A 277,360-nucleotide genomic window follows, 5' to 3' on the forward strand; every position below is an offset into this window, starting at 1 on the left:
ACATAAATTGGGAAAGTACTTGGCCCAACGCCTAGCATTCAGTAAATCCTCCAACATGGCAGTTGGAAGCCTTAAAATTATAACCGATAGCTATTAATTTAATATTATTTGCCAGTCACTGTGCTTTGCTCTTTATTAAAAAATTTTATTTTTGGCTGGGTGCAAGGGCTCACATCTGTAATCCCAGCACTTTGGGAGGCCGAGGCAAGCAGATCACCTGAGGTCAGGAGTTCAAGACCAGCCTGACCAACATGGTGAAACCCCATCTCTACTAAAAATACAAAAATTAGCTGGGCATGGTAACATGTGCCTGTAATCCCAGCTACTCAGGAGATTGAGGCATGAGAATTGCTTGAGCCCAGGAGGCAGAGGCTGCAGTGAGCCAAGATCGTGCCACTGCACTGCAGCCTAGGGGACAGAGAGATACTCTGTCATAACAAAATGGAAAGAGACAGTAGTCCCTTATCCTCTGTCCCCCAGTTCCCACTTCCCTTGAGTCGACTATTTCCAAGTCTTTTTCCTAGAACCTACCTGTGTATTTTAAAATATATACTTTCGGCCGGGCGCGGTGGCTCAAGCCTGTAATCCCAGCACTTTGGGAGGCCGAGACGGGCGGATCACAAGGTCAGGAGATCGAGACCATCCTGGCTAACATGGTGAAACCCCGTCTCTACTAAAAAATACAAAAAAAAAAACTAGCCGGGCGAGGTGGCGGGCGCCTGTAGTCCCAGCTACTCGGGAGGCTGAGGCAGGAGAATGACGTAAACCCGGGAGGCGGAGCTTGCAGTGAGCTGAGATCCGGCCACTGCACTCCAGCCTGGGTGACAGAGCAAGACTCCGTCTCAAAAAAAAAAAAATAAAAAAATAAAATAAAATAAAATATATACTTTCGGCTGGGCGCGGTGGCTCACGCCTGTAATCCCAGCACTTTGGGAGGCCGAGATGGGTGGATCACGAGGTCAGGAGATCGAGACCATCCTGACTAACATGGTGAAACCCCGTCTCTACTAAAAATACAAAAATTAGCCGGGCGCGGTGGCAGGCGCCTGTAGTCCCAGCCACACGGGAGGCTGAGGCAGGAGAATGGCGTGAACCTGGGAGGCGGAGCTTGCAGTGAGTGGAGATCGCGCCACTGTACTCCAGCCTGGGAGACAGAGCTAGACTCCGTCTCAAAAAAAATAAATAAATAAAATAAAATAAAATAAAATATATACTTTCTACTACACTACTTTCTCACTTGCAGTTTCAGGTATTTAGCTGCTGCCCCCTCCCCATATACATAGACACTTATCTCTCCATCTCCTATGTTTTCTTTCTTTCGATTTATTTGTGAATTTTTTATGAGATGGAGTTTTGCTCTTGTCGCCCAGGCTGGAGTGCAATGGCGTGATCTTGGCTGACTGCAACCTCCACCTCCCGGGTTCAAGTGATTCTCCTGCCTCAGCCTCCTGAGTAGCTAGGCTTACAGGCATATGCCACCATGCCCAGCTAATTTTGTATTTTTAGTAGAGACGGGGTTTCTCCATGTTGGTCAGGCTGGTCTCGAACTCCCAACCTCAGGTGATCCGCCTACCTCAGCCTCCCACAGTGTTGGAATTACATGAGCCATCATGCCCAGCCTTTTTTTTTTTTTTTTTTTTTTTTTTTTTGAGACAGAGTCTCACTCTGTCACCCAGGTTGGAGTGCAATGGCAGGGTCTCTGCTCACTGCAACCTCTGCCTCCTGGGTTCAAGCAATTCTCCTGTCTCAGCCTCCGGGGTAGCTGGAACTGCAGGCACCCATCACCACACCCAGCTAATTTTTGTATTTTTAGTAGAGATGGGGTTTCACCATGTTGGTCAGGCTGGCCTCGAACTCCTGACCTCAGGTGATCCACCTGCCTCAGCCTCCTAAAGTGCTGGGATTACTGGCGTGAGCCACCGTGCCCTGACTTTTTTAAAAACAGGGTCTTGCTCTGTCACCCACCGTGCCCTGACTTTTTTAAAAACAGGGTCTTGCTCTGTCACCCAGGCTGGAGTACAGTGTTATAATCATGGCCCACTGCAGCTTGGATGTCCTGGGCTCAAGCTGTCCTCCCACCTCAGCCTCCCTGCTCTCAATAGCTGGGTCTACAGGTGTGCACCACCACACCCAGAATTTTTTTTTTTTTTGGTAGAGATTGGGGGTGGGGAGATGTCTCACTATATTGCCCAGGCTGGTCTCAAACTCCTGCCTTCATGGAATCCTCCCACCTCGGCTTCCCAAAGTGCTGGGATTACAGGCGTGAGCCACCATGCCCAGCCTTCCTGATATTTTGTTAAAGCACTGTTGAACATCCACATTATCATGACTGTAAGTATTATTTATAGCTGAGCCATATGTTGTATTACATTACATTTATTTCGGGGTAACTAATCCAGGTTAAGAGAGGATGGAGGAAAGGATAAAATTGAAAGTAGGTGATGTGTTTGAATACCCAAAAGATTTATACTTCTGATATATTGGAACTGAATTAATGATACTTACACAAACAAAACAAAGTACATTAAAAACAAGGCAATTATTAACTACAGGGAATATAAAATGTAAAATAATCATAATAGCAAAGAATTGTAGCGCATTTACTACGTGGTTCTGGGCTCAGGTGGCGGCTGATTAGACTATGCACTTGGTAGCCTCCTGACCTCAAGCAAGTCACTTCAACTGGCAGGGAGTTTCCTGAACGATAGTAGAGCTGATGTGAGGATTAAACAAGCTATTGCATGTAAAGTGCTCAATACAATGCCTACCCTATTGAAGTCACAATGTATACGAGTTATTAAGAATGAGATACTGGCCGGGCATGGTGGCTCACGCCTGTAATCCCAATACTTTGGGAAGCTGAGGCGGTTGGATCACCTGAGGTTGGGAGTTCGAGACCAGCTTTACCAACATGGCAAAACCCTGTCTCTACTAAAAATACAAAAAAATTAGCCGGGCATGGTGGTGCACGCCTGGACTCTTAGCTACTCGGGAGGTTGAGGCAGCAGAATCACTTGAACCCGGGAGGTGAAGGTTACAGTGAGCCAAGATTGCAGCACAGCACTCCAGCCCAAGCAACAGAGCAAGGCTCTGTTTCCAAAAAAAGAAAAAAAAGAAAAAAAAGAGGAGGTACTGTTTTTTTGTTTGTTTATGTTTTGTTTGAGAGTCTCGCTCTGTCACCCAGGCTGGAGTGCAGTGGCACAATTTCGGCTCACCGCAACCTCCTCTTCCTGGGTTCAAGCGATTCTCGAGCCTCAGGCTCCTGAGTAGCTGGGACTACAATTGCGTGCCACCATACCCAACTAATTTGTTATATTTTTACTAAAAATATACAGGGTTTCACCGTGTTGGCCAGGCTGGTCTCACACTCCTGACCTCAGGTAAGCTGCCCACCTCAGCCTCCCTAACTGCTGGGATTACAGGTGTGTGGGCGGCAAGCCACCCAGGTGCCGAGGCAAGAGACTGAAGGCACAAGCTGTTCCAGTATCATAAAGAAAATGCTTAAAATAAGAGGTTATATTAGACACAGAATATAGACATGATTATATATGAATATTATCAATCATTACCTTGTAGCATTACTCTTTATTCCAATATTATAATAATCTCTGTTCTACAATTATAACCTAGGAAAAACCAGGCCATACAGAGATAGGAGCTGAAGGGACATGGTGAGAAGTGACCAGAAGACAAGAGTGTGAGCTCTCTGTCACACCCGGACAGGACCACTAGAGGGCTCCTTGGTCTAGCGGTAATGCCAGTGCCCGGGAATGCACCCATTACTTAGCAGACCTTGGTCTAGCAGTAGCGCCAGTGCCTGGGAAGGCACCCATTACCCATTACTTAGCAGGCCGGGAAAGGGAGTCTCCCCTTCCTCTGGGGAGTTAGAAAAGACTGCTCCACCACTTCTTGTGGAATGCCTGACAGTCAAGCCCGCTGGCAGCCATCTGGAGGCCTAAAAGTCTCCCTGTGATGCTGTGCTTCAGCAGTCATATTCCTGGTCCACTTTCACGTTCCGCCCTGTACACCTTGCTCTGCCTTCTAGATAGCAGTAGCAGAATTAGTGAGAATATTAGTCTTTGATCTCTCCAAGAAATGCATAGAATAATGACATAAGCTGTCCTCTCTCTCTCCGCCTCAACTACCAAACAGGGAAGGGCCCCCATCTGGAGGACACGTGATTCGCGTGACCCTTACCTATCATTGGAGATGACTCACACTCCTTACCCTGTCCTCTTGCCTTGTATACAATAAATAACAGCACAGCCGGACATTCTGGGTCACTACCGGTCTCCGCATCTTGGCGGTAGTGGTCCCTGGGGCCCAGCTGTCTTTTTTTTTTTTTTTTTTTTCCCTGAGACAGAGTCTCGCTCTGTCGCCCAGGCTGGAGTGCAGTGGTGCGATCTTGGCTTACTGCAAGCTCCCCCTCCTGGGTTCATGCCATTCTCCTGCCTCAGCCTCCTGAGTAGCTGGGACTACAGGCACCTGCCACCACGCCTGGCTAATTTTTTTTTTGGTATTTTTAGTAGAGACAGGGTTTCACCGTGTTAGCCAGGATGGCTACGGATCTTCCGACCTCGTGATCCGACCGCCTCGGCCACCCAAAGTGCTGGGATTACAGGTGTGAGCCACCGTGCCCGGCCCAGCTATCTTTTCTTCTATTTCTGTCTTTTGTCTTTATTTCTACAATCTCGTCTCCACACACAAGAAAAACCCACAGGCCCTGTAGTGCTGGTCCCCACACAGGTGTGAGCCACCACACCTGACCAATAATGAGGTACTTTTGTAGGTGTAGTGGCTCACGCCTGTAATCCCAACATTTTGGGAGGCCAAGGCAGGCGGATCACTTGGGTCCAGGAGTTTGACACCAGTCTGTACATCGTGGCAAAACCCTGTAATTACAAAAAAACACAAAATTAGCCAAGTGTGGTGACACACGCCTACAGTCCCAGCTACTTGGGAGGCTGAGGTGGGAGGATCACCTGAACCTGGGGAAGTCAAGGCTGCAGTGAGTGGTGACTGTGCCACTGCACTCCAGCCTGGGCAACAGAGTAAGACCCTGTCTCAAAAACAAACAAAAAAGAGGTACTTCCACCCTGCTATATTATATTGCTGAGTTGGAAAACTCCAATAAATATAATCCCAAAGGATTTTTTTGGGGGTGGAGTAGCAGACATACAAGCACTTTTCGCAAAGCAAATATTAAAATAGTATATATATATATACCGGGCGCGGTGGCTCAAGCCTGTAATCCCAGCACTTTGGGAGGCCGAGACGGGCGGATCACGAGATCAGGAGATCGAGACCATTCTGGCTAACACAGTGAAACCTCGTCTCTACTAAAAAATACAAAAAACTAGCCGGGCAAGGTGGCGGGCGCCTGTAGTCCCAGCTACTCGGGAGGCTGAGGCAGGAGAATGGCGTAAACCCGGGAGGCGGAGCTTGCAGTGAGCTGAGATCCGGCCACTGCACTCCAGTCTGGGCGACAGAGCGAGACTCCATCTCAGAAAAAAAAAATAGTATATATATATAATTTTTTTTTTGGACGGAGACTCGCTCTGTCGCCCAGGCTGGAGTGCAGTGGCGTGATCTTGGCTTACTGCAAGCTCCACCTCCTGAGTTCACACCATACCATTCTCCTGCCTCAGCCTCCCGAGCAGCTGGGACTACAGACGCCCACCACTACGCCCGGCTAATCTTTTGTATTTTTAGTACAGATGGGGTTTCACCATGTTAGCCAGGATGGTCTCCATCTCCTGACCTTGTGATCTGCCCGCCTCTGCCTCCCAGTGTTGGGATTACAGGCATGAGCCACTGCGCCTGGCCTTAAAGTTTTTAAATTTATTTTTTTTTGAAACGAGGTCTCGCTCTGTCACCCAGGCTGGAGTGCAGTGGCCCAATCGTGGCTCACTGCAACCTTCACCTCCCAGGTTCAAGCAATTCTGTGCCCCAGCCTTCCGAGTAGCTGGGATCACAGGCGCTTGACACCACACCAAGGTTTTTTTTTTTGTTTTTTTTTTTTTTTTTTTCCCCCAGTAGAGACGGGTTTCACCGTCTTGGCTGGTCTTGAACTCCTGACCTCGTGATCCACCCACCTCGGCCTCCCAAAGTGCTGTGATTACAGGCATTGAGTCACCGCGCCAGGCCTAATTTATTTTTTGAGATGGAATCTCGCTCTGTCACCTAGGCTGGAGTGTGGTGGCACGATCTCAGCTCACTGCAACCTCCGCCTCCCGGGTTCAAGCAATTCTCCTGCCTCAGCCTCCAGAGTAGCTGGGATTACAGGTGCGCACCACCATGCCCAGCTAATTTTTTGTATTTTTCGTACAGACGGGGCTTCATCATGATGGCCAAGCTGGTTTTGAACTCCTGACCTCAAGTGATCCGCCTGCCTTGCCCTCCCAAAGTGCTAGGATTACAGGCATGAGCCACATATTAAATTTTTTTAACATCATATTCATTTTCCCAAGTCTCTGACATCCAGTAATCCTCCTGGTGCTAATAAAACTTTCCTGTTACCATACACCGATTCTTTGTATCAGCACTGTCCGCTGTAACTTTCTGCAATGTGAAATGTGTTGTATTTGCAGTCCCATACCACAAGTACTAGCTTGTCATTACTGACTACTTGAAATGTGGCTTGTACAACTGAGTTTATTTCGTTTTAAAAGTATATTGATTTCAACGTAAATAGCGGCATGTGGCTAGTGACCACTGTATTGCACAGGTCAGCTCTGTATGATTTTTGTAGGTCAAGTGCTTGTGAAAATCTACAGTAGGCTGGGCGCGGTGGCTCAAGCCTGTAATCCCAGCACTTTGGGAGGCCGAGACGGGCGGATCACGAGGTCAGGAGATAGAGACCATCCTGGCTAACACGGTGAAACCCCGTCTCTACTAAAAAATACAAAAAACTAGCCGGGCGAGGTGGCGGGCGCCTGTAGTCCCAGCTACTTGGGAGGCTGAGGCAGGAGAATGGCGTAAACCCGGGAGGCAGAGCTTGCAGTGAGCCGAGATCCGGCCACTGCACTCCAGCCCGGGCGACAGAGTAAGACTCCGTCTCAAAAAAAAAAAAAAAAAAAAAAAAAAAAAGAAAGAAAATCTACAGTAATATATATCATCGTTAAGAGTTATTGTGTAAGGCGGGTGCAGTGGCTCCCGCCTGTAATGCTAGCACTTTGGGAGGCGGAGCAGTGTGGATCACCTGACGTCAGGAGTTCTAAACCAGCCTGGCCAACATGGTGAAACCCTGTCTCTACTAAACGTACAAAGCTACTCAGGAGGCTGAAACACGAGAATCATTTGAACCCAGGGGGTGGAGACTGCAGGGAGCCTAGATAGAGCCACTGCACTCCAGCCTGGGCGACAAAGCAAGACTCCATCTCAAAGAAAAAAAAAAAAAAAAAAAAAAGGCCAGGCGCAGTGGCTCATGCCTGTAACCCTAGCACTTTGGGAGGCTGAGGAGGGCGGATCACCTGAGGTCAGAAGTTCGAGACCAGCCTGGCCAACATGATGAAACCCTGTCTCTACTAAAAATATAAAAATTAGTCGGGCATAGTGGCGCATGACTGTAATTCCAGTGACCGGGGAAGCTGAGGCAGGAGAATCACTGGAACCCAGGAGGCAGATGCTGCAGTGAGCCAAGGTGGTGCCACTGCACTCTAGACTGGGCAACAGAACAAAACACTGTCTCAAAAAAAAAGTGCTGGGTGTGGTGGGGTATGCCCTACTTTTTATTATTATGCAATTAATGATGTCTGAAAAGAATACCTAAGTGGCTCAGTAAGCATTTCTTTTTTCTTTTTGAGATGGTCTCGCTTCTTCACCCAGGCTGAAGTGCAGTGGTGCGATCTCAGTTCACTGCAACCTCCACCTCCTGGGTTCAAGCAATTCTCCTGCCTCAGCCTCCCCAGTAGCTGGGATTACAGGCATGTGCCACCACGCCCAGCTAATTTTTTTATTTTTAGTAGAGATGGGGTTTCACCATGTTGGACAGGCTGGTCTCAAACTCCTGACCTCAAGTGATCCACCCACCTTGGCCTCCCAAAGTGCTGGAATTACAGGTGTGACCCACTGCACTTGGCCTCAGTAAGCATTTCTGGAGATGGTACTGTATTAAAAAATATAGTATAGTGGGCATGTGGCTCATGCCTGTTATCCCAGCACTTTGGGAGGCTGAGGTGGGCAGATCACAAGGTCAAGAGATCGAGACCATCCTGGCCAACATGGATGGTCTAAAATTTTTGTATTTCTAGTAGAGACAACAACCCTGTCTCTACTAAAAATACAAAAATTAGTTGGGTGTGGTGGCACACACCTGTAATCCCAGCTACTCGGGAGTCTGAGGTAGGAGAATCACTTGAACCCGAGAGGCGGAGGTTGCAGTGAGCCAAGATTGCACCATTGGACTCCAGTCTGGGTAACAAGAGCAAAACTCAGTCTCTAAATAAATAAATAAATTGCCGGGCACGGTGGCTCGCCTGTAATCCCAGCACTTTGGGAGTCGGAGGCAGGCGGATCAGGAGGTCAGTAGTTCAAGACCAGCCTGGCCAACATAGTGAAACCCTATCTCTACTAAAAATACAAAAAAATTAGCCAGGCATGGCCAGGCGCGGTGGCTTACGCCTGTAATCCCAGCACTTTGGGAGGCTGAGGCAGGCGGATCACGAGGTCAGGAGAGCAAGACCATCCTGGCTAACATGGCAAAATCCCGTCTCTACTAAAAATACAAAAAAATTAGCCAGGCATGGCGGCGAGTGCCTGTAGTCCCAGCTGCTGAGGAGGCTGAGAGCAGAATGGCGTGAACCCAGGAGGTGGAGGTTGCAGTGAGCCGAGATAGCGCCACTGCACTCCAGCCTAGATGACAGAGCAAGACTGTCTCAAAAAAAAAAAAAAAAAAAAAAAAAAAAAAAAAAATCAGCCAGGCATGGTGGCACACGCCTATAGTCCCAGCTACTCAGGACGAGGCAGGAGAATCACTTGAGCCTGGGAGGCGGAGGTTGTAGCGAGCCGAGATCGTGCCACTGCATTCCAGCCTGGGCAACACAGCAAGACTCCGACCCAAAAAATAAATAAATAAACATTTTTAGAAATTAGCTGGGCTTGGTGGTGTGTGCCTGTAATCCCAGCTACTTGAGGCACTGAGGCAGGAGAATCGCTTGAACACAGGAGGCAGAGGTTGCAGTGAGCCGAGATCACGCCATTGCACTCCAGCCTGGGTAGAAAAAGCAACTGTCTCAAAAAAAAAAAAAAAAGGCCAGGCGCAGTGGCTCATGCCTGTAATCCTAGCACTTTGGGAGGCCGAAGCAGGCACATCACCTGAGATCAGGTGTTTGGGACCAGCCTGACCAACGGGGCAAGACCTCGTATCTACTAAAAATACAAAAAAATTTAGCCAGGCGTGGTGACGCATGCCTGCAATCCCAGCTACTCGGGAGGCTGAGGCAGGAGAATTGTCTGAACCCGGGAGGCGGAGGTTGCAGTGAGCCGAGATTGTGCCATTGCACTCCAGCCTGGGCGACAAGAGAGAAAGTCTGTCTCGGGGGAAAAAAAAAAAATCTTCGTTTGGCATTAAAAGATCCACCCCACCTCTATTGTACTATGCAGCATTTAAAAATAATCCAGTGACTCCGAAACAGAAATACCCAAACAAAACTCAACTTTTTTCTTCCTTCTTGACAGATTTGAAGACTCTGTTAGTCACACTGACAGCTGGCTGGCACCTAAGGACATCTTGACATCACTTAAGTTGGGTTGTAGCCTCAACACCAGGTTTATAGTTCATTCTGTCTTTCCCAGCAGTGCCTGGCACATAGTATGTGCTCCCTTAAAAAGCAGGGAGTGTGTAGAAAACAAATGGCCTATTTTATAAAACTCTAAATTTATTCAAAATGTTAAAAGATTTTGTTCTACCTCCAAAATATTTTACAATTAAAAAAAATCAAAACTATATCCTATTTTCTCAGCCACTGTACAAGTTGCTGTTTCTGTCCCAGGACTAGTCTCTGGCCCTCCAACACTCTGTCCTTCCCTCAATCCCTCCCCTTTTACTATTGCTGTTAAGTTTGTTTATAAAACCCTCCACCCTCTCTCCCCACCCCACACCCTGCTCTGCTCTGCCCAGCCCAGCATGGCTTCTCTTTGCGATTCCAGGCCCTTGGCTGCAGGTAAAGACGAATGGATGGGTGCGATGGACAAAGGCAATGCCTGAGGGGCAAGAGTATGCTTTGTGCTTCTGGGAGAATCATTTTTCTCTTGGTCAAGTGGAGGATCATTCTTTTTTGTCCCATGGACACCTGTTCCGAGCCAAATATTTGGCTTACAGTTGCCCACAGCCATGCAGCTCTGCTTTTTCTGCACGTTCCTCTGGGCGTGGGTCCATGACAGACGGGTCTTATGACTATACCATTTGTTTGCCTGTAGACTGTTAGGGACAGGAAAGGGGCACATGACTAGAATGGGGCTTGATGGAGCCCAACTTCTCAGAGAGTGGGCACCAAACCCCAGGGGGGAGGTTTTGGTTTTCTAGTAGGTAAAACCCGGGCCAACCAGGACCATGGAAGGTAGGGAAAAGGGGAGAAACGTCTAACCATATAGCTCTGGAACGAGCCATGTTCCTTCTGAAAATCCCCTGTCCATCCCCTCCTTTATTCTGTAGGTCCCAGGAGAATTCCAAAGAGGAGGAAGAAAAATAGGAAAAGGATGCTGTTCTGCTGATGGGAAAAGGCAGGAGCTGACATAGTGCTCAGGGCTGGGGAGAGGCCCGCTACCATCTGCAGCTGTCACTGCTTCCCTGTTCTGTGAGGGAGGTTGAGTGGGACAGAAGCCAGGCCCTCAGAGGCTTCATCAGCTCTGTTCCTTGTCCTTGACTAATAAGACTGTATGCTGGCCCCCGCTGGACACAGATAAGACCACACGGTTCTCCAGCTGTTTGCCCGTCATCTCCACAGGGCTCCAGGCGTCCTCATCCTGCCCTGTGCCCAGCTGGTAGTTGGTGCCCATGCCCCAGGCGAAAACACGACCTGCAAGAGAAAGAAATGGGTATAGCTGTCTCCAGGATCCCCAGCCCACTTTTCTGTGGCAGGAGAAACCTGGGAGATGGGTGTGGACTGTGGCCTTGGCCAACAGCAGCTTGGCAAGATCCCAGACTCTCGGAGTTCAGGGAAGTTGGGAGAACCCAAGGAGATGATGGATGAAAAAGAACGCTGTAAACCAGAGACCACAGTCCCTACACATTGCCAAAGGCTGCTCCTAGGTGTGGCATTCAAGACCCCAACCCCACCCTCTGTTCCCAGGATCAGCCACCTTTGAGACTGCCCTGATGTTCCTCTGCCTGGAATGGCATTCTTTGCTTTTCACAAAGAATGGAACCTTCAAGGTGCAGTGCAGGCCCCACTTCCTCAGGAAGTCTTTCCAGATATCTCAGGTCCAGCACCTCTGCCAGCTCCAGGCTTCTACAGGACCTCCATGGCTGTCCCTCTCATCTACTCAGGCTTTGGTGGTCACTTGTTCACACCCTCCTCCGCCATACTTGCTACAACTCTGACTACTAAGTCTTTTTTTCCCCTGATTTAGATTCTAAGTACAAGTGCCTGGGAAGCGGGCACATACAAGGTGATATATGAAGAGGTTACCCTGATGGAGAGAGCAGCCTGGGTTAGGAGTCTGGAGACTTGGGTTCCAGTCCCATTGCCTCCTTAGGCCTCAGTGATATCTCACTCTTTGCTATTTCTCTCCTCTGCATAATAAGTCACCTTTACTAAAATAATTTGTGTACTCATTTCATATTCATCAACACCAGAGCTTCTGAGAAGCAGGAACAGAGTGCATCACAAACACTGCTGTCTGCACCTCGGCTCCACCTGAGAGTGGACATCACAGCCTACTGGGGAACTGGGTAAGAACCATGACCCACAGGACCCAACTAGACAGAGTGTAGGCAGCCCCACTCACCATCCTTGGTCACAGCATACCCCACAGAGGCCCCACAAGCCACTGAGGAGACAGCAGGCAGCCTGGAGATGAGGGTGGGTATGCTCTTCTCCTCAGCACCCTCCCCAAGGCCCAGCCGCCCATACTCAGCCCGGCCCAGGCTGTATGCTTTTCCTGTGGGAGGAGGGAGAGAGATGAGCAATAGCAGACGGCGTGCTACAGGCAAAATGGGTGGCAGGCTAGGTGAGTGCCCCTGTCCATGGGAGTGTGTCACTGCTCCCAGGGCGATCAGAAGGAGATCTGCAGTGTCTCTTCCCAGTTTTGGAGGAGACCTAGGAGAATCTCTACATAGGCCCCCATTGAACTCACACTTGGAAGGGCACCAGGACTCTAGGAGGATGAGAGTGACTCTCATGGACCCACGTGTGGCACAACCCATGGAACAGACCCAGGCTCCAAGGACCACGGTCTCAGGAATCTGGCTAAGTCTAGGCCAGGGTACACTCCGCCCCCAAACTAGAGAAGGACGTAAAGGACCTACCTTCTGAATCCATGCAGACTGTATGGTGCTGGCCACCAGAGAAGCCCACCCAGGACTTGGTGGAATTCTTAAAGGATGTTAGGTTCTGGGGTATGAAGCAAGATTCTGTGCCCGGAGTTCCTGGGGGAAAGGCCGGAGCCATCAGCGGTGAAGGTGTTCTGAAAGCTGCCCTTCTCAATCCCCTCCCACAGTGAGGCCACCTCCCATCAGGATATGGACATTTTCACTTTACAGATGACAAAACTGTGATTTCGAGGGCTTAGACAACCCCGCAAAGGATGCACAATGAATGAGTGGTAGAGCCAGGACAGGAACGCAGGCTACTGGATCACGCCTGAAGCTGGGCTCAAGGCTCACCAAGCTGATGGTAGTTGGAGAGGCCAAAGCCGTACACGTGGCCCTCGTGGGAGATGGCAAAGGTGAAATAGGCACCACAAAAGGCATCCTGGAATCTCACGTGGCCCCGGCTTCCCCTGGATTTCAGCATCACACACTTGGGGACCAGGAGTCGTTCTGCAGGCAGAGGGAAAGGCACAGTCAGTGACAGACAGACACACACGGCTTCCCTCTGCCCCAAGTTTAATTCTCCTCCATTATAAAAGCCCTTGACAGGCTAAGTAGGGACTCTCATCCCTATTTTATAGAAAAAGAAACTGAGATCAAGAGAATATAAGTGCCTTGCTCAGATTCCCACAGTTATTAGAGGTATCATTTACATGGAACTTACCATCTGCCTGATATTCTTCTCATTAACTCATTTAACTTCAGAGCAACCTAATGAAGTAGGTTTATAGGTAGGTAGATTTAATGATGAAGAAACTATGTTCAGAGTCCCATAGACAGTAGGTGGCAAAATTACCAGAGCAGTCTGTCTCCAAAGTCTTAACCAATACCACAAGTCCATCTGATGCAAGCCTGACCACAGCAAATCCTTCCCGCCTTTGGCCTTCACTGTGGGGGTGGCCTGCCAATTTGCCCTGCTGGAGGTACCAAGGCCACTTACCAAGACCTTGCCGGCCACCACGGTTGGCAAATAACTCAGGCACACGGCCTAGCTGGCCCTGTTCCCCGCAGCCCAAGGTGTAGAGGTCACCACCAGCTGTCAGCATCACCAAGTGGTCATTTCCTGAGGATGAAAAGGTAAGGGATGCAGGCCACATCTGTAAGGCCCAAGGCTGGGCCAGCCCCAGAACAAGGTCCTCCAAGTCCTGCCCCGAGCAAGTACCCCCAGACCCACCTGAGGCCACCTTTACCACAGGCACGTCCAGCTGCACCTGCACTGGCACCATGCTCTTCTTCATGGGCTCCAACAGCCCAATCACACCGTTATTGTCCTAGAAGGGAGGGACAGGGCACTTATCAGCCAGTCCTGCCTGCGCCATACCAGTGAAATCCAGAAGGGCAGTGGCACCAGATGGGGATGGAGAGGTGGGCAGGAGCCGGGCCACATACTCAAATACTTACGAATGAAATCATTTATGGTCTGCAACTTGCATTAAAATAATCAAGGAGTCAGAGAGTGGATGTAAATAGAGATAAACAAGTCTGGCCATAAGTTGATAATCATTGAAACTGTGTGGCAAGTAAACGGGCGTTCAGTATACTATTCTGGGCCAGGCATGGTAGCTCATGCCAGTCATCCTAGCACTTTGGTAGGCCCAGGCAGGCAGATCGCTTGAGCTCAAGACCAGCTTGGGCAACATGGTGAAACCCCGTCCCCACAAAAAAATACAAAAACTAGCTGGGTGTGGTGGCACAAGCCTATAGTACCAACTACTTGCGAGGCTGAGGTGGAAGAAATCACCTGAGCCCAGGAAGTTGAGGCTGCAGTGAGCTAAGATGATGCCACTGCACTCTGGCCTGGGTGACAGAGCAGGATCTCATCTCTAATTAAAAAAGAAAGGAGGCCAGACGCGGTGGCTCACGCCTGCAATCCCAGCATTCTGGGAGGCCCAGAGGGGCGGATCACCTGAGATCAGGAATTCGCAACCAGCCTGGCCAATATGGTGAAACCCCATCTCTCCTAAAAATACAAAAATTAGCGAGGCATGGTGGCGCGTGCCTGTAATCCCAGCTACTTGGGAGGCTGAGGAAGGAGAATTGCTTGAGCCCAAGAGGCAGAGGTTGCAGTGAGCTGAGATTGTGTCATTGCACTCCAGCCTGGGTGACATTCTCCATAAAAAATTCAAAATAGACGTGATAAGAAAACACCCATCAGGCCGGGTGCGGTGGCCCACGCCTGTAATCCCAGCACTTTGGGATGCTAAGGCGGGTAGATCGCTTGAGGTCAAGAATTCGAGACTAGCCTGGCCAACATGGTGAAACTCCATCTTTACTAAAATACAAAAATTAGCTGGGCGTGATGGTATGCGCCTGTAGTCCCAGCTACTTGGGAGGCTGAAGCAGAAGAATCGCTTGAACCTGGAAGGAGGAGGTTGCAGTGAGATCTCGTCACTGCACTCCAGCCTGGCTGATGGAGCGAGACTCCATCTAAAAAAAAAATAGTAAGAAGAAAACAATTTTAATACAGAATTTGGCCCTGGGCACGGTGGCTCATGCCTGTAATCCCAGCACTTTGGGAGGCAGAGGCGGGTGGATCACCTGAGGTCAGGATTTTGAGACCAGCCTGACCAACAGGAGAAACCGCATCTCTACTGAAAATACAAAATTAGCCAGGCGTGGTGGCGCATGCCAGTAATCCTAGCTACTTGGGAGGCTGAGGCAGGAGAATCACTTAAACCCGGGAGGCAGAGGTTGTGGTAAGCCAAGACTGCACTATTGCACTCCAGCCTGGGCAACAAGAGTGAAATTTCGTCTCTCAAAAGAAAAAAAACAAAAAACCAGAATCTATTTTTTTTTTTTTTTTTTTTTTTTTGAGACGGAGTCTCGCTCTGTCGCCCAGGCTGGAGTGCAGTGGCTGGATCTCAGCTCACTGCAAGCTCCGCCTCCCGGGTTCGGGCCATTCTCCTGTCTCAGCCTCCTGAGTAGCTGGGACTACAGGCGCCCGCCACCTCGCCCGGCTAGTTTTTTGTATTTTTTTAGTAGAGACGGGGTTTCACCGTGTTAGCCAGGATGGTCTCGATCTCCTGACCTAGTGATCCGCCCGTCTCGGCCTCCCAAAGTGCTGGGATTACAGGCTTGAGCCACCGCGCCCGGTCAGAATCTATTTTTTAAACTACACTCCTCTCTACCTTGGAAACTCTGAGATGCAACAATCCCTGCCTGCTTGCCCCATCTAAGCTCTGGGAAATGTGGAAGAAGCAGTGCTGGCGAGGTGAGGTGGAGACGGAAGTCAGGGAGATGGGTGAAGACAGCAGGCCTCCTGGATCAGCCTCAACCCAGGGACATCCTTGACCCACTCGCTTCCCAGGACAGACACTTGATGACATTGGATCCAAGGAAGCAGCTGGTGGTGTGGCCCACATGAAGAAGCTGGAATCCTGGGTCTGGGCCTCAGCTCTATCTGTGGGCTTTCATCTCCCCACTAGTAAGTACCACGGATGCATGGAAGTGGATTATCTTTGGGGCCCCACCAGTTAGTTCTGCCTTTCAGGCCCCATGCAGACTTCCAGACCCAGCCTTACCCGGAAGGAGCCCCAGAGGAAGACACGGCCATCCTCGGTGAGGGCTGCTGTGTGACTGTCTCCTGCTGACACCTGTACCACCTTCTCTTGCAGCTCCACTTTCCCAGGGATCATCTCCGAGCCCTCCACTGATGTGTCCCTTCCCAGGGCACCCTCATCATTGCAGCCGAAGGAATAGACCTGTGCCCAGGATGCCCTCATTAATGCAAAGTCTGGCCTCGCAGTCCATTCTCATGTAGGCCACTCCCCGCTGGACTAGCCAGCTCCATTTCCACAGTGAACATGTGTGGTTCAAAAGCCCTGCCCCAAGCCACCCAATCCCAGGCCTTGTCCAACCCTATGCCAGCCCCCAACACCTACCTGGCCACTTTTGCTTAGACACACGGTGTGCATGCCCCCAGCCTCAGCCTGCACAACATCCTCTGGAATGGATACCAGGGCCGGCTTCTTCCTCTCCATCACATTCTCACCCAGCCCCAGCTGGCCCACATCGCCCTGGCCTAGTGTCAGCACCAAGCCGGGTTCTGTGCTGTGGGACCTGTGTGAGACTGAAGGGTGAAGAAGATAGACCCTGAGTGTAGAGGATGACTACAGCGAGGAGAGGTCGCAGGCTCTGCGATCAGACAAACCTGGGCGGAAGCCCTTGCTCTGCCACAGACCGTTAGTATGAACTTTCTGAGTCTAAGTTTTGTCATCTGTGAAATGGGGACAACAAAATACCTCTCTCACAGGATTTTTGTGGAGATTAAGAACTGAGGACATTATTCACATGAAAGGGGAGAAAGGGAAACAAGGAGACACTGGATACTGTGAAATGAATCTTGGTGGAGAGGGCAAGAGGGGCCGGGTACGGTGGCTCACACCTGTAATCCTAGCACTTTGGGAGGCCAAGGCGGGCGGATCACTTGAGGACAGGAGTTCGAGACCAGCCTGGCCAACAGTAGCCTGTAATCCCAGCTACTCGGGGGGGCTGAGGCAGGAGAATCACTTGAACCTAGGAGGCGGAGGTGGCAGAGCCGAGATCGCGCCATTGCCCTCTCTAGTCTAGGTGACAGAGTGAGACTCGATCTCAAAAAAAAAAAAAAAAAAAGAAAAGAAAGCTAATTATTATTATTATTATTAGTTTGAGACGGAGTCTCCCTCTGTTGCCAGGCTGGAGTGCAGTGGCGGCTCTCGGCTAACTGCAACCTCTGCCTCCTGGGTTCAAGTGATTCCTCTGCCTCAGCCTCCCGTGTAGCTGGGATTACAGGTGCCCGCCACCACGCATGGCTAATTTTTTTGTATTTTAGTAGAGACGGGGTTTCACCATGTTAGCCAGGATGGTCTGGATCTTCTGACCTCGTGATCCGCCCGCCTCAGCCTCCCAAAGTGTTGCGATTACAGGCGTGAGACACCGTGCCTGGCCGAAAGCTAATTATAATAGAATCTGCACCAAAAGCAAGGGAGACTACGTGGGTCAGAGCACAGTGCCCAATCTCCATCCTAGCCCTCCTCCATGCCCAGGCCGTCCGCCAGTGAGTAAGTTCAGCTCCCGGGCAAATCCACTGCAGAAACGGACTCCTCCCTCCGCCATCCAGTGGAAAGGCAGGAGGGGCAGGAGGAAGAGCGGCCAGCGGCATTTGCAGGAGGTGCGCACCAACCAGTGGGCGGCCCGGGGCCCTCTGTGGGCCAAAGGCAGCCCCCCAACCCGCAGTCCCGGGCAGCCAATGGCGCCCAGCCCCTCCCCCGAGGCTGTGGCACCGCTGAGGAGCCCGCGCTGGCAGCACAGAGGGCGCGCCGGGCGCGGAGCCACCTGGTCGGGTTTTCTGGTCAGGAGGGCTCGGCCCACAGGCACCTTGGCAGGAGCGGGCGCCAGGAATGCGGCGGGAGGCAGCGGCCCTCGCGTCTGCAAAAGACAGACACTGTCTGAGCGTGGGTCCACACTTCCCCTCCCAGTTTAGTGCTGGCTTTTCTTTCCTCCCTGTGCCCCTCCGGTGTCCCAGGAGAGAGGAAACCACAGCCACCTCCCTCAAATTCTGCCAGGCCATTATCTCATCTCATCCTCACACAGCCCAGAGCGGGTGGTGCTGCTCTGGCTGCCTCCATTTTATGAAGTTGATAATCCAAACTGCAGGATTAAGTGACTTGCCCATCAGCTAGAAAGTGGCAGAGCAAGGACTTGAACCCATGTCGTAAAGTCAGTGGTCCTAACCACAATGCATCACTGGCTGGGGTGAAGCCCTAGGGTCTAGTTTTTTTTGCCAGTACTGCCTAAGTGCCTTGGGAGGAGTTTCTGCCTACTTTGTGATTGCCAAAGAGTGGGATTCAACGAGCTATGGGAAACATTCCAGCTGGGTGGGGTTTCTGCTCATCCACACCCTTCAGTTTCAAGTGTCAGGAAGGAGGGAGCCCAGTCCCGGGTTCTCAGGGTTTCGAGGGGCCACCTGTACCCACAAAGAGGCCAAGGCCAACTTACCCTTCACCTTCTTGCTTTTGGGGATGGCATCTGCTGGGGGGGACCTTCTTTTAGCTATGCGCTTGGGTGACATCTTCCTGCCCTGAAAAAGTCAGTCAAATACTACATATCAGAAATGGCAAACATTTTCCTGGGCCAATTAGACAATATTTATCAAAAACCCTAGAAATAGGTTAAGAGGAATTGCCCAGCAATTCCACTTCTCAAAATGTATCCCAAGAACAGAATAATGGATGCACCCAAAGATCAATTACACAAATATTCTCTACTGTATTCTTCATAACATTGTAAAAACAACAAAAACAGAACCACCCAGGGGTTCAATAGTAGTGAACTAGTTAAATATGTGGTATATTCATGATAGAACAGTATGAAGTCATCAAAAGTGATGTTTTCAGAGATCAATCTATTGAATAGAAAGATGTTCCCCATTGCCAAGTAAAGCAGAATGAAAAACAGATGGCCAGGTGCGGTGGCTCACATCTGTAATCCCAACACTGTGGGAGGCCGGAGCGGGCGGATTACCTGAGATCAGGAGTTCGAAACCAGCCTGGCCAACATGGCAAAACCCCATCTCTACTAAAAATACAAAAATTAGCCAGGCGCAGTGATGGGCGCCTGTAATCCCAGCTACTCAGGAGGCTGAGGCAGGAGAATTGCTTGAACCTGGGAGGTGGAGGTTGCAGTGAGTCAAGATGGAGTCACTGCACTCCAGCCTGGGCAACAGAGCCAGACTCTGTTTCAAAAAAAGAAAAAAAAAGGCTAGGCGCAGTGGCTCATGCCTGTAATCCCAGCACTTTGGGAGGCCAAGCTGGGTGGATCACTTGAGGTCAGGAGTCCGAGACCAGCCTGGCCAACATGGTAAAACCCCAGTGCCACTAAAAATATATATATACACAAAAATCAGCCAGGCATGGTGGTGCGTGACTGTAATCCCAGCTACTCGGGAGGCTGAGGCAGGAAAACTGCTTGAACCCAGGAGGTGGAGGTTGCAGTGAGCCAAGATCACAACATTGCACTCAGTACTCCAGCCTGGGTGACAGAGTGAAACTCCATCCCCCCACCAAAAAAAGAAAAAAAAAGAAAGAAAAACAGCCTATCATCCTTTTTTTTTTGGAAAAAAAATGCATACACATAAAAAATATGAGAAAAATCTGGGGAAGAAAATATATCCCATATTAACAATGGTAACCTCTGGAAAATGGTATTATAGATAATAATTACTTGTTTCATTGTAACTTCCTATATTATCTAAGATGTTTAACAAGGAGCACTATATGTATTTTTCTTTTTTTTTTGAGACGGAGTCTCACTCCCTCGCCAGGCTAGAGTGCACAGGCATCTCAGCTCACTGCAACTTCTGCCTCCCAGGTTGAAGTGATTCTTGTGCCTCAGCCTTCTGAGTAGCTGAGATTACAGGCGTGCATCACCATGCCCTGCTTTGTTTTTTTTTTTTTTGAGACGGAGTCTCGTTCTGTCGCGCAGGCTAGAGTGCAATGGTGCAATCTCGGCTCACTGCAACCTCTGCCTCTTGGGTTTAAGTGATTCTCCTGCCTCAGCCTCTCGAGTAGCTGGGATTACAGGTGCCCACCACCACACCCAGCTAATTGTTGTATTTTTAGTAGAGACAAGGTTTCACCAGTTTGGCCAGGCTGGTCTCGAACTCCTGACCTCAGGTGATCCACCCCCTCCAACCCCCGGCCTCCCGAAGTGCTGGGACTATAGGCGTGAGCCACTGCACCTGGCCCAAATTTTGTATTTTTAGTAGAGACAGGGTTTCACCATGTTGGCCAGGCTGGTCTCAAACTCCTAATCTCAAGTGATCCACCTGCCTCAGCCTCCTGAAGTGCTGGGATTACAGGCGTGAGCCACTGCGTCCGACCAATTACATGTTTTTTGTTTTGTTTTGTTTTGTTTTTTGAAGCAGAGTTTTGTTCTTGTTGCCTATGCTGGAGTGCCATGGCACGATCTCGGCTCACCACAACCTCTACCTTCCAAGTTCAAGTGATTTTCCTGAATTTTGTATTTTTAGTAGAGATGGGGTTTCAACATGTTGATCACGCTGGTCTTGAACTCCTGACCTCAGGTGATCCACCCACCTCGGCCTCCCAAAGTGCTGAGATTACAGGCGTGAGCCACCGTGCCCAGTCACATGTATTTTAAAAAATTTTAAGTCTCGGCCGGGCGCGGTGGCTCAAGCCTGTAATCCCAGCACTTTGGGAGGCCGAGTCGGGCGGATCATGAGGTCAGGAGATCGAGACCATCCTGGCTAACATGGTGAAACCCCGTCTCTACTAAAAAATACAAAAAACTAGCCGAGCGAGGTGGCGGGCGCCTGTAGTCCCAGCTACTCGGGAGGCTGAGGCAGGAGAATGGCATAAACCCGGGAGGCAGAGCTTGCAGCGAGCTGAGATCCGGCCACTGCACTCCAGCCTGGGCGACAGAGCAAGACTCCGTCTCAAAAAAAAAAAAAAAAAAAAAAAAAAAAATTTTAAGTCTGTTGTAAAAAATTAAAGCATTCAAGAACAACATTAAGTGAAATATCCATCGTAACTTCATTCAACCCCATGTAAGCACCAGTAACTTTGGTAATGTGTTACTGTTAAAATCAGAGGGGGAGAAAAGCTATTATCTTTTCTTATGTGATTGATTTTTTTAGAGACAAGGTGCCACCACATCTGTAATCCTAGCACTTTGGGAGGTCGAGGCGGGAAGATCGCTTGAGCCCAGGCGTTCAAGACCAACCTGGGCAACATGACGAAACCCCATCTCTATCCAAAAAATTACAAAAATTAGCTGGGCATGGTGGTGCACGCCTGCAGTCCCAGCTACTCAGGAGGCTGAGGTGGGAGGATGGCTTCTGCCTGGGAGGCTGAGGCTGCAGTGAGCTGAGGTTGTGCCATTGCACTTCAGCCTGGGCGACAGAGTGAGACCCTGTCTCAAAAAAAACAAAAATACGTATGCACTTTAAGACGGCAGCTGCTGTGGGCAGGTTGCTCCGAGCATCAGCTGCCGGCATGTGAGTGTCATTCCTTGGGGTATTTCTGCCACTGCAGCCATCAGGCCTGCTGATTCTGGAAGAACAAGTTTGACAAACATGTTGTGGTCTGGTTCCGGTCAAGCAAAATTCTGGCACCAGTTCCTCATACTGTGCACCTGATGTCACCCAGCATGCGCCCTATTTTAAGGGTACAGCCGTTGTCAATGGAGAGTTCAAAGACTTAAGCCTTGATGACTTTGAGGGGAAATATTTGGTGCCTTTCTTCTATCCTTTGGATTTCTTTGTTTTTTTTTCAAGATGGAGTCTTGCTCTGTCACCCAGGGTGGAGTACAGTGGCACGATCTCGGCTCACTACAACCTCCACCTCCCAGGTTCAAGCGATTCTCCTGCCTCAGCCTCTCAAGTAGCTGGGAGGTGCCTGCCACCACGCCCGGCTAATTTTTGTATTTTTAGTAGAGATGGGATTTCACCATGTTGGTGAGGCTGGTCTTGAACTCTTGAACTCAGGTGATCCACCTGCCTCAGCCTCCCAAAGTGCTGAGATTACAGGCGTGAGCCACCGTGGTGGATTCCCACTTTAGCCATCTTGCCTGGATAAATACACCAAAGAAGAATGGCGGTTTGGGTCCCATGAACATCACACCTTTGTCACATTTCACTAAGCGAATTCCCGAGACTACGGTGTGCTGTTAGAAGGTCCTAGTCTTGCACTAAGAGGTCTCTTCATAACTGACCCCAGTTGAGTCATCAAGCACTTGAGTGTTTTTTGTTTTGTTTTGTTTTTTGAGAAGGAGTCTCGCTCTGTCGCCCAGGCTGGAGTGCAGTGGCGCAATCTCGGCTCACTGCAAGCTCTGCCTCTCAGGTTCACGCCATTCTCCTGCCTCAGCCTCCCAAGTAGCTGGGACTACAGGCGCCCGCCACTGCACCCAGCTAATTTTTTGTATTTTTTCAGTAGAGATGGGGTTTCACCATGTTAGCTGGAATGGTCTCGATCTCCTGACCGCCTCAGCCTCCCAAAGTGCTGGGATTACAGGCGTGAGCCACCACACCTGGCCGCACTTGAGTGTTAATGATCTCCCAGTGGGCTAAAGTGTGGAAGAAACCCGCCTCTTGGTGAAGGCGTTCCAGTATGTAGAAACCCATGGAGAAGTCTGCCCAGTGAATTGGACACAGGATTCTCTAAAAATTGAGCCAAATCCAGCTGCTTCCAAAGAGTATTTTCAGAAGGTAAATCAGTAGCTTGCCCATGTGTATCTTCACCTTCTCACCCCAGAGAAGAACCACAGTTGAAACCTGCTTTTATCATTTTAAAGATGATTATCTGTGGCCCGGAGTGGTGGCTCATGCCTGTAATCCCAGCACTTTGGGAGGCTGAGGTGGGCGGATCACCTGAGGTTGGGAGTTTGAGACCAGCCTGACCAACACAGAGAAACCCTGTCACTACTAAAAATACAAAATTAGCCGGGCATGGTGGCGCATGCCTGTAATCCCAGCTACTCAGGAGGCTGAGGCAGGAGAATTGCTTGAACCCAGGAAGTGGAGGTTGCATTGAGCCAAGACTGTACCACTGAACTCCAGCCTTGGCAACAAGAGTGAAACTTCATCTCAAAAAAAAAAAAAAAAAGAAAGAAAAGATTGTTTGTAGGCTGGGCACGGTGGCTCATGCCTATAATACCAGCACTTTGGGAGGCTGAAGTAGGCGGATCACCTGAGGTCAGGAGTTCGAGACCAGCCTGGCTAACATGGTGAAACCCCTTCTCTACTAGAATACAAAAATTAGCTGGGCATGGTGGCGGGTGCCTGTAATCCCAGCTACTCGGGAGGTTGAGGCAGGAGAACTGCTTGAACCCAGGAGGCAGAGGCTGCAGTGAGTGGAGATTGCACCACTGCACTCCAGCCTGGGCAACAGAGCGAGACTTCCTCTCAGGAAAAAAAAGAAAAATTAAAAGAGAAATCAGGCCGGTGCGGTGGCTCACGCCTATAATCCCAGCACTTTAGGAGGCTGAGGCAGGTGGATCATGAGGTCAGGAGATCGAGACCATCCTGGCCAACATGGTGAAACCCCGTCTCTACTAAACAAAATACAAAAATCTAGCCACTCCATCTCAAAACGGAACAAACAAAAACAAAACAACAAAAAAAGAGATCAAAGCTGTATATGCAGTCACACCAAAATACAAACACCAAGTATGACATAAACGGGGAAAGGAAACCATCTACGGGTGATTAGGAGGGGCGGCAGTGGGAAGATCCAGGGCAGCTGGAAGTCTCAGCCCCTCCACACTCCTAGTCTTTTAACTGCTACTGCTGCTTCCCAAGACTTCCATGTCTTCTCCAGGCTTCTGGGAATACAGACATGCTCCCCAGCTCTCTAATTCTAATCCAGCCCAAATTGTGTCCAATGCCTTTTTTTTCTCTAAACATACAGCTCTGGAAATAAATTTTTATTTATATATACATATTTTTTTTTTTAGACAGGGTCTCACTCTCTGTCACCCAGGCTCAAGAGCAGTGGCACAATCATGGCTCATTGCAGATTTGATTGACCTCTTGAGCTCAGGTGATCCTCCCACCTCAGCCTCTAAGATAGCTGGGACTACAAGTCCGCATCACAATTCCCAGCTAATTTATTTTTATTTTTTATTTTTTTTTTGAGATGGAGTCTTGCTCTGTCACCCAGGCTGGAGTGCAGTGGCGCCATCTCCACTCACTGCAAGCTCCGCCTCCCGGGTTCACGCCATTCTCCTGCCTCAGCCTCCCAAGTAGCTGGAACGACAGGTGCCTGCCACCTCGCCCGGCTAGTTTTCTGTATTTTTTAGTAGAGACGGGGTTTCACCATGTTAGCCAGGATGGTCTTGATCTCCTGACCTCATGATCCGCCCGCCTCGGCCTCCCAAAGTGCTGGGATTACAGGCTTGACCCACCGCGCCCGGCCACTAATTTTTATATATTTTGTAGAGACAGGGTTTTGCTAAGTTACCCAGGCTTGTCTAGAACTCCTGGGCTCAAGCGACCTACCCGCCTCAGTCTCCCAAAGTCCTGGGATTACAACAGGGGTGAGCCACCATGCCCGCCGGAGCCATCGTCTTTAAGGTTATAAAAAACAGTCAAGTTGCCTAAGCCTTTACTTAATGTTACAAAGCGAAGGAGAACTCCAAGAGCCCTTCTCAGTTTCAGCTGTGGGCCTAACCAGCAGCCCCCTCATTCCTTCCTTCTAGTGGTTCCCAAAAGCCCAGCCTCTCTAGCTCTCCCCTCCATGGTACATGGACACAAGGCCAGGCACTTTTCTGCTGATTATCCTGTGGAAGGAGAACAAAATACTAAAGATGGGAAAGTAACCAAGGGCCCAGAAGCCTGACAAGCCTTTGCAGGCTGAGCTTCTGCGGGTTGTCACTGGCCCAGTTCTGACTGATGAGTTGGCAGTTCTGAACTTCACCCAACTTTTATTCTCCCAAAGCTGGGAATCCTCCAACCTGTCTTTTGAGACCTCTTGTCCCACACTAAAAATGCACATTCTTTGGGATTAGAGGGAACTGGATTCACCTTCCAGAGCTTGTGGCTGGCCAGTGGCCTTAACCTCTCTGAACTGTATCCTCATCTATAAAAGGAGATGAAATGACTACTTCTCAGGGCTGTCATCAAGACTGAATGAAATGGTTTTAAATCCACAAATATTTATAGTGCTTACTACTACTAAGTGAGGAGACCACCTCACTTATTGTCTCATGCCCCATATTGTCTCATGCCCAATTTCTGCCTCCAAAGGAAGAAGTAAAAACTAAAAGGCAGGCCGGGCGCGGTGGCTCAAGCCTGTAATCCCAGCACTTTGGGAGGCCGAGACGGGCGGATCACGAGGTCAGGAGACAGAGACCATCCTGGCTAACACGGTGAAACCCGTCTCTACTAAAAATACAAAAAACTAGCCGGGCGAGGTGGCGGGCACATGTAGTCCCAGCTACTTGGGAGGCTGAGGCAGGAGAATGGCGTAAACTTGGGAGGTAGAGCTTCCAGTGAGCTGAGATCCGGCTACTGCACCCCAGCCTGGGCAACAGAGAAGACTCCATCTCAAAAAAAACACAAAAATCTACAAGGCAGAAATGAAATCCGCAGGCAGACAGCCCGGCACCGCACCCTGGATCTGGTTAAAGATCTACCCCTGACCTAACCGGTTATGTTTTCTATAGATTCCAGACATTGTATGGAAAAGCACTGTGAAAATCCCTGTCCTGTTCTGTTCTGTTCTGATTACCGGTGCACGCAGCCCCCAGTCAGCAGCCCCCAGTCGCGTACCCGCTGCTTGCTCAATCAATCATGACTCCCTCACGCGGACCCCCTTAGAGTTGTAAGCCCTTAAAAGGGACAGGAATTGCTCACTTGGGGAGCTCAGTTTTTGGAGACATGAGTCTTGCCGAAGCTCCTGGCCGGATAAAGCCCTTCCTTCTTTAACTCGGCGTCTGAGGGGCTTTGTCTGTGGCTTATCCTGCTACACTATTGCTTGGCTTTGGGCCAGGAGGCGTAGCAAGGATAAAGGAGACTAACCCTTTTTTACTCTCATAATTTGTTCATCCTTTTTATTTGTTTATTTTTGAGACAGGGTCCTGCCCAGACTGGAGTGCAGTGGCATGATCATGGCTCACTGCAGCCTCAACCACCTGGGCTTATGCCATCCTGGGTAGCTGGGACTACAGGCGTGCACCACCACGCCCGGCTAATTTTTGTACATTTTGTAGAAACAACGTCTTGCTATATTGCCCAGGCTGGTCCCGAACTCCTGGGCTCAAGCGATTCTCTGGCCTTAGACTCCCAAAGGTGTTATTATAGGTGTGAGCCACCATGCCCGGCCTTTTATTTTATTCTTTTAAGAGAGGGGGTCTCACTCTGTGACCTAGGCTGGAGTGCACTCGTGCAATTACCTCAATGCAGCCTCAAACTCATGGACTCAAGCGATCTTCCCACCTCAGCTTCCCAAGAGGCTGGGATCATGGGCACATGCCACAGCACTTGGCTTGATTTGTTCATCCTAAAAAAGTCCAGGGGATTCTTGACAGGCCTGCCCAGGATCCCCCTATGAGCTGGCCAAACACAAAGACTCCCAGGCTTGGGCTTAAATGACCAAGTAGATGGTAGATTCCCATGTAGTGAGATACACAACACTGGTGAACAAACAGGAGAGGAGAGACGTGAAGCTCCATGTTGCTAGGTATTTTCATTCAATCTGAAGTGCTTGGGCGCCATCCCAGAAAGGATGTCAGGCAGGCAAAGTTAGAAGGGCTAGGGGTGTGGAATATGAGGCACCCTTGTGGCCGGGCACGGTGGCTCACGCCTGTAATCCCAGCACGTTGGGAGGCCAAGGCGGGCAGATCACCTGAGGTCAGGCTGATCAACATGGGGAAACCCCATCTCTACTAAAAATACAAAATTAGCCGGACGTGGTGGCCCATGCTGTAATCCCAGCTACTCGGGAGTCTGAGGCAGGAGAATCGCTTGAACCCGGGAGGTGGAGGTTGCAGTGAGCCCAGTTTGCGCCATTGCACTCCAGCCTGGGCAACAAGAGTGAAACTCTATCCCTCCACCAAAAAAAGAGGCACCCTTGTTTTAGATAGACAGCTGTGTGCCAAGGCAAATATCCCATCAGTTTATCAGAATAATCTGTAGCAGTCTCCTGTGCCTGTGAGAGAGACTGTATTAGCATGAAAAAGTACTCACAAGAAGTCAAGAGAAAAAGCAGGAAACAATTATGTCAGCACAGTTGGTGCTGATGGCTGGGCTGCCATGAGCACAGCTTGGAATGCAGTCAGACACATAAGGGCTATGTGAAGTGTTGGTGTCATGGGGCATTAACCAAAAAATCTGTTATCGTGGATGGAACAGACCCAGTCAATCAACATCTCCTTAGTTATCTGTGTTTGGCTATTACTCTGGAGCGTTTCACTACAAGCTGGCCACAATGATCCCACTCTACAGAGAAGAAAACTGAGGCTCAGCAAGGTCAAGTATTTTACTCAAGATTGGAAGAGGAGGCCAAGATCTGAACCAAGTTAGTCAGACTCCAGAGCTGGTGCCCTTGAGAGTTATTAGAAATTTCTCTGCCTCCAGTCGGGCACGGTGGCTCACGCCTGTAATCCCAGCACTTTGGGAGGCCGAGGCGGGTGGATCAGGAGGTCAGGAGATCGAGACTGTCCTGGCTAACACAGTGATATCCCATCTCTACTACAAATACAAAATACAGGCCGGGCGCGGTGGCTCACGCCTGTAATCCTAGCACTCTGGGAGGCCGAGGAGGGCAGATCACGAGGTCAGGAGATCGAGACCATCCTGGCTAACACAGTGAAATCCCGTCTCTACTAAAAAATACAAAAAATTAGCTGGGCGTGGTGGCGGGCGCCTGTAGTCCCAGCTAATCGGGAGGCTGAGGCAGGAGAATGGCGTGAACCCAGGAGGCGGAGGTTACAGTGAGCCGAGATCGCGCCACTGCACTCCAGCCTGGGCGACAGAGCAAGACTCCGCCTCAAAAAAACAAACAAACAAAAAATACAAAATACAAAAAATTAGCTAGGAGAGGTGGCGGGCGTCTGTAGTCCCGGCTACTCGGGAAGCTGAGGCAGGAGAATGGTGTGAACCCGGGAGGCGGAGGTTGCAGTGAACCGAGACCACGCCACTGCACTCCAGCCTGGGCGACACAGCAAGACTCAGTCTCAAAAAAAAAAAAAAAAAAAAAAATTTCTTCTGCCTCCTTCCTCCCCATGCTCCTTAGTAGTCTCTCAGCTTGCCTGGAACTATCTCTCTTCCTCCTTCCCCTAGGAAAGACAGCAACTTGTTGCTGGTCTTCTGGTCCCCACCCTCATCCCCTCATCTCATTCGTGATAAATAAATGTGTGTGTGTGTGTGTATATATATTTTGAGACAGGGTCTCACTCTGTTGCCCAGGCTGTAGTGCAGTAGCACGTACATGGCTCACTGCAACCTCCACCTCCTAGGCTCAAGCGATCCTCCTGCCTCAGCATCCAAGCGTCCAGAGTAGCTGGGACTACAGGCATGTACCACCATGCTTGGCTAATGTGTAATTTTTTTTTTTTTTGTAGAGACAAGGTCTCACTATGTTACCCAGGCTGGTCTCAAACTCCCGGGCTCAAGTGATCCTCCTACCTCGACCTCCCAAAGTGATGGGATTATAGGCGTGAGGTACTGTGCCCGGCCTCATTCATGATCTTTCCAAACCTCAAACCTGAAGCAAGCTGCTGGCCTGCTTGGACTCCTTATTGGTTCCCTTTGCCTGAAAGATAAAGCCCACGTTTCTTAGCATGGTCTTAGAGGTGTCCAACATCAGGTACTGACAGAACCTTTAGCTTCACATCCTATCTACCACATCCTCCCTTCTCTTCCCACACAATCTCCTTGCCAGACCCACTAGGCCAGAATGTTAACTGTCCTCTCCATACTATTTGCATCTCTTTACCTTGAATGCCTTCCCATCCCTTATCCCACTGGAAGAACATCTACTGGTGTCTCAAAGTCATCTCCTCTGATCCCTCCATCCTGAGGATGGAGTCATTCTCTCTGAGAAACTGGGACAGACTTTTAGATCACAATCACTTTAATTTACATGCCTATCCACCACACCAATCAACTTCCTAAAAGCCCCTGGGGGCACCAGTCAACTCACTGTATCTTCCATATGCAAAACCCTTTTACTTCTCACAGGAAGCTGAAGAAGGCAGCACTGTCACTCCTATTTCAGTTAAGGGACTGAGGCTTAGGAAGATAACTTTATTGGCCTAAGTTCACACAGCAAGTAAAGGGGAGCCTAGAAAAACAACCCAGGCCTATCTGACTGATTCTGAAGGCTGACCATGGTCCAGGCAGGGGCTAAGGCAGCCTGGACAGGCCTCCCGAGGATCCCCCACGTGCTTGGCCAAGTCCCAGAAGCAGAGAGCAGAAGCCAGCAGAGAAGGAGAGGACAGTGAGACCAGAGAGGAGACACTGAGGCAGCTGGGGCCTGAGGGAAGGTGGGGTGGGTGGTGACAGATCCGACGACATACAACAGACATGGGGTAGGACAGTGGCAACAACTCCCTGCTGTGGTGGAGACAGCCTGAGTGCTCGTTGAGTCCCAGAGGAGAGGCTTCCTCTCCAAAATGAAGACTTGAGGCCCCGCACTGGGCTGCTGTGAGCAACTGCCAGGGAAGGGCAGGGGATGGAGGGCTACCTTCTTTTTTTTTTTTTTTTTGAGACGGAGTCTGGCTCTGTCGCCCAGGCTGGAGTGCAGTGGCGCGATCTCGGCTCACTGCAAAGCTCCGCCTCCCAGGTTCACACCATTCTCTTGCCTCAGCCTCCCGAGCAGCTGGAACCACAGGCGCCCCCCACCTCGCCCGGCTACTTTTTTGCATTTTTAGTAGAGACGGGGTTTCACTGTGTTAGCCAGGACGGTCTCAATCTCCTGACCTCGATCTCCTGACCTCGTGATCCACCTGCCTCGGTCTCTCAAAGTGTTGGGATTACAGGCGTGAGCCACCGCGCCCGGCCGGAGGGCCACCTTCTAAAAGGTGGAGCCCTGTTCCCGGTACCTGCCTGCACAGCCTCTACTGCACAAACAGGTCTTTTGTACAGACTTCTCTCACTGCTCTGGGTGTGTTTTCCTTTTTCTTCATCTTTTTTTTTTTTTTTTTTTTTTGAGATGGAGCCTTACTCTGTTGCCCAAGCTGGAGTTCAGCAGCACAATCTCAGCTCACTGCAACCTCCGCCTCCCAGGTTCAAGTGATTCTCCTGCCTCAGCCTCCCTAGTGCTGGGACTACAGGCGCATGCCACCACGCCTGGCTAATTGTTCTGTATTTTTAGTAAAGATGGGGTTTCGGCTGGGCGCGGTGGCTCAAGCCTGTAATCCCAGCACTTTGGGAGGCCGAGACGGGCGGATCACAAGGTCAGGAGATCGAGACCATCCTGGCTAACCCGGTGAAACCCCGTCTCTACTAAAAAAATACAAAAAAAAAAAAAAAACTAGCCGGGTGAGGTGGCGAGCGCCTGTAGTCCCAGGTACTCGGGAGGCTGAGGCAGGAGAATGGCGTAAACCCGGGAGGCGGAGCTTGCAGTGAGCCGAGATCCGGCCACTGCACTCCAGCCTGGGCAACAGAGCGAGACTCCGTCTCAAAAAAAAAAAAAAAAAGACGGTGTTTCACCATGTTGGCCAGACGGGTCTTGAACTCTTGAACTCCTGACCTCAGGTGATCTGCCCACCTCAGCCTCCCAAATTGCTGGGGTTACGAGCCTGGGCTCTCTCTCTCTGCCTGTGTTTTCTTTCTTTCTTTCTTTCTTTTTTTTGAGACAGAGTCTTGCTCTGTCGCCCAGGCTGGAGTGCAATGGCGTGATCTCAGCTCACTGCAAGCTCTGCCTCTGAAGTTCATGCCATTCTCCTGCCTCAGCCTCCCAAGTAGCTGGGACTACAGGTGCCTGCCACCACGGCCGGCTAATATTTTGTATTTTTTTTTTTTTCAGTAGAGATGGGGTTTCACCGTGTTAGCCAGGATGGTTTCAATCTCCTGACCTCATGATCCACCCGCCTCGGCCTCCCAAAGTGCTGGGATTACAGGCGTGAGCCACTGCGCCCGGCCTGTGGCTGTTTTCTTAACCTGGCAGTGTCTGGGCTGGGAATAAGGAGTCGGCTTTTAGCATCACGCTTCCCTGCCCAGCCCCACCCAACACAGCTTCCTTCTTCAAGGAGCCTACAGTCTCTGGGAGAAGAGTGAGACAGTCCCAGATAAGTTGGCTACAGAGTCAGCTTCCACCATCAGGCACTCCAGAATGCCCACAGCTGCCCTTTGAGGTGAGCAGATTCATCCCGGTTTTACAGCTAAGGGGAAGATGAGGCTCAGGGAAAGGTGGCCCAGGTCCCACAGAGGTGCAATGAAACCCCAGTCTCATGACCCTGCTCCACCAGAGCCAGAGCTGCCCTACCCCACCTCACTTTCCTTATTTATTGAAGAAAGTGGGTAGGCATGCCAGTCTAAACAGTCTGCCTGGAGTTTGGTGCTCCTGCCCTGACCTCCAGTGACCTCACCACAGCCTCAATTTCTGTAAAAGGAGACAGAGCCCTCCCAGACCACTGCAGCTGTGCCCTCCGTCCCCCACGCCAGGAGGGAGAACTTGCCTGCCAGACTCAGGCTGAAAAATCTCTTTGTGTGAAAGGTCCCCAGGAGGGAAGGGAGGAGAGGGCTCGTGTGTCAACAATATACATTTGGTGAGCTGCTGTTACGTCAGGCACAGAGCTGGTATATTTCACACTAGGAGTTTCTCACTTGGGATCCCCACTGGATACAACCTGTGCTTGGGTCTATGTGTTCATTTTTCCTGGGGGAAGGGACCCACAACTTCCACTAGATGTTGGAATGACTGCTTTATGAAAATTATAGGATATTACTATTTGGGAGGCTGAGACAGGAGAATTGCTTGAACCCGGGAGGTGGCGGCTGCAATGACCGAGAGCACGACACTGCATTCCAGCCTGGGCGATAGAGCAAGATTTCGTATCAGGAAAAAAAAAAAAAAATTGGCCGGGTGCGGTGGCTCACACCCGTAATTCCGGCACTTTGGGAGGCCGAGGCAGGTGGACACCTGAGGTCACGAGTTCGAGACCAGCCTGGCCAACATAGTGAAACACCGTCTCTACTAAAAAAAAAAAAAAAAATACAAAAATTAGCGGGGCCTGGTGGCGCTGTTCCTGTAGTCTCAGCTAGCTACTCGGCAGGCTGAGGCAGAATTGCTTGAACCTGGGAGGCGGAGGTTGCAGTGAGCCGAGATCGCACCACTCCACTCCAGCCTGGGCAATAATTGCGGAAACTCCGTCTCAAAAAAAAAAAAAATTATATCCTCACCACATGCCCCCTACCATTGCTATAAAGATAAGGAAACCAATGCTCTGGGGGACTGGGTGGGTTGCCCAAGGGCATCTGATGAGAAAGTTCTAAAGAGGAACAGAACAGGATTCCTGCTCTTGGGATGTCTTTGAAACAAGAGCCTCGGGAACTCCTAATTCATCTGTCCAGGTTTCACTCTGATGTCCTTCTTGGGGCAATCCTTCCCTGCCTCCTCCACCCCGCAGTGTTCCTTAGTCTTGCACCCAAGACCCTTCATGACCCAGCCCTTGCTGTATCATCTTGTTACTCTCCTCCTCCAGTCACCTCAAGACCTGTGATATCCCTTACCACAATATCTATACTTTCATGCCTTTGCACCTGCAGTCCCTCTGCCTGAATCACCCTAATCCCACTACCCTCAGACTGCCCGAAAAACTCTGTTCCTTCAAAACCCCATTCAAGAGTCACTTCACCTAGAAAGCCATCCCTGAGCCTCCTGGGTAGGGCGGGGGGTCCCCCTGAGGGTTCCCGTAACACCCCACACACTCAACTTTTGCTAGGCCACACAAGTCACACGTGGTCGAAGTTAGGTCAATATGTGATGAATGAAGACTTGGCAGTAGCGTTCGTCGCCCGGGCTCCAGGGCATAGTTCGCTAATGACACGGGCCTGCCCTTCTCACCACTGTCCCCCAGCCCTGCAAGAGCGGCACGGAATAGATGGCCAGCAAATAATTTGCTGACAGATTGAGCTGCTGCGGAGTTCGAGACACACGGCTCCCAAAGGTCCACAGCGGTGCCTGGGTGCCTGCCGACGCTGGGACTTCTCTCGCCGCAGCAGACCCCCAACTACCCACCCTCGAGCTCTGAAGATCCACCCTCTCCCGGGCAGGGCTCCCTGCCAGCTCTGCAAACCGCCTTCTCCAAACGCATGCTGGACAAAACCATTCTCCTCGCGGCAGAGACACATCCCCCGCCCGGGCGGCCGCGCGCACCCGGCCCATCGCGCTCGCGCCGTTTGAATCTCCCGCCTGCGCGGGCGCCGCGGTGCAGGCGTGAGAGGCGCGGCGGCGGAGGGGCAGCGCGGCCCTAGCTCCCGCGAGGCGGGGCCCAGCGGCCGCTGGAGCGCCCCGCGGGGCCGGGGAATCGCGAGCCCGCATCGCGCCTTCCTGCCGCCGGGCTTCACGTGGGGCCAGCGCCGCGCTACACGGGCGAAAGCGGACAGCGACCTAGGCCCGCGTGGACCGGCCCGTGCTCCGGCTGTGGCCGCCCCGCGCACCGCCCTCTGCCCGGACCCTCCGCGCGCCCTGAGCGAGACCTACCTCGGTGCACGTCGGCCACAAGGAACTCCAGCGTTCCCCGCCGGGCCGCGAACTGCCCCAGAGCATGCGCTCTGCAGGCCTCTGGCCCCGACCCGGGCGAGAAAGGAAAACAAAGAGCCCGGCGGCCCCTGGCGGCCATCCCAGGATCTGCATGTGGCGCGCTCACGGGCTGGGGGGAGCTCTTGGCCAGGCTGGCTCCCCTGGCCCGGTTCCAGTGAGTGTGTATTTTGGAAACCCCAAATCGGGACACGTGGACTAACAACCAGAAAGACTCCTTGAATTCGGTCTGTTTAGGAAAATCTCGTGCGGTAGGGTCTGTACGGAGAAAAAAGATATCTTCCCTACCCTCAAGAGGGCATGGAGAAGGATGAAAAATCAGACTATCAGCAACCACACAGCGCTATGACCGTGATACCCACAGGGGCATCTTACTCAGCGCGGGGCTTAAGAACGGCTTTCCAAGTTAAGTCTAGGAGGGCAGGACATCCTAGGAGAAGCGACGTTTGCAATGACAGGGAACCATGAGAACCCAGGGAGGTTGTGGGAAACTGCCAAGTAGATGGGAGCAGAGGGTGCCTGTGGGAGTGACAGATCATGGATGCAGGGTCTTGTGTGTCTAAGGGGTCCAGCCTGTATCCTGAGGCAGTGGAGATATATGAGGATTTGGGCACGGGAATGGCATGATCAGATTTTGTGCCCCGTGAGTTAACATCAGATGGGTATGTGCCCATGTCTTAAGGTTTGAGGGAGGCACATCTCACATGCGTGTGAACACCCAGTCATCATTCTTATGAGCTACAAAAGCATCCCGATATGATCAGATCTTATAGAACAAAATAGAGGATGGACTTGGGGAAAACGGGAGCCAAGTGGGGAAGAGCAAGAGGAACGAGAGAGACCAGATAAAATAGGAGATAAGGGTGTGAGTTGGGGTTGGGTTGGAGATGGAAAACAGGTACCAAGGAAAGGCTGTCTCTTGTTAATACACCCATTCTTCAGGATGGATACAAACAGTTCTTCAGGATTTCAGGTGTTCCCTGAAACCCTTGCAAATGATGTTTTGTTGATTTCACGTTGATTCAGACTCTGAGTCATTCTACTGCACCCAAAGTCTAGATGGACACTTTTGATGAGTTTTTTTTTGTTGTTGTTGTTTTTTTTTGAGACGGAGTCTCGCTCTGTCGCCCAGGCTGGAGTGCAGTGGCGCGATCTCGGCTCACTGCAAGCTCCGCCTCCCGGGTTCACGCCATTCTCCTGCCTCAGCCTCCCGAGTAGCTGGGACTACAGGCGCCCACAACCGCGCCCGGCTAATTTTTTGTATTTTTAGTAGAGACGGGGTTTCACCGTGGTCTCGATCTCCTGACCTTGTGATCCGCCCGCCTCGGCCTCCCAAAGTGCTGGGATTACAGGCGTGAGCCACCGCGCCCGGCCATGATGAGTTCTTACCAACTGAACTTTTTTTTTTTTTTTTTAGACCGAGTCTCGCTCTTGTCAGCCAGGCTGGAGTGCAGTGTTGTGATCTCGGCTCACTGCAACCTCTGCCTGCCGGGTTCAAGCGATTCTCCTGCCTCAGCCTCCTGAATAGCTGGGATTACAGGTGACTGCCACAACACCTGGCTAATTTCTGTATTTTTAGTAGAGACAGGGTTTGGCCATATTGGCCAGGCTGAATTTCTTCTATGCAGGGCCTGCCACAAAGGACTCCCCCGTCTTCAGAGTTTCTTACCTCTCCAAGTTTACCTCTGCCTCCATCATGGACTCCTCTTTTGGATGATGTACTGTGAAATTTCTCCAACTTTTAACCCTGGGATCTCTGATCTCCCTCTCTCTCTCTGCTGTCTTCCTCCAAGATCTTATTCATGTAGCTTCATGTAATAATAATAAATGATGATGATTATTATTGCCTATTTTGTAAGAGCCTTTATTTTGTTAACTACAGAAACATATCCATGTCAGCTCATGTGTTCCTCATGAAAACCTCATGGCAGTTGGAATATAAGAAAACTGAAGTTTAAAGAGGTAAAGCAAGTTTTCTGGGGTCATCGCACAAGTGGTGGAAGGTAACCTGAACTCTTTCTTTGTTTTTTTTTTGACATGGAGTCTCTGTTGCCCAGGCTGGAGTGCAGTGGCGCAATCTCGGCTTACTGCAACTGGGTTCAAGCAATTCTCCTGCCTCAGCCTCCCGAGTAGCTGGGATTATTACAGGTGCTCACCACGACACCCGGCTAATTTTTGTATTTTTAGTAGAGACAGGGTTTCACCGTCTTGGCCAGGCTGGTCTTGAATTCCTGACCTCATGATCCACCCACCTCAGCCTCCCAAAGTGCTGGGATTACAGGCGTGAGCCTCTGCACCCAGCCTTAATTTTTGTACTTTTAGTAGAGATGGGGTTTCTCCATTTTGGCCAGGCTGGTCTCAAACTCCTGACCCACCCAGGCTAGAGTGCTATGGCATGATTTCAGCTTACTGCAATCTCTGCCTCCTGGGTTCAAGCGATTCTCCTGCCTCAGCCTCCCGAGTAGCTGGGATTACAGGTGCCCACCACCATGCCCAGCTAATTTTTGTATTTTTAGTAGAGACAGGGTTTCGCCATGTTGGCCAGGCTGGACTTGAACTCCTAACGTCAGGTGATCCACCCGCCTCGGCCTCCCAAAGGGCTGGGATTACAGGCATGAGCCACTGTGCCTGGCCATTTTTTGTATTTTTAGTAGAGACCAGGTTTCACCATTTTTGCCAGGCTGGTCAGGAACTCCTGACCTCAGGTGACCCGCCCATCTTGGCCTCCCAAAGTGCTGGGATTACAGGCGTGAGCGACTGCACCTGGCATTTATTTATTTTTTAGTTTTGTATTTGTATTTTTTATTTTATTTTGAGATGGAGTCTCATTCTGTTGCCCATGCTGGAGTGCAGTGGTGCAGTCTCGGCTCACTGCAACCTCTGCCCCATGGGTTCAAGCAATTTTCCTGCCTCAGCCTCCGGAATAGCTGGGATTATGGACACGCACCACCATGCTAGGCTCATTTTTGTATTTTTAATAGAGACCGGGTTTCACCATATTGGCCAGGCTGGTCTTGAGCTCTTGACCTCAAGTGATCCACCCACCTTGGCCTCCCAAAGTGCTGGGATTACAGGTGTGAACTACCGCACCCCGCCCCAGTTGTTCTTTTGAGACTAAGTCTCACTCTGTCACCCAGGCTGGAATGCAGTGGCAGATCTCGGCTCACTACAACCTCTGCCTCTCCGGCTCAAAAGATCCTCCTGCTTCAGCCTCCCGAGAAGCTGGGAACACGGATGTGCACCACCATGCCCAGCTAATTTTTTTTTTTTTTTTTTTTGAGACAAAGTCTTACTCTGTTGCCCAGGCTGGAGTATAATGGCATGATCTCGGCTCACTGCAATCTCTGCCTCCTGGGTTCAAGTAATTCTCCTGTTTCAGCCTCCTGAGTAGCTGGGATTACAGGTGTGCACCCGGCTAATTGCCCATCTAATTTTTGTATTTTTGGTAGAGACAGGGTTTCACTATGTTGGCCAGGCTGGTCTTGAACTTCTGAGCATCAGCAGTCAGCCTGCCTTGGCATCCCAAAGTGTTGGGATTACAGGAGTGAGCCACTGCAACCAGCTGATATGGAGGTCCTGGTTGTAATAATGTACTGTGGGTTTTATAACATATATAAAAGTAAAATACATGACAGTATCAAAGACTATATAGTGAGAAATGGAAGAAATATTTTTATTTTTATGTATGTATGTATGTATGTATTTTTTTTTTTGAGACGGAGTCTCACTCTGTGGCCCAGGCTGGAGTGCAGTGGCACGATCTCCGCCCACTGCAAGCTCCGCCCCCAGGGTTCATGCCATTTTCCTGCCTCAGCCTCCTGAGTAACTGGGACTACAGGTGCCTGCCACCACGCATGGCTAATTTTTTTGTATTTTTAGTAGAGACGGGGTTTCACCCTGTTAAGCCAGGATGGTCTCAATCTCCTGACCTTGTGATCCGCCTGCCTCGGCCTCCCAAAGTGCTGGGATTACAGGCGTGAGCCACCGCGCCTGGCCAGAAATATTTTTAAGTGTTTTTTTTTTTTTTATTTTTTTTTTTGAGATGGAGTCACTGTCGCCCAGGCTAGATAGAGTTCAGTGGCGTGTTCTCAGCTCACGGCAACCTCTGCCTCCCGGGTTCAAGCAATTCTCCTGCCTCAGCCTCCTAGTAACTAGGACTACAGGTACGTGCCACCATGCCCGGCTAATTTTTGTGTTTTTAGTAGAGAGGGGGTTTCACCATGTTGGCCAGCCTGGTCTCAAACTCCTGACCTCAGGTGATCCGCCGGTCTCAGCCTCCCAAAATGCTGGGATTACAGGTGTGAGCCACCGGACTCGGCCTTTTTTTTTTTTTTTTTTTTGAGACGGAGTCTCGCTCTGTCGCCTAGGCTGAAGTGCAGTGGCACAATCTCAGCTCACTGCAACCTCTGCTTCTAGGTTCAAGTGATTCTTCTGCCTCAGCCTCCCAGGTAGCTGAGACTACAGGCGAGCACCACCACACCTGGCCAGTTTTGTTTTTTTTTTCATTTTTAGTAGCGGTGGGGTTTCACCATACTGGCCAGGCTGGGGAAGATTCTTATACTACAGGTGAACTGGTTTAATATCAATGGAATGTAAACTATTATAAATTAAAAATGTACAATATGGCTGGACATGGTGACTCATGCCTGTATTCCCAGCGCTTTGGGAGGCCAAGGTGGGAGGATTGCTTGAGCCCTGGAGTTCAAGACCAGCCTGGACAACATCGTGAGACCTTGTCGCTACAAAAAATACAAAATTTAGCCAGCCATAGTGGCACATGCCTGTGGTCTTCACTACTCAGGAGACCAAGCTGGGAGGATCATTTGAACCTGGGAGTTCCAGTTTGAGGCTGCAGTGAGTCATGATCTTGCCACTGCACTCCAGCCTGGGTGACAGAGTGAGACCCTGTCCGAAAAAAAAAAAAAAGTAAATCGCCTAAAGTCTCCAATTAAAAGGCAGACTGTCATACTGAAAAACCTAAAATGTTACCTACAAGAAATAAAATTTAAAAATAAGGCCAGGCACAGTGGCTCATGCCTGTAATTCTAGCACTTCGGGAGGCCAAGGCAGGCAAATTGCCTGAGCTCAGGAATTTGAGACCAGCCTGGGCAACATGGTGAAACCCCATCTCTACTGAAATACAAAAAATTAGCCAAGCATGGTGGTGCATGTGGTAGTACCAGCTACACTAGAGGCTGAGACATGAGAATTGCTTGAAGCTGGGAGGCAGAGGTTGCAGTGAGCTGAGATCGCACCACTGCATTTTAGCTGGGCAAAAGATTGAGAATGTGTCTCCAAAAAATAAATGAATATGTAAATAAATATGCTCAGCCAATGCTGGATCTGCAAAAAGAAAAATAATATAAAAGTAAATACACAAATAATAAATTTGTACAAAAAGTAAAAGATACACTGTTGTTTTGTTTTTGAGTCAGGGTTTGCTCTGTTACCCAGGCTGGAGTGCAGTGGTGTAATCATAGCTCACTGCAGCCTCCACCTCTAGGGCTCAAGTGAGCCACCTCAGCCTCCCCAGTTGCTGGGACCATAGGCATACAGTACCACCCCTGGCTAATTTTTGTATTTTTTTGTAGAGACAGGCTTTTGCTGTGTTGCCTAGGCTATTGTTTTAACACTAGTCAAAAGAAACACTGGTGGCCAGCTGTGGTGGCTCACGCCTGTGAACCCAGCAGTTTGGGAGGCCGAGGCAGGTGGATCACTTGAGGTCAGGAGTTGATGACTAGCCTGGCCAACATGGTGAAACCCCGTCTCTACTAAAAATACAAAAAAATTAGCTGGGCATGGTGGTGCGTGACTGTAATTCCAGCTACTCCGGAGGCAGAAGCTGCAGTGAGGTGAGATTGTGCAACTTCACTCTGGCTTTGGTGACAGAGTGAGACTCTTGTCTAAAAAAAAAAAGAGGCCGGGCGTGGTGGCTCACGCCTGTAATCACAGCACTCTGGGAGGCTGAGGCGGGCGGATCACGAGGGCAGGAGATCAATACCATCCTGGCTAACACGGTGAAACCCCGTCTCTACTAAAAATACAAAATATTAGCCGGGCATGGAGGCGTGTGCCTGTAGCCCCAGCTGTGAGACTCCGTCTCGGAAAAAAAAAAAAAAAAAAAAAGAAAATAAAGATGGAGGTATGCAGCTATGAGCAAATTGCTAAAGTTTTCTGAATTTCAGTTTATTATTAAAAAATAGAAACAAAGCCTACTTCACCATTTTGTGAGATTAAGAAAAAAAAAAGCTGGAGTGGGAGACAAAGTAGATTTTATGGCAGAGTATTTAAAGGAGTCAATCAAGAGACAATATCTAAAACATAGTTGTATAACTATGTTATACATAGTTATACATGAAGTTCTGTATACATGACTTCAAATACATGAACTTCAAAATACATGAAGCAAAATACATGAAGCAAAAACTTATAGAACTGCTAGGAGAAATATAAAAATCCACAATTACACTTGGAGATTTCAATATCCCTCTCGATAAATGATAGAGCGAAGTAGGTATGAAACTAGCAAGGACAGCCAGGCACTGTGGCTCACGCCTGTAATCCCAACACTTTGGGAGGCCGAGGCGGGTGGATCACCTGAGGTCAGGAGTTCGAGATCAGCCTGGCCAACATGGTGAAACCCTGTCTCTACTACAAATACAAAAATTAGCTGGCCAGGCATGGTGGCTCATGCCTGTAATCCCAGTACTTTGGGAGGCCGAGGCGGGTGGATAACCTGAGGTCAGGAGTTTGAGCCCAGCCTGGCCAACATGGCGAAACCCTGTCTCTACTAAAAAAACACAAAAATCAGCTGGGTGTGGTGCAGGCGCTTGTAATCCCAGCCACTTGGGAGGCTGAGGCAGGAAAATCGTTTGAACCCAGGATAGAGGTAGCAGTGAGCCCAGATCATGCCATTGCACTCCAGCCTGGGAGACAGAGAAAGACTCCATCTCAAAAAAAAAAAAAGAGATCAGCCTTGAGGCTAGGGGCAGTGGCTCACGCCTGTAATCAACACTTTGAGATGCCGAGGCAGGCGGATCACTTGAGGTCAAGAGATCGAGACCAGCCTGGCCAACATGGTGAAACCCCCGTCTCTACTAAAAAATACAAAAAACATTAGCTGGGCATGGTGGTGTACGCCTGTAATCCCAGCTACTTGGGAGGCCCAGGTGGAAGAATTGCTGGAACCCGGGAGGCGGAGGTTGTAGCAAGTCAAGATGGCTCCATTGCACTCCCTCCTGGAGACAGAGTGAGACTCTGGTGAAATAAAAAAAAAGGCCGAGCGCAGTGGCTCACGCCTGTAATCCCAGCACTTTGGGAGGCTAAGGCGGGCAGATCACAAGGTCAGGAGATCAAGACCATCCTGGCTAACATGGTGAAACCCTGTCTCTACTAAAAATACAAAAAAATTAGCTGGGCGTGGCGGCGTGTGCCTGTAGTCCCAGCTGCTGGGGAGACTGAGGCAGGAGAATGGCATGAACCCAGGAGGTGGAGCTTGCAGTGAGCTGAGATCGTGCCACTGCACTCCAGCCTGGGCAACAAAGCGAGACTGTCTTGAAAAAAAAAAAAAAATCGGAATTGGATACTGTATCCTTGGTTCCTGAGAAGTCAGAAAATGTTATTTAATAAGTGATCATGCCACTGCACTCCACCCAGAGACCCTAAGAAGCTTTTCACCGATATACTCCTTTGTCCTTATCACAACTCCACGAGGTAGTTTATCATTCTCATTTTGTGACACGAAATTGAGGCACAGGGGCTAAGTAACTCACCCAGAGCCTCATAAACAGCAAGTGGTGGGATCAGGATTCAAATCCGGGCGGTCTAGGACTTCTAAGATGGGCAACCAATACTGTCTGCCTACACAAAGAACAAGGCCAGAGTGCCTGTTTGGAAAGTCTAAAGGGGTATTGCAAGCTGAAGTTCAGCTGAGTGGGATCTGAACACCTACTGACAGCTTTGCTTCAGCTGTATCTTGTAGGTCAATAGAAATTCTCATTTCCTGCCCAGCACTGCAGTTACCGAACTCCACCTGAGAATATGAATTGAAAACATACTAAAGTCACTGGTTCAGAAAAAAACCTTACTCAGGAGAGATCTATGTAGTTAGAGCAAGACACGAACGGGACTGGGCATACACAGATGGATGGGACTGACTATCTGGCTTCTTCCTGAGCAGGGAACTTGAGGCCTGCTTCTGCAGAGGTGCCACTTCTGGTTGTGGACTTGGATTAGCCTTTTGGTTCCTGGGTTTCCCCATGGGAATATGCTGTATTAAAGCCCCCCTCAGCACTAATATGCTAAGTGCTTACCTAGAACAGTGCCTGGCACAGGTAAGCGCAAGTGCAACTGGTTTAGGAAGATGCCTTGAGACTGTCACCAGGCTGGAGCACAGTGGCGCTCTCAGCTACCACCTCCACCTACCGGGTTCCAGCATTTCTCCTGCCTCAGCCCCTACAGGCACACACCACCATGTCCGGGTATTTTTGTATTTTTAGTAGAGACAGGGTTTCACCATGTCGGTCAGGGTATCTAGATGTTGTGATCCACCTGCCTCGGTCTCTCTAAGTGCTGGGATTACAGGGGTGAGCCACCAAGCCCGGCTACATTTAAGATGCCCTCTTCAACACTGCCTCACTCTTCTAAGAAAAATCAAGCTGTGTATTCCCCTGCAATCCTAGCTAGTAACTAGCTTCCATTCTCAGACCAGTCCTGCCCTGAACACCCTGACAAGCAAGCTCTAGTCCACCAAACTCCAATCTCACCCACCTCCTTCAAACCTGTCCCATCAACTTCCAAATGGCTGTCCCACCTCCCCTATGCCAGCAGATAGACTTTACCTTCTAGATGATTCCCCATTACTTCCCATCCTTCAGGGTACTGAATATTTATGTTGGCAGCCAGTGTAGGGGGCTTGACAAAGTTCCCATTATGACCCATGTCATGAGGCAAGCAACTCTAGCAATCTTCAGGCTGAGGTGCACCAGGTAGCAAAGGCTCATACAACTCAGCTAGGGATACCACAACCTCCCATTGCTACCATTGATTTTCCTCCACTATATTGCAGGAAGCTAAAGGATTGGTCTAACAACTCATCTTGCACTCAACCCAGACTTATGGTCCTATTGGTCAGGATCTAATAACCATTTTCCCAATAACTTGCCAATATAAAATGAACCCAAGGGGGACCCACCTGAGACTAGGTTTCAGAGCCTTTAGAACTGAAGCTATCATGCTAGTTTCCTTCAGCAGTACCATTCAGATTCTTGGCTGATGTCACCACAGCCATCTCCACATAAAAATGAACCACAAACATGTACAGCCATATTTATTTTAATACATTAACAAAGCAGATTAAGCAATTTGTTAGGTAAATTACAAATACATTAGAAATCACACAAAAGCAAAATACTCAAGGACTTTTAAAATACCCACCAACACTGTGTGCCTTCTGGAATCTGGCGTAAGGCCAAGCAGAGTCACTTCTCTGGTTCTTAAGGTATGAATGAGGTGAAAGAAGGTGCATTCCTAACCAAATGCCAAACTCCGAAGTCTTTAATACAAAACAGCAGCAGACTCTTAAAAGAGGGCCAGGTGTGGCGGCTTACGCCTACAATCCCAACTACTTGGGAGGCTGAGGTTGCAGCCAAGATTGCGGCACTGCACTCCAGCCTGGGCGACAGAGCAAGACTATCTCAAAGAGGTATGAAACGCACCCCAATCTTTTGCTCTAAGTCTGCCAAAGACTGTCCAAACCTCCCTGTTAAAAAAAAATCGGTTTACCTACTCTCCCTACTATATAAAGGACCCCAAAATTAAACATCAATGCTGAAGTGTGAACTGCAGACTGTCTTCTTTCCTAAAAGAAAATAAATAACGATTAGACTCCTGAAGATCCTATTTCAACTTAAAATCTAGTACACTGGACATGTTTCCTGCATGGTTTGTCTCCCCAGTCATTGTCCACAGGACTCTGGGAAGCTGTAGGAATATGCAGGCGCAGACACAACGCCCAGCTTCATCTTCAACGTTGTGGAAAGGGACTGTACATCATGGGGCAGAGCCCTAAGCTCCCGTAGGCCACTTGGACAGAGCCTGGGGAGAGTGACCTCCCAGGGTATCCACGTTGGAATGCTCATTAGTGAGGAATTGGAGTAACTGATAAATCCAATATTGCTAATCACCCACAGTATTTTCAAGGGCTAGAATCTTTTTCTCAGCTCAGACTACAGATGTAGACAGCCAATTAGGCTTCCTACAGTTCACACTAGGTTAACTTTTACTACATTGCACACTTTTAATCAGCTGATTAAAAAAAGCAATTTTTACATTAGAGTGTATGTTGAGGTTATGTCAACATGCCTACAAAAATGCAGCAAAGTTTACATTTGGGTGTATCAAACAAAAGTATTGCTCTGAGAATGATTCAATGCCTCAGAGGTAAATAAATCCTGACCGACTAAAATAAAGGTCTCTTCAATCCTGCTTCCATCACAGAAATCATTGACACAAGAGCTGATAAGCCAAAAACAATTAAATTTACTTACCAAGTAAGAGTTACTTGGAATCCTTAACAAATCCTGCAAAACAAGGTATTAATCTATTAGTACAGCAAAACACTAATCTTTTTCAATGAGGGGCCTCACGGTATAGCCTGGGGTTGGAGTGCAGTGGCACAATCATAGGTCATTGCAGCCTTGAACTCCTGGGCTCCAGCGATTCTCCTGCCTCCAGCTACCTATCATCATGCCTGGCTACTTTTTAGCCAATTTTTCTTAAACACTTATTAAGACTTCAATCCAGATTGAGTGCTCTAGAAGGTTGTTTCCTGCATGGTTTGTCTCCCCAGTCATTGTCCACAGGACTCTGGGAAGCTGTAGGAATATGCAGGCGCAGACTCAAGGCCCAGCTTTATCTCCAACGTTGTGGAAAGGGATTGTACATCACGGGGCAGAGCCCTATGCTCCCCTACGCCACTTGGACAGAGCCCGGGGAGAGTGACCTCCCGGGTGTATCCACGTTGGACAATCAGTGTAATGCGTAAGTTTACAGAATCCAATAGGAAACAATTTCATCCATTCATGTCACTACAGATCTTAAACAAGAACGCAAACGAGTTTCCACCCTGTCCACAGTGGGGTGTTAGAAAAATCGGTTTCTAGACGGGTAACATGTCATATTCAGCTATTCTGATTACTTTTCAATAGGCGGTTAGTACCATGCGGAAGGTATGGCAGAAGCAAAGACAAAAATTAGGCCCAGCTATCCTAAATTCAAATCAAACACGCGGACTCGTTAAATTACCCCCAAATCGGACAGGCACGGTGGCTCACGCCTGTAATCCTAAAAAAGCAAAAATAAAAATGACCCAACTCACAAAAGTACGAGAGAATTACGAACAGTATGCTTCGAAACTATGAAAATCTTAGGCCGGGCGGGGAGGACCGCAAGGTAAGGAGTTGGAGACCGGTCAACATGGTTAAATCCCGTCTCTACTAGAAATATAAAAATAAGCCGGGCGTGGTGGTACACGCCTGTAGTCCCAGCTACTCGGGAGGCTGAGGCAGGAGAATTGCTTGAGCCCAGTAGGGGTCGCGATCAAGAAAAAAAAAAAAAAAAGAAAAATTGAGAAAATTCTTAAAGGCAAGTAAGGATCCGGAATAAAACTGTGCAATTCCATTGAGAACGACAATGTGCATACTGACAGGCAGTAAGATAAACAATGGTGGTGGCGGTGCACCTTCAGATTCAGAGACTCAGCGGGTCGGGTGGCAGCCCTGCAGGTCCCGAGGTCTCCATGGCCCACTTCTGGCCCAGGCCCTTCTAACGCGTACATTAGTTGGGACAGATGCCGCCTACGACATCCATATATAGTTTTAAATTACGTGATTCTCGGCCAGGCGTGGTGGCTCATGCCTGTAATCCTAGCACTTTGGAAGGTCGAGGCCTGTGGATCACCGGAGGTCAGGAGTTCAAAACCAGCCTGACCAGTATAGCGAAACCCTGTCTCTACTAAGAATACAAAAATTGGCCGGGCGTGGTGGCGCATGCCTCAATCCCAGCTGCTGGGGAGGGTGAGGCACGAGAATCGCTTGAACCCGGCAGGCGGAGATTGCACCGAGCCAAGATCGTGCCACTGCAGCCCAGCCTGCGTGACAAACCGAGACTCCGTCTCAAAAAAATAAATACATAAATAAATAAAATACTATATGATCCTACGGAAGCCCGGCTGCTGATTCATGGTATTAGACCCACAACTCCGGCGGCAGGCATCTGATAACACTTACCAAGCCGAAGACACGACCGCGAATCTTGTCTCCAAAAGGCCGAGTGAACGCAAAGCATCCTTATTTAAACCTTACGAAGTGCCCGGAAGTCATGGAATGTATAGTGCGCGTGCGCAAGAGCATGCGCAGTTAGAGAATCAGAAACTCGCGGAGGCTGCTGGGAATCTACTGTAGATTGAGTCCCACACCTTCCTGGCTCGGAATGCTCTCGCGGTAGTGGAGCCTTCGCGCGGGACCTTGGGACCTTGCTGGGGAATGTACGTTACAGAAATAGGTTTGTAGGTATGTAGCTACAGAGGACGTTTACTTCTGTGCAATCATTGGACCCAGTCTGTAGGATATGCCCGTAGATAAACTGGCCAAAAAATTTTTGGAAGAGCCGAACGCGGTGGCTCACGCCTGTGATTACAGCACTTCTGAAGGCCGTGAGGGGCGGATCGTTTGAGGCCAGAAGTTCGAGACCAGCCTGAGCAGCGTGGCGAAATCCAGTCTTTACAAAAAATACAAAACAGAAGCCGGGCGTGGTGCCGCCAAATTCCAGTCCCAGCTACTCGGGAGGCTGAGGCATGAGAATCGTTTGAACCTGGGAGGCCGTGGTTGCAGTGAACCGAGATCGCGCCAGGGCTTTCCATCCTGGTCGACAGAGCGAGACTCTGTCTCCAAATAAATAAATAAGTAAAACGTTGGGGAATAATAAGAATGCAGAATTGAAAAACATCCAGAGAAATACGAAGTATCAAAAGGAATTGAATCTACCCTCTGACCAGTGAAAGAAATCATTTGATAAATGTGAGGGTAAATAGGATGAAAGTGCCTCTAGACGAATCAGATAAAAATAAAAAACACCAGGCCTGGCGCGGATAAAAATAAATAAAACTAAAAAATAAACTCCTTTGCACAACAGTGTGAAGGAATGTGCTTAAAAGCACTGCTCTATACTTTTTTTTTTTTTTTTTTTTGAGATGGAGTTTTGCTCTGTCACCCAGGCTGGAGTGCAGTGGGGCCATCTCGGCTCACTGCAACCTCCGCCTCCTGGATTCAAGCGATTCTCCTGACTCAGCCTCCCGAGTAGCTGGGAGTACAGGTGCCTGCCACCGTGCTAGGTTAATTTTTGTATTTTTAGCAGAGACGGGGTTTCACCATGTTGGCCAGACTGCTCTCAAACTCCTGACCTGAAGTGATGCGCCTCGGCCTCCCATAGTGCTGGGGTTACCGGCTTGAGCCACCGCGCCTGGCCCCCTATACATTTTAAACTAGTTAAAATGGCAATTTGTACGTATATTTTACCACACAGACAAAACACTCCCAATATGAAGTAGGCAAGTAAAGAATGCTTACGATATATATACATGTGAAATGTTGCAAATATGATGGAATTTTTAGTATGGTGTAAGGTGAAAAAACGTTGGCTAGACGGACAGAGCTATCACAGCTGGGCTATCTTGAGTAGTAACGTTTATGGTGTTCCTCCTACACATTAGATTTTGTTCTGAATGCTTTATTACGCAAATTACTTACTATTACAGCAATTCTAAGACATTGGTATAATTATCCAGATTTTAAGATGTGAAGCAGGCCCAGAGCAGTGGTTCTTAAAGTGTGATCAGCAGACCACAGGGTTCCTGAGACCTTTTGGGAGGTTCATAAGGTCAGAACTATTTGATAATAATACTTAGACTTTATTTACCTTTTTTGCTTAGTTGATAAAAAATGATGTAAAAAACAGTGGTGGCAGGCATGGTGGCAGGCATGGTGGCATGGGCCTGCAATCCTAGCTATTCAGGAGGGTGAGGTGGGAGGATTGCTTGAGCTCCAGATTTCAACAGCTTGGGCAACATAGTGAGGCCCCATTTTAAAAATAAACGAATTAATTAATTTTAAAAAACAACAGTGGGTAAAACTGCTTGTGCCCTAGCACAATTCAAGGGCCTGTCACCAATGTGTACTGGTAGGTATCATCACAAAATCTCAAAATCAGTTAACAAAAATCACAATATCAGTGAAAAAGTTAAGATTTTTTTTTTTTTTTTTTTGAGACGGAGTCTTGCTCTGTCGCCCAGGCTGGAGTGCAGTGGCGCCATCTTGGCTCATTGCAAGCTCTGCCTCCCGGGTTCACACCATTCTCCCGCCTCAGCCTACCAAGTAGCTGGGACTACAGGCGCCCGCCACCAAGCCTGGCTAATTTTTTTTGTATTTTTAGTAGAGACGGGGTTTCACTATGTTAGCCAGGATGGTCTCCATCTCCTGACCTTGTGATCCGCCTGCCTCAGCCTGCCAAAGTGCTGGGATTACAGGAGTGAGCCACCGCGCCCGGCTAAGAATATTCTTGATGGGGAAATACAAATCATTAGTTTTACTAACTGTCAACGTTTAAATATCTGCCTCTTTAATAGTCTGCATGATAAAGTGAGAAGCACACATAGAACACTGCATACAGTACGGGGGATTTCTCTAGGAACTAATGTGAGTTATAAGCTGAAAGAGCCACATTTTTCACAGAATAACATTTAACTTGAAAGAATGGCTGACATCTTTTCCAACTACATATCCATGTGAGACTGAAACAAAAGTCTTTTTATTAAATTTTTTTTTTTTTTTTTGAGACGGAGTTTTGCTCTTGTTGCCCAGGCTGGAGTGCAATGGTGTGATCTCGGCTCACCACAACCTCCGCCTCTCGGGTTCAAGTGATTCTCCTGCCTCAGCCTCCCGAGTAGCTGGGATTACAGGCACGTGCCACCATGCCCGGCTAATTTTGTATATTCAGTAGAGATGGGGTTTCTCCATGTTGGTCAGGCTGGTCTCAAACTCCCAAACTCAGGTGATCTACCCCTCTTGGCCTCCCAAAGTGCTGGGATTACAGGCGTGAGCCACCGTGCCTGGCCTATTACAATTTTTTTTTTTAGAGACAGGGTCTCATTTTGTCACCCAGGTTAGACTGCACTGCAGCAATTATAGTACACTGCACCCTTAAAGCCCTGGTCTCAAGCAATCCTCCTGTTTCAGTCTCCCAAGGAGCTGGGACTACTGGTGTGAGCCACTACACCTGGCTTAAACCAAAGTCATATATTCTAACTATATACTCAAACAAAACAACACATAATAACAGATTGAATGTAGGTGCAGATATGAGAATTGAACTGGATTCTATTAAACCAAACATTCAAGAGATTTGTAAAAAATGTAAAACAGTACCACTGTTCTCACTAATTATTTTTGGAAAACTTTTTTTTTCCATAAAAATACATTGCTGGTGGGCGTGATGGCTCATGCCTGTAATCGAAACCAGCCTGGCCAACATGGTGACACTCCGTCTCTACTAAAAGTACAAAAATTAGCTGGGCATGATGGGGCACGGCTTTAATCCCAGCTACTTGGGAGGCTGAGGCAGGAGAATTGCTTGAACCTGGGAGGTGGAGGTTGCAGTGAGCCAAGATCGCACCATTGCACTCCAGTTCTGGGCAACAGAGCAACACTCCGTCTTGGAAGAAAAAAAAATTTATATATTAATTCAAGTTCCTAGAGAAATTGGTTAAAAAAAATTAAAAAAAAAATATATATATATATATTTTTTGAGACGGAGTCTCGCTCTGTCGCCCAGGCTGGAGTGCAGTGGCCAGATCTCAGCTCACTGCAAGCTCCGCCTCCCGGGTTCACGCCATTCTCCTGCCTCAGCCTCCCGAGTAGCCGGGACTACAGGCGCCCGCCACCTCGCCCGGCTAGTTTTTTGTATTTTTTTAGTAGAGACGGGGTTTCACCGTGCTAGCCAGGATGGTCTCGATCTCCTAACCTCATGATCCGCCCGTCTCGGCCTCCCAAAGTGCTGGGATTACAGGCTTGAGCCACCGCGCCCGGCCTAAAATATATTATTAATGTAAACATGAAGTGGGATTATTATTATTGTTTTTTGAGATGGAGTTTCCATCTTGTTGCCCAGGCTAGAATGCAATGGTTCGATCTCGGCTTACTACACCCTCCACCTCCTGGGTTCAAGCGATTCTCCTGCCTTAGCCTCCTGAGTAGCTGGGATTACAGGCATGCACCACCATGCCTGGCTAATTTTGTATTTTTAGTAGAGATGGGGTTTCTCCATGTTGGTCAGGCTGGTCTCAAACTTCCGACCTCAAGTGATCCGCCCGCCTCTGCCTCTCAAAGTGCTGGGATTACAGGCGTGAGCCACCGCACGCAGCTATTATTATTATTTTTGAGATGGAGTCTAGCTTTGTCGCCCAGGCTGGAGTGCAGTGGTGCAATCTTAGCTTACTGCAACCTCTGCTTCCCAGGTTCAAGTGATTCTCCTGTCTCAGCCTCCCAAGTAGCTGGGATTACAGGTGCCCACCACTACAACGGGCTAATTTTTGTGTGTGTGTGTGTGTGGTTTTTTTTGAGACGGAGTCTCGCTCTGTCGCCCGGGCTGGAGTGCATTGGCCGGATCTCAGCTCACTGCAAGCTCCGCCTCCCGGGTTTACGCCATTCTCCTGCCTCAGCCTCCCGAGTAGCTGGGACTACAGGCGCCCGCCACCTCGCCCAGCTATTTTTTTGTATTTTTTAGTAGAGACGGGGTTTCACCATGTTAGCCAGGATGGTCTCGATCTGCTGACCTTGTGATCCACCCACCTCGGCCTCCCAAAGTGCTGGGATTACAGGCTTGAGCCACCGCGCCCGGCCCAATTTTTGTGTTTTTAGTAGAGACAGGGTTTCACCATGTTGGCCAGGCTGATCTCGAACTCTGGAGCTCAAGCAATCTGCCCGCCTTGGCCTCCTAAAGTGCTGGAATTACAGGCGTGGGCTACCGCGCCCAGTTAGATTATTGTTTTATTTTATTTATTTTTATTTATTTTTTTGAGACAGAGTTTCGCTCTTGTTGCCAAGGCTGGCGTGCAATGGCATGATCTCGGCTCACTGCAACCTCCACCTCTCAGGTTCAAGCTATTCTCCTGCCTCAGCCCCCAAGTAGCTGGGGTTACAGGTGCCCACCACCATGCCGGTCAAATTTTTTTTTTTTTTTCAGTTGGAGTCTCACTCTGTCGCTTAGGCTGGAGTGCAGCGGTGAGATCTCAGCTCTCTATAAACGCCGCTTCCTGAGTTAATGCGATTCTCCTGCCTCCGCCTCCCGAGTAGCTGGGATTACAGGCATGTGCCACCACGTCCGGCTAATTTTGTATTTTTAGTAGAGACGAAGTTTCACCATGTTGGCCAGTCTGGTCTGGAACTCTGGAACTCATTTCCTCAAGTGATCCACCTGCCTTGGCCTCCCAAAGTGCTGGGATTACAGATGTGAGCCACGCGCCCGCCCAAGAAGCAGTAGTTTTAGAGGAAAGAAGACTAATAATTCTACTTCTTTGGCCACATTATCAGAATTCAATTTTAATCATTTATTCAACATTTACTTAATGAATATTACTTATTACTTGCTATGTGCGGTGTTAAGACACTGGAGATTCTGAAATGAAACACTGTTTCTGTCCTTGCAAACTCACAGTGGGAGAAATACACATGACAGGAAATTATACCAGTACTTGATGAAAACTGACATGGATAAAGTATTCTGAAACAAAGGACAGAGACACTGAATAATTTGTTAAAGGCAGAGAAAGTTTCACTGGGGAGCTAAAATTTATGGGATTCGAATGGGTGTGGTGGCTCACGCCTATACTCCCAGCACTTTGGGAGGCCGAGGCGGGTGGATCACGTGAGGCCAAGACTCGTGACCAGCCTGGCCAACATGGTGAAACCCTGTCTCTACTACAAATACAAAATAGCCAGGTGTAGTGGTACGCACCTGTAATCCCAGCTACTCGGGAGGTTGAGGCAGGAGAATCGCATTAACCCAGGAAGCGGAGTTTATAGTGAGCTGAGATCTCACCACTGCACTCCTGCCTGGGCGACAGAGCAATATTCTATCTCAAAACAAACAAACAAAAACAAAATACATAAATAAATAAAATAGATAAAACTTATGGGATTAGTAAAGGGGTGGAGCGTGGATGATGACAGTATTTCATGCTGAGGAACTAGCAGGTGCAAAGGAAGGCCTGTGGTCTCCCGGAAGAGTAAGAGGTCAGCTCAGTGAGGAATGTAAAGGTAGAACTGTTGGACTTTCCATGAGTTTGGGAAATAGGCAAGAGATGAATTACAAAATATCTTGTAGCCCAAGCCAAGGAGTTTAAAATTTATCCTGGAGGCCCAGCGCGGTGCCTCACACCTGTCATCCCAGCACTTTGGGAGGCCAAGGCAGGCGAATCACCTGAGGTCAGGAGTTTGAGACCAGCCTGACCAACATGGTGAAACCCTGTCTCTACTAAAATTACAAAAATTAGCTGGGTGTGGTGGTGGGCATCCATAATCCCAGGTACTTGAGAGGCTGAGGCAAGAGAATTGTTTGATCCTGGCGGCAGAGGTTGCAGTGAGCCGAGACTGCACCACTGCACTCCAGCCTGGGCGATGAGCAAAATTCTGTCACACACACCAAAAAAAGAAAAAAAGAAAGAAAGAAAGAAAAAAAAAGGCTGGGCACGGTGGCTCATGCCTGTAATCCCTGCACTTTCAGAGGCCCAGGCGGGCAGATCACAAGGTCAGGACTTTGAGACCAGCCTGGCCAATATGGTGAAACCTCGTCTCTACTAAAAATATAAAAAAATTAGCCGGGTGTGACTGGGTGTGGTGGCTCATGCCTGTAATCCCAGAACTTTGGGAGGCCGAGGCAGGCAGATCACGAGGTCAGGAGTTCGAGACCAGCCTGGCCAATATGGTGAAACCCTGTCTCTACTAAAAAAATACAAAAATTAGCCGGGCGTGGTGGCGCAAGCCTGTAGTCCCAGCTACTCGGGAGGCTGAGGCAGGAGAATTGCTTGAACCCGGGAGGCAGAGGTTGCTGTGAGCCGAGATTGCGCCACTGTACTCTAGCCTGGGTGACAGAGTGAGATTTCGTCTCAAAAAAAAAAAAAAAAAAAGCCAGGTGTGGTGGTGTGAGCCTGTAGTCCCAGCTACTTGGGAGTCTTAGGCAGAAGTATTGCCTGAACCTGGGAGGCGGAGGTTGCAGTGAGCCAAGATGGCACCACTGCACTCTAGCCTGGGTGACACAGTGAGACTCCATCTCAAAATAAACAAAACTAACCAACTAACTAAATAAATAAAGTTCATCCTGCAGGTAACTGGGGGGCCAATAAATTTCGAAGTAAAAGTTTGCTCTGACCAGGTTTGCATTTTATTTTATTTAATTTATTTATTTTTATTTTTGAGACAGAGTCTTACTTTGTCACCCAAGCTGGAATGCAGTGCCGCAATCTCAGCTCACTGCAACCTCTGCCTTCCAGGTTTAAATGATTCTTGTGCCTCAGCCTCACAAGTAGCTGGGACTATAGGCGCATGGCACCATGACCAGGGTTTCACCATGTTTGCCAGGCTGGTCTCGAACTCCTGACCTCAAGTGATCCACCCGCCTCAGCCTCCCAAAGTGCTAGGATTACAGGCATGAGCCACCGTGCCTGGCCTGCATTTTATTTTTTTTAAATTTTTAAATATTTATTTTATTTTTTATTTTTTGACACTGAGTTTTGCTCTTTTTGCCCAGGCTGGAGTGCTATGGTGCAGTCTCAGCTCACTGCAACCTCTGCCTCCCGGTTCAAGTGTTTCTCCTGCTTCAGCCTCCCAAGTAGCTGGGATTACAGGCACCAGCCACCATGCCTACCTAATTTTTGTATTTTTATTAGAGACAGGATTTCACCATGTTGGCCAGGCTGGTCTTGAGCTCCTGATCTTAAGTGATCCACCCGCCTCGGCCTACCAAAGTGCTGGGATTACACCCAGCCCATGTTTGTATTTTAGAGAGGTAACTCTAGTGGCAAAATAGGAGGATAGATGGGAGAGACTGGTGGGGAGGATGTCATAAAGTCCCATTAAATTATGTTGCCTTTGAACTCAGATGGTAAACAAGGTGAGAAGAGATATAAGAATCAAGATATTTCTGGCCAGCCGTGGTGTCTCACGCCTGTAATCTCAGCATTTTGCGGGGCTGAGGAGGGAGAATCGCTTGAGGCCAAGGAGTTCAGGATCAGCCTGGGCAACATGGAGAGAGACCCCATCTCTACAACTTTTTTTTTTTTTTTTGAGATGGAGTCTGCTCTGTCAGCCAGGCTAGAGTGCAGTGGCGCCATCTCAGCTCACTGCATTCTCTGCCTCCTGGGTTCAAGCAATTCTCCTGCCTCAGCCTCCCGAGTAGCTGGGACTGCAGGTGAGTGTCACCATGCCCCGCTAATTTTTGTATTTTCAGTAGAGACGGGGTTTCACCATATTGGCCAGACTGGTCTCGAACTCCTGACCGCGTGATCCGCCCACCTTGACCTTCCAAAGTGCTGGATTACAGGCATGAGCCACCGCACCTGGCCTACAAAAAATTTTTTAAACAGTTAGCTGAGTGTGGTGGCGCATGCCTGTAATCCCAGCTACTTATGAGGTGTGAGGATCACCTGAGCCAAGGAGATTGAGGCTGCAGTGAGTTGTGATCATGCCACTGCACTCCAGCCTGGGCAACAGAGCAGTAACCTATCTCAAAAAAAAAAATAAATAAATAAAGACATTTCTGACGTAGGGTTTCTCATCCCACTGGAATTGCAAGGTAAGAGAGGAACTTGAAGATGCTAGGCTTAGGAGACTGAACATACTATGGTCTCTAGCCTTGATAAGTGGAAACACGGGCAGTGGGGGAGGAGTAACGTCCACATTGGAGTATATATGAGTTACCTGAGTAACATCTGGTTGTATATAAGTCCAAAGAGCAATTAGATATATGGGGTTGGGGTTCCTGTAAGAAATGTGAGTTGGTGATAAAAGATGTAGAAGTTGTCAGAATTAGGGTGGTGGCTAAAGTCATCTTGGAAGAATGAGGAGAGTGATGGGAGGACATGAAACCCAGCATTTATTTTATTTTGAGATATCGCTCTGTTGTTGAGGTTGGAATGCAGTGGCATGATCAGGACTCACTGCAGCCTGGGCCACCCGGGCTGAAATGATTCTCTCACCTCAGCCTCTTCTGAGTAACTGGAACTAGAAGCATGCACCACTGTGCTTGGCTAGTTTTTTAAATTTTTGATAGAGATGGAGTCTCACTATACTGCCCAGGCTGGTCTTGAACTCCTGGCCTCAAGCAATCTGCCAATCTTGTCCTCTGAAAGTGCTAGGATCACAGGCATGAGCCACCACACCCGGTAAAACACAGCATTTATTTATTTTATTTTATTTATTTATTTTTGGATGGAGTCTCACTGTCACCCAGGCTGGAGTGCAGTGTTGTGATCTTAGCTCACTACAACCTCCACCTCCCGGGTTCAAGCAATTCTCATGCCTCAGCCTCCCTAGTAGCTGGCACTACAAGCACATTGCCACCATGCCTAGCTAATTTTTTTGTAGTTTTAGTAGAGATGGGGTTTCACCATGTTGGCCAGGTTGGTCTCAAACTCCTGACTTCAGGTGAACCACCTGCCTCGGCCTCCCAAAGTGCTGGGATTACAGGCGTGAGCCACCACACCTGGCCGAAAACCCAGCATTTAAATGGTGTTCAAGGAAGAAGCCAGCAGCACAAAGAAAGGTCAGTCAGGGAAGGAGAACCAGAAGACAGTGGTGCCTCAGAAGCCAAGGAAGAAGAGTTTTGAGGACTAGGACATTGCCCAAAGCACCAAATGTTGCAAAGCAGCCAAGTGCAATAACTGAAGGCCTTTGGAAGTGGCAGTTAACTGAAAAATCCCTGGTTACCACAGGAAAGCCATATTGGTTTGGATTTCATTTAGATTTTAATGAGCTGAGTGAATATGGCCTTAGATAGGGAAAACAACGTGCACAGACCAGAGGTTATGAAGCAAGGCCAAGAAGCCTGTTCAGTTTATATCTCCATCACTAGTTCTTCCTCTGTCAGTCATTTAGCTCAGCTGCCTGGCCTGGGAACTTGGGTTGTTTAACATTGGAATAGATTTTGTGAAGGGAGTATAGGAAAAGCAGGAAAGAGGGTAATAGATTGAAGAGAAATTGGGGTCACAGGAAGATTGTGTCTTTGTTGCGGGGGAGGGTAGGAAGGAGGTAAGCACTAAATAATTTATTTAATGCTCCCCCTCCCACAGTCCTCACTGAGGACTGTGTGTTCTCAGTGCCAGATGAAGGAACATTATAGCTATTTGTTCCTGTCAGATGACGTCTATGTTCTACACAGGAGGCAAAATTCTTTCAGGAAGAAATTAACAATATCCACACAAAACGACAGATGGAGCAAGAGGTCTGGGTTGCTGGTCATTCCTGGTTTTCCCTTCATGCCTCCTAGGGCTGAAATGGAATAGAACATTGAAACAGTGGTGCTGGCTGTGTTTTGGCTTCAGGGCTAGGATTTTCTTTGTTGCACATTGTCATCTGTTTATGCTTACTATTTCATTCTCTGCCTATTCAGTATCCATTGGACTTGCCCCTCCTCTTTTTTCAAGAGATAGGGTCTATGTTGCCTAGGCTGGTATTGAACTCCTGGGCTCAAGTGATCCTTCCACCTCAACTTTCCAAGCTGCTGGGACTACAAGTGTGCACCACTGCACCAGGCTGGACCTGCCTTTTCTTGGGGGATAGTTATATAAATCCACAGAGACCCAAAATTCATTCATCATTTTGGCAAACACTGGGCAATCTTCATCTTCAAAACAGCTTTCTTGAGACAATTTAACTCAAAAGGGCAATAGCAATTTGAGGCTTCTTTAGAGGGCTAGTAGAAGGGCAGTCCGGGAGCAGGTGGACACAAGGAGTTCTGACTCATGGTTTAACTCTTGGTCAACGGTAGTGCACTAAACATGGCCAGTCTCTTAAGGGACAAGTAGAAGTGAGTCATTGCTGAGGCCACCTGGACTGAAACTGGGCTGCTTGCTGGAAAAGATAACATGAAGTACTAAGTGTCCTGGGTCCAGTGTGGTGGCTGATGCCTGTAGTCCCAGCACTTTGGGAGCCTGAGGCAGATGGATCACCTGAGGTCAGGAGTTCGAGACCAGCCTGGCCAACACGGTGAAACCCCATCTCTACTAAAAATACAAAAAATTAGCCGGGGGTGGTGGCAGATGCCTGTATTCCCAGCTACTCGGGAGGCTGAGGTAGGAGAATCGCTTGAATCCGGGAGGCAGAGGTTGTAGTGAGCCAAGATCATGCCACCACACTCCAGCCTGGGTGACAGAGCAAGACTCCGTCCTGAGGAAAAAAAAAAAAAGAAAAAGTACTAAGTGTCCTTTTGTGATGTCATCTTGGGGGTCGTTATATGTGGTTAATTTTTTTTTTTTTTTTTTTTGAGACGGAGTTTTGTTCTTTTTGCCCAGGCTGGAATGCAATGGTTCTCGGTGCACTGCAACCTCCGCCTCCCAGGTTCAAGTGATTCTCCTGCCTTAGCCTCCCAAGTAGCTGGGATTACAGGCATGTGCCACCACGCCCGGCTAATTTTGTATTTTTAGTAGAGATGGGGTTTCTGCCTGTTGGTCAGGCTGGTCTCAAACTCCCGACCTCAGGTGATCCTCTTGGCCTCCCAAAGTGCTGGGATTACAGGTGTGAGCCACCGCACCCGGCCTAGAGTAAATTTTCATAGGGGCAGTTGATGGGCATGCAAGTGCTTGTCCTTGAATATATTAGAAGATTACATAATTTGTTTTGAACTTGGGGAAGCAATTTAATCTCAGTTTCCTAATTGGTGAAATGAGTATACTATCACTTACCAAACAGGCTGCAGTGGGCTAAATAGGATCAAGTGTCTGGTACATACGGGGTTCATAGTCGGCTCTAGTCTGTAGCCTATTCTTTCTCCGTATTTGTGCACTGACAGAAATAAACATGAATGACCCTCACCTCTGTCTACATTTAATGTCCTCACTACTATTTTTCTCTTCCTCATCCATTTCTCATTTTGGGACATTAGAAATAACTTACCTTTTTTTTTTTTTTTTTTTTTGAGGCAGAGTCTTGCTCTGTCACCCAGGCAGGAGTGCAGTGGTGCGACCTCAGCTCAATGCAAACTCCACCTCCCGGGTTCATGCCATTCTGCTGCCTCAGGCTCCCGAGTAGCTGGGACTACAGGTACCTACCACCATGCCCAGTTTTTTTGTATTTTTAGTAGAGATGGCGTTTCACTGTGTTAGCCAGGATGGTCTCGATCTCCTGACCTTGTGATCCGCCCGCCTCGGCCTCCCAAAATGCTGGGATTACAGGTGTGAGCCACCATGCCTGGCCTACATATCATTTTTAAGCTGGGTTTAATCTTTTGTGATAGAGTGTAATGTAAAAGAAAATACCTCACACCAGAATAGTATAGTTGGTATTTAAAAATTCTAAAACATTTAATAATTAATATTGATGGGAAAAATGATATACAATGCAATTATTTATTTTACAAGGAGATTCTATACATCGGGGAGGCATCTTGAAGTACAATACACCAGGCTTTCATTTCTTTATGATTCTGAGTTTCCATATCAGTTGGTAAGGAAAGGGAACATAAAATCCATTTTTATATACATAAAAACAAAATAAACACCCAGAGACTTGACCCCCAAAATGTCTTGTTTCACTTGAAAAGAACATGAATGAGATGAAAGATGAACCAGATTACTTGGTGATGCACAGAAGGCGAACAAGTAGCTCAGGAAATCAAATCCTGTTTCAAGCTTGGCACGTTAAAGGTAAGAAAGGTAGTGAAAGAAGGGTTCAAAAATATCATCTCAAGCCACAAAAAATGCTGGCAGAAGACAGTCTCTAAACCAATAAGATAGAATGGTTAGAAGAAGTTAAGTTAGAGTTATTGTGTGGCTACCTTATATCCAGACCTCTAACAGACTGAGTGGAATTGTCACTTCTTTTCCCTCAGTTATCCCAAGTGTTAGTAAACTTCAAGGAGGCTGGGCACGATGACTCACACTTTCAACCTCAGAACTTTGGGAGGCCACAATGGGCAAAGTCCTTGAGCCCAGGTGTTCAAGATCAGCCTGGGCAACATTGCAAAACCTCATCTCTAAAACAACACAAAAATGAGCTGGCTGTGGTGGCACGTGCCTGTAGTCCCAGCTACTTAGAATGAAGTGGGAGGAGGCCGGGCGCGGTGGCTCAAGCCTGTAATCCCAGCACTTTGGGAGGCCGAGACGGGCGGATCACAAGGTCAGGAGATCGAGACCATCCTGGCTAACATGGTGAAACCCCGTCTCTACTAAAAATACAAAAAACTAGCCGGGCGAGGTAGCGGGCGCCTGTAGTCCCAGCTACTCGGGAGGCTGAGGCCGGAGAATGGCGTGAACCCGGGAGGCGGAGCTTGCAGTGAGCTGAGACCGGGCCACTGTACTCCAGCCTGGGCGACAGAGCGAGACTCCGTCTCAAAAAAAAAAAAAAAAAAAAAAAAGAATGAAGTGGGAGGATCACTTGAGCCTGGGAGGCAGAGGTTGCTCTGAGCCAAGATTGTGCCACTGCACTCCAGCATGGGTGACAGAGTGAGACCCTATCTCCAAAAACAAAACAAATCAAAACCAAACAAAATGCTTCAAGGAAGGCCGGGCACGGTGGCTCATGCCTGTAATCCCAGCACTTTGGGAGGCCGGGTGGATCACCTGAGGTCGGGAGTTTGAGACCAGGCTGACTAACATGGAGAAACCCCATCTCTACTAAAAATACAAAATTAGCCGGGCGTGGTGGTACATGCCTGTAATCCCAGCTGTTCGAGAGGCTGAGGCAGGAGAATCGCTTGAACCTGGGAGGCAGAGGATGTGGTGAGCCAAGATCGCACCATTGCACTTCAGCCTGGGCAATGAGAGCAAAACTCCATCTCAAAAAAAAAAAAACCCAACAACAACAATAACAATAGAACTTCAAGGAGATATGGATCCAGCATTCATTCTTTCTTTTGTTTTTTTGAGATGGAGTCTTGCTCTGTTGACTAGGCTGAAGTGCAGTTGTGTGATCTTGGCTCACTGCAACCTCCACCTCCCGGGTTCAAGTGACTCTCCTGCCTCAGCGTCCTGAGTAGTTGGGATTACAGGTGCCTGCCACCACACCTGGCTAATTTTTGTATTTTTGGTAGAGATGGGGTTTTACCATGTTGGCCAGGCTGGTCTCAAACTCCTGACCTCGTGATCTTCCCACCTTGGCCTCCCAAAGTGCTGAAATTACAAACGAGAGCCACCATGCCTGGCCTAGGTTTTGTTTTGAACTGATATTCTGATTCTTCAGCAAGTCTTATGTGGATATGAAAGGATGAAAATATACTGAAAGATTATATACAGGACAAATAACAGGGACCCACAGAATAAATCAGAAGAAATATGTGAAATAGCCACAACTTCTTGAACATTAAAGTGAAGGGAAAAAAGCCACATTCATCAGATTAAACAGAAACTATTAGTTTTTTTTCTTCCATTTATAGTGTGGATAAGAATTGAAGCGAAACAGTGAGACCATATGGTTTTCAATACAAATTCAAAGAAAGCAACAAAACCTTCTGTTTTAGGAAATCGTATTAATATCTATTACAAATGCATAAAGTAGGGGGGCTGAGTCAATGCCCCAGCACCAACCATACTGGCTATAGTGTGGAAGAGGGGCGGGTGAGGTGGAAGCTGCCAGAGAGAGTCAGCAGGAGGATCAGCACTGGAGTGAAGAGGAAGCACGCAGCAGGAGAGGGCAAAGAGCGCTGAGAACAAGAGGGGAGCAGTGGGCCATGATCGTGCCCTCTGCTTCTCCAGAGACCCTTTCCTATGCAGCAACCCACATCCAGCCAGACCTTACTGTGATTCTGGCTGGAAGTGTGGGGACCGACAGCTCATAAATGCTCCCACAGAGTTGATACAACTCTGCTTTAAGGAGGAGAATACATTTATTGGTCGAAGTGATTTAGAGAATATCATTTGGTAAATAAAACTACAATAGCCTATAAAATGTAACCCACAACTCAGTTTTCTGCCACGTTAGCATTAATATTAAGGCTTTTTTTTTTTTTTTTTTTTTGAGACGGAGTCTCACTCTGTCACCCAGGCTGGAGTGCAGTGGCGCTTGGCTCACTGCAACCTCTGCCTCCCAGGTTCAAGCAATTCTCCTGCCTCAGCCTCCCCAGTGGCTGGGACTACAGGCACAAGCCACCATGCCCGGCTAATTTTTGTGTTTTTTAGTAGAGACAGGGTTTTTGCCGTGTTGGCCAGGCTGGTCTTGAACTCCTGAACTCAGGTGATCCACCTGCCTCAGTCTCCCAAAGTGTTGGGATTACAGGTGCGAGCCACTGAACCTGGCTAAGGCTTTTTTTTTTTTTTTTTTGCAAGGAAGGAATAAAAGGATTTATTGAAAATGAAAGTACACTCTACAGTGTGGGAGTGGGCCTGAGCACAGGGGCTCAAAAGGCCTTTCTTGTTTTGTATATAGAAAATATATGTGCTTTCTCATCTAACCAACTTTTTTTTTAAGACAGAGTCTCACTTTGTTGCCCAGGCTGGAGTGCAGTGGGCGGTGATCTTGGCTCACTGCAACCTCCACCTCCTGGGTTCAAGCGGTTCTCATGCCTCAGCCAGGCGCCACCACACCTGACTAATTTTTGTATTTTTAGTAGAGATGGGGTTTCGCTATGTTGGCCAGGCTGGTCTTGAATTCCTGACCTCAGGTGATTCACCCACCTCGGCTTCCCAAAGTGCTGGGATTATAGGCATGAGCCACTGCGCCTGGCTTCATCTAACCAATTTGGATTCTGGTTGGAGTTCACGAAAAACATAACTTCCCATTACTTCCAGATTATTTTAAAATAAAAAATCATGATGACTTGTGAGGAAAAGGAAGAACATGTCAGATCCTGAGCTTCCTCTCAGGCTTGAGTGCCCTCAAGAGACTGTATTGCTGTGTTATGAGAGGTACAGTGCAATGGCTTCATCTGATATGCCAGTGTGGTAAGGCTTCCCCTGGAGGTAGGGACTCTTTTACCAGAAGGTTGGGGGCCTCCAGGAGGTTTTCCCCATCAGGAATTGGATTTGATGGCTGGGATTTAGAGCCTACACATTTGGGTCTCACAATCAGGGCAGAGCAGGTAAGGCTAATGGTGCAAACTGTGCCTCAGCACAGGCAGTCATCTAGGGGAAGGGGTGGTGCAGCCAGTAAAACCTGGAACCTGCAAGTGGTCCAGAACTTTGGTGGCCAGTGAGGGAAAAACTCCTCAAGTAAGCTACAATATTGAAAGGTTCAAAAGCACTGACAAAGTGTTGTTTTGCCCCAGGTGCAGCACATGAGACTCTGTTCCAGTGAAATGCTACATTCAAAGAAGTGCTGTCCACCTCAGAAGATCCCAGAGGATGCAATTCTGGCTGTGCTGGGAAGTGCTAAAGTTCCCTCCATATGTCACTCTGGAGAAGGAAGCAGCAAAGCAGCCATGTTGAGTTCCTCTCTCAACCTTTGGCATCATGGACGATGGTAGCTAAAACAGATAAAAAAGAGACAAGTTACCACATGATGTCCATTGCTTTGCTATTAATGTATCAGTAGTAATGAAATTATATCCTAATTAATACTGCCTCTCCTCTGCTCTAATTCTACCTGACCTTTCTGTTGCATCTGATACTCCTCATCTGCTTCCTTCTTTCTTGAAACTCCTCTTGGCTTCTGTAACACTATCTTTTCCATAGTTTTCTCTCTTCTTCATTTGATCTTCCTCAAATGAATGTATGCTGTCCTGGTTCATTTTCCTCTGTCCACCCTTTAAATAAAAAACAACTTCCTTGGCCGGGAACGGTGGCTCATGCCTGTAATCAATCCCAACACTTTGGGAGGCCAAGGTGAGAAGATCATTTGAGCCCAGGAGTTTGAGAGCAGCCTGGGCAACATAGGGAGACCCTGTCTCTACAAAAGTTAGCCAGGTGTGGTGGCCCGTGCCTGTAGTCACAGCTACTGAGGAGGCTGAGGTGGGAGGATGGCTTGAACCTGAGAAGTTGAGGCTGCAATGAGCCATGATCATGCCATTGCACTCCAGCCTGGGTGACAGAGTGACACCTTGTCTCAATAAAAATAAAATAAATAAATAAATAAATACATTCCCCCCTAAAGGTCCACTATCTTCTTTCATTTGTTTTTTTTTTTTTTTTTGAGACGGAGTCTCGCTCTGCTGCCCAAGCTGGAGTGCAGTGGCGTGATCTCAGCTCACTGCAAGCTCTGCCTCCCAGGTTCCCACCATTCTCCTGCCTCAGCTTCCTGAGTAGCTGGGACTACAGGCGCCCGCCAGCATGCCTGGCTAATTTTTTGTATTTTTAGTAGAGACGGGGTTTCACCGTGTTAGCCAGGATGGTCTCGATCTCCTGACCTCGTGATCCGCCTGCCTCGGCTTCCCAAAGTGCTGGGATTACAGGCGTGAGCCACTGTGCCCGGCCCTTTCATTTGTATCTTGAGACTTTGCTTTTTTTCTGGATTCTAGGCTGCCTATCTAACGGTCTTCTAGGTAACTCCATATGTCATAGGCTCATCAAACTCAACACATGCAATTTATTTTCTAGCTTGTTCATTGTCTGCCTTCTTCTTTTAGAATAAAAGCTTGGCCAGGCATAGTGGCTCACACTTGTAATCCCAACACTTTGGGAGGCCAAGATGGGAGGATCACTTGAGGCCAGGAATTCAAGACCAGCCTGGGAAACATAGCAAGACCCCATCTCTATTAAAAAAATAAAAGAAAAAAAAAAGAATAAAGCCTCATTGAGGACAGAGATTTTATCTTATTTCCTGCTGTATCCCAAGGACCTAGCACTATACCTATCATGTGGTAGGTGCTCAGTATTTGTTGAATAAACTAAACTGTTCAGCTAAACTCCTTATCACCTTCACAGACCTCTCAAAAAATACAACTTAGAAATATCAGAGTCATTCTGACTACTCCTTTATTTCATCTCTGGAATACAACAGATTGCCACATCTTGTTGATTCTATGCTTGAAATGTCTTTCAAATCTATCACCTTTGCATTCTCACTGTCGCTGGTCTGAGCTACCACTATGCTCACTATGATTATTTCAGACACTTCCTGTTTTCTTTGCTGTTAGTCTCTTCATCCTTCCATATCATCTTCCTTGTTTGCATCAGAGCTTGTTCTGAAATACACAGAATTTCCTGTTTATAAACTGCCAATGGTTCCAACATCCTAGCATAACAGTGAAAGCATTGCGAGGGACTGCAACCCATTTTCTAGCTTATTTTCATCACACTGCCCCATACATCCTCTGTTGAAGCTACATTTTCTTTTTTTTTTTTTTGAGACGGAGTCTTGCTCTGTTGCCCAAGCTGGAGTGCAGTGGCGCGATCCTGGCTCACTGCAAGCTCCGCCTCCTGGGTTCACGCCATTCTCCTGCCCCAGCCTCCCGAGTAGCTGGGACTACAGGTGCCCGCCACTGTGCCCGGCTCATTTTTTTTGTATTTTTAGTAGAGACGGGGTTTCACCGTGGTCTCGATCTCCTGACCTTGTGATCCGCCCGCCTCGGCCTCCCAAAGTGCTGGGATTACAGGCGTGAGCCACCGTGCCCGGCTGAAGCTACATTTTCTATTATTCAGAAACGCCATGTGTTTTCCTCTCTCCCATCATCTTGCATAAGCCGGTCCTTCTTTTTCTTTTTTTTGTTCGAGACACAGTCTCGATCTCTTGCCCAGGTTGGAGTGCAGTTGCACAATCTTGGCTCACTGCAACCTCTGCTTCCAGGGTTCAAGTGATTCTCCTGCCTCAGCCTCCCAAGTAGCTGGGATTACAAGCATGCCACCATGCCCGACTAATTTTTGTATTTTTAGTAGAGACACGGTTTCACCATGTTGGCCAGGCAGGTCTCCACCTGGCCTCAAGTGATCCACCCGCCTCAGCCTCCCAAAGTGCTGGGATTACAGGTGTGAGCCACTGCGCCCAGCCTATACTGGTCCTTCTGCTTACAAGGTTCTTTCCTTCCTTTTTTTTTTTTTTTTTTTTTTTGAGACGAAGTCTCGTTCTGTCGCCCAGGCTGGAGTGCAGTGGCCGGATCTCAGCTCACTGCAAGCTCCGCCCCACCGGGTTCACGCCATTCTCCTGCCTCAGCCTCCCGAATAGCTGGGACTACAGGCGCCCGCCACCTCACCCGGCTAGTTTTTTGTATTTTTTAGTAGAGACGGGGTTTCACCGTGTTAGCCAGGATGGTCTCGATCTCCTGACCTCGTGATCCGCCCGTCTCGGCCTCCCAAAGTGCTGGGATTACAGGCTTGAGCCACTGCGCCCGGCCTTTCCTTCCTTTTTGTTCAGATTTTTTTTATGTACCTTAAGATTTAGCATAAATGTCACATTCTATAACTCTTTCCTTTAGCAAAACTGTTTTTAGCAATGGAATCTTACTTTGTTGTCCAGGCTTCAGTGCAGTAGTGTGACCATGGCTCACTGCTGTCTCAATCTCCCAGGCTCAAGTGAATTTCCCACCTCAGCCTCCCAAGTAGCTGGACTACAGGAGTGAGCCACTGCACCTTTTGGCTATTTTTGTTGTTGTTGTTGAGATGGAGTGTTGCTCTGTCACCCAGGCTGGAGTGCAGTGGTGCAATCTCGGCTCACTGCAACCTCCGCCTCCTGGGTTCAAGCAATTCTTCTGCCTCAGCCTCCTGGGTAGCTGGAACTATAGGCATGAGCCACAACACCCGGCTAATTTTTGTATTTTTAGTAGAGATGGGGTTTCACCATATTGGTTAGGCTGGTCTCGAACTCCTGACCTTGTGATCCGCCCACCTCGGCCTCCCAAAGTGCTGGGATTACAGGCATGAGCCACCATGCCCAGCCTGTACCTAATTTTTTTAAGTTTATTTTTTGTAGAGATGGGGCTCACTATGTTTCCCAGGCTGGTCTCAAAGTGATCCTTCCCTGTTGGCCTCCCAAAGTGCTAGGAGTGTGCCACTGCACCAGGCCCCTGCCTAATTCAAAAAATAGATTTTTTTTTTTTTTTTTTGTAGAGATGGAGTCTTACTATGTTGCTCAGGCTGGTCTCAAACTCCTGTGCTCAAGTGATCCTCCCGCCTCAGCCACTCAAAATGTCGAGATTACAGGCATGAACCACTGCACTCAACCTCATTTGCCTCTTTTTATAAATGTTCTAAGAATCATGTAAAGATACTCTGACTGCTTCCATTTGTGGCTAGCTGATTCTTTGGATATGGGTGGCTCCTTAATCACAACCGTAATTCCAAATCAAAACACTTGATTTGTTGGCTTGTTGGCTGTGCTGGATTTCTTGGCTTGTTTCATGAGGACAGCTAATTAAAATGTTGTTTATACATTAAGTTGGTAAGATCAACTGTGCTAGACAGAACTGAAACCAGAGAGGGCAAGATCTTGTCTAACTTAGCACCGTTTATAACCTGAGAGAGTAAGGTACAACGAAGAGAGCACCTCATTATCCTTGAAGTCATTGATTTCTTTCTCTGAATCCTGGTTCTGCAATTTATTAGCAAGTCAACCAAGTTACTTAACCATTGTGAGCCTCCATTTCTTCAGTGATAAAATGGAGATGTTAACACATTTTGCATGTTTATTGCAAGGATGAAATAATATACATAAAATGCCACAATCAGAATAGGCGTTTGCTTATTTTTTTTTTGAGATGGAGTTTTGCTCTTATCACCCAGGCTAGAGTGCAATGGTACAATCTCGGCTCACTGCACCCTCTGCCTCCCGGGTTCAAGCGAGTCTCCTGCCTCAGCCTCCTGAGTAGTTGGGATTACAGGTGCCTGCTATCACGCCCAGCTAATTTTTGTATTTTTAGTAGAGACGGGGTTTCGCCATGTTGGTCAGGCTGGTTTAGAACTCCTGACTTCAGGTGATCCACCTGCCTTGGCCTCCCAAAGTGCTGGGATTACAGGCGTGAGCTGGCCTAGGCATTTACTATGGCTTCTTACTTTTCATCCCTTTGAATGCAGTCTTGCAATCAACACTGAGTGTTTTTCTTTTTACTGACGTCATTAGAGCCCTTCATACCTGAACAATGTTTTTTGGAAAACTCTACCTAGCACATGTATGACTGGGTCTTTTGGGTCTTACCGTGTAAAATGTTTGCTCTCTTCATGAACCTCCATCTCGGAGCTTTTAAATTCATTTAATTCTTTTCTTATGGCAGCCTGTGGAGTAGAAACAAAAATGTTCAGCTTCTTCTGGCTGCTTTGTACAGCAGTGTAACTTGTCATTTTTTTTTTTTTTTTTTTTTGAGATGGAGTCTGGCTCTGTCGCCCGGGCTAGAGTGCAGTGGCCGGATCTCAGCTCACTGCAAGCTCCGCCTCCCGGGTTTACGCCATTCTCCTGCCTCAGCCTCCCGAGTAGCTAGGACTACAGGCGCCCGCTGCCTCGCCCGGCTAGTTTTTTGTATTTTTTAGTAGAGACGGGGTTTCACCGTGTTCGCCAGGATGGTCTCGATCTCCTGACCTCGTGATCCGCCCGTCTCGGCCTCCCAAAGTGCTGGGATTACAGGCTTGAGCCACCGCGCCCGGCCTTTTTTTTTTTTTTTGAGACAGAGTCTTGCTCTGTCGCCCAGGCTGGAGTGCAGTGGCGCAATCTCGGCTCACTGTAAGTTCCGTCTCCCGGGTTCACGCCATTCTCCTGCCTCAGCCTCCTGAGTAGCTGGGACTATAGGCGCCGCCACCATGCCCAGCTAATTTTTTGTATTTTTAGTAGAGACGGGGTTTCACCGTGTTAGTCAGGATGGTCTCGATCTCCTGACCTCGTGATCTGCCCGCCTCGGCCTCCCAAAGGGCTGAGATTACAGGCGTGAGCCACCGTGCCCGGCCGTCATTTTTTCTTTACTGTGTTTAACTTTGTAAGTCACTGCAACCCCTCACAGGCAACCCAGAGATACCCATCTGTCTCATAGTAAACCTAAAATTTCTAGTTTAATCAAAGTACTTGAAAATCTTGAAAGAGATATTGTAGCTTTTATAGTTTTTTTGTTTTTGTTTCTTCCTGAGATGGAGTCTCCCTCTGTTGCTGAGGCTGGAGTGCAATGGCGCAATCTCAGCTCACTGCAACCTTCGGCTCCTGGGTTCAGGTGATTCTCCTGCCTCAGCCTCCCGAGTAGCTGGGATTACAGGTGCACACCACCATGCCCGGCTATTTTGTATTTTTAGTACAGATGGGGTTTCACCATGTTGGCCAGGCTGGTCTTGAACTCCTGACTTCAAGAGATCTACCTGCCTCGGCCTCCCAAAGTGCTGGGATCACAGGTGTGAGCCATTGCACCTGGCTAGTTTTTTTTTTTTTTTAATTTTTAATTTTTATTTACTTATTTTTTTTGAGACGGAGTCTTGCTCTGTCACCCAGGCTGGAGTGCAGTGGCACTATCTTGGCTCACTTCAAGCTCTGCCTCCGAGGTTCACGCCATTCTCCTGCCTCAGCCTCCCGAGTAGCTGGGACTACAGGCGCCCGCCACCACGCCCGGCTAATTTCTCGTATTTTTAGTAGAGACGGGGTTTCACCGTGTTAGCCAGGATGGTCTCGATCTCCTGACCTCGTGATCCGCCCGCCTTGGCCTCCCGAAGTGCTGGGATTACAGGCGTGAGCCACCGCACCCAGCCTTTAATTTTTATTTTTGAGATGGAGTCTCACTCTGCTGCCCAGGCTGGAGTGCATTTGCATGATCTCGGCTCACTGCAACCTCCACCTCCTGGGTTCAAGCAATTCTCCTGCTTCAGCTTCCCGAGTAGCTGGGATTACAGGTGCACGCCATCACAAACCTGGCTAATTTTTGTATTTTTAGTAGAGACGGGGTTTCACCATGTTGGCCAGGCTGGTCTCGAACTCCTGACCTCGAGGGATCCCTCCACCTTGGTCTCCCAAAGTGCTAGGATTACAGGCATAAGCCACCACGCCTGGCCAGCTTTTACAGTTTTTCACAGCATTATAAAAATGAGATATGGGTAATTACTAAAATATATAGCCCAAATTCTCTCTAACCAAACAACCACTGTTTAAAATGTATTCCTTCCAGTATTTTTACTCTGATATAGCAGGGATTTTCTTTCTTTCAGTATTGGTGGTGGAATTACCAAAACATTATACTGAGTTAGTATAACGTTTTGACTTGTTCAACTTGGCATTTTGTATCGTGATTTGAAATTTAATATTATATTAAAACTAAAGTTTTGTTTATGGTTCTCCCTTCTAGTTAGCATCTTGGATCCTCCAAATAAAGAGAAAAAGGAGAAAAAGAGCAAGAGAGCGCTTTCCAGGTACCTTATCAGCAGGGGTCAGTTTGGTCCAAGGTTTGTCGGCTCGCCGGTCATAATCTTGAGCATCTGTTACCTCTACATATTCATTAAACCTCAGAATCTTCCTGGCAAGGAGTTCAGCCACAGTTGGCCTTTGACTGAGCTGAAGGAAATGGAGCCTCTTAGTTCACTAAGCCAATAATTAGGCATCAATCATGCATTCAAATTGCCTCTAACCCAGTGCTTCAATCTTCACTGGAATCACCTGGGGGAGCTTTATACACTATTGATCCCTGGAGGTCCAGCCCCCAGTGATTATGGTTATCTGGTGATTTTTTGTTTTGTTTTTTTTTGAGACAGGGTCTTGCCCTGTCACCCAGGCTGGAGTGCAGTGGCACAATCACAGCTCACTGCAGCCTCAACCTCCCAAGCTCAAATGATCCTACTACCTCAGCCTCCCAAGTAGCTGATATTACAGGCACATACCACCATGCCCGGCTATTTTTTAATTTTTTTTGTAGAGATGGGGTCTTGCCATGTTGACTGGGCTGCAAATTCATTTTTTTTCTTTTTATTTTCTTTCTTTTTTTTTTTTTTTAAACGTAGAGACAAGGTTTCACTGTTTTCCCTAGGCTGGTCTTGAACTCCTGGGCTCAAGCAATCCTCCTGCCATGGCCTCCCAAAGTGCTGGGATTACAGGCGCAAGCCACTGTGCCTAACTGCAAATTAATTTCCAATCAAATAGGTCATCCAAATATAACACATATAGTTAACTGAACACACAGGGAGTAGTACCTTTCTAGTGAGCCGACGTTTAATTTCTCGTTTTTCTGCCTGACGATCAGCTTCATTTTTAGCTACAGTTGACAATCAGAAGGAAGGAAGATTACTCACAAATGACAATGTGCATATCAAATGTTTTAGTAATTACATTACAGATATTTCTTTTTCTTTTCTTTTCTTTTTTTTTTTTGAGACGGAGTTTTGCTCTTGTTGCCCAGGCTGGAGTGCAATGTTGCAATCTCGGCTCACTGCAACCTCCGCCTCCTGGGTTCAAGCGATTCTCCTGTCTCAGCCTTCCGAGTAGCTGGGATTACAGGCACATGCCATGCCCAGCTGATTTTTATATTTTTAATAGAGACAGTTTCATCATATTGGTCAGGTTGGTCTCGAACTCCTGACCTCAGGTGATCCTCCTGCCTTGGCCTTCCAAAGTGCTGGGATTATAGGTGTGAGCCACCGTGCCTGGCCCAGATATTTCTTTTTTTCTTTTTTTTTTTGAGACGGAGTCTTGCTCTGTCACCCAGGCTGGAGGGCAGTGGCGCAATCTCGGCTCACTGCAAGCTCTGAGTCCCAGGTTCACGCCGTTCTCCTGCCTCAGCCTTCCAAGTAGCTAGGACTAAGGCGCCTGCCACCATGCCCAGCTAATTTTTTTGTATTTTTAGTAGAGACGGGGTTTCACCGTGTTAGTCAAGATGGTCTCAATCTCCTGACCTTGTGATCCACTCGCCTTGGCCCAGATATTTCCTATAGGCCCAAATCAGAATAAAATACTAACTCTGGAGATGGCTAAACAAAACAATTTTCTTGTCAACGATACAAACAGGTATGAGCAAGAGTCAGCAAACTATGGCACCACATCTTGCCGGTTGCCTGTATTTTTCCTGCCCATGAGCTAAGAATAGTCTTTACATTTTTAAATGGTTTTGTAAGTACCTATTACATATAGTTGTTCATTTGCTTTTTGGCCTGCAAAACCCAAAATTTTTACTATGTACACTTTAAGGAAAAGCCTGCAGATTCTTGCTCAAGAGTAACTGCTAAGAATGGGCAATGGCGATTACATGGAGTTTTGTGTGATATGTCTATAAGGGCTCCCACACTAGAAAATTTACTAAGTGATTTAAGTTGTGTATACCCAAGTAGTGCTGAGGGAACGGGATGGATTGGTCAGACTGAACATGCTCACAAATAGCCCTGAGGAAACCCAAACCTTCTCAGTGAGGAAACTTTTAAGGCCAAATTTTACTCTATATTCTGGAAAAACAAATCAAGTATGTGCCAGATTAGAATGCTATTTCAGGAAGTTAATTATGTACACAGACAGCAAATTAAATACCTGGTCCCATTTGGTAAGTACAGAGGTAAGAAAGTCTTAAGAGATTAAAGCAAGAGGAAAACTGCTGCATTTGGGACTTGCTTTGGGCCTCAGCCCTCAAATTCTAGGAATAGGAAGGTCTCCATATGCACAGCTACCTCCTTAGCTCCCTGAACACAGAAAAATTGGGCACATCTCCCATATACTGTCAAATCCTCCCAAATGCCCAAGGCAGTTCCAGGATACGGTGAGAACACTGAAACAAAGCTTTCTAGAGTATCACAGCACACTAAACAGTACCATAATAGCATCTTCCAAAGGAAGCTTGGTGAGCTCTGTTCCTTCATGGGGAAATAAATAGTCCTTGCCTGGCTGGAACCCTCTCCCTTAGCCCTTGTAGCAAATGCTTCTTTTCTCTTTCATGTGTATTAAAGTCAGAAACATACAAAGAAAATCTATACAACTTTATTTCCATAACTGGACTCACGTTGCAATATATTGCGTTGTTCTAGTTCTTCTGGTGTTGGTCTTTGACTCAGTCGCCTAAAAATGAGATAAGGGTAATGTTTATGTTGAACCTCCTAATCTTGTTTATAAAGATTTTTTTGGTCACAGTATATATTAGCCCCTATATAAGTAAGAAATCAACAAATTTTCAAACCAGTATGTTTCACTTACAATTGTTTATAAAACAATTTCACATTAAAAGTGTTAACACAGATATCGCATTATAAAAAGGAACTATATATGCAAACAAGTGGCCAGGATTCTAGTTCTAGACCTTGATAAGAGCTATTAGCACAAAAAAGTTCAGTTAGACCTTGGCCAGGCACGGTGGCTGTAGCTTGCAGTGAGCCGAGATCGTGCCACTGCACTCCAGCCTGGGTGACAGAGCAAGACTACATCTCAAAAAAAAAAAAAAAAAAGTTCAGTTAGACCTTGAGTGTCCTCATCTGTGAAGCGAAGGTTTCAGATGGCTCCTAAACAAATTTGCTCCTTCAGAAGCGTTAGAGACTTTTTAGAAAACACAGATTCCCAAGAAACGTTAACAGAAATTCTGATTCAGAAAATCAGGATGAAAAATGAAATTACATCTATCTAATATATAGATTTTTTTTTTTTAACACAAAACTTCTCCTATGACTCAGATGTCTCTCTTTAGATTCTTAAAAAAAATTTTTAAAAATAGAGATGGGGGTCTCACTCTGTTGCCCAGGATAGTCTTGAACTCCTGGGCTCAAGCTATCTTACCACCTTGGCCTCCCAAACTGCTGGATTATAGGTGTAGTGGCGCAATCTCGGCTCACAGCAAGCTCTGCTTTCCAGTTCACGTCATTCTCCTGCCTCAGCCTCCCAAGTAGCTGGGACTACAGGTGCCTGCCACCATGCCTGGCTAATTTTTGGTATTTTTAGTAGAGACGAGGTTTCACCATGTTAGCCACGATGGTCTCGATCTCCTGACCTCGTGATCCGCCAGCCTCGGCCCCCCAAAGTGCTGGGATTACAGCGTGAGCCACCAAGCCCGGCCATGCACAGCTAGGTTTTTAAGGACAGATTTTTTTTTTTTTTTTTTTTTTTTTTTTTTGAGACGGAGTCTGGCTCTGTCGCCCAGGCTGGAGTGCAGTGGCCAGATCTCCGCTCACTGCAAGCTCCGCCTCCCGGGTTCGCGCAATTCTCCTGCCTCAGCCTCCCGAGCAGCTGGGACTACAGGCGCCCGCCACCTCGCCCGGCTTATTTTTTTTTTTTGTATTTTTAGTAGAGACGGGGTTTCACCGTGTTAGCCAGGATGGTCTCGATCTCCTGACCTTGTGATCCGCCCGTCTCGGCCTCCCAAAGTGCTGGGATTACAGGCTTGAGCCACTGTGCCCGGCCTTTTTTTTTTTTTTTGAGACAGAGTCTCGCTCTGTCGCCCAGGCTGGAGTGCAGTGGCGCCATCTCAGCTCACTGCAAGCTCCGCCTCCCGGGTTCATGCTATTCTCCTGCCTCAGCCTCCCAAGTAGCTGGGACTACAGGTGACCACCACCACGCCCCGGCTAAGTTTTTGTATTTTTAGTACAGACGGGGTTTCACCGTGTTAGCCAGGCTGCTCTCAATCTCCTGACCTTGTGATCCACCTGCCTCAGCCTCCCAAAGTGCTGGGATTACAGGCTTGAGCCACCGTGCCCGGCCACAGCTAGGTTTTTAAATCAGTGGTTTAGGAACCACTGGAATTTAAGGTTGTCTCTTTCTGGGTGATATTCTATAATTCTATGATTTAAATATCAGTCTTTTCTGTGAAGCATTTGATAAAGTTATCTCACCTCATCACAGTTCTGAGATGTTATTCACCAATAACAATTTGTTGGCCAGGTGTGGTGGCTCATGCCTGTAATCCCCAGCACTTTGGGAAGCTGAAGCCGGTGGCTCACCTGAGGTCAGGAACTCAAAACCAGCCTGGCCAACATGGTGAAACCCCATCTCTACTAAAAAACAGAAAAATTAGCCGGAGGTTGTGGCGTGCTCCTGTAGTCCCAGGTACTTGGGAGGCTGAGGCAGGAAAATGCTTGAACTGGGAGATGGAGGTTGTGGTGAGCTGAAGCTCACACTACTACACTCCTGCCTGGGCGACAGAGTGAGACTCCATCTTAAAACAAACAAGCAAACAAAAACTACAATTTGTCATTTCTGGAATCAGAAAGTTACTCATTTCTTTCTTTTAATTTATACTTCTCAGACAGTATTTGCACTAATTAGCTAGTACTTGCAAATTTTTCAACTCTTTTGTTGCTTGCATAAGGAACTTCCAGTCCCATTCTACATACAACTTTTCTTTCTGAACAAGACCTTCCTTTTTTTTTTTGAGTCAGGGTCTCACTCTGTACCCAGGCTAGAGTGCAGTGGTGCGATCACAGCTCCATCTCCTAGGCTCAAATGATCCTCCTACCTCAAGGACCTTCCATTTTATTTATTTATTTTTATTTTTTTTGAGACAGTCTTGCTCTGTCGCCCAGGCTGGAATGCAGTGGCTTGATCTCGGCTCATGGCAACCTCCGCCTCCCAGGTTCAAGCAATTCTCCTGCCTCAGCCTCCCAAGTTGCTGAGTACAGGCACCTGCCACCATACCCGGCTAATGTTTTTGTATTTCTAGTAGAGACGGGGTTTCACTATGTTGGCCAGGTGGGTCTCGAACTCCTGACCTTGTGATCTGCCTGCCTTGGCCTCCTAAAATGCTGGGATTACAGGTGGGAGCCAATGTGCCTGGCCTCCTTTTGTTTTTTTCTGAGACAGAGTTTTACTCTGTTGTCAAGGTTGGAGTGCAGTGGTGCAATCTTGACTCACAACAACCTCTGCCTCCCAGGTTCAAGCAATTTTTCTGGCTCAGCCTCCTTAGCAGCTGGGACTATAGGCACGTGCCACCACGCCTGGCTAATTTTTGTATTTTTAGTAGAGACAGGGTTTCACCATGTTGGCCAGGCTGGTCTCGAACTCCTGACCTCAGGTGATCCACCCACCTTGGCCTCCCAAAGTGTTGGGATTACAGGCGTGAGCCACTGCGCCCTGCCTGTATTTGTTTTTTAGGGCTGCTCTAAGAAATTACCGCAACTGTGTGGCTTAAAAAAAACAGAAATGTATTCTGTCATAGGTCTGGAGGCTAGAAGTCCAAAATCAAGGTATTGGTAATATTGGTTCCTTCTGAAGGCTCTGAGGGAGAACCTGTTCCACGGCTCACTCCATGCCTCTGGTGGCTGCTAGCAATCCTTAATATTCCTTCGTCTGTAAACATATCATCCATGGACATGCACGGTAGCTCATGCCTATAATCCCAGCACTGTGGGAGGCCGAGGTGGGTGGACTACCTGAAGTTAGGAGTTCGAGACCAGCCTGGCCAACATGGTGAAACCCTGTCTCTACTAAAAGTACAAAAATTAGCTGGGCATGGTGGCAGGCACCTGTATTCCCAGATACTTTGGAGGCTTTGGCAGGAGAATCGCTTGAACGTGGGAGACAGAGGTTGCAGTGAACTGAGATCGCACCACTGCACTCCAGTCCTGGCTACAAGAGTGAAACTCCGTCTCAAAATTAAAAAAACAAAAAACAAAAAAACCGTATCATCCCGACCCCTGCTCTGTCACATGGCAATCTCCTCATGTATGTCTGTGTCCAAATTTCCTTCTTAAATAACACTAGTCATTGGATTAGAGCCCACCATAATCTAGAATGATTTCATCGTAACTTGATTATACCTGCAAAGACTCCACTTCCAAGTCAGGTCACATTAACAGGTACTGGGGGCTAGGACTTGAACATGTGTTTTTGGGAGACACAATTTTACCACCTATAAACCCCATCCCATTTCATCACATTCTTTTATAATTTCATCCTCCCTAACCCAAGGCAAATAATGATCTGCTTTCCATATAGATTTTCTATAATTTTATGTAAAATGGACTCAAAGAGTGTGTTCTTTTTTGTCTAGCTTCTTTTACTTAGCGTAACTGAGATCTACCTAAGTTGTGACATTGGCAATCATTCTTTCCTCTTTATTGCTGAGTAGTATTTCTTTGTTTTTGGAGAAACTGAGTCTCGCTTTATTGTCCAGGCTGGAGTGCAGTGGTGTGATCTCAACTCACTGCAACCTCTACTTCCTGGGTTCAAGCAATTCTCCTGTCTCAGCCTCCCCAGTAGCTGGGATTACAGTTGTGTGCCACCACGCCTGGCTAATTTTTGTAATTTTAGTAGGGACAGGGTTTTACCATATTGGTCAGGCTGTTCTTGAACTCCTGACTTCGGCTGATCCACCTGCCTCAGCCTCCCAAAGTGCTGGGATTACAGGCATGAGCCACTGCGCCCTGCCTGCTGAGTAGTATTTCATTATATGAATATACCACAGATTGTTCACATCTATTCACTTATTGATGGATGTTTGGGCTGTTTCTAGCTTTTGGCCATTACTAATAACAGCCAATGGAATGGCTGGATCATATGTAGAAGTATGTTCAATTTTTTAAAAAACTGCCAAAGTGTTTTCCTAAATACTTCTATTGTTTACATCCTTATTACCAGTGTAAGAGAATCCAGTTGCTCCTCATCCTCAGCAACTCCTGGTATTTATTTATTTCTTTTCTTTTCTTTTTTTTTTTGAGACAGAATCTTTCTCTGTCACCCAGGATGGAGTGCAGTGGCCTGATCTTGGCTCACTGCAACCTCTGCCTCCCAGGTTCAAGCAATTCTTCTGTCTCTGCCTCCTGAGTAGCTGGGATTACAGGTGTGTACCACCACACCCAACTAATTTTTGTTTTTTGTTTTTTTTTTGAGACGGAGTCTGGCTCTGTCGCTCAGGCTGGAGTGCAGTGGCCGGATCTCAGCTCACTGCAAGCTCCGCCTCCCAGGTTTACGCCATTCTCCTGCCTCAGCCTCCTGAGTAGCTGGGACTACAGGCGTCCGCCACCTCGCCCGGCTAGTTTTTTGTATTTTTTAGTAGAGACGGGGTTTCACCATGTTAGCCAGGATGGTCTCGATCTCCTGACCTTGTGATCCGCCCGTCTCAGCCTCCCAAAGTGCTGGGATTACAGGCTTGAGCCACCACGCCTGGCCTAATTTTTGTATTTTTAGGAGAGATGAAGTTTCAGCATGTTGGCCAGGCTGGTCTTGAACATATGACCTGGTGATTTGCCTGCCTTGGCCTTCCAAAGTGCTGGGATTACAGGCGTGAGCCACTATGCTTGGCCTTGTCTTTCATTTATTATTTTTATTTTTGAGCCGGTCTTACTTTGTCACCCAGGCTGATGTGCAGTGATGCGATCATGGCTCACTGCAGCCTTGACCTCCAGGGCCCAAGGGATCCTCACAACTCAGCCCCACTCCGAGTAGCTGGTAATACAGGCATAGGCCACCACACCTGGCTAACTTTTCTATTTTTTTGTAGAGACGGGATTTCACGACGTTGCCCAGGCTGGTCTCAAGCTCCTGACCTCAAATAATCTGCTTGCCTTGGCCTCCCAAAGTGTTAGATTATAGGCGTGAGCCACTGCACCAGGCCTATATTGTCAGTCTTTTTTTTTTTTTTTTGAGACTAAGTCTCGCTCTTGTCCCCCAGTCTGGAGTGCAACAACGTGATCTCAGCTCACTGCAACCTCCGCCCCCTAGTTCAAGCGATTCTCCTGCCTCAGCCTCCCAAGTAGCTGGGATTACAGGTGAATAACACCATGCCCAGCTAATTTTTTGTATTCTAAGTAGAGATGGGGTTTCACCATGTTGGCCAGGCTGGTCTCGAACTCCTGACCTCAGGTGATCCTCCCGCCTTGGCCTCCCAAAGTGCTGGGATGACAGGTGTTGCCACCGTGCCTGGCCTTTTTTTGAGATGCAGTTTCGCTCTTGTTACCCAGGCTGGAGTCCAATGGTGCGATCTCAGCTCACTGCAACCTCTGCTCCCCGGGTTCAAGCGATTCTCCTGCTTCAGCCTCCCAAGTAAGTGGGATTACAGGCATGTGCCACCACGCCCAGCTAATTTTGTATTTTTAGTAGAGATGGGGTTTCTCTATGTTGGTCAGGCTGGTCTCGAACTCCCAACCTCAGGGGATCTGCCTGCCTCAGCCTCCCAAAGTGCTGGGACTACAGGGGTGAGCCACCGCACCCGGCCTTGTCAGTCTTTTAAATTGCATAACTTTAGCCATCCTAGTGTAATCGTGGTGGTCTCTCATTGTGTGTGTGTTTTAAAATTTCAATCTTATTTTATAGTGATAACAACACTTACTATGAGATCTACCTTCTGAACAGACTTTTAAGTGTACAATACATTATTATTATTATTATTATTATTTTTGAGATGGAGTCTCACTCTGTTGCCCAGGCTGGAGTACAGTGGCACGATCTCGGCTCATTGCAACCTCCACCTCCAGGTTCAAGCGATTCTCCTGCCTCAGCCTCCTGAGTAGCTGGGATTACAGGCACGTGCCACCACGCTCAGCTAATTTTTATATTTTCAGTAGAGACAGGGTTTCACCATGTTGGTCAGGCTGGTCTTGAACTCCTGACCTTGTGATCCGCCTGCCTCAGCCTCCCAAAGTGTTGGGATTATAGGCGTGAGCCTCGGCACCTGGCCAATACAGTATTAACTATTGACTGATTGATTGAGACAGAGTCTCACTCTGTTGCCCAGGCTGGAGTGCAGTGGCACGGGATCTCAGCTCACTGAAACCTCTGCCTCCCGGGTTCAAGCGATTCTCCTGCCTCAGCCTCCTGACTAGCTGAGATTACAGGTACCCGCCACAACACCCGTCTAAGTTTTGTACTTTTAGTAGAGATGGGGTTTCACCACGTTGGCCAGGCTGGTCTTGAACTCTTGACCTCGTGATCTGCCTGCCTTGGTGTTCCAAAGTGCTGGGATTACAGGTGTGTGCCACCATGCCCAGCCTATAGTATTAACTATAAACACAATGTTGTACAGCAGATCATAACAAACCTTATACTTATTTATTAGCAACTCCCTATCACCCTTGCTTCAATCCCTGAGCCCCTGACAACTACCTTTCTACTCTCTGCTTCTATAAATGTGACTATTTCAGATACCTCACAGAAGTAGAATCCACCCGCCTTGGCCTCCCAAGGTGCTGGTATTACAGGTGTGAGCCACTGCACCTAGCCCACGTATTCTAATTTTTTTGAGACAAGGTCTGGCTCTGTCACCCAGGCTGAGGGCAGTGGTGCGATCTTGGCTCATTGCAACCTCTGCCTCCCAGGCTTAAGCCATCCTCCCACCTAAGCCTCCCAAGTAGCTACAACTAAAGGCACATGCCACCAAGCTCAGCTAATTTTTTGTATTTTTTGTAGAGATGGTGTCTTGTCGTGTTGCCCAGGCTGGTCCTGAACTCCTGTGCTCAAGCTATCTATCCGCCTCGGCTTCCCAAAGTGCTGGGATTATAGGTGTGAGTCACTATGCCTGGCCCATAAATTCTTTTTTTTGTTGTTTGTTTGGAGACAGAGTCTTACTCTGTTGCTCAGGCTGGAGTGCAGTGGCGTGATCTCGGCTCACTGCAGCCTCTGCCTCCCAGGTTCAAGTGATTCTCCTGCCTTAGCCTCCCGAGTACCTAGGACTATAGGTGTGTGCCATCATGACGGGCTAATTTCTGTATTTTTAGTAGAGACAAGGTTTCGCCATTTTGGCCAGGCTGGTCTCGAACTCCTGACCTCAAGTGATCTGCCTGCCTCAGCCTCCCAAAGTGCTGGGATTACAGGCATGAGCCACCACGCCCGGTCAAATCTTGTATATTATTCATTTATTTATTTATTCATTTTTTAACTTTTTTCGAGATGGAGTCTCGCTCTGTCCTCCAGGCTGGGGTGCAGTGGCATGATCTGGGCTCATTGCAACTTCCACCTCCCAGGTTCAAGCGATTCTCTTGCCTCAGCCTCCCAAGTAGTTGGGATTACAGGAGCCCACAGTTTTTTTTGTTTTTTTTTTTTTTTTGAGACGGAGTCTCCCTCTGTCACCCAGGCTGGAGTGCAGTGACGCGATCTTGGCTCACTGCAAGCTCCACCTCCTGGGTTCATGCCATTCTCCTGCCTCAGCCTCCTGAGTAGCTGGGACTACAGGTGCCCGCCACCACGCCTGGCTAATTTTTTTGTAATTTTAGTAGAGACGGGTTTTCACCATGTTAGCCAGGATGGTCTCGATCTCCTGACCTCGTGATCCACCTGCCTCGGCCTCTCAAAGTGCTGGGATTATAGGTGTGAGCCACTGCACCTGGACCATGTTTTTATATTTTTAAAGGTAGGAAAAAAAAAAAAGAGTTTATATGGCCAGCAAATCCTAATATATATTTTTATTTATATATGTGTATATATTATATATATTTATAAATATATATTTTATACATACATATATAAATTATATATTAAATATATATTAATATATACTTATATATTAAATATAACTATATTTATACCCTGTCTAGTATATAGACTACTGGGCTTAATTCTGCTGCCACAGCTTCCCACGTAGCTAGGACTACAGGGGCATGCTACCATGCCTGGCTATTTTATTTTTATTTTATTTTATTTTATTTATTTTATTTATTTATTTTGAGACGGAGTCTCGCTCTGTCACCCAGGCTGGAGTACAGTGGTCAGACCTTGGCTGCAAGCTCTGCCTCCCAGGTTTACGCCATTCTCCTGCCTCAGCCTCCCGAGTAGCTGGGACTACAAGCGCCCGCCATCTCGCCCAGCTAGTTTTTTTGTATTTTTTTTTAGTAGAGACAGGGTTTCACCATGTTAGCCAGGATGGTCTCGATCTCCTGACCTCATGATCCGCCCGTCTCGGACTCCCAGAGTGCTGGGATTATAGGCTTGAGCCACTGTGCCCGGCCTTTATTTTTTTTGAGATGGAGTTTCACTCTGTCTTGCCCAGACTGGAATGCCATGGTGTGATCTCAGCTCACTGAAACCTCTACCTCCTGGGTTCAAGTGATTCTCTTGTCTCATAGTCCTGAGTAGCTGGGATTACAGGTGAGCACCACTACACCTGGCTAATTTTTGTATTTTTAGTAGACAGGGTTTTACCATGTTGGCCAGGCTGGTCTGGAACTCCTGACCTCATGTGATCCACATGCCTTGGCCTTCAAACATGCTAGGATTACAGGTGTGAGCCACTGTGCCTGACCTATTTTTATTTTTGTAGTGACAGAGTCTTGCTATATTGCCCAGGCTGGTCTCAAACTCCTGGCCTCAAGCAATTCTTCCACCTTGGCCTCCCAAAGTACCAGGATTACAGTCATGAGCCACTGCACCCTATCCTAAAATATTTACTATTTGGTTCTTCACAGAAAAAGTTTGCCAAATCCTGGCTTATCAGGTATAGGATTATGGCTGATTTATCTCTCTCTCTCTCTCTCTTTTTTTTTTTTTTGAGAGGGAATCTCACTCTGTCACCCAGGCTGGAGTGCAGTGCAAGCTCCGCCTCCTGAGTTCACGCCATTCTCCTGCCTCAGCCTCCTGAGTAGCTGGGACTACGGGCGCCCACCACCATGCCTGGCTAATTTTTTGTATTTTTAGTAGAGACGGGGTTTCATCGTGTTAGCCAGGATGGTCTTAATCTTCTGACCTCGTGATCTACCTGCCCTGGCCTCCCAAAGTGCTGGGATTACAGGCGTGAGCCACCACCTCCGGTCATGATTTATCTCTTTTATTTTGGTAATTTTTCAAACTACCATATAATAAACATGTCTGTCTTTACTTTTTTTTGAGACAAGGTCTTGCTCTGATGACTGGGCTGGAGTGCAGTAGGGCATGAGCACAGCTCACTGCAGTCTTGACCTCCTGAGCCGACCCTGAGCCCCTCCTAGGCTCAAGCAATCCCCCTGCCTCAGCCTCCTGAGTAACTGGGACCATAAATATGTGCCAGCACGTCTGGCTAAGTTTTTTGTTTTTTTGTCGAGACAGGGTCTTGTCATGTTGCCTCAAACTCCTGGGCTCAAGTGATCCACCCACCTCAGCCTCCCAAAGTGCTGGGATTACAGGAGTGAGCCACTGTGCCCAAACTTCTCCCTTAATTTCAAAGTAGTCAGACCACAGAGGTCCTAATTATGTTTAAGTAAAGAAATTGCAGAGAACAATTTCTGCATCCAAAAAGTGTCTATTAGAAGACAAAGGGAAAACCTGCCCTGAGGTACAGCATACACAGTAAAGCCAGGTGTCTTTTTTTTTTTTTTTTTTTTTGAGACAGGGTCTTGCTCTGTCACCCAGGGTAGAGTGCAGTGGTGCAATCACAGCATACTGCAGACTTGATCTCTAGGGCTTAAGTGATCCTTCTACCTAAGCTCCCAGAATAGCTAGCTGGACTAGAGGTATGTGCCATCATGCCCAGCTAATTTTTTAATTTTTTGTACAGATGGGATCTCACTGTGTTACCCGGGTTGGTCTGAAACTCCTGGGCTCAAGTGATCCTCCCACCTCGGCCTCCCAAAATGTTAGGATTATAGGTGTGAGCCACCTTGCCCAGCCAAAACCAGGTATCTGCAATAGTACAGAAAAAGATATTTTAATTAGTAGACATGATAAATTAATTATTTTGTAGGGAACTGTGCCATGAGTTCCAGCTCCTTATCCTCTCTTTATTGGGAGAAATATCTGTGTCAAACAAAAACCTGTCTATACAACCTGGATTCTTAAGGTGTTACATATGTAGAAAGCTGGCTTGCATTCAGTTTCTCTATACTTTTGGTTCCAGTTGACTTGAAAAATATACTAACATTTTGAAAGGAGGCAGTTACATGGAACATACGAAACAGATATAATGCAAATATGGGTGTGACTGTTAATTGGGTTGGCATCTTATGGTTGAGCAACCAGATAAAAAAAGTGACAGAGAAGCTTTTCTGTTCTGGGAACCATTCTGATTTCTGCAGAAACTTTTGCAAAACCTTATGTCTATCTCATGGTTTAAAGCTCTCACAGGCTGGCTGGGAGTGGTGGCTCACACCTGTAATCCCAGCACTTTGTGAGGCCAAGGTGGGTGGATCACTTGAGGTCAGGAGTTCGAGACCAGGCTGGCCAACATGGTGAAACCCCATCTTTACTAAAATAACAAAAATTAGCCAGATGTGGTGGTATGCGCTTGTAGTTCCAGCTACTCGGGAGGCTGAGGCAGGAGAAGCACTTGAACCCAGGAGGCAGAGGTTGCAGTCAGTCAAGATCGTACCATTGCACTCTAGCCTGGGTGACAGAGTGAGGCTCCATCTCAAAAATAAAATAGGCCAGGCACTGTGGCTCACGCCTGTAATCCCAGCACTTTGGGAGGCCGAGATGGGTGGATCACGAGGTCAGGAGATCGAGACCATCCTGGCTAACATGGTGAAACCCCGTTCTACTAAAATGCAAAAAATTAGCCAGGCGTGGTGGTGGGCGCCTGTAGTCCCAGCTACTCGGGAGGCTGCGGCAGAAGAATTGCTTGAACCCTGGAGGTGGAGGCTGCGGTGAGCCGAGATGGCGCCACTGCACTCCAGCCTGGGCGACAGAGCGAGACTTTGTCTCAAAAAAAAAAAATAAAATCAAATAAAACAAAATAAAGCTCTCACAGGCAGCTACACCTTCAATTTCCAAATTCTTAGAGGATACCCAACTGTATACAATATATTTTTTGTTTCTTTTCTTTTCTTCTTCTTTTTTTTTTTTTTGAGACAGAGTCTTACTCTGTCACCCAGGCTGGAGTACAGTGGCGCAATCTCGGCTCACCGCAGCCTCCGCCTCCTGGGTTCAGGCAATTCTCCTGCCTCAGCCTCCCGAGTAGCTGGGACTATAGGCGCATGCCACCATGCCTGGCTAATTTTTGTATTTTTAGTAGAGATGGGGTTTCACCGTATTGGTCACGCTGGTCTTGAACTCCTGACCTCAGATGATCTGCCTGTCTTGGCCTCCCAAAGTGCTAGGATTATAGGCATGAGCCACCGCACACAGCCTCTTTTCTTTCTTTTTTTTTTTTATAAAGTTAGATGCTACGTGGTAGATGGCAATGCCTTGTATGTGTGTTGTCAGGCCCAAAGGGACTCTCCATCCTTGTCAAGTGGAGTGCTAACCTTCTCACCTTTCATACAAAACCCAGTATGTATTTTTAAAAATTATACTCAAAATGATGGGTGTGGTGGCTCACACCTACAATCCCAAGACTTTCAGAGAGCAACGTGGGAGGAATGTTTGAGGCCATGAGTTCGAGACCAGCCTGGGAAACACAGACCCTGTCTCTACAAAAAATTATAAAAATTAGCAGGGCATGGTGGCGCATGCCTGAGGACCCAGCTATTCAAGAGGCTGAGGTGGGAGGGTGCCTTGAACCCAAGAGTTGGAGGCGGTGAGCCATGATCGAACCACTGCACTCCAGTGGTTCAAAAAATTACACTAAAAAAGATAAATGAATACTCCATGACAAAGTAAACATATAGGCTAGGTATAGGGGATCATGCCTGTAATCCCAGCATTTTGGGAGGCCAAGGTGGGTGATCATTTGCGGCCAGCAGTTCGAGACCAGCTTGGTGAACATGGCGAAACCCTGTCTCTGCTAAAAATACAAAATTAGCCTGGCGTGGTGGCGGGTGCCTATAACCCCAGCTACTCAGGAGACTGAGGCACGAGAATTGCTTGAACCTGGGAGATGGAGGTTACAGTGAGCTGAGATCGCGCCACTGTACTCCAGCCTGGGTGACAGAGCAAGACTGTCTCAAAAAAACAAAACAAAACAAAATAAAAAACCAACACATCTAACAACATCTAACACAAATACTGGCATAACCAAATCAATCAAGCGAATCTAAGCAAAGGCCTACCGGATCAGTGTGTTTCCAATCTGGTGCCGTATTTCATTCCACTCCTCCTTGCTTTTACAAGGCCAAGAATTCAGGTTCAACTCTGGTTCACTGGGTCTGTGGTTCAACTTCATTGCCAGTGTGTCTTTCCTCTTCACTTTGTTGGCGAGAGCACCTTTGCACACAGGGAAGAAAAATAGTAGAACTTGAGGCTTAAAGCGAAAGGTTCAACCTTACCTAGAGCTAGGCAAGAGTCTGAACAAATACAATATTTAATTCCCAGTTCCCACCTGGCCTCAAATGATCCAGCCAGACACTGAGGTGGGGGTAAAGCTAAAGACACCTAAAAATCTTTTTAGCCAGATGGACTCAGATGGTTAAAAGGTATCTTTTCTCTTCTATCAGGCCTCTACATTTTTCCTCCTTGATAAGAGTTGCGACAGGAGAGAGAATCTAAGCATGGGACAGCCCTCTGAATTAAAACATAAAGGCTTTCATACTAACACCCCATAGTCTGTTTTTAAAGCTGCCTTTCTACTTTATCAAGATTCAGTTATTTGCAAAGATGTGCGGGTATGAACATGTTTATTTTTCTCTGCCCTATGGCAATAAGTTCATTAGACCAAAGGGAAAACATCACTTTTATCTTTTAGCCCATGTGCTACCTTTCCTCTACTCCATATTGTTTTATTTTTTCCTTTGAGACGGAGTTTTTGCTCTTGTTGCCTAGGCTGGAGTGCAGTGGCACGATTTTGGCTCATTGCAATCTCCGCCTCCTGGGTTCAAGTGATTCTCCTGCCTTAGCCTCCTGAGTAGCTGGGATTATAGGCGTGCATCACCACGCCCAGCTAATTTTTTGTAGTTTTAGTAGAGACGGGGTTTCATCATGTTGGCCAGGCTGGTCTTGAACTCCTGACCTCAGGTGATTCACCCACCTCGGCCTCCCAAAGTGTAGGGATTACAGGCGTAAGCCACCGTGCCTGGCCTTTTTTTTTGTTTGTTTGTTTTTGAGATGGAGTCTTGCTCTCTCACCCAGGCTGGAGTGCAGTGGCACGATCTTGGCTCACTGCAACCTCCACCTCCCAGGCTCAAGCAATTCTCCTGCCTCAGCCTACTGAGTAGCTGGGGTTACAGGTGCCCGCTACCACGCCTGGCTAATTTTTTTTTTTTTTTTTTGCAATGGAGTCTTGCTCTGTGACCCAGGCTGGATTGTAGTGGTGCAGTCTTGGCTCACTGCGACCTCTGCCTCCCGGGTTCAAGCAATTCTCCTGCCTCAGCCTCCTTAGTAGCTGGGATTACAGGCACCTGCTACCATGCTCAGCCAATTTTTTATTTTTAGTAGAGACGTAGTTTCACCATGTTGGCCAGGCTGATCTTGAACTCCTGACCTCAGGTGATCCGCCTGCCTCGGCCTCCCAAAGTGCTGGGATTATAGGTATGAGCCACCGTGCCTGGCCATGCCCAGCTAATTTTTTGTATTTTTAGAAGAGATGGGGTTTCACCATGTTGGCCAGGCTGGTCTCAAACTACTAATCTCACCCACCTCAGCCTCCCAAAGTGCTGGGATTAGAGGCACTTAGGTGAATAGTTTTAAAATTGGGGGCAGGCCGGGCGCGGTGGCTCAAGCCTGTAATCCCAGCACTTTGGGAGGCCGAGACGGGCGGATCACGAGGTCAGGAGATCGAGACCATCCTGGCTAACACGGTGAAACCCCGTCTCTACTAAAAAAAATACAAAAAACTAGCCGGGCGAGGTGGCGGGCGCCTGTAGTCCCAGCTACTCGGGAGGCTGAGGCAGGAGAATGGCGTGAACCCAGGAGGCGGAGCTTGCAGTGAGCTGAGATCCGGCCACTGCACTCCAGCCTGGCGACAGAGCGAGACTCTGTCTCAAAAAAAAAAAAAATAAAATAAAATTGGGGGCAAACAAAAACCTGAAATTAGTACAGCCATTATGGAAAACAGTATGGAGGTTCCTCAAAAGACTGAAAATAGGCCAAATAAGGTGGCTCATGCTCGTAATGCAGCACATTGGGAAGCCAAGGCAGGAAGATTGCTTGAGGCTGGGAGTTTGAGATCAGTCTGGGCAACACAGCAAGACTCCGTTTCTACTTAAAAAACAAAACAAGACCAACAAAACACCCTTAAAAATACAACTACTGGGCCAGTCACAGTGGCTCATGCCTGTAATCCCAGCACTCTGGGAGGCCAAGGTGGGTGGATCACTCGGTCACGATCAAGAGATCGCGACCATCCCGGCCAACATGGTGAAACCCCGTCTATACTAAAACAAACAAACAAACAAACAAACAAACAAAAAACTAAAATTAGCTGGGTGTGGTGGTACACACCTGTAATCCCAGCTACTTGAGAGGCTGAGGCAGAAGAATCGCTCGAACCCGGGAGGCAGAGGTTGCAGTGAGCTGAGAAAAAGCCACTGCACTCCTGCCTGATAACAGAGTGAGCCTCCGTCTACTTAAAAAAAAAAAAAAAAAAAAAAAAAAAATAAATATATATATATATATATATATATATAGGAAAGGAAATCATCAAATCAATGTCATCCTTATTGCAGTACTATTTATAATCCCCAAGATATGGAATCAGACTAAGTGTCTATCAATAAACGAAGGGATAAAGAAAACATGGTGTATATACACAATTGAATATTATTCTGCCATGAAAAAGAAATAAATCCTGTAATTTGTTGCAATTTGTAATTGCAACAAAATGGATGAAACTGGAGGACATTATGTTAAGTGAAATAAGCCAGGCACAGAAAGATAAATGTTGTATGTTCTCACTCTTACGTGGGAGCTAAAAAAGTTGATCTCACAGAGGTAATAAATAAAATGGTGGTTACTAGAGGTTGGGAAGGGTAGAGGGGATGGGGGAGAGAAAGACTGGTTAATGGGTATAAAAATATAATTAGATAGAAGGAATAAGATCTAGGCCGGGTGTGGTGGCTCATGCCTGTAATTGCAGCACTTTGGGAGCTGAGGTGGGCAGATCACTTTGAGCTCACGAGTTCAAGACCAGCCTGGGCAACATGGTGAAACCCTGTCTCTACAAAAAAATACAAAAATTAGCTGGGTGTGGTGGCTCATGCCTGTGTTCTCAGCTACTTAGGAGGCTGAGGCGGGAGCATCACTTGAGCCAGGAAATGGAGGTTCCAGTGAGCTGAGACTGTGCCACTGCACTCCAGCCTGCAAAGTGAGACACTCTCAAAAAACAGGAATAAGATCTAGTGTTCGGTGGCACAATAGGGTGACTATAGTTAACAATAATTTATTGTATATTTCAAGATAACCAGAAAGGTAGATTTGGAATATTCCCAATACAAACAAATGGTAAGTGTTTGAGGTGATGGATACCCTGATTACCCATACACACATGCTTATATCAAAATATCTCATGTACCCCATAAAAATGTACTACTATTATATAGCTATAAAAATTAAAAATAGGCTAGGCATGGTGGCCCATGCCTGTAATCCTAGAGCTTTGGGAGGTCAAGGCAGGGGGATCACATGAGGTCAGGAGTTCAAGAACAGCCTGGGCAGCTGGGCACAGTGGCTCACGCCTGTAATCTCAGAACTCTGGGAGGTGGGCAGATCATGAGATTGAGTTCGAGACCAGCCTGGCCAATATGGTGAAGCCCCGGCCTCTACTAAAAATACAAAAAAAAATTAGCTGGGCCTGGTGGCAGGCGCCTGTAATCCCAGCTACTTGGGAGGCTGAGGCAGGAGAATTGCTTGAACCCGGGAGGTGGAGGTTGCAGTGAGCTGAGATCGTGCCACTGCACTCCAGACTGGGTGACAGAGCAAGACTCCTTCTCAAAATAAAATAAAATAAAATAAAATAAAAAAAAATAAAATAAAAATCCTTTATGGCCAGGCGCGGTGGCTCACGCCTGTAATTCCAGCACTTTGGGAGGCTGAGGCAGGTGGATCACCTGAGGTCGGGAGTTTGAGACCAGCCTGACCAATGTGGTGAAGCCCATCTCTACTAAAAATACAAAATTAGCCAGGCATGGTGGCACATGCCTGTAATCCCAGCTACTTGGGAGGCTGAGGCAGGAGAATCACTTGAACCTGGGAGGTGGAGATTAAGGTGAGCTGAGATTGTGCCATTGCACTCTAGCCTGGGCACAAGAGCAAAATTCCGTCTCAAAAAAAAAAAAAAAGAACAGACTAGGCAACATAACGAGACCCATCTCTACAAAACAAAACAAAAAACCAAAGAAACCTAACCAGTTGTGGCACACATCTGTAGTCCTAGCTATTTGGGAGGTTGAGGAGTAAGGATCACTTAAGCCCAGGAGTTCAAGGCTGCAGTGAACTACGATTGCACCACTGTACTCCAGCTGGGTGACAGAGCAAAACCTTGTCCAAAAAAAAAAAAAAATTAATTAATTAAAAAACCCCGAAAAACCTAACTGAGTGACTCAATCTACTTGGATCCCTGTCTTGGCTTGTTTTATCAGAGGGGTGATAACAGGGACAAGGAGTACTTCACAGTGGCTTCCAACATCAGTTAGCCAGATGAGTTAATGGGAGAAGGTACCTGTTTCCATATCTCTTTTGACACTTGCTAAGATCAGCAAATAGCTTTATCTGGAAAAGAATTTTCCCTTTTGCTTTTCCCTCCCTTTCTTACTCTGATAGCTTTCATCTTCATCTTCTTCATCTCGGTACTGAATGGGACCTTCTGAATCAGAGTCGCTCTCCTTCTCTTCTTCCTCCTGTACACACTGTGGTAATTTAGAAATGACTGAGGTAGATGTTATGTCTTCACTGAATGTGGATGGACAGGTTTGCTCCTCCTCTTCTTCATCGTCTGGACTAACAAATTAACATAATTATATTTTCTTTTTAGAAACAAAGAGGATAACTGACTTTTTTTTTTTTTTTTTTTTTTTTTGAGATGGAGTTTCGCTCTGTCGCCCAGGCTGGAGTGCAGTGGCCGGATCTCAGCTCACTGCAAGCTCCGCCTCCTGGGTTCACGCCATTCTCCTGCCTCAGCCTCCCGAGTAGCTGGGACTACAGGCGCCCGCCACCTCGCCCGGCTAATTTTTTGTATTTTTAGTAGAGACGGGGTTTCACCGTGTTAGCCAGGATGGTCTCGATCTCCTGACCTCGTGATCCGCCCATCTCGGCCTCCCAAAGTGCTGGGATTACAGGCTTGAGCCACCGCGCCCGGCCAAGGATAACTGACTTTTAAGACAAAGGACTGAAATAAAGTCTGGGCATAGTGGCTCATACCTGTAATCCCAGCACTTTGGGAGATGGAGATGGGGAAATTCACCTGAGGTCAGGAGTTTGAGACCAGCCTGGCCAACATGGTGAAACCCTGTCTCTACTAAAAATACAAAAATTAGCCAGGCATAGTGGTGGGCACCTGTAATCCCAGCTACTTGGGAGGCTGAGGCAGGAGGATCTCTTGAACCCAGGAGGCGGAGGTTGAAGTGAACCGAGATTGTGCCATTGCACTCCAGCCTGGGTGACGAGAGCGAGACTCCGTCTCAAAAAAAAAAAAAAAAAGACAAAAGGACTGAAATAACCATAAAAAAAAAAAAAAGAAAATCTGTGAAGTAACTTATAATTCTCTCCCTTAACTTTTTTTTTTTTTTGAGACAGAGTCTCGTTCTGTCGCCCAGGCTGGAGTGCAGTGGCACGATCTCGGCTCACTGCAAGCTCCGCCTCCCGGGATCACGCCATTCTGCCTCAGTCTCCCGAGTAGCTGGGACTACAGGCGCCTGCCACCACGCCCGGCTAATTTTTTGTATTTTTTTTTTTAGTAGAGACGGGGTTTCACCGTGTTAGCCAGGATGGTCTTGATCTCTGACCTCGTGATCCGCCCACCTCGGCCTCCCAAAGTGCTGGGATTACAGGCGTGAGCCACCACACCCGGCCATTCTCCCTTAACTTTAACAATCTTGCTAAAAAACTTTTTAGCAGGTATTAAACTAAGGGTTCAAATTCCAGCTTTACCACTTATTAGGCACTGGTGCTTTCCAGCATTTGTCTAATGTCATTCTCACAAGCCTACAGAGTAAATATTATTCCCATTTAGAGATGATATAACTAAAGAGCAGAAGGCTTAAGTAACTTAACATTACTATAAGGTAAGAGTGGTAGTGCTGCAATTTGAACCCAGCGCTATCTCACTCCAAAGTGAATGCTCTTAAGCACCACATTATACAATGCCTTCTCTGTAGTATATAAAACTAACAGTTGTAATTTTTTATGTACATAATTTTGTAAATTTTGTGTCATCACAAAAATCTCCATGAAAAAAAAAATCACGAGAGTAAAAAGTTGAAATTTGGCCAGGCGCAGTGGCTCACACCCATGATCCCAGCATTCTATGAGGCTGAGGCAGGCAGACTGCTTGAGCCCAGGAGTTCACGACCAGCCTGGGCAACACAGCAAAACCCCATCTCTAACAAAAAATACAAAAATTAGCTGGGTGTGATGGCATGCGCCTGTAGTCACAGTTACTCGGGAGGCTGAGGAGGGAGAATGGCTTGAACCCAGGAGGTGGAGGTTGCAGTGAGCCAAGACTGCACCACTGCACTCCAGCTTGGGTGAGAGAGTGAGAACCTGTCTCAAACATAAATAAATAAATAAAAATAAAGTTTTAAGATAAGATTAAAAAAAGAAAGAGTCCAAATTCTATAACTTATCCTTTTGGCAGAGTATTCTTTGTACTTTAAATTTATTCACATTGCTGGGTGTGGTGGCTCACGCTCGTAATCGCAGCACTTTGTAAGACCAAGATGGGTGGATCACCTGAGGTCAGGAGTTTGAGACCACCCTGGCCAACATGGTGAAACCCCATCTCCACTAAAAATGCAAAAATCAGCTGGATGTGGTAGCACATGCCTGTAATCCCAGCTACTCGGGAGGCTGAGGCAGGAGAACCACTTGAACCTGGGTGACAGAGGTTACAGTAAGCTGAGATTGTGCTACTGCATTCCAGCCTGGGTGACAGAGCAGGACTCTATCTCGGGAAAAAAAAAAAAAACTTTATTCACATTTTCTTTTTTTCTTTGAGACAGAATCTCGCTGTCGCCCAGGCTGGAGTACAGTGGCACAATCTTGGCTCACTGCAACCTCCACCTCCCAGTTAAAGCGATTCTCCTGCCTCAGCCTCCCAAGTAGCTGGGATTACAGGTATGCGCCACCACGCCTGGCTAATTTTTGTTATTTTCATAGAGACAGGGCTTTACTATATTGGCCAGGCTAGTCTTGAACTCCTGACCTCAGGTGATCAATCCATTCGCCTCAGCCTCCCAAAGTGCTGGGCTTACAGGTGTGGGCCACCGTGCCCGGCCCACATTTTCTTTCTATGAGTAATTTTTTCCAAGCAGGGCTATCTAGAGTAAAGGAGAAACAAGAGGCAAGCTTCAAAGGCACTTACACTTTCAGCATTTCAATAGTGATGGGAAGAGACCTGGTCCGACCCAGCGTACTGCTGTCCTCAGAAAAGCCGTCACTGGTTTCAAAGAGCAACGAGTGAGCTCTGTGAGAACCCTCCAGAGGAGGAGTCATGGGAAGTGGGCTGGTGAGGGCCTGCTGGATTCGAATATGCAGTGGGAGTGGAGGCAACCTAGAGGGTATATGGGGCTCCCCAAAGTTCTGGTCCAATATCCTCTTGGGGACTTCCTTTTTCTGATCTTCCTGCTGGGGAATCTCCTGGTGTAGATCTATGGATGGTGGAAACTCAATTTCTGGCACAACTTTAAAAGTCTTAGCAGAGAATGGAGGGGTGCGTGGAGGCTCTGGAGGTATATGAGCAGGCAGTGGGGGGGACGGAGAGCGAGGTGAGATCATTGATAGCAGTTCTGAGCCCATAGAACATGTGCTCTTCTCTCTTTCATCACTTGGTGTTTTTGTGGTGATGGCAGCAGCAGCCTCCAAGGTGGGTACTGAGGTCGATGGAATGCCTCTCTTAGGTGGTAAGGGTGGGGACGGTTTTGATAACAATGTACCACTGTTTATTGCTTGGGACAGTTCAGCTGGAAAAGAGAGAGCAACACATGAATTTCACATGACTTTCCAATGCTTTGAAGGGCTGGCCCAGGGCCTAGAATTAAAGTTGAGTTCAGTTTTAATCTTTCAAGCAAGTTAAATAATTTCATAGTTTTGCCATTCCCTACATATTTTATCCTGAAACGAAGTTTATATTTATTCAAATAGAAGGCCTAATAAATGTACAGAGGTGTAGGAAGACTGATGAGTAGCTTACTTCATTGCTATGGCAACAGATATGACAATTTTTTTTTTTTTTCAGACAGGGTCTCACTCTTTCACCCAGACTGGAGTGCAGTGCGCACGATCTCGGTTTACCGCAACCTCTGCCTCCCAGGCTCAAGTGATTCTCCTGCCTCAGCCTACCAAGTAGCTGAGATTACAGGCACATGCCACTATGGCCTGGCTAATTTTTGTATTTTTAGTAGAGATGGGGTTTCACCATGTTGGCCAGGTTGGTCTCAAACTCCTGACCTCAAATGATCCACCTGCCTTGGCCTCTCAAAGTGTTGGGATTACAGGCGTGAGCCACGGCACCTGGCTGACAACTTTTTGTAATTTGATCTTTGTGTAGTTAATATGAATAGAGACAAAAACATCCAACAAAAAGTTATTTTGTGGCTGGGCACGGTGGCTCACGCCTGTAATCCCAATACTTTGGGAGGCCGAGGTGGGCAGATTACTTGAGGTCAGGAGTTCGAGACCAGCCTGGCCAACATGATGAAACCCCATCTACTTAAAAAACAAAAACAACAACAAAAAAACCCCCAAAATTAGCTAGGTGTAGTGGCAGGCACCTGTAATCCCAGCTACTCGGGAGAGGTTGAGGTACGAGAATCTCTTGAACCTGGGAGGCAGAGGCTGCAGTGAGCCAAGGTCACGCCACCACATTCCAGGCTGGACAGCACAAGATTCTGACTCAAAAAAAAAAAAAAAAAAAAAAAAGGTTATTTTGTATAACAGTACTCCATTAAAAAATTTAAACATTCAGATAGCATAAAATAAGTATTAGTGGGTATTGTTACCATATCCTGATAATGATATCTCAATATCTCAGCTCTGTGTTATAAAACTATCAATACTGACATCTTGAATTTTTTTTTTTTTTTTTTTTTTTTTTGAGACGGAGTCTCACGCTGTTGCCCAGGCTGGAGTGCAGTGGCGCGATCTCGGCTCACTGCAAGCTCCGCCTCCTGGGTTCACGCCATTCTCCTGCCTTAGCCTCCTGAGTAGCTAGGACTACAGGTGCCCGCCACCGTGCCCGGCTAATTTTTTGTATTTTTAGTAGAGACGGGGTTTCACTGTGGTCTCGATCTCCTGACCTTGTGATCCGCCCGCCTCGGCCTCCCAAAGTGCTGGGATTACAGGCTTGAGCCACCGCGCCCGGCCGACATCTTGAATTTTTATAGCAATTGCAAAGTCCTTTGAATAAATCAGTGTTTTCTGTCCTTGAAGTCATATTCTCCTTCTACCACCTGAGGTGACAGGGGAAACAAGATAGCATCTTTACCATTTTTCAGAAGGAAAAAGCGAGGCCACAGAAGTTAGGCGACTTTGCCCAAGATCGTACTACAAACTGGCATGGACTCAGCTAGTATCCAGGTCTCTGACTATTTGACTGCATCCTACTGTCTCTATTTATTACTTTTTTTATTTTACTTTTTTTGAGACAGAGTCTCACTCTGTCGCCCAGGCTGGAGTGCAGTGGCACGATCTCGGCTCACTGCAAGCTCTGCCTCCTGGGTTCACGCCATTCTCCTGCCTCAGCCTCCCGAGTAGCTGGGATTACAGGTGCCTGCCACCAAGCCCAGCTAATTTTTTTTTGTATTTTTAGTAGAGATGGGGTTTCACTGTGTTAGCCAGGATGGTCTCAATCTCCTGACCTCGTGATCTGCCCACCTTGGCCTCCCAAAGTGCTGGGATTACAGGTGTGAGCCACCGCGCCCGGCCTACTGTCTCTAATTTTTATTACTGTGTACACCTCTTATGTTCCCTTTGCACCTCAGCTTCCCATGTTCACTCTCCACTATATGATGGGCTCCTTGATGGCAGGGCAACCTTGTCTCCATCAACATATCATCCACAAGGCTGTGCACAGTACCTGGCATCTAGTGGACCCTCAATATATGCTTATGAGATGAGAAGCCCTCACCCTGTATCATGACAGTATATATTCCTATGGTTTCACCAAAGCCCACAATGACTCAGCAAAGGTGTTGTTGTTTCAGCAAAATTCCTTTGGAGGGCTGCAGAAGACCTGTAAAAGTGGATCATTAGATCACACAGGAGCAAAACTGGTAAAATAATTAGAGTAGTCATTTTTTCCCTGCTGAAAGCAAAAAAAAAAAAAAAAAAAAAAAAAGTAGTTCTTTTGATCACCAACCTGTAACCTACTCAAACCCTTTATTTTTATTTTCATCCCATTCAGTATTCTCAAATGGTCTCAAAAACTTCCCTTAAATAAAACTGTATTTGTCCTAAATCTCAAAAATTGGAGACGTTCAAAGTAAAAGGCTAAATATTTTTTTCTTTTTTGAGACGGAGTTTCGCTCTTGCTGCCCAGGCTGGAGTGCAATGGCACCATCTCAGTTAACCACAACGTCTACCTCCTAGGTTCAAGTGATTCTCCTACCTGAGCCTCCCAAGTAGCTGGGATTATAGGCATGCGCCACCAGGCCCGGCTAATTTTTTGTATTTTTAGTAGAGACAGGTTTCTCTGTTGGTCAGGCTGGTCTTGAACTCCCGACCCCAGGTGATCCACCCACCTCGGCCTCCCAAAGTGCTGGGATTACAGGTGTGTGCCACTGTGCCCGGCCAAGGCTAGCTAATTTTGTAATTCTTCTTTTTTCTTCTGAAACAAGGTCTCCCTCTGTTGCCCAGGCTGGAGTGCAGTGGCATGAATAATAGCTCACTGTAGCCCCGATCTCCTGGGTTGAAGTGATCCTCTTGCTACAGCCTCCCAAGTAGCTAGGACTACAGGTCGATGCCACCATGCTTGGCTAAATTTTAATTTTTAGTAGAGACAAGGTCTCGCTATGCTGCCCAGGCTGGTCTTGAGCTCCTGGGCTCCAGTGATAGGCCCACCTCAGCCTCCCAAAGTGCTGGGATTATGGATGTGAGCCACCACACCCAGCTTCTTTTCTTTTTCTTTTTCTTTTTTATTTATTTATTTTTGAGACGGAGTCTCGCTGTGTCGCCCAGGCTGGGGTGCAGTGGTGCGATCTCGGCTCACTGCAAGCTCCGCCTCCTGGGTTCACGCCATTCTCCTGCCTCAGCCTCCGAGTAGCTGGGACTACAGGCGCCCGCCACCACGCCCGGCTAGTTTTTTGTATTTTTAGTAGAGACGGGGTTTCACCATGTTAGCCAGGGATGGTCTCGATCTCCTGACCTCGTGATCCACCCGCCTCGGCCTCCCAAAGTGCTGGGATTACAGGCTTGAGCCACCGCGCCTGGCCTTTCTTTTTCTTTTTAAATTAAATTATTTTAGACAGGGTCTCACTGTGTCACTGGAGTGCAGTGGCGCAGTCACGGCTCACTTCAGTTTTAACCTCCCTGGGCTCAGGTGATCCTCCTACCTCAGCCTCCCAAGTAGCTGGGACTATAGACATGTGCCACCATGCCCAGCTAATTTTTTGGGGGTTACTTTTTGTAGAGATAGGTTTCTCCACATTGTCTAGGCTGGTCTCAAACATTCTACCTGCCTCAACCTCCCAAAGTGTTGGTACTACAGGTGTGAGCCAACCAGCCGTACCCAGCCTTTTTTTTTTTTTTAGAGACAGGATGTCGCTCTGTTACCCAGGCTGGAGTGCAGTAGTGTAATCATAACTCACTGCAGCCTTGAACTCCTGTGCTTACCCAATCCTCTTACTTCAACCTCCCAAGTAGCTAGAATTACAGGCACATGTCACCATGCCCAGCTAATTTTTAAATATTTTATAGAGATGGGGTCTTGCTACATTGCTCAGGCTGGTCTCGAACTCCTGGCCTCAAGTGATCTTTCCACCTCGGCCTCCCCAAATGCTGGGATTATAGGCATGAGCCACTGTGCCTGGCCTAATTTTATAATGTTTTAATGTCACTCATTATAAATACTTTCTTTCTTTCTTTCTTTTTTTTTTTTTTGAGACAGAGTCTCGCTCTGTTGCCTAGGTTGGAGTACAGTGGTGCAGTTTTGGCTCAATGCAACCGCCACTTCCCGGGTTCAAGCGACTCTCCTGCCTCAGCCTCCTGAGTAGCTGGGATTACAGGCATGCACCACCATGCCCAGATCATTTTTTGTAGTTTTAGTAGAGATGGGGTTTCACCATGTTGCCTAGGCTGGTCTCAAACTCTGGGCCTCAAGCAATCTGCCCTCCTTGGTCTCTCAAAGTGCTGGGATTACAGGCGTGAGCCACCGTGCCTGGGCCCATTAATAAATTTTTAAAAAGGCTTTCTAGAAAAACACTTCATACATACACAAAAAGATTCTAAAAATATGAATTTTAGGAGCAGTGAAAGATATATTTTTGGAAAGATTGGATTTTTGCTGATTCTCTAAAAACAGCTGTTAGCTATTCCATCTACAACAAAACTCATTCCTGATGAGACCATAAATGAATATTTTTACTTTTGAATTAATAAGATAAATTATATTTGGTAATCTGAGGAAGGCATATATGTTAAGGAAGTAAATTCCGGTACATATACCCTGACAACAGCATCTGGCTGTAGTTTTGTGGAAAAATTCCAGAGTGTTTCTGGGATGGGTAATAATTCTCTTTCACCTGTTCAGCTATTGCTGGTAGTTCTTCCTTAGTCCTAATACTCCATGTTATACCAATGAGAAGACAGTAGTACTTCTGAAGCAATGGTTTCCAAACTTTTGGATTTCAGTGACTAAAACAATAAAAAAAATCTTGATCAACCTTAGATTGTTGGTTTTTTTTTTCTAGTTTTTTTATTGAGGTTGTCATTTTCTAAGATTTCCAAATAAGGCTTGATATTAAGTAAACCATTTATGAACATAATCGTTTTGTGAAAGAAATGGCATTTTAACCCCAAAGGATTACGAAGATTATAATTTTAGAATAAAAGAGAGTCCGTTAAATTAAATCTATTTAGCTCTAAGTAATGCTCTGTGAACTGTTCTATTTTTCTTCTTCTGCTGAGGACCCCTCATGGACTAATACTGATTCCTCAGTTACAAGGTCCTCAGTTACAAGGTCTATTTACCTCAAGCCAAGAATGAGCTCTGCAGTGTAGTCCAGGGTATCATACACAAATGATCATTTTATATGTTGCCTTAATTTGAAAAGGGTGGTATTCCACTGGTCTAGCACAGAGGCTCTCAATGTGTGCTCCCTGGACAGCAACATCAGTATCATCTGGGAACCTATTAGAAAGGCAAATTCTCAAGCCCATCTCAGACTTACTAAAATCAGAAACTCTAGGGGAAGCATCCAGCAGTCTGTTATCATAAGCTTTCTAGGTGATCCTGAGGAGAACACCAGTTTGCGAACACTACTGTAAGGAACAGAGGTCTGGACCTGAGAGTTGAAAAGCCTATGTTCAGTTTCTATCTTTCACTAACTACAACCTTTTTTTTTTTTTTTTTGAGATGGAGTTTCGCTCTTGTTGCCCAGGCTGGAGTGCAGTGGCACAATCTCAGCTCACTGCAGTGTCTGCCTCCCGGGTTCAAGCAATTCTCCTGCCTCAGCTTCCCGAGTAGCTGGGATTACAGGTGCCTGCCACCATGCCCAGCTAATTTTTTGTATTTTTAGTGGAGATGGGGTTTCGCCATGTTGGCCAGGCTAGTCTTGAACTCCTGACCTCAGGTGATCTGCTTCCCAAAGTGCTGGGATCACAGGCATGAGTCACCACGCCCGGCCTACAACCTTGAATGAATCACACACAATGTCTTCATGTTCTAATTGCCCTACCTATAGAAAAGATAAAATCGGTTTCCTGCAGCACAAGGTAGTTTTGAAAATAAGTATGTGAAGGCTCCCCAAGTTCCTCACAGATAAGTCAACATGACACTATCCTTCCAAAGTGGTGGTAATAACAACTTCACCCTGTTTTCATCAAGCTACTCCAAACTGTCATACTCATAAAATATTCTAAGCCTGTTTTTCAAGGTTTGAATCACTCCACCCAACTTGGTGATATTAAATATTTAATGAGTATAGTTTTTATTCATTCATTCAATCCTGAACAAGAACTTTAAGCAGTACTAAGCCTAGTATCATTTTTCCTGAAAAAACTATATTTTTATTAGCTTTGAAGCACTCATTAGCTTTCCTCTCCCTTTCTTGAAAATTCTTCTAAGAAACTGTACATTTATATAAAGAAAGTAGACTTAAATAGAACTTTGGGTAAATGCAAAAAATTTACTAAACCCATACAAATTTACTGATTATGTTACCTGCTTTCTCTACCATCACTTATTTTAATATAAGAATAGCATTCTTAACTCTCCCAAGATAAAACATGATTTTCTCAGAACAATTTAAGTAATACCTTCTGCAGTTCCCTATGAAAATAACTATGCCAGACACTGAATCCCAAGTTCCACTGACATCTACAGAATCATCCTTTTATCTACTAGACTCATTTATGCTTATGGAAGGCATAGGTAGTTTTAAGTAGATTAAACAAATTTTCATTTGAAAAGTTTGCCTTGCCCCTTGTGAGCTGAGGCATTATTCTAATTTTTTCACAAGTGCCACAGATAACTCCATGCAGGTGGAATCTGTTATGGTCTTCACATATCCAGTCCAACTATACACACACACACACACACACACACACAAATATAGTGTTTTGGAATCATTGTTTTAGAAAAACAGATTAAATATTAGATTAAAAAGTAGATTAAAACCCCCCAAACTTAAATCTAATCTTAGTGATGTTTACATTTATGGCCATCTGCCTCAGTTTCACGACTTTTTTTGTTTGTTTTTGTTTTTTTGAGACGGAGTCTCTCTCTGTCGCCCAGGCTGGAGTGCACAATCTTGGCTCACTACAACTTCCGCCTCCTGCGTTCAAGCAATTCTCTTGCCTCAGCCTCCCAAGTAGCTGTGACTACAGGCACGTGCCACCACGCCCAGCTAATTTTTTGTATTTTTAGTAGAGACGGGGTTTCACCATGTTAGCCAGGATGGTCTCGATCTCCTGACCTTGTTGTGATCCACCCACCTCGGCCTCCCAAAGTGCTGGGATTACAGGCGTGAGCCACTGCACCCAGCCTATTTTTTCTTAACCTAAGACTTTTCTCCATATTGAGGTCATTCAAAGGGACAAGATATGGAAAATTCTCAGAAACTATCAATATTATACCAGTTATCCAATAAAATAACCATCCAACATCAAACCAAACCCAAAACACCAGAAGCCTAAAGACTTACTTACCAATGACAGGGTTGCTATTTCTGTGAGCTGGTTTAGGGGGAGGGATAGGGGGCTGCTTGGCAGGGACCATATGAGTGAGGCTTAAGGTAGCAGTAGTGTTAGTGCTGGCAGGAGTAGCAGGCAGAATCCTGGGTGCTGGGGAAGGAGTGACAGACAGATTAACAGTCTTTGCGAGGCTTGTGGCAGCAGTGGTGGCAGCGGGTGCTGTGGTGATGGAGGTGGAGATGATGAACCTTGCCATGCCGCCAGAGGAAGTGGCATCCTTTGCTTGACCTTCATTTGCTTCATGAGAAGAGGACAAGGGTCTTTTGGGAGGAAGTAAAGGTTGTTTGGGTACATTCTCAGGAACAGACTCTGCTTCAGAACTAGGCTGGCTTCCAGTTGAGCCTGTGTAATAACATGTATGATATAAAAAGGGAAGAGAGAGTAACAAGAGAGACTGAAAAAGCTAACACATCTATGAATTTATGGCCAATTTCACCAATTAATTTATAGATTAGCTCATAGGTTACCGTTCTCGATGCCTCCCAACCTCCCCATACTTAGGAAATGTCAGTAAGAAAGGCTCAGTAAGAGATGCTCATTGTGGTAGTGATTCTTCACACGAGGGCTAGGCTACTGGAGGAGAGCCACAACAAAATTCCTTGGGTGAAAGAAGTGGAATGTGTAGCTGGAAAAAATCCTATAGGTATCTGATACTAAACATCCTCTTCCCTTCTTGAGGATCACAAATTTGGTATTTTGTGAATAAAAGTGGAGCAGGGGAGGAAATTCCCCTTAAAGTTGCTAATTAAGGTATTGCTAAAGGAGAATGTAATTCTCTCTAGATTTTACTTTTCCCTATTCTCTTGCAAACTCCTTATGTAATGGAGAATAACTGGCTCATGGCTCTTAAACTCAAAAATCCAGAGTTTCTTACCTAGTCGTTTCTTTAGGTCCTCTTCTGGAATAGCTTTCCTAAGACTTGCTAATCTTACTGGCTCTTCCTCTACTTGGACTGGACTAGATGATGTAGCATTCCCTACAGGGGTGGTATGGCCATTCTTTAACATGGCATGGCTTGGCTTTCCTGGATCCTCACCACCTGCAAGGTGAAAGAAGAGTACAAAGTGATGAAGTTGGCATGAACAGATAGAAGAGTTAGTAATTTCTTTTCTTCTTTTTCTCTCTTTTTAAAATTGAGACAGGGTCTCACTATGTTGCCCAGGCTGGTCTTGAACTCCTGGGCTCAAGCAATCTGCCCGCCTTGGCCTCCCAAAATGCTAGGATGAATGGCATGAACCACTGCACCTGGCCAGAGTTGGTGATTTGAGACAGGGTCTCACAGACCAGGCTGGAGTGCAGTGGCATGATTTTGGCTCACTGCAGCCTCTGCCTCCCAGGCTGAAGTGATCTTCCTGCTTCAGCCTCCCAAATGGCTGGGACCACAGGTGTGTGCCTCCACACCCAGCTAATTTTTTTTATTTTTGATGGAGATAGGGTCTCACTATGTTGCCTAGGCTGGTATCGAACTCCTGGGCTCAAGTGATCCACCCGCCTCGGCCTCCAAAAGTGCTGGGATTATAGGTGTGGGCCATAGCACCTGGACCAGAGTTGGTAATTTCTTTTTTTTTTTTTGAGACGGAGTCTCGCTCTGCCGCCTAGGCTGGAGTGCAATGGCACAATCTCGGCTCACTGCAAGCTCTGCCTCCTAGGTTCATGCCACTCTCCTGCCTCAGCCCCGAGTAGCTAGGACTACAGGCGCCTGCTACCACACCTGGCTAATTTTTTGTATTTTTTTTTTTTTTTTTGAGACGGAGTCTCGCTCTGTAGCCCAGGCTGGAGTGCAGTGGCCGGATCTCAGCTCACTGCAAGCTCCGCCTCCCAGGTTCACGCCATTCTCCGGCCTCAGCCTCCCGAGTAGCTGGGACTACAGGCGCTGCCACCTCGCCCGGCTATTTTTTGTATTTCTTAGTAGAGACGGGGTTTCACCGTGTTAGCCAGGATGGTCTCGATCTCCTGACCTCGTGATCCGCCCATCTCGGCCTCCCAAAGTGCTGGGATTACAGGCTTGAGCCACCGTGCCCGGCCAATTTTTTGTATTTTTTAGTGGAGACAGGGTTTCACTGTGTTAGCCAGGATGGTCTCGATCTCCTGACCTTGTGATCCGCCTGCCTCGGCCTCCCAAAGTGCTGGGATTACAGGCGTGAGCCACTGCGCCCAGCCCAGGGTTGGTGATTTCTAAACTTTCTTATCTTCTTTCCCCCATCTTCCTGTTTTTGTTTATTATTGAGATCTAGATTATCTGGATGCTTAAACAGAAATAAGTAATTTCTTTTTCCAATACATGTTTGATAGGCTATCATGTGCCAAGTATGTTGTTATATGAATAAGACCAATAAAACCCAGGCGCAGTGTCTCACCTGTAATCTCAGCACTTTGGGAGGCTGAGGCAGGTGGATCACCTGAGGTCAAGAGTTCGAGATCAGCCTGGCTAACATGATGAAACCTTGTCTCTACTAAAAATACAAAAATTAGCCAGGTATGGTGGCAGGTGCCTGTAATCCCAGCTACTCAGGAGGCTGAGGCAGGAGAATCAATTGAACCCAGGAGGCAGAGGTTGCAGTAAGCCAAGATTGCATCATTGCACTCCAGCCTGGGCAACAGAGCAAAACTTCCAACTCAAAGGAAAAAAAAAAAAAAAAAAAGACAGATGAATAGGGCAAACTTATTATATATAAGTAACTACAATGTTAAATGTCAAGAGCTCTAATTAGTGAAGTACTGTGGTAGGAATGAAGAATAAATCATTCTCCTGGAGTAAGAACAGAGTTAGGAAGGCATCACAGAAAGTATCTGAGCTGGAGTTGAGATGGTCTTGCTATGTTACCAGGATGGGTCTTGAACTCCTGGGCTCAAGCAATCCTCCTCTCTCAGACTCCCTATTAGATGGGACTATGGCACACACCACCATGCCTTGCTTTTAACTGGATCGTGAAGGAGTAGGAGCCTACCATACTGAATAAAGTCAGTCTGTTTGGAAGAAGCATAGCATGTATAAAGGTGTGAAGTTACTCAACATGTCTGGGGCACTGGCAACTAGTTTGGTCTGGCAGGAGAATAGATTCACATAAGAAATGGTTATGGGGGGCCGGGTGCAGTGGCTCACACCTGTAATCCCAACACTTTGGGAGGCCGAGGCGGGTGGATCACCTGAGGTCAGGAGTTTGAGACCAGCCTCGCCAATACAGTGAAACCCTGTCTCTACTAAAAATACAAAAATTAGTTGGGTGTGGTGGCAGGCACCTGTAATCCCAGCTACTCGGGAGGTGAGGCAATAGACTCCATCTCAAAAAAAAAAAAAAAAAAGAAATGGTTATGGGCTGGGCACAGCGGTGCTCATGCCTATAATCCCAACAATTTGGGAGGCTGAGGTGGGAGGATTGCTTGAGCCCAAGAGTTTGAGATCAGCCTGAGAAACATAGTGAGACCCTGTCTCTACGAAAAAGTAAAAAAACTAGCTGGGTGTGATGGCACGCACCTAGTCCCAGCTAACTGGGAGGCTAAGGTGGGAGGACTGTCTGAACCCAGGAGGTCAAGGGTGCAGTAAGCTATGATCAGACCTCTGGTCTCTAGCCTGGGTGACAGAGTGATATCTAGCATTATTCTTCATGAAGTTCCAATAAGAGGTGGAGTGTGGGCTCAAAGTAATGAAGATTCTAAGGCAAGTGAAAAGGTACTTCAAAAGCCAAAGTAATCTGACAACTACTTTTTACTTTTAAAACAGGGTGGTGGTAAGATGACAACAACTATACAAAAATAGTAAGTTACTGCCCATGTTTAACAAAAACAAGATTTTCTAGAATATCGAAGCAATGATTTCAAAGCCAACAAAGACTGCTCTTCGTGAAAACAACATAATCAAAGTTTAAGACGGTGTTAATTAGTTTCTACTCAGTACACACTAGTAAAATACATGTAAAACTGATCAGTTATCTCAAGTTACTTAATCAGGGATGTCTACTTTGCAGTATCATTTCTTTTCTTTTCTTTTTTTTTTTTTTTGAGACAGAGTCTCGCTGTGTCACCCAGGCTGGAGTGCAGTGGCGCGATCTCGGCTCACTGCAAGCTCCGCCTCCCGGGTTTACGCCATTCTCCTGCCTCAGCCTCCGAGTAGCTGGGACTACCGGCGCCCGCCACCGCGCCCGGCTAGTTTTTTTGTATTTTTAGTAGAGACGGGGTTTCACCATGTTAGCCAGGATGGTCTCGATCTCCTGACTTCGTGATCCACCCGCCTCGGCCTCCCAAAGTACTGGGATTACAGGCTTGAGCCACCGCGCCCGGCCTGCAGTATCATTTCTTATATGAAATACAGAGGGTTCTGCAATGTTAATGAAGTGCAGTAGTACTGTGGGGCTTTAACATCATTGAATGTTCTCCCTAAACCCAGAAAATCAATTAAAATCTATTAAGTATTTTATAGTATAGTCAAGTTAGCACTACAATCAAGCCAAAAGCCACCTTTAAAAAAAACAAAAAAAAAACAACAAAAACAGGGTATCACTCTGTCGCCCAGGCTAGAGTGCAGTGGTACAATACATACTTACTGCAGCCTTTCATCTCCTGGGCTCAAGCCTTCTTCCATCTTTTGGGCTCAGGTAGCTAGGACTACAGGCCTGCAATACCATACCTGGTTAATTAAAAAATTTTTTTTATAGAGATGAGGTCTCACTATGTGGCTCAGGCTGGTCTTGAACTACTGAGTTCAAGGGATCCTCCCACACTGGCCTCCGAAAGTACTGGGATTACAGCATGAGCCACCATGCCTGGCCAAACAAAGGCCCCCTTTAAGTATGAAGAGGACTTCAAGGTTCAAACACTATCTTTGGTCTAAAATGCAGATCTATAAGCCAGCATGAGGCCCATCCCTGTTTTTAGATACAGAATAAAGCTTAGGTCCGTTATCTGGTTGGCAGAGTGGCATCTTGTCCAATGGCTGCAACTTGTTTATTAATTGGGCCTTTGAACGTGTAGGCTAAAAACAACTTGGATTAGGAGCTAATAGAAAGTGTAGGGCAAAAGATCGTTGGGCGTAGTGGCTCATGCCTGTAATCCCAGAACTTTGGGAGGCCGAGGCAGGTGGATCACTTGAGCTCAGGAGTTTGAGACCAGCCTGGCCAACATGGTGAAACCCCGTCTCAACTAAAAATACAAAAATTAGCTGGGCGTGGTGATGCATGCCTACAATTTCAGCTACTTGGGAGGCTGAGGAAGGAGAATTGCTTGAACCCAGGAGGCAGAGGTTGCCATGAGTATAGGGCAAAAGAGATTGAAGATGAAAAACAAGAAATAAGTAATGTATGTGGTTTATGATAAGTGAGCAAGAAAGGTGAAAAGAAAGGCCATGGAAAGTGTAATGGCTGTATCAAAAAAGCAAGGGCCAGGCCAAGTGTGGTGGCTCACGCCTGTAATTCTAGCACTTGGGGAGGCTGAGGTGGGTGGATCACTTGAGGTCAGGAGTTCAAGACCAGCCTGGCCAACATGGTGAAACCCTGTCTCTACTAAAAATACAAAAATTAGCCAGGTATGGTGGCAGGTGCCTGTAATCCCAGCTCCTCGGGAGGCTGAGGCTGGAAAATTGCTTGAACTCAGGACATGGAGGTTGCAGTGAGCCAAGATCACGCCACTGTACTCCAGCCTGGGAGACAGAGTGAGACTGTCTCAAAAAAGAAAGCAAACCAAGGGCCACAGAGGTGCTACAGTGGAATCATTATAATAGTATGTAACTACCTAAATACTGAGAAGATTTTGTGTCCTAATGTAAAAAACAAATAGAGTTATGTAAAACAAAAGTTACACATGCTCATAACTAATCACATACAAAAAAAAAAAAAAAAAAGGAAAGAAACTATCCCATAGTGCCTGGGCACAGCACCTTACGCCTGTAATCCCAGCACTTTGGGAGGCTAAGGCAGGAGGACTGCTTGTGCTGCCCAGGAGTTTGAGACTGGTCTGGGCAACATAGGGAGACCCTGTCTCAATTAAAAAAAAAAAACAAAAAAAAAACCCACTCAAGTTCCCACTTCAACTTCAGAGGTAATCAATTGTAATAATATTTCAAATTGCTCTGTCAAGCTTATTTTCTCTGGTTAGTTTTTATACAGTTGAGATAATAAATCTTCAATACATACAATTTAATTTTTTGAATAGGCAATATATTCACATGGTTTAAAGCCCAAAAAGTATACAGTAATACTCCATCTGTTTGGTTCCTTTCCCCTATTCTTCAAAGCATGCGATTTTTTTTTTTTAGGAGTCTTGCTCTGTTGCCCAGGTTGGAGTGCAGTGGCACCATCTCAGCTCACTGCAACCTCTGCCTCCTGAGTTCGAGTGATTCTCCTGCCTCAGCCTTCCAAGTAGCTGGAACTACAGGTGTCTGCTACTATGCCCTCTTAATTTTTTGTATTTTTAGTAGAGGCGGGGTTTCACCATGTTGGCCAGGCTGGTCTCAAACTCCTGACTTTAAGTGTTCTGCCTGCGTCAGCCTCCCAAAGTGCTGGGATTACAGGCGTGAGCCACCATGCCTGGCCAGTATACAATATGTTTTTAAAACTTGGCTTTCAGATTTTGCCTCATGCCATATAACTCAAATGAAGAGAAATGAGATGCAACCAATGTACTATACTTTTACATTTACAATAACTTGCTTCATAGAGTCACACACTGAAGAAAGTCTTGACATTATTTTTGTTTTGTTTTGTTTTTTTGTTTTGACATTATTAAACAAATAATGAGTATGGACTGGTGCAGTGATGGGCATGGGTACAAATGTGTTCAAAAAAGAAAATGAGCTGGGCGCAGTGGTTCAAGCCTGTAATCCCAGCACTTTGGGAGGCCAAGGTGGGTAGAACACCTGAGACCAGGAGTTCGAGACCAGCCTGGCCAACTTGGTGAAACACCATTTCTACTAAAAATACAAAAATTAGCCAGGCACAGTGGCTCACGCCTGTAATCCCAGAACTTTGGGAGGCCGAGGCGGGTGGATCACCTGAGGTTAGGAGTTCAAGACCAGCCTGACCAACATGGTGAAACCCCATCTCTACTAAAAAGACAGAAGTTAGCTGGGGGTGGTGGCAGGTGCCTGTAATCCCAGCTACTTGGGAGGCTGAGGCACGAGAATTGCTTGAACCCAGGAGGCAGAAGTTGCAGTGAGCCGAGGCTGCACCACTGCACTCCAGCCTGGGCAACAGAGTGAGACTCTGTCTCAAGGGGAAAAAAAAAAAAAGACACACAATACTGCAGCTGGCACAAAGTTGAGGATGTACAAAGAGGAAAGGAATGTTTGCCCCAAGGAAGGAAGGGTGAACTTTTTTGTTGTTTTTTAAAGGCCACCCTCCAACCCAAAAATAGCAATACAAAAGAAAGAAAGAAAATTCAAATACCTAGTCAGACCCAATGAAAGACCAAGTGCACAGATACAGGCATATGCTATTCATTTGTAAACTCACCTTGCTCAGGGTCTTCCAACAAAACCCCTCTTTTAACCAGCTCTTCTCTTGGTTTTCGCATAGATATTTTCCGTTCTAAAACTAACATTAAATTGGAAAATGGCACTCAGAAATGTGATAGTTGAAAGTCAACCTTACACTTAACATTCTAATTCTACAGGTAAAAGAATAAAGTAGTTTAAGTTTATATTCTCAGGAAAGAAAATAACTAGTAGACTAACTTCAAATTAAAAATCTTAAATTTCTTTTATAACCTGTGCTATCAGGAAAGCATCACTTCCAAAAAATTAGCCTTACATAATTGTAACTTAAGAGAAAATTTCATTAGTAAGTTATTTATGGATGAACTTTGTGTGGATGGGCAGAGTAGGAAAAAAAATAAGCATTTTATTTATGCATGTATTAATTCATTTAATCATTTTCTTCACCAAGTTCTGATGGAAAGAAGCATCTTAGATTTGCTACAGTTCAGGAACTCCATTCACCACTCAATAGATACGTATATCCCATCAAAATACAAACCTGGGGATGAGGGTATACAATATTAGGTTTAGTAAATGACCATTTTGATGTTTAATTCTAAAAGATTAAACTCTGGCCAGCCACAGTGGCTCACGCTTGTAATCCCAGCACTTTGGAAGGCTGAGGTGGGAGCATCGCTTGAGCCCAGGAGTTCAAGACCAGCCTGGGAAACATAAGGAGACCCCGTCTCTACAAAATATTTAAAAATTAACTGGGCACAGTAGCTCATGCTTGTACTTACAGCTACTTGGGAGGCTGAGGCAGGAGGATTGCATGAGCCCAGGAGGTTGAATATTCAGTGAGCTGTGACTGCGCCACTGTACTCCAGCCTGGGCAACAGAGGGAGATCCTGTCTCACCAAAAAAAAAAAAAAAGAAAAGAATAAAAGATTAAACACCCTCTTCAAATAGAGGACTACAGAAACTCGGTAAGATAAGGAAAAATTAAATACTTCTAACATAGAGAACTCTAACTCAGAACACATATTTAACCCTTAATATCTCACCTTCTGAAGTCTCTTTAAATTTATCACTACTTTTTTTTTTCCTCCATTTCCAGGGCTTGAAGATCTTGCCAAAGCCTGAGAACTTGCTCTTCCTTTTGGTAGGAGGTGTTGTGTCTCCTGCTTCCACACTGTCCATGACCATGCCTGGCTCTGTAGCGGGCTGATCTGCTTCCTCTGTTACATGGAGAGAAGAGAGGGAAGGAAGCAAATGTATTATTTCAGCATAATCTCTAAAATGCCCCTTCCCCTCTCTTCCTGTGGTAGTTGGAAAGGATCGGAGCAATGATAAACAATCATGCAGACAGAGAGACTCCTGGACATCACATGGACACCAAACATCAAAATCCATTAACAGATAAATTACTAAGGAGGAAAAGGAACCAAACCAAGCTGACATCATTTTTAGGACAAAATCTGGTGCAACGATCAGAGCCAGCTCAAAATCTTTTAAAGGTGCATGTATACAAAATGTGGATGTCTTACCAAATGCATGAGATCTTGCCTTACTGAGGCAGGGAATTCCTACCTCATTAGTAAGTGAGTCATTTTCTCTATTAAACATTGCCCTTTCCCTGACCTTTTCAGGATATAAATAGTTCAGGGAGAGGTAACACATTAATTGTTAATACCTTACTTATATCTGCTCATCAAATTATTTTCTCCCTTCACAAAAAGGACCCTAGGTACTGGAAGGTGCAGAAGCATTAGAAAGTGGGTGCATTAAATTGGAGCGAAATATTTTCAGAAAGTAGAGGTGAGATTCCAATTTGCCTACCATAGTAGTGCTTTAGAGACTATTATAGGCTAGGCACAGTGGCTCATTTCTGTAATCCCAGCACTTTGGGAGGCTGAAGCAGGTAGATCGCTTAAGCTCAGAAGCTTGAGACCAACTAGGGCAATAAGGTGAAACCCTGTCTCTACAACAAATACAAAAACAAAAATTAGCCGGGCATGGTGGTGTGCACCTGTAGTCCCAACTACTCAGGAGGCTGAGGTGGGAGGATGACTTGAGCCCGGGAGGTCAATGCTGCAGTGGGCCGTGATTACGCCACTGTACTCCAGCCTGGGCAATAGAGTGAGAGCCTGTCTCAAAAACAAAAACAAAAATAATAATAATATTAAGGATTTGACACAAAACATAACTGACATGATACATGTGCAGAATTGAAATAAAAGGCCATGAACCCCTCATAATGACCACACATGCAGGGTTTAGTTAGTTTTAATGGCAGAGAAAGGAGAGCCAAGGCAGGGCCAAGAATTTAAAGAAAAAAAAAATAATAAACCCAGCAGGAAAGCAACAAAAAAAAGCAGGAAGGTACACAATGCAGCTTTGCACTCCACCTACTGTTCCAAGGTTCTCTGGAGAAGTCTAGAGAGGAAGAAAAAAAGAGTCATGTGGAAAAACCCTCCTGAAATTAAAGTGGAACCTCTATTTTGTAGAAATACATCAAGGAACAGCATATGATAAGCTAACATGTTGACTGCAAACAATTTCACATCTGAAGCAAATCACACTTTTGGAGGAGGGTAAAAAGATCATAATAATCACTAAAAAATCTTTTTAAAAAATTTATTATTATTATTTTAGAAACAGGGTCTCACTCTGTTGCCCAGGCAGAAGCACAGTGGTGTAATCATAGCTCACTGCAGCCTAAAATTCCTGATCTCAAATGATCCTCCTGCCTCAGCCTCCTGAGTAGCCAGGACTATAGGCAAGTACCATCATGCCTGGCTAATTAGAAAGTTTTTTTTTTGTAGAGAGAGGGTCTCAAATGCCTGGTCTCAAGAAATCCTCCCTGCTTGGCCTCCCAAAGCACTGGGATTAAAGGTGTGTATCACCACACCTGGCCCCTCTTTTAAAACTAGATATTTTCTTTTTTTTTTTTTTTTGAGATGGAGTCTCGCTCTGTCGCCCAGGCTGGAGTGCAGTGGCGCAATCTTGGCTCACTGCAAGCTCCGCCTCCTGGGCTTACGCCATTCTCCTGCCTCAGCCTCCCGAGTAGCTGGGATTACAGGCGACCGCCAACTCACCCGGCTAGTTTTTTGTAGTTTTTAGTAGAGATGGGGTTTCACCGTGTTAGCCAGGATGGTCTCGATCTCCTGACCTCGTGATCCACCCGTCTCGGCCTCCCAAAGTGCTGGGATTACAGGCTTGAGCCACCGCGCCCGGCCAAAACTAGATATTTTCAAAAAAGAAAATACACAACCAACAGGATTACATTTTTAAAAGAAACAACTGGAAAATTCAATCTTTTTTTCAGTTGATTGATGGAGGTCTAGGGAAGTTTTTCAGTAAAGGTTAGATTTATACAATCGTAATTACCACAGTAAATGCAATGATGACTACTGATGCATTAGTTTGCTATACCCAGAAGACTTAGGCAAAATAGTGTCCTCATTACTAAAGGGCAAAAGATGGAAATGATAAGAGGACAGTGGCTCTTCCTAGTTGCATGTCTTATTCAAGGACATTCTGGATCTCAATTGCTTTAACACTTTACATGAAATACAATAGAATCTGATTCTCTCTCTCTCTCTCTCTAATTATTTTAGAGACAGGGTTTCGTTCTGTTGCCCAGCATGGAGTGCAGTGACACAATCACAGCTCACTGTGGCCTTCAACTCTAGGACTCAAGTAATACTCTGCCTCAGCCTCCTGAGTAGCTGAGATTACAGGCAAATACTTGAAATTATGAGAATGTCTCAGATTACAGACACTGGCTACGACATCTGGCTTCTCCTCTTTTTTAGGTAAAGACAGACCAGCCTGGAGAACATGAAGAAACCCTATCTCTTTTTTTTTTTTTTTGAGACGGAGTCTTGCTCTGTAGCCCTGGCTGGAGTGCAGTGGCCGGATCTCAGCTCACTGCAAGCTCCGCCTCCCGGGTTTACGCCATTCTCCTGCCTCAGCCTCCGGAGTAGCTGGAACTACAGGCGCCCGCCACCTCGCCCGGCTAGTTTTTTCTATTTTTAGTAGAGACGGGGTTTCACTGTGTTAGCCAGGATGGTCTCGATCTCCTGACCTCGTGATCCGCCCGTCTCGGTCTCCCAAAGTGCTGGGATTACAGGCTTGAGCCACCGCGCCCGGCCGAAACCCTCTCTCTTTAAAAAAAAAAAAAAAAAAAAAAAAAAAAAAAAAAAAAAAAAGGCCGGGTGTGGTGGCTCAAGCCTGTAATCCCAGCACTCTGGGAGGCCGAGACAGGCGGATCACGAGGTCAGGAGATCGAGACCATCCTGGCTAACACAGTGAAGCCCCATCTCTACTAAAAACTACAAAAAACTAGCCGGGCGAGGTGGCGGGTGCCTGTAGTCCCAGCTACTCGGGAGGCTGAGGCAGGACAATGGCGTAAACCTGGGAGGCGGAGCTTGCAGTGAGCTGAGATCCGGCCATGGCACTCCAGCCTGGGCGACAGAGCCAGACTCGTCTCAAAAAAAAAAAAAAATTAGTTGGGCATGGTGGTATGTGCCTGGTGCCAGCCACTTGTGAGGCTGAGGTAGGAAGATCGCTTGAGTTCAGGAGGTCCAGGCTGCATTGAGCTGTGATCGTGCCACTGCACTCCAGCCTGGGCAACAGAGCCATACTGATATAGTTTAGATATATGTCCATGCTCAAATCTCAGGTTGAATTGTAATCTTCAGTACTGGAAGTGGGGCCTGGTTGGAGGTGACTGGATCTTGGGGGTGGATTTCTCATGAATGGTTTAGCACCATCCATTTGGTGCTGCCTTAGCAATAGTGATTGAGTTCTCATGAGATCCGGTCGTTTAAAAATAAGTGGCGTCACCCTCTTTGCTCTCTTGGTCCTGGCTCTGGTCATGTGACATGCTTATTCCTGGTTGGTCCTCTGTCATGATTGTAAGTTTCCTGAGACCTCCCCAGAAGCAGGGCAGATTGCAAGCATTATGTTTCCTGTACAGCCTACAGAACCACGAGCCAAATAAAGCTCTTTTCTTTATAAGTTACCCCGTGTCAGGGATTTCTTTATAGCAATGCAAGAATGGCTTAATACAAGGACCTTGTCTCAAAAAAAAGTAGTTGATACATAAGCAGAATATGTATTAAAAAAGAAAAAAAGCCACTGAATACAAAAAACAAAGAGAGCAACATTTTCTTTGCTTGTTATGCAAATATGCTTGATTTTCATGTTTACAAAACTTTTAGAGGCTGATGTCCTTCTTTCCTCCTACCTCCTGCGTTGGGGTCGAGCCACACCTGGCCCTGACTCAGTTATCTCAAATTCACACATACATATTCATATCCTCATATTCTCCCTCTTTCCTTCCCCTCTTCTTCCTGCTCTCCAGGACAAACAGTACCTTATTTCCAAGACTCTGAAATCTGTCCAAATACTTGGAATCAGCCCAATTGCCTTTTCAAAATACAGAATCTCCAGGAGGTAGGACTTGAGAATCTGTTTGAAAATATACCTCCAGGTCAGCCTAGGGTCCTAAGGTCAGCCGGGTGTGTTAAACCCAATACCAGATTATTATCTGGAAACCTCATGGAGGTTAAAAGAGACAGAGGCAGGCATTCTTTGGCTATAGGCTGCTTCTTTTTTTTTTTTTTGAGACGGAGTCTCGCTCTGTTCCCCTGGCTGGAGTGCAATGGTGCGATCTCGGCTCACTGTAAGCTCAGCCTCCCGGGATCACGCCATTCTCTTGCCTCAGCCTCCTGAGTAGCTGGGACTACAGGTGCCCGCCACCGCGCCCGGCTAATTTTTTTTTTGTATTTTTAGTACAGACGGGGTTTCACCGTGTTAGCCAGGATGGTCTCGATCTCCTGACCTTGTGATCCGCCTGCCTCGGCCTCCCAAAGTGCTGGGATTACAGGCGTGAGCCACCACACCCGGCCTAGGCTGCTTCTTTGTTGAAGAAAAATGAACTAGAGGCCGGGCACAGTGGCTCATGCCTGTAATCCCAGCACTTTGGGAGGCCGAGGCCGGCAGACCACCTGAGATCAGGAATTTGAGACCAGCCTGGCCAACATGGTGAAACCTCGTCTCTACTAAAAGTACAAAAATTATCTGGGTGTGGTGGTACATGCCTATAATCCCAGCTACTTGGGAGGCTGAGGCAGGAGAATCGCTTGAACCCAGGAGGTGGAGGTTGCAGTGAGCAGAGCTGGTCTCAAACTGCTGGGTTCAAGTGTCCTTCCGCCTCAGTCTCCCAACGTGGTAGGATAACTGGAGTGTTTAGACCATTTATACTTAATGCTTTTCCTATGTATCTCAAATATGGTCCAAGTTACAAATAAACAACAGAAGTTTACAGTTATTGCTTTCCAAATTTATAATACATTATCTCCAATTATGTGTATTTGGAAAGTGTATTGTGCAATTGTTTGGTATGGTGTTCTAAATATGCCAATTACGTCAAGGTGGTTAATAATATACAAATCATTAAGATCCCTTCTGATTTGTTGTCTGCTTGCTCTATCAGTAACTGAGAGAGGTATGTTAACATCTCTAATTATGAAAGTGATTTCTCTTAGTTCTATTAATTTTTGCTTTATATACTTTAAGCTGTTATGAGGTATATACAAATTTAGAGTTATTATATCTTCCTTTTGAATGGACTCTTTTATCTTTGTAGGTTCAATCAATCCTCTGGCCTCAGTCTCCAGAGTAGCTGGGATTAAGTGCGTGTGCCACCACAACGGGTTAACTAAAAAATAATAATAATTTTTAGTAGAGACAAGGTCTTGCTATATTGCCCAGGCTGGTCTCAAACCCCTGAGCTCAAGGGATCCTCCCACCTTGGCCTTTCAAAGTGCTGGGATTACAGGCATGAGCAGCTGTACCCAGCTTGACAATTATCTAATTGGAGTTGTTTTTTTTTGAAACAAGATCTTGCTGTGTCACCAAGGCTGGAATGCAATGGTGTGATCTCAGCTCCTGCAGCCTCAACTTCCCAGGTTCAAGTAATTGTCTTACCTCAGCCTATTCAGTAGCTAGGACTATAGGCATGCATCACCATGCCCTGCTGATTTTTAAATTTTTTGTAGAGATGGGGTCTCATTATGTTGCCCAGGCTGGTCTCAAACTCCTGGGTTCAAGTGGTCCTTCTGCCTCCGTCTCCCAACATGGTGGGACAATTAGAGTGTTTAGGCCATTTATATTTAATGCTTTTACTGGCATAGTTGAATTTTAAGTCTATTATTTTGCTATTCATTTTCTATTTGGCTCATTTATTCAGTGCATCCTTGACTTATTACAAACTTGTTAATTTAGTACTTTTAACGCTTTTCAACAATGCAAGGATCTTTTTTTTTTTTTTTTTTTTTTTTTTTTTTTTTTTAGATGGAGTCTTGCTCTCAGTGGCACGATCCTGGCTTACTGTAACCTCTGCCTCCCAGGTTCCAGCGATTCTCCTGCCTCAGCCTCTCGAGTAGCTGGGATTACAGGTGCGGGCCACTATGCACCATGCTTAGCACATTTTTGTATTTTCAGTAGAGATGGGGCTTCACTATGCAGGCCACGCTGGTCTTGAACTCCTGGCCTCGAGTGGTCCTCCTGCTTCAGTTTCCCAAAGTGCTGGGATTACAGGCATGAGCCACTGTCCCTGACCTATTTATTTATTTATTGAGACAGAGTCTCGCTCTGTGTTATTTATTTATTTATTGAGACAGGGTCTCATTCTGTCATCCAGGCTGGAGTGCAGTGGTGTGATCTCGGCTCACTGCAACCTCTGACTCCTGGGTTCAAGTGATTCTCCTGCCTCAGCCTCCTGAGTAGCTGGGATTACAGGTACGCAACACCACACCCGGCTACTTTTTTTTATTTTTAGTGGAGTCGAGGTTTCACCATGTTGGCCAGGCTGGTCTCAAACTCCTGCCCACCTCAGCCTCTCAAAGTGTTGGGATTACAGTTGTGAGCACTGTGCCTGGCCAGGCTGGGATTTAAATCTACATCTCTCTGACTTCAAAGTCTGTGATTCTTTCTACCATAATGCCTGCAGAATAAAGGTTCAGCTGAAATTTTACAAGTCTTTGCAACATCTGGTTTCCTTCACTCACAATGGTTTTCAGAATATAATTTACAAAGCTGGCATGATCTGATTTAATTCTCACCATCTAGATGGTTGGTATTCATCTCTATATAGTTTATTTTAACAATTTGATAGTCATCTCAAACATTGTTCAATGTTAAAATCTTAAAATGGTAGAAATTCTAAAATTAGGTTTCTTTTAAAATTTTGTTTTGAGACAGGGTCTGACTCTGTCATCCAGGCTGGAGTGCAGTGGTGCGATCATGGCTCACTATAGCTTCGACCTCCTGGGCTTAAGCCATTCCCCCACCTCATCCTCCCAAGTAGCTGGGACCACAGGTGCATACTACCACATGCAGCTAATTTTTAAATTTTTTGTGGAGGTGGGTTATCAGTATTTTACCCACAATTGTCTCTCAAACTCCTAGGCTCAAGTGATCCTCCCGCCTCGGCCTCCCAAAGTGCTGGGATTACAGGCATGAGCCACTGCGCCTGACCTCTTTTTTTTTTTCCCCAGACAGGCTCTCTTGGCCGTCCGGCCTAGAGGAGGGCAGTGGCACAATCACTGCTCACTGTAGCCTTGATGTCCTAGGCTCAAGTCATCCTTCTGCTTCAGCTTCCCAAGTAGCTGGGACTAATGCCATGCACCACGTGTGGCTAATTTTTATTTTTTGCAGAGATGGAGTCTCACTTTGTTGCCCAGACTAGTGTCAAAGTTCTGGACTCATGTGATCCTTCTGCCCAAAGTACTGGAATTACAGGTGTGAGCCACCATGCCCAGCCCCAAACATTTTCTGATTTTACATTTAAAATAAAATTAACTCTTGAACAACATGGGGGTTAGCGGCACCAATCTCTTTGGAGTAGAAAACCCACATTTAACTTTTACTGCCCCAGAACTTAACCACTAATAACCTACTTTAGGCTAGAAGCCTTATTGATAGCAAAAATGGTCATTTAACACGTATTTGGTATGTTATAGGTATATACTATATTTTTGGGGGGGTTATAAAAACTTATTATAAAGAATGTTACCACTAACAAATGCAGACAGGCTAGGACACCATGGTACTGGGTGGAGGACAGCTAGCTCTTTGGAAAGTGAAAGGTTTGGGTGGCGTGGGCCTCATGCCACGCTGATTGGTCAGTGGATGCCCCTGTGCCAAACACATGCCGAACACCACAGGGCATCAGGACATCAGATGCCTGCTCTGTGTGCCCACAAGTGTTCCTTGTTTAATCTGGGCCTTCGAAGGGAGCACACCCAGAAGCAAGCAACTGAAGCCAAGGGGCTTCCTAAGGTGCACCAGGCTTGTCTCTGAAGTCACAGCAACACCATTTTAAGCAGTATGTTTAATGGATGATTTCCACAAACTATCTATGAAATTTCTAACCATCACAATTCAGTGAAGTACAAAACACTGAGTTACAGGCTGTGGGAAGAGAAGGCAGCACCAATGGTAGCACCTTCCAATCCTGGTTGTTCTAGGGGCAGGGAGAGGGGACGGTCTTTTCTTTAACCAAGCCCTTCATTTCAATGTACAAAAGAATTGCTCTGATCAATATTAAATTGTATTGACAACAAAATGAGGCCAGGCACGGTGGCTCACTCCTGGAATCCCAGCACTTTGGGAGGCCGAGGCGGGTGGATCACAATGTCAGAAGATCATCCTGGCTAACATGGTGAAACTCCGTCTCTACTAAAAATACAAAAAATCAGCCGGGCGTGGTGGCGGGTGCCTGTAGTCCCAGCTACTCAGGAGGCTGAAGCAGGAGAATAGCATGAACCCAGGAGGTGGAGCTTGCAGTGAGCCGCGATAGCGCCACTGTACTCCAGCCTGGGTGACAGAGCGAGACTCCATCTCAAAAATAAAACCACAAACAACCACACACACACCAAAATGGACTAAAAAGCAAATACTACTCTATGTTGGGGTGGAAGTGGGAGGAAAGACTGAGTCCTTCAAAGCAGGAAGGGAGATAGCAGGGGGAAGGTTCTGTGCCTGTGACCTGGGTGGTCACTCACGCTGCTTCATTTTTACTTTCAGTGGTCTCAGGAAGGTCTGATTTTTCTTCTCTTTCTTCCTCTTTGTATTGGCTTGGAAGTTTCGCCGGCTGTCCACACGACCATCTCCACTTTCCTCAAAGTTTTTCTGCCACTCTCTTTCTTGTTTGGCTTCTTCTTGAGCTTCAATCTCTTCTTCCCCTTGTCATTTCCTTTCATGCATCTCTTTGGCTTCTCTTTCCTTTCAATTTCTAGCTCAGCAAAGAGTTTGTTTACATACAGCTTGTTTGAACAGTTCAAGATCATCCTCCTCTACAAATGCAGGTTTTCCTTCCTTTTTGTTTTTTTCACTCTTTCAGTGTGTTCCATGTATTCTTTTTTATTTTTAGTTTTTTGAGACAGAGTTTTGCCCTTGTTGCCCAGGCTGGAGTGCAATGGCGTGATCTCGGCTCATGAAACCTCTGCCTCCTGAATTCAAGTGATTCTCCTGCCTCAGCCTCCCAAGTAGCCAAGTAGCTGGGATTACAGGCGCCTGCCACCACACCTGGATAATTTTTGTATTTTTAGTAGAGACGGGGTTTCACCATGTTGGCCAGGCTGGTCTCGAACTCCTGACCTCAGGTGATCTGCCCACCTCGACCTCCCAAAGTGCTGAGATTACAGGCGTGTGCCACTGTGCCCGGTCGTGTTCCACGTATTCCTTTTCTGCCTAAATTACATCCAGGGCCCTCTTCTTTTGGTCCTGATCCAGTAGCAACTTGTAAGCTTTGTCCATAGCTTCAAAAGCCTTTTGTGCTTTGTCAGCATCATGATTTTTGTCAGGACATACCAATGTGGATAACTGCCGAAACCTCTTTTTTTTAATTTCTTCATCTGTAACTTCTGAAGAACCTCAAATGGGTTCAAACTAAAGTAAGAGGAACCAGGACAGGTCCGTCTTTCAATCTGATTTTTGGATGTTGGAACTAAGTCTCTCTTCTCTATTTGTGTCACCTCACTGTAGAAGGTCAGAAATATGTCCTCTGTGCTGCCTCCGCTGCCCAAAGTCCTGCTCTCTCCTGATGCCGCCATTTCCCGGGCCCAGCCACCACCTATGTACTATATACTTAAAAAAATGGCAGGCAACTGCAGCTATAGACCTCAATCTATGGTACACATCAAGCAATTCAACTTTTCCTATTTTTTTTCTTTTTCTCATTTTCAACTTTTTCTTATAATGTCATGACTCTTCTCTGCTTTTTAAGAGCAATTCCAGTATCACTAGTGGCACGTGGTAGAGGTCCCATGGTGTTATTCAAGATTTATGATATTGCACTAAGCTATGAAAAACTGCTCACTAGGCCGGGCGCGGTGGCTCAAGCCTGTAATCCCAGCACTTTGGGAGGTCGAGACGGGTGGATCACAAGGTCAGGAGATCGAGACCATCCTGGCTAACATGGTGAAACTCCGTCTCTACTAAAAAATAACAAAAAACTAGCCGGGCGATGTGGCGGACGCCTGTAGTCCCAGCTACTCGGGAGGCTGAGGCAGGAGAATGGCGTGAACCCGGGAGGCGGAGCTTGCAGTGAGCTGAGATCCGGCCACTGCACTCCAGCCTGGGCGACAGAGCAAGACTCCGTCTCAAAAAAAAAAAAAAAGAAAAACTGCTCACTAGAAGATTAGCATCATACAGCATTTTAAGTGGATACTGGCAATACTTGAGCTCACTTCAATAGTAATAGGAGGTAACTATGAAATTACAGCAGTACAGTATATGCTATAGTTAATTTAATTCATTTTTATTTTTATTTATTTATTTTTCTGAGACAAAGTTTCGCTCTTGTTACCCAGGCTGGAGTACAATGGCATGATCTCAGCTCACTGCAACTTCTGCCTCCTGGGTTCAAGCAATTCTCTTGCTCAGCCTCCCAAGTAGCCGGGATTACAGGTGTGCACCACCACACCTAGCTAATTTTTGTATTTTTAGTAGAGACGGGGTTTTGCCATGTTGGCTAGGCTGGTCTTGAACTCCTGACCTCAGGTGATCTACCTGCCTTGGTCTCCCAAAGTGCTGGGATTACAGGTGTGAGCCACTGTGCCTGGCTTTATTTTTATTTTTATTATTTATTTGTATTTTTTATTTTTGGAGATGGAATCTCACTGTCTCCCAGGTTGGAGTGCAGTGGTGCGATCTCAGCTCACTGCAACCTCCGCCTTCCAGGTTCAAGTGATTCTCCTGCCTTAGCCTCCTAAGTAGCTGGGACTACAGGCGTGCACCACCATGCCCAGCTAATTTTAGTAGAGATGAGGTTTCGACATGTTGACCAGGCTGGTCTTGAACTCCTGATCTCAAGTGATCCACCCACCTTGGCCTCCCAGAGTGCTGGGATTACAGGCATGAGCCACCATGCCCAGCCTCTTTTTAAAAATTGTTGAGGCCGGGCGCGGTGGCTCAAGCCTGTAATCCCAGCACTTTGGGAGGCCGAGACGGGCAGATCACGAGGTCAGGAGATCGAGACCATCCTGGCTAACAAGGTGAAACCCCATCTCAACTAAAAAATACAAAAAAAAAAAAATAACTAGCCGGGCGAGGTGGCGGGCGCCTGTAGTCCCAGCTACTCGGGAGGCTGAGGCAGGAGAATGGTGTAAACCCGGGAGGCGGAGCTTGCAGTGAGCTGAGATCCGGCCACTGCATCCCAGCCTGGGCGACAGAGCGAGACTCCCTCTCAAAAAAAAAAAAAATAATAAAAAAAAAAAAAAAAAAAAAAAAAAAATTGTTGAGACAGCATCTCACTCTTGCCCAGGCTAGAGTGCAGTGGCAGGATGAGAGCTCACTGCAGCCTCCAACTCCTGGGGACATCAAGCGATTCTCCCACCTCAGCTGTCTGAGTAGCTGAGACAACAGGCATGCGCCACCACGGCTGGCTAACTTTTAAATTTTTTCTAGAGATAGGGTCTCACTATGTTGCCCGGGTTGACCTTGAACTCCTGGCCTCAAGTAATCCTCTTGCCTCAGATTCCCAAAGTGCTGGAATTACAGGCAAAAGCCACCACATCTGGCCTGTCTGTGAGTTTTTTTCAAATCGTTGTAAATCTCCAAACAATTTGTCAGTACATTTATTGAAAAACATCCACACATAAGAACCTACACAGTTGAAACCTGTGAACTGTAATCTGGATTCTAAGAGTTCTTAAGTATATTCTCCTAGTTTGCCACGAGTAAAATATTGTGCTAAAGGAGCTAGAAACCAAATTTAATGAAGATCTAAATATGCCAGGTAAAAGTGTTTTAGCTGCAAAATGAAGAGTTTTGAAGAATGCATAAATTTGCCAGGCATGGTGGCTCATGCTTTTAATCCTAGCACTCTGGGAGGTCAAGGTCGTGGGGATCACTTGAGCCCAGGAGTTTGAGATCAGCCTGAGCAACATAGGGAGACCCTGTCTCTACAAAAAAAAAAAAAAAAAAAAAAAAAAAATTAGCCAGGTGTTGTGCTTGCCTATAGTCTTAGCCACTTGGGAGGCTGGGGCAGGAGGATCCTTTGATCTCAGGAGATTGAGTCTATAGTGAGCTGTGATCGTGCCACTGCACTCCAGCCTGGGCAACAAGTGAGACCCTGTCTCAAAAAAAAAAAAAATTAATGCATAAGTCCTTCATAGCAGTGGCTGACTAGATCTAATTAAGCCATTTATCTCTAAAACTGCTACAATAACACTGGACAGGGCACAGTGATATGCACCTGTTGTCCCAGTTACTCAGGAGGCTGAGGCAGGAGGATTGCTTGAGTCTAGGAGTTGAGGCTGTATTGTGTTATGTATAATTGCACCTGTGAATAGCCACTGCACTCCAGCCTGGGCAACACAGCAATACCCTTTATCTAAAAATAAATAAATAAAAAACAAAAACAAAAAAAAACCCTGCTACAATAGTCCAAGCTTCAAGCTTCTCAGTATGAATTTCTGTTTAACAAGAAGATTCAATTGCAATGTTTAGAAACTGTAACAGAAACAAAGAGAAACTGACAGATGAATACATTACAGAACAAAGAGCAGGCCGGGCGCAGTGGCTCACGCCTGTAATCCTAGCACATTGGAAGGCCAGGTGGGTGGACTGCTTAAACCCAGGAGGTCAAGACCAGCCTGGGCAACATACTGAGACGTCATCTCTACAAAAATGCAAAAATTAGGTTGGGTGTGGTGGCTTGTGCCTATAATCCCAGCACTTTGGGAGGCTGAGGTGGGTGGATCACTTCAGGTCAGGAGTTTGAGACCAGAATGGCCAACATGAAACCCTGTTTCGACTAAAACAAAACACAAAAAACAAAAAAACAAAATTAGCTGGGTGTGGTGGCACGTGCCTGTAGTTCCAGCTACTCAGGAGGCTGAGGCACGAGAATCTCTTGAACCCGGGAGGCAGAGGTTGCAGTGAGCTGAGACCACTCCACTGCACTCCAGCATGGGCCACAGAGCAAGACTCCCTCTCAAAAACAAAACAAAACAAAACAAAAACCACACAGACACAACAATTGGCTGGGCGTGGTGGCATGCACCTGCAGTCCCAGCTACTTGGTAGACTAAGGTGAGGGAACTCCTTAATTAAGCTCAGGTGGTTGAGGCTGCAGTGAGCTGTGATCGTGCCACTGTACTACAACCTGGGTGACAGAGGGAGACCCTGCCTCAAAAAACAAACAAACAAAAAAACAAAAACTATACTCAGGTATCCAGAAATCATCACTATTTTTTAAAAAATGATATAAGTACACCCAAATTTGTTCTATACTAATAAAGGACTAAGAAAAATGAGCCTGAAACTGTTCATATGCCAATTTTGCATATAAATCTTTGTTCTCAGCGTCTCTGATTTTATAAAATGCTCCCTCTAATTTCCAATTTGACAGAGAAAATATAGGCAGGCAGTCACATTTGGATATCCTGTTGTTTCTGTTTAAACTAGTTACGGCATTTTAAATGGCCTATGGCCCCATTCTGTTTTCTATGAGTGAAAAAAAAAAAAAATTTCCCTTTGTTTGCCAGATATCAGGGTGTAGGATGCTGGGTATAGTTTTATAATTGTGTGTTCCAAAGAAAACACCTTTTCTTTGAGTCATGTAGCTACAGGCCATTAGGAAAGCACGTCACAGAGTTGACAGTCTTGGTGTTTTCTGGAGGGGGCGGAGGCTGGGAGTGGAAGATAACTAACCAAATTACAGTTGGAGTTTCCTGTTTGAGTAGTACCCTGAAACCAGGCCTGGTATTTAAACTACTTACTCCCTTATTCAAGTTGTAGCACCCCACATATCATAGGCTTGTTTCTTATATCATGAACTATGCAGAGTTCTAGTAGTTTCTTCAACCACCATATTTTTCCTAGTCAATATTTAATTGAAGTTTTTAAGTGCAAGTGTAGTTGGTTCATACAAATTTCAGGGGCGATTTTTTTTTTTTTTTTTTTGAGAGACAGTGTTACTCTGTAACGCTGGCTGGAGGGCAATGGCATGATCTCAGCTCACTGCAACCCCTGCCTCCTGGGTTCAAGGGATTCTCCTGTCTCAGCCTCCCAAGTAGCTGAAATTACAGATGCCCGCCACCATACCCGGCTAACTTTTGTATTTTTAGTAGAGACGGGGTTTCACCATGTTGGCCAGGCTGGGCTCCAACTCCTGACCTCAGGGATCTACCCACCTTGGCCTCCCAAAGTGCTGGGATTACAGGAGTGAGCCACAGCGCCTGGCCACTGGCTGTGATTTTTAAATAAATGTATGATATTTATAAAAACCACTTAGCACCTTTCATCTTCAGATAAAATATTCATTAACTATTTACTATAGATGCATATTATACCTGTATAACTTGATGGAGATATAAAACAGGATTAAACGATATGACCTAGGTCAAAGATAATGTTAATTTTAGAATTAGATTTACAACCAATTCTTTATTTTATTATACATATATATATATTTTTTGGATATGGGGTTATGTTACCCAGGCTAGAGTGCAGTGGCTATTAAGGGGCGCGATCATGGTGCACTGCAGCCTCAAACTCCTGGTCTCAAGTAATCCTGCTGCTTCAGCCTCTCAAATCACTGGGGCTCTAGGGGTGCACCACACCCGGCACAGCCAGTTTTTTTTTTTTTGTTATTGTTTTGTTTTGAGACACTGTCTCACTGTTTCACTCAGCTTGGAGTACAATGGCATGATCATAACTCACTGTAACCTTGAACTCCTGGGCTCAAGCAATCTTCCCGCCTCAGCTTCTGAGAAGCTAGAACTACAGGCGCATACCACCTCACCTGGCTAATTTTCTGAGTAGAGATCAGGTTTCGCTATATTGCCCAGGCTGGTCTCGAACTCCTGGCCTCAAGCAATCCTCCTGCCTCAGTCCCCCAAAGTGTGTGAGCTACCATGCCTTACCTCTTAATCATCCACGTTGATGGCAAGATAAGGCACAGGCAACGGGAATCCACAGAAAACAGTTTTCAGCATAGCCTCACTTTCCTCCCACTTTATTTGACTTAGTAATAAGTAACAAAAGTTATTGGATCTGTATGAATTCTATCTTTATGTTTTATACCTTATCAGGTTTTCTTTTCTTTTCTTTTTTTTTTTTTTTTGGTGTCTCACTCTGTCGCCCGGGCTAGAGTGCAGTGGCGCGATCTCGGCTCACGGCAAGCTCCGCCTCCCGGGTTCACGCCATTCTCCTGCCTCAGCCTCCCGAGTAGCTGGGACTACAGGAGTCCGCCACCACGCCCGGCTAATTTTTTTGTATTTTTAGTAGAAACGGGGTTTCACTGTGTTAGTCAGGATGGTCTCGATCTCTTGACCTCGTGATCTGCCCGCCTCGTTCTCCCAAAGTGCTGGGATTACAGGCGTGAGCCACCACGCCCGGCCAATGTATGATTTTATTCCAAGGTATATATACACTTCACTATGAAGAAGTACCAAGTATCTTCATAATATAATGGTTTAGTCTATTTTTAAGCCCACCTAGCTGGAAACAGATTTGCTATAAACAACCTTTCCACAGTATCAGAACATTGTAAATGTAGAACATTCATTTATGGTATTTACACTACTGAACTTATTTTTGCCTTCTAAAAGAGGATTATTATTGGCTTTAAAGAACTGTTTCAGAAAACTTCGGCAAAATTACAGAAAGTAAACCTGCCACTAATGAACAAAGCAGGCTTTGTCTAGAGAAGGCCCACAACTTCCTGTGGAAATACTGCATAGCTCTGACCTTTGGGAATCAGAAAGAATTGGGCAAAGCAGTCAGGAGAAGATAGGTGGAAGGTCTCTCTCTCTGAACTTGCAGGTACAGTTATGTCTGAGATTCTACCTCTGGAAAAACACAGATTTCTGCCCATGATTGTATCAAGTAGTGATGTTGCTTTACCACTGGCAACTTAATGTGCACATTGCTCTGATAAAAAAATTCCAGGTTAAGGGTATGTTTTTATAGTGAAGGGCCAGAATATAAGCTATTCACTCATGGGAAAAAACCTTCAAACTTTCCAAAGTTTACTTGCAAGTAGAAAGAGGAAATACATAACTGGGCATGGTGGTGGGCGCCTGTAATGCCAGCTACTTGGGAGGCTGAGGCAGGAGAATCGCCTGAATCCAGGAGGCAGAGGATGTAGTAAGCCAAGATCGTGCCACTGCACTCCAGCCTGGGCGACAGAGTGAGACTGTCTCAAAAAAAAAAAAAAAAAAAAAAAAAAAGAAAGAGGAAATACACATGTATGTTGTGATAATAGGTCTATTAGTCCATTCTTGCATTACTATAAAGAATTACCTGGCCGGGCGCGGTGGCTCAAGCCTGTAATCCCAGCACTTTGGGAGGCCGAGGCGGGCGGATCACAAGGCCAGGAGATCGAGACCACAGTGAAACCCCGTCTCTACTAAAAATACAAAAAATTAGCCGGGCGCGGTGGCGGGCGCCTGTAGTCCCAGCTACTCAGGAGGCTGAGGCAGGAGAATGGCGGGAACCCGGGAGGCGGAGCTTGCAGTGAGCCGAGATTGCGCCACTGCACTCCAGCCTGGGCAACAGCGTGAGACTCCGTCTCAAAAAAAAAAAAAAAAAAAAAAAAAAAAAGAATTACCTGAGGCCGGGTACAGTGGCTCACACCTGTAATCCCAGCACTCTGGGAGGCCGAGGCAGGAGGATCATCTGAGGTCAGGAGTTTGAGACCAGCCTGGCCAATATGGCGAAACCCCGTCTCTACTAAAAATATAAAAATTTGGCCGGGTGCGGTGGCTCACGCTTGTAATCCCAGCACTTTGGGAGGCTGAGGTGGGTGGATCACGAGGTCAGGAGATCGAGACCATCCTGGCTAACACAGTGAAACCCCGTCTCTACTAAAAATACAAAAAAAATTAGCCGGGCGTGGTGGCAGTCACCTGTAGTCCCAGCTACTTGGGAGACTGAGGCAGGAGAATGAGGCAGGAGAATGGCGTGAACCCGGGAGGCGGAGCTTGCAGTGAGCCGAGATTGCACCACTGCACTCCAGTCTGGGCCACAGAGCGAGACTCTGTCTCAAAAAAAAAAAATTAGCCAGGCATGGTGGTGCGTGCCTGTAGTCCCAGCTACGAGGCTGAAGTAAAAGAATCACTTGAACCCAGGAGGCAGAGATTGCAGTGAGCTGAGATCATGCCACTGGACTCCAGCCTGGGCAACAGAGTGAGACTCTAAATAAATAAATAAATAATTAAAAAGAAATACCTGAGACTGGGTAATTTATAAAGAAAAGAGGTTTTACTGGCTCATGGTTCTGCAGTCTGTATAGGAAGAATGATGCTAGTATCTGCCTGGCTTCAGGGGAAGCTGCAGAAACTTACCATCATGCTGGAAGATGAAGGGGGAGTAGACATGTCACATGGCCCAGAACAGGAGCAAGAGAGCAAGGGTGCAGGTGCCACACACACTTTTTTTTTTTGAGATGGAGCCTCACTCTGTTGCACAGGCTGGAGTGCAGTGGTGGTCTTGGCTCATCACAACCTTTGCCTCCAGGGTTCAACGGATTCTCCTGCCTCAGCCTCCCAAGTAGCTGGGACTACAGGCACGTGCCACCATGCCCAGCTAATTTTTGTATTTTTAGTAGAGACAGGGCTTCACCATGTTGGCCAGGCTGGTCTTGAACTCTCGACCTCGTGATCCGCCTGCCTCAGCCTCCCAAAGTGCTGGGATTACTGGCATGAGCCACCGCGCCCAGCCTCCACACACTTTTAAATGACCAGATCTCATGAGAACTTACTATCCTGAATACAGTACTAAGCGGATGGTGTTAAACCATTCATGAGAAATCCACCCCATGATCCAATCACCTCCCACCAGGTCCCACTTTCAACATTGGGAATTACAATTCAACATGAGACTTGGTTGGGGACCTAGAGCCAAACCTTATCAATAGTGTATTTAGAAAATCCCCTGGAGCAGAGAGAGGGATCAAAAATTTTTGGTTGGTATTCCAAATTTGATAATAACAGAGAATCCTTTAAGGAGTTTATGACAGACCCCTATATTGCCACCTCCTCCTGAACACTGGATTACATGAGAAAAGTAAGCCTGTTTCTTCTTAAAAGGAAGCATTTACTGTTAGATAAACAGCAGACAGGTATGAGAAATGTCTTTTTAATTCTGATAACCAAATACTACTAAGACTTTTTCTACAAAATCCCATGAAGTACTTTATTTTAAATTAACCTATCTATTATTTACTCCTGTTTTATTGTTGTTATGTAGCTATGTTAAATTTTATTCATCCAGCAATCTCCTTAGGATTTTGCCTCTAAGTGATAATGTATTTCTTTTCCTTTCTTTTTTTTCAGACATAGTCTTGCTCTGTTGCCCAGCCTGCAGACATGATCATGGCTCACTGCAACCTCAACCTCCTGGGCTCAAGTGATCCTCCCATCCCAGCCTCTTGAAGATCTGGGACTATAGGTGTGCACCACCACGACTGGCTAATTTTTACATTTTTTTGTAGAGATGGGGGATGATATATTTCCAAATCACATTCCCAAAAACTACTTCCATTATCATAAGGGTGAGAACCCCATAACTCCAAATTTCAGAGAAAATAAATCAAATGGTGATAGAAAAGGAATGTAGGAAAGAGAATATACAGTATCTTTTATAGCAATGTATTATTACACAAAAGAAAAGTGGGGGGAAAAGTTAATTAGTGAATTAGGGTAAATGAAGGGGCAAAAAGGAAAAAAAAAAAAGAGAGGTAAAATGGAAAGACAGAGGAGGAAAGTTCCAAACCAAATGGTTGGAAAGAATTTATTAAAAATCTTTGGTCCTTCTAATTAAAATTAGGAAGGGCTGGGTACAGTGACTCATGCTTGTAATCCTAGCACTTTGGGAGGCCGAAGTGGGAGGATCGTGTGAGCCCAGGAGTTCAAGACCAGCCTGGGCACATAGCGAGACTGTCTTAAAAAAGAATAATTAAATATGGCTGGGCAAGGTGGCTCACGCCTGCAATCCCTGCGCTTCAGAGGGCCGAGGCAGGTGGATCACGAGGTCAGGAGTTCAAGACCAGCCTGGTCAAGATGGTGAAACCCTGTCTCTACTAAAAATACAAAAACTGGCTGGGTGTGCTGGCAGGCACCTGTAATCCCAGCTACTCAGGAGGCTGAGGCAGAGAACTGCTTGAACCCGGGAGGCGGAGGTTGCAGTGAGCCGAAATTGTGCCACTGCACTCTGCTTGGGCAACAGAGCGAGACTCTGCCTCGAAGAAATTAAATAAATAAATAAACAATTAAATAATATAAAAATGGCAAAGACCAAATGATCTGAAGAGACATTTCTCAAAAGAAGACATAAAAATGGCCAAACAGGCCAAGGGCTGTGGCTTACGCCTGTAATCCCAGTACTTTGGGAGGCTGAGGCGGGCGGATCACAAGGTCAGGAGATCAAGACCATCCTGGCAACATGGTGAAACCCCGTTTCTATTAAAAATACAAAAATTAGCTGGGCATGGTGACACGTGCCTGTAATCCCAGCTACTTGGGAGCCTGGGGCAGGAGAATAGCTTGAACCAGGGAGTTGGAGGTTGCAGTGAGCTGAGACTGCTCGCACCACTGCACTCCGGCCTGGCGACAGAGTGAGAGAGACTCTGTTTCAAAAAAAAAAAAAAAGGCCAAATATATTTTTTAAATGCTGAACATAACTAATCATCAGGTGAATGCAAATCAAAACCACAGTGAGGTATCAGCTCACCCCAGTTAGGAGGCTATTATCAAAAAGACAAAAAGTAGCCAGTGCTGGTGAGGGTGCAGAGTAAAGGGAACGCTATACACTGTCGGTGGGAATGTAAACTAGTACAGCCACTATGGGGAACAGTATGGAGGGTCCTCAAAAAAAACTACAGATAGAACTACCGTATGATCCAGCAATACCATTACTGAGAATACATCCAAAGGAAAGGAAATCATTATACTGAAGAGATATCTGCACTTCCATGTTTACAACAACAGCCAAGATATGGAATCAACCTAGGTGTTCAACAACAGATGAATGGATAAAGAAAATGTGGTATACATAAAAAATGGAATACCATTTAGCCACAAAAAAGAATGAGCCAGGTATACTAGCTCACAACTGTAATCCCAGCACTTTGGGAGGCTGAGGCAGGAAGATCACTTGATTCCAGGTCCAGGAATTTGAGACCAGTCAGGGCAACAGAGTGAGACCTGGTCTCTTCAAAAACCAAAAAAACTAGCCAGGTGTGGTGGCATGTGCCTATAGTTCCAGCTACTTGAGAGGCTGAGGTGGGAGGATCGCTTGAACCTAGGAGGCTGAAGCTGCAGTAAGCTGTGATTGTGTCACTGTACTCCAGCCTGGGTGACAGAGTGGGACCCTGTCTCAAGAAAAAAAAAAAAAAAGAATTAGCTGGGTGTGGCGGTGTGTGCCCGTAGTCTCAGCTACTCGGGAGGCTGAGGCAGGAGAATTGCTTGAACCTGGGAGGCAGAGGTTGCAGCGAGCTGAGATCATGCCACTGAACTCCAGCCTGGGCAACAGAGTGAGACTTGCCTAAAAAAAAAAAGGAAAAGAAAAAGAAAAAAAGAAAGAGAGAGAGGGAGGGAGGGAGGGAGGGAGGGGGGAGGGAAGGAAGGAAGGAAGGAAGGAAGGGAGGGAGGGAGGGAGGGAGGGAGGGAGGGAGGAATCCTGTCATTCTCAGCAACATGGATGGAACTAAGGACATTATTTTAAGTGAAATAAGCTAGGAACAGGAAGTTAAACACCACATGTTCTCACTCATACACAGAAGCTAAAAAAAAGTTGATCTCATAGGAGTAAAAAGTACAATAGAGGCTACTAGAGGCTGGGAGAGATAACAGGAAGGGAAGGATAGGAAAAGATTTGTTAAAGAATACAAAATTATAGCTAGATAGGAGAAAAAAGTTCTAGTGTTCTATACCACTTCAGGACGACTATAGTTAACAATAATATATAGTTTCAAACAGCTGAGGAGTATTTCAACCTTCCCAATACAAATAAATAATACATATTGGAGATGATGAATATGCTAATTACCCTAATCTAATCACATCGTACATATTGAAATATCCATTATGTATCCCATCAACAGGTACAATTATTTTCAATTAAAAAAAAAATAAATTGGCCAGGGCAGTGGCTCACAACTGTAATCCCAGCAATTTGGGAAGCCAAGGCAGGCAGATCACTTGAGGTCAGGAGTTTGAGAGCAACCTGGCCAACATGGTGAAACCCCATCTCTACTAAAAATACAAAAATTAGCCAGCCTTAGTGGTGGGCACCTGTAGTCCCAGCTACTCGGGAGGATGAGACAGGAGAGTCACTTGAACCTGGGAAGCAAAGGTTGCAGTGAGCCGAGATCACGCCACTGCACTCCAGCCTGGGTGACAGAGTGAGACTTCATCTCGAAAATAAGTAAATAAATAAATATACAATCAAACAAACAAAACCTTTTTTTTTTTTTTTTTGAGACAGAGTCTGGCTCTGTCACCAGGCTGGAGTGCGGTGGCGCGATCTTGGCTCACTGCAACCTCTGCCTCCCTGGTTCAAGCGATTCTCTTGCCTCAGCCTCCCGAGTAGCTGGGACTACAGGCACGCACCAGCGTGCCCAGCTAATGTTTGTATTTTTAGTAGAGACAGGGTTTCACCGTGTTAGCCAGGATGTTCTCAATCTCCTGACCTCATGATCCTCCCACCTGGGCCTCCCAAAGTGCTGGGATTACAGGCTTCGTGAACCACCACACCCGGCCAAAAAGAAAAAAAAACGTTTAAAAATAAAAAATCTATTGAAAAAATTCTTTGGTCTTGTGCCTAATTTAAGGATATGTGATAATTAGCTAGTTGTTTTAATACGACACATAGTAAAGAATTTTGGTAAGCAAAAAACAGTTTTTATGTTCATTAAGAACTACCAAGTAGGATTTGAAAGTTTGTGTTTCTTTTTCTCGAGACAGTGTCTCCCTGACACCCAGGCTGGAGTACAGAGGGGCAATCATGAGTCACTGCAGCCTCAACCTACCAGGCTCAAGCAATCCTCCCACCTAGCTTCCCAAGTAGCTGGGACTACAGATGAGTACCACCACAATGGCTAAAGTTTTATTTTTGTAGAAGCGGTGTCTCCCTACGTTGCGCAGGCTGGTACCAAACTCCTGGACTCAAGTGATCCTCCTGCGACAGCCTCCGAAAGTGCTGGGATTATAGGCATGAACTAATGTGCTCTGCCCCAACTGCAATGCTTTATCTAGATAAATCTACATGCTTCTCCTATGAACATATTTTATTTAAGGATAATTTTTTTCAATTAACTGATGAGAACATATTTCCTTGAATGGATACCACAGCACAGATTCCTAATCTACATTCAAATACTCAGTTTACCGGTTGTCAGAAAGATCCTACAGTAGAAACTCTGGTTGGATATGGTTGTAATAGCTCAAAATTTGCATATGAGTCCTCACGCAAAGATTATTTATTTGAAAGCAGACTCTTTGGTTAATAGCTCTGGGCTTCCATTACAAGTCAAGGGAATCAATTAACTTAAAAAAAGGAGTGGGATGGGCTTGGTGGCTCACACCTGTAATCCTAGCACTTTGGGAGCCCAAGATGGGAGGATCAATTGAGGCTAGAGTTGGAGACCAGCCTGGTCAACACAGTGAGACCCCATTTTTACAAAAATAAATTTTTTAAGTAAAAAAAAAAAAAAAAAAATCAAATAAAAAAAAAAGAAGTATGCCTTAATTTAAAAAAAAATATATAAATATTTTGGATACCTTTTTAATATTTTAAATTCTCAACTACAAAACAAACTTCTTGAGGGCCTAGACATGAATGGTATCTACACAGGGGCCTCTCTGTTATTCACAGTGCCTGAAAGTAATAATAAATCAATTCAATATATTCATCATGTGTTTTGCATCAGTTGACTTGTCAAACCTAGCACTGTTAATTTCAAAGCTCAAAATTAAGTGCTATATCATAGGCCTAGAAGAGTAAACAAATAATTTAGGTTTTAATTTACTTTGTACATTTATCATTCCAAATAATCTGGTAAGATTTTCCAATCAGCTACCCACATAAAGGCTTTTAAACTTAAATGAAGAAACTGTTGTTTGGTGAAAACCTTTAATGGAATTGGTATAGTTCTCAAGGTTTTCAATGTTAAACCTTCATAACCTGATCCTGATCTGCTCAAAGAGAATACATCCTGAATTATAAATAGCACAATAATGGAGTCAGTCCATGAAAATAGCTTATAGTCAACTACTTATTATCTAGGTAATAGGAAGTAAAACCCCAAAATTAAATCCAGAGGAAACATAAAAACCTTAGTTAGGCTCCTGATTTCTATTTCTTCCTCAAATGTCTTTTATTAGGGCTACTGGTAGGAATAGAATTGATGAATTTCAGCTACTTGGGAGGCTGAGGCAGGAGAATCACTTGAACCCGGGGGGTAGAGGTTGCAGTGAGCCGAGATCGCACCACTGCACTCCAGCCTGGGCGACAGAGTGAGACTCCATCTCAAAAAAAAAAAAAAAAGAATTGATGAATTTGATTCTTACTTTTTTTCAGAAGCATAAAAATACCAAACTTTACTCAGATGAACTTTTTTATACAGTATATAGATGTTAGATGGACATTCTTCTTAAATACCACCACTTACCACTAAATTGTACTTGCTTTACAATTTATTGTTTTTCAAAGCCCTTTCATTTCCATCTCATAGATAAATGCCCAGCATTGAGTCCTTACTATACTTGCTAACAAACAACTACTGTTTGGCATAGAAACCACAGGAGAATTTATGGCCCAAAAGTGAGTTATTTATCAAATATAGGAGAATGTTTAATTCTGGAAACAAAGAAGCAAAATGTCATCAGAAGGGAATGCAGAAGAGAAGGATAAGATGAGGTTTATCTTTATGTTCTAAATTTCATCTGTTAGGCTGGGTAGTGGTCCCAGATGATTCTTTATGTTTTTCTTTATACCTTTTTCTATTTATGAAACATTTCGATTTTTTTTTTTTTTTTTTTTGAGAAGGAGTCTCGCTTTGTCACCCAGGCTGGAGTGCAGTGGCCAGATCTCAGCTCACTGCAAGCTCCCCCTCCCGTGTTTACGCCATTCTCCTGCCTCAGCCTCCCGAATAGCTGGGACTACAGGTGCTCGCCACCTCGCCCGGCTAGTTTTTTGTATTTTTTTAGTAGAGATGGGGGTTTCACCGTGTTAGCCAGGATGGTCTCGATCTCCTGACCTCGTGATCCGCCCGTCTCGGCCTCCCAAAGTGCTGGGATTACAGGCTTGAGCCACCGTGCCCGGCCAACATTTCATTTTTTTAAGTGAGTTAATGAATTGATAAAGACACAGCCCTAGTGATCAAGGTAAAGTGAGTCAAGTCCTGACTTCAGTTCTGAAAATTTGTTGCTGAATGACTCACTTTGTGATCCATGTGCCTCAGTGTCAGTAACACATGAAAAATACTGCTGAAGATATTTCATCTAGGAAGTTCTCAGGTGAAAATACTACCCTTAGAAACAAAATCTCATTACATTACGAAACATTTGGGAGTGTTACCTGTGTTTCCACACTTTATGCATTTTTTAAAAGTCACCAACATTTTTTGTTTCTGAAAAAACAAAAAACACAGCCTAGGACTGAACATGTTTTCTGCTTCTCCATAAATCCAAGTGAAGGTATAAATCTTATTTAAATATTATAATGTCCAGAAATGATTCACAGGCTTTCCCTAGTTTTGTTTATATTTAATCAACCCTTTAATGAACATCCGCTTAAAACTGTTTTTCCCAATTTATGATTGTCATCCTATATAAAACCCTACAAGATTAGGAAAATGAGCTTGCAGTGACAAGTGACTACCATTGCACGTAGAAGATTTGAAATTCTGAGCTATACTCACAATCAGCTTGGTCTCTAGCTATCCCTTAGGCAGTAACATTTCAAATGTACCAACTTCAGAAAAGTTTATATCAAAGCATTGACTTAAGAGAAACGGAAACACTAGCGCAATGGAAAATGCCTGAGACTTATTAGGAAAATGTATAACCAAGTCTAAAAACTTAATTCTTAAAAGTGGTTCTGTCTATAGAAGTTAACAGTTCTATTTTCCAAGTTTTGTAAAATACTAGCAAAATATCTTTGAATTCTAAATACATTTCTGTAGCATTTATCTTTAGTAATGGCAAGAAATTAACAGACAATTCCTTAGCAATATAATATAAAAAACTTCAAAGAGATCAAGTAAAACAAAACTGTGAGTGATAAATTAATAAACTAAATTTTTTAAGGTTTTAAGTTTTAAAAAACCTAATTTTTTTAAGTTTCTCGCCATGTTCTGCATGACTTCATTCATTCTTCACAAACATAAACATTTCAAAGTTGGGATCATCAACATTCTCGTGTTTAACTTCGCATAAATACTCAAGTTCACCTGTAAATCTGCCTTGCTTCTGTCAAGATTTTCTGTTTCTCTGCCTTCTATTACTCACCAACTGCATCTGGATTTACCGGTCTGGAGACATCGGCTTGCCCCATGATTATATTGTCTGATGTATCTCACGACAACAAACTGTCCTGGACAAAAGCAAACTTTTCATAAAAGATAAATCCACATAAAGAGGGGACATGCGATCCTCTTTCAGTGTCACTGCCAAACATCAGGAAATGGCATAAGGTCAGTTCATCTGCTGAAGTTTCTGTTTCCCATACAGCCTGGGCACTTACAGTTCTTACAAAACTCTCTTCACACTGGCTCTCTTCACCCAGGAATGCCTGTCATTCCAGAATGCACACTGTGTAGAGCTGAAGTGCAGGAAGGGGAGGAGACTGCCAACCACATTCTAGCTGCTGACTGGCATAGCCCAAAAGTCCACACCCCCTGTTCCTGACTTTTGAGCTTGGCTGGAACTCTCCAGGCTCTGAGTCATAGAAGAAAGGGAGCCTGCTCAAGAGTACACCAAAGAATTTACAAATTTAATCACACAAAAACATCAGGATGGTTATGAGTAAAAGGCTAATGGGAGCAGTAATCCATTCAAAGGTGTGTTTTAGACACAGGTTTACCTCAAAAGTATCAGATTTCACTGTGTTACGGACTGAATGTTTGTGTCCCCTTACAATTTATATATGGAAATTCTGACGCCCAGTGTGATGGTATAGGAAGTGGGTTCTTTGAGAGATAATTAGGTCATTGAGGGTAAAGCCCTTGCTAATAGGATTAGTACTTTATCAAAAAGGACCCAGACAGCTCTCCCTTTCCATCATGTGAGGCTATGCAAGACGACAACTGTCTGGAAACCAGGAAGAAGGCCCTCACAGATACCCAGTCTCCTGGTACCTTGACCTTGGACTTCCCAGTATCCAGAACTGTTAGAAATAAATGTCTGTGGCTGGGCCTGGTGACTCATGCCTGTAATCCCAGCACTTTGGGAGGCCAAGGCTGAAGGATTATTTAAGCCCAAGAGCTTGAGATCAGCATGGGTAACATAATGAGACTCTGACTCTAAAAAATTTAAAAATTAGCCAGGCATGGTGGCGTGTGCCAGCAGCCCCCAGCTACTGGAGGGAGGGGAGGTGAGGTGGGAGAATTGCTTGAGCCCAGAGGTGAGTTGTGAGCTGTGATTACACCGCTGCACTCCAGCCTAGGCAACAATGCAAGACCCTGCCTCAAAAATAAACAAATAAAAATAAAAGAAATAAATGTTTGTTTAAGCCCCCCCAGTCTATAGTATTCTGTTATAGTAGCCTGAACAGACTAAGACATGCTACTTATTCTAAAATTTTATTTCCTACCTATAGGTGGGCATGCCCAAAGCAAGGTGAGATCTATGTACTGGGAATTAATAACATTAGAAACAATATTTTAGGACTGAATATATCTTTTCTGAGAATACGGACAACTATTTCTGAAAATCTGCTTACTAAAACAATAAACTTGAAATAAATATTTGGAAGGCATTATATAATAGTCTCTTCCTGCTAAAAATCAATAATCTCCATATGATCTTGGGGAATAAGAAATTACAAAGAGTAGCCCTACATGCTGGGCATAATACATAGAAATATCACCTAATCACATGCAGCAAATGAATGTCCAATTTGCACATTGATTTTTCCTTTTTTATCCATAACTAACTTACATACAGCCAAGTACATAAATATTAAGGATACAGCTTGATAAATTTTTATTTAGTATAGTAACACCAAATTTTCTAAATGTTAAAAAGACACACATAACACAACCTTAACATAACCTCCACATAACCTGGATTATTCCACTAACATCTGAAGGTAAAAGAGGAAGCTAACAATTTTGAGTAATATATTAAGGAGTTTTACACTGGTTACTGCATTTAATCATCACAACTAACCATGCATTGTGAGGTATATTTATTTACCCTATTTTCAGATAAGAAAACTAGGGCTAGTAAGGTCAAATCCTGTGTCTTATATCACCAAGCTAGTAAGTACCAAAGCGCTAATATTCCTTCAATAAAAGACAGCAACCACTGGGTGGAGTGGCGTGCACCTGTAGTCTCAGCGACTGAGACTGAGGCTGAGGTGGGAGGATCACTTGACCCCATGAGTCTGAGTCCAGCCTTGGCAACATAGTGAGCCCTGTCTCTAAAAAAAAAAATTAAAACAATTTTTTTTTTTTTGAGATGGAGTCTCGCTCTGTCGCCCAGGCTGGAGTGCAGTGGCCGGATCTCAGTTCACTGCAAGCTCCGCCTCCCGGGTTCGGGCCATTCTCCCGTCTCAGCCTCCTGAGTAGCTGGGACTACAGGCGCCCGCCACCTCGCCCGGCTAGTTTTTTGTATTTTTTAGTAGAGACGGGGTTTCACCGTGTTAGCCAGGATGGTCTCGATCTCCTGACCTAGTGATCCACCCGTCTCGGCCTCCCAAAGTGCTGGGATTACAGGCTTGAGCCACCGTGCCCGGCCAAAACAATTTTTTAAAAAAGACAGCTACCAAAAAAAAAAAGGGAGTTTTTCATTTAAATCTTTAGTCTCCAAACTGAGATCCCAGAAGATTTCTAGCATCTGAACTTTCCCGTATTTAGCCTGTCCTTGGTACATTCTCTTCTCTATTATCTTAGCCCCATTATCTGTTTTTGATAGAGAAAAAAACAGCAAAGGTAACAAAAAAGAAAACCTCAATGCTAAGGCATCAGTGAGGGAAAAAAGTGCAGAAACATTCAGACAACATTAAATTGTTAATATTGGTAGTAATTAGAAAAACATTATGATGTTGACCATTAAAACAGGAAAGAAAGTAAAAGGAGAAATGCACTGAAAGCACAATTCAATTTAATAATGCCCAATACTTTGGAACCTAGGTACTTATACTTATTAGCATAAAAGCAGACCATAGCAAGAGCAGTTTCCATTGTTGTAAAATGGGAATGCAAAAAGTGGCAAATGCATTGCTTGGCACTCAGGAGGTGCTCAACATATTGTAATTAACAACATCATTATCACCATCATCATCATCATCATGGAGCCAATATGGTATATTACTTATGAGCATGAACTTTGCAGTCAGACTGAAATTTTAATTCCAGCTCTACCACTTATTAAGTGTTAACTCAAGACAAGTTACTTCACCTCTCTAAGTCTCAGTTTTCTAGTATTATAAAACTACACAACAACAATTACTAGTACAAGGCTGAAAGTGGTGGCTCATGCTTGTAATCCCAGCACTTTAGGAGGTCAAGGCAGGCAGGTCACCTGAGGTCAAGGCAGGCAGGTCACCTGTTGACCAGCCTGGCCAACATGGTGAAACCCCGGTTCTACTAAAAATACAAAAATTAGCTGGGAGTGGTAGCACATGCCTGTAATCCCAGATAGGAGGCTGAGGCATGAGAATCGCTTGAACTCAGGAGGCAGAGGTTGCAGTGAGCCACGATCATGCCACTGCACTCCAGCCTGGGCAACAGAGCGAGACCCTGTCTCAAAGAAAAAAAAAAAATTACTAGTACAGGGAATTTGTAAGGATTAAATGACATGAACAGAAATGAAGTGCTTTGTAATGTTCCTGGGACCTGAAAACCTCTCAATAAATGCAAATCAAGAAAGGAGAGGCCAGGTCAAGAGTATGACTCCAGAGAGCAAGTTGGAAGAAGCAGGCCAGAGAGAAAGTCTGAACACAACCAGTTGCTGTATAGAAACATTAAGCAAATGGAAGGACCCAGATATAAGCATTACCTTGAATATTTGGGTAAGTTCAAACCCGGCACATTGAACATGCACACACACACACACAGCCCAGAAACAGTACCTTCTAATCTATGTAGACATGACCATACAAGAGTATAACAAGATAGATTTATGGATCTAGGTAGAGCTGCTAAAACCATCTGCCAAATTTAAATGCCAAAATAAAAACCACCTGCCAAATGTAAAAGGCCAGGCACAGTGGCTCATTCCTGTAATCCCAGCATTTGGAGAGGTGAAGGTAGGAGGATCCCTCGAGCCTAGGAGTTTGAGACTAGCCTGTGCAATAAAGTAAGGCCCTGTCTCTAATAAATAAAATAAAATAAAATAAAAGCCAAATCTTGTCATGGCTCACTGCTGATTCTACAATATTGTGAGAGTAGCAATAAAACTTCAAGAATGAAAAGGGCTGGGCACAGTGGCTCATGCCTGTAATCCCAGCACTTTGGAAGGCCAGGGTAGGCGGATCACAAGGTCAGGAGATTGAGAACATCTTGGCCAACATGGTGAAACCCCATCTCTACTAAAAATACAAAAATTAGACGGGCATGGTGGTGCGCGCCTGTAGTCCCAGCTACTCAGGAGGCTGAGGCAGGAGAATCACTTGAACCTGGGAGACAGAGGTTGCAGTGAGCCAAGATAGCGCTACTGGCTACTGCATTCTAGCCTGGGCGACAAGAGTGAAACTCCATCTCGAAGAAAAAAAAAGAATGAAAGGATTCTTAGTGATCATTTGGCTCAATTTCAATCTCCTACTTATTGCAGAAGGAGGAAACTGAGGTTCAAAGAGGTTAAATGCCTTGCTCAGAGCAAGAACTAAAATCCAGGTATCCTTATTCTGACTCCCAGACTCACTGAAGCTCTTGTATAAATGGCCAAGAATTTTTAAGCTCCAAAAGAAATATTCATTTTCCAAGGAAGTCCACACTCTACAACTAATCTCTCAGAAATGCTAAGTCTAGGCGGGGCACAGTGGCTCACGCCTGTAATCCCACCACTTTGGGACGCTGAGCTGGGCAGATCATGAGATGAGGAGTTTGAGATGAGCCTGACAAACATGGTGAAACCCCGTCTCTACTAAAAATACAAATATTAGCTGGGCGTGGTGGCGGGCACCTGCAATCCCAGCTACACAGGAGGCTGAGGCAGGAGAATGGCTTGAATTCAGGAAGCAGAGGTTGCAGTAAGCCAAGATTGCACCACTGCACTCTAGCCTGGGTAACAGAGCAAGACTCTGTCTCAAAAAAATAAAATAAAAAACAAAATAAAGAGAAATGCTAAGTCTAGGCCCAGTGCAGTGGCTTGCTCCTGTAATCCCAGCACTCTCAGAGGCCGAGGCAGGAGGATCACCTGAGGTCAGGAGTTCGAGACCAGCCTGGCCAACATGGTAAAACCCCGTCTCCACTAAAAATACAAAAATTAGCCGGGCGTGGTGGCTGGCGCCTATAGTACCAGCTATACAGGAGGCTGAGGCAGGAGAATCGATTGAACCTGGGAGGCGGAGGTTGCAGTGAGCTGAGATCGTGCCAATGCACTCCAGCCTGGGTAACAGGGAGAGACTGTCTCAAAATAAGAAAGAAAAGAAAAGAAAAGAAGAAAGAAATGCTAAGTCTGTTGCCTGTGTGCCAAGACACTACATGCTCCCTGACAATCATGTTTAATTTTTCTTCTAACAATCAGTATTTACTCTGTGCTAATTGGTAAGCAGACAAGCAGAAATGTAGGACGATACTGGCACACCAATGACATTAAAATTAACAATAAAGCCTTGAGTTCATTTTAGTCTTCTATGCATTATGGTTTTTTTGGTTTTTTTTTTTTTTTTTTTTTTAGATGGAGTCTTGCTCAGTCACCCAGGCTGGAGTGCGGTGGCGCGATCTCGGCTCACTGCAAGCTCCGCCTCCCAGGTTCACGCCATTCTCCTGCCTCAGGCTCCCGAGTAGCTGGGACTACAGGTACCCGCCACTACGCTCGGCTAATTTTTTTATTTTTATTTTTTGTATTTTTAGTAGAGACGAGGTTTCACCGTGTTAGCCAGGATGGTCTCGATCTCCTGACCTCGTGATTCTGCCCGTCTCAGCCTCCCAAAGCACTGGGATTACAGGCGTGAGCCACCGTGCCCGGTCGCATTATGTTTTAGAAATTTAAAAGGAAGTCTCACTTTAACTTTATAAGAAGTAGACAGGTATCTCTTGTTATTTGTTAGCTAATAAGATACTCCCTTTTTAGAGTACTTACTCTTCACAGCTTAGTGCCTCAAGGGGAAGTAGCAGAATTAAAATTTGTGATTCTCTTCCTATTCTATTTAGGGAAAGAGCAAGAAACCTTCGGTCAGGTGCAGTGGCTCATGCCTCTAATCCCAGCACTTTGGGAGGCCAACGTGGGTGAACTGCTTGAGTACATGAGTTCAAGACCAGCCTGGGTAACATGGTAAAACCCCATCTCTACAAAAAAAAAAAAAAATACAAAAATTAGCCAAGCATAGTGGCACATGCCAGTAGTCCCAGCTACTTGGGAGGTTGAGGCAGAAGGATTGTTTGAGCCCAGGATGCAAAGGTTGCAGTGAGCTGAGATCGTGCCATTGCACTCCAGCCTGGATGACAGAGTGAGACCCCTTCTCAAAAAAAAACTAAACACCTTAGAAAAATAAGATTTAATAGGCAAAGCAACTGAAGCTACCATTGAGATTTAGACAGCACTTAAAGCCCTCTAATAAGAGTCTTTTTTCATTTTTATTTTTCTTTAGAGACAGAGTCTTGCTCTGTCACTTAGGCTGGAATGCAATGGTGCGATCATAGCTCACTGGAACTTCTGGCCTCAAGCAATCGTCCCACCACAGCCTCCTGAGTAGCTAGAACTTCAGGCATGTGCCACCCACCCAGCTAATTTTTAAACTTTTTTTTTTGTAGAGACAGGGTCACACTATATTGCCCAGGCTGTCTCAAACTCCTGGACTCAACAGATCCTAGTGGGAGAAAAAAATTAAAGTTTTACTTTAAAAAGAGAGAGAGAGAGACAGATCCTCTAGCAGATCCTCTAGCCTCAGCTTCCCGAAGTGCTGGGATTACAGGCATGAACCACTGCACCCGACCCAAGCAGTCCTTGTTTTATTAAAGAACTGTTTCTTTTTTTTTTTTTTTTTTTTTTTTTTTTTTTTTGAGACGGAGTCTTGCTCTGTAGCCCGGGCTGGAGTGCAGTGGCCGGATCTCAGCTCACTGCAAGCTCCGCCTCCCGGGTTTAGGCCATTCTCCTGCCTCAGCCTCCGGAGTAGCTGGGACTACAGGCGCCCACCACCTCGCCCGGCTAGTTTTTTGTATTTTTAGTAGAGACGGGGTTTCACGGTGTTAGCCAGGATGGTCTCGATCTCCTGACCTCGTGATCCGCCCGTCTCGGCCTCCCAAAGTGCTGGGATTACAGGCTTGAGCCACCGCGCCCGGCCTAAAGAACTGTTTCTAATTACCACGTATAACCTATAAATTGCTGGGCATACCAAATATATTCTTTTTTTTTTTTTTTTTTTTTTTTGATACAGAGTCTCGCTGTGTCGCCCAGGCTGGAGGGCAGTGGCGCGATCTTGGCTCACTGCAACCTCCGCCTCCCAGGTTCAAGTGATTCTCCTGCCTTAGCCTCCTGAGTAGCTGGGATTACAGGTGTGCACCACCACGCCCAGCTAATTTTTGTATTTTTAGCAGAGACGGGGTTTTACCACATTGGTCAGGCTCGTCTCGAACTCCTAACCTCATGATCCGCCCACCTCGGCCTCCCAAAGTGCTGGGATTACAGGCATGAGCCACTGTGCCCGGCCAATATATTATTTTCCTAAAAGCCTAGATTTGGACAGTTCCACAGGTAGTGCTCAACAGAGAAACTTAAGATCATCACCTAACAGCACAAGTTGCTCCAAAGTAGGCCACATAAATGTGAACTGAATTTCTCATCAGGAAGCCATGAATTGTTCCTTCCCTCCACTAAACTAATGCTGATTTGTTAAAATTGTTTATAAGCAGTAAGACATTGTGGAATATCTTCCCCAGGTTCCATCCAGAAGATGTGGAAGACTTTATCTTCCTTTTCCTGAACAAAATATAGTTTGATTGTCTTCTTATATGTTAGTCACTGGGAGGCCAGGATGGTCTAGATCTCCTGACCTCATGATCCACCTGCCTCGGCCTCCCAAAGTGCTGGGATTACAGGCATGAGCCACTGCGCCTGGCCCCATGTTTATATATTTTTTGTTTTGTTTTGTTTTGTTTTTTTGAGATGGAGTATCACTCTGTGGCCCAGGTTGGAGTGCAGTGGCATGATCTTGGCTCACTGCAAGCTCCACCTCCTGGATTTACTCCATTCTCCTGTCTCAGCCTCCCGAGTAGCTGGGACTACAGGCGCCTGCCACCATGCCCGGCTAATTTTTTGTATTTTTTAGTAGAAACGGGGTTTCACCGTGTTAGCTAGGATGGTCTCAATCTCCCAACCTCGTGATCCGCCCACCTCGGCCTCCCACAGTGCTGAGATTACAGGTGTGAGCCACCGTGCCCAGCCTATATTTTTAATAAACACTTTACAAGATCAATCACAGGAGTATAATGCTTAAAATTGAATGTATTTTTATGCTGAAGTACGAATACAAATTGGATTACCTAGGAAAATCAGCTCTTGACTATTTTAATTATAGCTCCCTCAGCTTAATTCAGCATACTTCTTTCTTATGGCCTGAGATGTCTGAGGGAGGTAAACTCCAGCGAGGAGTTAGGAAGAAGTCACTTTCCTCTAGGACACGATGACCAACAGAAATTACTAGCAAATCATACAAATACATATTCACATCAAAGACTAATTTTCAACCTCTGAATATATAATTAGGGGAAAGAGCAGCTTTCTTTTCTTTACCCCATGATCTACTCTAGGCTGGCCAGCACTGGATAGTTACGGGAGGTAACATCCTACATGTGGAAATTAGAAAGCCTTGCTAGTAATCTGCAAACTCTTCATCTTCTCATCTATTTGTACAAATTGCTCCCTTTGCCAGGAATTTCTTTCCTAGATCCATTTGGCAAATTCCTACCCATCCATTAAGAACTGTGTGAAGTCAAGGCTGCAGTCAGCCATGACTGTACCACTGCACTCCAGCCTGGGAGACAGAGTGAGACCCAGCCTCAAAAAAGAAAAAAATTTACCAAAAAAAAAAAAAAAAAAAAAAAAGAACTCGCTCAACTGTTGCTACCTCTGTGTGGGACTTTCCTTAATCACTCAAGCAAAATTCTCATAAAAATTTACTGAACCCTAATTGTGTGCCCAGCACTATGCTGGTACTAAAAAAAACAGTTTTTGCCCATAACGTGATTATAGCTCAAGAAAACAGGATTTAGGCCAGGTGCGGTGGCTCACACCTGTAATCTCAGCACTTTGGGAAGCCAAGGTGGGCGGATCACTTGAGGTCAGGAATTTGAGATCAGCCTTGTCAACACAGCAAAACCCCATCTCTATTAAAAATACAAATATTAGCCAGGCATGGCAGTGCATGCCTGTAATCCCAGCTACTCAAGAGGCTGAGGCAGGAGAATTGCTTGAACCCGGGAGGCAGAGGTTGTAGTGAGCCAAGATCGAGCCACTGCACTCCACCCTGGGCAGGACAGAGTGAAATTCTGTTTCAAAAAAAAAAAAAATAGAAAAGAAAGAAAAGGAAAAAAAAGAAAAGACAACAGGATTTATAACAGAGTATGAATACTTAGGTTTATGCGAACACATATTGGTGTGTATAAGTGTGTCTAGCTTTGTCCTGATGTCAGATAAATTTTATTTTTATTTTTAGGCAGAGTTTTGCTCTGTTACCTGGGCTAGAGTGCAGAGGTGTGATCATGACTCACTGCAGCTTCAAACTCCTGGGTCTAAGCGATCCTCCTGCCTCGGCCTTCCAAGTAGGTACGACTACAGGTGCACGTCACCACTCATGGCTTTAAAACAATTTTTTTTTTTGTAGAGCCAGAGTCTCCCTATGTTGCCCAGGCTGGTCTATAGCTCCTGGCTTCAAGCAATCCTGCTGTTTCAGCCTCCCAAAGTGCTGGGATTTCAGGTGTGAACCACAGTGCCTGGCAACAGAAAATATCTCAAATGAAGTGACATCTAGAATCTGAAAAAGTCAGCTGGGCATAGTGGCTCACGCCTGTAATCCCAGCACTTTGGGAGGCCGAGGCGGGTAGATCACGAGGTCAAGAGATCAAGACCATCCTGGCTAACATGGTGAAACCCTGTCTCTACTAAAAATACAAAAAAAAATTAGCCATGTGTGGTGGTGGGTGCCTGTAGTCCCAGCTACTCAGGAGGCTGAGGCAGGAGAATGGTGTGAACCCAGGAGGCAGAGCTTGCAATGAGCCAAGATCGTGCCACTGCACTCCAGCCTGGGCGACAGTGCGAGACTCTGTTCAAAAAAAAAAAAAAGAATCTGAAAGAGTCAGCCATAGGAGGGATGACAGAAGTGAGAAAAAGGTACAAGCACCAAGGGATAATACTGGAGAGGTAAAGAGCTAATCATAACTATGGTTTTTCTGGACACACCACCAAAAAAAAGTTTTTCTCTGATCTCAGGATAAAGCTAGACACACTTACACCTACCAATATATGTTTGCATGGTGCCTAAGTTCTCATACTCTGTTATAAAGTACACCAGCCTGAACTGCAGTAATCTTCAGACTTCTCAATTAAGCTAGAAACTCCTTGTGGGCAGGGCCCATGATGTATTTATCCTTAAATTCTCAATGCTTGTCACACATGATGTACAGTATACATGCACCGAGTATTATTAATCTTGAGTATAAGGAAAGAAACAGCATTCTTTAATTTTAAGCTTTTCTCAGAGATTCTATTCTACCATAGACTATTTTACCCTGGTAGAATATTCATCCACTATATTCATCCAAGGTAGACTATTCATCCACTATTCTACCATGGATAGGCCATCATCTCTACATTTCTTCTGACCTCCAACAGTAGAACTTTTCTCATGGAGGCCAGAAAAAATGTCGAGACTATAGACTGTTCTATCATTCCACACAATCCTAGGAGCTGCTGTGAAACTCTTACTTTTGTGGGGGAAAAAAAAATATGTTCATGTGGTTTTTGAGAACATACTGCTTTGCAAGTAGTAACAAAGGAGATAGATTTGTCATATGAACCGTCACATACTCCCTCATTTAATCACAACTGTGAGGCTCAAGATCCTTAGTAGGAAGTGTTTGTACTTCATGTGAACTAGCCTGAAGAACAGGCTGAAAGTGACAGAAGGTTAAAGTTAAGGCAGGGCCATTGGAATCACCAGATACTCATGCCACTTACCCCAAATAATACTGGTTTATTTCTGTGGCTAGCTCATTGGATGCAAAAAACAAACTGCCTCCTATTCTACATCAAACACTATAACTCTTGTTCCCTCCTTTGCCTCCACTTCTAGAAGGCAGCATGGTTTACCAATGGAAAAAAGCACAGGGTTTACAGTCATATAACTATGTAAAATCTCAGCTTTCCCATTTACTGATTAGGTTACTCTGGAAAATTATTTTACTTACATGCACTTCAGTTTACACATCTGTAAAATGAAGAAAACTGTTCATAGAGTTATAAAAATTAAATAAGAAAAATTTCCAAAGACTACCTAATGATTAGAGGTGCTTAATATATTTTGGTTCCTCTCCTTCCATTTAGATTCTCTATATAAATGAACCCCACCTCCCCAATAGTTTAAATTAAACCACCACAGTTCTTTAGGAAAAACTGGAGAGGTTCTGTTATGCTTTTATGTCACAGAAGCTACATTATCTCTTCTTCTCTCAATAATGGTAGGCACGAAGTAATGTATATGTTTAAAACCTACAATACGTTGGACTTTTATTAGCAAGAGAAACTGAAATTATGCCAGCAGGACAGTTTTCAGCTCCACAAAATGAAAGATCACACTCTAAGAAACTGGAGCTATAGGGATTTTGCCTTGTTGTTTTCTTTTCAAGTTTTGGTTTTCTGGCCAATAAGCTCTTGAGGATATCCCAGGGGATAGGGAGAAGCTTCTGGAACTGAGGAAGGAGTTATAAGAAATCATAATCAACAGGAAAGTTTCAGTTAATATAGGTGAAAGATTTGGATAGGGATTTGAGGAGTTCCTTAGGGTCCAGTAAAGTCAGTGGGAAAGGTAGGCCTAGAAGAAGGTGAGAACTAGCTGAATGGAGATGAGAAGATGTAGAAAAAATAAGTGAGCAAAAAGATTCATATGTTGTGGGATGAAGGAAAAGGGGAAATGAGAAGAGGATGTAAATGACACTGATGGAACTTTAAACCACCATGTGACATCAGACAATTGATTCAAATCATTGCCAAGGTCCCTTCCAACCAATGATTTAACCGATTCAACATTCTGTTTCAAATAATGATTCAAAGAAATGTTTTCAGTTTTTAGTTTTCTAAATTTTTTTGTCAGTGATTTTAAGCTCACAAATAAATAAATGTTTTACTATGGAAAGGGTAGTGACCATAGTGTACTCTATATAACTAATCTAATTCAATGCTTGCTATATGCAAAATAAGTGTTAAATGAATTAGATTATAATTATTGAGAAACCACAACCCTCATTTATTCACTCCACAAATATTTGCTGAGTACCTCTAATGTGTCAGTTATTATGCTAGGTGTTGGGACACAGCAGTGAATACAACAGGGGAAAATAATCCCTGCCCTCTTCCTATTACATTAGATGGTGACAAGTACCACAGAGTAAAAACGGGAGGAAAGGAAAATAAGGTGGGCTGAAAGGGAGGGTGCTAAATTATAAACTGGGTGAGCGGAAGGGCCTCAGTGGGAAGATGACGTATAAGTGAAGACCCGCAGTAAACAACACATTCCTAAATTAACTTCCTCTGTCTTCTTCCTAACACTATAGCACTTTTTTTTTTTTTTTGAGACAGGGTCTCGCTCTGTTGCCCAGGCTGGAATGCAGTGGCGCAATTTCAGCTCACTGCAACTTCCGCCTCCTGAGTTCAAGTGATTCTCCTGCCTCAGGCCCCCATGTAGCTGGGATTACAGGTGCGCACCACCATGCCTGGCTAATTTTTGTATTTTTAGTAGAGACGGGGTTTCACCATGTTGGCCAGGCTGGTCTCGAACTCTTGACCTCAAGTGATCCACATCCCGCTGCCTCCCAAAGTGCTGGGATTAAAGGTGTAAGCCACTGCGTCTGGCCAAATACTATACTGTTTTTAGTTCTAATGGCAGCAAAACAAAAAGCAACATATCCAAGCATACTAAAAGTAAATAAGAATTACATTATTTTAATCATTGGTAGAGAAGTATTGGTTATCAAATATGCTGCTCAGTTCTCTATGTGCACTGTCTATGTGCACTGTCCAATATGTGGCCACTAGCCACATATGATTATTTACATTTATATTATTAAAATGAGATACAAATTACAATTCAGTCTCTCAGTTTTGTTAGCCACATTTTAGGTGCTCAGTAGCTAGCTACATATAACTACACATTGGAGAGTGGCAGATACAGAACATTTCCATCTTTGCACAAAGTTCTACTGGACATGCTGAACTTAAAGGATTTTTAAAGCCCACTCAGAAGTCTTCCAAGGCCAGGTGCAGTCCAGGTTCATTACTGTAATCCCAGCACTTTGGGAGGCCAAGGTGGGAGGACTGCTTGAACCCAGGAGTTTGAGACCAGTGGGGGCAGAGCTTGTCTCTATTAAAAAAAAAAAAAAAAAAAAAAAAAAAAGTCTTCTAGTAATAACAGGGTATCTCAAAGAACCAATTCCACGTTTCATCAGCATGTGGTATCTGTTTTTCATAGTACCAACTACTATTGGTAGTATAGGCTGAAGAAATCATCACAGCTAAATAAAAGTTTCATCTTATTTAGTTTCAAACTCTTGGACTATTTATATTCGCAATCTTTTTTTTTTGAAAAGGTTTCTCACTCTGTTGCCCAGACTGGAATGCAGTGGTGTGATCTCAGCTCACTGCAACCTCTGCCTCCTGGGTTCAAGCGATTCTCCCACCTCAGCCTCCCAAGTAGCTGAGATTACAGGTGCCCGCCACTACGCCCAGCTAATTTTTGTATTTTAGTAGAGACGGGGTTTCATCATGTTGGTCAGGCTGGTCTCAAACTCCTCACCTCAGGTGATCCACCCAGCTCTGCCTCCCAAAGTGCTGGGATTACAGGTGTGAGCCACCGCGCCCAGCCCAGTTGACATCTATTAAGGAACCAAGAGGTATCAATGATGTGTAGAAACTAGGCAGAAATCAAGGAGCCCACATCACAGAGGTCTGAAACATGTTGACTGTGACTAGTGACTCAAAGAGATGACTATTAGCCATTGCCACTTAATCTTCCTTCTCTCTGTTTCACAACTCTTCCTAATTTGACTGGCCCTCAATATTCACTTTAAGTGAGTGAGAAAGAAACCTGAATATTACCAACACTAGATATCCAGTGGGAACACAGTATGTGTCTGATGACAGCTAGCTATAACATTTGTAAAAGTTATGCAGAAATTCCTAACAAGAAATCTCCTTAAACAATATTGTTTTCCAGTACATGTATAGGAGAATATAGCCTTCATTCTCTACTAAATAAAAATTCTCAGTAATGAACATCTAGTTACACTACGATTCAATAAAAATTCCTAAGAAGAACTAGAATTACTATATAAATAGTGTTTCTATCAAACCTGTTCAAGCCAGTAATTCAAAAGCACTTTGTTGTTGTCAGGCTTGGTGGCTCACCCCTGTAATCCCAGCACTCTGGGAGGCCAAGGCAGGCAGATCACGAGATCAGGAGTTTGAGACCATCCTGGCTAACACAGTGAAACTCTGTCTCTACTAAAAATACAAAAAATTAGCGGGGCGTGGTAGCACACACCTGTAGTCCCAGCTACTTGGAAGGCTGAGGCAGGAGAATCGCTTGAACCCAGGAGGCGGAGTTTGCAGTGAGCTGAGAAGGTGCCACTGCACTCCAGCCTGGGTGACAGAGAGAGACTCCGTCTAAAAAAAATAAATAAATAAAATTTAAAAATAAAAATAAATAAAAATAGCTCTTCAGCTGGATATGGTGGCTCATGCCTGTAATCTTAGCACTTTGGAAGGCTGAGGTGGGAAGATCGCTTGAGCTCAGGAGGTGGGGACCAGTCTGGGCAACAAGGTCGGGAGTGGTGGCCATATGCCTGTAGTTCCAACTACATGGGAGGCTGAGGCAGGAGGATCACTTGAACCCAGGAGGTAAAGGCTGCAGCGAGCCGTGTTCACACCATTATACTCCAGTCTGGGCAACAGAGTGAGACCCTGTCTCAAAAATATAAATAAATAAATTAATTAATAATTTTTAAAAATAGTTCTGCTTTTCTAATTCCTATCAGAAACACTTAGAAGGACAAAACTGCAGCACTACCAGTTTTTAATCACTCAAAGTTGATTTCTGGTCTCTGTTTCTTCTCTCCTTGATTTATGTTTCCTAGTTTCTAATCATTTCCCTAAATGGTAAAAACTGCTATCTGAAAAATTAGAACATAAATAAAATAAAGTTAAGTTCAAATTTATCTACTCTGTTATGTGTGAAAAGATTTGAAGAGGCTCACACCTATAATCCCAGTACTTTGGGAGGCCGAGATGGGTGAATCACAAGGTTAGGAGCTCGAGACAAGCCTGGCCAACATGGTGAAACCCCGTCTCTACCAAAAATACAAAAATTTAGCTGGGCGTAGTGGCGGGCGCCTGTAATCCCAGCTACTCGGGAGGCTGAGGCAGGAGAATCGCTTGAACCCAGGAGGCGGAGACTGCAGTGAGCCGAGATCGTGCCACTGCACTCCAGCCTGGTCGACAGAGTGAGACTCTATCTCAAAAAAAAAAGAAAAGATTTGAAGAAAGCTAAAACTTAGAAAATAAACTAAATTCAACTTCCCAAGTATTCTTTCTCCCAATTATCTATTAATAATAATAGCTAACATGAATCGAACATGTGTTATAATCCCAACGATTGTTCTAAATATTTTACACATACTAACTTGTCTAATTCTTACAAGTCTATGAGAAAGACGGCATTTATTATCCCCATTTTATATGAGGAAACTGAGTCACATAGGAGTAAACTGGTCTAAGGTAAAAACCGGAAAAGTTAGGATTCATATCTAAGTAATCTGGATCTGAGTCTCCATCCTTTGCTACACCATAAACCTGGATATACAACAAAAACTCTCTAGCCCTAGTCTTTCATTAGAAACCCAAAATTACTGAAGCACAGGTTTATATAACCTTTTAACCATACTTATGCTACTTGGAGCATTATTATTAGCAATGTACAAATATGTTTTATGAGAGTGCAAGATATTTATTTACTCATTTATTTATTTGAGGCAGGATCTCACTCTGTTGCCCAGGCTGGAGTATAGTGGCGTGATCACGCCTCACTGCAGCCTCGACCTCCCTGGCTTAAACAATCCTCCCATCTTAGCTTCTTAAGTAGCTAGGACTACAGGCATGCACCACCACACCTGGCTAATTTTGTTTATTTTTTTGTCAAAACAAGGTCTTGTCATGCTGCCCCAGAATGGTCTTGAACTCCTGGGCTCAGGGATCCTCCCACCTCCTACAGTGCTGGGATTACAGGCATGAGCCACCACACCCAGCCCTGTGTATACTCTCTAAGGTAGTTAAGAAGTCTCTAGTTTTAGGCCGGGTGTGGTGGCTCACGCCTGTAATCCCAGGAATTTGGGAGACTGAGGCAGGCGGATTACTTGAGGTCAGGAGTTTGAGACTAGCCTGGTCAACATGGGGAAACCCCATCTCTACTAAAACTATAAAAACATTAGCTGGGCTCAGTGGCACAGCTACTTGGGAGGCTGAGGCAGGAGAATTGCTTGAACCCGGGAGGTGAAGGCTGCAGGGAGCTGAGATGGCACCACCGCACTCCAGCCTGGAGCAAGACTCTGTCTCAAAAGAAAAGAAGTCTCTATTTTTTACCTATTTCCCCATGGTCACCAAATTCTCTTTTTAGATACAAAACAAACACAGTAAAACAAAAAAACTTGCCCTAAAGAAACTGCCACTAAACTGTTTAAAGAACATAGATATAGAGAAAGAAATACAGGCTGGTCAGAAGCAGTGTGGTTTACAACTAATTGATCACAACCACTTACAGATTTATTTGTTCCTTCTCCCCTCCCACTGCTTCATTTGACTAGCCTTAAAAATAAGTAAAGGAAAAGAAGGGAAATACAGTCATCGTTCAGTATCCAAGGGGGATTGGTTCCAGGACTCTCCTTGGACACCAAAATCCATGGATGCTTAAGTCCCTTATATAAAGTGGCAAAGTGTTTACTTATAACCTATACACATCCTCCATAATACTTAGTCTTCTCTAAATTATTTATAATACCTAACACTGTAAATGTGATGTAAAGTTTTTATACTGTATTGAAAAAAATTGCATTACCATTTATTGTTATATAATTATTAATTTTCCCCAAGTATTTTCAATCTGTGGTTGGTTAAATCCATGGATGTGAAACCCTCAGAAACAGAAGGCTGACTATACATGCTATACAATTAAGTTTTAATATTTCCACAAGTACAAATCGTGCTGAATAACATGGCAGGAAATTCCAATAACACAAGTATTTTTATCTGTATAAAATCACTTCACTCTGTCTCACATTAAAAGTTCTCAATCTCCTCTTTGAGAGCTGAAAATGTAACTTACTCATTTTTTTCTGCATGGCAGTTAGGGCAGTGAGCCAACAAAACTTTATTGAATGAATCAGTGTCATTCAGTCAGTCAATCATACATCCATCCATCATTCACCTTTGGGGTAGGGTTAGGATAGTAACTGGCCTTCATTGAAACCAACATTAAGCCATGTATCCTGGATTCATTATGAGATTATAACTAGAACTAAACAAATACACACCTTCAGTATTAAGCCAAGTTCCCTATCCTAGCAGGAATGTCCTTCTTTGGTTCCACTTTTGTCTTGTACTATTTAAGATATAATTCTTAAGCCTTCTTGCTATTTGTGCCCTTTGATTACTGAGCTCTAAACTGAAGTGACGAAAAGACTGACTCACCCTGTGCGGGGAAATGGACAAAATAAAGCAGCCAGGCCTACCTTTTACAGCATCTAAATTAGTTTTAAGAAATCAATGAAAAGAAACAAAGAATATAGCAGCATCAAAGGAAACCTAAATAAGAAATTTTAAAATTCTTAAAGAGGTCAAATATAGTATTAATCTTTTTATGCAATAATAAAAAGGAAAGCTATAGCTATAGATTACAATCTGATATGACGTTACTCTGGCTACCGCAAGATAAACACTGGTTTGATGAGGAATCAACAACAACAACAAAAAAAGCCCCATGAAATCTTCAATGAGGATCAAAGGCCATCAGCACCATCTACAAGATGGTCCATTATACTACCATTACCTTCATTCAGTGGAAGCCTCAATTATAGCATGTGAGTGTGTATGTGTGTGTGTATATGTGAACATGCCCATGTGCTCTGGTTTCATTGATGTTTCAAACAGTAATCTTGTAAAAATTACCCTGCCTTTGGGTCAACTCAAAGCTCTGATCATGAAAGGTCATTTTGAACATGATAGGACATGCAGAAGCCAGCCAGTGAGGCTGTTTTGACTGCAGTAATAAACACATTGTAGAACTGGTACAAAAACTGACAAATTGTTCTATGGAAAAGAACATAAAGTCCAAAAATGCACCCAAGACCTTACAAAACTTAGTGTGACCAAACTGGCATCATAAACCAATTAAAAAGGGGAGTTTGCTAACTTCTTAGCTTTAATTTTTTTCTAAGTTATATTTGATAATCGCTTTGTCAAATATCAAAAGCAAATGTAAGTTCTCTTCAACTATTAATGTTGTATTAAACCTATATAATAAATTTAGGAATGACACCAATAATTTTTCCAGTTTTTCCCATTACTTGACATAATGGATCTAATTTACTTATCTACAGCACACTTCTAGTTTTATCATATAGGCTATGTTGCTGAGATCACTCCTAGGTATTTTATAATTTGGGTTGTTATTGTAAATTACTCAACTCCTTTAGATTTTCTATAGCTAACAATCCTCTTTTTTTTTTGAGACAGGGTCTCAACCTGTCACCCAGGCTGGAGTGCAGTGACACAATCATGGCTTGTATTAGTTTGTTCTCACACTGCTATAAAGAACTGTCCAAGACTGGGTAATTTATAAAGGAAAGGGGTTTAATTGACTCACAGTTCAGTATGGTTGAGGAGGCCTCAGGAAACTTACCATAACGGTGGAAGGTGAAGGAGAAGCAAGGCATCTTCTTCACAAGGTGGCAGGAAGGAGAAGGGCCAAGTGAAGGGGGAAGAGCTCCTTGTAAAACTATCAGATCTTGTGAGAACTCAATATCATGAGAACAGCATGGGGCAAACTGCCCCCATAATTCAATTACCTCCACCTGGTCTCTACCTTGACATGTGGGGATTATAGGGATTATGGGGTTTACAATTCAAGATGAGATTTGGGTGGGAAGACAAAGCCTAACCATATCAATGGCTTACTGCAGCCTCAATCTCCTGGGAACAAGTGATCCTCCCAGCCTCCTGAGTAGCTGGCACCACAGGACTGCGAGACCACTCCCAGTTCATTTTTCTATTATTTGTAGAGCTGGGGTTTCACAATGTTGCTCAGGCTGCGCTCAGATGATTTGCCTGCCTCAGTCTCCCAAAGCACTGGGATTACAGGTGTGAGCCACTGCACCTGGTCTAGAGAACTGGTCTTGATCCTATCAAAGTATGTAAGCAATGTTGTAACAGAAAAAAATGAACTAGAAGGATATATACAACATTCATGGTATGTATGGGTTGTCACTAGACAAAGGTGGTCAAAGGAGACTTTACCTAATAAGTTTTACTTTATAAAATGTGTCTTAATGTTATCAGTTTTTAAATCAATTTGGTAGAAATGCCAGCGTCACTATTATTTAAATATTTAAGAATAAAAATAAATTATCCTATTCCTAGGGTAACTAAAGCTTTTAACTAGAAGAGTTGAATTTTCTCATCTACAAAGATAAGCAAGCATATCATTTTTGTTCTAGTTTTTGACCTATCAAGGTAATAATTTGTAACTATTTATAGATTAGCCAGGTATGGTGGCCGCTCACCTATAGTCCCAGCTACTTGGCAGGCTGAAGCAGGAGAATCGCTTGAACCCAGGAGGCAGAGGTTTGAGTGAGCTGAGATCGAGTACTCCCACCTCTATCGCCAGTACTCCCGCCTGGGCGACAGAGTGAGACTTCATCTCAAAAAAAGTGTGTGTGTGTATATATATACACACATATATATGCACACACACAAATATATATACACACATAATCACTTTATATATATTTTTTACACTGTATATATACACATATACATTTACACTTTATGTGTGTGTATATATATGTAAAGTGACAATATATATAACCCTTAGATATTGCAATAAATCCTCTTGGGTCATATTCTTTCAATATATTTATAGATTTGACATATCAAATGGGCAAAAAAGCAGGCCAGCCACAGTGGCTCACGCCTGTAATCCTAGCACTTTGGGAAGCCAAGGCGGGTGGATCGCTTAAGGTCAGGAGTTCGAGACCAGCCTGGCCAACATGGTGAAACGCTGTCTCTACTAAAAATACAAAAAATTTAGCTGAGCATGGTGGTGGGCACCAAACAAACAAGCAAAAAACAGCTATAAATTGGCATGTTAAAAAAATGTAACTACTGTACATAGATAACTTCCTTAAAAAAATCATAAAAGTAGATATATCAAAATGTTATTAGTAATTATCAATGGATAGAAAGGTCAAATGATTTAAATTTTTCTCCTTTTTTTTATTTTTTGAGATGGAGTCTCACTCTGTCACCCAGGCTGGAGTACAGTGGCACAATCTCAGCTCACTGCAACCTCCACCTCCAGGGTTCAAGCAATTCTCCTGTCTCAGCCTCTCAAGTAGCTGGGACTATAGGCGCATGCCACCATGCCCGGCTAATTTTTGGATTTTTAGTAGAGACAGGGTTTCACCATATTAGCCAGGCTGGTCTCAAACTCCTGACCTCGGGTGATCCACCGCCTCAGCCTCCCAAAGTCCTGAGATTACAGGTGTGAGCCATTGTATCTGGCCTTAAAATTTTCTCCTTTATGCCATATTTTCTCATTTTTCTCAAAGAAATACATATTGTTTTTGTAATAAGAAAAAAACAATGATTTGTTGGATTTAATCTACATGTAATTTATATAGACTTTCTACAGTTGTATTAAGTGGAATAGAACAAATGTATTTTTTTGTTTGTTTTATTTTGTTTTGTTTTTTGAGACAGAGTCTTGCTCTGTCACCCAGGCCAGAGTGCAGTGGTGCAATCTTGGGTCACTGCAACCTCTGCCTCCCAGGTTCAGATGATTCTCCTGCCTCAGCCTCCCAAGTAGCTGGGGTTACAGAGGTGCCTGCCACCATGCCCAGCTATTTTTTTTTTTTTTTTTGTATTTTTAGTAGAGACAGGGTTTTGCCATGTTGGGCAGGGTGTCTCAAACTCCTGACCTCAGGTGATCTGCCTGCCTTGGCTTCCCAATGTGCTGGGATAGGAGTGAGCCACCACACCCAGCTGGACAAATGTATTTTTACACTGTCTTTGTCAGTATTTATTTATTTATTTATTTATTTATTTATTTATTTAGAGATAGGGTCTTGCTCTGTCCTCCAGGCTGGAGTGCACTGGCACAATCTCATTTCACTGCAGCCTTGACCTCTTGGGCTAAGCAATGCTCCCACCTGAGCCTCCCAAACAGCTGAGACTATAGATGTGCGCCAGCAAACCTGGCTAACTTTTTAAAAGGTTCTTGTGGCTCTTTTTTTTTTTTTTTTGTAGAAACAGGGTCTCCCAATGTTGCCTAGGCTGTTCTTGAACTCCTGGGCTCAAGCAATCCTCCCGTATGGGCCTCCCAAAGGACTGAGATTGGAGGCATGAGCCACTGTGCCCAGCCTGTCAGTTTTTAGTTATTAAGATTTTGCCAACTTTATAAAATAAACAGGTATACTTTCTTTTTCTCTGCTATACTGATTGATATAGCTTTATAGAGCTGTCCCCTCTTATCTGCAGTTTCACTTTCTGCAGTTTCAGTTACTTGTGGTTGACCACAGTCCAAAGATAAAATATGGAAAATTTCTAGAAATAAATAACTTGTAAGTTTTAAATCATGTGCCACTCTGAGTATCATGATGAAATCTCATGCCATCCTGCTCTGTCCTGCCCAGGTGTGAATCATCCATCTCCTTGTCCAGCATATCCACACCGTATGTGTTTCACTGCCTGTTAATCACTTAGCAGCCATCTCAGTTGCCATATCAACTGTGGCGGTATTGCAGTGCTTGTGTTCAAGTAATCCTTGTTTTACTTATTTGTTCCATTTTATTATTAGTTATTATTAAATTCTTACTGTGCCTAATTTATAATCCCAACTTTATAGCAGGTATATATATGTATGTATGTATGTATAGGAAAAAACAGTACGTACTGGGGTTCAGTATTATCCATGATTTCAGGGATCCACTAGCAGTATTGGTCTTGGTATAACCCCCATAGATAAGGAGGGACTACTGCAATGACCTGCTTCATCAATATGAATTAAATTGTCCATAAAACCCCTGGCCTAATCACATTTTAACACTAGTCTACATAGGATTTTTATTTCTTGAGTCACTTTGGCAAATTATATTTTCCTAGAAAATTATCCATTTTGGGGCGAAGGAAGTGGGACCAGCAAAAAAAAAAAAAAAAGAAAAAGAAAAAGAAAATTACCCATTTTATCAGGAATTCAACAGGGTGTCAAGGTAATTCAGTGGACAAAGGAGAATATTTCCAACTTTGTACCATATCTAAAAATTAACTCAAAAAGAATCAATGACTTAAAATAAAACCCAAAACTATAAACATCATAAAGAAAAAAAATAGAGGAAAACCTCTGTGAACTTTGGTTAAGCAAAGATTTCTTCAAGAAAACACAAAAATTATGAACCATAAAAGACAAAATAGATTAAATTGGATTGCATTACTTTAAAAGCCTCTGAAAACAAACAGACAAGCCACAGACTGGAAGAAAACATTTGTATGACATACATCATCGTCTGTGCAGGGTGCATGACACACTGATAAGGGCTCAGTTTGCAGCAATAAATTCAGATGGAAATCAGTCCATGCATTTAGTCAACCTATCCCACTTGATATGATTTTCTAGGAGTAAGGCATAGTCAGAAGTGATAAAAAGTGGTGAGAGGACACAGGCAATAGTACAGAATGTCAGCATTACTGCCTTTCCAGGCTTGTATACTACTACTACTACAGCTCATCTTTTTCTACTTACAGAAAAAATAATTACATAACATCTGTTATTCAAGTTCACAGAATTTGGTGTCTGTGTACTCTATTTTCCTTAAGATTGGTAATTCTATCTTATGCAGAAAAATTTAAACCACTGGAAGAAACACATACAGATATGTATTGTGTGTTTACTACTGGGCGGTGGGTAGGATGTAACAGTAAAAAGATGTTGACCTCCATAAGTTTATACTCCTTTAGGAAATAAGATGACAGAGGATATTTAATATATATTTATAATAATGCTATATTAAATTTCTCATCAAGACCACTAGGAGAAAAAATGGAACTAGCATCATTTTTGGCATCACATAATACTGGAGGAATTTATCTCCTACACCCCAAGGATGTCAAAACTAATTAAGCTTGCATTTTGTCTTTCATTCTTAAAGGGGAGGGAGGGAAGGACTATGTTACTGGCATATTTTGAGCTTCAAGTGGTAACAACATAACATCAAAAATGTTTTCCCATGAACTTTGAAGTGCATTATGTCTTGAGTTTGGCTCCTTGGCAAACGTTCTTAAACAGCTAGAAAAAAACTCCTTTATAGCATCATAATAATAATTTATAAATTCAGATACAGAATAAGAAAAAAATAATTGACTTTGTTTAGGAAATAATAAATTCTATTTGCTACCTTAACAAACTGCTTCTCCTATTTCCTATATGATACAAATTCTAATCAAAAGGAGGTATTATCTTATAAATTTGTTTCCAGAATGTCATGCATATGAATAAAGCCTTTGCAACTAGCTTTAAGTTCAGAATGCAAACTGATAATCCATATCTCATTAAACAATCATCAAACACACACCCAAAAAAATTTTCGACACGTCATGTTCATATTTATACAAGAGAGGGTATATAGAAACTTAATGAAGTATTCAGATGATTTAAAACATTTTGGGAAGGCAATTAGTATGTAGATCCTCCTCCACCTCAAAAATCTTTAGAAGGAAGTCATAACTCAGTATTTTTAAATAAGTGATATGCCAGGGTTTCAGTCCCTTTTATTCTGGCATGCTGTTGGAAGAGTGACTGTTAACTCTATAAACAGTTGAAAAGGGAGGAAGAAAGCAGAAGCAGGAATTAGCTATTTTTGAAAGTAGTGGGGTGTGGAGCATCATAGTAGCACAAATTCTATGCACATCCTCTCTGGATCCTTCCTTCACTCAGTACTTACGTACAGTGTAGTCATTAATCTTTCCTTTCTTCTTCTTCTTCTTTTTTTTTTTTTTTTTTTGAGAGAGTCTCGCTCTGTCGCCCAGGCAGGAGTGGAGTGGCATGATCTTGGGTCACCGCAACCTCTGCCTCCCGGGTTCAACCAATTCTCCTGCCTTAGCCTCCCGAGTAGCTGGGACTACAGGTGCACGCCATCACGCCCAGGTAAATTTTTGTATTTTAGTAGAGACGGGGATTCACTGTGTTGCCCAGGTTGGTCTCAAATTCCTCAGCTCAGGTGATCCGCCCACCTCGGCCTCCCAAAGTGCTAGGATTACAGGGGTGAGCCACCGCGCCCAGCCTAACTTTCTCTCTCTTTTTTTTTTTTTGAGACAGGGTCTCGCTCTGTCGCCCAGCCTGGAGTGCGGTGGCCGGATCTCAGCTCACTGCAAGCTCCGCCTCCCGGGTTTATGCCATTCTCCTGCCTCAGCCTCCCGAGTAGCTGGGACTACAGGCGCCCACCACCTCGCCTGGCTAGTTTTTTGTATTTTTTAGTAGAGGCAGGGTTTCACCGTGTTAGCTAGGATGGTCTCGATCTCCTGACCTCGTGATCCGCCCGCCTTGGCCTCCCAAAATGCTGGGATTACAGGTGTGACCCACCCCGCTCGGCCAATTTTTTCTTTTAACTGGTAGTATACACCAATACAGGTTAACAAGTAATATATTCATTGTATTTTATCCAGGTCTCTGAAATGAGATGAAAGGGAGGTGACCTAAAATCAGGAGAAGCAAGGTAAAAGCTGTTTGATTCCTCTATCACTTTCCCTGCTCCATGATCTTCAATGTCTGTCCTACACTAACCCTGGTGGAATTTTGGAATCTGTTTTCCAAGAAAGTGTAAAGCAAATGGTTTCTGGAATGCGGTCACAAAAGGCAACTTATGTTAGGGATATGGTACAAAAAATGGAAGGGATTGGGTGCAATAGCTCATGCCTGCACTCTCAACGTTTTGGGAGGCCGAGATGGGAGGATCAGTTGAGCCCAGGAGTTCAAGACTAGCCTGGGCAACATAGGGAGACCGCATCTTTACAAAAAGTAAAAAAATTAGTCAGGCATGGTGGTACGTGCCTATAGTCCCAGCTACTTGGGAGGCTGAGGTGGAAGGATTGCTTGAGCTCAGGAGGTTGAGGTTGCAATGCCTTTTTTTTTTTTTTTTTTTTTGAGACAGAGGAAGACTCCAACTCAAAATAAATAAAAATGAAATGAAAAATAAAAAGGCCAGGTGCAGAGGCTCATGCCTGTAATCTCAGCACTTTGGTAGGCCGAGGCAGGCAGATCACCTGAGGTCAGGAGTTCAAGACCAGCCTGGCCAACATGGTGAAACCCTAAAACTACAAAAATTAGCCCGGCGGTGGTGGGTGCCTGTAATCCCAGCTACTCGGGAGGCTGAGGCCAGGAGAATCGTTTGAACCAGGGAGGCAGAGGTTGCAGTAAGCTGAGATGGCGCCGCTGCACTCTAGCCTGGGTAACAGAGCAAGACTCTATCTCAAAAAATAAAAACAAAATACAAACATAAATAAAATTTTAAAATGGAAGATAATTAAGTGAAAATATGCGTAATTAATGCTGAATGCAGCAGCCTCTTTACTCAGCCTTCTTCACCCCTTACCATCAAAACACAGTGGGAAGACTGTGCCTCTTAGACCCTGATACTGGTATGAGAATATTCATCAACAATAAAGCCAAGAAGCTCACCCAAGGCAACCTGCCTATGCATTTAAAGCTTCTAACTGACTATTTAGTCCCTCACTTTTAATCATCAGCAGACAGCTAATTATTACTAGACATCAGAGAAAAACCCTAACATAAAAGAAATCAATCAATATTTAAAAACAATGTTAGGAAAAAAAGAGACTATGCAGGGCAAGGAAAATCAGTTGAAAGAATGAAAGGATATTATAAAAAGAAACATTCAGAGACTTAAAAAAGACCTCCTGGAGATCAAAAACTAATAGTAGAAAAGAAAAATGTAATAAAAGTAGAAGATAAAGTTGAATAAATCTTGCAGGAAACATATCTAAAGGAAAAAGAAATGAACTAATTATTCCAGGAGGTTCAACATCAAGAAGCTACTGGCAACCAAGACAGAGGAAGACATGAGGGTTTAGGAAACAAAGGAGCTAACACAGGAAAGAAGCAAAGTTGCCAGGAAAATGGAGACTGGATAACCCAGGATGACAGTCGCGTACCACCTCTACAGACTGCAAGGCCACCTGAACAGACTAGAGCCATGTGACTCAAGAGACATATTGAAGGCCGTCATCATCAATATCTCTGCTGCCACTTATCCTTTTTAAAGCTAAGAACACAGTACCCAGGAGAGCCTGGCCCTCAGCCTATCTTGACTAAATGCTTATGGATTTCTTTATTGAACATACTTGGTTGCCTAATGAGTTCCAGACACTCATTTCACCCCACAGAAGTTTCTTTAACCCAGCGGTCCCCAACCTTTCTGGCACCAGGGACCGGGTTCATAGAAGACAATTTTTCTACAGACAGGGGTGTTGGGGTGGTTTGGGATGAAATTGTTCCACCTAATTGCTGATCTGACAGGAAGTGGAGCTCAGACTGTAATGCTCACTGGCCCACTGCTCACCTCCTGCAGCCGGGGGGTAGTGGTGCAGGGTACTCCTGCTTAGGAGAAACCACAGAGTTGATCACTCCCTCTGACCATATTTCTGTCAAATGCCCAAGACCTAGTCCACACTGAAACCCTGCCCAATACAATCTCCATGATTAAGTCTTAACTTTACTCATGACTTCCATAGATGGGCCTCTAAGAACATCAGGAAAATGAAGCAAGTATAATCTGCTGATCTCTGGGGATCCCTGAGATCCTTTCAGAAGTCCAAGAGGTAAAACTAAATACATAAGAATACAAAAAAATTGGCCAGGCGCAGTGGCTCACGCCTGTAATCCCAGCACTTTGGAAGGCCGAGGCAGGCGGATTACGAGGTCAGGAGATCAAGACCATCCTGGCCAACATGGTGAAACCCTGTCTCTACTAAAAATACAAAAAAATTAGCCGGGCTTTGGGGCGGGTGCCTGTACTCCCAGCTACTTGGTAGGCTGAGGCAGGAGAATGGCGTGAACCTGGGAAGCAGAGTTTGCTGTGAGCTGAGATTGCGCCACTGCACTCCAGCCTGGGTGACAGAGCGAGACTCTGTCTCAAAAAAAAAAAAAAAAAAAAAAATTATTTGCCTTTTCCACTGTGTTGACACTTGCACTGATTGTACAAAAGAAATGGTGAGCAAAACTGTTAGCACCTTAACACAAATCAAGGCAACAGCACCAAACTGTAGCAGAAATCATTCTATTCTTCATAACTACACAGTTATAGTGAAAAATAAATTCATTTTTAAGAATGTCCTTGATAAAGCAATAAAAAATATTAGTTTTAATAAATATCAACCCTTTAGTACATATATATATACATATTTTTTTTTTTTTTTTTTTTTTTTTTTTTTTTTGAGACGGAGTCTCGCTCTGTCACCCAGGCTGGAGTGCAGTGGCCGGATCTCAGCTCACTGCAAGCTCCGCCTCCCGGGTTCACGCCATTCTCTTGCCTCAGCCTCCCGAGTAGCTGGGACTACAGGCGCCTGCCATCTCGCCCGGCTAAGTTTTTGTATTTTTAGTAGAGACGGGGTTTCACTGTGTTAGCCAGGATGGTCTCGATCTCCTGACCTCGTGATCCGCCCGTCTCGGCCTCCCAAAGTGCTGGGATTACAGGCTTGAGCCACCGCGCCCGGCCGACAGTACATATATTTTTATTACTGTATATGATGAAACAGAAATATGTATAAAGCACATTTGTATACTAAGTATGATGGTTATCTCCAGGAAAGGCATTTGTGTAATTGAGTTGCAAACTGAACTAGAGAGTTTTCTTCATGGAATACTATTTTTACTTGAAAGACTGAACAAAAAGCTATGTTATTCAAGCTTAGATAGCTGACAGGCATTTTCTCAAAAGTAAGCCTGTCACTAATAACGAAAATTAACAGTATTTGTTGCTAGTGACAGAATTCAAGCTTTCAAGTGAAATTCCAATTTTGGAAAATTTACATCCAGAGTGAGCTTGACAGCTTCCCAACATTTAACATTTTTTTCAATGAGACCAACAGTGATATTAACGAACATGATATTTAAATATCATATAATGAAATGTGTAAGTATCTGTCCAGGTAGAAAAGGTCCTAGAGACCTTAGGTTTATCCTTCTAGTACTTTATTCGTAAAAATCCCTCACTACTTTTATTTCCAGAATACTACAAATAATTCTTTCTTTCTTTCGGCGGTGGTGGGCGGGGGCGGTTTCTGGGTTTTTTTTGTCTTTTCTTTTCTTTATGTTATTTTTTACTTCAATAGGTTTTTGGGGAACAGGTAGTATTTGGTTACATGAATAAGTGCTTCAGTGGTGATTTCTGAGATTCTGGTGCAACCATCATCCAAGCAGTGTACACTGTACACAATGTGTAGTCTTTTATCTCTTTTTCAATATTTTTACTTAATTATTAGCTAACTTAATTATAACAAAATTCTCACTCCACCAAAAGAAATAAACTCATTTTACATCCTCAATTCTTTTCTTTGTCAAATGGCACTGAGTACACCAAATTCTTATCATATGTATATGTATAGTAAACAACTAAGAAAAAAATCAGTATAACGTTTAGAAGGAAAAATGGAGACAGAGCAGACTGGTTGTTAAATATAACTATGAATCATTTCTGTTTTTCTCTAAAATCCATATTATGATTGAATAAATGTTAATTTATAAATTCTAAGATTTAAATAAGTGTTTAGAAAAAAATAATTTCAGGCCAGGTGTGTTGGCTCACACCTGTAATCCAAACACTTTGGGAAGCCAAGGCAGGTGGATCACCTGAGGTCAGGAGTTCAATATCACCCTGGCCAATATGGCAAAACCCCGTCTCTATTAAAAATACAAAAATTAGTTGGGCATGGTGGCAGGCGCCTGTAGTCCCAGCTACTTGGGAGACTGAGGCAGGAGAATTGCTTGAACCCGGGAGGCAGAGGTTGCAGTGAGCTGAGATCACTCCAGCCTGGATGACAGAGCAAGACTCCATCTCAAAAAAACCCCCCAAAACCAAAAACAAACCAAAAAAATAAAAAATAATCTCAGCCGGGCATGGTGGCTCATGCCTACAATCCCAGCACTTTAGAAGGCTGAGGCGGGTGGATCACCTGAGGTCAAGTGTTCAAGACCAGCCTGGCCAACATGGTGAAACCCCATCTTTACTAAAAATAGAAAAATTAGCTGGGCGTGGTGGCAGGTGCCAGTAATCCCTGCTACTCAGGAGGAGGCTGAGGCAGGAGAATCACTTGAACCTGGGAGGTGGAGGTTGCAGTGAAGTGAGATTGTGCCATTGCACTCCAGCCTGGGTAACAAGAGTGAAACTCCGTCTCAAATAAAAAAAAGAAAAAAAAAAAAGAAAAAAATAATCTCACTAGCACAGAACTCAAATTTCTACCTATCTTAGTAAACAATCAAAAGCACATTTCACTTTATGCTTCAATTGACTACTGGCCAACTATAACTTCTATAGCAACTTTCACGTTGATACTCTCTAGAAAATTTAAGTTATATTTAAGGTTAATTTCAATTGAATTTAATTGTTTAACAATAAATTTGATTGATGAGATTATATTAAAATTTAGGTTATGTTTACTTAAGTGAAGCAAGGAGGTAGTCAGAATGAAAACTTAGGTTTCCAGTACAAACCTATGGAGTTGTCATGTATTATTCTAGTTTATCATATGGTCATGTTCTTTTGAATTTGTCACGAGACTACTATGATAAAACTTAATTTACCAAATTCTTCAAGATTTAACTTGGTAATGAAGCTACAAATTTGTGAATAAGTGGCCGGGCGCGGTGGCTCACGCCTATAATCCCAGCACTTTGGGAGGCCAAGGCGGGCAGATCACGAGGTCAGGAGCTCGAGATCATCCTGGCCAACATGGTGAAACCCCATCTCTACTAAAAATACAAAAAATGAGCCGGGTGTGGTGGCATATGCCTGTAGTCCCAGCTACTCAGGAGGCTGAGGCAGGAGAATTGCTTGAACCCGGGAGGCGGAGGTTGCAGTGAGCCCAGATCGCGCCACTGCACTCCAGCCTGGCGACAGAGCGAGACTCCATCTCAAAAAAAAAAAGAAAAAAAAAAAAGAAAAAAAAAAAATTTATGACTAAGTACACACTGCCCTCTTGTGTTCAAACTAAGGATGGATCTAATTGATGAACTAGGTGTAATCCTAAAAACTACTCTTCCAGGGGAAAAAAAAGCCAAGGTCCTAAAGAAATCATTTAAGGTTGCTAAAAGCAGAAAAATTCTGATCTTACAAGGTAATAAGGAGCAGTCTTCTCAAGGCAAGGCAAAAGCTCTTAATCTGAGCCAGATGATTGCTAGTACCAGTAGCCCAAAAAACCTAATCTCAGTGAGTATTATATAGTAGTATTTTTACTATACTTCCTCAAGCTGCACTGGCATAAAAAGGGATTCAGACTTCTTTCCGTGTGATGAAGGATCAGAAAATGCTTGAATTGAATGCTTCCTCCAGCATGCTGAAATTAAACCAGTAAAACTGCCTCTGATTTCTTTTTTTTCTTTTTTGCTAATGTGTATTTTAAAATGAAAAGTACTTCCTAACTAGTCTTCCTAGTCAATGTTATGGTTTCAAAAAATGTGATATCCTAAGACATATCTCTCACTTTGAAATAAGCATCAGTTAAAAATAGGGCCAGGAGTGGTGGAGTACGCCTGTAGTCTTAGCTACGTGGGAAATATGCATAATTAATACTGAATGCAACAGCCTCTTAACTCAGTCTTCTTCACCCCTTAACATCCAAACACAGTGGGAGACTAAAGCAGGAAGACTGCTTGAGCCCAGGAGTTCAAGGATGTAGCATGCTATGATTGCGTCTGTGAATAGCCACTGAACTCCAGCCTGGGCAACACAGTGATACCCAGTCTTAAAAAAAAAAAAAAAAAGAAAGAAAAGAAAGAAAAGGGCCGGGCGCGGTGGCTCACGCCTGTAATCCCAGCACTTTGGGAGGCCGAGGTGGGCGGATCACGAGGTCAGGAGATCGAGACCATCCTGGCTAACACGGTGAAACCCCGTCTCTACTAAAAATACAAAAAACTAGCCGGGCGTGGTGGCAGCGCCTGTAGTCCCAGCTACTCGGGAGGCTGAGGCAGGAGAATGGCGTGAACCCGGGAGGCGGAGCTTGCAGTGAGCTGAGATCGCGCCACTGCACTCCAGCCTGGGCGACAGAGCGAGACTCTGTCTCAAAAAAAAAAAAAAAAAAAAAACCAGAAAGAAAAGAAAGAAAGAGAAAAAGGGGTTCCACACACAGTAAATGACTTTATCGCCAAAAAGGCAGACATTAAACCTTTGTATATCTAGACTTACATTCCCTTACTCATGTTGTTAGATGAAATATACGCAGGCTAAACTTAATTAGAAGTATTAGGCTGGGTGCAGTGGCTCATGCCTGTAATTCCAACACTTTGGGAGGCCAAGGCAGGTGGATCCCTTGAGCCTAGGAATTGCAGAAGTGCCTGCTCAACAAGGCAAAGCCCTGTCTCTACCAAAAAAAAAAAAAATCAGTCTGGCATAGGGGTGCACACCTGTAGTCCCAGCTACTCAGGAGGCTGAGTTGAAAGGATTGCCTGAGCCCAGGAGGTCAAGGCTGCAGTGAGCTCTGATGGTGCCACTGCACTCCAGCCTGGGTGACAGAGTGAGACACTATCTCCAAAAATAAAAAAATAAAAAAATTATATATATATATATATACATAGACACACACACACATATATATTACACATGCCTGCTATTATGATTACTTTCTTTTTTTTTTTTTTTTTTTTTTTTGAGACGGAGTCTCGCTCTGTCACCCAGGCTGGAGTGCAGTGGCCGGATCTCAGCTCACTGCAAGCTCCGCCTCCCAGGTTCACGCCATTCTCCTGCCTCAGCCTCCCGAGTAGCTGGGACTACAGGCGCCTGCCACCTCACCCGGCTAAGTTTTTTGTATTTTTAGTAGAGACGGGGTTTCACTGTGTTAGCCAGGATGGTCTCGATCTCCTGACCTCGTGATCCGCCCGTCTCGGCCTCCCAAAGTGCTGGGATTACAGGCTTAAGCCACCGCGCCCGGCCCTATTATGATTACTTTCATGTTATCTTTTTATTTTCTTTTATTTTCTTTTTTTTTGAGACAGGGTCTCCCTGTGTCGCCAAGGCTAGAGTGCGGTGGTGTGATCCCAGCTTACTGCAACCTCCGCCTTCCGGTCCTCAAGTGTTTCTCCTGCCTCACCCTCCCAAGTAGCTGAGATTACAGGCCCCCGCCACCACGCCCAGCTAATTTTTGTATTTTTAGTAGAGATGGGGTTTCACCACGTCAGCCAGGTTGGTCTCGAACTCCTGACCTCAAGTGATCTGCTCATCTCGGCCTCCCAAAGTGCTGGGATTACAGGCATGAGCCATCGCGCCCAGTCACTTCCACGTTATCTTTCATTGGCCAAGTACTAATGAAGCACTACAAAGCACACTTGTTCCTGAAATATGAGCAGAACTACATTTCCAACCAAAGAGAAGTATATATAAGTTACTGAATTATTAAGATAGAGAAATTTATTTACTTATTTTTCTTTTTTTGAGACAGAGTCTTGCTCTGTTGCCTAGGATGGAGCGTAATGGCAAGATCTCAGCTCACTGCAATCTCTGCTTCCTGGATTCAAGCGTTTCTCGTGCCTCAGCCTCCAGAGTAGCTGGGATTACAGGTGTGTGCCACCATGCCCAGCTAAATTTTTGTATTTTTCTTAGAGACGGGGTTTTGTCATGTTGGCCAGGCTGGTTTCGAACTCCCAGCCTCAAGTGATCTGCCTGCCTCAGCTTCCCAAGGTGCTAGGATTACAGGCGTGAGCCACCACACCCAGATAAGATACAGAAATTTAAATTTCTCATTTTAACTTGTCAAATGGTTCTTGATTTTTTTCATTAAAAATGTTATTTGTGTAATATATAATGGGTTTATCAATGTTTTTAAACAAAGTAATATTTTTAAAGTTTCTCAGGTTTAATTTATAATACAGCAAATATCAATAGACATGTCATATAAACAAAAGGTCATTGGCACTCTATCATTAAGTATATAACTGGATCCTTATAGAAGCAAAAAGTTTGAGACCCATTATTCTGGAGAGTAGCATACTGAACATGAAAAAAACCAATTAACTCTCAAAGCTTTAATGGAGGTAAGGATAAAACAGAAATGTCATTTACTAAGAAAAATGCAGGTGATACTCACCAAATGGATCTTCCATGCCACTATTAACCAGTTTAGGGAGATGAGATATTGTTTCTAAAAAGAGAAAAAGGTAAATGATACACTTAATACATATAGTCCCCATCACCTTTTATGCTTTTATTTATTTATTTATTTATTTATTTATTTATTTATTTATTTTGAGACGGAGTCTCGCTGTGTCTCCCAGGCTGGAGTGCAGTGGCGTGATCTCGGCTCACTGCAAGCTCCGCCTCCCGGGTTCATGCCATTCTCCCGCCTCAGCCTCCCAAGTAGCTGGGACTACAGGCGCCCGCCACCACGCCCGGCTAGTTTTTTGTATTTTTAGTAGAGACGGGGTTTCACCATGTTAGCCAGGATAGTCTTATCTCCTGACCTTGTGATCCACCCGCCTCGGCCTCCCAAAGTGCTGGGATTACAGGCTTGAGCCACCGCGCCCGGCCACCTTTTATGCTTTTAAAAAAATAATCCTAATTCAGTAACATTGACCGTAGTTTAAAAGTGGAACATTATAGAAATGTACAACTTATTAAATGGTAGGGTTTTTTTTTTTGAGACAGGAGCTCCCTATGTTGCCCAGACTGGATTTTAACTCTTGGGCTTAAGTGATCCTCCCACGTCGGCCTCTTGAGGATTACAACAGCCTGCGACTGTGCCAGGCTGGGAGTTATTTTAGGGGAATTGAGATACAGATGTACAATATTAGATTATCATAAAACATTTAAGGCTAATTTTTGTCTTAAAATATATTATTCTCAGTTTCCTCAAATAAGCTCCCTTTCCAATCCTCATTTTGAATTTACGAGAGTGTAAGGAAAAAGGCAAGTTTTTTTGTAAGAAAAATACAACACCTGAGAAAGGGCATGAGGAACATCTTTGAAGAAGGAAATTGGTTTTGCCTAAGGAAAATGGAAGTTATTTTAGACACAGAAGGATGGTTCAGTAAGCTGTAAGTTTGTCCACTCAAGTATGAAAATAAAACAAAAAATGTTTCAAATGAAAGTTGACTAAGTATAATATACAACCTCCTGCACCCCTAGTCAAGACAAGTGTCAAATCTGCCCTATCCAGCTTCCTACTCCTCCTGTGGTTTTTATCCTAAGGTCATTCCCTAACAGTCTAAATACAAAACTCCAATTCAGAGCCTGCTTTTTATAAATCACAACCTACTGGACAGGAATGATTGGAGAAACTTGGGAGTAAGATGCAGTTATAGGGCCGGGCGCAGTGGCTCACAGGCTACTGGTACTAGCAATCATCTGGCTCAGATTAAGAGCTTTTGTCTTGCTTTGAGAAGACTGCTCTTTATTACCTTGTAAGATCAGAATTTTTCTGCTTTTAACGACTTTAGATTATTTCTTTAGGACCTTGGCTTTTTTTCCCCCTCAAGAGTAGTTTTTACCTAGTTCATCAATTAGATCCATCCTTAGTTTGAACACAAGAGGGCAGTCTGTACTGATTCATAAATTTTGTAGCTTTATTACCAAGTTAATTCTTGAAGAATTTGGTAAATTGAGTTTTATCATAGTAGCCTGGTGACAAATTCTAAAGAACATGACCACATGATAAACTAGAATAATACATGACAACTCCATAGGTTTGTACTGGAAACCTAAGTTTTCATTCCGACTTACCTCCTTGCTTCACTTAAGTAAACATAACCTAAATTTTAATATAATCTTATCAATCAAATTTATTAAACAATTAAATTCAATTGAAATTAACCTTAAATATAACTTAAATTTACTAGAGAGTATCAAAGTGAGAGCTGCTATAGAAGTTATGGTTGGCCAGCAGTCAATTGAGGCATAAAGTGAAATGTGCTTTTGATTGTTTACTAAGATAGGTAGAAATTTGAGTTCTGTGCTAGTGAGATTATTTTTTTCTTTTTCTTTCTTTCTTTTTTTTTTTTTGAGACGGAGTCTTGCTCTGTCGCCCCGGCTGGAGTGCAGTGGCCGGATCTCAGCTCACTGCAAGCTCCGCCTCCCGGGTTCACGCCATTCTCCTGCCTCAGCCTCCAGAGTAGCTAGAGCTACAGGCGCCCGCCACCGCGCCCAGCTAGTTTTTTTGTATTTTTTTAGTAGAGATGGGGTTTCACCGTGTTGGCCAGGATGGTCTCGATCTCCTGACCTCGTGATCCGCCCGTCTCGGCCTCCCAAAGTGCTGGGATTACAGGCTTGAGCCACCGCGCCTGGCCTCTTTTTTTTTTTTAAGACTGAGTTTCGCTCATTGCCCAGGCTGGAGTGCAATGGTGCAATCTCAGCTCACTGCAACCTCCACCTCCTGGGTTCGAGTGATTCTCCTGCCTCAGCCTCTTGAGTACCTGGGATTACACGCACCTGCCACCATGCCCTGCCAATTTTTGTATTTTTAGTAGAGACGGGGTTTTACCATGTTGGCCAGGCTGATCTCGAACTCCTAACTGGTGGTCATTCCCTGGTCACCGAATGTGAAATTGAAATACACATACTTGGGGTCAGGCATGGTGGTTCATGCCAGTAATCCCAGCACTTTGGGAGGCCGAGGTGGGTGGATCACCTGAGGTCAGGAGTTTGAGACCAGACTGGCCAACATGGTGAAACCCTGTCTCTACTAAAAATACAAAAATCAGCTGGGCATGGTGGCCTGCACCTGTAGTCCCAGCTACTCAGGAAGCTGAGCCATGAGAATCGCTTGAACCTGGGAGTCGAAAGTTGCAGTGAGCTCAGAACATGCCACTGAACTCCAGCCTGGGCAACAGAGTAAGATTCGGTCTCAAAAAAGAAAAAAGAAAAAGAAAAAAATTTAAAGTTTTGTGCTTCAAAGGACACCATCAAAAAAGTGATAAGGCAACACACAGAATGGGAGAAAATTTTTGCAAATCATCTATCTGATAAGGAACCTATATGTAGAATACATAAAGAACAATGACTCAATAACAAAGACAACCCAATTTAAAAATGGGCAAAGGATGTATATAAACATTTCATAAGAGAAGATATACAGTCAATAGGCATATGAAAAGATCTTTAACATCTTTAGCCCTATAGGAAATGCAAATCAATGTCACAATGAAATAACACTTCACACCCATTATGATGGCTATAATAAATAAAAAAGGTAATAACAGTGTTGGGAGCTAAACCAAGAACACATGGATACTAGAAGGGGAACAACAGACACTGGGCCTGCTTGAGGGTGAAGGATGAGGGGATCAGAAAAAATACCTATCAGGTACTATAGTTATTACCGGGGTGACTAAATTATCTGTACACCAAACTCCCGTGACACACAGTTTACCAACATAACAAACCAGAACATGTATGTGTACCCCGAACGTAAAATAAAAGCTAAATAAATAAATAAATAAATAACAAGTATTAGGAAAGATGTAGAGAAACTGGGGCCTCAATACACTGCTGGTGAGAATGTAAAATGATGTAGCCGATTTGGAAGAGTAACAGTTCACCAAACAGTTAAACATAGAGTTTATCATATGATCCACTCCTAGGTATACATCCAAGAGAAGTAAAAACATATGTCAAGGCCAGGTGCGGTGGCTCACGCCTGTAATCCCAGCACTTTGGGAGGCCGAGGCGGGCAGATCACCTGAGGTCAGGAGTTTGAGACCAGCCTGGTCAATAGGGTGAAATCCTGTCTCTACTAAAAATACAAAAATTAGCTGGGCATGGTGGCGGGGGCCTGTAGTCCCAGCTACTTGGGAGGCTGAGGCAGGAGTCACTTGAAACCGGGAGATGGAGGTTGCAGTGAGCTGAGATCGCGCCACTGCACTCCAGCCTGGGTTACAGTGTGAAACTCCATCTTATAAAAAAAAAAAAGGATGTCCATACAAAACCTTGTACACAGGCCAGGTGTGTGGCTCATGCCTGTAATCCCAACACTTTGGGAGGATAAGGCAGGCAGATCACTTGAAGTCAGGAGTTCGAGACAAGCCTAGCAAAATGGTGAGACCCCGTCTCTACAAAAAATACAAAAATTACTCGGGCGTGGTGGCCCGTGCCTGTAGTCCCAGCTAACGACAAAACAAACGTCCCCAAAACAAACAAATGAAAAACCTTTATACAAATGTTCATAGCAGCACTATTCATAATAGCTAAAAAGTGAAAACCACCCAATGTCTATCCACTGATCACTGGATAAACAAAATGAATACAATGGAACATTCAACATAAAAAGAAATGATTTTTTTTTTTTTTTTTTTTTTTTTGAGATGGAGTCTCGCTCTGTAGCCCAGGCTGGAGTGCAGTGGCCGCATCTCAGCTCACTGCAAGCTCCGCCTCCCGGGTTCACGCCATTCTCCGGCCTCAGCCTCCAGAGTAGCTGGGACTACAGGCGCCCGCCACCTCGCCCGGCTAGTTTTTTGTATTTCTTTAGTAGAGATGGGGTTTCACCGTGTTCGCCAGGATGGTCTCGATCTCCTGACCTCGTGATCCGCCCGTCTCGGCCTCCCAAAGTGCTGGGATTACAGGCTTGAGCCACCGCGCCCGGCCGAAATGAAGTATTAATACATGTTATAACATGGATAAACATTTAAAACACACTAAATGAAAGAGGCTAATCACAAAGGACCATACAGCCTATGATTCCACTTACATGAAATGTCCATAATAGGTAAGTCTATAGAGTCAGAAAGTTTGCAGTGGCCTATGTTGGGGGTGGGTGGGGAGGAGATTAGAGAGTGACAGCTAAGGGGAACAGAGTTTTTTTGGGGGTAATTATAATGTTCTAAAATTGGTTAGAGTGATGGTTATACAACTTGCAAATATATTAAAAGCCATTAAGTTGTACACTATAAACTGTAAAGTAACTGTAAATTTTACAGTATATGAATTATATCTCAAAAATACTGGTTTTTGTTTTGTTTTGTTTTGTTTTTTAAGCAGTAGATTTGCAACAAAAGGGTATATTATGGGAGCATGCTGTTGCCCTGGCTGGATCCCCCATTAAGGAATGACAGGACTGCTGTTGGGAGACAGCCTACAACTGTCAATCCTTTCAGGGAGTGCCTCAGATATGAAGAGTTGACTCAAGGAAGGTCACATCCTTCTCAGAAGTCCACATCCAATCAAGACCAGAGTGTAAGCCCAGCCGTTACAGTACACATGAGACAACTCTAAAAGGTCATTTTAGCTCCAGAGCCCCCGTGGGGTCCACTAAGGCTCCTGTTGGATCTCTATTGCCGCTTGACTTCTCCCTGTGGCCAAATACTGCTGCTCCTGTCCCCTCCCTTCCACGGGTGTTGATCCCAAGAGCACTTCCTAAAAAGCATTCTTCAGGCTGTACTATCAGAGTCTGCCTCAAAGATAACCCAACCTAGGACAGTACTCCTTTAAGAATAGGACTTTGCTGACAGTTTGCCAGCCATCTGATACTTTCCAATTCTAATACTAAGCTACTGAAATCACAGACCGCAATTTTCCAATACCACATGATCCTTTCACATGTTCCAAGGGACTCTTATAGACCTCTAATTTCTCTATTAGATTATACTGAACTCTTCCAAAGCACAGAATTCATCTACTTCTTTTGATTGATGTTATAATATCAATCCTAGGGGATGATCCTAGGTTTGTGATGGAAAGTTTCCAGTAACAAAATACCCCTGTTCTTACAGAATCACAAACAGAAGGATGTCTTGCTAGAAAAATCCTGTGTAGTTTTTGCAGAGAAGCCTACTTTGTGTCTCCACTAACTGGATGCCTGTGCAAGACAGAAATATTTCTATGACCTCTGTAACCACCCATAAACAGATAATGCTCAAACCTATACATATTTTCAGTCCAGATCTTTCTTGGAAGCTCAAGGTAAAAGCCAAAGCCCTTTCAACAGCTTATAGTGCCCTAAGACAAAAGTCACATACTCCCATCATGTTCAAGTACTCTTCCCCTTTCTCACTAAACTCCAGGCAGATGAACCTCCTTGCTGTTCCTTCGATGTGCCAGGCATGCTGAGGCTCTCTGCACTGGAATATTCTTCCCCTACATATTCATTTCTCAATTCCTTTGGGACTTTGCTTAAATGTTACCTTCTCAGTTAAGTCTTCCTCATCACCCTACCTTAAATTGCAATCACCAAGACCACTCTACCTCAGCTTTATCTCTTTTTCCAGCTATTTCTCAAAGCACTTATTCTAATATACTACATATTTACCTTTTAAATTTGTCATCTCCTCTCATTAAAATATAAGCTCTTTCGGGACAGGTATTTTGCCTGTTTTTGTCCACTGCTGTATCTCCAACACCTAAAATAGTTCCTGAAAAACAGCAAGTGCTCAATAACTATTTTTTCATATGAACGAGATCCAAATTCACATGTCCAAATCACTCAACATCTCCACTTAGATATCTACAAACCTCTGTTCTACATGCACAACTCATTATCTACCTCCTACTTAACCTTAGTCCTTCTTCTTCCTGCAGCTTTCACCATCCACCTAACTGACCAAATGAGAAGTCTCATCCTCTACTTCATGAGTGACTTCCAAAACATATCTTAGATCTTTGTCTTCATCTTCATTGCCTAAACACACAATAGAATCCAAAATACTCTCACTTCCTCTGGACTGTTCCCCTCCAATCTGTGTTTCACAGGCCTAGTAACTGTTAAGTGTTCACTAAACTGGGATCTATGGACCTCCTGGTCTTTGTTTTCCTAGTTCAACTGAGGTAGTCTCTTTGGCAGAAACCTCCTCCTCTTCCTGACCTCTACATATTGCAGAATCCCAAGATTTGGTCCTTAATTCTCATCTCCTTGCTATCTTTACTCCTCTACTCCCTAGAATATAATTGGCATGTGGCAGAAATAATTCTTTATTGTGTATTGTCCTATACACTGCAGGACATTTAGCAACCCTCACTTAGTATCCCTCACTCCAGCCCATTAGATGCCCACAGCCTCCCCAGTGATTAGGATGTCCAAAATCAGCCTGCTAAATTTTATTTATTTATTTATTTATTTTTGAGATGGAGTCTCACTCTGTTGCCCAGGTTGGAGTGCAGTGGCGTGATCTCAGTTCACTGCAACTTCTGCTGCGAAGTCCAAGCGATTCTCCTGCCTCAGTCTCCTGAGTAGCTGGAATTACAGGCACCTGCCACTGCACCCAGCTAATTTTTGTATTTTTAGTACAGACGGGGTTTCACCATATTGGTCAGGCTGATCTCAAACTCCTGACCTCGTGATCCACCTGCCTCGGCCTCCCAAAGTGCTGAGATTACAGGCGTGAGCCACCACGCCTGGCCCAGCTCACTAAATTTCTAAATACCTCCTAGAGAAGCAGTAATCAATCCCTTCCCTGCAAAATGAACCCTGACTAGTCATCTCATCCAGTCCTACAATTTTTTTTTTTTTGGAGACAGGGTCTCTGTCACCCAGCCTGGAGTGCAGCAGCGCAATCATAACTCACTGAAGCTGTGAACTCCTGAGCTCAACTGATCCTCCCACCTCAGCCTCCTGAGTAGCTAGGACTACAAGCATATACCACTCACCCAGCTAACTGTAAAATTTTTTATTTTTATTTTATTTTATTGTTTTTTGAGATGGAGTTTTACTCTTGTCGCCCAGGCTGGAGTGCAATGACGTGATCTTAGCTCACTGCAACCTCTGCCTCCTGGGATCAAGCGATTCTCCTGCCTCAGCCTCCCTAGTAGCTGGGATGACAGGCACCTGCCATCACGCCCAGCTAATTTTTGTATTTTTAGTAGAGACAGGATTTCACCATGTTGGCCAGCTGGTCTCGAACTCCTGCCCTCAGGTGATCCACCTGCCTCAGCCTCCCAAAGTGCTGGGATTATGCCTGTGCAAGACAGAAATATTCCTGTGGCCTCTGTAACCACCCATAAACAGATGGTGCTCAAACCTATATGGTGAGCCACAGCACCTGGTGAGCCACTGTGCTCAGCCTAAATTTTTAAAATTTTTTGTACAGATGGGGTCACAATGTTGTCTAGGCTGGTCTCAAACTCCTGACCTCAAGCGATCCTCCCATCTTGGCCTCCCAAAGTGCTGGGATTACAGACATAGGCCAATATGCCTAGCCTAGTTCTACCATTTTTAATACCCCCTATATACACTGATGATATAAACAAATTCTTATTTCCAGGCCGAACATCTCCCCTGAACTTCATCAGACTGATATATCTACAGCATACTCAATACTCTATTTGGAAATCTGGCAAGTTTCACAAACATACCATGTTTTAAAGAACAAATTCTTGATTTCCCACTCCCAATTTGTTCTTCCCCCAGTATTCCCTATTCATGAGTAGGGCAACAGATGTAAAGCACTTAGAAAAAGAGTAGGCATCTGTGTTAAGCTGCTATTTTGTATCATCATTTCAGTAAAATGGTAGCTTAAGTTTTCTAGTTGCTCAACAAGGTGTCATCCTTGACTCTTCTCTTTCTCTCACAGCTACAATTAAATCATTACCAAGTCTTATTGCCTCTGCCTCCAAAATACATCCATAATTTAACCACTTCTCACCCTAGTCCAAGCTATCACCATCTCTTGCTAGGCTAGTACAATCAACCCCTAATTAACCTCCCTTCTACTCAGACTCCTATATTCTGTTATCCTCAGACTGGCCTGGGTGATCCTTCCAAAAAGTAAAGCAGAGCTGGATGCAGTGACTGATGGCTATAATCGCAGTACTTTGGGATACTGAGGTGGGAGGATCACTTGAGGCCAGGAGTTCGAGACCAGCTTGGGCAACATAGTAAAATCCCTGTCTCTACAAAAAAATTTAAAAATTAGATGAGCGTGGTGGTGCGTGCCTGTAGTCCTAGCTACTCTGAGGCGGGAGGACAGCTTGAGCCCAGAAGTTTGAGGTTATAGTGAGCTATGATTGCACCATGGCACTCCAGCATGGGCAACAGAGCCAGACCCTGCCTTATTAACAACAACAACAAAAAAAAAGGTGCGGTGGCTCACGCCTGTACGCCTACCATTTTGGGAGGCCAAGGGGGGCAGATCACCTGAGGTCAGGAGTTCAAAACCAGCCTGGCCAACATGGTGAAACCCCATCTCTACTAAAAATACAAAAATTAGCTGGGTGTGGTGGCAGGCGCCTATAATCCCAGCTACTTGGGAGGCTGAGGCAGGAGAATGGCTTGAACTCGGGAGGTGGAGGTTGCAGTGAGCCAAGATCTTGCCACTGCACTCTAGCCTGGATGACAGAGCGAGACTCCATCTCTAAAAGAAAAAAAAAAAAAAGTAAAGCATGTCATATATTCCTACTGTAACCAAGTATCCCAGCCTCAAAATGCGTTTTAAAACTTTTTTCCTTTCTTGCTTTCAGCCTTGAAACATACTTTGAAACTCTTTGTTTCCCTTTCCTATCAGGTACTTCCATGAACAATGCTCACTTATCTAATAATGTGCTTGCTTACAAATTCCAGGGGCCAATTTTGAAACAAACCAGGCAGAGAGAGCCAGTTGCAGAATCCTCCCACCTAAGAGGAGTTCTGAACAGTTGGCCCACCACTATTGGGCGGAAGTCAGGATGAAGAAAACCAGAACTCCGGACAGGTGATGAACTCAAGACAGCCATGGGAACCAGATTTGAACGCCTACCCTCTCCTGTACCACTATCACATATTTCCCATATCTTTGCCTTCTTAAAACCCTTCACTCAGGCTGGGAGTGGTGGCTCACACCTATAATCCCAGCACTGTGGGAGGCTGAGGCAGGCAGATCACCTGAGGTCAGGAGTTCAAGACCAGCCTGGCCAACACAGGGAAACCCCGTCTCTACTAGAACTACAAAAATTAGCAGGGAATGGTGGCGTGCGCCTGTAGTCCTGGCTACTCTGGAGGTTAAGGCAGGAGAATCGCTTGAACCTGGGAGGCAGAGGTTGCAGTAAGCTGAGATCGTGCCACTGCACTCCAGTCTGGGTGACAGAGTGAGACTCCATCTCAAAAAAAACCTTTCACTCAGCCCAAAAAACTGGAATGGTCTTTTGAAGACATGAGCCTGGCCATTCCTCAGCTCCTACCATTTGGTTAATAAAACTGCTTTCTTTAAACCACACCTGGCTTCTCTCTTTTTCAGCCTCTGAGTGGCAAGCAGCCAGACTTAAGCCGGCTACACCATCACATCTGAAATTAACTTCAGATTTCTCTCTTTTTTTGTTTTTTGTTTTTTTTTTTTTTTTGAGACGGAGTCTCGCTCTGTCGCCCAGGCTGGAGTGCAGTGGCCGGATCTCAGCTCACTGCAAGCTCCGCCTCCCGGGTTCACGCCATTCTCCTGCCTCAGTCTCCCGAGTAGCTGGGACTACAGGCGCCCGCCACCTCGCCCGGCTAGTGTTTTGTATTTTTTTAGTAGAGATGGGGTTTCACCGTGTTAGCCAGGATGGTCTCGATCTCCTGACCTCGTGATCCGCCCGTCTCGGCCTCCCAAAGTGCTGGGATTACAGGCTTGAGCCACCGCGCCCGGCCTTTTGTTTGTTTTTTAAGTGAGATGGAGTCTTGCTCTGTCACCCAGGCTGGAGTGCAGTGGCACCATCTTGGCTCACTGTAATCTCTGACTCCCGGGTTCGAGCGATTCTCCTGCTTCAACCTCCTGAGTAGCTGGGATTACAGGCATGCACCAAGAGGCCCGGTTAATTTTTGTATTTTTAGAAGAGATGGGGTTTCACCATGTTGGCCAGGCTGGTCTCAAACTCCTGACCTCAAGTGATCTGCCCACCTCGGCCTCCCAAAGTGCTGGGATTGCAGGCATGAGCCATCACACCTGACAACTGCAGATTTCTTACCACGGCCTATAAGATCCTACATGTCCTGGTCCCTGTCTACTCCACTGACCACATTTCCAACTTCTCTTGCTCACTCTGTTTCAGCCATACTGAGCTTACAATTGTTTCTGTAACATAACAAGCACATTTTTACCCTAGGGTTTGCAGTTGTTGTTCAGTCAGCCTGGAATGCTCTTTTCCCAGAAACTGCATGATTTGCTCCATTATTTCAGGTCACTCAAATGTGACTCCCTCAAAGAGGCCTTTCCTTGGCAACTCCTTTTCATCACTTTCTATCCATTTATCCTGTTTTATTTTTATTTTTAATGTATCACTATCTGATGGTATACTATCTGTAATTTATCTACAGATATGCTTACCTAAGTTCTTATTGTGTCTCTCCCAATCTGGAAAGTATCATTAGATACTTTATCTGTTCTGTTCACTACTATATCCCTGCATTTAGAATGTGCATACACTAGGTACTAAAAAAATACTTACCGAATAAACAAATTAACACTAGCACCAAACAGTACTACATAGTCTGAGACCAACAAGAAATTAATAGGAATGGAATTAAGTAAGTGTCCATGATGCATGTGAGCCATGAGAAAACCAAATAACTTCAAAGGAACAAGTTTCCTGGCAATGTGAATACTGAAAAGTGGTAAAAGAAATAAATCATCCCATATCACTTAATAGTAGAGACATACTAAACTCAAAAAAGAATTATACACAGCAGAAATTTCATTTCAACACAAAATTATTCATCATATATATACTTTTTGAGACGGAGTCTCGCTGTGTCACCCAGGCTGGAGTGAAGTGGCACGACCTTGGCTCACTGTAACCTTCCACTTCCTGGATTCAAGCGATTCTCCTCCCTCAGCCTCCCGAGTAGCTGGGATTACGGGCATGTGCCACCACGCCCAGCTAATTTTTGTACTTTTAGTAGAGATGGGGTTTCACCATGTTGGCCAGGCTGGTCTCGAACTCCTGACCTCTGGTGATCTAACCACCTCTGCTTCTCAAAGTGCGGGGATTACAGGCGTGATCTACTGTGCGTGGCCTATTCATCATATTAATAGTAATTTTAACACTTTATAATTGTTATATTAAAATTTGAAAACTTGTTAGTTTTATACTCAAGACCTGTAAGTTTATACTTACGTTTTCTTTCTTTTTTTTTTTTTCAAGACAGGGTCTGGCTCTGTCACCCAGGCTAGAGTACCAGTGGCATGATCATGGCTCACTGCAACCTCCACTTCCTGGGTTCAAGTGATCCTCCCACCTCTCAGCCTCCCAAGTAGCTGGGACTACAGGTGCGTGCCACCACGCCCGGCTAATTTTTCTATTTTTTTGTAGAGAGAGAGTTTTGCCATGTTGCCCAGGCTGGTCTCAAATTCTTGGGCTGAAGCTATCCACCTACCTTGGCCTCCCAAAGTGCTGGGATTATAGGCATGAGTCACCACACTCGGCCAGTTTATACCTACTTTTATGTTTGTAATATTGACTTACCAGTATAATAAAAATATTTTAAGCCAATACTGAGGATTAACAATAAAAATTTTCCTTTAAAAAGCATTACTTGGATTAAGAAATCCTGTTCTAGAACAAAAAGCTTATCACAACATCCCCCTGCTCTCTATATAACCTTTCATTGCCCAAGACAAAGTTGCCCAAGTTGAAGTTCAAAGTCCTAACTTGATTTACATAATCCTGTGTGATCCAGCCTGTTGACTTTCCTGACCTCATCCCCTGCCAGTCTTTTACGTTGCTTAAACCAAATGATGTCCCATTTCCTAAACGAATCATATTCCTTCTCACCTAACCCCTTTACACATGCTGTTCCCTTTACCTTTAAAAACTAATTTTCCTACCTCTTTTTTTATTTTTTGAGGCAGAGTTTTGCTCCTGTTGCCCAGGCTGGAGTGCAACGGCACAATCTCGGCTCACTGCAACCTCCACCTCCCGGGTTCAAGCGATTCTCCTGACTCAGCTTCCTGAGTAGCTGGGATTACAGGCATGCGCCACAACAGCCAGCTAATTTTGTATTTTTAGTAGAGACAGGGTTGGTCCATGTTGGTCAGGCTGGTCTTGAACTCCCGACCTCATGTGATCCACCCGCCTTGGCCTCCAAAAGTGCTGGGATTACAGATGTGATGAGCCACTGCGCCCGGCCTTTCCTACCTCTTTATACAGCTAATTCCTTTAAATCTCAAGCTTGGATAATGTATCTTCCATAATACCTTCTGTATTAGAGTTCTTCTCAGAAACAGAACCAGAGGATGGATACAAAACATACATATTTGAGATCTGATAAAACTATTGCCTCAAAAGTGCTTCTTTTGGAATATTAGCATTTAATTAATTTTTTTTTCTTTTTTGAGACAGAGTCTTGCTCTGTCGCCCAGGCTGGAGTACAGTAGCATGATCTTGGCTCACTGCAAACTCCAGCTCCCAGGTTCAAGCAATTCTCCTGCCTCAGTCTCCCAAGTAGCTGGGATTACAGGCATGTGCCCCCACGCCTGGCTAATGTTTGTATTTTTAGTAGAGGCAGGGTTTTACCATGTTGACCAGGCTGGTCTCAAACTCCTGACTTCAAGTGATCCGCCTGCCTTAGCCTCCCAAAGTGCTGGGATTATAGGCATGAGCCACCACGTGCAGCCTATTTTATTTTTTGAGACAGGGTCTACCTACTCTGTCGCCCAGGCTGGAGTGCGGTGGCATGATCTTGGCTCACTGCAACCTTCGCCTGTGGGGTTCAAGTGATTCTCCTGCCTCAGCCTCCTGAGCAGCTGGGACTACAGGCACGTGCCACTATGCCTGGCTAATTTTTTGTATTTTTAGTAGAGATGGGGTTTCACCATGCTGGCCAGGTTGGTCTCAAACTCCTGACCTTGTGATCTGCCCGCCTTGGCCTCCCAAAGTGCCAGGATTACAGGCATGAGCCACCCTGGCCAGCCACCCAACAGATATTTAATGCTGCTGTTGCTAATGGCAGCCACAGCCTTGGTGGTGTTAACATAGGTATACGAGAATTCTAAAATATATTATCCTCTTCCCAGCTTTAACAGAACTCTTCAAATGCATCAATTCCTCAACTTGGTAACCATGGCTAGGTCAGTTCAGTGAAAGCAACACAGAAGCATGTATTACAGGCTAGAAACTTGATATTAAAATCAAAAATTAGGCCGGGGCCGTGGCTCATACCTGTAATCTCAGCACTTTGGGAGGCAGAGGCGGGCGGATCATGAGGTCAGGAGATCAAGACCATCCTAGCCAACATGGTGAAAACCCATTTCTACTAAAAATATAACAACAACAACAACAACAACAACAACAGAAATTAGCAGGGTGTGGTGGCACGCGCCTGTAGTCCCAGCTACTCGGGAGGCTGAGGCAGAGGAATCGCTTGAACCCGGGAGGCGGAGGTTGTAGTGAGCCGAGATCACGCCACTGCACACCAGCCTGGCAACAGAGCAAGACTCTCAAAAAAAAAACAAACAAAAAACAAGCAAACTTTATTTTTTTCTCAACTACCCTAATAATAGCTTCATTCCTTGTTTCATTTTGAATGTCCAAGATAGCCTCAGGTTGTACACACAGATATAAATGAATCTACTAAGATGGAAACCATCAAGTATGAAAATATTTTCTGCCTTTTCTATTCCTTTATGGGCAATTGCTGTAATGCTAGACCTGTGTTCTTCAAAATAACCTTCTCCATCCTGAGAAAGCTTAACAAGTCAGGCAAAAATCAAAAGAACAAAAATTTACTGCTTAAGAGAACTTCCATTATCTTTCATTGGACAAATGAGCACAAGTTCAAATATCAATCACACACAAACTGGTTAATGATTAGCACAAGTTCAAATATCAATCACACACAAACTGGTTAATGATTCTGGTTACAAAATATAATACTATAGAATAATTTAACCTTCTTGTCTTTGGGGATTCAAGTGGGAATAATAATACTCATCTTCAATGAGAATCTCATGAAATAGCATTTATTATAAAATAAAACACTAAGAAATGGGCTGTGCCTGGCACATAGTGGGCAGTCTTAAAGCTCACCCCACTCCTACATTTCAGTTGCAAAAAAAAAGCAGATTTTGATTCTATCATGATTCTAAGCCTGATCAAAATACACAATGTCTAAAAACACCAAGATAATGAAACCTAAATTTACATTGGCAGAATGAACAACTAAAGTGTTATTTCCACATTTTCTTGGACTTCATTTAAAAGCACATCACGGCCAGGCACGGTGGGTCACGCCTGCAATCCCAGCACTTTGGGAGGCCGAGATGGGTGGATCACCTGAGGTAAGGAATTTGAGACCAGCCTGGCCAACATGGTGAAACCCCATCTGTACTAAAAATTTTAAAAAAATGAAAAAAAAAAAAATTAGCCGGCGTGGTGGCATAAACCTGTAATCCCAGCTACTCGGGAGGCTGAGGCAAGAGAATCGCTTGAACCCAGGAGGCAGAGGTTGCAGTGAGCTGAGATTGTGCCACTGCACTCCAGCCTGGGAAACAAGAACAAAACACCACCTCAAAAAAAAAAAAAAAAAAGGCACATCACTAGAGAAAATTAAGAAAGTAGTAAGGTATCACCTATTCTTCTAGAGTGACCTTCAGATGCTACTACATTAATATAAGGAGTAAATACTGTAATCTACACACTTTTTTTTTTTTTTGAGACGGAGTCTCTGTCGCTCAGGCTAGAGAACATGGCACGATCTCGGCTCACTGCAACCTCTGCCTCCTGGGTTCAAGCAATTCTTCCAACTCAGCCTCCCGAGTAGCTGGGATTACAGGTGTACACCACCAGGCCCAGTTAATTTTTGTGTTTTTGTAGAGATGGGGTTTCACCATGTTGGCCAGGCTGGTCTTGAACTCCTGACCTCAAGAGATCCACTCACCTCGACCTCCTAAAGTGCTGGGATTACAGGCGTGAGCCACTGTGCCTGGCTACATGCATCTTTATTATCTGTCACCAATTTACCCTTTTCCCTGGAAATCTGGAAGCCTAGAAATCCTCTACATTTCTCTAACTTTCTTTGCTATTTCTAAACTATTTTTGTTACTACTTAGAGAAATTTAGTAGCTACAAACAAAAGCAGTTAATAAAGAACTTAATTTGTTTTTGCCTATCACAAAGAAAATGAAACATTATACAGAGGTTTACAATCATGTTCTTAGTAAAGATGGAGTTTTACAAATGGAAAAGCCTGTTCAAAAAAAAAAGTTATGCTTAAGAAAAGTTTGTTTTTAAGCACAAATATTCAACGTCTAACATATTACTGAAGGGTAAAGACATAAAAATGAAACTTTCTCCTTTGAAGAAAAACTGACCTCCTCCTCTTTGTTAAACATAGTACTTCTGTTACCATTAAGAAGCATGAATCAGCTCTTTAAAACAGAGGTATGGCTTACTGATAAGCAAAACCATTGCGTGCTAATCCAAATTATCTCAGAAAATAACACTAGTGAGTTACAAAGGACACTACTTTCAGAAAACATGCTTACAGAGCTCAGGAAGGGCAATTCTTCATCATCACTGATCATGACAAAATCAACACACACAAAAATGAAGCCGTATTTATTTCTGGCATTGTATGTATCACATTTTGAGGAAACCTCAAAGACGAAACATACTTTTAAAAGATGGCTGGCTGGGCACGGTGGCTCACACCTGTAATCCCAGCACTTTAGGAGGCCGAGGTGGGTGGATCACCTGAGGTCAGGAGTTCGAGACCAACCTGGCCAACATGGCGAAACCCCATCTCTACTGAAAGTACAAAAATTAGCCGGGCGTGGTGACGGGTGCCTGTAATCCCAGCTACTCAGGAGGCTGAGGCAGGAGAATCGCTTGAACCCAGGAGGCAGAGATTGCAGTGAGCTGAGATCACGCCCCTGCACTCCAGCCTGGACAACAATAACAAGACTCCATCTTGGAAAAAAAAAAAAGATGGCCAAGTCCGGGCGTGGTGGCTCATGCCAGTAATCCCAGAACTTTGGGAGGCTGAGGCAAGTGGATCACCTGAGGTCGGGAGTTCGAGACCAGCCTGACCAACATGGAGAAACCCCATCTCTACTAAAAATACAAAATTAGCCAGGCGTGGTGGCACATGCCTGTAATCCCAGCTACTCAGGAGGCTGAGCCAGGAGAACGACTTGAACTTGGGAGGCAGAGGTGAGCCGAGATCGCACCACTGCACTCCAACCTGGGCAACAAGAGAAAAACTCTGTCTCAAAAGAAAAAAGAAAAAAAAAAAAAAAGATGGCCAGGAGAGGTGGCTCACACCTGTAATCCTAGTGCTTCTGTAGGTCAAGGCAAGAAGACCACTTGAGGCCAGGAGCTTGAGACCAGCTCAGACAACATAGCAAGATCCCATCTCCATAAAAACAATTTTTTAAAATAAGCTTGGTGTGGTAGCGCACATCTGTTATCCCAGCTACTCAGGATGATAAGGCAGGAGGATTTCTTTTCTTTTCCTTTCTTTCTTCCTTTCCTTTCCTTCCTTTCTCTCTCTCCTCCCTCTCTCTTTCTTCCTCCCTCCCTCCCTTCCTTCGTTTCCCTCCCTCCCTTTTTTTACTTTTTTTTTTTTTTTTTTTTTTTTGAGACGGAGTCTCACTCTGTAGCCCAGGCTGGAGTGCAGTGGCCGGATCTCAGCTCACTGCAAGCTCCGCCTCCCGGGTTCACGCCATTCTCCGGCCTCAGCCTCCCAGGTAGCTGGGACTACAGGCGCCCGCCACCTCGCCCGGCTAGTTTTTTGTATTTCTTAGTAGAGACGGGGTTTCACCGTGTTAGCCAGGATGGTCTCGATCTCCTGACTTCGTGATCCACCCGTCTCGGCCTCCCAAAGTGCTGGGATTACAGGCTTGAGCCACCGCGCCCGGCCTTTTTTTACTTTTTAAACCTTTTTGTTAAAAACTAAGACACTAACAACACATTAGCCTAGGCTTCCACAGGGACAGGATCATGAATATCGCTGTCTTCCACTTCTACATCTTGACTTCTTGAAAGGTCTTCAGGGGTACTAACAGGCATGGAGCTGTCATCTCCTATAATAACAGTGCCTTCTTGTAGAATATCTACTGAAGGACCTGCTAGAGGCTGTTTTACTGTTAACTTTTAAAAAAAATAAGGCTGGGTGAGGTGGCTCACACCTGTAATGACAGCACTTTGGGAGTCCAAGGTGAGCAAACTGCTTGAGCCCAGGAGTTCAAGATCAGTCTGGGCCACATGGCAAAACCTTGTCTCTACAGGGAAGAAGAAAAAAAAAAAAGTTAGCCAGTATGGTGGCATGTGCCTGTAGTGCCAGCTACTTGGGAGACTGAGGTGGGAGGATCACCTGAACCTGGGAGGTCAAGGCTGCAGTGAGCCCTGATTGTGCCATTGCACTCCAGCCTGGGCAACAGAGTGAGACCCCATCTCAAAAATAAAAATAAAATAAAAATGAGTGTGTGTGTGTGTAGAAGGAATACACACTAACAATTAAAAAGTATAGTAAATACATAAGCCAGTAATATAGTCATTTATTATCATTATCAAGTATTATATGCTATACATAATTGTATGTGCTATAGTTTTATATGACTGCCAGGTTTGTTTACTATCAGCATTACCACAAACGTGAGTAATGCATTGTGCTATGACATCAGGATGGCTACATCACCAGGCAATAGGAATTTTTCAGCTCCATTTTAATCTTACAAGACCACCATCATATGTGCAGTCCAGCACTGACGGAAGTGTTACTATGCAGTGCATTCATTTAATAGAATGAGCCTACTGTAGTGGTTTGCATTTACCAAGAAATTAGTGTTGCCATAGTGGAAGGATGAACCCTTCTCCCAAGTATATAAAGATGTTGTCCCAGAAGTCTTATCTCCTACCTAATTTTATTTAAGAAAGTAAAGTATGTAAAAGATTGTTAGTAAAATTCCCAATCATATTGGTATCACCAATAGGTTAAAAGAGATTGTGCCATATTTTGGTTTTTAACTGACAAAAATTATATATAGTTATGGTGTATAAAATGACATTTTGAAATACAGCAGTCCCCTCTTATCCTCGGGGGATACATTCCAAGACCCTCAGTGGATAACTGAAACAATGGACAGTACTGAATCCAATTGCACTCAATCAAAGCATGTTTTTGTTCATGTCTCTCACCCACAAATTTAGCATCTTTTCCTTCTTCACTAGGAACTCATCGTGCACTGTGATTGTAACTTCTGAAATGTGGAGTACAACAGCAAAACTAGCACAATTTTCTTTTTTTGTCTTCACAATTTCACAGATAGAAAACTCACTCTTTCAAATGTAACATGCAGGGTTCATAAAAAACAAAAAAGGCCGGGCGCGGTGGCTCAAGCCTGTAATCCCAGCACTTTGGGAGGCCGAGACGGGTGGATCACGAGGTCAGGAGATCGAGACCATCCTGGCTAACACGGTGAAACCCCGTCTCTACTAAGAAATACAAAAAACTAGCCGGGCGAGGTGGCGGGCGCCTGTAGTCCCAGCTACTCGGGAGGCTGAGGCCGGAGAATGGCGTGAACCCGGGAGGCGGAGCTTGCAGTGAGCTGAGATCCGGCCACTGCACTCCAGCCTGGGCTACAGAGTGAGACTCCGTCTCAAAAAAAAAAAAAAATTCATTTTTACAATAGATTTTAGCAATCTTGACCTAAGATTTTTTTTTTTTTTTTTTTCCTTAGTAAGTCTAGAACTTTCATCTTTTTGCTTAAAGGATGCACTTAATAGTTTATTGGCTGGGAGTGGTGGCTCACACCTGTAATCCCAGCACTTTGGGAGGCCGAGGCAGGCAGATCACTTGAGCCCAGGAGTTCGAGACCAGCCTGGGTAACACAGCAAAAACCTCATCTCTACAAAAACCACAAAAATTATCCAGGCATGGTGATGCACATCTGCAATCCCAGCTACTCTGGAGGCTGAGGTGCGAGGATTCTTTGAGCTCAGGAGAGGTGGAGGTTGCAGTGAGCAATGATGGGGCCACTGAACTCCAGTCTGGGCAACAGAGCAAGAGTCTGTCTCAAAAAAAAAAAAAAAAAGAATTTATCCTTGGTATATCCAAATTGCCAGCGTCACTATTCTTGCACTTTGAGGCCATTATTAAGTAAAAATAAGGGTTACTTGAACACGAGCACTGCAATAGCCTGAGTCAATCTGATAACCAAGTCTGCTACTAAAGGGCATGTAGCATACTCAGTGTGGAGACACTGAGCAAAGAGATGATTCACGACATATGCAGGACGGCAAGGGAGATTTCATCACACTACTCAGAATGGCACGCACGCTATTTAAAACTAACAAATTATTTGTTGCTGGAATTTTTCATATCTTCAGCCCATGGCTCATCTTGGGTAAGTAAAACCACAGAAAGCAAAACTGTTGATAATGGGGAGCGCTACTGTAGTGAAGACTGTGGAATGGCTAAATCAAACTAATTAACATGTCCATTACCTAAAATAATTAAGTTTTTTTGTGGTGAGAACACTTAAAATCTATTCTCAGCAATTTTCAAGTATAGAACATATTTTTACTGGCCGGGCGAGGTCTCATGCCTGTAATCCCAGCACTTTGGGAGGCCGAGGTGGGCGGATCACCTGAGGTTGGGAGTTCGAGATCAGTCTGACCAACATGGAAAAACCCCATCTCTACTAAAAATACAAAAAATTAGCCAGGCATGGTGGTGAATGCCTGTAATTTCAGTTACTCGGGAGGCTGAGGCAGGAGAATCGCTTGAACCTGGGAGGCGGAGGTTGCGGTGAGCCGAGATCGTGCCATTGCACTCCAGCCTGGCCAAGAAGAGCAAAACTCTGTCTCAAAAAAAAAAAATATATATATATAGAGAGAGAGAGAGAGACTAAGGTCACTATGTTGTACAACAGATTTCTTGTGCTTATTCCTTCTAACAGAAATTTTATACTCTTTGACCACCAGCCCCCCAATCTCCACCCTGACACAGCTCCTGGTAACCACCATTTTATTCTCTGCTGCTATGAGTTTTACTTTAATATTATTATTTTTATTTATTTATTTATTTATTTATTTTTTTTTGAGAGAGTCTCCCTCTGTAGCCCAGGCTGGAGTGCAGTGGTGCGATCTTAGCTCACTGCAACCTCTGCCTCCTGGGTTCACACCATTCTCCTGCCTCAGCCTCCCGAGTAGCTGGGACTACAAGCGCCTGCCACCACGCCCAGCTAATTTTTTGTATTTTTAGTAGAGACGGGGTTTCACCATGTTAGCCATGATGGTCTCAATTTCCTGACCTCCATGATCCGCCCGCCTTGGCCTCCCAAAGTGCTGGGATTACAGGTATAAGCCACCGTGCCAGGCCTATTACTATTATTTTTTGAGACGGAGTCTCGCTCTGTCGCCCAGGCTGGAGTGCAGTGGTGCCATCTTGGCTCGCGACCTCCGCCTCCTGGGTTCAAGTGATTCTCCTGTCTCAGTCTCCCAAGTAGCTGGGGTTACAGATGTGTGCCACTATGCCTGGCAAATTTTTGTATTTTTAGTAGAGACGGGTTTCAACATGTTGACCAGGCTGGTCTTGACCTCATGATTCGCTCCTGACCTCATGATTCGCCTGCCTCAGCCTCCGAAAGCGCTGGCATTACAGGTGTGAGCCATTGTGCCCAGCCTATTTTATTATTTTTATTTACTCATTTATTTTTTTCTTATTGAGATGGAGTCTCGCTTTGTCACCCAGGTTGGACTACAGTGGCACAATCTCAGCTCACTGCAACCTCCACCTCCTAGGTTCAAAAGATTCTCTCACCTCAGCTTCCCGAGTAGCTGGACTACAGGCATGTACCACTCACACCCAGATAGTTTTTTTTTTTTGTTTTTTTTGAGATGAAGTTTCGCTCTTGTTGCTCAGGCTGGAGTGCAATGGCATGATCTAGGCTCACTGTAACCTCCGCCTCCCGGGTTCAAGTAATTCTCCTGCCTCAGCCTCCTGAGTAGCTGGGATTACAGGTGCCCGCCACCATGCAAAGCTAATTTTTGTATTTTTAGTAGAGATGGCGTTTCACCACGTTGGCCAGGCTGGTCTTGAACTCCTGACCTCGTGATCCACCCGCCTCAGCCTCCCAAAGTGCTGGAATCACAGGCGTGAACCACCGCACCTGTCCTATTTTATTATTTTTTTTTAAAACAGAATCTCACTCTGTCGCCCAGGCTGGAATGCAGTGGCATAATCACGGCTCACTACAGCCTCAACCTCCCCGGGCTCAGGTGAGATCTTTCTACCTCAGCCTCCCAAGTAGCTGGGACTACAGGTGCACACCACCACACCCAGCTAATTTTCATATTTTTTGTAGAGATGGGATTTCACCATGTTGCCCAGGCTGGTCTCAAACTCCTCAGCTCAAGCAATCTGCCTGCCTCCGCCTAGCAAAATGCTGTGTTACAGGCTTGAATCACCTGTGCCCAGCCTGGAATTGTTTTCTTTTTTCTGAGACAGAATTTCTGTCTCTGTTGCTCAGGCTGGAGTGCAGTGGCACAATCTCAGCTCACTGCAACCTCCGCCTCCCAGGTTCAAGCGATTCTCCTATCTCAGCCTCCCGAGTAGCTGGGACTATAGGCGCGTGCCACGATGCCCAGTTAATTTTGTATTTTTAGTAGAGACCATGTCGGCCAGGATTGTTTCCCTCTCTTGACCTCGTGATCCGCCTGCCTCAGCCTCCCAAAGTGCTGAGATTACAGGCGTGAGCCACTGCGCCCGGCCTGAGGGCTCTGCTTTTTAACCTTGCTTAATAAACAATCAACTCACCTAAGCTTTCCCAAAAAACAACCATTTCTCTATGAGTCCTATTCTCAGGTAAACAAGAAATTATACACATCATCAACACTAGTGTGAGAAAGATACTTCACTATTTTTTTAAATATCGTTGGTCCTATATAAAGTGAAGATTTTAAATATCTAATGACCTAAGTGGACACCAGTATCACAAGACTAATAAAAACACTTCGTAATTTGGTGTCTTACAAGGTTCAAAATGCCCTCACAAAGCAATTGCTACTGAAAATAATTGGATAACATTATTTAAAAAAACACAAGGCCGGGCATGGTGACTCACACCACCACATATATATACCCAACATAGGAGCACCCAGATTCATAAAGCAAGTTCTTAGAGACCTTCAAAGAGACCTAGACTCCCACAAAATAATAGTGAGAGTCTTTAACACCCCACTGACAATATTAGATCATCAAGACAGAAAATTAACAAAGATATTCCGGATTCAAACTTAGCACTGGGTCAAAGGGACCTGATAAGACACCTACAGAACCCTCCATCCAAAAACAACAGAATTGGTCAGGCATGATGGCTCACATCTGTAATCCCAGCACTTTGGGAGGCCGAGGCAGGTGGATCACCTGAAGTCAGGAGTTCAAGACCAACCTGACCAACATGGCGAAACCCTGTCTCTACTAAAAGTCCAAAAATTTGCCAAGATTGGTGGCACATGCCTGTAGTCCCAGCTACTCGGGAGGCTGAGGCAGGAGAATTGTTTGAATCTGGGAGGTGGAGGCTGCAGTGAGCTGAGATCACACCACTGCACTCCAGCCTGGGTGACACAGCAAGACTCTGTCTCAAAAAAACAAACAAAAAACAGAATATACATTTTTCTCACAGCTGAACTGAAGGAGACTGAGACACTGAAAACTCATTCAGAAGATCAACAAATCCAGGAGGGATTTGGGTTTTTTGTGTTTTATTTTATTTATTTATTTATTATTATTTTTTGAGATATGGTCTCACTCTGTTGTCCAGGCTGGAGCACAGTGGTGCAATCTTGGCTCATTGCAACCTCCACCTCCCAGGTTGAAGCGATTCTCATGCCTCAGGCTCCCAAGTAGCTAGGATTACAGGTATGGACCACCATGCCGGGCTAATTGTATTCTTAGTAGAGATGGGGTTTCGCTGTGTTGGCCAGGCTGGTCTGAAACTCCTTGCCTCAAGTGATCCACCCACCTTGGCCTCCCAAAGTGCTGGGATTACAGGCATGAGCCCTTGCGTCTGGTGGAGTTGGTTCTTTGAAAAAAGTAATACAATAGACTGCTAGCTAGACTAATAAAGATGAAAAGAGAGAAGATTCAAATAATCACAATCAGAAATGACAAGGGGCTATTACTGCTGACCCCACAGAAATACAAATATCCATCCGATAATATTATGAACACCTCTATGTACATAAACTAGAAAATCTAGAAAAAACGGATAATTCCTAGACACATACACCCTCCCAAGAATGAACCAGGAAGAAACTGAATCCCCGAACAGACCAGTAACGAGCTCTGCAACTGAGTCGGTAATAAACAGCCTATCAGCCAAAAAGAGCCCAGGACCAGATGGATTCACAGCTGAATTCTAACAGATGTACCAAGAAGAGCTGGTACCATTCCTGCTGAAACTATTCCAAAAGAATGAAGAGGAGGGACTCCTTCCTAACTCATTCTATGAGGCCAGCATCATCCTGATACCAAAACTTGGCAGAGACATTAACAAAAAAAGAAAACTTCAGGTCAATATTCTTGATGAATATCGATGCAAAAATCCTCAACAAAATACTGGCAAATCAAATCCAGCAACACATCAAAAAGCTTACCCACCACGATCAAGTAGGCTTTAGACCTGGGATGCAAGGTTGGTTCAACATACGCAAATGTGTAAATATGATTCATCACATAAACAGAACTAAAGACAAAAACCACATGATTATCTCAACAGATGCAGAAAAGGCTTTCAATAAAATTCAATACCGCTTCATGTTAAAAATTCAATAAAGTAGGTATTTAAGGGCATCTAAATAGGAAGAGAGGAAGTCAAACTATCTTTGTTTGTAAACAACATGATCCTATATCCAGAAAACCCCATGGTCTCAGCACAAAAGCTCCTTAAGCTGATAAACAACTTCAGCAAAATCTCAGGATATAAAATCAATGTGAAAAATCACTAACATTCCTATACATCAACAATGGTCAAGCTGAGCACCAAATCAGGAACACAATCCCATTCACAACTGCTACACACACACACACAAATACCTAGGAATATAGCTAACCAGTGAGGTGAAAGATGTCTACAAAGAGAACTACAAAACACTGCTCAAAGAAATCAGAGATGACACAAACGAACGGAAAAACATCCCATGCCTATGGATAGGAAGAATCAATATTGTTAAAATGACCATACTGCCCAAAGAAATGTACAGATTCCATCCTATTCCTTTTAAAGTACTACTGACATTCTTCACAAAACTAGAAAAAAAAATTGTTTTGAAATTCATATGGAACCAAAAAGGAGCCCAAAGAGCCAAGGAAATCCTAAGCAAAAAGAACAAAGCTGGAGGCATCATGCTCTCCAACATCAAACTATATCACAAGGCTATAGTAACCAATACAGCATGGTACTGGTACAAAAAAAGACACACAGACCAATGGAACAGAATAGAGAACTCAGAAATAAAGGCCACACACCTACAAGTATCTGATCTTTGATACACCAGACAAAAATAGGCAATGAGGAATTCCCCATTCAATAAATGGTGCAGGAGGCCAGGCGCAGTGGCTCATGCCTGTAATCCCAACACTTTGGGAAGTCAACGTGGGTGGATCGCTTGAGGTCAGGAGTTCGAGACCAGCCTGACCAACATGGTGAAACCCTGTCTCTACTAAAAATACAAAAATTAGCCAGACATGGTGGCGGGTGCCTGTAGTCCGGCTACTCAGTAGGCTGAGTCAGGAGAATTACTTCAACCCAGGAGGCAGAGGTTGCAGTGAGCTGAGATCATGCCACTGCACTCCAGCCTGGGTGACAGAACGAGACTCTGTCTAAAAATAAATAAATAAATAATAAATAAATAAGCAGTGTTGGGATAACTGGTTAGCCATATGCAGAAGATTGAAAATGGATCTGTTCATTACTCTATACACAAAAATTAACCTAAGACAGATTAAAGACTTAAATGTCCAACCCAAAACTACAAAAACCCTGGAAGATAACCTAGGCAATACCATTCTGGACATAAAAATAGGTAAAAATTTCATGAAAGAGACACCAAAAGCAATTATTACAAAAGCAAAAACTGATAAATGGGATCTAATTGAAGAGCTCCTGCACAGCAAAGGAAACTATCAACAGGGTGAACAGACAACCTACAGAATGGGAGAAAATTCTTGCAAACTATGCATCTGACAAAGGTCTAATATCCAGCATCTATAAGGAACTTAAATTTGTAAGAAGAAAACCAAGCAACCTCATTAAAGAGTAGGCAAAGGGCTGGGGGCAGTGGCTCACACCTGTAATCCCAACACTTTGGGAGGCCGAGGCAGGTGGATCACTTGAGGCCAGGAATTCGAGACCAGCCTGGCCAACATGGTAAAACCTCATCTCTACTAAAAATACAAAAATTAGCCAGGCGTGGTGGTGTGGTCATCCCAGCTACTTGGGAGGCTGAAGCACAAGAATCATTTGAAGCTGGGAAGCAGAAGTTTCAGTGAGCCAAGACTGTGCCACTGCACTCCAACCTGGGCAACAGAGCAAGACTCTGTCTCAAAAAGAAAAAAGTGGGAAAGGACATGAACTAACACTTTTCAAAAGAAGACATACATACAGCCAACAATCATATGAAAAAAGCTCAACATCACTGACCATTAGAGAAATGCAAATCGAAACCACAATGAGATACCATCTTATGCCAGTCAGGATAACTAGTATTAAAAAGTCAAAAAATAGGCCAGGCCAGGTGCGGTGGCTCATGCCTGTAATCCCAGCATTTTGGGAGGCTGAGGCGGGTGGATCACGAGGTCAGGAGATTGAGACCATCCTGGCTAACATGGTTTAACTCCGTCTCTACTAAAAACACAAAGAATTAGCCGGGCGTGGTGGCATGCGCCTGTAGTCCCAACTACTCGGGAGGCTGAGGCAGGAGAATCGCTTGAATCTGGGAGGCGGAGGTTGCAGTGAGCTGAGATCGCACCACTGCACTCCAGCCTGGGCAACAGAGCGAAACTCTGTCTCAAAAAAAAAAAAAAAAAAGGCCAGGCTCAGTGGCTTACGGCTGTAATCTCAGCACTTTGGGAGGCCGAGGCGGGCAGATCACGAGCTCAGGATTTCGAGACCAGACTGGCCAACATGGTGAAACCCTGTCTCTACAAAAATACAAAAATTAGCTGGGCTTGGTGATGTGGGCCTGTAATCCCAGCTACTCGAAAGGCTGAGAGGAGAACTGCCTGAACCCGGGAGGCAGAGGCGGAGGCTGTAGTGAGCCAAGATCGCACCACTGCACTCCAGCTTGGGTGACACAGCAAGACTCCATCTCAGAAAAAAAAAAAAAGTCAAAAAATAATAGATGCCGGCGAGGTTGTGGAGAAAAAGCAATGCTTATACGTTGTTGGTGGGAGTATAAATTAGTTCAACTATTGTGGAAGACAGTGTGGCAATTCCTCAAAGACTTAAAACAAAAATACCATTCAACCCAGAAATCCCCCCATTACTGGTTATATACCCAAAGGAATATAAATCATTCTATTATAAAGACATATGCACACATATGTTCACTGCAGCACTATTCACAACAGTAAAGACATGGAATCAACCTAAATGTCCATCAAAAGTAGACTAGATAAAGAAAATGTGGTACATATACACCATGCAATACTATGCTGCCATAAAATCCAACAAGATCATGTCCTTTGCAGGAACACAGGTGGAGCTGGAAGCCATTATCTTTAGCAAAATAATGCAGAAACAGAAAAACAAATATCACATGTTCCAAATACTGCATGATGAGAACACATGGACACAGAGGGGAACAACACTCACTGGTGCCTATCAGAGAGTGGAGGATGGGAGCAGGGAGAGGATCTGGACAAATAACTAATGGGCACTAGGCTTAATACCTGGGTGCTAAAATAATCTGCACAACAAACCTCCATGATACAAGTTTACCTATACACCAAACCTTGCACATATCTCTCTGAACATAAAAGTTAAATTAAAAAAAACACAGAATAATATTTTTATCCCACACATCTAAATTAGTTTGTCCAAAAGTTTAAAAAAAGTTGATAATAGAAACACAAGTTGAGAATACAATATTTACTCCACTTATGGACAAATAATTTTACAATTATGAAATATAAGAAATTACAGGCCAGGGCCAGTCACAGGGGCTCACACCTTTGTAATCCTAGCACTCTGGGAGGCCAAGGTGGATGGATCACTTGAGACCAGGAGTTCAAGACTAGCCTAGGCAACATGGTGAAATCCCATCTTTACAAAAATTTTTAAAAATTAGCCTGGCTTGGTGGCCCGCACCTATAGTCCCAGCTACCCGGGAGGCTGAGGTGGAAGGATCACCTATGTGAGTCTGGGGAGGTAGAGGTTGCAGTGAGCTGTGGTCGCACCACTGCACTACAGCCTGGGTGACAGACTGAGACTCCGTTTCAAAAAAAAGAAAGAAAGAAATTACAGGCTGGCCATGGTGGCTCATGCATGTAATTCAAGCACTTTGGGAGGCCCAGGCAGGAAGATCGCTTAAGCCTAGGAATTCAAGACCAGCCTAGGCAATGTGGCGAAATCCCGTCTCTACAAAAACCACAAAAATTAGCCAGGCGTGGCGGTGTGCCTGTAGTCCCAGCTACTCAGCAGGCTGAGATGGGAAGATTGCTTGAGCCCTGAGGGGTTGAGGCTGCAGTGAGCCATGACTGTGCCACTGTACTCCAGCCTGGGCAACAGAGCAAGACTGTCTTAAAAAAATAAATACATACATAAATAAAAATGAAAATAAACCAACCTAGATCAGTGCCTGGGTAACAGAATAATCAACTGGTAACAACTACTCTTATTTCACCTTCCATGTCACCACTTCCAAATATATCTTCTCTCACCCTTTATTTCTTCATGTTCCTCTTCAAAGTTGACTGCTTTATAAGCTTTTCATCTATTTCCATCTAAGGCTTCTTCATTATCTACATTTTCTCTGTGCAGATCTCCAATATCTGCCTCTCTGCTGGTTGCTTTCCCTTTCACTTCAAACATGTCAAACCTCTCCCATCCTTAAAATCAAAACAAAACAAAACATTCTAAATACTTCCTCTATTTTTTCCCCTTGTGCCCTTGGGTTGTTAAAAAAAACGGGGGGCGGGGTGGTGGAGGGAGAAAGAAAGGAAGGAAGGAAGGAAGGACGGAAGGAAGGAAGGACGGAAGGAACGAAGACAAAAAAATGGTAAAAAAAAATTTTTTTTTTAGATGAAGTCTCACTCTCTCACCCAGGCTGGAGTGCAGTTGTGCGACCGCAGCTCACTGCAACCCCTACCTCCTCAGGTTCAGGTAGGTGATCCTTGCACCACCTCAGCCTCCTGGGGTAGCTGGGACTATAGGTGCGGGCCACCACACCAGGCTTTTTTTTTTTTTTTTTTTTTAGTAGAGACGGGGTTTCACCACGTTGGCCAGGCTAGTCTTGAACTCCTGACCTCAGGTGATCCACCCGCCTCAGCCTCCCAAAGTGCTGGGAATACAAATGTGAGCCACTGTGCCTGGCCAAATTTTTTTTTTTTTTTTTTGAGACAGAGTCTTCGCTTTGTCGCCCAGGCTGGAGTGCAGTGGTGCGATCTCAGCTCACTGCAAGCGCCGCCTCCCAGGTTCACGCCATTCTCCTGCCTCAGCTTCCCAACCAGCTGACACTACAGGCGCCCGCCACCATGCCTGGCTAATGTTTTTATTTTTTATTTTTTATTTTTTTGAGACGGAGTCTTGCTCTGTCGCCCAGGCTGGAGTGCAGTGGCGCAATCTCGGCTCACAGAAAGCTCCGCCTACCGGATTCACGCCATTCTCCTGCCTCAGCCTCCTGTGTAGCTGGGACTACAGGCGCCCGCCACCACACCCGGCTAATTTTTTGTATTTTTAGTAGAGTAACACGGGGTTTCACCGTGTTAGCCAGGATGGTCTCCATCTCCTGACCTCATGATCTGCCCGCCTCGGCCTCCCAAAGTGTTGGGATTACTGGTGTGAGCCACCGCGTCCGGTCAAAAATTTTTAACAAGTAAATAAATACCTTCTCTAAACCCTCTCATCTACCTTCAAGAGAGTAAGCAATTTTTTTTTTTTTTTTTTTTTTTTTTTTTTTTTTTTTTTTTTTTTGAGATGGGCTTTCACTCTGTCTACCTGGGCTGGAGTGCAGTGGCGCAATGATGGCTCACTGCAGCCTCAACCTTCCAGGCTCAGGCAATCCTCCCATCTCAGCCTCCAGAGTAGCTGGGACTATAGGAGTGTGCCATTATGCTGAGCTAACCTTTGTGTATTTTTTGTAGAGACAAGGTTCTACCATGTTGGTCAGACTAGTCTTGAACTCCACCTTGTGGCCTCAAACGATTCTAGGATTACAGGCCAGAGCCACCATGCCCGGCCTACAGATCATTTTAAAAGGCTTTGATGGGCTGGGTGTGGTGGCTCACGCCTGTGATCCTAGCACTTCGGGAGGCCGAGGCGGGTGGATCACTTGAGGTCAGGAGTTCAAAACTAGCCTGGCCAACACGGTGAAACCCCATCTCTACTAAAAATACAAAAAATAATCAGGGCATAGTGGTGCATGCCTGTAATTCCAACTACTCAGGAGGCTGAGGCAAGAGAATCGCTTGAACCCAAAAGGCAGAGGTTGCAGTGTACTGAGATCACACCACTGCACTCCAGCTTGGGCAACAGAGTGAGACTCCCATCTAAAAAAAAAAAAAAAGGTGGGCGCGATGGCCCACGCCTGTAATCCTAGCACTATGGGAGGCCAAGGTGGGTGGATTACCTGAGGTCAGGAGTTTGGGACCTTGGGACCAGCCTGGCCAACATGGCGAAACCCTGTCTCTACTAAAAACACAAAAATTAGCTGGGCATGGTGGTGGGCACCTGTAATCCCAGCTACTCGGGAGGCTGAGGCTGGAGAATCGCTTGAACCTGGGAGGCAGAGGTTGCAATAAGCTGAGATCACAGGGTCACTCCAGCCTGAATGACAAGAGTGAAACTCCATTTCAAAAAAACAGTTTAAAGGTCTACATAGGCCCAGCACAGTGGCTCACGCCAGTAATCCCAGCACTTTGGGAGGCCAAGGTGGGCGGATCGCTCCAGCTCAGGAGTTCAAGACTGGTCTGGGCAACATAATGAGACCTTGTCTCTACTAAAAGAAAAAAAAAAGAAAAAATTAACCAGGCATGGTGGTGCATGCCTGTAGTCCCAGTTACTCAGGGGGCTAAGGTGGGAGGAGTGCTTGAGCCTGGGAGAGATCAAGGCTGCAGTAAGCCCTGATCATGCCATTGGACTCTAGCCTGGGTGACAGAGTGGGACCTTGTCACAAAAAAAAAAAAAATTGAGACAGAGTCTCACTCTGTCACCCAGGCTGGAGTCCAGTGGCACAATCTTGGCTCACTGCAACCTCCACCTCCTGGGTTCAAGTGATTCTTGTGCCTCAGCCTCCCGAGTAGTTGGGACCACAGGAGTGAAAAAAAAAAAAAGAAAAAGAAAGAAAGAAGAGAATAGAAAAAGGTCTACATAATTTGGTTATGGTAGCCCCTGTGAAGAAATGACTGTGAAAGTTTTACAACGGGAATTTAGAGCTCCCTCAGAATAAAGAATCCATCCATTCCGTTCTCTCTTTCCTATTTTATTTATTTACTTATTTTTTGAAACAGGGTCTCCAGCTCTGCCACCCAGAATGTAGTGTGGTGACACAATCATAGCTCACTGCAGCCTCAAACCGTGGGGCTCAAGTGATCCTCCTATCTCAGCCTCCTGAGTAACTGGGACTACAGATGTCCACTACCATGCCTGGCTGATTTAAAAAAAATTTTTTTTTTGCAGAGACAAAGTCTTGCTATGTTGCCCAGGCTGGTCTCAAACTCCTGGCATAAACATAAAGTGATCCTCCTGCCTTAGCCTCCTGAAGCACTGGAATTACACACATGAGCCACCAGGCCTAGCCTCTCTCTTTCTTTATAAATAATCTTCTTCCAATGCTCCTTGTTTTCTTTTCTTTTCTTTTCGGGGGGGGGGGGTGTAGGGGTGGTAGGGGAATGGAATCTTGCTCTATCACCCAGGCTGGAGTGCCGTGGCACAATCTCTGCTCACTGAAACCTCTGCCTCCTGGGATCAAGCAAGTCTCATGCCTCAGCCTCCCAAGTAACTGGGACTACAAGCATGGGCCACCACCCCCAGCTAATTGTTTGTATTTTTAGTAGAGATGGGGTTTCACCATGTTGGCCAGGCTTGTCTCGAACTCCTGGCCTCAAGTGATCTGCTTGCTTTGGCCTCCCAAAGTGCTGCGATTACAGGCGTGAGCCACCATGATGGGCCTCTTCTTCTAATACTAGTAAAAATAACTTGCTACGGGAATTTGAAGCATATAATGTATCCAAATACTTATTCCACTCCCTCTTGGAAACAATCCACAAGATAGGAGGAGCAGGAATCAATTACATCCATGTTAAAGACAAGAAAACTAAAGCTCAAAGAGGTCGAGTTGCTCAAGGTTGCAATTATATGAGGGGATTTTATTTATTCAGTGCTTATTTACTGTCAGACTCCTTCCTCTTCCCAGCCAACCCTAATCAGCAGGTAAACCCCAAGAGGGAAAACACTTGTTTTCACTGTTTTGTCCTCAGTGTCTACAACAGTGCCTAGAATATAACAGGCTTTCCGTATTTGTTGACTGAATGAACAGATGGTTTTGGAAATGAAGTAAACCAACAGCAAAAGCACAAGGAAAAAAAGTTATTTCCCATTATAATGCACTAATAAAAGATTTCAGACAGGCTTCTACCAGTTAGAAAGGCTAGACTACATAATTGTATTGACTCAATTCCATTGGCATGTTATGCATTTTACCTAATAAGTAAGGGAGGTGAAGTAGGTTTCTGTTTCTGATGTCACATTCATGGCATGTACTAACATAAATCCAAGACTTAACTGCAGGTTTGAAACTGATTAAAAGTTTTTATTAAAAGCAGAAACTAGAGAAAGCATTCTCTTGAGTCCCAATGGTCTGACTAAAAAAGTACAGTATCTTAATTTCAGTTCTATCTTCAATGTTAGTTTCAGCAGCCAAAGCTATTGTATTTATGTTCTCCAACACAGTTAATAAACCTTATAGCAAAGATTAGGGGAAAGCAAAACTCAGTAACTCATCACTTTTTGAGCGTTGCATAAAACTGCCATTCTGCCTAGGCACAAGGTAATCACAGCATATCAGAAGACAAAGTAATGGCACCAATGTTCAGTGTAATTTATGAGAAAGAGCCAGGCGCGGTGGCTGACGCCTGTAATCCCAGCACTTTGGAAGGCCGAGGCGGGCGGATCACAAGGTCAGAAGATCGAGACCATGGTGAAACCCCGTCTCTACTAAAAATAGAAAAAAATTAGCCGGGCGCAGTGGCGGGCGCCTGTAGTCCCAGCTACTCGGGAGGCTGAGGCCGGAGAATGGCGTGAACCCGGGAGGCGGAGCTTGCAGTGAGCCGAGATCGCGCCATTACACTCCAGCCTGGGCGACAGAGCGAGACTCCGTCTCAAAAAAAATAAATAAATAAAATAATAATAATAATAATAATTTATGAGAAAGACTCATTGTTTATGGTTCCAGAAATTCCAGTTCCTTGTAAATCGATTGCCTTAACTGGAAAATATTTTCCATTTTCTCCAATATTTAGATTTTAGCAAATTAAAGCTGTTGGTGCTGGTAAGATTAGTAACTGTAGTAAGTGTGAGGTAACTGAACGAGAACTAGACTTGAAGTATGGTTTACTCTGATATTTACTACCTGGGTTAACTATAACCTTGAGCAAGTCACTTAAACATTTTAGAGGCTAGGCTTTATCAGTTGTAAAATGAGAGTAACAACCATCTCATAGAACTGCAGTGAGGAGTAAATGACACAAAGTATATTAACTTGTTTAAAAAATGATACTGGGAGGCTGGGCATGGTGACTAACGCCTGTAATCCCAGCACTTTGGGAGGCTGAGGTGAGAGGATCACCTAAGTCAAGGAATTTGAGACCAGGCTGGGCAACATGGCGAGACCTGTCTCTATAAAAATTATAAAATAAAATTATGGGCCAGGCACGATAGCTGATGCCTGTAATCCCAGAACTTTGGGAGGCCGAAATGGGCGGATCACCTGAGGTCAGGAGTTCAAGACCAGCGTGGGCAACATGGTGAAACCTCCTCTTGGCCAAGTGTGGTGGCTCACGCCTGTAATTCCAGCACTTTGGGAGGCCGAGACAGGCAGATCACGAGATCAGGAGATCAAGACCATCCTGGCGAACGCGGTGAAACCCCATCTCTACTAAAATACAAAAAAAAAATTGCCGGGCATGGTGGCGGGCGCCTGTAGTCCCAGCTACTCAGGAGGCTGAGGCAGGAGAATTGTGTGAACCTGGGAGGCGGAGCTTGCAGTGAGCCGAGATCGCGCCACTGCACTCCAGCCTAGGTGACAGAGTGAGACTCCATCTCAAAAAAAAAAAACAACAACAACAAAAAAAAGAAACTCTGTCTCTCCTAAAAATACAAAATTAGCCAGGCGTGTTGGCACGTTCCTATAATCCCAGCTACTCAGGAGGCTGAGGCAGGAGAATCACTTAAACCCAGGAGGCAGAGGTTGCAGTGAGCCACGATCGTGTCATTAAACTCCAGCCTGGGCAAAAAGAGTGAAACTCCGTCTCAAAAAAAAAAGAAAGAAAACTTATGTTTAAAACAAACAAAATAAATAAATAAATATATAGCCAGACACAGTGGCTCACGCATATAATCCCAGCACTCTCGGAGGCTAAGGCAGGAGGACTGCTTGAGTCCAGGAGTTCAAGACCAGCCTGGGCAACATAGGGAAACCTTGGGTTCACAAAAAAATTAAAAAATTAGCTAAGTGTGGTAGTGAGCACCTGTAGTCCCAACTACTCAGAAGGCTGAAGTGGGAGGATCACTTGAGCCCAGGAGGTTGAGGCTACAGTGAGCCACGATCATAGCATTGTATTCCAGCCTGGGGGACAGAACAAGACCTTGTCTCAAAAAATAATCATAATCATAATCATAAAAATAAATAATATTGAGAAAATTGTCGTGTTTGTACAATTAAGTAACAGTCAATAGCAACTGCTGTTTCTTTTTTTTTTTTTTTTTTTTTGAGACTGAGTCTCGCTCTGTCACCCAGGCTGGAGTGCAGTGGCACAATCTCGGCTCACTGCGACCTCCGCCTCCCAGGTTCAAGTGATTCTCCTGCCTCAGCCTCTCAAGTAGCTGGGATTACAGATGCCCACCACCACACCTGGCTAATTTTTGTATTTTCAGTAGAGACAGGGTTTCACCATGTTGGCCAGGCTGATCTCAAACTCCTGACCGCAGGTGATCCACCCGCCTCGGCCTCCCAAAGTGCTGGGATTACAGGTGTGGGCCACTGCGCCCCGCCAGTTTATTATTAAAACTAGAGCAATTCTATGGTTGCTTCTTCAAACCATAGCCAGGAAAACACAGAAGACCTTCACTCACTGCTGGATTAAAAACTGAAGAACTGCATTATCCCTATACAGTATTACTAATACAATCTAGGATTCTCAAGAGTAAGTCATTTCCATTGTGAGATATCAAACAAAGTTATACAGTGTGAAGGGCTTTATTTGCCTACTTGGCTAGGGCAGGAATTAACCTATCTGACTTCATTAACCTTCCCTGATTCATGTAAAGGAATCCTCCTGGCTATCCTCATCCCAGAGACTTGAAACACGAATTAATCTATTTTTCAAAAGGGTTATTTGCAGTGACCTTCTTTAGAATTTTTTATTGGCCGGGCATGGTGGCTCACACCTGTAATCCCAGCACTTTGGGAGGTGGAGGCAGGCGAATCACTTGAGGTCAGGAGTTTGAGACCAGCCTGGCCAACACGGTAGAACACCATGTCTACTAAAAAAAAAAAAAAAATTAGCCAGGCGTGGTGGCACATGCCTGTAATCTCAGCTACTCGGGAGGCTGTGCCAGGAGAATCGCTTGAAACCAGGAGGCAGAGGTTGCAGTGAGCCAAGATGATGCCACTGCACAGCCTGAGCAACAGAGCAAGACTCTACCTCAAAAAACAAAAATAGAATTCTTTATCTTAAGGTTTAATACCAGCACTTTAAGAGGGAGGATCACTTGAGGCCAGGAGTCCAAGAGCAGCCTGGGCAACAGAGTGGGACCCCAATAACTAAGAAATTTTTTTAAAAAAATTTTTAATTAGCTGGGCTGGTGTCCTGTGTCTGTTGACCCAGCTACTCTGGAGGTTGAGGCTTGAGCCCAGGAGGAGGTCCAGGCTGCAGTGGGCAGTGCTCACCTCACTGCATTCCAGCCTGGGAAACCCAGCGAGACCCTATTTCAAAAAATAAATACATAAAAATTGGCCAGGCATGGTGGCTCATGCTTGTAATCCCAGCACTTTGGGAGACCGAGGCAGGTGGATCACCTGAGGTTAGGAGTTCAAGGCCAGCCTGGCCAACAGGGTGAAACCTTGTCTTTACTAAAAATACAAAAATTAGCTGGGCTTGCTGGCACACACCTGTAATCCCAGCTACTCAGGAGGCTGAGGCAGGAGAATCACTTCAATCTGGGAAGTGAAGGTTGCAGTGAGCCAAGATCACACCATTGCACTCCAGCCTGGGTAACAGAGTGACACTCGGTCTCAAAATAAATAAATACATATAAATAACTTAAATAGTCGAGCATAGTGGCTCACACGTCTATTCCCAGGCATCTGGGAGCCTCGGGTGGGAGGATGGCTTAAGCCAGGAAGTTGGAGGCTGCAGTGAACTAGGAGCTCTCCACTGTACTCAAGCTTCAGCAACCAAGCAAGACTCTGGTCTCTTAAATGAAACAAACAAATTTTACCTTAAGCTGATTCTAACAATGCAGTCCTCCAACAGGAGGACATACACAGTTACCACTATCTAGCCAAATTTGATCAAATCCACAATCCAAGCAATTCCGCGGTTTCTGGTAAGAATCTACCACACCTCATCCCCTAAACTGGCTTCATTCCTTTTGTTTTGTTTTGTTTTAGACGGGGTTCTTGCTGTGTTGCCCAGGCTGGTCGCGAACTTCTGGCCTCAAGCGATTCTCCTGCCTCAGCCTCCAGAATAGTTGGCATTACAGGCGCGTGCCACCACGCTCGAAATTCATTCCTTTAATTTAGCGAAAAAGTAAGTGACTTCTAGAAGCCACTGGGTTTCTGGTTCCTCTATAAAGCAAATCCTTCCACTGAAGGACTTTTTCCTTCCACTTTTTGTTTTAAAAAGAAAAAGAAAAGAAAGAGGTTGGACGGAGCCCTCGCTGAGTGTCTGAATGAAGCACTGGAGGTTTTTTGGGGTTTTTTTTGCAAGCAATCAGTGATGTCCTGTAAGTCACTCTCCTCCGAGATTTGGGAGGTGCGTGAACTGCCATTCTACCATTCACCACTGGTTCTTTGGTCCAGCGATCACAGATGTGAGCTGCATAGACATCGCAGCAAATTCGATGCCTTCCCGGTTTCCCGGAGCGGGGTGTAAAGGGTGGCAGAGAGGGGGTCACTTCTTTTTCTTAAACTCATCTCTCCACCAAGAAAAACGCTGGAGTTTCGTGCCCTGAAGCCGCCCGGGCTGATGTTTAAAAGTTAAATAATAACCTCCAGGTTTCTACAGAAACTCCGCCTGGCTCCGAAGCCCCCGCTCTAACCAGCCGGGGTGCGGAGGTCTGAGGCAGGACGGTTTTGAAAAATGTACTTTGACCCGATCCGGTTACTGTAACCGGATCCCCAGGGAGCAGTCCCCGTTGGGGACCGGCGGAACAGGCTCCCCCGTGGCGGACACTCCATGCACCGGCACAAAGGGGGCGCAACGCAGCCCAGACAAAAGGGCCCAGCCAAGTCTCGGGGGGCGGAGAGGGCGAGCCTGCGCGGGCCCTGCCGCAGGCGGAGACGCCCGGGCTGGACCGTTGTGGGAGGGCTGAGGAGGGAGGCAGCGGCCCCGCCCCGCCCTGGCCCGAAGCGACGGCGACCCGGGCCGTTACCTTCTGCCCGGACCGGGACCCTCTCGCACAGCCAAGAACGGGGCCGCAGCCTGAGAGGAGCCCGCAGCCTGATACTGAGCAGGTCCTGCTCACTTTCCCTTGCTCGCTGAACTCACCCAGGTCTCCGCCGCCGCCTCCTCAGCCTCCACAGCAGCCTCTCCCGGAAATCCTACCTGGCCCGTTGGCCGCCAGGGAGCAGCCGGAGCCCTCGGCCCCCGGGGAGGGGGGGAAAAAGGGAGCGGGCTGGACAGTGAGGGGTAGGACGTGCCGCCGCGGAGACTCACGGGACTTGTAGTCCCCAGCAGGGGCCGGTTGCGCGGTGAGCTGAACAAAATGGCGGGAAGCGTGCGTCCTTTCTCTCCGGGCGGTCGTCTTCCTTACAGCCTCTCTGGGCATGCGCTGGCCGCTGTGCGCACCTTGTGTGTAAAAGAACTTGGGCACCTTTCCTGCTACTGTGGGAGGCAAAGGTCTTTGGACTTGGGAGGGCAGGGTTCAATAGTGGGCTCCAGGCAGTATCCAAAAAGGGGACTGACACAAGAGTGTTGTTTGAGAATACTGTGTCCCTGACTGGCCAAATTTCAATCATAACCTCTCCAAAGGAAAAACTATTTATTGAGGACCAATTTGAAGTGCAAAAAACGTACACGCAAGTTATCTACCCTCAGTGTTGTAAGAAACCCAGGAATCATTCTGGACACTTCCCTCAAGCCATTAAGTCCAGTCATTCTACATCCCCAGTATTTTAATTCATTTCGATATCCTTCACTGCTATCACCTAGTGAAAACCACCATCACTTCTCTCCAAGTCTCAGTAGTTTCAGGCCGCTAGGCTATCACCCTCCGAAATCTTTCCTTGCTGCTGCCAGACGACCCTTCTAAATGCAAACCCATTGTATCACACAACCTAAATTAGACCTACATGTAAAACTTGAAGCTACGGCACGTCTAGAGGACATTCCAGGAGAAAAATCGATGTGACTTTTCAAATGCACAATCCATAAAATTTAAAAAATTGGCCAGGCGCGGTGGCGTGTGCCTCTAATCCCAGCTACTCAGGAGGCTGAGGCAGGAGAATCGCTTGAACCCAGGAGGCGGAGGTTGCAGTGAGCCAAGATCGCGCCATTGCACTCCAGCCTGGGCGACAGATCAAGACTCTGTCTCAAAACAAACAAACAAAAAAATTATCCCGGGCTTACTGGCATGCGCCTGTAGTCCCAGCTACTTGGGAGGCTTAGGTGAGAGGATCACTTGAGCCTGGGAGGTCGAGATCGCACCAGTGCACTCCAGCCTGGGCAACAGAGTGAGACCCTGTCTCAGTAGAAAAAGAAAAAGGAAGAAAAAAAGAATTGGCTAGGTGCAGTGACTCACACCTATACATCCCAGCACTTTGGGAGGCCGAGGCGAGAGGATTCCTTGAGCCCAGGAGTTTGAGACCAGCCTGTCAGCCTGGGCAACAGAGTGAGACCCCATCTCTACAAAAACAATTTTAAAACTTAGCTGGGCATGGTGGAACATGCCTATAGTCCCAGGTACTCAGGAGGCTGAGGTGGGAGGATTGTTTGAGCTGGGGAGGTCCAGACTGCAGTGAGCTGTGATGGTGCCACTGCACTCCAACCTGGACGACAGAGGGAGACCTTGTCTCAGAAAAAATTTTAAAATATATTTATTGGCCCGGTGCGGTGGCTCACGCCTGTAATCCCAGCACTTTGGGAGGTTGAGGCGGGTAGATCACCTGAGGTCAGGAGTTCAAGACCAGCCTGGCCAACATGGTGAAACCCTCTCTCTACTAAAAATACAAAAATTTATTGGGCGTGATGGCCCACGTCTGTAATCCCAGCTACTTAGGAGGCTGAGGCAGGAGAATTGCTTGAACCTGGGAGGCGGAGGTTTCAGTGAGCCGAGATTGCACCATTGCACTCCAGCCTGGGTGACAAGAAGGAAACTCAGTCTCAAAAATAAAATTTAAATTTAAATTCAAAAATATATTTTTGAAATTATTAGGCTACACATGATAACTCATGCCTGTAATCCCAGCACTCTAGAAGGCCAAGGCTGGAGGACTGGTTGAGACCATGGCGTCAAGACCAGCCTGGGCAACATAGTGAGACTCCATCTCTAAAATATAAATAAATAAAAATTTTTAAAAAAATTGAATAAATTGTATATCATCAAAATTTCAAACTTTACTCAAGACTGTTGTGAAAATAAAGACAAGCTGGCCAGGCACAGTGACTCACCCTGTAATCCCAACACTTTCAGAGACTGAAGCAAGTGAATCACCTGAGGTCAGGAGTTCAAGACCAGCCTGGCCAACATGGTGAAACCCCATCTCTACTAAAAATACAAAACAAAAAATAGCTGGGTGTGGTGGTGCATGCCTGTAATCCTAGCTACTTGGGAGGCTGAGGCAGGAGAACTGCTTGAATCCAGGAGGTGGAGGTTGCAGTGAGCAGAGATTGTGCCATTGCACTCCAGCCTGGGCAATGAGCAAAACTCCATAAAAAAAAAAAAAAAAAAAAAAAAAGAAAGAAAGAAAAAGAAAATGAAGACAAGCCACAGATCAGAGTAAAATTGCTGCAAAACATATAACCATTACCTGGAAATATACAGAGTTCTTTCAACTCAACAAGAAGACAAACAACCCAATTTGAAAAACGATTAGCACAGACAATTTACCAAAGAAGAGAAACTAAATGGATGGCAAATAACATGAAAGATGTTAGGGGAAAAAAAAGGAAACACAATGAGATTACACTACCCACCACTGGAATGACTAAAAGGACTGGCAATACCAAGTATTAGCATGAATACAGAGCAACAAGAATTCTCATACATTGATGGTACCATTTTAAGATGATAAAAACCACTTTGGAAACTGGTTTGGCAGGTTTTTTTTTTTTTAATATCCTGATTGTGTTTATGGTTTCAAGGGTGTATAAATATATCAAAACTCATCAAGGCTGGGCACAGTGGCTTATGCCTGTAATCCCAGCACTTTGGGAGGTCAAGGCAGGCAGATCGCTTGAGCTCACTAGTTCGAGACCAACCTGGACAACATGGTGAAATCCTGTCTCTACAAAAAAAAATACAAAAATTAGTCAGGTATGGTGACGGGCACCTGTAGCCCCAGCTATGTGGGAGACTTAGTTGTGAGGATGGCTTGAGCCCAGGAGGTGGAGGTTGAAATGAGTCAAGACCATGCCACTACACTCCAGCTTGTGCAACAGAGCAAGACCCTGTCAAAAAAATAAAAAATAAAAAAAGTGCATTTCATTGCTCATCAATTATACTTCACTAAATCTGAAAAATAGTATAGTAGAAAAAATTAAAAGAAAAATTTAAAAAAATTTAAAAAAAAATTTTTTTAATTAAAATTAAAAGAAAGAAAATTCGTCAATGGCTTTCCAGTACCCTCAGGAAAAACAGACAAACAAAATTATTTTGCCACAGAAACTATTGCAGGCTGGGCGCACTGGCTCACACCTGGAATCCCAGCACTTTGGGAGGCCGAGGCAGGTGGATCACCTGAAGTCAAAAGTTCAAGGCCAGCCTGGCCAACACGGTGAAACCCCATCTCTACTAAAAATACAAAAAAATTAGTGGGGTGTGGTGGCAGGCACCTGTAATTACAGCTACTCAGCAGGCTGAGGCAGGAAAATCACTTGAACCTGGGAGGCGGAGGTTGCAGTGAGCCGAGATCGTGCCACTGCACTCCAGCCTGGGCAACAAGGGCGAGATTCCATCTCAAAAAAAAAAAAAGAGGCTGAGGCAGGAGAATTGCTTGAACCTGGATGGCAGAGGTTTCAGTGAGCCAAGATTGCACCACTGCACTCTAGCCTGGGTGACAGAGTGAGACTCTGTCTCAAAAAAAACAAAAAAACAAAAACTCTATTGTAGAGCTTCAATATCATCCATGGTTTCAAGGAAGAGGACTAATGGATGGCAACTTGAAATCCTAGGTAATAATAGCAGTGGGAACAATAGTAGCAGTGACAGCAGTAATAATAAAACAATTTTTTCTTGAATACCTACCATGTACCAGATATTTTGCATACATCTTAATTAAGATTCCATCCAGAAGCCGGGTGCAGTGGCTGACACCTGTAATCCCACCACTTTGGGAGGCCAAGCCGAGTGGATCACCTGAGGTCAGAAGTTCGAGACCAGCCTGGCCAACATGGTGAAACCCTGTCTTGACTAAAAAAATGCAAAAACATTGGCTGGGCATGGTGGTGCGTGCCAGTAATCCCAGCTACTTGGGAGGCTGAGGCAGGAGAATCGCTTGAACCCAGAAGGCGGAGATTGCAGTGAGCCAAGATCACACCATTGCATTCCAGCCTGGGCAACAAGAGCAAAACTCCATCTCAAAAAAAAAAAAAAAAAAAAAAAAAAAAAAAATTCCATCCAGAAAGTAGAACCTAAGACAGGTGTTAGTTGCAGGTAATTTACTTAAAAGGTGATCCCAGGGATTTAAAGTGAAAGTCCAGAATAAAATAGGAAGAGGAGAAAAGCCAACACAAGGATGTATTAACAACGTGTTCACTGCTGTGGGCACCTGGGGCTGGATCCTACCAAGCCCATCTGATAATTTTCTTTCTTTCTTTCTTTTTCTTTTTTTCTTTTTTTCAACTGGGCAGCCTCCTGAACCAGAGTGGGCTCAGCGACTCCCCATCTGAGTATTTTCTGTAATGCCTCTCATTATGGTCTTCTGAAAGGCTGACAGAGAAGCATTTAACCCTTGGTTTATATTCTCCATTGGTTTGGATTTCCCCAGGAGGCATTAACTTCCTTGCACTTCTGGGTAGGCACTCACCAGTGTCCTACATTATGGTTTAGGAAAAGCTCCAGAACATAGAGAAAGATACAAGGAGAATTGAAGCCTTCACTGAATTGTTTTCAAAAGCTTTGCCCATTGGGAAGGCTGAGAGGATGGAAGGTAAGGGACAAGATGTCCCACACCATCCCTTGCGGTGCTCAGATTCATCCATGCGCTCCATTAGATCCAGTCCATCACCTAGTTTTCAAGATAATGGCTAGCTGTCATCTTGACAGAAAACTCAGTGGTGCTTAAAATTCTTTGCAAAATGTTTGTTGTCCCGTATGCCTTTTGTGCCCTATAACATACCATACTCAACCATATAGATGATTCTCACCAATAGTGTTAAGTGAAAGCAGCCAGACAAGAGTACAACATTTGATTTCATGTGGATAAAATACAAGACAGGCAAAAATATTCTGTTCAAGGCCAGGATAGCAGCCATCCTTTGGGGTAAGAGAGCAGTGTCTAGAAGGGGGATGAGAGGAGATTTTGCTGGTATTACTTATCAGATATGTGATTTACAAATACGTTCTTCCAATCTGTGGCTTGTCTTTCTTTTTCTTTTCTTTCTTTTTTTTTTGAGACAGAGTCTTGCTCTATCGCCAGGCTGAAGGGCAGTGGCGCGACTTAGCTCACTGCAACCTGTGCCTCCCAGGTTCAAGCGATTTTCCTGCCTCAGCCCCTTAGCCTCCCAAGAAGCTGGGACTACAGCTGCAAGCCACCATGCCCAGCTAATTTTTGTATTTTTAGTAGAGACAGGTTTCACCATGTTGGCCAGGATGGTCTCGATCTCTTGACCTCGTGATCCACTCAACTCGGCCTCCCAAAGTGCCGGGATTACAGGTGTGAGCCACCGCGCCCAGCCTGTGGCTGGTCTTTTCATTCTCTTTACAGAATCTTTCACACAGCAGAATTTAAAATTTTTGAAGGCTGGGCATGGTGGCTTATACCTGTAATCCCAAAACTTTGGGAGGCTGAGGCAGGCAGACCACCTGAGGTCAGGAGTTCAAGAGCAGCCTGGCTAACGTCGAGAAACCCTGTTTCTACTAAAAATACAAAAAAATTAGCTGGGCGTGGTGGCACACGCCTGTAATCCCAGCTACTCAGGAGGCTGAGGCAGGAGAATTGCTTGAACCCGGGAGGAGGCAGTTGCAGTAAGCCGAGATCGAGCCATTGCACCCAGCTTGGGCAACAAGAAGAAAACTCCATCTCAAAAAGAAATAAATAAAATAAAATATTTGAGTAAGTCCAATATTTCCATTTTTTAATCTTATGGATGGTGTCATATCTAAGAAATCTTTGTCTAATCCAAGATCACAAAAATGTCCGCCTAAATTTTCTTCTAGAAATGTATAGTTTTATGTTTATTTTTATTTTTTCGAGATGGAGTTTCGCTGTTGTTGCCCAGGTGGAGTGTAATGGCGCGATTTCGGCTCACGGCCACCTCCACCTCCTGGATTCAAGTGATTCTCCTGCCTCAGCCTCCCAAGTAGCTGGGACTACAGACATGCACCACCTCCATTCCTGGCTAATTTTTTTTGTATTTTTAGTAGAGATGAGGTTTCACCATATTGGTCTGGCTGGTCTCAAACTCCTGACTTCAGGTGATGCACCCACCTCAGCCTCCCAAAGTACTGGGATTACAGGCATGAGCCTCTGTACCTGGCCGTGTATATTTTTAGATTGCCTTTTTTTTTTTTTTTTAAGGATTATTTGGGATAGAGTCTCACTCTGTCACTAGGGCTGGAGTGCAGCGGCTGATCATGGCTCACTGCCCTGACCTCCCAGGCTCAGGTGATCCTCTCACCTCAGCCTCCCAACTAGCTGGGACTACAGGCGCACACCACCATACACAGCTAATTTTTTGTGTGTTTTGTAGAGACAGAATTTTGCCATGTTGCCCAGGCTAGTCTCTGACTCCTGAGCTCAAGTGATTCGACCACCTTGTCCTCGCAAAACGCTGGGATTACAGGCGTGACCCACCACACTTGCCCATGCATATACTTTTCTATTCAGTCTAAACCTGGAAGAATACACAAGCTTTCCTCTGGGGTAGGAAGATAGTGGGATTTGGGGTAAGTATACTAGAAAGATTGACTTTTCACTGTATACCATTTTGTGCTATTGAATTTTTTTTTTTTTTTTTTTTTGAGATGGAGTTTCACTCTTATGCCCCCAGGCTGGAGTGCAATGACACTGTCTCGGCTCACTGCAACCTCTGCCTCCCGGGTTCAAACAATTCTCCTGCCTCAGCCTCCCGAGTAGCTGGGATTACAGCACATGCCACCATGCCTGGCTAATTCTTTGTATTTTTAGTGGAGACGAGGTTTCACCACGTTGGCCAGGCTGGTCTCAAACTCCTGACCTCAGGTGATCTGCCTGCCTTGGCCTCCCAAAGTGCTGGGATTACAGATGTGAACCACTATACTCGGCCAAATAATTTTTTTTGGGCCGGGCGCAGTGGCTCACGCCTGTAATGCCAGCTCTTTGGGAGGCCGAGACGGGCAGATCACGAGGTCAGGAGATCGAGACCATCATGGCTAACACGGTGAAACCCCGTCTCTACTAAAAATACAAAAAATTAGCCGGGTGTGGTGGCAGGCGCCTGCAGTCCCAGCTATATGGGAGGCTGAGGCAGGAGAATGGCGTGAACCCAGGAGGCGGAGCTTTCAGTGAGCCGAGATCGCGCCACTGCACTCCGGCCTGGGTGACAAAGCGAGACTCCGTCTCAAAAAAAAAAAAAAAAAAATTTTTTTTTTGAGATGGAATTTCGCTCTTTGTCACCCAGGCCGGAGTGCAGTGGCACGATCTAGCTCACTGCAACCTCTGCCCACCCCCAGGTTCAAGCTATTCTCCTGCCTCAGCCTCCCAAGTAGCTGGCATTACCAGCACCCACCACGACAGCCAGCTAATTTTTGTATTTTTGGTAGAGACGGGGTTTCACCATATTGGCCAGGCTGGTCTCGAACGCCTGACCTCAGGTGATCCGCCCACCTCAGCCTCCCAAAGTGCTGGGATTACAGGCATGAGCCACTGCGCCCGACCGGCCAAATAATTTTTTTTTTTTTTTTTTTTTTTTTTTTTTTTTTTTTTTGAGGCGGAGTCTCGCTCTGTCGCCCAGGCTGGAGTGCAGTGGCCGGATCTCAGCTCACTGCAAGCTCCGCCTCCCGGGTTCCCGCCATTCTCCTGCCTCAGCCTCCCGAGTAGCTGGGACTACAGGCGCCGCCACCACGCCCGGCTAATTTTTTTTGTATTTTTAGTGGAGACGGGGTTTCACTGTGTTAGCCAGGATGGTCTCGATCTCCTGACCTCGTGATCCGCCCGTCTCGGCCTCCCAAAGTGCTGGGATTACAGGCTTGAGCCACCGCGCCCGGCCCAAATAATTTTTTAAAACGCAAACTCAAAAAGGGTTGGGGATCACTAAAACAGTTCCACTGAACAGTTTAAAATCACCATGATGGGCCTGGTTCAGCACTTTGGGAGGCCAAGGCAGAAGGCTCACTCTTTTTTTTTTTTTTTTGAGGAGTCTCACTCTGTCGCCCAGGCTGGAGTGCAGTGGCACGATCTCAGCTCACTGCAACATCTGCCTCCCAGTTCAAGTGATTCTCCTGCCTCAGCTTCCCAAGTAGCTGGCACTTACAGGCACCTGCCACTGTGCCTGGCTAATTTTTTGTATTTTTAGTAGAGACTGGGTTTCACTGTGTTAGCCAGGATGGTCTCGATCTCCTGACCTCGTGATCCGACCTTGTGATCTGCCCGCCTCGGCCTCCCAAAGTGCTGGGATTACAGGCATGAGCCACTGCGCCCAGCCAGACGTCTCACTTTTGAGCACAGGAGTTCAAGACTGGCCTGGGCAACACAGCAAGACTCCCATCTCTGCAAAAATTAAAATAATAAAAATGAGCAAGCCGTGGTGGATACCTATAGTCTCAGTTATTCAGGAGGCTGAGGCAGGAAAATCGCTTGAGCCCAGGAGCTCGAGGTTACAGTGAGCTATGATCGTACCAGTACACTTCAGCCTGGGTGACAGAGTGCGACCCTGCATCTAAAAGAAATAAATAATAATAATAAAATAAATAAATAAAATCACCACAACGTTTGCTGGATTGGATGATTTCACTGCAGCTTCAAATCCTGAGGGTTCTCTCAAGCCTGGCAGTTCTCACTGAGCTAAGAAACGAAAAGTCAAATTTATTGGCAAAGAATGAATTAGGCCAATCAGAAGATAATATGCAAATGATAAGTGTGAATTTATAGTTTCCTCCCTACAGCTTTGAACATTGCAGAATTTAGAGAAGAGAAACTGTGAATGTTGCTGCCACCTGCAGGCCACATCTCTCAATATCAGGTTCCTGGAAGTACCTGGTGGGATTCTTCTTTCAATTGAGTCCTCTGTTAGGCTCTGGATTGGAGAAAGAGTGATTTACAGATTTCTCCCTTTTTGCTGTCATCATCCCATACTCTGCCACAAACTCAAATGGCTAAAAGCGGGGAGCTGTGGCATTCAATTATCTGTGTTTGAATCCTGTCTTTACCTTGGGTAAATCAGATACCTATTCTTTTTTTTCTTTTTTCTTTTTTTTTTTTTTTAAGATGGGGTTTCACTCTTGTTGCCCAGGCTGGGGTGCAATTGTGTGATCTCGGCTCACTGAAGTCTCCACCTCCTGGGTTCAAGCAGTTCTCCTGCCTCACAAGCGCCTGCCACCATGCCTGGCTAATTTTTTGTATTTTTAGTAGAGACAGTGTTTCACTACGTTGGCCAGGTTGGTCTTGAACTCCTGGTCTCAGGTGATCTGCCTGCCTAGGCCTTCCAAAGTGCTGGGATTACAGGTGTGAGCCACTGTGCACAGCAATCAGATACCTATTCTACACTTCAGTTTCCTCATCTATAAAATGGGGATAAGAGTAGCTCCTTTACATAGGTGTTGTGAGGATTAAATTAGATCACATAGAGTACTTAGCACAATGCCTGGCACATAGTGAACACGCAACAAATATTAATGGTTGTCAAGTTGTCATTGTCAGGCAGAGCTTCAGAGCCTCTCTCATTCTTTTTTTTTTTTTCCCAGCTCAATTTAAGATTCAAGGCCCTCCCATTCTAAACTGACGAATTGTACCTGGACACGCAAAAGTCTATTGGAAAGACCTGTAACATCTGGTTCCACCACTTACTGATTGTGGGCAAGCATCTTAACCTCTCTGAACCTTACTTGACCTCACAGATGGTTTTGGAGATTACATGAAATCATCTGTGTAAAGCACCAACACAGTGCCTGGCATGGAGTGGACAGTTAATAGGTGGAATGATGATGGAGTGATGACTAACACAGAAATACTTACCAAGTATAGCTAAAGGTTGAGCAGCACAGGTTGCAAATAGGCAGGCCATAGGCAGTCACTAACCTACAGATAATTTGTTTTGGCCCACAGTGATTTACATTTTAACCCCAGGAATTTTACATTCAAGTCTGAATTCTTAATTTCTCTTTTAAAATGTGAAGATCTGCCGGGTGCAGTGGCTCATGCCTGTAATCCCAGCACTTTGGGAGGCTGAGACAGGCAGATCACGTGAGGTCAGGAGTTCGAGACCAGCCTGACCACCATGGAGAACCCCATCTCTACTAAAAATACAAAATTAGCTGGGCGTGGTGGCGTATGCCTGTAATCCCAGCTACTCAGGAGGCTGAGGCAGGAGAATCGCTTGAACCTGGGAGGCGGAGGTTGCAGTGAGCTGAGTTTGCACCACTGCACTTCAGCCTGGGCAAAAGAATGAAACTCCCTCTCTGGGCCAGGCGCAGTGGCTCATGTCTACAATCTCAGCATTTTGGGAGGCCGAGATGGGGGGATTGCTTAAGTCCAGGAGTTTGAGACCAGCCTGGGTCAACATGGCGAAACGTCGGTCTCTACTAAAAATACAAAAAATTAGCCGGGTGTGGTGGCATGCATCTATAGTCCTAGCTACTTGGGAGGCTGAGGTGGGAGAATCATCTGAAGCCTGAGAGGTCAAAGTTGCAGTGAACCAAGATTGCACCACTGCATTCCAGCCTGGACAACCAGAGTGAGACCCTGTCTCAAAAAAAGTTTTATTTTTATTTTTTTATTTTTGAGATAGCGTCTTGCTTTGTCGCCCAGGCTGGAGTGTAGTGGCGCGATCTCGGCTCACTGCAAGCTCCACCTTCCGGGTTCAAGCGATTAGCCTCCCAAGTAGCTGGGACTACAGGTGCCTGCCACCATGCCTGGCTAATTTTTTAAATATTTTTAATAGATACGGGGTTTCACCGTGTTAGCCAGGATGGTCTCGATCGCCTGACCTCGTGATCCAACCTCGTGATCTGACTGCCTCGGCCTCCCAAACTGCTGGGATTACAGGCGTGAGACACCGTGCCTGGCCAAATTTTTTTTTTTTTTTTTTTGAGACGGGGTCTGGCTCTGTTGCTCAGGCTGGAGTGCAGTGGTGGATCTCGGCTCACTGCAACCTCCACCTCCTGGGCTCAAGCGATTCTCCTGCCTCAGCCTCCTGAGTAGCTGGGACTACAGGCACACCCCACCACACCTGGCTAATTTTTTTTTTTTTTTTTTTTGTAGAGACGGGGTTTTACCATGTCGGGCAGGCTGGTCTCAAACTCCTGGCCTCAGGTGATCTGCCTGCCTAGGCCTCCCAAAGTGCTCGGATTAAAGGTGTGAACCACTATGCCCAGCCTGAAAACAATTTTTGTAAAGTAAGAAATAAATAAGGCCAGGCATGGTGGCTCACGCCTGTAATCCCAGCACTTTGGGAGGCCAAGGCAGGGGATCACCTGAGGTCAGGAGTTAAAGACCAGCCTGGCCTACATGGTGAAACCCTGTCTCTATTAAAAATACAAAAATTAGCCAGATGCGGTAGTACGTGCCTGTAGTCCCAGCTACTCAGGAGGTTGAGGCAGGAGAATTGCTTGAACCTGGGAGGCAGAGTTTGCAGTGAGCTGAGGTCGCACCACTGCACTCCAGCCTGGGCGACAGAGTACGACTCTGTCTCAAAAAAAAAAAAAAAAAAAAAAAAGAAAAGAAAAGAATCAAATACAATAAAATGTGAAGTCCTGACAGTGTATTACACTGATCTATACGGAAGGTGGCACGTAACAGAGAAACCTAATTTCTTCTAAGGAAGCTAAGCAATGCTCCCTGAAGAAGTGATGCTAAAGCTGAGACAGGAGTTGACTGGCGGTGAACCTGATAAAGAGGTGGGGAATGCTGCTCCAAGCGTAAGGACTGCTGAGTCCCAAGGCCTTGGTCAGGAAGATTCTTGCCTCAAAGAAACCTCAGGGTAGCCAGGTGGCCGGAGCACAGTGAGCAAGACAATAGGAAGAAGATGAGGCTTCCGTTAGCATCTTAAGGATTTTGGTCTTTATCATGAGGACAAATGTATTTCAAAGCTAAAAGCTGCGAGGTAGCCAATTGTGTAACAAACTGAGGAGCTAGACAGAAACAGAAGGGAGAAAGATCAGAGGTCAATAATTAACAGCTGAGACGGCAGAGAAGCACAAGGATAGTATAGAATCTAGAAACTGTGGGCTGGGCACGGTGGCTCACACCTGTAATCCCAGCACTTTGGGAGGCTGAGGTGGGTGGATCACGAGGTCAGGAGATTGAGACCATCCTGGCTACCACGGTGAAACCCCATCTCTACTAAAAATACAAAATATTAGCTGGGCGTGGTGGTGGGCGCCTGTAGTCCCAGCTACTCGTGAGGCTGAGGCAGGAGAATGGCATGAACCTGGGAGGCGGAACTTGCAGTAAGCCGAGATCGCGCCACTGCACTCCAGCCTGGGTGACAGAGCGAGACTCCATCTCAAAGTAAAAAAAAGAAAGAAAGAAAGAAACTGTGGGCACGCAGGACAGCCTTTCAGGTGTGGTCTGGCAAAAGGCAGACTTTACGGGAACCAAGGTAAGTGGGACGCCAAGATGAATATCTTATGTTCATTTAAATAGTGGAAAAATGAGAAGACCAGACATTTCGTCAAGGGCATATTACAAGTGAGATATGGAGCTAGATTTACAATACCTCTCTTAATTTGTTGCTCCTCCCATTAGTTTTCTCAAGGCAAGTAAACTCAGTACAATACTTCGTTGGTAATACTACTAATGTATCTCATTTATTAAGAGTTTGCTAAATGTTGGGCTCTATATTTATGTGCATTATTATCTTGTTTTTTTCACCGAGTTAGCGAGAACGGTCCACCCAAAATATTATGAACCAAGAGACTATTAGACATTGGAGACAGAAATAAATGAAACAGACACCATCCCTCTCCTTTGGGAATTCACAGTTCAGAAAGGAAGTGAGTAGTTGAAGAAGTAATTATAGGCTGGGCACCTGGCTCATGTCTGTAATCCCAGCACTTTGGGAGGCCAACGCGAGTGGATCACCTTAGGTCAGGGGTTTAAGACCAGCCTGGCCAACATGGTGAAAACCCGTTTCTATTAAAAATACAAAAAAAATTAGCCGGGTGTGGTGGTGTGTGCCTGTAATCCCAGCTACTTGGGAGGCTGAGGCAGGAGAATTGCTTGAACCCAGGAGGCAGAGGTTGTAGTGAGCCAGGATCTCGCCATTGCACTCCAGCCTGAGTGACAGAGTGAGACTGTTTAAAAAAAAAAAAAAAGGAAGTAATTATAAAGAGTAATTGGCAGGTGCTACCAGGAGAATATAACAGTGAACCAACCTACCATGGGTGGCAGGGAAGGCATTCTGGAAGAAGTGACGGTCAAGCTGAAAAATCAGGGGGAATTAACAAGGTGAAACATGGAGGCCAAGCACAGTAACTCAAGCCTGTAATCCCAGTACATTGGGAGGCCGAGGGAGGTGGATCACTTGAGGTCAGGAGTTCGAGATCAGACTGGCCAACATGGTGAAACCCCGACTCTACTAAAAATACAAACATTAGCTGGGCAGTAGTGGCATGCGACTGTAATCCCAGCTACTTGGGAGGCTGAGGCAGGAAAATCCCCTTGAGCCTGGGAGGTGGAGGTTGGCGTGAGCTGAGATTACACCACTGTACTTCAGTCTGGGTGACAGAGTGAGACCCTGTCTCAAAAAAAAAAAAAAAAAAAGACAGCACACCAACATGGCACATGTATACATATGTAAGAAACCTGCATGTTGTGCATGTGTACCCTAGAACTTAAAGTATAATTTTAAAAAAAAAGAAAAGAAAAAAGTAAAGAAAAAGATAATTTAAAAAATAAATAAAAATACAAAAATTAGCTGGGCATGGTGGCACATGCCTATAATCCTAGCTACTTGGAAGGCTGAGGCAGGAGAATCACTTGAGTCTGGGAGGCAGTGGTTGCACTGAGCCAAGATCAAGCCACTTCACTCCAGCCTAGGCGACAGAGCTAGACCCTGTCTGTCTGTCTGTCTGTCTGTCTCTCTCTGTCTCTTTCTCTCTCTCTCTCACACACACACACACACACACACACACACACACAAAATCCAAACATGGGGTTTCACCCTTCATGAAACAAGAGTGTTTCAGGCAAAGAGAACAGCAGATGGAAGGCCCTATTCTCACAATAACTTCATTCAATAAGTTCTATTATTATTCCCTTCTCACAGATAAGAAAACTCAAATTCAGAGGTGAAGTAACTGACCCACTAGGTGGTGTTGGAGGCAGGATGTAAGCCTGTATCCACCTAGACTAGAGCTCTTTCTTTTAGCTGCTAAACCAAATATTTCTATTAGTTTGCCCTTTCTTTCTAAGGATCATGTGAGTGGAATGGGATTATTAATTGAGACGTCTGCAATGCAGGAAGTTGAAATTGTGGCTTACAAACTATGCAAGCATGTCTGTGTCATTGTTGGCTGTAAATTTTGCAATGACAGCTATTTAGTGACACAGCTCTTTTGCTAATATCTGAATGGATATTCATTTCAATTTAATATGATTCAACAGCTATGTATTAAGTGCCTACTACATGTCAGGCATGATGCCAGGCATGGTGCCAGGCCTTGTCAGTTACCAAGATGATGAGACAAGTTTCTAGGTACTAGGCTAAAGATCATGTTAATCACTAACAATTTTTTAAAAATAAATAACAAAGCCATAACCCTGGCAGTTAGAAACCATAGGTAACTTATTGCAATAGCTACAGGTTTGAGCATCAACCATGTGCCAAGCACTGTATGAGGTACCTTAATGAAAATTTAAATGGTCATGATCGGCCAGGCGTGATGGCTCAAGCTTCTAATTCCAGCACTCTGGGAGGCTGAGGCAGGCAGATCACCTGGGGTCAGGAGTTTGAGACCAGCCTGGCCAACATGGTGAAACCCCGTCTCCACTAAAAATACAAAAAAAAATTAGCCAGGTGCGGCGGCCTGTGCCTGTAGTCCCAGCTACTCAGGAGGCTGAGGCAGGAGAATTGCTTGAGCCTAGGAGGCAGAGGTTGCAGTGAGCTGAGATTGCACCACTATACTCCAGCCTGGGCAACAGAGAGAGACTCCATCTAAAAAAAAAAAAAAAAAAAAAAGGTCATGATCATAAATTAAAAGTGCCTACTGTGAGCTCTGTGTTAAGCAGTTTATATTATTATCTCTAACTCTCATGTTCATTCCATAAGGCTAATATCATAGTTCAATGATATTATCATTTCTCATTTTACAGGTAAGGAAATGAGCTTTGGACATTTTTGCCTGACATCCCAGAGACAATAAAAGAGAAGAACTAGAGCTCAAACCCAGATATTCCTGATGCCATACGTGAACTCTAGACAATTACACCACATTACCTCTGTTAAGGAGAGTCAGCTAGTCAAAAATCAGGGGAATGTGGAATTTTATATAGCTAAGCACACATCCAGAAAGGAAAAATAAATATTGGTGCTTTTACAACTCTCCAGGAAAGTAAAGAACTTCATTCTACCATTTAATTCTGCCAAAATTTGCCTCTAGAATTATCTTTAAATTTAATTAATAACTGAAGCTTAGAATCCCTGGTATCAAGATATAGTTCCTTTAATTCTTGTTTTATACACATGTAGGAAAGAAAATAAACTATTTTGCAAAACTCAGTATCAGACAACAAAGTGACCCCATTAAGAATGTGGTACAAGCTGTACCACACTGCCGTGCTTTGTAAACTAGGAGGGAAAAAATAATTCCACAGGAGACAACCATCAGCCCTGGGCGGTATGAACATCCTGTCTCCATGATTACTTGTGGCTATCAGCAGGGAGGTATGCAGTCTTGTTCCATATGTTCAGATATGGCCACAGGTGAAATCTGTGTGGCTAAGGAAGTGCACAGAATTGGCTCTGTGACACATGAACCAGGAAGATCAATGTTGTGTCCAGACATATGGATGTTTGTGTTTCCATCTGCATACCGGTCCTTTGTCTCAACATAAAAATGCAGGAAAATAAACTAATACTTATTGAGTACCACTTAGTATATGTTATATTATTATCTCAACAATTAATATTGTAGAAACTGGAGTTCAGACAGAAGGTAGAACTTCTATCACAGCAACCATAACAAATTACTTATTATATATTATTACTAAAACAACAATGATAGAGTCCATTAATTGAGTGCATATTATGTGTCACGCACTGTGCAGGGCATTCCCCATTATTTCACTTATAATCCTCATGACAACCCTGTGATATGACGACAATTACCCATTTTACAGAAAAAGAGACACATATGATGTTAAGCAACTTTCCAAGGTCACATGGTTAGCAAGTAGCATCTGTCTGTGTCTGTCCCCCCAACAATTAGTGTAAGTTTCTTAAGGGCAAGGACTGTTTATTTTTCTTTTCTTTTTTTTCGAGATGGAGTTTCGCTCTTGTTGCCCAGGCTGGAGTGCAATGGCACAATCTTGGCTCACTGCAACCTCCGCCTCCCAGGTTTAAGCGATTCTCCTGCCTAGCCTCCCAAGTAGCTGGGATTACAGGCAACTGCCACCACGCCCTGCTAATTTTTTATATTTTTAGTAGAGACAGAGTTTCACTATGTTGGCCAGGCTAGTCTCAAACTCCTGACCTCAGGCGATCCACCCGCCTCGACCTCCCAAAGTGTTGGGATTACAGGCGTGAGCCACCATGCCTGGACAAGGACTGTGTTTTTCAATTCTGTATTTCTAGGCTCTAACACTGTGCTTGGCACAGAGTAGAGATAATTCTGTAAATATTTTTGAATAAATTAGTGAAAAACAAACAATAACTCCCAAGATAAGGGGCAGAGCCATAATTGGGATTTAGGTCTTCTTTTTTCTTCTTCTTTTTTTTATTTTTTGAAACAGATTCTCACTCTGTTGCCCAGACTGGAGTGTAGTGGCGTGATCTTGGCTCACTGCAACCTCTGCCTCCTGGGTTCAAGCAATTCTCATGCCTCAGCCTCCTGAGGAGCTGGGATTACAGGAGTGTGCCACCATGCTTGGCTACTTTTTGTATTTTTAGTAGAGACAGGGTTTTTCCATGTTTCCTAGACTGGTCTCAAACTCCTGGGGTCAAGCGGTCCCATAATTGCATATTGCCTGCCCAAATCAGGGTCCTGATTAATGACTCACATGCCTGTTTCACAATGGAAATTTCTATTAGGCATTTTCCATACAAGTATAATAGAGTGATTCTACCTCCACGTTTTTATGTTGCAGAAATACTGGCATAATATGTAAAGATGTTTTACCAGGGGGTGTCTACTATTGATATTTCAGAAAAAAGTTCTTCTTTTTTAATTAAAAAAAAAAAAAAAAAAAAAAAAGGCCAGGCGCAGTGGCTCACACCTGTAATCCCAGCACTTTGGGAGGCCAAGGCCAGAGGATTTCTTGAGCCCAGAAGTTTGAGACTAGCCTGGGCGACAAGTGGACCCCCATCTCTATTTGTTAAAAAAAAAATTAAAAAGAAAAGAAAAAGAAAAACTATGAAAAATATCCATTAATGGAGGAAAGACTAATGGTATATCTATTCTATAAAATATCATATAACTTTAAAGAGAGTAAGGTAGCTCTACTTATACTAATGTAGAAGAATGGTTAGAAGATTACATTATGTGGAATAAACAGGCTTCAGAATGTTAACTATGGTTTAGTGTGCATAATAGTAATCATGTCTTCAACGTTCTTGTTGTCGTTGTTGTTGAGATGGAGTCTCACTCTGTCGCCCAGGCTGGAGTGCAGTGGTGCAATCTTGGCTCACTGCAACCTCCACCTCCTAGGTTCAAGTGATTCTCCTGCCTCAGCCTCCTGAGTAGCTGGGATTATAGGTGTGTGCCACCATGCCTGGCTAATTTTTGTATTTTTCATAGAGAGAGGGTTTCACCATGTTGGTCAGGCTGGTCTCGAACTCCTGACCTCAGGTGATCCGCCTGCCTTGGCCTCCCAAAGTGCTGGGATTTTACAAGTGTAAGCCACCGTGCCCAGACCTAAAATAGTGTTTATTGGATGCTTACAATATACTTGGACCTCTGCTAAGCATTTTGATTTCATAGACAAAAAAAGTGGGAAAAATGTGTCTCTTAAAATCAAAAATTGCATTTTGCAGGTCGGGAAATTGGGAAGATGTTACTCAAAGGATACAAAATTTCAGTTAGACATGAGGAATAAGTTTAAGAGATTTATTGCACAACATAGTAACTATAGTTAATAACAGTATATAGGCCAGCGGGTGACTCATGCCTATAATCCCAACACTTTGGGAGGCTGAGGTGGGAGGATTGCTTGAGCCCAAGAGTTTGAGACCAGCCTAGGTAACAAAGTGAGATCCCATCTCTTCAAAAAAAATTTTTATTTACCTGGGTTTGGTGGCGAGTGCCTGTGGTCCCAGCCACATGGGAAGCTGGGGTGGGAGGATCACTTGAGCCCAGGAGGTCGAGGCTGCAGTGGGCCATATTTGTAATGATGGGGGCAGTAAATGCAATAGAATGTTCCAGGTAGAAAAAAAGATGAGTAGGAATAAGCCTGGCAGGCCCAAGAATGCTGCATCTCGGCCAGAAATGAGAAAATGAAGTAGTAGTCTGATATACTAAGGAATTAACATACCTTTGATAACCCTGGAAATAGGGGTGAAATGCAGCTGAAATCACAAGGACTGGTGGAAGACCTAGTTCACTTCCCCCACTGCAGCCTCTCAGCAGAAGTACAGAGGTTTATTCTCTTGAGAGAGTAAAACAGACAGTCTCTGGAATAAGGGTCAGCAGGCACAGTTAATGGCCCTATTTCAAAAAAGGGGAATTACGATTTGGTTGGTTTTTCCTACACTCTGCTCCCAGAATGCTGGGCAAATGACTCTTCTTCTTTGGGGAAAATGAAGCCAAGTATGAAAGATCTAAATATAATGGCACTGGGATCTCCCCCAAAATAGCTCTTCATGATCAGTGACCTAAGGGACACTGGCTCATAGACAAATGACCTCATGGCTGGTGTCTCCCATCTTCATGCACAGAACTTCCAATCAGCTTTTAGTCCCCAACTTTTATTCATGCGCAGGATGCCAAGGTTTACCAAACACAAGGCTTTCCTCTAAGAGAAAAGGTAGAGACCAAAACAAACAAAAGAAAGAAACTCGTGAGATGGGCCAAGATACCATAGCGACGGCAGCTCCAGCCGGCCCTCAGCGATACTAGCACCTCCCCTAGGAGACCGTTGCAGGCAGCCAGGCCCCTTCCCAACGGTAACCATGTGTGACAGAAAGGCTGTGATCAAAAATGCAGACATGTCAGAAGAGACAACAGGACTCGGTGGAGTGTGATACTCAGGCGCTGGAGAAATGTAACATAGAGAAGGACACTGCGGCTCATATCAGGAAAGAATTTGACAAGAAGTAAAATCCCATCTGGCATTGCGTCATGGGGAGGAACATGTGACACACGAAACCAAATACTTCATCTACTTTTACCTGGGCCAAATGGCCATTCTTCTGTTCAAATCTGGTTAAAAGCATGGACTGTGCCACACACCCAGTATCCATCCAAAAACAAGGACTGCACCCTAAATTCCAAATACCGGAGACTGAAATTTTCAGGCTTGCCAAGGGAACACCTAGGTCTTTGAACTTTTATTGTGTTTTGTACAGGGCATTCTCTGTACCAGTTTGTTGTGGTTATAAAACACTTAGCAAAATTAAAGAAAGAAAGAAAGAAAGAAAGAAAGAAAGAAAGAAAGAAAGAAAGAAAGAAAGAAAGAAAGAAAGAAAGAAAGAAAAAGAAAGAAAGAAAGAAAGAAAGAAACTTGTAGGAAATTGAGATAATGTGGAGAGAAAACTTTTTATTAATTTATTTTAATTAAATATATACATTTATTTATTTTGTATAATAGAGACGGGTTTTCACTACGTCGCCCAGGCTGGCCTCAAATTCCTGGGCTCAAGCAATCCTTCTGTCTTGACCTCCCAAAGTGCTAAGATTACAGGCATGAGACACCATGCACTGCTGAGAGAATAAAACTTTAAACACTGCATATACTCAAAGAAAAAAAAGAGAAGAACTGATACTTGAATATATAGAACAATAGCAAGAAACAATAATAAAGAATTTTCAGAAGAAAAAGTTCTTAAATATGAAACAAAAAGAAATATGAAAGCACAAATCATAGTGCAGTAGAAATATTAGAACATATGGTGGAGGAAATCTCCTAGAAAATAGAACAAAAAGACAAAGATATGGAAAATAGGAGAAAAAATAAGAAAATTAGATTAATCAAGTTAGTGCAACAGCTGAATAAAAGTTCCATAAAGAGGAAACAGTCAGGCATGATGGCTCACGCCTGTAATCCCCAGAACTTTGAGATGCCCAGGTGGTAGGAGGATCTCTTGAGCTCAGAAGTTCAAGACCAGCCTGGGCAACATAGCAAGACTCTGTCTCTACAAAAAAATTTTAAAAATTACCAGACTCGGCAACATGGCAAAACTCCTTCTCTACAAAAAGTATGAAAATTAGCTGGGTGCACTGGCACCCACCTGAAGTCCCAGCTACTCCGGAGGCTAAGGTAGGAGGATCATTTGAGCCTGGGAGGTAGAGGTTGCAGTGAGCCATGATCGTACCACTGCACTCCAGCCTGGGCAACAGAATGAGGCTCTGTCTCAAAAAATAAAAATAAAAAAAATCAGCCAGGCATGGGAGTATGTGCCCGTAGTCCCAGCTACAAGGGAGGCTGAGGTCGGAGGATCACTTGAGCTCAGAAGGTCAAGACTGCAGCAAACCATCATCATGCAATTGCACTCCAGCCTGGGCCACAGAAGGAGACCCCATCTCTAAAAAAGAAAAAGATAAAAAGGGAGAGAGTGGCCAGGAGCGGTGGCTCATGCCTGTAATCCCAGCACTTAGGGAGGCCAAGGTGGGATGATTTCCTGAGTCCAGGAGTTGAGACCAGCCTAAGCAACATAGCGAGACGCTGTCTCTACAAAAAATTGAAAAAAAGAGCTAGATGTGGTGGCATGTCCCTGTAGTCCTAGCTACTGAGGAAGCTGAGATGGGAGGATTGCTTGAGCCCAGGAGGTCCAGGCTGCCGTGAGCCATGATTGTTGTGCCACTGCGCTCCAGCTTCTGAGACAGAGCAAGACCCTATCTCAACAATAACAACAACAACAACAACAAAAGGCAGGCACAATGGCTTATGCCTGTAATCCCAGCACTTTGGGAGGCTGAGGGAGGCTAATCATTTGAGGTCAGGAGTTCAAGACCAGCCTTGTCAACATGGTGAAACCCTATCTCCACTAAAAAATACAAAAATTAGCCAGGCATGGTGGTGGGCACCTGTAATCCCAGCTACTCGGGAGGATGAGGCAGGAGATTCACTGAACCTGGGAGGCGGAGGTTGCAGTGAACCAAGAAAGCGCCATTGCACTCCAGCCTGAATGTCAGGGCAAGACTCCGTCTCAAAAAAAAGAGAGAGAGAACAGATTTTAAAAAGTTGAGGAGGCCAGGCAGAGTGGCTCATGCCTGTAATCCTAGCAGTTTGGAAGGCCAAGACGGGCAGATCACAAGGTCAGGAGATCGAGACCATCCTGGCTAACACGGTGAAACCCCGTCTCTACTAAAAAATACAAAAAACTAGCCGGGCGAGGTGGCGGGCGCCTGTGGTCCCAGCTACTCCGGAGGCTGAGGCAGGAGAATGGCGTAAACCCGGGAGGCGGAGCTTGCAGTGAGCTGAGATCCGGCCACTGCACTCCAGCCTGGGCGACAGAGCCAGACTCAGTCTCAAAAAAAAAAAAAACAAAAAAAACAAAAATCTGCTGGGTGTAGTGGCTCATGCCTGTAATCTCAGCTACTCGGGAGGTTGAGGCATGAGAATCGCTTGAACCCAGGAGGCAGAGGTTGCAGTGAGCCGAGATGGCACCACTGCACTCCAGCCTGGTGACAGAGCGAGACTCCGTCTAAAAAAAAAAAGTTGAGGAAATATTACAAAATAATTTAAAACATTTTCCATAAATTTCCAGATTGAAAGGGCCCACTGCGTGCCTAGAACAATGAATGAGAATAAACCTATATCATGACTCACTACTGTGACACGTCAGGACCTGCAGACAAAGACAAGATTCCATCAGTTTCCAAACAGAAAAGATATAAATCCCACATAGCAGATCAGAGATCAGAATGGCTTTAGACTGCTCAATGGCAACATTTGAAGTAAAAAAGAAGGGAGGAATGTCTTCAAAATTCTGAAAGGTGATGATTTCCAACCTACGATTCTGTACCTTGTGAAAACATTAACACCATCATTCAAATATGTGGGTAAAGACATAATCAGATATACAAGAACTAAACATTTTTCCCTCTGATGCATCATTTCACAAGAAACTACTAGCAGATATGGTCTACCAAAACCAGAGGGCAAACACAGATAAAGTTCAGGAAACTTTAGATAAAAGTTCGGGACACAGGAAACAGGAAAGTCAATACAGGAGAAAAGCAAAAGGAATCCTCAAGAGGAGGGAGGGGCTGGGCACGGTGGCTCACACCTGTAATCCCAGCACTTTGGGAGGCCAAGGTGGGTGGATCACGAGGTCAGGAGATCGAGACCATCCTAGCTAACATGGTGTAACCCCATCTCTACTGAAAATACAAAAATTAGCTGGGCGCCGTGGTGGGCGCCTGTAATCTCAGCTACTTGGGCAGGAGAATCGCTTGAACCCAGGAGGCGGAGGTTGCAGTAAGCTGAGATCATGCCACAGCACTCTAACCTGGGCAACAGAGCAAGACTTCCATCTCAAAAAAAAAAAAAAGGTAGTAATACTACAGTTTCTAGGCTAGCGCAACCGTTGCCATCCCCTCGCCACACCAATATCCTCCCTCCAGGAGATCACTAGGGGAATCTAGGGTCTTTAAAAGAAGATGGGCTTCCTGGTATTGAGAGAAGGAAAATGTTATACTATAAAAAGGAAGCAAAGACATCACGAGCAAATGTAACATGTTGACCTTGTTTGGATCCTGACTCAAATAAACCATAAAAAGACATTTTTAGGCCAGGAGTGGTGGCTCATGCCTGTAATCCCAGCACTTTGGGAGGCCGAGGCAAGCGGATCACCTGAGGTTGGGAGTTCGAGACCAGCCTGACCAACATGGAGAAACCCCCTCTTTACTAAAGATACAAAAAATTGGCCGGGCGTGGTGGCTCACGCCTATAATCCCAGCACTTTGGGAGGCTGAGGCGGGCAGATCATGAGGTCAGGAGATGGAGACCATCCTGGCTAACACGGTGAAACCCCGTCTCTCTACTAAAAATACAAAAAAAATTAGCCAGGTGTGGGGGCGGGCACCTGTAGTCCCAGCTACTCGGGAGGCTGAGGCGGGAGAATGGCGTGAACCCAGGAGGCGGAGCTTGCAGTGAGCCGAGATCGCGCCACTGCACTCCAGCCTGGGCGACATAGCGAAAGGATCTATAAAATATCAGACTCCATCTCAAAAAAAAAAAAGATACAAAAAATTAGCTGGGCATGGCGGCGCATGCCTGTAATCCCAACTACTTGGGAGGCTGGGGCAGGAGAATTGCTTGAATCCAGGAGGCAGAAGTTGTGGTGAGCCGAGATCTTCCCATTGCACTCCAGCCTGGGCATTAAGAGTTAACTCTTAAAATATATATCTTAAAAAATATATATAGAGAGAGGCAATTAGGGAACTGTGAATAATAATTGGATATCATGTGATATTAGGAAACTGTTGGCCAGATGAGGTGGCTCATGCTTGTAATCCCAGAATTTTGGGAGGCTGAGGAGGGAGGATCGTCTGAGGCCAGGAGTTCGAAACCAGCTTGGTCAGCAAAGCCAGACCCTGTCTCTACAAAAAAATTTAAAAATTAGCTGGGCGTGGCGGCATGCACCTGCAGTCCCAGCTACTCGAGAGGCTGAAGTGGAAGGATTGCTTGGGCCCAGGAGGTAGAGGCTATAGTAAGCCATGATCACACCACTGCACTCCAGCCCGGGTCACAGAGTAGGACCCTGTCTCAACCCTCTCCCACAAAAACAAACACACACAGAAACAAAACTCATAAAAGCAATATGGACAAAAATTAAATTATGCATAATCCCACTATCACCATGCCTGGTTAATTTCTGTAATTTTGGGGTAGAGACAGGGTTTTGCTATGTTGCCCAGGCTGGTCTCAAACTCCTGGGCTCAAGTAATCCACTCACCTCAGCCTTTCAAAATGCTGGGATTACAGACGTGAGCCACTGCATCTGGCCTTTTATTATTATTTTTTTTTCTGTACAGATGGGGCCTTGCTATGTTGCTGGCCTTGAATTCCTGGGCTGAAGCTATCCTCCCGACTTAGCCTCTCAAAGTGCTGGGATTACAGGTGTGAACCACTGCACCTGGCCTGCAGTTTTAATTAATTAATTTACTTATTTATTTAAGAGTGAGACAAAGTCTCACTCTGTTGCCTAGGCTGGAGTGCAGTGGCACCATCTTAGCTCACTGCAACCTCCACCTCCCGGGTTCAAGTGATTTCTGGCTGATTTTTGTATTTTTAGTAGAGACAGGGTTTCACTGTGTTGGCCAGGCTGGTCTCAAATCCCTGACCTGAAGTGATCCGCTCGCCTCGGCCTCCCAAAGTGCTAAGATTATAGGTGTGAGCCAAGGCGCCTGGCCTGCAGCTTTAATTTAAATTCTAGAAGTTGAGGAGATGGCTGGGCTCAAGTCACAAAGAAAGCATCTCTAATTTATGGACTAAGTGGAGTTGTTTAAAAATGGAAACTGGTATGGGAAGCATGCAGGAGTGATGCAGGGTACAGGCTGTATGTTTCTTTCCAATGACTATGTTGAGTTATCGTCCACCTGGAGTGCTGGCTGGCTGGCCCTATTTCAGCTGCAGCCGGACTGTTGATTAACCACACTGAGGTAATCTCAACATGGGGAAGAATTCTGCACTGGGTCTTCATGCCTGGTTAGTTTCAAGATCAGCCCCTGGAATTTCTTTTTTTTTTTTTTTTTTTTTTTTTTTTTGAGACGGAGTCTTGCTGTGTCCCCCAGGCTGGAGTGCAGTGGCGCGATCTCGGCTCACTGCAAGCTCCGCCTCCCAGATTCAGGCCATTCTCCTGCCTCAGCCTCCTGAGTAGCTGGGACTACAGGCGCCCACTACCGCGCCGGGATAATTTTTTGTATTTTTAGTAGAGACGGTGTTTCACCGTGGTCTCAATCTCCTGACCTTGTGATCCGCCTGCCTCGGCCTCCCAAAGTGCTAGGATTACAGGCGTGAGCCACCGCGCCCGGCCAAGGAATTTCTTTTTTCTTCCTTTTTTTTTTTGTTTTTGAGATGGAGTCTTGCTCTGTCACCCAGGCTGGAGTGCAGTGGTGTGATCTCAGCTCACTGTAACCTCCGCCTCCCGGGTTCAAGCGATTCTCCTGCTTCAGCCTCATGAGTAGCCAGGATTACAGGCACCCGCCACGATGCCTGGCTAATTTTTGTATTTTTAGTAGAGATGGGGTTTCACCATGTTGGTCAGGCTGGTCTTGAACTCCTGACCTTGTGATCTGCCCACCTTGGCCTCCCAAAGTGCTGGGTTTATGGGCATGAGCCACTGCGCCCGGCCAGCCCCTGGAATTTCTAAATGAACATATACTCAGTTAGCTGTGCATGGTACAACAAAGTGTCAGGTGGGAAAGGGAGAGAAAAGAATTCTAAAATAGGTTTCAAGGCTACATCTTAAAATTAAGAAGGAAGACCAGGTGGAGTGGCTCATGCCTGTAATCCCAGCACTTTGGGAAGCCTAGGTGGGTGGATTACCTGAGGTCAGGAGTTCTAGACCAGCACGGCCAACATGGTGAAACCCTGTCTCTATTAAAAATACAAAAATTAACCGGGCATGGTAGTGGGTGCCTGTAATCCCAGCTACTCGGGAGGCTGAAGCAGGAGAATCGCTTGAACCCAGGAGGCAGAGGTTGCAGTGAGCAGAGATCACGCTATTGCACTCTAGCCTGGGCAACAAGAGCGAAATGCAGTCTCAAAAAAAAGAAAAAAGATTAAAAAGGAAAGGAAGGGAAAAAAACCAAAATACATTTTAAGTCTGAGATACTCAGTTACAATAATAATAATTTTAATGGCTGCATAATATTCCACCAAATGGGTTTGCCAAAATTTATTTAACTGCTTCTCTTTTTTTGTTTTTGGTTTTTTTGAGACAGAGTCTCACTCTGTCACCCAGGCTGGAGTGCAGTGGCGTGATCTTGGCTCACGACAACTTCTGCTCCCCAGGTATAAGCAATTCTCTGCCTCAGCCTCCTGAGTAGCTGGGATTACAGGCGCATGCCACCACGCCTGGCTAATTTTTTGTATTTTTAGTGGAGACTGGGCTTCACCATCTTGGCCAGGCTTGTCTTGAACTCCTGACCTTGTGATCCACCCGCCTTGGCCTCCCAAAGTGCTGGGATTACAGGTGTGAGCCACCATGCCCAGCCAACTGCTTCTCTTTTGTTGAACATTTAGGTTGTTTCAAGATTTTTATTATTAAGAAATATAAGTGGCTGGGCGCAGTGGCTCACGCCCGTTATCCCAGAACTTTCTGGGAGGCCGAGGCGGGTGGATCAGGAGGTCAGGAGTTGAAGACCAGCCTGGCCAACACGGTGAAACCCAGTCTCTACTAAAAATACAAAAAAAATTAGCTGGGCATGGTGGCGGGCACCTGTAATCCAAGCTACTCAGGAGGCTGAGGCAAGAGAATCACTTGAACCCGGGCAGCGGAGATTGCAGTGAGCCGAGATCACGCCACTGCACTCCAGCCTGGGCAACAAGAGCGAAACTGCATGCAAAAGTAATAATAATAATAATAATACCCCCATTTTAGGGCCAGGCATGGTGGCTCATGCCTACAATCCCAGCATTTTGGAAGGCTGAGGTGGGAGGATCACTTGAGGCCAGTGTTCGAGATCAGCCTGGCCAACCTAGCAAGAGTAATAGGTATACTTTTTTTCTTCAAGAAATACCATACCTAAAATAGTATTGTAAACCTATTTTGAAATCAATTTGTTTGACATCTCCCCAACCCACCCCAAAAATCCAACGATTATTTGAACAATGCTAAAGTGTTTCATTTATTAAAATAAATACTTTGAAGGAAACTACTTATTTAAATGTTTATCTTCTGATATATTTGTTTTTCTAAATTAGTCTTGTCAGTTCCCATTCATACTATCGAGGACAAATACAGAAACAATTATAGTCAACTTGACGAAAGGCCAGCGTGATGACTCACATCCTGTCTGCCTCTAAAGTTAAATGTTGGTTCTTTATTGTTGGGCCCCATATCTGATCTGTCAAGAAACTGTTGGCTGGGAACTCCTGAGGTCAGGAGTTCGAGACCAGCCTGGCCAACATAGTGAAACCCCTTCTCTACTAAAAATACAAAAAATTAGCTGGGCACGGTCGCCAGCACCTGTAATCCCAGCTACTTGGGAGGCTGAGGCAGGAGAATCGCTTAAACCTGGGAGAAAGGTTGCAATGAACCGAGATCACACCACTGCACGCTGGCCTGGGCGACAGTGCAAGACTCCATCTCAGAAAAAAAAAAGGAACTGTCATTGCCTAAAAGCATCCTAGGGATCCTTTCTCATTTGAAAAAAGAGGAGATAACTTTTCAAAGGAGATGGAGAAGGCTGACTCCTCCTTCATACTCATATACTGGCCACAAGGGCTAACAAGCATGGTACAGGCAAGGTAGAAAATTCCAGACATCCTTAATCCCCTACTAAAGCAATACTCTTTCTTTGTTTTATGTTTGTGTGTGTGTGTGTGTTGTTGTTGTTATTGTTTGAAATGGAGTCTTGCTCTGTTACCCATGCTAGAGTGCAGTGACGACATCTTGGCTCACCGCAACCTCAACCTACTGGGCCTAGGTGATTCTCTCATCTCAGCCTCCCCAGTAGCGGGGATTACAGGTGTGTACCACCATGCCCAGCTAATTTTTGTATTTTTTTTAGAGACAGGGTCTTGCTATGTTGCTCAGGCTGGTCTCAAACTCCTGACCTCAAGTGATCCATCTGCCTTGGCCTTCCAAAGTGCTGGGATTACAGGTGTGAGCCACTTATTAACGTTTTGAAATATTTATTTCATACCATTGTGTCTACGTACATGTACTGTAAAAAGGTAGCATATTAACATATTATTTTAAAGCTTTTTTTAAATTACAACTTACATGTATATAATGTTTACTCTAGGCCAGGTACTATCCCAAACGTTATTACGTATAATAACTCATTTAAACCTCATGATAACACTATAAAGAAGGCAATATTAGTATCCCATTTAATGATAAGGAGACTAAGGCAGAGGAGTTAGGTAATTTGCCTTAGGCCACACAGTTAATAAGTTACCTATCTGGAATATTTTTCCATTAAATTCATTTCTACAAATTCTTTTTGTATGGCTATATCTTATTGTACGGATGTGCAGTTTCATTTACTTATTCCATTACTTTTTATTAGACAACAAGATTATTTCCGCTAAGCATGGTGGTGCACGCCTATCACCCCAGCACTTTGGGAGTCTGAGGTGGGAGGATTGTTTGAGCCTGGAGGTGAAAGCTACGGTAAGCCGTGTTGGTGCCACTGTATTCTAGCCTGGGCAACAGAGCGAGACCCTGTCTCGAAAAAATAAATAAATAAAAAATAGAAAATTATTTCCATTTTTTGCTAAATCACACACATCACTAAGATAAGCCACCTTATACTAAACCTTTGTGAAAATTCTTCTTTTCTTAGGCTAGATGAGCTTAAGAAGAATTGGCATTGATTTTTATTTCCTCCAAAAATGTACTCCTTTCTCCATGTTCTCTGTGACCTTAAATGTTGTAAATTTTAACATTTTTGCCTAGCGCAACTTTTTAAAATTCATTTTTTCAGTTCTGAGAAATAAATTAGGATACTAAAGCATGAACAGCTTCTTCAGAGTGAAAAAGCCACAGTTGGCCAGGCGCAGTGGCTCACACCTGTAATCCCAGCACTTTGGGAGGCCAAAGCAGGCAGATCACTTGAGCCCAGGAGTTCAAGACCAGCCTGGCCAACAAGGCAAAACCCTGTCTAAAAATTTTATCTAAAAATACAAAATATTTAGATGAGCATGGTGGTACATTCCTATAATCCCAGCTACTTAGGAAGCTGACATATGAGAATTGCTTGAGGCACGAGAATTGCTTGGGAGGCAGAGGTTGCAGTGAGCCGAGATTGTGTCACTGCTCTCCAGCCTGGATGACAGAGTGATACTCTGTCTCAAAAAAATTAAAAAAAAAAATAATAAGCCGGTGCTGGGCACAGTGGCTTAAGCCTGTAATCCCAGCACTTTGGGAGGCCGAGGCGGGCGGATCACGAGGTCAGGAGATCGAGATCATCCTAGCTAACATGGTGAAACCCCATCTCTAGAAAACATACAAAAAATTAGCCGGGCGTGGTGGTGGGCGCCTGTAGTCCCAGCTACTCAGGAGGCTGAGGCAGGAGAATAGCGTGAACCCGGGAGGCAGAGGTTGCAGTGAGCCAAGATCGAGCCACTGCACTCCAGGCTGGGCAACAGTGCGAGACTCCGTCTCAAAAAAAAAAAAAAAATAATAAAAATAATAATAATAAGCCAGGCATGGTGGCTCACGCCTGTAATCCCAGCACTTTGGGAGGCTGAGACGGGTGGATCACCTGAGATCAGTGGTTCAAGACCAGCCTGGCCAACATGGTGAAACCCTGTCTTCACTAAAAATACAAAAAATTAGCTGGGTGTGGTGGTGCATGCCTGTAATCCCAGCTACTTGGGAGGCTGAGGCAGGAGAATTGCTTGAATCCGAGAGGTGGAGGTTGCAGTCAGCTGAGATTGTGCCACTGCACTCCAGCCCGGGCAGCAGAGAGAGAGAAAAAAAAAGGATAAAGCCACGGTCAAAAAGCTACCCTTTCTACAATTTCCTCCTGCTTGCTACAGATGCTGAGCCTCATGGCATACATACCATCTCATTGAAGAGGAATGTTAACCTGGGACAAACCAGCTTACACAGGCAAGATTCTTTTGGTCTCCAAGTCAGCATTCACAAGTTCACTCACTCATTCACTCAACAACTATTTGAAAGGTCATTATATGAGTAGTACTAAGCTAGGTAGGGGTTATGGGGTTCATAGAAATAAAAAGTATTTAGAACAGTACTAAATAAAACATTTAACACAGTGCCAGCATAAATATTGATGTATTGATCAATTATTATGTGCCAGGCACTGTGCTAAATGAGTGGATTATCTCATTTAATCTCTACAACAATCTCTAGGAACAGTCTATGATCATAGGCATTTTGCAGACAAGAAGACTAAGCCTCACAGAGGTTTACCCAGCTTGAACAACATACATGCCGTGGAGTTTAGATTTAAACCTAAGATTCCAAAGTTTGTGCTCTTAATCCTTATGCTATACTACAAAACACAGCTCCTCTCCTTAGGAAGCATACGGTCTTGCTCATAATACTAAAACTGGGCCAGGCGCGGTGGCTCATGGCTGTAATCCCAGCACTTTGGGAGGCTGAGGTGGGCAGATCACTTGAGGTCGGGAGTTCGAGACCAGCCTGACCAACACGGAGAAACCCTGTCTCTACTAAAAACACAAAATTAGCCAGGCATGGTGGTGCATGCCTGTAATCCCAGCTACTTGGGAGGCTGAGGCAGGAGAATCCCTTGAACCTGGGAGGTGGACAATGCGGTGAGCCAAGATCACATCATTGCACTCCAGTCTGGGCAACAAGAGCGAAATTCTGTCCCAAAAGACAAAAATAAAAAATAACAAAGTCAGATAGTAATAAATGCTATGAAAAAATAAATAAAGAGATAGGCTGGGTGTGATGGCTCATGCCTGTAATCCCAGCACTTTGGGAGGCTGAGACAGGTGGATTGCTTGAGGTCAGGAGTTCCAGACCAGCCTGGCCAACATGGTGAAACCCTAACTCTACTAAAAATATAAAAATTAGCTGGACATGGTTGTGCACGCCTGTAATCCCAGCTACTTGGGAGGCTGAGGCAGGAGAATCACTTGAACCCGGGAGGCGGAGGTTGTAGTGAGTCCAGATGGTGCCACTGTACTCCAGCCTGGGAAACAAAGTGAGACTCTGTCTCAAAAAAAAAAAAAAAAAGATAAAGGGATAGAGAGATAGAGAGTAGAGAATGAGTTTGCTACTTAATTCTGGATGGTCAGGGACTCTTCTCTGACATTTTAGCAGAGACCTAAAAGGTGAAGAAAGCCAGCCACACTGAATTCTGGGCAGGGGGTGTTCCATGAAAAGATGCTGGTTCTCTTTCAAATTAATCTATTCATATTCAATGAAGTTCCAATAAAAATTCCAGTAGTAATGTTGAGAATCTACAACTTACTCTAAAATGAATATGAAAGAATAAAGGCCTATGAAAATCCAGTCTACATTTGTGTTGTTGTTGAGACGGGGTCTCAGTGTGTCACCCAGGCTGGAATGTAGTGGTGTCATCACACCTCACTGCAACCTCAACTGCCCAAGCGCAAGAGATCCTCCTACCTCAGCCTCCCACATAGCTGGAACCACAGGTGCATGCCATCACACCTGGCTAATTCAAAAAAATTTTTTTTGCAGAGATAAGTTCTCACTATGTTGGCCAGGCTGGTCTTGAATTCCTGGCCTCAAGTGATCCTCTTGCCCTGGCCTCCCAAAGTACTGGGATTATAAGCATGAGTCATCATGCCTGGATGCTAAATCTATTTTCTTTTCTTTATTATTATTTTTTGAAATATTACTACACTGTAAGTCTATTTTAGAGGACAAAAAGGTAAGGGTACCTGCCCTATTGGTAGAAATGGCTCTACTATAAAGCCATAACAATAAAAACATTGTGTTGCTGGCACTGAAACAAAGAAATAAAAAGTAGAATGGAGAGCTTAAAAATAAAGTATATACAAGGAAACCTAATATGTAACAACGGTAGCATCAGAAAGCACTGAAAATTGTTTTTCAGATGGTGGTAGAAAAACTAATTCACTGCAGGGAGAAGAAAGCTGGATTTTTACTTGAAACCACCTAGAAGATGGACTCCAGATGGATTAAAGACCTAAATATGAAAGTTAAAACTATAAAGCTAAGAAGGAAAATCTGTGTTCCCTAGGGGTAAATAAAGACTTCCTAAACAAAATTCTAGGCCGGGCACCATGGCTCATGCCTATAATCCTAGCATTTTGGGAGAATGAGGCGGGAGGATTGCCTGAGCTCAGGAGTTCAAGACCAGCCTGACCAACATAGTAAAATCCCGTCTCTACTAAAAGTAAAAAAATTTAGCCAGGCGTGGTGGCGCACACGTATAGTCTCAGCTACTCAGGAGGCTAAGGCATGAGAATCGCTTGAACCCACAAGGCAGAGGTTGCAGTGACCTGAGATCCTACCACTTTACTCCAGCCTGGGGGAAGGAGTAAGACTCTGTCTCAAAAAGAAAAACAAAGAAACAAGATTCCAAACCATAATGCCGTCAAAATTTAGGACATCTGCTTAAATAATGACATCACAGATAAAGTTAACAGAAAGGTGACAGACTGAGAGAAGATATTTACAATGTTTTAAGCAAAGGATTAATATCTAGAATATACAAAGTTTCTGCAGATCAATACCATTGAAAATAAAAAATTGGCCGGGCGCGGTGGCTCAAGCCTGTAATCCCAGTACTTTGGGAGGCCGAGGCGGGTGGATCACGAAGTCAGGAGATCGAGACCATCCTGGCTAACATGGTGAAACCCCATCTCTACTAAAAATACAAAAAACTAGCCGGGCGTGGTGGCGGGCGCCTGTAGTCCCAGCTACTCGGAGGCTGAGGCAGGAGAATGGCGTAAACCCGGGAGGCGGAGCTTGCAGTGAGCCGAGATCCGGCCACTGCACTCCAGCCTGGGTGACACAGCGAGACTCCGTCTCAAAAAAAAAAAAAAAAAAAGAAAATAAAAAATTTAAAAATGGGTAAAGAATACAGATACCTTAGTTTCACATACTAAAAAAGTTTATATACTGTTACATACAAAGAAAGAAATGAAAAGGTTCAAATATAATTATAATCAGAGACAAACAAATCAAAGCAACCAAGAGCTGCCATTTTACATCCATCAAACTGGCAAAAATTAGAAAGATGACTCATGCCACATCACACCAACTGGTGAGGATGAGGCTGTGAGTTCTTGTTCACTAGCAATAGTAATTGTTACAATACTAATAGTAAATACAATACAATAGTAAATGTTACAGCCATTCTGAAAAGTAACCTGCAATAGTTGGCAAATGTGAGCATGCCCATAGCTATATAGCCCAGGGGCTTTTTCTTTCTTTCTTTTTTTTTTTTTTGAGACAGAGTTTCACTCTTGTTGCCCAGGCTGGAGTGCAATGGCGGGATCTCGGCTCACCGCAGCCTCTGCCTCCTGGGTTCAAGCGATTCTCCTGCTTCAGCCTCCTGAGTAGCTGGGATTATAGGCATGCGCCACCACACCTGGCTAATTTTGTATTTTTATATTTTTAGTAGAAACGGGGTTTCTCTATGTTGGTCAGGCTGGTCTTGAACTCCCAACCTCAGGTAATCTGTCCACCTCGGTCTCCCAAAGTGCTGGGATTACAAGCGTGAGCCACCGTGCCCAGTCACCCAGGGGAATTTTTATAACAATCTATGAATTTGCTTATTTTATCATTTTTTATGGCAGTGAAGAGTTGTAGGCAATCTCAGGTGTTGTTTTTTTTTGTTTTTGTTTTTGTTTTGGTGGGGGACAGAGTCTCACTCTGTCGGCCAGGCTGGAGTGCAGTGGCACAATCTCAGCTCACTGCAACCTCTGTCTCCCAGGCTTAAGCAATTCTCCTGCCTCAGTCTCCCAAGGAGCTGGGATTACAGGCGTGTGCTACCACGCCCGGCTAATTTTTATATTTTTAGTAGAGATGGGGTTTCACCATGTTGGCCAGGTTGGTCTCGAACTCCTGACAGGTAATCCGCCCACCTCAGCCTCCCAAAGTGCTGAGACTACAGACATGAGCCACTATGCCCGGCCAGATTTGTTTTTTATTGTTGTTTTTAATAGATGCAGGGTCTTGCTGTCCCTGAGGCTGGAGTGCAATGACACCGTAATAGCTCTGCAGCCTCAACCTCCTGGGCTCAAATGATCTTCCTGCCTCAGCCTTCCAAGTGGCTAGGACTACACGCCTGTGCCACCATGCCAAGCTTAAAAAATTTTTTTTTTGTTTTAGAGATGAGGTCTCACTATGTTGTCCAGGCTGGTCTCAAATTCCTGGCCTCAGGCAATCCTTTCACCTCAGCTTCCCAAAGTGCTGGGATTATAGGCATGAACTACCCACCCAGCAGCAATCTAGGTTTCTATCAAACAAAGGGACTAAATGAGTAAAACATGGTGGATACACAGTGATTATGGGCCTAGATTGTGGAGATGATCTGCCTGATTTGAAATTCAGGCTCTACCACTTACTAGTTCTGACTTTGGACAACAGAAAAAATAAATTTGAGGCTGGTTGCAGAGGCTCATGCCTGTAATCCCACCATTTTGGGAGGCCAAGGCAGGCGGATTGTTTGAGCCCACGAATTTTAGACTATCCTGGGCAACATGGTGAAACCCTATCTCTACAAAAAAATACAATAATTAGCCAGGCGTGGTGGTGCCTGCATGCCTGTAGTCCCAGCTACCGAGGAGGCTGAGGTGGGAAGACCACCTGAGCCCGGGAGGTCAAGGTTGCAGTGAGCTGTGATTGTGCCACTGCGCTCCAGCCTAGGCAACAGAGTGAGAAGACTATCTCAAAAAAAAAAAAAAAATTGAGAAACCTCTCTGTATAACCTCATTTATAAAATGGAAGTAATAACAAATCACAACCCTCATACAGTTGTTATGAGAAGTACATGAGTTGAAACATTTAAAGTACCTGTCATGACTGGGCATGATGGCTCAAATCTGTAATTCCAGCACTTTGGGAGGCCGAGGTGGGTGGATTGCCTGAGATCAGGAGTTCAAGACCAGCCTGACCAACATGGTGAAATCCTGTCTCTACTAAAAGTACAAAAATTGGTCGGGTGTGGTGGTGGGTGCCTGTAATCCCAGCTACTCGGGAGGCTGAGGCAGGAGAATCGCTTGAACCTGGGAGGCAGAAGTTGCAGTGAGCTGCGATTGCACCATTGCACTCCAGCCTGGCAACAAGAGCAAAACTCCCTCTAAAAAAAAAAAAAAAAAGGCCAGGCGCAGTGGCTCACGCCTGTAATCCCAGCACTTTGGGAGAACGAGGCGGGTGGATCATGAGGTCAGGAGTTCAAGTCTAGCCTGGCCAAGATGATGAAACCTCATCTCTACTAAAAATACAAAAACATTAGCCGGGTGTGGTGGCACGCGCCTGTAATCCCAGCTACTCGGGAGGCTGAGGCAGGAGAATGGCGTGAATCCAGGAGGTGGAGCTTGCAGTGAGCCAAGATCGCGCCACTGCACTCCAGGCTGGGCAACAGAGCAAGACTCCGTCTCAAAAAAAAAAAAAAATCAAAATTAGCCAGATGTGGTGGCAAACGCCTGTAATCCCAGCTAGCCAGGAGGCTGAGGTAGGAGCATTGCTTGAACCCAGGAGGAGGAGGTTGCAGTGAGCCAAGATGGCACCACTGCACTCCAGCCTGGGCGACAGAGTCTCTGTTTTGAGACAGAGACTCTGTCTCAAAAAATGAATGAATGAATAAATAATAAAAATAAAGTACCTGTCATGGAGCAAGCACTATTTAAACACTAATACTTGTATTAGTATGAAAGCATATGCAAGTTGGAAATTATGAGTTAGATTTACACAGAGTAACAAGTACATATTGGGCCAGGCACAGTGGCTCATGTCTGTAATCCCCGCATTTTGGGAGGCAGGCAGATCACTTGAGTTCAGGAGTTCGAGACCAACCTGGTCAACATGGTGAAACCCTCTCTCTAATAAAGATACAAAAATTAGCTGGAAATCACCTGAACCCAGGAGGTGGAGGAGGTTTTAGCGAGCCGAGATGGAGTCACTGCACTCCAGCATGGGCAACAGAGCAAGACTCTACCTCAAAAAAAAAAAAAAAAAAAGTTAAAAAAAAAGTACTTGGCCGGGCGCGGTGGCTCAAGCCTGTAATCCCAGCACTTTGGGAGGCCGAGACGGGCGGATCACGAGGTCGGGAGATCGAGACCATCCTGGCTAACACAGTGAAACCCCGTCTCTACTAAAAAGTACAAAAAACTAGCTGGGCAAGGTGGCGGGCGCCTGTAGTCCCAGCTACTCGGGAGGCTGAGGCAGGAGAATGGCGTGAACCCGGGAGGCGGAGCTTGCAGTGAGCTGAGATCCGGCCACTGCACTCCAGCCTGGGCGACAGAGTGAGACTCCGTCTCAAAAAAAAAAAAAAAAAAAAAAAAAGTACTTATCACAAAGAAAATGTTAATGTTTACACTTGCCAGGCGCTGCGGCTCACATTTCTAATCCCAGCACTTTGGGAGGCTGACTCAGGCGGATCGCTTGAGGTTAGGAGTTTGAAACTAGCCTGGTCTATATGGTGAAACTCCGTCTCTACTAAAAATACAAAACTTAGCCAGGTGTGGTGGCGCACGCCTGTAATCCCAGCTACTCGCGAAGTTGAGGCACGAGGATTACTTGAATCCAGGAGTCAGAGGTTGCAGTGAGCCAAGACTGTGCCACTGCACTCCAGCCTGGGCAGCAGAGTAAAACTGTGTCTCAAAAAAAAAAAAAAAGGCCGGGCACGGTGGCTCAAGCCTGTAATCCCAGCACTTTGGGAGGCCGAGACGGGCGGATCACGAGGTCAGGAGATCGAGACCATCCTGGCTAATATGGTGAAACCCCGTCTCTACTAAAAATACAAAAAAAAACTAGCCGGGCGAGGTGGTGGGCGCCTGTAGTCCCAGCTACTCGGGAGGCTGAGGCAGGAGAATGGCATAAACCCGGGAGGCGGAGCTTGCAGTGAGCTGAGATCCGGCCACTGCACTCCAGCCTGGGCAACAAAGCGAGACTCCGTCTCAAAAAAAAAAAAAAAAAGGTTGTGGGGGGCTGGGCCTGGTGGCTCACGCCTATAATCCCAGCGCTTTGGAAGGCCGAGGCAAGTGGATCACCTGAGGTCAGGAGTTCAAGACCAGCCTGGCCAACATGGTGAAACCCTGTCTCTACTAAAAATACGAAAATTAGCCTGGCATGGTGACATGAACCTGTAATCCCAGCTACTCGAAAAGCCAAGGCAGGAGAATCACTTGAACCTGGGAGGCGGAGGTTGCAGTGAGCCAAGATCATGCCATTGCACTCTGGCCTGGGTGACAGAGCAAGACTCTGTCTCAAAAAAAAATAAATAAAAGCTCTATTGTTCCACGGCTTATAAAACCAAAAAAATTGGGATCAAACTGAAAATCATGAAGTATTCAATTAGATAATTTATAGCAAATTCATATGATGAAATAGAAATAACAATTGTATTTGTCAATATTTAAATACCAGCTCTGCCAATCAGTAGCTGTATAGCTCAGGGAAAGTTAATTAATCCATATGCACCAGTTCCTGTTTACAAAATGGGTTTAACATACCTGAAGCACTTAGGATAGCACTGACACATAACACGAACTCAATAAACTAGCTTTAAAAAAAAAATTTTTGGCTGGGTGCGGTGGCTCATGCCTGTAATCCCAGCACTTTGGGAGGCCGAGGCAGGGAGTTTGAGACCAGCCTGACCAACATGGTGAAACTCCATCTCTTAAAAATAGAAAATTAGGGCCGGGCGCGGTGGCTCAAGCCTGTAATCCCAGCACTTTGGGAGGCCGAGACGGGCGGATCACGAGGTCAGGAGATCGAGACCATCCTGGGTAACACAGTGAAACCCCGTCTCTACTAAAAATACAAAAACTTAGCCGGGCGAGGTGGCAGGCGCCTGTAGTCCCAGCTACTCGGGAGGCTGAGGCAGGAGAATGGCATGAACCCGGGAGGCGGAGCTTGCAGTGAGCTGAGATCCGGCCACTGCACTCCAGCCTGGGTGACAGAGCGAGACTCCGTCTCAAAAAAAAAAAAAAAAAAAAAAAAAAAATAGAAAATTAGGCCAGGCACAGTGGCTCATGCCTATAATCCCAGCACTTTGGGAGGCCGACGCAGGCGGATCATGAGGTCAGGAGATCGAGACCATCCTGGTTAACACAGTGAAACCCCGTCTCTACTAAAAATACAAAAAATTAGCTGGGTGTGGTGGCAGGCACCTGTGGTCCTAGCTACTCAGGAGGCTGAGGCAGGAGAATGGCATGAACCCGGGAGGTGGAGCTTGCAGTGAGTCGAGATTGTGCCACTGCACTCCAGCCTGGGTGACAGAGCAAGAGTCTGTCTCAAAAAAAAAAAGAAAAAAAAAAATTAGCCAGGCGTGGTGGTGCATGCCTGTAATCCCAGCTACTTGGGAAGCTGAGGCAGTAGAATCACTTGAACGTGGGAGGTGGAGGTTGCAGTGAGCTGAGATCATGGCAGTACTACACTTGAGCCTGGGCAACAAGAGCGAAACTCTTGTCTCAAAAAAACAAAAAAAAATTTAACAAAAGGAGATTGTAGACAAATATCTTGGAAAGATGTTAATGATAGATGAATAGGAAAAAAGGGTTATAAAGCAGTATATATGGAATCTTCTCTATAAAATAAACACATTTCATATACATAAATTTATAAAAAGTAAAGACTAGAAGGATAAATACCAAAATAGAACTAGTACTCTCTTTGGATAATAGGTGTTATTTTTTATCTGTACCGTATTTTATAAGTTTTCAACAATAAATGTGCTACTTTTATGACAGGTGAAAACTCTCATCCTCATCTCTACCATAATTAAAACTAGGAACTGTCATTTTTTTGCTTCAACTGGTAATGAATCCACCCCAAATTTACAGGGTAAAGGAATAAAGAATCAGAATTACACAGACATTTCTCTTCATTGGCTTTATTACCATATAACACAAGCTCACAGCCTCTAATGTTACAAACCTTATACACAAATGGCCAAACAAGAAATTTTCCTTTCCAAAAGCTAATTTATTCCGGTTTCCCCTCTTTATTTTTATTTTTATTTTTGAGACAGAGTTTTGCTCTTCTCACCCAGGCTGGAGTGCAATAGTGTCATCTCTGGTCACTGCAACCTTCACCTCCTGGATTCAAGCAATTCTCCAGCCTCAGCCTCCTAAGTAGCTGGGATTACAGGCGCCCGCCACCATGCCCGGCTAAATTTTGTATTTTTCGTAGAGATGGGGTTTCACCATGTTGGCCAGGTTGGTCTCAAACTCCCGACCTCGGGTGATCCACCCACCCCGGCCTCCCAAAGCGCTGGGATTAGAGGTGTGAGCCACCGCGCTTGGCCTGGTTTCCCCTTTTAATAATACAGTGGGATTAGATAGATTCTCCGTGACATCCTGAGCCTTTAATGTAGAAAGGCTGTCATGAAAGTGAAATCACCACATAAGAACAGTGCAAAGAACCAATTAATTCTCACCATCCTCTCCCTGAAGGAAGAATGCCTGCCTGGCAATGGTGAAATGGGGCATTTAAAACATATTTTTTTGGCCGGGCATGGTGGCTCATGCCTGTAATCCCAGCACTTTGGGAGGCCAAGGTGGGTGGATCACAAGGTCAGGAGTTTGAGAATAGCCTGACCCACATGGTGAATCCCCATCTCTACTAAAAATACAAAAATTAGCTGAGCATGGTGGTGGGTGCCTGTAATCCCAGCTACTCAGGAGGCTGAGGCAGAACTGCTTGAACCCGGGAGGCAGAGGTTGCAGTGAGTCAAGATCGTGTCACTGCACTCCAGCCTGGGAAACAGAGCGAGACTCTGTCTCAAAAACAAAATAAAACAAAAACCAAAAAAAAAGCAAACATTTTTTCAAGCAAGTAAGGACAGGCCCCAAATGTGGACAGATCCTCTTAGTCACATGAGCCTCTTGGGGTCTATTTTCTCTAGGTGAACCAGAGGTTTTAGCTGCTCTGCAAAGTTCTTCATGTCATCAGAGACCACATCCTGCCCAGCGGGTGCTACCACACTTAATTCCACGAGATAGGAGAGTGACAAGGCCTCAGTGCTGTCTGTGTTCCCTGGCACCAGGATGCGGAAAATCTTGTACACCATAATCTTCATGATGCCCTTACGGAACAAATGTCCCTTAGCAACAAACTCATGGTCCATGCGGAAGCCCATTTCCATCAAGAAGTCGGTGAGGTTCTCAGATGTGGCAATGTCCACGCAGTTTCGCACCAGGGCGTGGCGATTCTTGTCTCCCATTTCTGGCTGTCCCAGGTAGCGCAGATGCCAGGGTGCTCCTGCCCTGTCCATAGAGCGTCGGGCCCTGAGAACAAATGGGCTGGCTTGCTGGCCCTTAAGAAGGAATACCATCTCATGGTCAAGGAAAGTCTCAGGTTCCATGTTGTCACACAAACCACGAAGGCGGTGGATGAGGCTTTCCAAACTGTGATCTAAAACACTTCCTGAAAACGGAACAAGCACCACTGAGTCCTATCTTTCATTTTAGGTCATGGAGTTAGCATACAATTGAAAAAACTTAATGAAAAACCAAAACAGTTTAGTGAAGCATTTCATAAAACATAGGGCCAAACATGAGATTTTAGAGAAGTTGCACTACCAAGGTATTGTATAACGTTGTGAGAAAGTTATTTCCCTTTTCAATTTTTTGGAATTTTCTTATTTAACACTACAATGTCTTTAGGCCTCCTCTAATGCTAATCTCCAGCAGGCCTTGGGCTTAGAGCCTTTAATCAGCAACAGGGTCTATCTAGAATGTAATAATACTGTTTTAATTATGTATTTATTTATTTTGGTAGAGATGGGGTCTTACTATGTTGCCCAGGTTGGTCTTGAACTCCTGGCCTTGGTCTCCCAAAGTGTTGGGATTACAGGCACAAGCCACCATGCCCAGCCAATAACACTATTTTGTTGTCATATAGTTTAACAATTGCCTTCTATTTCCAACAAATCAAACTTTTCCATTTATAGAAATATAAAGTTTCACCCCCTTTTTCTGAGACGGAGTCTAGCTGTGTCTCCAGGCTGGAGTGCAGTGCTGCGATCTCAGCTCACTGCAACCCCCGCCTCCTGGGTTCAAGCGATTCTCCTGCCTCAGCCTCCTGAGTAGCTGGACTACAGGTGTGCGCCACCATGCCCAGCTAATTTTTGGATTTTTAGTAGAGACAGGGTTTCACCACATTGGCCAGGATGGTCTTGATCTCTTGACCTCATGATCCGCCCTTCTCAGCCTCTCAAAGTGCTGAGATGACAGGCGTGGAGCCACCGCACCCAGCTAAAGTTTCCTTTTTATCAGGAAAAGTTTTCCTCTTCTATATGTAAGTAGAAGAGAGTGAATTGCTTCATAGAATCTTCATCCTCTTGGCAACATCTGACACAGTTGTTATAGTAGCTTATACCCACTATGAAATCTATTCTTCCCTTGGCCTCTGAGACACAACTTTCTTGGTTCTTCACTTAACTTGCTGAACAGCCCGTTTAAGTCTTCTTTGCTTGGTCTCTCTCAACTTCCCTAAACACTGGAGGACTAGGACTCAATGCTGGTCCTCTTCTGTATCAATACTCTTTTCCTGCCTAGGTGACTTTATTTGGTCCCATGGCTTTAAATATCATTTAGGCCCTGAGGACTCCCACATTTTTATCTCTGGACCACAGAAGAAAACATCCAACTGACTACTCAATTTCCTCACTTGGATGCCTAACAGACATCTTTATCTTAACACGTTCAATATCAAACTGTTGATTTTTTCCTCCAAAATCTTATTCATCCTGCAGTCTTAACCATCACAGTAAATGGCAACTCTCTGCTTCTAGTTGGTTACCCGGGCCAAAAACCGGAAAATCATCTTTCACTTCTTTCTTTCTCCCACACCCTCCATTTAATCCGTATTTTTGAAACAAATGCAGAATGCAATCACTTCTCGCTCCTCTGGTCACTTCAACCTATAGTCCCTTCAAATGAAGTCACCCTCATTTCTTGCCTGGTCTTTGCAAATAGCCTGTTTCTACCTTTGCCTTCTTCCTCTCTTCTCCACACAAAAGCCAAATGATCTATTATATTATTGGGCAGATAATAACACTCCTCTACTCAGAACACTCCAGTGGCTTCCTGTGTCACTCAGAATAAAAGCCAACGTCTAACACTTCTCTACTCAGAACACTCCAGTGGCTTCCTGTGTCACTCAGAATAAAAGCCAACGTCTTTACCATTGTTGACAAAGCCCTACATATTATGGTCTCTGCTACCTGCCAAACAACATCTCCTTCTATTCTTCCCCTTGATCATTATCTTCAGGAGTGACCTTCCTGCCAGACCCCTTCCCCTATTCTCTATGCTTAGGATGTTCTTCCGATCTGCATGTCTACTCTATCACTTTTATCAGGTCTGCTCAAGTGACTTTATCATCAGGGCCTTTTCTGATCACCCTAATAAAATAGTATGTGTCCTACCAATCTCTAGCCACTTTCCTGCTTTATTTTTATGGCATAGATTTGTTGTTGTTGTTGTTGTTGTTTAGATAGGGTCTCACTCTGTCTCCAGGCTATAGAGCAGTGGCGAGATTATAACTCTTTGCAGCCCCCATCTTGGGGGTTCAAGTGATCCTCCCACCTCAGCCTCCCAAGTAGTTCGGACTACAGGTACATACCACCATGCCCAGCTAAGTTTTCTTTATTTTTAGTAGAGGTGAGTTCTTGCTATGTTGTCCAGACTGATCCTGAATTCCTGAACTCAAGCAATACTGCAGCCTTAGCCTCCCAAACGACTGGAATTACAGTCATAAGCCTGTAATAGCTGGCTTGACATACATTATTTTTTAGTCATCTTTCTCCCTCCATGGCTATGGCTCAAATGTTTGGAACATATTCAGATACTTGTTGACAAAATCTGGCCTGGCGCAGTGGCTCACGCCTGTAATCCCAGCACTTTGGGAGACCAAGGCAGGTGGATCACCTGAGGTCAGGAGTTCAAGACCAGCCTGGCCAACGTGGAGAAACCCCGTCTCTACTAAAAATACAAACATTAGCTAGCCATGGTGGTTCACGCCTGTAACCCCGCTACTTAGGAGGCTGAGGCAGGAGAATTGCTTGAACCTGGGAGGTGGAGGCTGCAGTAAGCTGAGATTGCACCACTGTGCTCCATCCTGGGCAACAGAGTGAGAATCCATCTTAAAAAAAAAAAAAATCAGAGAAACAGGACCTAGAAAGATAGCTGCTGAGGGTTTGGCATAGAGGGGAGTGGGAATTAGTGTTTAAGGGGTAAAGAGTTGCAGTTTTATAGGATGATAAACAAGCATTTTAGGCTGGGCGTGGCGGCTCATCCCTGTAATCCTAGCACTTTGGGAGGCCAAGGCAAGTGTATCACTTGAAGGCAAGAGTTCAAGATCAGTTTGGCCAACATAATGAAACTGCAACTCTCTACTAAAAATACAAAAACTAGCCGGGCATGGTGATGCACGCCTGCAATCCCAGCTATTCGGGGGGCTGAAATACAAGAATCCACTGAACCGGGAAGTGGAGGTTGCATGAGCTGTTATCATGCCACTGCATTGCAGCCTGGGTGACCGATCGAGACTCTGTCTCAAAGAAAAAAACAGTTGTACTAAGTATTTTTTCAAGCTACTCACAATAAACCAAAGTTCTAAAGATCTGTTGTTCAGCAATGTTAATATACTTAACAATACTGAACAGTACACTTAAATATGTTAAGGTTTTTTTTTTTTTTGAGACAGAGTCTCGTTCTGTCGCCCAGGCTGGAGTGCAGTGTCGCGATCTCGGCTCACTGCAATCTCCGCCTCCCAGGCTTGCACCATTGTCCTGCCTCAGCCTCCCAAGTAGCTGGGACTACAGGCACCCGCCACCACGCCGGACTAATTTCTTTCTGTATTTTTAGTAGAGACGGGGTTTCACCGTGTTAGCCAGGATGGTCTCAATCTCCTGACCTCGTGATCCACCCGCCTCGGCTTCCCAAAGTGCTCGGATTACACGCGTGAGTCACTGCACCCAGCCAAGATGGCAGATTTAATATGTTTAGTGCATGTAAAACTGTAATTTAAAGTAACAGTTAAAAACATAGTTGGGTGCCAGAAACTGTGCAGGCTGCTTTTGTGTTGTCTCTCATCTTAAGGGAAGCTGAACAGAGAAGAGGAAAACAGGTAATCCAAGTTCCCTGGTTCACTTACCCTGCAATAGGTACTCCATCATGTTAATGGTGCCCCCAGTGACAGGCATCATGGTGACTGGAGGTGCCTCCATGGTGTCTAAGTTGAAGACAACACAACTGGACTCAGAGCCCCCAGTCAGGTAAGGCACGGGATATACCTGGAAAAGAGTTCACTTGTTTATACATCAGAGTAGTCGAGAGAGACCAAATCTGTTGTGGCACTGGCCTTCAAATCAAAAGATTCATTCATTTAAAAACATTTCAGTGTCTTACATGGCCAGTTCCAGGAACTGATGATACAGAAATATAAAAAGGAGATCTGGTCATGGAGTTACAGCATTGCCTTCTAGTCTCAAGTTCTGAAACCTCCAAGTTACCTGTGCAATCTTGAGAAAGTCCTGTCTATAACCCCTCACCCTGGGACTCAGTATCTTCCTCATAAAATGAGACCAGCAATTTTTTTTTTTTTTTTTTGAGACAGAGTTTCACTCTTGTCGCTCAGGCTGGAGTGCAATGGTGCAATCTCTGTTCACTGCAGCCTCCGCCTCCCAGGTTCAAGCGATTCTCCTGCCTCAGCTTCCCGAGTAGCTGGGATTACAGGCACCCACAACCATACCCGGCTAATTTTTTTTTACATTTTTAGTAGAGACAGAGTTTTGTCATGTTGGCCAGGTTGGCCTTGAACTCCTGGCCTCAGATGATCCTCAGGTGAGTCGGCCTCCCAAAGTGCTGGCATTATAGGCGTGAGCCACCACGCCCGGCCAAAGGCCAATGATTTTTAACTCCCAAGGTTATGTGGCTCAAACGAGATAATAAAGAGGCAACAAAATTCAGAAGAACTGAAAAGTGTCTTAAGGGACCTTCATTTTTATAGATGAGGACATTGAGACTCAGAGAGGGACAGGATACACACAGCAACTTGGTAGCAGAGTTGGGACCAAACTAGAATCTAGGCATTCCATCGCTCTGAAAATGCCTTTCCCCCATACCCTTTTCTTTTTTGGTGACAGGATCTCGCTCTGTAGCCCAGGATGGAGTGCAGTGGGGGAGTTCCTAGTTCACTATAACCTCGAACTCCTGGGCTCAAGCGATCCTCCCACCTCAGCCTCCCGAGTAGCTGGGACTACAGGAGGGAGAGTCACTGCGGCTAGCCTAAAAATGCCTTTTAAAGAGAGCCAAGGCCAGGCGCGGTTTCTCACACCTGTAATCCCAGCACTTTGGGAGGCCGAGGCCGGCGGATCAACCGGAGGTTGGGAGTTCGAGACCAGCCTGACCAACATTAAGAAACTCCGTCTCTACTAAAAATACAAAAAATTAGCTAGGCCTGGTGGCGAGCGCCTGCAATCCCAGCTACTCGGGAGGCTGACGCAGCAGAATCGCTTGAACCCGGAAGGCGAGGTTGTGGTGAGCTCAGATCGCGCCGTTGCACTCCAGCCTGTGCAACAAGAGCGAAACTCCGTCTCAAAAAAAAAGAGAGAGCCAAGAGGAAGTTATTTTAAAATGATGGTATATAGGTCCTTCTAAGCCAGCATCCACAACACGTGTCCACTTAAACACTAGAAGCACACCTCCTTGAGGCTCTAGTGTCTTCTCGAGAAGTCGGGAATTATATGCACCCGCGCACCTAGGAGCCTTTGAGCGACGATTAGATCCCAGTCCTCCGGTTACCGGAGCCCGGGAAGCCCCCAGACCGGTGGAACCAGCCAACTTCCTGCTCTTCTCACTTCCGGTCGGAAGCCGAAGTCTCACAAACCTCGAAACTGCCGTTCCCAAACGTATGGGTGCCGAGAAGGCCGAAGAGCGTCATTGCGGACAGACAATCAGAAGCGCATGCGCAAAATGCCGGGCTGCTGTAAGAAAGATGGCGGCCTCCTTTGGAGCTTTCCTCCGGGGTCTACCTGGCGCCTTGACGTCACAGGCCATCCTCTAGGAAAATATTTTTAGGTTTGACAACCTGGAGATGTATTTGTGCAGAAAGTCTCTTGGAACTGATAGGACTTACAGAGACTATAATGGGCTTAAAAAGAAAAATGAACTGAGGGCGCGGTGGCTCACGCCTGTAACCCCAGCACTTTGGGAGGCCGAGGCAGGTGGATCACTTGAGATCACGAGTTTGAGACCAGCCTGGCCAAGATGGTAAAACCCCGTCTCTATTAAAAATACAAAAATTAGCCGGACATGGTGGCACGCGCCTGTAATCGCAGTTACTAGGGAAGCTGAGGTGGGCGAATCGCTTGAACGTGGGAGGCAGAAGTTGCAGCGAACCGAGATCGCCCACTGCACTGTAGCCTGGGATACAGAGAGAGGCTCTGTCTCAAATAAATAAATAAATAAATAATAAATAAAAATTTAAAAGTCCGGAAAAGGAGTAGGTCCAGATCCAGGAGTACTCTGCAGTGCCAGACTAAAAGAACACGTGTGAGCTTTAAAAGAACCCTGGTTGCAACATGGAGAAAAGTTTGGGAAAGGAGAGAGCCTAGAGAAAAATGACCAGGCGGGACATGGTGGCTCAGGCCTGTAATCCCAGCACTTTGGGAGGCCAAGGCGGGCAGATAGCTTGAGCTCAGGAATTAAGACCAGCCTGAACAACATGGTGAAACCCTGTCTCTACAAAAAATACAAAAATTAACTGAACGTAGTGGCTTGTACCTGCAGTCCCAGCTACTTGGGAGGCTGAGGTGGGAGGATTGCTTGAGCCCAGGAGGCAGAGGTTGTGGTGAGCTGAGGTAGTGCCACTGCACTCCAGCCTGTGCAACAGAGGGAGATCCTGTCTGGAAAAAAATTAAAGAAAAAAGACCAGTTAGGCGCTTTAGTACAACTCCGGCTGAGAAACAACTGTCAGAAAAAGATTTTAAAAATGTAAAAGAGGAAATTAGCCGGGCATGGTGGAACACGCCTGTAGTCCCAGCTACTCAGGTGGCTGAGGCACCAAAATCGCTTGAACCCAGGAGGCGGAGGTTGCAGTGAGCCAACATCGTGCCACTGCACTCCAGCCTGGGCAACAGAGCAAGACTCTGTCCTAAAAAAAAAAATATATATATATATATATATATATATATATATATATATATATATATGTAAAAGAATTCTTTAATGACTAACCAGAGGTAGAGGCAGAGAGATGAAGGAGTCACAAATGCCCAGATTTCTACCTTGGGTGGCTATTGCAGCACTTTTTTTCTCTAAGCTAGAAAACACAGAGCAGTGTGGGTGAGACAGGAAAGATGAGTTCATATGTAGACACATTGAGCATCAGGTGTCTATGGGACACCCAAATGGCAAAGTTCAGGGGAAAGAAATGGGCTACAGATAGAGATTTCAAAACCATAGCCTCATAGATGGTAGCTAAAAGCCATGACATTGAATGAGATCATCCTGAAAGAGTGTACTAAATAGGAAAAGAAGATTGACAAGGACTGGGCCTTGCATAGCACTCTGGCAGTTATTAGAATTGCATATGCCCTAGGGTTTAGCATGTGCCTCCTGATCGACCTGGTGATGCACAAGATTGGGCAGAGTGACCAGCTCTCAAGTGCTGTAATGATTAGAGGAGGCTGTGAACTTCTTTGGCCTCTCTTTTCCTATACAGACACTAATTGCAGCATAGAAAGTCCAGTGAATTACAGGTCATTTGAGACCCCATAGGGTTTACCCAGATTTTAGCTGGTATTTTGAAGAAGGGTAAATTTTTTTGAAAAGGTAGGGGAGATAGACAGAAAATGGCTAAACAATATGATAATACCTGAAGGAGGCCTGGGGATTATAGGGATGAGTTTCTCTGATAAGGATATGATGCCTAGAGCTTAGGATGGGACTCACTCCTGTACTTTGCCACTACACAGCTGTGCAACCTTGGGTAATTCACTTCCCCTCCCTGAGCCTCAGCTTCCTTGTTTTGTAAAATAGAGATAAATAATAGTACTTTCAAAGAAGTTTGCCAAAATCAAATGAGATGGTTATAAAGCGTTTAGCGTAGTGCTTGGCTTATTGTAAGCACTTAATATTTTTATTTTCTTTTATTTTTATCTAATTTTATTTATTTTTTTAGAGACGGGGTCTCACTGTGTTGCCCACGCTGGTCTCAAACTCCTGGCCTCAAGCCATCCTCCCATCTTGGCCTCCTAAAGTGTTGGGATTACAGGCGTGAGCCATCGTGCCTGGTCTGTAGGCATTAATAAGCAGTAGCTATTAGCGTTGTTTTTTTTTTTTTTTTTTTTTTTTAGATGGAGTCTCGCTCTGTTGCCCAGGCTGGAGTGCAGTGGCGCGATCTTGGCTCACGGCAACCTCCGCCTCCTGGCTTCAAGCTATTCTCCTGCCTCAGCCTCCCAAGTAGCTGGGATTACAGGTGCATGCCACCACACCAGGCTAATTTTTGTATTTGTAGTAGAGATGGGGTTTCACCATGTTGGTCAGGCTGGTCTCAAACTCCTGACCTTGTGATCCACCTGCCTCAGCCTCCCAAAGTGCTGGGATCACAGGCGTGAGCCACAGCATCCGGCCACTATTAGCTGTTATTTTCTTTTATAGCTCTCATTGGAACAGTCACTTGAGTCATATGCTATCTTTTATGTTTTATTTTTATTTTTTTGAGACGGAGGTTTGCTCTTGTTGCCCATGCTGGAGTGCCATGGTGCGATCTTGACTCACTGAAACCTCCGCCTCCCAGGTTCAAGCGATTCTCCTGCCTCAGCCTCCCGAGTAGCTGGAATTATAGTCATGCACCACCAGGCCCAGCTAATTTTGTATTTTTAGTAGAGATGGAGTTTCTCCATGTTAGTCAGGCAGGTCTCGAACTCCCAACCTCAGGTGTTCCACCCGCCTCGGCCTCCCAAAGTGCTGGGATTACAAGAGTGAGCCACCGTGCCTGGCCTTGTTTTTGTTTTGTTTTGTTTGAGACGGAGTCTCGCTCTGTCACCCAGACTGGAGTGTAGTGGCGCAATCTCCACTCACTGCAACCTCCACCTCCCGGGTTCATGTCATTCTCCTGCCTCAGCCTCCTGAGCAGCTGAGACCACTGGCACCCGCCACTACGCCCAGCTAATTTTTTGTATTTTTAGTAGAGACGGGGTATCACCGTGTTAGCCAAGATGGTCTTGATCTCCTGACCTTGTGATCCACCCGCCTCAGCCTCCCAAAGTGCTGGGATTAGAGGCGTAAGCCACCATGTCTGGCGTTTGTTTGTTTTTTTGAGAGATGAGGTCTCACTGTTGCCCAGGGTGGAGGGTAGGGGTGTGACTACGGCTCTCTGCAGCCTCAACCTCCTGGGCTCAAGCGATCCTTCCACCTCAGCCTCCCAAGTAGCTGGGACCACAGGGGCACACCACCATGCCTGGCTAATTTTTTTTTTTTTGGTAAAGATCGAGGGTCTCCCTATGTTGTCCAGGCTGGTCTTGAACTCCTGGGCTCAAGCAGTTCTCCCACCTTGGCCTCCCAAAGTGCTGTGATTACAGGTGTGAGACACCATGCCCTGCCCTAGCCACATTCTGAGTGTATTTTATTTTTTGTTCTGTTTTTAATTCATTTTTTCAAAATTATTTTTTTCATTTTTCGGGAGACTCACTGGATCTGTGAATGTATTTTGTGCATGGCTCATCTACCTGGAGAGATTATAAACATCTTGAAGTGAGGAATCATATATATATATATATGTAAATTTTTTTTTTTTTTTTTTGAGACAAAGTCTCGCTCTATCGCCCAGGCTGGAATGCAGTGGCCGGATCTCAGTTCACTGCAAGCTCTGCCTCCCGGGTTCACGCCATTCTCCTGCCTCAGCCTCCCGAGTAGCTAGGACTACAGGCGCCCGCCACCTTGCCCAGCTAGCTTTTTGTATTTTTTTTTAGTAGAGACGGGGTTTCACCATGTTAGCCAGGATGGTCTTGATCTCCTGACCTCGTGATCCGCCCGTCTTGGCCTCCCAAAGTGCTGGAATTACAGGCTTGAGCCACCGCGCCCGGCCAATTTTTTTTTTTTTTTAAACAGAGTCTCACTCGGTCACCCATACTGGAGTGCAGTGGCGCCATCTTGGCTCACTGCAATCTTTGCCTCCTAGGTTCAAGTGATTCTTGTGCCTCAGCCTCCTAAGTAGCTGGGATGACAGGCGTGAGCCACCACACCCAGCTAATTTTTGTAGTTTTAGTAGAGACGGGGTTCGCCATGTTGGCCAAGCTGGTCTTGAACCCCTGACCTCAGGTGATCTGCCTGCCTCAGCCTCCCAAAGTTCTGGGATTACAGGCATGAGCCACTGCACCCAGCCCCAGCTTTTTCTTTTTGTTTTTCTTTTCTTTTTTTATAGAGACAGGGTCTCACTATATTGACCAGGCTGGTCTCCAACTCCTGGGCTCAAGAAATTCTGCTGCCTAGGCCTCCCAAAGTGCTGGGATTATAGGTGTGAGGCACAACACCAAGTCAATAATTTTTTATATTGAGTACTTGCTGAAATGATAACGTTTTGGATATTGGAATTAAATAAAAATATTTTATTACATTTAATTTAACTTGTTTATTTATTTTTATTTCTTTGTTTTGTTTTGAGATGGAGTCTTGCTCTGTCATCCAGGCTGGAGTGCAGTGGCGTGATCTTGGCTCACTGCAACTTCCGCCTCCCAGGTTTAAGCAATTCTCCTTAACTCAGCCTCCCCAATAACTGGAACTACAGGCGCCTGCCACCACGCCCGGCTAATTTTTGTATTTTTTAGTAGAGACAGGGTTTTACCATGTTGGCCAGGCTGGTCTTGAACTCCTGACTTCAGGTGTCCACCCGCTTCAGCCTCCCAAAGTGCTGGGATTACAGGCATAAGCCACCGAGCCCAGCTTATTTTTACAAGGTGCTACTAGAATATTTATTTATTTATATTTTTGTTTATTTATTTGGAGACAGAGCCTTTCTCTGTCTCCCAGGTTGGAGTGCAGTGGCATAATCTTGGCTCACTGCAACGTCTGCCTCTCAAACTCAAGCAATTCTCATGCTTCAGCCTCCTGAGTAACTGGGACTACAGACTCATGCCACCACGCCCGCCTATTTTTTTTTGTTTTGTTTTGTTTTTTTAAGTAGACCAGGTTTCACCATGTTGGCCAGGCTGGTCTTGAACTCCTGTCCTCAAGTGATCCCCCCGCCTCGGCCTCCCAGATTGCTTGTGTGAGCCACCATGCCTGGCCTAGAATATTTAAAAGTACATATGTGACTCACATACTTCTATTGGACAGTACTGCTATAGGATCTAGATTTGAAACTGTGGCTTTACAGCCAGACAGATACATAATTCTGGCCACTGCTTTTGTGAGTCTAGGCAGTTTATTTAACTTCTTAGGTCTTTGGCAGTGCCTGGCATATACTGTATATCGTAGGTACGCAATGAATCAGATTTACTATTAGGAGAATGGTTTAAGAACTGGGGAATGTTTAATTAGAAAAGACTTACGAAGAGTGGAACATGACATCTGTCTTCCAGTATATGAATATATGACAAAGCCAGTGGGGATTGAGGAGAGATGAAGAGGAGAGGGCTAGGGTTAGGGTTAGGGTTAGGGTATATTTAACTCATTTAACTCTCACAACCATGGGGACTTCAGCCCACTTAACAGATGAGGAAATAGGCTCTGAGAAGTTAAGTATGTTGCTGATAAGTGTCAGAGTCAGGATTAAAAGCCAAATCTGTCTGCCTCCAGAGATTTATTGTACTAAGACTTTGCTCTGTGTTACTTTGGATTGCTATAACAAATTACCATAGACTGGACGGCCAAAACAATGAATGACTGCGCACATTTCTGGAGGCTAGGAAGTCCAAGATTGAGGTGCTGATAGATATGGTGTCTGGTGAGGGTCGGCTTCATGGATTGCAGATGGCTTTGTTCTCATCACATGGCTGAAAGAAAAATCATCTCTCTTGTTTTTTCCTATAAGGGCACTAATCTCATTCATGAAGACTTCACCCTCATGACGTAATTATCTCCCAAAGGCTCACCATCACATTGGAGGTTAGGATTCTTTTTTTTAAAGGCCTCCAGGTGTTCACAGTGCCTATGTAGTGCTGGGCAAATTTCTGCTCCTCCCAGGATTCAGCATATGAATTTTGGGGAGACACAAACATTCAATCTATAAAAGCCTTCTGAGAAAAACTGACTGCTTTTGTATAGTTCCAGAGGACAGGACTAGAATTGTTGGGTGAAAATTACAGGGATATAGATTTCAGCTTAATATAAGGAACAACTAACTGGTCACAGTGGTGGTGTCCAGTAATGGAAGGGGGGCCCAGATATGAAGTAGACTCCCTTCCAGTGGAAATATTGAAGGAGAGACTGTGGTAGAAAGAATTCTTAGGCCGGGCGCGGTGGCTCAAGCCTGTAATTCCAGCACTTTGGGAGGCCGAGACGGGCGGATCACGAGGTCAGGAGATCGAGACCATCCTGGCTAACACGATGAAACCCCGCCTCTACTAAAAAAATACAAAAAACTAGCCGGGCGAGGTGGCAGGCGCCTGTAGTCCCAGCTACCGGGAGGCGGAGCTTGCAGTGAGCTGAGATCCGGCCACTGCACTCCAGCCTGGGCGACAGAGCAAGACTCCGTCTCAAAAAAAAAAAAAAAAAAAAAAGAATTCTTGACCGGGCATGGTAGCTCACACCTGTAATCCCAGTACTTTGGGAGGCTTAGGTGGGCAGGTCACCTGAGGTCAGGAGTTCAAGACCAGCCTGGGCAACATGGTGAAACCCCATCTCTACTAAAAACACAAAAATTAGCTGGGCATGGTAGCACATACATGTAATGCCAGCTACTCGGGAGGCTGAGGCAGGAGAATCGCTTAAACCTGGGAGGCGGAGGTTGCAGTGAGCCAAGATGGCGTCACTGCACTCTAGCCTGGGCAACAGAGCGAGACTCTATCTCAAAAAAAAGAAAAGAAAGAATTCTTGCTCTGAGTGGGAGAGATTGCATTATCGTATTTCCTTGATTCCTAGACACTGTCCACTGTAAGTCATAGTATTGATTCAATAACAGAGTTTCAGGCAATTGATAAACACTCTCTATATATGTATATATCTGTTATAAATTGAAGCCCGATAAACCCAGACACAAAATGCATGTTAGAGTTGAGAAAATGCAGTAGTCGAACTTTATGATTTCATAGATACTTAGCCTTAGTAATTCTTTGCCTTTGGATTTTTTTCCTGTTATGACAACTACAGCATCATTATTAATAGTAATGACCATCAGCAAACACCCAATGACAAATAAGAAATGACACTACTCCTGTTCTTAAGGAGTTTAGTTTGCTGAGAAACAGGTAAAACATCTCATGTAATTTTGTGCCTAGTGTTCTTCATTGGGTGCTGACTCAAGAAATTCACCTCCCCATGCCGCTGGCTGAATGACAGGCAGCATTAGCCATTTAATTCTCTTAATCTCAAGGCGGGGCCCTGAGAAAGTCTGTTGCAGAAGGGTAATTGGCCTATTTACTTGCTCCCTTCCTCTTAGCCCAGCCAACCCAACTCTAGCCTCTGGTTGACCAGGTGTTGAGGTGCCTTGAGGGGATAGGCTATAATAGTTAATGTATTACATGTATCCATAAAAGATTAAAGATTAGCTCTGTTTTAGCTGAACTGTAACTGTCTGTTTGGGTTTCTCCCCTCCCAGGCTGTCTGGGGAAATCAGTGTTGGTTTTAGTCTAAAGATAATTAACCCACTGGGTCTCAAATTTCCTGGACAGCTCCCCTTGAGTGAGTGATTACTGGGTGCAGGCTCTGGGGTAAGCACTTTCTGTGAATCTGTTTTTTTTTTGTTTTTTTTTTTTTTTTTGAGATGAAGTCTCACTCTGTCACCCAGACGGAAGTGCAGTGGCACCATCTCCACTCACTGCAACCTCCACCTCCCAGGTTCAAGCGATTCTCCTGCCTCAGCTTCCCAAATAGCTGGGATTACGAGTGTGCACCACCACGCTTGCCTAATTTTTGTATTTTTAGTAGAGATGAGGTTTCACCACATTGGCCAGGCTGGTCTCCAACTCCTGACCTCAGGTGATCCACCCGCCTCAGCCTCCCAAAGTGCTGGGATTACAGGTGTGAGCCACCATGCTCAGCTGAATCTGTATAATTCATTTCCTCCTCATACTAGCTCTCAGAAGCAGGTGGTATTGTCTCCATCTCCTAGCTGCCAGAATTGCAAGTCTGCTATATAATCTATTTGGAAGTAAAACGGTTTGTTTCTGGTCCTCTAATATGTCATCACAATTACCCGCTTCTTTGGGTCGAATGGTTTTACACCATTATTTATACTATCAACTTAAATGTTTTCTGGAGGAGACTCTTTGTACAACCCAGAGGAGATGAGGAAGCCCAAAAAGACTTCATGGAGAAGCAGAAGGGCAGAGGTTAACACACTAGTGCTTAGGACTTAAGTTGGGTCCTGGACAAGATGGGTCCTGGACACAGTGGATCATACCTGTAATTCCAGCACTTTGGGCGACCGAGGCACGTGGACCACTTGAGCCCAGTAGTTCGAGACCAGCCTAGGCAACATAGGGAAACCCCATCTCTACAAAAAATTTAAAAATTATCCAGACATGGTAGCCCGTGCCTGTAATTCCAGCTACTCGGGAGGCTGAGGTGGGAGTGTTGTTTGAGCCCAGGAGGTCAAGGCTATGGTGAGCTGAGATGCTGCCACTGCACTCCAGCCTGGGTGACAGAGCCAAACTGTCTCAAAAAAAAAAAAAAAAGGAGAGAGAAAGAGAGAGAATTAGTGAAAAGAACATTGTAAGGAGAGTTGGCATATTCTCCGTATGGGCATAGCAAGCACGTTGTGGCACACAATACAGTCAGCACTTACTATGTGCCTGCGGTAGGCAAGGCACCATGCTGGACTTTGATATAAAGAATAAGTGGGACAACCTAAACCCCTACCCTGACAGAGTCCACATTCTAGTGATAAAATATTAAATAATATTAATATTAAAATGGTTACAAAAGAAATAAGGTGGAAAATATTTATGATATAATATTAACTAATATAATATTAAGCCAGTTACAAATGTACAGTGTGATTTTAATTATATACAGTCCTTAAAACATGTTTACACAGGGGAAGAAAACATAGCACTCTAATATTAACAATAATTGCCTTTGTTTAACTTTGTTTAATGGGACCAGAGATTATTTTATCTCCACTTGTCTCTGGTTTCCTTTTTTTTTTTTTTTGAGACGGAGTTTCGCTCTGTCACCCAGGCTAGAAAGCAGTGGCGCAATCTCAGCCTAATGTAACCTCCACCTCCTGGGTTCAAGCAATTCTCCTGCCTCTTTTTTTTTTTTTTCGAGACAAGCTCTCACTTTGTCACCCAGGCTGGAGTGCAGTGGCAAGATCATAGCTCACTGCAGCATCAACCTCCCGGGCTCGAGCAATCCTCCCGCCTCAATCTACCAAGTAACTGGGAGTGAGCCACGACACCCAGCCTGTTTTCCAAATTTTTGATGAGTGTGGGTTACTTAAAAAGAGTAAAAGAAAATAACTTTTTTTTCTTTTAAAGGAAAAAAAAAAAAATGGCCGGGTGCAGTAGCTCATGTCTGTAATCCCAGCACATTAGGAGGCCAAGGCGGGCAGATCACCTGAGGTCAGGAGTTCAAGACAAGCCTGACCAACATGGAGAAACCCTGTCTCTACTAAAAATACAAAATTATCAGGGCGTGGTGGTGCATGCCTGTAATCCCAGATACTCGGGAGGCTGAGGTGAGAGAATCACTTGAACCTGGGAGGTAGAGGTTGCGGTGAGCCGAGATCATGCCATTGCATTCCTACTTGGGTAATGAGAGAGAAACTCTCTCAAAAACAAAAACAAAAACAAAATAGCCCTGCGCAGTGGATCACGGCTGTAATCCCAGCATTCTGGGAGGCCGAGGCGGGTGGATCACAAGGTCAGGAGTTCAAGACCAGCCTGACCAATATGGTGAAACCCTGTCTCTACTAAAAATACAAAAATTAGCTGGGTGTGGTGGCCCATGCCTGTAGTCCCAGCTGCTTGGGAGGCGGAGGCAGGAGAATCGCTTGAACCTGGGAGGCAGAGGTTGCAGTGAGCCAAGATCGCACCATTGCACTCCAGCCTGGGTGACAGAGGGAGACTCCATCTCAAAAAAAAAAAAAAAAAAAAAAAAAAAACTTGAAACAAACAAAAGGTCCACATACAAGTGAATAAACAAATTGTGATTTATTTCTACAATGGAATACTCAGCAATAAAAAAAAAAAAAAACTACTGATGTACATAAGAAGATAGATTAATCTAAACTGAGTGTGGTGGCATGCAACCATAGTCCCAGATATTCTGGAGGCTGAGGCAGGAGGATCCCTTGAGCCCAGGAGTTTGAGGCTGCAGTGCGCTATGATTGTGCCACTGTGCTCCAGCCTGGGTGATGGAGCAAGACCCTTCCTCTAAAATAATAATAACCATATTCTAAGTGAAAGAAGTCAGACACAAAAGAGTATGTAATTCGTGATTCCATCTATGTGATATTCTAGAAGAGACAAAACTAATCTACAGTGAGAGAAATAAAATCGTGCTTGTCTAGGGTGGGAAGTAGAGAGGACTCATTGCAAGGGAACATAAGGGAACTTTCTGGAAAAATGGAAATATTTATATTTTGATTGTGATGTCAGGTGCTCAAGTGTGTATATTTGTCAACACTCATCAAGATGTACATTTCAATGGATATGTTTTATTTTATTTTATTTTATTTTATTTATTTTGAGATGGAGTTTTGCTCTTGTCACCCAGGCTGGAGTGCAATGGCATGAACTCGGTGCACTGCAACCTCCACTTCCTGGGTTCAAGCGATTCTCCTGCCTCAGCTTCCCAAGTGGCTGGGATTATAGGTACACACCACCATGCACAGCTAATTTTTGTATTTTTGGTAGAGACAGAGTTTTGCCATTTTGCCCAGGCTGGTCTTGAACTCCTGACCTCAGGTGATCCGCCTGCTTCGGCCTCCCAAAGTGCTGGGATTACAGGTGTGAGCCACTGCGCCCGGCCTACCTGGATGCATTTTAATTGTATGTAAATGTATCTCAATGAAATTGATTAAAATAATGAAAAACATTTATAGTTTTTTTCTGGTTACAAGAGCATTATGTGCTCATTGTAAGAAATTCTAGGCCGGGCGCGGTGGCTCAAGCCTGTAATCCCAGCACTTTGGGAGGCCGAGACGGAGGGATCACGAGGTCAGGAGATCGAGACCATCCTGGCTAACACGGTGAAACCCCGTCTCTACTAAAAAAAATACAAAAAACTAGCCGGGCGAGGTGGCGGGTGCCTGTAGTCCCAGCTACTCGGGAGGCTGAGGCAGGAGAATGGCGTAAACCCGGGAGGTGGAGCTTGCAGTGAGCTGAGATCCGGTCACTGCACTCCAGCCTGGGCGACAGAGTGAGACTCCGTCTCAAAAAAAAAAAAAAGAAAGAAATTCTAATATATTTTATTTTATTAATTATTTTGAAATGGGATCTCACTCTGTCACCCAGGCTGGAGTGCATTGGGCACTGCAACCTCCAGCTTCCGTGCTCAGGTGATCCTGCCACTGAAGACTCCCGAGTAGCTGTGAATAGCTGGGCTAGGTGGCTCACACGCCTGTGATCCCAGCGCTTTGGAAGGCCGAGGTGGGTAGATCACCTGAGGTCGGGTGTTCGAGATCAGCCTGGCCAACACGGTGAAACCCTGTCTCTACTAAAAGTACAAAAATCAGCTGGGCATGGGCATGGCAGCGCACGCCTGTAATCCCAGCTACTCGGGAAGTTGAGGCAGGAGAATCGTTCAAACCTGGGAGGTGGAGGTTGCAGTGAGCCGAGATCGTGCCACTACACTCCAGCCTGGGCGACAGAGTGAGAATCCATCTAAAAAAAACCCCAAAAAACAAAAACCACAACCAAACACCAAGTAGCTGGGAACAAAGGCACCCACCACCATGACTGGCTAATTTTTTGTATTTTTGGTAGAGATGGGGTTTCACCATGTTGCCCAGGCTGGTCTCGAACTCCCAAGCTCGGGAGTTCTCCCCTTGGGGAGAGGGGTGATCCTCTCCCCTTGGCCTCCCAAAGTGTTGGGATTACAGGCATAAGCCACCATGGCAGGCCTAGAAATTATACTATTTTAGAAGAAAACTCTAAAATGTACAGAAAAAAAAAAAAACTTTTGCCATTTTGAGAAATTAGAAAGTCACTACAATTCTAAGCACAGGGTTTGGTACACAGTAAATATTAGTAAATAAACTAACAGAGTAAGAGAGATAATTAATCCCATTAGGAAGCAGAGAAGAATGAATAGACTGGAGTGCCCAGAAATCCCAGGTTTCTACAGAAATCTAGAAGTCCTGCTAGAGGATAAGACTGTCAGCTGTGGCAGATAGGTGTGTGAGTTCGACAGGTGGGAGAGAAGTGAGAATGGAGGTTAGACAGGTGAGCTGATAAGGAATCAGTGTTTGAATGGCTTTTCTACAAACTCTTTAGGATTTTCTTCTCTCATTTCCTTGGGGGAAAGAGTGAGAATGTGAGGCCAGCATGGCGGCTCATGTACTTTGGGACACTGAGTCGGAAGGATTGCTTGAGCTCAGGGGACATTTTTTTTTTTTTTTTTTTTTGAGTCTGTCATCCAGACTAGAGTGCAGTGGTGCGATCCCAGCTCAATGCAACCTCTGCCTCCCGGGTTCAAGTGATTCTCCTGCCTCAGCCTCCCCAGTAGCTGGGACTACAGGTACATGCCACCATGCCTGGCTAATTTTTGTATTTTTAGTAGAGATGGGGGTATTGCCATGTTGGCCAGGCTAGTCTTGAACTCCCGACCTCAGGTGATCCACTCGCCTCGACCTCCCAAAGTGCTGGGATTACAGGCATGAGCCACAATGCCTGGCCGAGCTCAGGAGTTTGAGACCAGCGTGGGCAATATAACAAGAACTCATTTCTACTAAAAATTAATAAAAATTAGCCAGGTGTGATGGCACATGCCTATAGTCTTAGCTACTTAGGAGGCTGAGGCAGGAGAATCTCTTGAGCCTGAGAGATAGAGGCTGCAGTGAGCTTGATCACACCACTGCACTCCAGCCTGGGCAATAGAGCAAGACTCTGTCTCAAAGCAAACAAACAAACAAACAAAAGAGAGTGAGAATGTGTCAGGACAAAAATGTCAAAAATCATAATGGCAAAGGAAAGCTAAGAGTATGGATGGGCATGGTGGCTCATCCCTATAATCCCAGCACTTTGGAAGGATGAGACAGGTGGATCACTTGAACCCAGGAGTTCAAGACCAGTCTGGGCAACATGCCAAAACCTCGTCTCTACAAAAAATACAAAAATCAGCCGAACATGGTAGTGTATACCTGTGGTCCCAGCTACTTGGGAGGTTGAGACAGCAGGATTGCTTGAACCCGACAGGTCAAGGCTGCAGTGAACTGTGATGGTGCCACTGCATTCCATCCTGAGCAACACAGCGAGACCCCGTCTCAAAAAATAAAATAGGCCAGGTGCGGTGGCTCACACCTGTAATCCCAGCACTTTGGGAGGCCCAGGTGGGTGGATCACCTGAGGTCAGGAGTTTGTGACCAGCCTGGCCAACATGGTGAAACCCTGTCACTACTGAAAATACAAAAAAATAGCCGAGCGTGGTGGTGGGTGCCTGTAATCTCAGCTACTCGGGAGGCTGAGGCAGGAGAGTTGCTTGAACCTGGGAGGTAGAGATTACAGTGAGCCAAGATCACACCATTGCACTCCAGCCTGAGCAACAAGAATGAAACTCCGTCTCATAAAACAAAACAGAACGAAACAAAAAATATTAGCCAGGCGTGGTGGCAGGTGCCTGTAATCTCAGCTACTTGGGAGGCCGAGGAAGGAGAACTGCTGGAACCCAGGAGGCGGAGCTTGCAGTGAGCCGAGATTGTGCCACTGCACTCCAGCCCAAGCGACAACAGCAAGACTCCATCTCAAACAAAAAATAATAAAATAAAATAAAATAATAAAAAGAGAAAATCTAAGAATAAATAAAGGGGGAAGGCCTGGCGCAGTGGCTCACGCCTGTAATCCCACCACTTTGGGAGGCTGAGGCGGGCAGATCACTTGAGGTCAGGCATTCAAGAGTAGCCTGGCAAACATGGCAAAACTCCGTCTCTACTAAAAATACAAAAAATTTGCCAGCATTGTGGTGGACACCTGTAATCCCAGCTACTCGGGAGGCTGAGGCAGGAGAATTGCTTGACCCAGGAGGCGGAGGTTGCAGTGAGTCGAGATTACGCCATTGCACTCTAGCCTGGGCAACAGAAGGAGACTCCGTTAAAAAAAAGCGGGGGAGGGGAAGTGGGCTTAGTTGCTTGGCAATGACCAAGCCAACCACAGAGCTAATTGTCAACATTGTTGTCCTTCCTGCTTGGCCGGAGTATTATTGACTAATTCCACCTGCTTGTCCTCAGCGAATAGAATTATATCAGTCAGCAATTATGTGCCAAGAACCCATAGAAAGGCCCACATTGGCATTATTTGTGGATGCAAAAACAGTTGAAGACTCAAGTCCCAGCTCCCATTATAATGGGAAAAAGCGAGCCAGTAACATTGGGTCACCAGGTGCTTTTCATTCATCATTTCAGTGCATTCTCCTACCATCAGGGCTAGGAGAGAAGCAGTATGGCGAAGGGCAAAGAGGCAGACATGCCCAGGCTGAGATGGCAGCTCTACTTCCTATAAATCGGGTGGCCTCAAGCAGTGACATCCTCTCCTATGTCATTATAAGATAAAGAGGAAATGTAGATGACGCACCTAGCACAGTGGTGAGTACTGTGACTGGGTTGCTGGTACTATGGTCATCCCAATTTTACAGATGTGGACATGGCTCAATGGAAGTCACAATAAAGTTGTCATGTGCAAGAGCTGCAGCTTGCTAGGAAATCTCCGAGGTAAAAGAACTTCTTATCACTGCTGTCTGCTGTTCCCCCAGAGGAAGTTCAAGAGGGGGCTGTACAGGAAACAAAGACCACGCTCAAGGTGTGAATGAGGGAAAGGCCTTTCTGCATAAAATCATAGGACCATAGACTTAAAGGTGAAAGAGGCCTCCAGCCTCGTTAGTCCCGCTTCCGATCTCCCACCCCACAGAACGGATGGGGAAATCAAGACCCCTAGAGTGGAAGGGAATTGCCTAAATGACTCAACAGGGAATAGCAAGCCCTGAGCCATAGACAGACTTTTCTCTTGAACATTTCCTTCTGAACCCACGTTCTTTAGTCATACAGACTTAGGGTTGATTCCTGACCCTGTGCTAACCAGCTGTGTGACTTTGGTGAGTGATGTAACATCTCTGATCTTCAGTACCTGCATTTGTAAAATGAAATAATAGCATCTATCTCACTGATTTGCTATAAAGATTAAATTATACAGGGCATGTAGGGTGCACAGTAATTTAAATATGTATGTAGTTCCCATTTTACAGATGAGGAACTGGAGCTTGTTGAAACTTCCCTTGGCTCAGGATGGTACCTCAGGTTAGAGAGCCTACAAGAAGAGAAAGAAAACCTGGGTGAGAACTGGATGGGTACAGGTAACCCAGGCTCTCCTTGCACCTATCACTGGGAACCACCTTTCTGTCCAGGAGCTCAGGATGACCGAGGCCACCCAGTGACCTTTCCTGCCTCTCCTGCCTCAATGCACAAACAGGTTGGTTGTGAAACAAGCCCGGGTGGTGACTCAGCCTGGAGGCCTGCTCTACTAGTCAGCGCGGGCAGACTGGAGCTGTTTGGTTGAGCCTGGAGAGGACACCATGTCTAACAAACACATTGGTTGTCAAAGCTCTGACGGGGGTGCCAAGCACAGACTGTGAACTCTGGTCCTTGAGGCGTCACAGATGACTGAACTGGGGTACCTAAGTTGCATACAACATCTCCTGGTCGTTGTTCTGGTTTAACAACCTTCCAGGGCCAATGTCAGGAAGAGGGGAATGTTTTGGAGGCTGGAGAGGTCCTATTTCTCAAGAGGTATCTTGGCACGGTGACCAGGACCTGGGCTTTTGGCATCCACATCATGCAGAGCTGAGTTCACATCCTGGCTCTGGCTGCTCACTGGCTATAAGACTTTGGGCAACCCTTTCAAGTTTGAACTTCCTTATTCTATACAATGCTCACCTTTTTATTTTTATTTTATTTATTTTTTTCAGACAGGCTCTTGCTCTGGTGCTCAGGTTGGAATGCAGTGGCGCTATCTTGGCCCACTGTAGCCTCAACCTCTCAGGCACAAGTGATCATCCTGCCTCAGCCCACCCCCTGAGTAGCTGGGACCACAGGCATGTGCCACCACATCTGGCTAATTGTTTAATTGAGATGGGATCTCCCTATGTTGCCTACGCTGGTCTCAAACTTTTGGACTCAAGTGATCCTCCCACCTCAGCCTTCTAAAGTGCTGGTGTGAGCCACTGTGTCCAGTCAAAATTATCTTTTAGAGATAAAAGATGTAAAATTCGTGAAACATAGAAACTCTTCATAAACTGTTATTAGATTCCTGAGCCCAAATCTGCCCCTTCCTTCACTCTAAATGGAAATTGCCCCTCCTGGCTGGGCGCAGTGGCTCATGCCTGCAATCCCAGCTTTATGGGAGTCTGAGGCAGGTGGATCACCTGAGGTTAAGAGTTCAAGACCAGTCTGGTGAACATAGTGAAACCCTGTCTCTACTAAAAAAATACCAAAAATTAGCCGGGCATAGTGGCGAGTGCCTGTATTCCCAGTTACTCGGGAGGCTGAGACAGGAGAATCGCTTGAACCTAGGAGGTGGAGGTTGCAATAAGCTAAGACCGTGCCATTGCACTCCAGCCTGGGCAACAAGAGTGAAACTCTGTCTCAAAAAAAAAAAAAAAAAAAGAAAGAAAGAAAGAGAGAAATTGCCCCTCCTGCTCTCCTGCTATTGTAGAGTACTTTCTCATTCACCCAGAGGTAGTAAAAAAACCACCATTCCCAATGGTCTTGAGGTCTAATAACAACAACAACGAAAAGCAACCAGCACTGCACTTATATAGCAATCTAGAACTCATTGTTCAGTATGAGTTGTTTTTTTTGTTTTGTTTTTTTTAATTGGCTAGGTATCGAGGCATGTGCCTGTAGTTGCAGCTGCTGAGGAAGGGGAGGCAGAGGCAGGAGGGTTGAGCCCTGGAGTTGGAGGCTGTGCTAAACTTTGATGGCATCACTGTACTCCAGCCTGGGCAACAAAGACAGACCCTGTCTCTTTTTTTTTTTGAAACTGAGTTTCGCTCTTTTTGTCCAGGGAGTGCAGTGGCGTGATCTCTGCTCACCGCAACCTCCGCCCCCTGGGTTCAAGCAATTCTCCGACCTAAGCCTCCCAAGTAGCAGGGATTACAGGCATGTGCCACCACGCCCAGCTGATTTTTGTATTTTTAGTAGAGATGGGGTTTCTCCATGTTAGTCAGGCTAGTCTCGAACTCCCGACTTCAGGTGATCCACCCACCTCGGCCTCTCAAAGTGCTGGGATTACAGGCGTGAGCCACCGCGCCCAGCTGACCCTGTCTCTTAATAAAAAAAGGTTGATTCTAGGATTGTAGAATAGATAGTTTAAAAGGGTGGGATATGAGGGGAAGCCTCAGCTATATTAATTTTGTATTCCAGTTTCATGTTGACTTGATACATAAGATGACGTTTTGTTTCAAAGGCTTTTATTTTGAGAACACGATGTCTGGAGTTAAAGGTGTTGGCATATTCCACACATCTGTACTTATTCTTGAGTGTGATTGCTTAGGAATGAATAGGATTTAAATTTATTAATGTTTCGAGAGGGTGTCAAATTGAGAACCAGGAAGATCCACTTACACTAAAAATGACTCTAAAGTAAGTTGGTTAAAAAATTAGATCCCAGGCCGGGCGCGGTGGCTCAAGCCTGTAATCCCAGCACTTTGGGAGGCCGAGACGGGCGGATCACAAGGTCAGGAGATCGAGACCATCCTGGCTAACACGGTGAAACCGTCTCTACTAAAAAAATACAAAAAACTAGCCGGGCGTGGTGGCAGGCGCCTGTAGTCCTAGCTACTTGGGAGGCTGAGGCAGGAGAATGGCGGGAACCCGGGAGGTAGAGCTTGCAGTGAGCTGAGATCCGGTCACTGCACTCCAGCCTGGGCGACAGAGAATGAGACTCTGTCTCAAAAAAAAAAATTAGATCCCAAAGATTCTTGGTGAATTTTGAAGTCTTCTTCAGTATATCCATATTATTATTATTATTTATTTATGTATTTATTTTTTTGAGACGGAGTTTTTACTCTTGTCACCCAGGCTGGAGCACAATGGTGCAATCTCAGCTCACTGCAACCTCCGCCTCCCAGGTTTAGGCGATTCTTCAGCCTTGCCTCCTGAGTAGCTGGGATTATAGGCATGTACTACCACGCCCAGCTAATTTTTTTTCTTTTTTCTTTTTTTGATACGGAGTCTCACTCTGTCCCCCAGACTGGAGTGCAGTGGTGCAATCTCGGCTCACTGCAACCTCCACCTCCCAGGTTCAAGTGATTCTCCTGCCTCAGCCTCCTGAGTAGCTGGGATTACAGGCTCCCAACTCCATACCCGGCTAATTTTTATATTTTTAGTAGAGATGGGGTTTCACTATGTTGGCCAGGCTGGTCTTGGACTCCTGACCTCAGGTGATCCACCCGCCTTGGCCTCCCAAAGTGCTGGGATTACAGGTGTGAGCAGCTGCGCCCAGCCTAATTTTGTATTTTTGGTAGAGATGGGGTTTCACTATGTTGGCCAAGCTGGTCTCGAACTCCTGACCTCAGATAATCCACCCACATCAGCCTCCCAAAGTGCTGGGATTACAGGCAGGAGCCACTGCACCCAGCTAGTATATCCATATTAAAAGAAGATGACAGAAACCAAAATAAAAGAATTATGGGCTGACAGGGCAACTGGATTAAAATAAGCTTCAGTTCCATTAAAAAGGGCTAACCTGAAGATAGATTTTGACTCCAGCTCTTTAGAGGATCTACAATGACCTTGATGGACAGTGGGAAAAAATCACAACATGAAATTCCTTGAATAAAAATTTATTGACTTATAAAAACAAAAACAGCAACCAGCACAACTATCATAGACAGAAGCGCCAGGCTGGTTGTATCACTGTTATCCTATTGGTCACTTGATTCATTTCCTAGTGTTAGAAAAGACATTTTATTTATTTATTTATTTATTGAGATGTCACCAGGCTGGAGTGTAGTGGCGCGATCTCAGCTCACTGCAACCTCCGCCTCACAGGTTCAAGCGGTTCTCCGGCCTCAGCCTCCTGAGTAGCTGGTACTACAGGTGCCCACCACCATGCCCGGCTAACTTTTGTATTTTTAGTAGAGATGGGGTTTCACCATGTTGGCCAGGATGGTCTTGATCTCTTGACCTTGTCATCTGCCCGCCCTGGCCTCCCAAAGTGCTGGGATTACAGGAGTGAGCCACCGTGCCCGGCCAAAAGACATTTTAAATCAAGGAGAGTGGTAGCCTGAATAATCCCTCTCAACGATGCTCAAGCCCTAATCTCTGGAACCTGTTAGTGTTACCTTATATATAACATAATTGCTTTGCAGAAGGGATTCAGTTAAGAATCCCTAGGGAGAGTAGCCTGGATTATCCAGGTGGGCCCTAAATGTAATCATACAGATCCTTATAAGGGGGAAGTAGAGAAAGATTTGACTACTGAAGAGAAGGCAATGAGATGATGAAAGCAGAGGCTGGAGTGATGCAACCTCAAGTTGAGGAATCCAACAGCCACCAGTCGCTGGAAGAGGCAAGGCATGAGTTCTTCCCTGGAGCCTTTAGAAGCAACCAGCCCTGCCAGTGCCTTGATTTCAGCCCCTTAAGACTCATTACAGACTTCTGGCCTCTGGAACAGCAAGAGAGTATATTTCTGTTGTTTTAAGTCACAAAATTTGTGGTAATTTATTGCAACAACTATAGGAAACTAATTCAAGGGATGTGGTCGAATCATTATTATTATTATTACTTTTTTTTTTTTTTGAGACAGAATCTCGCTTTTGTTGCCCAGGCTGAAGTGCCGTGCACTGGTGCAATCTCGGCTCACTGCAACCTCTACCTCCTGGGTTCAAGCGATTCTCGTGCCTCAGCCTCTGGAGTAGCTGGAATTACAGGCGTGCAACACTATGCCCAGCTAATTTTTGTATTTGTAGTAGAGATGGGGTTTCGCCATGTTGCCCAGTCTGGTCTTGAATTCCTGGCCACAGTTGATCTGCCTGCCTCAGCTTCCCAAAGTGCTGGGATTACAGGCATAAGCCACTGCGCCTGGCATATTATTATACTTTTAGAGATAGAGTCTCACTTTGTTGCCCAGGCTGGTGTGCAGTGGCATGGTCACTGCATTAATTTTTTTTTTTTAGATGGAGTCTTGCTCTGTCACCCAGGCTGGAGTACAATGGCACGATCTCAGCTCACTGCAACCTCCACCTCCTGGGTTCCAGTGATTCTCCTGCCTCAGCCTCCCAAGTAGCTGGGACTACAGGTGTGTGCCACCACACCCAGCTAATTTTTTGTATTTTTCAGTAGAGACAGGGTTTCACCATATTGGCCAGGCTGGTCTCGAACTCCTGACCTTGTGACCCACTCGCCTCGGCCTCCCAGAGTGCTGGGATTACAGGCGTGAGCCACCGTGCCCAGCCACTGTGTGGATTATTAATTATAAAAATTAATACTTGTGGTATATCCACATATGGAATATCATTCAACAATAAAAAGGAATGAGGCACATGAAATGTCCAGAATAGGTAGATCTACAGGAACAGAAAGTGTATCAGTGGTTACCTAGGGCTGGAGGGATGTAAGGGGTGGGGGAGTGATGGCTAAGTGGTATGGGGGTTATTTTGGGGGTAATCAAAATGTTCTAAAATTGATTGTGGTGATAGTTGCACAACTCAGCATTCTAAGAAGCAGTGAAATGTGCATTTGTATAGTGTATGAACTATACCTCAACAAAGCTGTTCAAAAATACTGAAAGCTAACATTTAGCAAACGTATACTGAACACTCGCCATTACTGTGCTGCAATTTATGTGCCTTCTCATTTAATCCTGGAATAATAATAATACTGTATACCTAGCATTAGCACTTGCTACATGACAGGAACCTTTTTTCTTTTTTTTCCGCTCTGTCACCCAGGCTGGAGTGCAATGGCACAATCTCGGCTTGCCGCAACTTCCACCTCCCGGGTTCAAGCGAATCTCCTGCCTCAGCCTCCCGAGTAGCTGGGATTACAGGCATGAGCCACCACACCCGGAAATTTTTGTATTTTTTTAGTGGAGACGGGGTTTCTCCATGTTGGTCAGGCTGCTCTGCAACTTCCGACCTCAGGTGATCCTTCCGCCTTGGCTTTCCAACGTGCTGGGATTAAAGGCGTGAGCCACTGCGCCCAGCCAGGAATTTTTTTTTTTTTTTTTTTTTTTTTTAAGAGGTAGGGTCGACCGGGCGCCGTGGCTCATGTCTGTAATCCCAGCACTTTGGGGGCCGAGGTGGGCAGATCACGAGGTCAGCAGATCGAGGCCATTCTGGCTAATACGGTGAAACCCCGTCTGTACTAAAAAAAATACAAAAAATTAGCCGGGCGAGGTGGCGGGCGCCTGTAGTCCCAGCTACTCGGGAGGCTGAGGCAGGAGAATGGCGTGAACCCGGGAAGTGGAGCTTGCAGTGAGCCTAGATTGCGCCACTGCACTCCAGTCTGGGTGACAGAGTGAGACTCTGTCTCAAAAAAAAAAAAAAAAAAAAAAAAGAGAGAGAGAGAGAAAGGGTCTCGCTCTGTCACCAAGGCTGGAATGCAGTGGCACAATCATAGCTCACTTCATACTTGATCCTGGGCTCAAGGGATCCTCCTGCCTCAGCCTCCCAAGTACCTGGAATTATAGGTATGAGCCACTCTGCCTATTTTTTTCCTCTTCTTTTCTTTTGAGACGGAGTTTCACTCTTGTTGCCCAGGCTGGAGTACAGTTGTGCGATCTTGGCTCACCGCCACCTCTGCCTCCCAGGTTGAAGCGATTTTCCTCTCTCAGCCTCCTGAGTCGCTGGGGTTACAGGCATGCGCCACCATGCCCGGCTAATTTTATATTTTTAGTAGAGACGGGGTTTCTCCACGTTGGTCAGGCTGGTCTCGAACTTCCGACCTCAGGTGATCTACCCTCCTCAGCCTCCCAAAGTGCTGGAATTACAGGCATGAGCCTCTGCACCCGGCCTGCCTGACTCCTTTAAAGTATTTTTTATATGCATCAACTCATTAATTTCCCTATGAACCTAAAAATGTGGATACAATTATTACCCCTTATTTTTATTTTATTTTATTTTATTTTAGACAGGGTCTTGCTCTGTCACCCTGGTGGGGCGCAGTGGTGCAATCATGGTTCACTGCAGCCTGAAGCTCCCTGGCTCAAGTGTTCCTGTCACCTCAGCCTCCCAAGTAGCTGGGACTATAGGCATGTGCCACCACGCCTGGCTAATTTTTTTTTTTTTTTTTTTTTTTTTTACAAACACAAAGTCTCACTATGTTGCCCAGGCTTATTAGCCCATTTTAAGATAAGGAAACTGGGGTCTGAGAGGTTAAATAACTTGCCTAGGTTCACACGGCTTGTAAGTGGTAGAACCAGGATTTCAACTCAAGTTGTTGGACTCCTGAGCCCAAGATCTTAACTATTTTGTTTGTCTGCAACTACACCTGCACCATGGGACTGGCCCCCTGGGCTGGCTGATTGGATCTGCAGAACTCTCCCTTTCCTATCTCCAGTCCTTTGCATGGCTCAGCTGCACTTCCTGTATCTTCAGAAAGAAAGTCCCCTTTCTAGCTTAAAGCTGAGGAGGTTTCTGTTACATACCTGATTCAATAAGGGCAAATGCTGCCTACAGGTAGCACAGGGGCTTCCTAAAAGCTCAGTGAGCAGAGAACATGTGATCCTAGCATCTGGGAGCCCACAAAGACCACGTGCCAGAGAAAAGACGAAGTGCTTAAGCTTCCCCAAAGGCCAACAGCTCAGCAGCCCTTGGCTATATGTATTTCAATGTGTAAGTGTCCTGTGAAGAGTTTTTAAAATAAAAAACAACTTATGTTGCTGTTTTTTAAACTATACGCTTACTAAAGTTAATCACAGCCATAACAGGAAGAAAATTTCTTTTTATTCTTTTAAAAATAAAACATTTTAAAGGTTAATTTATAAGCAGTAGAATAGTATGATTAAAATCCTGGGCCCTGCACCCTGGAAAACAGTTTGTCAGTTTCTTTTTTCTTTCTCTTTTTATTTTTTAAGACTCTTTAAGACAGAGTCTCACTTTATCGCCCAGACTGGAGTGCAGTGGTGCAATCTTGGCTCACTGCAACCTCTGCTTCCCAGGTTAAAGTGATTCTCCTGCCTCAGCCTCCTGAGTAGCTGGGTTCACAGACGTGCACCATCATGCCCGGCTAACTTGTATTTTTAGTAGAGACAGGGTTTCACCATATTGGCCAGGCTGGTCTTGAACTCCTGACCTCAGGTGATCCACCTGCCTCGGCCTCCCAAAGTGCTGAGATTGCAGGTGTGAGCCACTGTGCCCAGCCTGTCAGTTTCTTAAAAAATGAACCGCATAGGTGGGGTACGGTGGCTCATGCCTGTAATCCCAGCACTTTGGGAGGCCAAGGCAGGTGGATCACCTGAGGTCAGAAGTTTGAGACCAGACTGGCCAACATGGTGAAACCCCATCTCTAGTAAAAATACAAAAATTAGCTGGGAGTGGTGGTGGGAGCCTGTAATCCCAGCTACTCGGGAGGCTGAGGCAGGAGAATTGCTTGAACCCGGGAGAAGGAGGTTGCAGTGAGCCAAGATCCTGCCATTGCACTCCAGCCTGAGCAGCGACAAAAGGAAAACTCCATCTCAAAAAAAAAAAAAAAAAAAAAGAATCACACAGCTACCATATAACCCGGCAATTGCAATCCTGAATATTTATCCCAGAGAAATGAAGACTTACATTAAGACAAAAACCTGTAGTTGAATGTTTACAGCAGTTTTATTGGTAGTATCCCCAAACTGGAAACAACCCAGATGTTCTTCAACAGCTGAATGGTTAAGCAAACCATGGTACATCCACAGAATACCACTCAGCATGGAGTATTACCCAGAAATAAAAAGAAATGAGGCTGGGTGTGGTAGCTCATGCCTGTAATCTCAACACTTTGGGAGGCTGAGGTGGGAGAATCACTTGAGCCCAGGAGCTCAAGGCCAGCCTGGGCAACATAGGGAGACAGACGCCACCTCTACACAAAAATACAAAAATTAGCTGGGCATGGTGGTACACACCTGTAGTCCCAGCTACACAGGAGGCTGAAGTGGCAGGATCACTTGAGGCAGAGAGGTCAATGATGCCAGTGAGCTCTGATTGCACTACTGCACTCCAGCCTGGGTGACAAAGCCAGACCCTGTCTCAAAAAAGAAAAGAAAAGAAAAGAATAAATATGAATACTTGGAACAACCTGGATGAATTTCCAGAGAATCATGATGAGTGGAAAAAAGCCAATCTTGAAAGATTAAACACTGTATGATTTATTTACATAAAACTCTTGACAAAATTATAAAAATGGAGACAGAATTACCAGTGTAAAGGAGGAGATGGAAGCAGGAGGAAGTGGGGGTGGCCATTGAATGGTCAATATGAGGAATCCTGGTAGTGTTGGAAATATTCTGTGTCTTGACTGTATCAATGTGAATATCTTGGTTGTGATACTGTGTTGTATTTTTTCAAGATGTTACTATCAGGGGAAACTAGGTGAAGAGTACATAGGATCTCTTTGTTCCCTCCCTTCCTCCCTCCTTCCTCCCTTCCCCTTCCTTCCTTTCTTCCTTCCTTTTTTGCAACAGGGTCTTATTCTGTCACCCAAGCTGGAGTGCAGTGGCACAATCGTGGCTCACTACAACCCCGGCC

General features: G+C 45.2%; 3 protein-coding genes, 10 long non-coding RNA genes, 2 other non-coding genes and 5 pseudogenes across 86 annotated transcripts; 7 read left to right on the top strand and 13 right to left on the bottom strand.

Annotated features, from left to right (window-relative positions):
* Window positions 1-9,860: 9,860 nt before the first annotated feature.
* On the bottom strand, window positions 9,861-46,060 carry RCC1 (regulator of chromosome condensation 1). 17 transcript variants are annotated; one of them, XM_077966012.1, is made up of 14 exons: window positions 46,023-46,060; window positions 44,283-44,315; window positions 43,171-43,594; window positions 35,405-35,543; window positions 18,509-18,590; window positions 17,888-17,938; window positions 16,414-16,601; window positions 16,054-16,233; window positions 13,707-13,803; window positions 13,473-13,595; window positions 12,827-12,982; window positions 12,470-12,589; window positions 11,950-12,102; window positions 9,861-11,018 (listed from the first exon to the last, which is right to left on the bottom strand). In XM_077966012.1, the coding sequence occupies exons 5-14, from the start codon at window positions 18,579-18,581 to the stop codon at window positions 10,843-10,845; spliced, it is 1,317 nt and encodes a 438-aa protein (XP_077822138.1). In that variant the 5' UTR covers window positions 18,582-18,590; window positions 35,405-35,543; window positions 43,171-43,594; window positions 44,283-44,315; window positions 46,023-46,060; the 3' UTR covers window positions 9,861-10,842. The 17 variants fall into 17 exon arrangements, with proteins under 17 accessions (XP_077822138.1, XP_077822192.1, XP_077822185.1 ...); XM_077966066.1 differs by lacking the exon at window positions 17,888-17,938 and having other exon boundaries at window positions 43,523-43,594; XM_077966059.1 differs by lacking the exon at window positions 17,888-17,938 and having other exon boundaries at window positions 43,519-43,594.
* On the top strand, window positions 21,361-22,740 carry LOC144334721 (thioredoxin-dependent peroxide reductase, mitochondrial-like; annotated as a pseudogene).
* On the bottom strand, window positions 34,388-34,485 carry LOC114675392 (small nucleolar RNA U13; annotated as a pseudogene).
* Window positions 36,990-44,316, top strand: LOC144334758 (uncharacterized). Its single transcript, XR_013404952.1, has 2 exons — window positions 36,990-37,486; window positions 41,266-44,316. It is a non-coding gene; the product is annotated as an uncharacterized LOC144334758 (long non-coding RNA).
* LOC114674996 (small nucleolar RNA SNORA73 family) lies at window positions 43,662-43,865 on the bottom strand. The gene has a single exon (XR_003726083.1). It is a non-coding gene; the product is annotated as a small nucleolar RNA SNORA73 family (small nucleolar RNA).
* On the bottom strand, window positions 44,555-44,759 carry LOC114674994 (small nucleolar RNA SNORA73 family). The gene has a single exon (XR_003726081.1). It is a non-coding gene; the product is annotated as a small nucleolar RNA SNORA73 family (small nucleolar RNA).
* Window positions 46,061-46,194: 134 nt separating the features above from the next.
* On the top strand, window positions 46,195-62,485 carry LOC106997277 (uncharacterized). Its single transcript, XR_001443419.3, has 2 exons — window positions 46,195-46,304; window positions 62,257-62,485. It is a non-coding gene; the product is annotated as an uncharacterized LOC106997277 (long non-coding RNA).
* Window positions 58,336-61,038, bottom strand: LOC144334731 (uncharacterized). Its single transcript, XR_013404894.1, has 3 exons — window positions 60,190-61,038; window positions 59,478-59,617; window positions 58,336-59,349 (listed from the first exon to the last, which is right to left on the bottom strand). It is a non-coding gene; the product is annotated as an uncharacterized LOC144334731 (long non-coding RNA).
* Window positions 61,156-206,443, bottom strand: PHACTR4 (phosphatase and actin regulator 4). Of its 50 annotated transcripts, XM_077965670.1 has the most exons (18): window positions 206,133-206,219; window positions 174,351-174,453; window positions 168,204-168,257; window positions 109,861-109,884; window positions 108,513-108,686; window positions 108,249-108,356; window positions 107,486-107,566; window positions 100,918-101,082; window positions 99,999-100,385; window positions 93,407-93,523; window positions 91,999-92,596; window positions 89,233-89,417; window positions 84,599-84,752; window positions 71,794-71,849; window positions 70,004-70,065; window positions 69,234-69,371; window positions 67,053-67,129; window positions 61,156-62,454 (listed from the first exon to the last, which is right to left on the bottom strand). In XM_077965670.1, exons 2-18 carry the CDS (start codon window positions 174,364-174,366, stop codon window positions 62,439-62,441), a joined length of 2,412 nt encoding a protein of 803 aa, XP_077821796.1. In that variant the 5' UTR covers window positions 174,367-174,453; window positions 206,133-206,219; the 3' UTR covers window positions 61,156-62,438. The 50 variants fall into 50 exon arrangements, with proteins under 50 accessions (XP_077821796.1, XP_077821809.1, XP_077822064.1 ...); XM_077965683.1 differs by lacking the exon at window positions 174,351-174,453 and having other exon boundaries at window positions 206,133-206,442; XM_077965938.1 differs by lacking the exon at window positions 174,351-174,453 and having other exon boundaries at window positions 109,857-109,884; window positions 206,133-206,378.
* LOC114675237 (U6atac minor spliceosomal RNA) lies at window positions 83,759-83,876 on the bottom strand (annotated as a pseudogene).
* Window positions 91,614-95,161, top strand: LOC144334741 (uncharacterized). The gene is made up of 2 exons (XR_013404926.1): window positions 91,614-93,033; window positions 94,444-95,161. It is a non-coding gene; the product is annotated as an uncharacterized LOC144334741 (long non-coding RNA).
* On the bottom strand, window positions 101,146-104,080 carry LOC144334744 (uncharacterized). Its single transcript, XR_013404932.1, has 2 exons — window positions 103,227-104,080; window positions 101,146-101,517 (listed from the first exon to the last, which is right to left on the bottom strand). It is a non-coding gene; the product is annotated as an uncharacterized LOC144334744 (long non-coding RNA).
* On the bottom strand, window positions 110,385-112,474 carry LOC144334742 (uncharacterized). Its single transcript, XR_013404928.1, has 2 exons — window positions 111,912-112,474; window positions 110,385-111,340 (listed from the first exon to the last, which is right to left on the bottom strand). It is a non-coding gene; the product is annotated as an uncharacterized LOC144334742 (long non-coding RNA).
* Window positions 114,685-120,671, bottom strand: LOC144334737 (uncharacterized). The gene is made up of 3 exons (XR_013404902.1): window positions 120,176-120,671; window positions 119,368-119,686; window positions 114,685-115,192 (listed from the first exon to the last, which is right to left on the bottom strand). It is a non-coding gene; the product is annotated as an uncharacterized LOC144334737 (long non-coding RNA).
* On the bottom strand, window positions 117,383-119,144 carry LOC100427352 (dnaJ homolog subfamily C member 8-like; annotated as a pseudogene). Its single transcript, XR_013404865.1, has 2 exons — window positions 118,181-119,144; window positions 117,383-117,856 (listed from the first exon to the last, which is right to left on the bottom strand). The product of XR_013404865.1 is annotated as a dnaJ homolog subfamily C member 8-like (transcript).
* LOC144334743 (uncharacterized) lies at window positions 158,860-160,396 on the top strand. Its single transcript, XR_013404930.1, has 2 exons — window positions 158,860-159,003; window positions 160,271-160,396. It is a non-coding gene; the product is annotated as an uncharacterized LOC144334743 (long non-coding RNA).
* On the top strand, window positions 160,974-162,041 carry LOC144334760 (uncharacterized). Its single transcript, XR_013404955.1, has 2 exons — window positions 160,974-161,773; window positions 161,900-162,041. It is a non-coding gene; the product is annotated as an uncharacterized LOC144334760 (long non-coding RNA).
* On the bottom strand, window positions 163,243-164,342 carry LOC144334739 (uncharacterized). Its single transcript, XR_013404909.1, has 2 exons — window positions 164,220-164,342; window positions 163,243-163,892 (listed from the first exon to the last, which is right to left on the bottom strand). It is a non-coding gene; the product is annotated as an uncharacterized LOC144334739 (long non-coding RNA).
* A 19,042-nt stretch (window positions 206,444-225,485) lies between the features above and the next one.
* On the top strand, window positions 225,486-225,934 carry LOC100427268 (dynein light chain 1, cytoplasmic pseudogene; annotated as a pseudogene).
* A 19,255-nt stretch (window positions 225,935-245,189) lies between these two features.
* MED18 (mediator complex subunit 18) lies at window positions 245,190-252,195 on the bottom strand. Of its 6 annotated transcripts, none has more exons than XR_013404864.1 (4): window positions 252,025-252,195; window positions 250,476-250,614; window positions 245,917-246,740; window positions 245,190-245,550 (listed from the first exon to the last, which is right to left on the bottom strand). XR_013404864.1 is itself a non-coding variant. In XM_077966134.1 (4 exons), exons 2-4 carry the CDS (start codon window positions 250,546-250,548, stop codon window positions 245,435-245,437), a joined length of 591 nt encoding a protein of 196 aa, XP_077822260.1. In that variant the 5' UTR covers window positions 250,549-250,614; window positions 252,081-252,195; the 3' UTR covers window positions 245,190-245,434. The 6 variants fall into 6 exon arrangements, 5 of the variants coding, with proteins under 5 accessions (XP_077822260.1, XP_077822270.1, XP_001113062.1 ...); XM_077966134.1 differs by having other exon boundaries at window positions 245,190-245,450; window positions 246,239-246,740; window positions 252,081-252,195; XM_077966144.1 differs by having other exon boundaries at window positions 245,190-245,450; window positions 246,239-246,740.
* Window positions 252,196-277,360: the final 25,165 nt, after the last annotated feature.

The sequence above is a fragment of the Macaca mulatta genome, chromosome 1 (genome assembly GCF_049350105.2).
Source record: "Macaca mulatta isolate MMU2019108-1 chromosome 1, T2T-MMU8v2.0, whole genome shotgun sequence".
Classification (NCBI taxonomy): domain Eukaryota; kingdom Metazoa; phylum Chordata; class Mammalia; order Primates; family Cercopithecidae; genus Macaca; species Macaca mulatta.

What these genes read in the sequence shown, in the direction of transcription:
- RCC1 (XM_077965996.1), bottom strand. Translation starts at nt 33,744, where the DNA reads ATGCTCTGGGGCAGTTCGCGGCCCGGCGGGGAACGCTGGAGTTCCTTG. An exon ending in TGGTGGCCGGCAAGGTCTTG is followed by an intron (nt 12,983 to 13,472) that starts GTAAGTGGCCTT and finishes CTCTGCCTGCAG; the next exon opens with AACGACTCCTGGTCCCCAAG. An exon ending in CTCCAACTACCATCAGCTTG is followed by an intron (nt 12,590 to 12,826) that starts GTGAGCCTTGAG and finishes CCTTTCCCCCAG; the next exon opens with GAACTCCGGGCACAGAATCT.
- PHACTR4 (XM_077965670.1), bottom strand. An exon ending in GGACCTAAAGAAACGACTAG is followed by an intron (nt 100,386 to 100,917) that starts GTAAGAAACTCT and finishes GTTATTACACAG; the next exon opens with GCTCAACTGGAAGCCAGCCT. An exon ending in AACGTCGGCTCACTAGAAAG is followed by an intron (nt 69,372 to 70,003) that starts GTACTACTCCCT and finishes CATTTCCTTCAG; the next exon opens with CTCAGTCAAAGGCCAACTGT.
- MED18 (XM_028837247.2), bottom strand. Translation starts at nt 250,896, where the DNA reads ATGAGGAAGATACTGAGTCCCAGGGTGAGGGGTTATAGACAGGACTTT. An exon ending in ACTTTCTCAAGATTGCACAG is followed by an intron (nt 250,615 to 250,833) that starts GTAACTTGGAGG and finishes ACTCTTTTCCAG; the next exon opens with GTATATCCCGTGCCTTACCT. An exon ending in GATGGAGTACCTATTGCAGG is followed by an intron (nt 246,741 to 250,475) that starts GTAAGTGAACCA and finishes TTCCGTTTTCAG; the next exon opens with GAAGTGTTTTAGATCACAGT.